This window comes from Zalophus californianus, chromosome X, assembly GCF_009762305.2.
Source record: "Zalophus californianus isolate mZalCal1 chromosome X, mZalCal1.pri.v2, whole genome shotgun sequence".
Taxonomy (NCBI): domain Eukaryota; kingdom Metazoa; phylum Chordata; class Mammalia; order Carnivora; family Otariidae; genus Zalophus; species Zalophus californianus.
In genome coordinates, this window is record NC_045612.1 from 86,129,843 (window position 1) to 86,418,200 (window position 288,358).

Sequence of the window (288,358 nt, forward strand, 5' to 3'; positions counted from 1 at the left end):
TGTACCTCGGTGTACAACAGACCCTCAAGGCAAGGTTCATTGTTACTGGAATGTTTATGAATTTGTATTTCAAAGTAAAAGGGGGGGCAATCTGAACTCTTAGTCTCCACTTCCTTCCCTGCTATTTGTGTCTCAGCCCACCTGGCCCAGGTTTCTTTTGGTACCATTCTACTGAATATGCTCTCTTTGAGGTCACCAATATCCCAAGTATGGAATCAAGTGAGGCCTGCTCCTATCATCATCTTTCTTGACTACTGTGCAGTATTTGACACTGTGGACCAGACAATCCATCTCTCAGTTTTCCTCCTATCTCTCGGATTATTCATTCTCCTCTTTCAACAACTTTTCTTCCTGTGCCTATCCCTTAAAGGTTGCTGTTTCTAAAGCTCCCATTCATAATGCCCTTTTCATATTTTGCAAACTCTCCCAGGGAAATCTTCTCCACTCCCTTAGCTTCAACTACCACATTGATGATACATATGTTTTTATCTCCAACCTACATATTTCTCCTCCACTCTAGACCCATATATTCAACTATTTACTGAATCTCTTCAACTAATCTCCATTAATGACACCATCATCTATAAAGTCATCTAAACTAGAAATCTGGGAGTCACAAAAAAAGTTTTCCTTTTCCTTAGTACCCACATTCAATTGTCCACAAAATACTGTTATAACATTCTTTGGAATTGCCTCTTAATCATATTCCCTCCTCATTATTTCCATTGTCACTGACTTTGTTCTGACCCTTATCACCTCTCACTTGGATTTTTGCAACAGTCTAATTGGTCTCCCAGCATCTGTTCTTGCCTCCTTCCAAACTGCCCTCCCTGTAGCTGTTGGAGTGAGCTTTGTAAATTGACAGTAATATATCATGCTTCTGCCCCCAAAATATTCAGTGCTAATTCCAAATGCTTTAGTATGGCATAAGGAGGTCCTTCACAGTCACTCTAATTTCCTTTTCTAGCAAGATCATCTGACATTGCTTCAGTCAAACTGAACTTCTTGCAGATCCCTGGACACTCTATGCCCTTTATATTTCTGTGTCTTTGCAAATGCTGTTCCTCATGCCTGAGATGACTCTTCCCTTCTTCTCCATCTTTGAAACATAGCTCAAATGTCACCTCTTTTATGAACACTTCCTTGGTTCCCCTGGAGCAAAGAGAGACTATTCATCTTCTGAGTTAGCATTTCATCCAGGCATCTAATCATCACATTTATTATTCTGTATTTCAATGATTTGTGTGCACCTTTGTCTTGAAGACAGATCTGTGTGTAGAGCTATAAATGAAACAAAGGCAAGATATGTTATCTTATGTGTCTTTATACCTTCAATACCTACTACAGTGCCTGGCACATAGTAGATAATCAATAGCAGTTTTGTGAAAGGATAAATGTGGTTGGCTGCCTAGAAAGGCACTAAACCAATAAAATCATAATAAAACAAAAAAATCTCCACAGAGTTACATGCATGCATTGAGACCCATGGATTACTTGGATCCCAAGCATCCGGGTTCACAATGACTACATGAATTCTATTCTAAAGGTGCCTAAGGCAATAATTCTATAGTAGCAACCAGAACTATAATAACCAAGAAACTAAGTTACTTAGTTACTTATGGCACTGTAATATCCCTTTCTATTCTTTAGTACATTCCTTCTTGGCACTGAAGAAGAAAAACACTAACCCTTAGGCTAGTGGTGGAAGTGGGAGTGGAGGGAGGAGTGAGGATTAGCTGACTTCTTCAGTCTCATTCACACGTTTTGGTTTCCATGGAAGAGAGAGAGCACACGTGTGATGTCGTCAAGACTACAAAATCTTCCCTCGTCACTCTTGTCTCCAAAGAAGTCAAACCTCTTTTAAGAACTCTATCCTCTACTTACGCTCACCCACCTTCACTTGTCACACAAAAGAGAACCTTTATCAGGGGAGGAAAGTCTATGATATTTCAGTATGTAGTCAATCTAGTCACCTCTTTTATCATCATACCAGAGTGTGTCTTGATGCAGCTTAATATAGCACAGAAGAAAGAGATTTACAGAGCAGAAGTGAAAATCCAACCCGAACTCAGCAGAAAGAAAGTGGTTAAAGGCAAAAAGTGAGTCAGCTCTATAGGCACTGCCATAGCTGATGGTACCAAGGAAAACGTGGACATTCATACAAATTTCACCGAGGTTTGCTGACTGACTTTGTTGTCAATGCCCTATGTTCTCACCATATTAATTAATACTAGGGAAAACATTCAATGAGGACCTGACAGTGCAGTTTGATTCTCTGCTGTGGACTGAATTGTGTGTCACCAAAATTCATATGTTGAAGCCCTAGCCCCCAGTGTGATGATATTTAGAAGTGGGCCTCTCAGAGATCATTAGGTTTAGATGAAGTCATAAGGGTGGGGCCCTCATGATGGGATTAATGGCCATAAGAGAAGAGACACCAGAAAGCTTGTTCTTTCACTCACTTCATCATATGAGGGCACAGTAGGAAGGCAGCCATCTGCAAGTCAAGAAGAGCAGTCTTACCAGAACCCAACCATCCTGACGTGAGATTTTCAGCCTCCAGAACCATGAGAAATAAATTTATATCGTTTAAGCCACCCAGTCTATGGCACTTTGTTATGGCAACCCAAGCTGATTATGACTCTCTCCTAGGATTCCCCTCAAAGGTAGCAACTCCAAGTTATTAGTGGTGAGTTAATTTAGTGTATGCTATCTGTATCTGCTCCCAGTTCCCCCAACTCTTCCGTTCTTCAAGAAACTCAAGAGAAGTTTCAAATTGCATTGGAGTGCTTCTTCCCACTCCTCTTGTTTGTTTTCCTCGAGGCTATGTTCATGTGAACAATTCAAGACATTTCCATCTTTATGCCTTTTATTCCTGAAATTTCAAAGAAGCTTGCAGATTAAGCAAAGTTCTCCTCATCTCCACTCCAAGTTTCCATTTCTCCTATGAAGAAGATGTAGAATAAGGCTGCAGTTCTGTGCTGCAGTTGGAAGAAAAGTCGGTATTCTTGGGAAAGAATGGAAGCACAAGGGAGGATTTTGAAAGGAAACAGTATTCTCAGGCAAGGATAGGAGGAGGTGGTTAATGGAAGGGGGAGGTAGTATTGATAAAAAGCAGATGCCTCCTACCGCAGGTTTGGAGTGGACAGCAAATGAGTAGGAATGGCAATGGCTGATGTAATGTGCCCTTCTATCATTTCTAGAGAGCCTGACACAATTTGTAGTGAAACTATCCTCTGCAGAACTTTATTGATTTGGAAAGTATTCACTTGGAGGATTCAATGGTAATGAGTATTTGTAGTATACTACAAATGAGTATCTACCTCACAAGGCTGTTGGGGAAATTAAATGAAATAATATATGGAAAGTGTTTAGCATGGACCCTGGCTTATAGTAATCAATCCATAAATGGAAGCTGTTGTTATAATTGCTATTGTTGCTGGTGGTGGTGGTTAAATTAACGTTTCTTTATTATGGTAACTATGTTCCTGTCAATGTTAGATTTTCCCTGAGTTGGTTTTGTCACAACAGCAATTGTAGAGAGGAGAAGCAAGTGAGTTGATAGCAGTCCTGGACAATAAACTGAGAAACAGTGAATTAAAAGATTGTTGAAATGCACCATCCATCCCACTACATGAACTTAGGAGTCATCAGTGACATCTCCCTCTCTGCCTCTGCCCCTCACTCTCAATCTACCACCAAGCTCTATTTATTTCTTCTCTTAAATATCCATTTACTGGCTACTTAACTGTTCTCCCAACTTCTCTTATTCCTCCCTGGTGGTCTATTCTTCACAAAAAGGTCAGTGTAATCTTCTTAACATGTAAATTATAACATCCTATTGACCATGATAATTTAAACATATGCATTTACCTCCACTCCTTTGGCAAACCTCACTAAAATGATCATTTCATGAGAGGTGATGATAACAATACAATTTTTGAAGCTAGAAAATAGAAATACAAGGGTAACTGACTTAGCAGACCTGAGGAAATTGATTCCAAAACTGGCAGTGGGAAAAGTTGATAAGCGAAACAATTCACAACAAAGAACTTCCAAAGGTTCAGCAGTTGGTGGTACCAGTACTTCTGGAAGTGGGGGTGAAATTGAGGCTGAAAAGGAGAATATGCTTAAAATTTTATTAACCAGTTAGATCTCAATATCCCATCTACAACTTCACACAATTGGATGATTGTCTCTGCCCTCCTCCCCACCAGAATATGTGAGGTTTATTCTCTGGAGAAAGTAAAAAGAAAGGTCTCTGGATTGGGGAAACATTGAACACAGTGGAGATAGAAGTACTATATGAAAAACAGAAGAATTAAAAAGTTTACTTATTGATTGTTGAGACTCCTAGCCCCTTACCCCACTTGGTTCTCAGGATTCTGGCAATCAGACTTACAGCCTCCAGGCAGGGTATTGGAATATTCTTCTTTGGAAATATAAAACAACAACAACAACAACAACAAAAGACTTAAAGATACTTGCATAAGGGGTTGGTCAATGAAAAAAGCCAACCCAGATCATCTTGTAGTAAAGCCCCGTTGTAGTAGACAAACCCTAAAGTGATCCTCAACAAGTCACACCTCCTGGTGTTCATTCCTTTGTGTAAATCTCCCCTGGAATGTTGTTGGGACCTGTGGCTTGCTTCTAACCAAGAGAATATGGCAAAGGTAATGGGATATACTCTCATGATTAAGTTACAGTATATAAAGTTCTGCCTTAGCAGACTGGAGCCAGGGTCTCTTCTTGTGGGCTTGTTGAAATAAGAAGCCATGCTGAAGAATCCCACATGGCAAGGAAATACCAGTACCTTTAAGGAACAGTGGGTGGCCTCTAGCCAACAGCTAGCAAAAAGCCAGGACCCTCAGTCATATGGCCACAAAAAAATAAATCCTGCCAAAAACCTGAGTGGGCTGGAAGCAAATTATTCCCCAGTCAAATCTCCAGATATGAATGCATCCTAAACAACACTTTGATTCATCCTGTGCAGAAGGCCCAGCTTTGCCAAGCTTGAATTCCTGATGCCTAGAAACTATGTAATAATCAATATGTGTTGTTTTAAGTCACAAACTTTGAAGTAATTTATTAATGTTGTTTTAAGTCACAAACTTTGAAGAAGAAAAAAGATAGCAATAGAAAACTAGTGCACACATAGTCTACAAGTCTCACTAAACACTCTGATTTTCTAATCAGCTTTTTAGGAACCTACTTATAAACATAAGCAGATAGCCAAGGATGATGACGTATCTGAGGAAAGCCTCTGATATCAAAGACAGAGATCTAAACAAACAAACCAAAAACTTAAAAGAAACAGAGATGAAAAATAACCATTAATATCAAAGAGATTAGAGAAGATATTGCATCCACTAAACAAGAACAAGGTGATATTTTTTAAAATAGGATACTGAGAGAAGACAAAATTACTCTTAAAAATTCTTTGAAATTCTTATCAGAAAGAGTTGTGTAATAAGGAATTTGTCTGTTCTTCATCCCAGGTTCCTGGGATGGAGCTTCTACACCCTTGGAATTTCTTGAGTGATATGATTGTCTTTGTTATTCATGATAGGCCTCTGGAACCATGTTTGAATTTATGCTAATGAGGTGATTTATGGTGGGCTCCTAGATAGTTTCAGGATGGGGGCTGGCCATGCTGGAAAGACTAGAACGACTACTCATGAGTGTTAGGGCTTTGAGCCAGATGGTATCAGCTCGACTTGATCTCTGAGGAGAAGGAAGGAGTTGGAGATTGAGTTCAATCACATGGTCAATGATTCAATTGTGTCTAATAATAAAGCCATACATATACAAAAAGAAATTTCTCGACACCAAGGCAAGCTTCCTGGTTGGTGAGTACATTAATGTGTCAGGAAAGTGCATCCTGCTCCATTGGTGGGGGAGGGGGACAGGTAGGACGTGGAAGCTCCACATTTGATAACCTCCGGGATCTCACTCTACAGATCTCTTCATTTGGTTAGGCTAGTCTTGATTTGCATCCTTTGTAATGAATATGTAGTAGGAAGCATAGCACTTTCTTGAGTTCTATCAGTCGTTCTAGAGACTAATCAAACCTGAGTGAGTCATGGGAACCTCTGAATTTGTAGTCAGTAGGGAAGAAATGTGAGTGTCTTGGAGACCCCTGAATTTGTGGCTGCATCTGAAATGATGGCAATCTTTTTGGGAACTATGCACTTAACCAGTGAGGTTTATGCTAACTCCAGGTAGTTAGTGTCAAAATTGCATAGCAGTATTGCAAAAGATAAAGCTGAAGAAATATCCCAGGAAAAGAGCAAACAGACAAACAAAGAGAATGGAAAAAGAAGATAAAATATGAGTAAATTACAGGATTAGTCCAGGAAGTATAGCATAAGAATAATGAGTTCCAGGGGAAAAAATAAGGTAAAAAAAAAAAAAACTGGGGAGACTAAGATGAAATAAATAATTCAAGAAAACTTCCCAGGATTAAAAGTTCTAAGATTTAAAGAGCTCACAGAATGCCCAGTACAATGGAAGAAAATAGACATGCACCAGGGTATATCAATGTGACATTGCACACATAAGAGCAAAGCAAAGAACCTAACAACTTCCAGAGAAGAAAAATTAAAAAGGTAACTTACAAGAGATCAGGAATCAAAATAGTTTCAGTCTTCTCAAAAGTTAGGAGCCAAAAGACAATGAAGTAATGTCTTCAAAATTATTAGAGATATAGCAAGATGAGAGCAGTGCCACAGATCTAAAGAACAATTAGGCCATGCCGAAGCAATTCAGAAGGATGTCTCCCAGAAGATGAAATTGATAGAAGAGCCAATGCTTTCAATGTTATCAATCTTCACACACTGAGAGAAGAGTTAGTCAGTTGAGGAACAGGTTACTTAGATAAAGTAATGTTAAGTTTATGGAAAAATAAAGAAACTGAATAAATAAGACAATTATCAGCTCCATTAAAAACACAGATGTGCAAGAAAGGAAAAGTAATCATAGTATGCTATAACTCAACTGTGAATAGGATTTCACATAATATAATAATATAAACACTGAATATTGATGTAATCAAAATTACAACATAATTGTACTAGCAGAGGGGTAGAATGGGAAGTTTGTGTTTGTGTGTACATGGGGCTAATGGTGATAATGAGCTAAACTCTTCTCTTCCATAGAATACTTAATCTGAAAATTATAAATTTGCTTTATAAGCATGCTATTTAGCTTAAGGAGTTCAAAGTAGCTGCCTCTGGTGAATTGATAATGGGGGGGCGGTGACAGCTGTTTCTTTAAACTGCATATAAAGTAAAAAAATTAGAAAATAAAAACTGCTTTTAAAATAAAATTTAAATCAGATCACGTTACCAAATTGCTTAAAACTCCTAGTGGTTTACCACTGCAATGAGAATCAAATCCTAACTCTCCCATGACTTATATGGCTCATCATGATCTGAATCCTGCCTATTTATACTTCATCTCATATTTCTCCCCCACCCCTGCTCCCCACATCTCTAGGCTCCAGCCACTCTGGTCTACTTTCTCTTCCTCAAACATAACAAGTTTGTCCCCATCTCACAGCCTTTGTGCTTGCTGTTCTCTCTGCCTGGAATCACTCTCCACAGATCTTCACGTGGTTGAATCCTTCTTTTCGTTCAGGACTCAGCTGAAAGCTGCCTCTTTGGAGATATTTTCCACAATCAGACAAACCCAAATTGGGGGACAGTTCTGAAAGTAATTACCTGTACACTTTAAAAATGTCAATGTCAAGAAAAACAAATAGAAGCTGGGGAATATTCTAGATTAAAGGAGACTAAAGAGACAAGAACAACTAAATGCAATCTATGATTTAACCCTCTATATTTTTAAAAAGTTATACAGAGCATTATTAAGACAACTGGAGAAATTTTAATACGTGTTGTATATTAGATAATATTAATGTATCATTGTTAAGCATCCTGAGTGTGATAATTATATTGTGTATATACAAGAATGTTTTTGTTCTTATGAGAGAGATGCTAAAGTGCTTATGGGTGGAGTGTCATGATGTCTGCAACTAACTTTCAAGTGGTTCAGCCAGAGAGAGAGAGAGAGAAAGAGAGAGAAGAGTTATAGATATCAAGCAAATGTGGCAAAATGTTAACAAGTGGTTAATATTAATGAAGAATGTATGTGTTCACTGTATTATTCTTGCAACTTTTCTGTAAGATTGAAAATTTTCCAAAACAGAAGTTGGTGGGAAAAAAAAAATTGAACTTCAGTAGGTTTGTTGACAGTAGTGTTGATGAAGTAATTGCAAACTATTTTGGATATGTTATAGGATTAAATATATTGACCAAAGTAGTCCTCTAGGCAGTTCCTATCACATCATCCTGTTTTGTTTTCTTCATCACATTTATCATTGTCTAAAACATTATTTTGCTTATGTATTCATTTGTTTAATGTCTGTATTTCTCCCAGCTCCTACCCATAAATACTATTTGAGTAGAGATGGTGTCTGTCTTATTTACTGGTGAATTCCTAGCTTTCAAACAAGGGCCTAGCACATAGTAGATGTTCAATAATTACTTGTGAAATAAATGAATGAAACAATCCCAAGAAACCTTGGGTAGAAACAATGGTCAGGCCACTGCAATCTTGCTCCTAAGGGTCAAGTTAAGGCTCTGAAGCCCAGATGGGAAAGGGACTTGTTATTGCAGAGACCTGTGAGGTTGAGAGAGAAAAAGGAGAGGGAAATCAGCCTCATTCTGGCATATGGAGTGTGGTTAAAGGGAATAAGACCTATCAGAAAAGGCAGTGACCCCAAAGATTACAACTAAATGATAGGGACTTAAAACTAAAAGGTGATTGATGACAGAGAGGTCCTGGAAAGAACTGTTTAATGCTTTAATCTCCATACAAGACAAGTGAGTTATATGACACCTGTCCTTGCAAGTCACTTCAATTGTGTAAAGAGTCTTCCTTGAAATTCCCTCTTATCACAGAGCCAACGAATTGTACGTTTAGAGCTAAATCTCAGTAAGGAAGGAGAAACAGGGGAAGAGAAAGGGGTATCTTAGAATACAGTAGGTGATTCTTTGGGGGAAAGGAAAGTTACCTTCCTCCCCAACTCTTTTCATCACAGCAGTTCTGCCTGTCAACCTCTTTTTTTTTTTTTTAATTTCCTTTCCTTACCTGTTTCTTCCTCATCCATCATTCCCCTGTTTCCTACCCCTGGCACTAACCCCACTAACCGGGGGTTAGTGCCAGAAAGAAGTGCTTGTGGAGACTGGTGAGGTAGTAAAATAATTTTGTGCAGGGACAGTTCTTACTAAAATAATCCTTTTGTGCTTCTGAATAAGGACACACACACACACACACACACACACACACACACACACACATTCAAATATTGAGAATAAGTATTGCAGTTGTCTGCCTGCTTCCATTATTGACATCACACCATGAGGGTGCTAAGACAGAATTTTTTTTCAGTCTTTCTAAACGCCATCACATCAGGAATCCTATCAGCTCTACACACTCTCCTACCCCCACCCTTACCCCTCCCACACACCTGTGACCTGTCACACCACATTCTATCACTTCTTTCTCTGTGGCCTTAAAGCAATCTGTTTTCTCTTATTAATCTGAGCTCAGTTTAGATCCTTGACAGTTCAGAACTGGATGACTGTTTCTAATCAACTTCCCCCATATCTAAACCATAGTAAGTCAAAGATTCTGCAAAGATCCATTTTCTTATCCTCCCTCAAATTGTCCTCGATCTCTTAATCTGCTTTCAGGTCTACAACCATCCCACTCCAGGCTGCCTAAGAACTTTCTCTCATCTCCTCCATTCCACTGTACATTGATCATCAGTTAGAATTTCAAATTAGGAATTCCATTAGCATGTTGAGTCCATGGAAGCCAAATGACCTATTATGGACTGAATCCAAATGTATAGGCAGGTGGTTAAGCAGGTCGGGTCAGCAGCCTTGGCTATGCAGACCCAAAACTAGAGGTTGCAGTAAAAATCAAGAAAGAATCATGATTTCACAAATGACCCTGAATTAACTGGATCCCAGCTCAAGGGGGACAATGTAGATTTGTAGATGATTCTAGAACCAAGTATGCCATCAAGGAAAATTTTTCTCACTGGTTGGTTCTACCATGTCACCCCCATACTCAAACAATCTTCATTGGCTCTCAATTACCTTTAAAATCAAATCTTCGAACCCTTCAGTCTGGCATTCAAAGCCTTTTACATCTCCCCATTCTTCTTACCACTTACTCTGCTCTTACCTTTTATCTCATCAATCCTTGGTATAATCTGTTTACTTCAACCAGCCTGGCATATTCTCACTACCAGTAGCAATTCTTGCTCCTCTCCTTGCCTGTAATGTCTTTTCACTTCCTCTTTGCAGATCCACATTAACTGCATCATTTAAGACTCACTTCAAGATATACCCCCTTCTAAGAAGCTTTCCCTGATTCACTCACAGTATCACTGATACTTTGTGCTAAAACGACTTTAAAGCTCGCTGATGAAGTTCAACTTTACCTCCCCCACCACCAATTTTTCAGATGAGAAAACTTAAGGCCCAGAGATATTAAGTGATTTGTATAAGGTCTGTGAGTTTAGTGGTAGCAACTTAATCTCAAGCCAGATTTCCTGACTTCTTTTTCAATTTCCTTTCCACATTGTTACACTTTTTCCCCATGACCCCAACCCCGCCCCCAACACACACACACAAGTACAGTATGGTGTCGTGATCATAAACTAACATCTGTGTTTGGATTGTTTTTCACCTGTATTTGGTTTATCTCAACCACTAAGTTCTAATAATTCTTGAGGGAAGGGATTATGTATAATATTTCTGCCCCCTCTTCTCCTTCCCCGTGGCACCTAAAAGGACTGTATATACCTCAGATGGGCAGTAAATACATCTTAACTGTGGAGTGCTTCACTTCAAGAAAATATAAAAAACAAAACCAATAAAATGAGTACACCAGGGGTGGATTATTATATCACATACATATTCAAAAAGATTCCTTTAAACAGGGACCTCCTATAGTGAACTTGGTTACAGATCATTAACTACCATCCAGAGAGAGAGAGAGAGAGAGAGAATGAGAGCTGAGAAACCTAGAGGTAAAAATGTAAGAATCACTGCTCCTCTTACAGGCTTGAGAAATAGAAGGGTGTTAAGGCAGACTTCCCACTTTGCAATACAGAGGATTTACACAGCCCATGTCTTGCAACCTCAACTCAGCACTAGCTCTGGTCTCTCTCGGCTGGGAGTTGAGTGACACAAGTTCTAAATGTCCGTTCCACCATTAATTATCTCTGTGACCTAAGACATATCACTTAATCTCACTGGACTTGTGTTTTCTCGTCTGTAAAAGGTTAGGGGGTAGGAGTGTGGGATGGAAGTCCAGACTTGCTTTGCCTCACACATTTGTTGTGAGGCTGAAGTGAGATAATATATGTGAAAGTGCTTTAAAAATCAAAAGGCATTATATGAATGCAAGGTATTAACTTTTTAACTCCTAGTCCTGTATCAATTAAATCATAGGAGACTAGAGCAAGCAAAGGATAACAGGTTTGCATGTTAATCCCATCTAAATTAATTGTCAGAATCCTCTGCCTTCTCTGTAAATGCTGTTCTTCATCCCGTCTCTTTATTTTATTTGGTAGAATATTATAAAGGTTGCTATTTTGGCTTTGCACATTGCCGAGGTGGCAGGAATGGGGGAGGTTGGCAGCTGCTAAGACTCAGGAGAGGCACCTATTTCTTTCCTAAATTGCTCTAAAGGGGAGGGGGAAGGAAATTGAAGCTGTTGGTCAAGGAAAAAAAGGGCCTCTACTCTAGCTCTACAGAGTCACTCTCTCATTCAATAATGAAAATTGAAAAAAAAGGAGAATAAAAGCTTTAATTTTGCCACATTTCTCAAGTTTTCTCTTCTTTACCTCTCCAGAATTCCTAGTATGCCTGAAATCAAAGGATCTCTGTGCTGGCTTGGACGAGCTTTATTTTGGGTGGAATCAGGATAAATGTGAGGCATGGGGATGAAGTAGCACATTACATATTCAAAAATTTGAGCCCACTCTTCTGGTCTATCCTTCATCTAGCCCAATTGGGTAACTTATATAATATGCCCTTAAGTCCGGCATTAGGGACCATGTCTGCTCTGGGACATCCAGATCCGTGTCCACTCAAACCTCTGTGGAAATGGTCATCGTTCTTATTCTTATGCAGCTCTTGGCCTTTATATCAGTATTGTTCAATTAGAAAAGAGCCTCTTAAGAGATCATCAATCATTTGAAATATCAAATACTGCTAAAAAGCAATGCAGGGGGAAAAAGACACCCTAACTGGTAACCTGCAATGAATCATCCACTTAACAGACATCTCCTGAATCCTTACTACAACCTCAGCCCTGGGTCAGGTTTTGAGGAAAACACACAAGCATCTCAGTAAAGCTTTCTCTGTTAAGAGACTAGCGGACTATGGGGGAGAGGAAGGTATAGATAAGACATAGCACCAGTGTCTCCCCAAGTCAGGCACGAATGAACTCTAAACTTCCCCCCCCCACCCCCACAGTGGTCCCATTGTATTCAATGTTGGGCTGAGGAGAGACTAAAAAACAAAACAAAACCTTAGTATAACACAAAGCAATGAGACAGCTTGTGATGTACTGAGAAATGTCTTAAAAATTAAATTAATCATAATTAAATCCAGGCAGTATATAACCCACCCTAATGGAGCCAAAACCAATGCACAAACAACTATTTTAGCATTCACCCTCAAACTGACTTTGCAGCAAGAGTTTACATCATAAATTTTGGACTCCTTGTAATTAAGTATAGAATTATAGACAAGAGTATCAATGAACATACATAAAGCAATAGCTCCAACTTGTCCCCTGGTGGTGCCCTGCTTGATGACACCCGATCTATGCCAAACCCCACCCTATTGCTCTCTAACCCAAGAAGCCATCCTGATCAGGGACTCCTCCAACTTCAGCCCTTCCAATTATATGCCAGGGTTCGGTGAAAATAAGATTGAAATGTGAGATATTGGCCCCTTCTAAAGACAGAGATTTCACAAAGTCTGAAAGCCTGAGAAGTGAGCTCCAAGCATAGGCATACTGGCTGGTCAGATCTGACATCTGCATGTTTTTCAGTCCTGAACTCAGGGTTAAAAGCAGCTTGGCTGCTTACATGTGGGATGGAAGAGAGGAGAAAAAGCCCAAGGAGGGTGAAAAAGATGGACCCTTTGTGTGGATTTACTGGAAGGAGGCCTGCCATCAGTGAGACACTTGATAGGCAGGGCTCACGTCCCCAGGGTTTCCCCAGCCCCAGAGGTTAGGGATGGTCCTGACACCAGCTTAGTAACTGCCAAGGAGTGTAACCCTTCTCCAGAAGGGTGGGCTTAGGCTACGATGCAGCAGTGAGCATCTGGGAAACGCAGATCTCATCAGAGATTCTGGTCTTTGGAGGTGGGGGGGGGCTAGGTAAGACTGTCTTCTGCTGTATTATTTACTGCTGGGACTTAGTGTAAGGAACAGAAAAATGCGGCACGTTCTAGAAAATTCTGGGTGGGTCAGTGTCATTTGGCAAAAGAAGAGGGATTAGTGGAGGATATGGTCTGAGAGGAGAGGGCTAGAGGAGGGGCTGCAGAAGGAGGGCTGCCATCCACAACTGCAGTATTATGTGTGTCAGAGATAAATTCACTTGTCATATTTCAAATTAGGTTTATAAGTACTTTCCCCATCCCCCACACAGCAGTGGCTTAACGGGTGGTCTTCTCAATTTTTAATTGCAATTTTGCAGTATATTGGCGTCTGAAGTCTAGGTCTGACTGAGATGATGGTTTGTATATATTTGTACGTGACTAACAGTCGAGAGATCTTCTAAAGTCTCCCGATGAGGTGGGAAGGGTGCTGCGGCAGGGACCGGCTGTACTCTTCTCAAGAGAATCTTCCATCCCTAACGTCAGAGTGCTATTGAGGTATCAGGAGGTGAAAAAGGTGTGGGTGGTGCGGTGAATTTCCCAAGATACACACACACACACACACACACACACACACACACACACACACACACACACACACACACATTAACAAGTTCAGTAAAAAGTCCCGTTGATGCCTGGGAAGTCCAGCTAAGAGCAAAAGGCAGTCTCCCATGGCCAGGGCGAACCAGGCAGACTCCCGAATCGCCGCGGAGACCAGGGCAGCCTTCTCTCCGGAGCGCGCAGCCTAGCCGCCGCTTCCCGGGGAACTCTTGCCTTGCTCTAGGGGCTACATCTGCAGGCTGCGGAAAGCCAGGGCTCCAGCCCTTTCTCATTACACACCTTTCCCAAAGCACCCCAAGCCCCGTACCCAACGGCAAACCCCTCAGATCTGGCGAAACTCAAAAATGCAAAAACTGAGGCGGGGGGTAAATTGTACCTCAATCCAAAGGACTGAACACACACATACACATACAGACGCGCGCGCGCGCACACACACACACCTACCCCAACCCCGTGCCGCTTAATTTCTTTCCCCGGGTTAGAAAAGATGATTACTTGCCCACAGAGGCTTGGAGATGGGGGGCAGGAGGTTGGTCCGAGGCTAGGCTCACCTGCTACTGAGGTGAGAGAGCAGACACAGGATGCAAGCTGTTAGGAGCCGCAGCTCACAGCTGAGTGGTTGGGGGTTGCAAAGACCCTCAAGTTCTCCTCTGGCTTTTTTTTTTTTTTTTTTTTTTTGCATTCACGTCACCAAAGGGTTAAACGGCTGGGCTCCAACAGCTCCCCCCCCGCCGCTCCACTCCCCCCTCCCCTTTTTTGTCTTCCCCCCCCCTTCCCGCACGTCGCTAGGAGGTCATCAAGCTCTCTGTCCAGTCCGCGTTCGCAAGCCCCTCTGCTTCCCGCCCATCGGGCCCGTGGCTGCTTACGAAGAGGTGTGCGCTCACCGAGGGGCGTGTTCCAGCACTGGGAGACGCCGAGCGCCCCTGGGTTAGACCTCAGAGCGGAGCCAGCCATGGAGCGGGGCGGGGGAAAGTTTGGCACCCTGCAAGGGGTCGTCGAACAGGAGTGGGCGGGGCGCCCAAGGGTACTTTAGCCCTCCAAGCTCAGGGGCGCAAGCTGCCCAGACCTGAGGCGGTGTGCGGCCATGGACCGCGGAGCTGCCGCGGCCCAGGGCACTGCCCCGCCTCAGGATGGAGAGCAGCCCGCGGAGTCTCCAGAGCCGCCGCCGCCGTGGCCGCCGCCGCCGCCGCCGCCGCCGCCGCCGCCGCCGCCGCCGCCGCCGCCGCCGCCGCCGCGGCCGCGGGCTCCTGCGCTGCTCCACGCGCCTTCGCCAGAACCGGCAACGCGGTTCGCTCCAGAACCCTGTCCGAAGGCGACCCCAGAACCAGCCACAGAACTCGACTCAGAAACGGTCCCAGAACCAGACACAGAACCGGCCCCAGAGCCGGCTCCAGAACCAGCCACAGAACTCGACAGAGAACCGGTCTCAGAACCAGCCACGGAACCGGCCCCCGAGCCGGCTCCGGAACCAGCCCCAGAACCAGCCACAGAACCAGCCACAGAACCGGCCTCTGAGCCGGCCCCAGTACCAGCCACAGAACCGGCCCCCGAGCCGGCCCCAGAACCAGCCCCAGAACCAGCCATAGAGTCCTGCCCTGAGCCGGCTCCAAAGTCCCATACGGAGCCGAGCCCAGCACCACGTCTACTGCAGTGTCCGGTGGTCGCTCCAGAGAGGGGTCTAAAGACCTCATCATCGCCCCGAACACCACTGCTGTTCTCCAGTATAAAGGTAAGAAAAAGACCCCCTGGGGTGGGGGGGGGGGGAGAAGCAAAACGAGGCCGGATGGCTATCGAGCTCCTGGGACTCTAGGTACCCTAAGCATCCCATTTGGCTGCCACCGACTGGCAAAGATGCGCGGAGAGATGCGGGGATGGAGGAGCCCGGGGGAGTGGGAAATGGTTGGGAGGCGGGAAGCAACATGTGGAAGCGAGAGTGGGCTGTTGGGTCTAGAAACAGGGTGACTGCACGGGTTGGGAGTCGGAGCAGTTTTCCCCATGGGGAGAAGTGGCAGTGCAGTGAGCGCCTATATCTTGAAAAAGAGGAGGAAGACGTCCCCGGGGAGCGCAAGAGACCTAGAGAAGTATTTGGGGCTGGCCCTGGGTACACGGGGATGGGACTGAGTGGTGGGGATGGGGGTGGGTGGGACACACCTCTTAGCCGCGGTCACTGCCGCAGAGGCCCAAGCTGCGGAGCCGCAGCCTTCAGCTTGGCCCCCTCCCTGACAGTGGGGAGGGGGTCATCAGCGGGGACACAACTGGCGGCTCTCCAAGGAGGTGCCCGGCGCGGCGCCTCTGTCGGCTGCTGGGAGCTGGTACTCCGGGTGGGGATGAGGGGCTGGGCGGCGCCCACGCGCACTGCAGGGGAAGGGCAGGGTTCGCTGGGGAGGAGGGGGAGAGCATGCGTGTGTCGAAGCCACCCACCATTCCATCTGTCTGCAGGATTTCCCGGCAGGTAGGTGCAAACACTGTGACATGATGATGGGCCGCGTTACGAGCGGGAGACTGGCATCCCGCACCGGGGCCACTTGGAATGGTACAGGAGTCCCGGTTTAGAGACACCAAAATAGGAGTTGGTATTTGAGAGCGTGTGAATGGGAACCCTCATCTCTTCCAGTCTTCAGAGATGCCTTCTTAAGCGTTGCGCTTTGCCTGGAGAAGACGCGTGGAGGATCCTCGCGCACCCGCCCGGGGGAGGGGGGGAGGGGGGAGAAGGGAGGAAGGAGGTTTTCTGTGTTTGCCTTGGACCCCCTGAAATCCCGTTGGGGCTTCAGCAGGAGTTTGTCTTTCTTGCTTTCTCTGTACTCCCCCTACTCATCCTTTTCCCCTATAAACTTCGTTCCACGAGACTGAATACAGTGATAATGCATAGATACACCTTCATTTAGCTTCCCCTGCAGGGAAAGAAAAAAACACGGAACAAAACACAGAAACAAACAAACAACACACCACACCAATACCCGTCCATCCTGCTGCCTAGCAGGGCGTAGGGACAGGGCTCTGGAATCCTTCTGCTGCGGACCGCACACTTGTAGAATGTAGGGGAAGGGGGCAGAACTTGGCATCGCGAAATGGAAATGGAAGCGCTGGTTGCTTCCTGAGATATGAGTAGGGAGGCTTAAGGTTGCAAAATAACTGCAATGATAAATGACTGAATAAGAAGAAGCCTAATGCGAAAAGTTTCACGGGGGAAAAAAAGTGCAGAGGTTTAAAAATAAATAAAATAGGACTGTAGGAGACTGAGACAAGTTGTTGTTGTTTTTAATCCAACAACCGGGCTCTCACCAGAGGGTGGATCTCCCCCTCCCTGCAGCAGCCCTTCCCTGCAGTGATCTGAGGAAAGGGCTGTGCAGCTAGAGGCCGGCCAGAGATCACCCTCACCTAGGGTGTGCTCTGGTCTTTTTGGAAGAGTTTGCAATGAAGTCGGTGGCAGGGAGACCAGCAGGGACCACCTGAGCTATGGCCTTCTTAACTGAGATTTTGGGAACATGGCTCAGAAACTGACACCTGGGGACTTAATTACCAGGATGTCCGGCAAATATATGGCCTCTTTGGCCCCTGGAAGACTGACTGGAGGCCAGGAGCTCCGGAGATGAGAACTGTGACAGTGGGAAAGCATGTCCCACGAGCTTGACAGGAAGATGTCTATTGCCAGACAGATGAGGAGGATCAAGGTAAGGGGAATCAGGTTAGCTTCCTCTACAGAGCGCCCTCTCAGACGCGCTGGCCGGCTGACCCATGGGCATTTGTCAGCCCTGGCAGAGGACCAGGACCCCCCAAGGTTTGGTTTTGCCCTTGGTAGAGTTAGTCATTTGTTCAGCCATTTATCTTTTAGAATGGGGTTAAGGACCCTGACCATCCACTAAGAGGGCCATGCAGATGAATCCATCAGTGGCTCTAGATGATTTCAAAGGATGCAAAGGATCTGGGTAAATGCTCACATTGCTGGGAGCCAAACCCCTCTTCAACACCCTAGGTGTTGCTATGCAATTGCTCTCTGGTGTCGTTGGGAACATCTGATCTTCAGTGATAGGACCGTTCTCTGCTGCATCCTCCTCAGGCAAACAGCACCCACAGCCAGCTGACTTGCATCTTAGCATTCAAGGCAAACAGGTTGCCATCTTAGCTGGGGAGGTGTTGTTCTCAGACACTGCCTCCTTGAGGCAAGCTTGGGGAAACACACACACACACACACACACACACACACACACACACCATCTCGGAGATCCTTATCATACAATGAAATCCTACATCGCAAGGCACAGTCAGTACCAGAAGCATGAAACTAGCCTGATAAGTCAAAGGATGAAATGAGTAAAACGAAGTGTTTGAATGTGACTGCAGGTTTCTCCCAGATAATTTTTGCTGACTGGTTTTGCAGTGGGAAAAAAAAAAAATCAACATCTTCCAGTGTGTAGTCTGTTCTCTTTTCAGGTTTCTAAACCTGTTGCTTGCAAATTGATGCCAATCATGAGGGTGGAGACTGAGAAAAGGGGGCTCATATTGTCTTTCCAAATAGATACCAGGATAACACAGTCTTGTGAACCAAACTTGTCTATTTCCTTCCTTTCTAAAATGTTTTGATTTCCAGGAAATGAGCCATGGTCTCCCACCTGGTGGCAGCAAGTGTAAGTAAGGATGTGTGAATTGGTTCTTTAACAATGCTATGACTTGCTTGGGGGGAGTGGGGCTTACATGAAGTATACTATATTTGTTTCCCTCCCCTCACCTATGGTTGAAAAAAGATAGTTTGTGTTTTTATTAATTGGGTTTGACTAGCTACGAAATTATAATCACACCATACAGGTGATTGATGAAAAATCTGAAAAGAAATACACTTTTGTGGCCTTTATTTCTGGGATGGGGGGTGTGTGATAAGAGATCAATTGCCATTGACCATTACACCCCAAACCATAACAAAGCAGTTTTCTGGTATTTTTTGCACACACTTTCTTGCGAAGTAGCAAGCATTTGTTTATATGATATCTGGTCATTCTTGCCTGAATACTTTATCGTTTCACTTACTTCTGAGCTCCTCAAAGGTAGATACTGTCTCTCCCTCTCAGTGCCTAGTACAATTCAGCCCTCCCTGTTTTTGCTCAGTAAACGTTCACTGAAGCTTGAAACCTATCAATTCCATTTCCGCCAATGAGGACGACATAGAGACTGCTGCTGTGAATGAGTAAAAATGCGTTCTTGTTGATTTCAGAGTGAGAAGTAAATGCTTATTTAAATGCCCTGGAATATATAGCCCTTAAGGAAATGCAGTCCAGCTTTCCCTTTTCAGAATGAATGTTAGAACCATAATTAAGAAGCAAATTACCAACTATTAAAACATGGTTTGGAAAGTGTCCTTATCCTCTGCAGTCCCAGCAGCGGCAGACTAATGATGATGTTGCTGGTTTCAGGGGTAATAAATTTTTTTCCTAAGTGAACAGAATATCTGCGATGACTATAAACAGCTTTGGGATTGTAGAATCGAATGTTTAACCTGTTGAAGTTCAGGATGAGATTACTTTCTTTCCTCTTGGGTTCTTTCCCCCCTCCTTGCCAGGTTTTGATGAAACCATCTGATTTGTTTGGTATATTCTGAGAGATTCTGAGCATTTGCAGCAGTATGTTCTAGAAAAGATAATGAGATATTTGGTCAGTCATCTTTCTTTTCTGAGAATACAGTTCTTATGTGTTTATTAAAATCTCTCTCTGACTGGGGCTTCTGCACATCTGTAGCCCAAAATGAAAGGCTGATCCTTTGTCCGAAGTGCTTCCAAGGAAAAAGGGAAAATCCATAGAGACCAGGAAACCAGTCAGGGATATTGTAATAAGGATTATATAATCCCTTCTGCTAGTATGGCACTTTACAGTTTGTAGAATGCTTTCCTTTGCGTTATTAACTCTCATTCCCCTGACAAAGGCAGCAGGGTGGGAGAAGGCAAAAATAAAACTTCACACCTAATAGGATATAACTATTAATTTCTCTAATGTGGATTTAAAAAAAAAAATCCGACATAGGGCTTTCTGTGACACACAGGATCCTCATTTGTTTAAGAACAATCTTTAAGCTGACATTCCCTCAGCCTGGATTTTTTTTTCAAAGCAGCGATTGCTGTTCCTAGTCTGATGCTCCCAGCGTGGGCCATCCTAGAACAGGAGTCTGAGAAGGAAGGATACAAGACAGAGGCGCAAGACCCTGAACCTATTACTCCCAAAGAAGACCTTTTTTTGGAAAGAAAATAAATAGAAATTCTCCTAGGGATAGGGTGCCCAACCTTTCCAAAGACTGCTGACTGTAATTCCCTCAGTGGAAAAAAATAATTTTAAGGATTAAAAAAAGAAAGCATCCATTCCTAAAGGGAGATGCCCCACCCTCACCAAAGCAAATAAACCTTATTCTCAAAATAGAAAAACAAATTTACAAATTAAAAAAAAGAAAGGAACAGTGACCCCAGATAAGGAAACTTATCCCTCCCCTTAAAATTATTTTAAGAAAAAAGGAAAGAAATTCTAAAGGGAGATGTTCCTCACCCTCATCAAAACCCATGGAACTTATGTCCCCAAGAGAAAAATTAAAGAGGAAAAGAGAAAAATCGCCTCAAGGTAAACAGTATTTCTAACCTTAAAAAAATTCATGAAATTTATCAACTTTATTTGCATCCCACTGCTCATGCCCAATCTCTTACAAAAATTATGGGGGCAAAAATAAATCTCCCAAAGGGGAGTCTCACCAAATCTCCCTAACGTTATTTCTTCCAATTACATGAAATGTCCAGAATAGGCAAATCCTTAGAGACTGAAAGTAGATTAGTGGTAGCCTGGGGCTTGGGGGAAGAGGGCAGGGGGAAGTGTGGGTACAGGATTTCTTTGAAAGATGATAAAACTGTTCTGAAACTAGATAGTGGTGATGGTTGCACAACCCTGCGAACATGCTAAAAACCACTGACTTTGTACAAATGAAAACGGTGAATTTTGTGGCATATGAATAATATCCGAATTTTTAAAAATAAGTAAAAGAAAGAGATCACTCCTCCAACTGCAAGATAATGGACCTACTGTCTTCCCACAAATAAACAAAGGAATAAATGAATGCATAAGGAAAAAAGAAATTTTTAAAAAGGAACCAAAAGACAGAGAGATCCTCTTAAGGGCCTCTTAACCTCACCAAGGAAAATAACTTTTATTCACCCCCCCAATTTTTTCTCTTTGGGAAAAACAAACAAAAAGAAAGTCTTTGTACAGGCAGATACTTTCAAAATCATCAAAGTCCACGAAACTTACCAATCTTTCCATCCCAGAAACACACAAATGTTTTAACAAAAAGAAAGAAATATTAAAGATCAGGGTCCCTGATCTTACCAAACATCCTGAATTTTTAATTCCCAGAAAAGGAGAAAAAGAGAAACAAAAGAAAGAAATCCCTCCCCTGCCAAGGGGAGATGCCCCATCCTCACCAAAGGACATGAACCTTATTCTCAAAATACATTTTTTTAAGGTTTAAAAGAAAATCAATAATGAAAAGGCATGTGTGTTGGTGGAGGGGATAATATCAATGAAATGAAAATAAAATCCTCTTAAAGAGAAGTGCTCCTGGGCGCCTGGGTGGCTCAGTCGGTTAAGCGACTGCCTTCGGCTCAGGTCATGATCCTGGAGTCCCGGGATCGAGTCCCACATCGGGCTCCCTGCTCAGCAGGGAGTCTGCTTCTCCCTCTGACCCTCCTCCCTCTCGTGCTCTCTAGCTCTCATTCTCTCTCTCTCAAATAAATAAATAAAATCTTTAAAAAAAAAAACATTAAAAAAAAAAAAAAAAAAAAAAAAGAGAAGTGCTCCAGCCTCACAGACACATGAACTTTTCTGTCAAGATACAGCAAAAACAAATGCAAATTCTTTAAAGAAGAAAAAATAAAAAGAAATCCTTCTAGTGGGAGATGATCTGAATTTATTCAAACCCCAAAGCTTGATTCTTAATATAGGAAATTTAAAAATTGGAAGCATAAATAGAAAGAGAGAGAAACAGAAACAAAACCAAGATGTCCCCAACCTCATTCTCAAAACAAGAAAATACATTTAGGATTACGGAGAAAGAGGGGAAACAATGAAAAGGATATTTTCAAAGAGAAACGTCCTTTTTAGGGAATGAAGATGCCCCAAACTCACCAAAGTCCCTGAACATTTTTCTCCAAACAAAAAAAAAAAGAAGGGAGAGAGCAAAGGGGTGAGGGAAAGGAATTGGAAGGGGAGGGAGAGAGGGGGAGGAAAGGAAGTGGGTAGAGAGGAAGAGAAGGAGGGAATGAGAGGCAGAAGAAAATAAACTAAGGGACAATTTTTAAAAGAAAGACATTCTTCTCAGGGAAGGTGCACCAACGCTTTATTGATGGTGATGCATATTATTCCTGATGTTCAACCCAGTCTACCTCCCACAAAAAGGAGAAAAAATCCCCCCAAAATCTCTTCCTAAAGCTTCTTCAAGGGGAGATGCACCCAATCTCACCCAAACCCAGAGGCTTTATTTATCTTCCAGCTTTCAAGTATTTTTTTAACGAAATAAAGGAAAAAGAAGTTCTTTTACAGAAAGATGCTCTCAATCTTATTTTTCCAAGTTAATTATTTATTTTAAAGAAAATGAAAGAAAGGAAATCCCCCCACCCCATCAGGAGGGCTCCCAATCTCACTAAAACCAGTGGCCCTTATAGTTTTGCCCCACAAAACTTAATTTTTTTCTAAATGGAAATCCTCCAAACCTAAGGAGATATGCTCCCACAACCCCACCAAAAGCAAGGGATCTTTCTCCCCAGACATTTTTTTAAAAAGAAAAGTCCTTCCATCGTAAGAGATGCCTTCAGTTTCACTAAAATCAATCTACTTTATCCACATCCACGAGGAAAACAAAACCAGAAAAAAATGGTAAGAGGAAAAGAAATTCTCCTAACCTAAGGCAAGTTGGCCACAATCTCACCAACATGTTTAAATTTTATTCCCCTAAAGCGATTTAAAAAAAAAAAAAAAGGAGGGGAGAGGAAAGCCTGTCTTTTAAGCTCTCTACACCTACCCCATACTAAAGACTTCCTAGGAAGTGTAATACAAAGAAAAGGTAATATCTTTCTAGAACCATGCCAATGAACCTTAAATTCAGAACCTGAGGCTGAAGGGTAGTAAATGTTTAATCCCAGGCTGATTTCCCTCTGCCCCAACTCCAGCCCATTTCTGGTTACCTTTGCCATCAGTCAGTCAGGCTGTGCACTCCGGAAAGGCAAACCCTGCCCATGAAAACAAAATTAGGAAAGCAAACCTTCTGGGGAAAAATCTACGCCGCATTTCTAAACCAAACAGAAATGATTTGGGGGATTAGCTGCCTCATGTTCCCCTCTAGCACTATAGAAACTCAAAAGTTGATGATAAACTCTAAAGCAATGACGCTCTATTAACTTCCAAATTAGACACACACCTACCTAGCAGAGAAGGACCCTTAGCCAATTCAGTAATGGGTTTCTCAAGGTGGTTGTCTAATCATGTGCTCACTTAAATGTCTGTTCTCTAGAGTTATAAAGGGCTTGATTTTCACAAATACATAAAATTTGCAAGTCAGATTTATAAGCAGAGACTAAGACTCAATTAATGTTTTCCAAAGTTTTTAATTCATCTACTTATTTAAAAATTAAATTGAGTACCTGTGTATATCCTATGTGCTTAGCACTGAAGATTCCATGGTGGGCAAAATCACAGAGACTTCCTTAAAACAAACTGGTAAATGAGACGCCCAATTACCGAAACAGATGATTTGTTTCACTAGATGCTTTGCTGAGGCAATCACATAAATAGTTCTCCCAGCATAACTTTTCTTAAATAAAAATTTAATGTAATAAAATAAAGGATATGTATCTTAATTTCAGAGAAAGTGGGAAATCAAAACTGCTTCCAAAAAGTAAATAAAAATTACGTAGCACCCCATCACTCAAGATTGAGTATCAAGAGATAATGAATATTTTGTTGGTTTTTTTCCATTTTCTCAGATAAGATGCTTATATACACTTATAATCTACAGTAGTTAAGACTTTAAAGGAATGTACAGTTGTGTCTCAGGCTTCCCCCTACCTGTTACCTCCCCCACTTAATTATCAAATCATGTGTGTTTTTCTACATTGTATTTAGGAAACAATTGTTTATTTTAGCTTAAAGTTTATCTAGTCAAATGACTGCCTGTGTGATCTGATTGATGAAACTATGCTGGAAACCTAACTGTTCAGAGATGTATTTGCAATGTAAAGCAATGAGAATATACATTGTCGTATATACAATTGGCAGTTTGATCTCACGTTTACTAAGTGCACTTTCTTAGACATCCAGATTTCATTTGTCCAGCTAGCTTTTGTGATTTGGACTTGAAGGAGGAGACCCGGAGCAAAATCCACCCTTTTCCCACTGTTAAATTCCCAAAAGGAAAATCTAAATTTAAATTTCTAAGACTCTGTTGGGTCACTTTTAGCCATATGCAAAAATGTACTAATGGTTTTGTCTCTTTAACACACAGTTACCAGCCATGCTCATTAAGGTTCCTCCTACCCAGAAGGGAAATACTTTTGTTTGAGGACATTATCAGCAATTATAAGGAGATAGAATATTCATTCAGCTTTCATTAACCAAATGTGGTAGAAAATTGAGAGAGTTAATAAACTGTATACAATCCAACCAAGGTTGAATTAGTAATTTAAAAGGCAAGTGTAATGTGGTATTAAGATCAGAGTCTTCTTCCTTGTCTGTAGCACTTGGAGATTTTCATCTTCCAAAGCATTACAGGCATTTGCTGTTTAAGCCTTTTTCTTTAAAGAGATTGTAAAAGAGATTTCAGACCCCTGAGGACGGCGACTCCCACCCCCTTGTTTTCCTCCTAGCACAGGATAAGGCACATGTTACTGGGGGATTCTGAGAGGTAAGCCTGATGCTCCAACCCAGAGCTTTGCAGAATTCTAAAACAAGAGGCAGTGGGTACGGGGAAGGAGCCTGCCTCTGCCCCCAAGAGTAGGAGGGGAATGGAAGCACTGCTTGCAGGGCTCAGCTAAGAACTTCCAGAATCCTGGATGTTCATTCATTTGCCTTCTCCTGCAGCGAATGTCTCTACCTGTTCTCTTCTGGGATTTTGCAGCTTGAGACAGGAAATGAAAGGTACCTGCTGAGCAAAACCAAAATTGTTAATCTCCTTGGCTATGAGTAGAGACACTTGAAACCAGGAAAGTTTTTTATTAACCCTGGCTCTTTCAACTGAGTCCCCCACTCTCACTTCACTCTTCACTCTGTGAAGCCGGCTCCAGCATCACAGCATGATCCTCTAAACCCCACCTCTAACAGTAGTCCCTGCTTACCTTGATTGTTAATTTTCCCTCAGTAAGTGTCATTTGCGTTTATTATGTTCCTTGAACATATTATTTCATGGTTTATTCACATCACTGCGCATGTCCTTTGCAGTATAAAAGAAAAATGTGATGTAGCTTTATTAAAACAGCTAAGCATAAACAGCAAAGAGAAAAGTAAATGAGGCTACAGAACAAGATTATTGATTTCAGAAAATTAACATATTTGTGCCCTTCTCACTAACCTCAATTAATGCTTACTGTGACAGTTTCCCTCCTGCCAGGCTTGAGTAGAACATAACTTTTCTCTTACTCAGAATTTGGATATTGCTGTCCCTTTCTCACACCCTCACCCTACTCTGCTTGACTGTTAAGACTAACTAAATTAAAATGATAATTTTGGCATTGTCCTGGTCTCTTTCGCTTTAATTTACTCAACTTGGTGACTAGAGCTCCAGGACGTTTTTTGTTTGTTGGTTGGTTGGTTGGGTTTTTTTTTTGTTTTTTTTGTTTTTGTTTTTTTTTTGACTTCACATGGAATCAAAGCACCCATTTGGTGGCTCATTTCATGGTTTTCTTAGTATATCACTTTTCACTAGTGAATTGTCTTTCTAGAAATGCCTGGAAAAGCCTTACTTTGCCTTTCTATCATCCCTCATCAGCACTAAATTTTTTGAGTTCCTTCATCTCATCTCTAATGGTGGAAAAACAAACATAGACATTCCCAGGCAACTTGAAAGCTTGCTTGCTTTGTTTGTTTGTTTGTTTGGGTTTTTTGTTTGTTTGTTTGTTTTGTATCCAGTATAATAAGGCATCACTGTGAATGACACATAAACATATCTGCTAATTAGCTCATTAAGTGTTCAATAATTATGTAATTGGTATATAAAATGCTTTACAATATGATACATATTTGGAGGATTGTTACATGGGTATTTTAGAGTATTTTACTGATATTTGAGGAAATTGGTTGGTGTTTTTAAGATGAAATAGGAATGCATTATTACTTTTCCAATGTAGAATAATGGAAGAAATTTTCCCACTATCCAAAATTCACTACCCAACAAGTTTTCAGAGGTGGATTAGATTCAGATATGAGGGACTGCCTGATAGCAAATTCACTTTGATATAAGAAATTTAAGGGAAAAAATATAAAGTTGTTTGAGGTAAGTGGGATATATTCTTCCCAATATATTCTCCTCAAACCCAGAGAAAATCAGAATTAAATTAAACAGTGACATTATCAGGGAGAAGTGAGGTTATCCCTGAATTGGGCAGGTGAGACCACGGCCTACAGACCAAAGAGTGAGGCCCTTGTGTAGTATATGGAATTAGAAAAAAAAAAAAAGGCCACTCTAATAGAATCGTAGAGTACAGATTGAAATAATGTGGAAAATAAAGTGGACAGGCAGTCTTATTGAAACTTTGAAGGCAACTGACAAAATTGTGTATATCATCCAAATCATGACATATAACCATTGGAGGGTTGTTGATTAGTAAAATAACATGGCTGAAGCAGAGGATTGGTTGATGGGGCATATAATTAAAAACTTTCAATTTCTTTGTATGCCAAATTCCAAATTAAACTACTAAAGCTAAAAGTGGAAGAAAAGAGTTATAGTATCTAGTGTCTTTTTTCTATTGTTTTGGGCCTTCTTTGTGCTTTTGTAAGTGGCTGGTCTGCTTTCTCTATGATATTTTTTCTATCTCATATCACAGAGTTTTCTACAGCAAAAGTAAAAAGTTGATGGCAATCCAGTGAAATCTTTTATCTTCAGTGTTGTAGACCTGTGGAATGTCCCGAAAATGGCCTTTGGGGATCAGCTGACCTAATATGTTTAAAATCTTTTTAACAGTAGAAACTTTTTAATATTTTCTCTATGAAACCTTAAATGAAAGCCTAATATTTAATATAAATACAAGAAGTATTTCACTAGTCCTTTTCTATGCTAAAATGGGTTTGTAACTGATGTACATTTCTAATTGTTTATTTGAAGCTAAGAGGAAAGCGAGTTTGCACTCTCTGTTTATTACTGGCCGCTTGGCAAGGGTGCTGGTGATGTAGAAACACATTGAATAGGAAAAAGAAGCAAGTCAGAGTTTAAAATTTGGCCTAAAATATTCCAGAAATTCATAATAGTCTCGGAAACGTAGCCATTCTGGAGAGTTCCTCCCCCCCCACCCCAGGAATGTGTTACAACAGGCCTCATAAAGTGGGTTGTCATAATGTGTACTGCCTTTGCTTATGGGAAAATTTTTATTATGGGGGATTGTGTTCTTGACCAAGGACACTATACCAAGTAAATGGTAGGTATAACTAACAATATGTAGTTAAAAGCTAATGTATAACTGTAAGCCTCTGTAATAATTTAAACTAGCAAAATTGTTCCAAGTCCTATAAAATGGGCATAAATGTACCATACACATTGATTTTGTAAGGGGCCCTAGTGTACTATAAAGTGTACATGCAGCACATAAAAGAGCCAATTCTACATAAATTTAATCTATTATTATTTATTTAAAATTTGCACTCTGCCTGCATCCAGGAAGGATATGAAATATCCTACAAAATTAAACACATAAGAAACAGGACGATTAAGCTCAAATAAAAACAAGACAAGCCAATTCAATGCAGTGGTAAATGAGACTTTAAACTAATATATGCTAGTTATAATAAACCCCAATTACACATTTAATTAGCAGTACTTTTGTTTGCTGCCTTTGGTGCTTGAAGGACTTTGGGGAATGATTTGAATGACTCAGGCCTCTTAAAGTTGGTATCCAAGGAAGTTGAGCTGATGCCTCATTTTTATGCGATACATCTTCCTGTAGCAAGCTGCAGCAACCACAAAATGAGGAACTAAAGGTTGCCAGGATTGTGGTATAGGTGTTAATTAACTGTCCTAGAGGCTGAGGCTTGGGTTATTTCGGTGTGCCTGCATTTTTCTAATATCATAATGCATGTGTCTGTGAGGCATGTAAGTATGGGACTTTCTCAAATAAAATAGTATTTCCAATAAAATTCCTCAAAAAAAAATCCAAATAGTACTGTGTAACCAGGGGTTCAATAGTTTGGACTCTTTCTTAGATTGAGAGTTATTTCACAATGCTTCTAGTCATAATTCCACTCTACATAGCTGTGCAATATGAGGTAAATTGCTTAATCTTTCCGTGGCTTAGCTTTTGTATCTCTTAAATGAAGCCAATAATGTGCTGCTGACTCAGCTCAGCTCGGCAGTCTCCTCCAGCAAGTCTTCACTGGTATCCCATCTGGGCTAGGTGCCCTTCCTCTGGGCTCCCATAGCACCCTACACAAACTTCTGCCTCTCAGTTGCCATATATACTGAGATTATCAGCTTGTGTATCCCATTAAGGCTATAAGGATAAGGCCCTTAGGGCCTAACATGCTGTCTGCCACTCAATAAATTGCAGCTGAACTACTTTATAAAATTTTGGCAGTCAAAATTTTATCCAAAATAGCTATCTACTAATTACAGGAAAAGCTTTAACTTGTTTTACCAATGCCTCTGATCAGATCAGCACACTGATCTTGAAAATGGTTTGATCAGGAAAGAGAACATGGAGTCTCTACTTAGACGCAGGAAACTCTTAACAGCTGTCTTGTTTCCAATCAGAAGGAACAACTTTTCCCTTAAATAAGATAAACAACTTCTATCTTTTCTAGAATAGCAACTGGGAAAGATCGCCACATAAAGTTGGACAGTTTTACACTATACAAGGCTTCCATGTCTAAGGAGACACCTTTCACAAAGTAAGCCATCATAGATATATATATTTCTTCTAGCAATTTTCCTGCAGATGGCAGCCAAGTGCCTTGTGCTAACGAAATTGGTATATTATGACAATTTTCTGACAAATGGAAGTAAAATACCTTTAGTAAATGGTGCCTTTTCCTGATGTGCCCAGTGGTGTGTTATGGGCTATTCCTGCTACTAATTCCTTGCATTTAAATATGATGTCCCCCTTAGCAACTCCCTAGAAGCTTATAAACCATATGCCCAGAACCGATTTCCAAAAGTACCTATTTTATTCCATAACACAATTAATCTGAGCATCATTTTAAAACAGAAACCTGCAACAATGGTTTGAAAAAGGAATTTACAGGGCCACAGGCATAGCCAGGCATATATCCACAGATGCACACTGGTGCATTTACTCCCAGGAACATATCCAAGTATATATACTCCAATAGCTGAACAGCCTGGTAGGTAGGTATACACACACACACACACACACACACACACACACACACACACACACACACAGAGATTTAGCTGGACATTAAAGCATATAAAGGAGGAGGCTCTGGCTTCTTGCTTTGGTGCCAACCTCCTGCCCAGTTTTCCCATTTAATCTATTTTCAGCATGTCTTACTCCTACAGGCCATGAGTTCCCCAAAGTTTACAGGCTCTTATGTGAGTTCAATTCAACAAACCGTTCTAAGGGCTTACTAGTGACAAAGAACCATGCTAAGTAGATAAAGGAAGCCACTCCATCTTGGAAGGTTGTTTGAAGGAGGTTAGATCTGAACTCTGTCTGAAGATTAAGTAGGACTTTGATAGGCAAACATGAAAAAGGAGACAAAAGGCAGAGGGAATATCCTAAGCAGAAGCATGGAAGAGGTGGAAAGGGCAATGCTCTGATAATCCCACAAAGACTACATATGATAAGAACTTTTAGTGCATCAGGAGGAAAGGCTGCAGAAGCTAGGTGGGAGCTAAAATGCAGAGGAATTTGAATGCCAGGTGAAGGAATATGTATTCTATTCCATAAACAGTGGAGTATTGTGGAAGGTTTTTGATTAAGAGTAACATGACTAGGTTTAGATTTAACAAAACTCTATCAATATATAGGATGGGTTAGATAGGAAGACTCTAGAGGATGGGACATAAGTCTAGGCAAGAGATGTTGAGAACCTAAGGCAATTAGTATGAGAAGAAATAAGGCAATCAGTATGGGAAGAAATAGAAGAGATGCTAACAGGATTTGGTTTGTGTAGATGATGGGGGAGAGATGAGAAGACAACTCTGAACTTATGAGTCTGGAGTTGTTCAAATTATAGAGAAGACAGGGACAAGAGCAGGCTTAGGTAGTAGCTAAAGAAAGATTATGAGTTCAGTTTTGAAGAATTTGAGTTTGAGGTGTTGGCGAGGCTTGTGCTCAAGACAGAGATTATAGAAAGGCAAGAACTTAAGGGTTAGAGGACTGTTGCCCTGCCCCTAATTGAAAACAATGAAACAAAATCAATAGAATCAGATAATGGAAGAGAAACAAATATGGATAAATTCTGTTTGGGAAAATAGGCAGAGAAAAATACTGATTTAGAAATTGAAGTATCAGAAGAGAAGGGAGAAATAAGAGAATGTGTACTTTTTTTAAAGGAACACTTTCTTTTTAAAGTGTTGATCCTGAATAATTTTTTTCAATGACTTCTCTATCCTCTCCTTTGGCTATTTTCTCTTTGTTGGTGAAAATCCTCTGACTGGTCTTGAAAGGAGAAGGAATATTGTTAATGTGTTGTCCTAAGACTGAATGCAAGTAGCTCTTCTCTCATTACCCAAGTCTTTATTTGTAAGCCTCAGAATATACTGTGTTGGGGAAAACCATTAAGAAAGGTTAATAGTTACCTAGTTATTAAGGAGAAGCATGAGAACATTTCTCTTATGTTAATATAATAAGAATATATTGTCCCCTACATCAAAGATTCTATTTTAAAGCTCTTTGCACATAGTATGCACTTAATAACTTGAAATAACAAGAACCACAAAGCAGTCTTATATGTATAGTGATACTAAATGATCTCCAAAGACAGGAGACTAAGACATCTTAGTTTTGTTCTGAATTTGTTCAGATTTGTTCTGAATATGTTGAGGGGAGATGAGGACTTTCTTAAAGAAAACTATTCTTACCAGGTAAACTGTCTTTTGGGAATGAGGTAAATAATAAGCCACTTAAAATGGCTCCAGACAGTGGAGGAAACACATGGAAGGCCAGACTCTGAGAAGAGATAATCAGAGAAGAAATTGATAAATGTTTGAAGGTGTGAGCTGAAGTCCTAGTAGGTCCCCAACTCTTTGCTAGTTGGTGTGGAAAAAACAAAGGTAGATATGAAGTTTACAATCTTATTTGGGAAACAAAACATGTATACTGGAGACAGGTACATAACAGTACAAAGAAAGATATTATATTTCAGCATGTGTAGTACAGAGAATAATGCTATAGAATTATAAAAGAGAAGCAATAAAGAATGGATTAGTTTGGGAAGGCTTCCTGATGGAGGTGAGATCAATTGAATTTAGATGTGGGAGCAACGTACACAGACTTGGAAGCATCAGGGACTCTATTCAACTGATATCAAAGAGCTTTTAGAGAAAGGCAGAGGGATTTGGATTCTATTCTGTACAGCAGGACATTATTTAAGGTACTTGAATAGGAGAGTAACATAATGAAAGAAATTTTTCTAAGATATATATCGTGACAGTAAGAAGGATAGATTGGAGAACAAGATAGGAGGTAGGGAGATTAGGCTGTTGTAAAAATCCAGGTGAGGGATGATGGTGGCCCGATTATTGCAAGTGATGATAATCATTCATTCATCTAAAATCATTTATTGAATACCTATTCTGTGTCAGGCACTGTGCTGATAACTGTAATTTACCTGAAGGAAATTATAGCCAAGCAAAGGAAATAAGACCAAGTATACAAATAACTGCAATCCCAAGGAGAAAATGATATTCATTTTAATACAAGAGAAACTCTGAGTTCAAAGGAGATGAGAAGTGATTGGAGCCTGGCAGAATGGGGTAGACTTGGGTTCAGAGATGAGTTAAAGTATATTCCAGAATTTTTCTTATCTGGGGGGAAGTACCAGGAAGAGTGATAAGAAGGTAATTCTGGGCAAGAAAACAGTGTGAGCAAAGGAACTGAGGTGAGAAAACACTGGTGTTTTTGGAGGCCGGAGGATGTGGAGCTTCAGAGATGCAGACAGAAATGCAGAACTGGGAGAAAATGGGGGCAGAACAACTGATTTGGGGGGAGGTGGGTAAGGAGCAAGGGAAATCATTAAGAGAGAAGCATGGGAGATTAATAATTTCTAATTTTCTTTCTACTCTGCAACTCACCCTTTTCTCAAATGCTGTCTGGATTCTTTCTTGGTGGCATCCGAAGGTCCAGGATGCTTTTGTTTCATTTCTGGACTACCCACTTTTACATACTATCTTTCTCTAACATGAGAGTATAGGCTCCTGCCCGATGTTCGGAGCTACCCTGATCTGAGAAGGGAAATGATTCCCCCATGAATTTCATACAGGGTCTGTTTCTACAGCAAGCAGCATCTATATTCAATCTTTGGTATTTAAGAGCATCTTCTAGTCTGTTTTGCTACTGTATATGTATGTTTGGCATGCCTTTGGAAGGCCTTGTTGTGCACGTAAGGAACACTATTCCTAATCAACTTTCTCTGTATGCTTATAATACTAAAGTTTCAGACTGAGCTTTCAGAGACCTTTCCCAATCACTCATGTTATAGCCATAAAAAGTAGTGGTCTTTCTAGACTACCACTTGATTTTTGTATTATACTCCACAGTTTTCTAAAATGTTTCCACATTTCCCATGTCCTATGTCCTTGGATTCTCACCCCAACACTGTGTGGGTGAGATACTGGTTTTATCCCCATTGTGCAGATGAGAAAACTAAGGCTAAAAGATACTTGACTACTAAGGATTAGAGTCAAGATTCAAGCCCAAGGCTCCTGACTCCAAAAGCAATCCCTAATCCATGCAGGCTAGTTAGTACAAGGTTTTCAAAGCAGCCCTCTTGAGCCCAGATATGATCTAGATTCTTCTAAACAAAGTGGGATAATGGGAGCCACCTGCCTTCATTTCAGGACTAATTACCTTCGTTAAAGCCAACCAAATCCACAGGCTTAAGATGACACAGGTTTTTAGGTGGTCGTAATGGTTGTTTTTTTTTTAAATGCTGAAAAATGCTTTAGATTCTTATAATGATGATTCATTATGTAAATAATTGGGGACTTCCTGAGGTCAGAATTCTCAAAAGGTTCTGCAATTCTTAAGAGATTAAAAATGCACCAGTCAAGTCATTTGGCCTCAGAATTGAGATTTAAGAGGCTGATTCTATTACTAGCTGTGCCTTTGTGATTTGAGGTAAATCCTTTAACCTCTCACTTTTTATTTATCCATTCGTAAATAAGCATATTTCCCATCATAGAATATCTGGGAAGCACTTTAAAATTCTAGGTTCAAAAGTATTTCAAAGCCTCATAATTTCTGTAAAGCACTTTATACAGCTTCAAAATAACAGTGACATCGATACAAGGTGGAATTAGTTTGTTAAAAACAAGTAAAGTATATGGAGACAGGGTTAAAGCACAGATTTCTGCCTGCCTACTACTGCTTTTTAATAGGTGCAGCTCAGGTCTGTGTTCCACTTTCACCTCTGCCACAACATGATGTTGCCACTGCTAGTTGGATCATCTTGCATCCCACTTCCTGCAGGGTCATAAGTCACTAAGACTGATATCCCTGGGTGAAGATTTTTCTATAGTAGAAGCCCAGTGAAGAAGGGTAATTCTCTAATTTCATTTCCTCCCTTTGAAGGCTGGATTATGTGGAAGGGAAAATACTTTAGATTCTAGTATAATACTTCTCTGTCCCATGCCTTAATGTCCCTGTGTATAAAATAGAGTTATTAAAATCTGCTTCTACCTGGAGAGGGGATGGTGTGAGACTAACTGTGGGAATTGCAGTATAATATAGTGGGCTTCAAAGTCAGACACATTTGAGTTGAAATCCCAGCTCTGTCATTTCTTAGTTCTGTGACCTTAGGCAAAGACACTCACTCACCTCTCTGAGTCTCATTTTTCTCATTTTATACATGAGACCAATAATTCCCACCTTGTAGGGTTGTTCTGAGGATCAATGGCATATCAAGTGTTTAGTTCAGTGCCTGGCACCTAGTTGGTTCTTTAAAAAATGGTAACTGTGCTTTTCCTTGCCACTGCCTGCAGAGGTGGCAGCCATCTCCTATTCAGTATCATAGGCATCCTCAGAACCCTTGTGAAGCTCAAGATTGTTAAAAAGAGGACCGAGAAGTTCATCCAGCACCAGTTAGACCAATATGTCAAAATTAAGCGTAACTGGCAGAAACCCAGAGGCATTGACAGTAGAGTGCACAGAAGATTCAAGGGCCAGATCTTGATGCCCAACATCGGTTACAGAAGCAACAAGAAAACAGAGCACATGCTGCCCAGTGGGTTCCAGAAGTTTCTGGTCCACAACGTCAAGGAGCTTAAAGTGCTGCTGATGTGCAACAAATCTTATTGTGCAGAGATTGCTCACAATGTCTCCTCCAAGAACTGCAGAGCCATGGTGGAAAGAGCAGCCCAGTTGGCCATCAGCATCACCAGTCCCAATGCCAGGGTGCTCAGTGAAGAAAATGAATAGACAGCTCGTGTGCATGTTGTATTTCTGTTAAAAAAACCATAAAACTATTTTTTAAAAGGTAGCTGCTACCACGTGAAAGACACTGATTTTGTTTCAAGCAAGGGCTGTGTGTATGTGTATAATATATATATTTGCTCACTGCCTCTGCTCCCCTTCTCTTTTAAAAGGGATGAGTCTTCCATGCAAAGCAAACTGAGAAGAACAAGGGTGGCTACCATTGCTTCTTAATAATATATCTTAACATCAGAGTCATGTTAAGTACCCTTTTTACTTACTGCTGTTTTCTTCTTCTGGTTAGAGGGGCATGTCAAGATAGAACCTTGCAATTCAAGTCAACAAGTATTTTCTTTTGCTTTAAAAAATTTTTATTGTGGTATAATTGATGTATAACATTACATTAGTTTCAGGTGTACGACATAATGATTCCATATTTGTATATATTGCAAAATGATCACCACAATAAGTCTAGTTACCATCTGTCACCACACACTGTTACAATCTTTTTTTTTCCTCCAGTCAACAGGTATTTTTGAGCATGTTGTATGTGCCTCTCTGACTTCTTAAGTTCTCTCCTCTTGCCATGATTAATTGGGGGGAGCAGATATTTCATTAATATTAATTACTTATAGAATTTCCTAAGTTTTTAGTTAATAATTATTTAAATCCCTCCTGACATCTGACTACCAATATCTCTCAGGGTTTTTTTCCCCCAGAGAAGCAGCACTTTTAATTTGAAAGCAATTTTATGTATGAGTGAAGGAGGAGAAAAGAACCCCCAAAAAGCTGCAGGGCAAAAATGATACAGCCACAGCAGTCTATCTCTGCAGGGGGCCTGCAGGTTTTATATATATATACCTCTAGGGTACATATATTTGGCACCAATTTAATTTATGCTGGCCTCTCACAAGAATGTCGATTAACACTTGAATGATCTTCCATCATTAAGGATGATGATGAACTTTCATGATCAAAGAATAAGAACTTGCAAAGTCTAGTGTTAACTTTATTCCAGCTTTTGAAGAAGTCGCTGAAGAAACTTAAGCCCCGAAAGACGCTCTTTTCACTTGGAGCCTCTCCTAGGGAGATTTTTTTAAGCAGATGGTAGAAGTACTAATTCAATATCTACATAGGATTTTTCCCCTTAGATGGAGGACTAGATAAATGCCATTAGATCTCAAATCTCCCTTTATCATTGTTTTTCACCTAGAAAGAGAAGAAAATTTAAAAAAAGAAAGAGAAGAAAATGATTTTGTGTTGCCTTTCCCTCACCCATTTTGATAAGAATTGTTCTGAAGCTGCTACTAAAGAATACTGACAACTATATTTTCCTTGTACTGCCTTGTAATCTGATGCTATAGCATAGCAAACATGGCAGACACAATCTCTGCCTCAGGCACCTCTCTGATACATGGATTTCTATCCATAAGAAGACGTGAAGGGAACAAGGCTATTCTGTTTGTGCACTGATACTACAACAACATTTGTTACTATTAAGAGACTTGAGCTCTGACATTGAGTTTGGCTGTTTTGACAAGGTCTCTAAGATCCTAATGCTCCTCATAATGGACGATATCATGTACAACCAACTCTCCATCATTAGGTGAAATGAAGACAGATTTAGGTATTTAATTTATGGTGCCAAGTAGACTTGAGATTTCATGGAGGAGGTTCATGGCAGAGCATGTCCCTTGTCCTCTGGGAAATTCTTAAACTCAGTAGTTTAAAAATAACCTTTGAATTTCAGGGAAAGTCATTTAGATACTGCTGTGGTTAAATGGTTGTTTTTGCTAAGCACACACCTCAGAAGACAGGCAAATGATTATAAATGGTAGTAGAGAGGCAGCACTGCACTTCTGGGAAGCATAAAGCTAATCCGGTTTATGTGTCATCCTGCAACAGGATCAAGTTCTGTGCGTAGATGACAGTCAGTGGAAATCTGCCTCTTAAAGCCCACCAGTGGAACAAGGTGGGCAGTATCAAAAAGTAAGGGCAGCAACATCTGAGTTTCCATCATACCTCCACTTACCTGCTTTGGCACTGTGGTGGATTATAAATGAAAGATGGAAACTCAACAACTGGTATACAGTGAGGTGAGGTCATCAGAAGCCTAGAGGATAAAGAGAAGCTTCCAAGACATACTGAAACATAGCATGACTTGGCCTTGGATTTCTAGAACATGAGAGTGTATGTTCCTAGTCAGGAACTCTCAGAAGCAGAATATCTTTTTACATACTGAGCCAAATCTAATCTTAGTTGCCAATGTATGCAAAACACCTGGCATGAGGTGGCTATTCAGTGGATAAGGCTGGGCGCAAGCATAAGGTTTCTGTTTAGAGAGTTTTCCCACACTAATTATTGACAACCATGTGTATACATGACTTGTCATCACTTGCACCTGTACTACATTCCAGCATGAAGGACAATATGCTCCATGTTTTTCAAGTCCAAAAATCAGAAGTCCATATACACATTTTCTATGATTTACAGAGTGGAGGAAGAAAAAGAAAAGAAAAAACACCACATAAATCTAATCATTCTAGGCTAAAGTCAATCCTAGGAACTGACTCTTGGTTGCCAGAGGGAATTTTATGGGAAAAGTGTAGTGTAGCTGGAGAAGTCAGGCATGAAAGCTTTAACTCACTGTAGGAGCTGTTGAATCATTCTACACTCAACGTGTGTCTGAGCAAGGGCAGGCATCGTACCAATAGCATAAATGGTAGCACTGGGGTGGTTGTGAGCCAGGGCAGATCTTTAGGCCAGAGTGCTTTATTATTGGCTTTTCTTTATAGGGAGCCTGGTAACTGGGATATGTGCATGACCTATTGCATTCTTTGCTCAGAGGCAAAGGATATCTGTTCTCTGCATGTAGCTTCTTTTTAACTCTGGGGTGGAGGGAGGAAAAGCAAACAAAGTAGTAGCCAGCCTTCTCTCTCCTCAGTGTCTTCTAGTCCTATTGCTATTGAACTCTGTCTTAACTGTTTTAATTGAGGCTTCCACCATAGCAGACACTTCCTTTGTGGGATGACTATTGGTGAGGCATTTGGGGATTTCATCACCTTTGGGCAGGCCTTTCCTTGCTTCTGCTTGAGGAAGGAGAAAGTGGGAGGAAAGGAAGCTCTAAGTGGGTAAATCTCAGATGTTGTTAATTCCTCTATCTCCCTTCTGATGACTACCTGGGCTGTCATCCTGAGGGGTACATGGTTCTTGGGTTTTGGTGTCATCATGTGTTTTAGCATGCTAGTCACACTCCAGAGCTTGGACTTCCTGACCAACAACAGTAGTGTAGTGGTGACCACAAAAAGGAAGTTGATATTCTTAATGAAAAACCAAGCTACTGTTGGCAGATTGTTGAGGCTGTAGGCTGACAACAATGACCTTCACCTTACCCTGCCCCTGCTCTAGAAGAAAAAGACCTAAGACTCACTGTTGGTAAAGATACCACTCAGTTATTTCTAATATCCTGACAATTATTTTGCCAGGGTGTGAATACAGAGGCACCTCCCCATTCCTCCCAATTTCACAGTTCCCTGCAGTCCTTCTGGGATAGTGAAGACCATTATTCCTAGGAAATCCTACAAGGGGAATTCCAGGTCAGGGAGCAGGACAGAGCCCTTAACTTTTGTTGGAATACAGTTTGGTTCACTGCTGGGGAACCTTTCACAGTGACTCATTGTAGGTGCCTGATCTTTTGAGTCACCACTATTAAGGGATGCTGGTCATCCAGTGTTAATTATGAGCCCTTGATAGTTATACAGACTTTACAGACCATAAGAATAACAGGAGAATCTATTTGGAAGCTCACCATCCCCTACTTCATCCCCTCTGTGTATTGTGTCCATTTGTGGCTCACTGTATACTTAGGCACATTCATATGGATTTGTCCCTGCTGATGTATGTGTGTTTCTTTTCCTACCAGTGGGAGTTAGTGTTTCTGTGTAGGAGTCTAGCATTTTACTTTTTAGTCAAGTCCTATGAGGGGCATTCTCAGGAGAATTAATAGAACAATTTGTTTAGAAAACACTTCCCACCCCCAGATGTCCCTAAGCAGACCAGGCTGATTACAAAAAGGACTAATTCAAATCAGAACTCTTTGGGAAGTTCTCAGAAGATCAAATAGTCCAATTTCAGATTACACATTTGGGATCTAGGGAAAGGTATTTGGGCTAGAGCCCGCAAGATGGAGGTACTGGGGATGGGATGATAAAAAAAGAGAAGAAGAGAAAGGAGGTTTGGTAAAAGGTTAAAAAGAACAACAAATAAGGACATAGCCCTGCCAGATGCCTAATTTCTCTTTCAATGTTTGCAAATGCCACACAAATAGCTCTTGCATTTGAGTTGTCCAGGTGGCTGGAGATCTATTTATTTTGCATTTAACCAAGGGTCAAAGGATCTTTGCTGATGTTTTTGCTTAAGGTTCCAAATAAACTTTCTACCATGTTTATCTGGGGGTAGACTGGGGTAGAGGTGGTTTGTTCAGTACTTAAGTTATTTTTAGATCACCTTTAAGTCACTCCTTTGGAAGAAAGCAGCATTTATGTCCTGAAGGATTTCCAAAAAGAATACAGAGAAGCTGGGTTACTACCCCCTCATTCCTGACTCTGAGAGAATTTACCACTGGGAATCCAGGCAAGTCACTTGGACTCTTTTCCCTGATTTCAAAGGGTTATTGTGCAAATAACCGGAATTGGTCAAACAGTGGTACAAACTAAGGCAAGGTATCAGAGATCTAGCTCTACCTAAGGCCAAGTTAAGTTTTAAGGGCAGATAATGACAAGTTAGTGGTTGGCAATATAAACTCATGGACTCTGATTGTCATCATAATGAACACCTAAAACCAGTGTCCTGCTGTGAGTCCCATTTTACTGGATTTCATTCATGTTATCTTACTAAAGTAGGTATGTCGAGCATTTGTTGTACAGTGGCCTCAAATCTCAATTTCTATAAAACTATATACTGTTTCTCCTAGGAGCTAAAGAATTTTAGATTTTAGATTTTTTGCCTGTGTGTGACCACATAATTTTCAAGGTATAAATTTCACAGATTTATATAACACTGTATATGTACTAGTCATGCTTCTCTATTTAGTTTTTCTAAATAGGAGACAGTATAATTTGAAGAGGAATTGTAACTTTATGAGCTATTTTCCCCTGTTCACCTCAGAGATAAAAAATAAACTCCTGTAGATAATATATTTTATAGCATTATATTCAGCACTAGGAGCTATATTTCTATAGATTCCATAGTAGCACATATACATTAGTAATTATGCATAAGCAATAAGTTCAAATTCTTCTAGTTAGGCCAGTCAGTGTGTGTGCATGCACACACACATAAAAGCCTCCAAAGGCATGAAAGATAGCAGAAAGAACTTCATGAGGAATGTTTCTCTAAAGGTGTTATACAATAGGCATATAACAATATGGTACCAAAAGCATGATTCATAAAAGTAAAAATTGATAAACTGGATCTCATTAAAATGTAAAACTTTTGCTCTGTGACTTTATTAAGAGGATAAAAAGGGAAACTATAGACTGGGAGAAAATATTTTCAAATCACATTTCCAACAAAGGACTTATTTCTAGAATATATAAAGAACCCTAAAATCTAAGTATTTAAAAACCAAAAGATCTAATTAGAAAATGGGTAAAAAACATAGACATTTCATCCAAGAGAATATACAGATGGCAAATAAGTACATGAAAAAATATTCAATATCATTAGCCATTAGAGAAATGCAAATCAAGACCACAATGAGATGTTACTACATGTCTATTAGAATAGCTAAAACAAAAAAGTAGTGACACCACCAAATGTTACAGAGGATATAAAGACAGTAGATCATTCATATATTGTTGGTGGGAATGTAAAATGGTAACAGGTACTCTGAAAAATAGTTTGGAAGTTTCCTTTCAAACTGAAAATAGATTTACCATACAGCCCAGCCATGGTACTCTTGAGCACAGATTCCAGAGAAGTAAAAAATTTATTTTCAGGTAGAAATGTGTACATATATGTTCATAGAAGTTTTATTCATAATATCCAAACACTGTAAACTACCCAGATGTCCTTCAATGGATGACTGGTTAAACAAATCATGGTACATGCATACCATGGAATACTACTCAGCAATATAACTTTGATGAACCTCAGGGAGATTATCCTGAGTGTAAAAAACTAATCTCAAAAGGATAGATTTTGAATAATTCCATTTATGTAACGATCGTGAAATAACAAATTATAGAAACAGAACAGATTTGTGGATGCCAGTGGTTAGGGATGGGAAGGGCAGAGGCAGCAGTGTGGCTATAAAGGAGTAGCATGAGGGAGTCTTGTAGTGATGGTACAGTTCAATATCTTGATTGTCATGATGTTTCCTCAAAGCTACACCTGTGATAAAATTGCAGAGCTACACACACACACACACACACACACACACACACACACACTGAATTTGTGTGTAACTGGTGAAATCCGAATAAGCTCTGTGGATTGTACCAATGTCAGCTTCCTGCATTTGCTATTGTACTATAGTTATGCAAGCTGGTAATATGGGGGAGGGTGCATGAAGGGTGCACAGGACCTCCTTGTACATTTCTTTGAACCTTCCTATGAATCTATAATTGTTTCAAAAAACTTTTTAAATGTCTAAAGAAAACCAAGAGTAACATTTTTTGAATGCTGTATATTTTGTTTTCTATGTAAGGCATACTTAATTTCTTTATTTTGTGTATTAAAAATAATTTCTGTCTATTAAAAAATAATTTTCTGTCTTTTTGTGCCTGAACATAACACAATATATTTTAAAAAGTGTAGCCTATAATATAAAAAGATATTCTCTGGTGTAGGGATGTGATAGTGAAAATGGGAGGTACCTGAACACAGCTGAAACCAGAGTTTTACAGCCCACTGTTAAACTGTAATCGACAAATTTCATAGGGTTGTTTGTTTAGAATTTTGTAATAATCAGTCCTCAATTGTGGCATGACTAATCAAAATATATTTATATTTGGCTTTTAGAGTGCATTTTATATTTTCACTTAAATGTGGTTATATAAGCCCAGTGACTCCATATTCCAATCAGAAAATAGATGACATCTCATCTTAGACTCAAGCAAAATACCCAACTAAGGCAGAATGACTGTCTTGAGACTTGAAAAATATGTATTTCACATGTTTCTTAGCTCTTAGTTGCCTTAGATTGTCTATTATGTGGTGAGATGGTCTTGTGACATTTACCTTGAGGAAATTAATTAAGCATTTTGACTCAAGAAGCCCTTTTTAGGGTTGTAGGTTACATTAGATGTTAGAGCTCAAGAAGAGAATAAAGAATGTTATCAATGGAGTTTCTCAAGATCCTTTTTAAATTGTCTTAGTGAGACCCTGAAAACATTTTAACCCAGGAAAATGGTATAATTTTTATTTATTTATATCAACTTACTTAAAGGTTTATATCTAAGCTAAAATATACCTACACACGTATTCTGAAAAAATAAAACATGTAAGTGGCAATAATATAAACTGAACAGAATCTGTAACACACTTTGACGTTCTTAAATGCTATTGAGAAAATATGACATTTTCCTGCACCTAAACTTGGAGAAGGAAAAGCACTCTAAGTGTACCTATTGAAGCAATGAGTTATGAAGATGATACCCTACATCCTCATTGCCTTTGTAGGATGCTGAAAGGATAAATCAAGCAGAGTTTAGAAAATATTGTAAGCTTCATGGAAAATGTATGCTTGATGTTTTTTTCCTCATACAGTAAAAGGTTTTACACACTGAATTCTGCCTTCCTGATACCCTTCACTGACATCTTTTCCTCTAACTACCATTTTTCTCTTTGATTCTCCTATCCACTCACTCCAGAACCACCTTCTTTCAAATAGATATCCATATACCCACCTTTGTTTCAAGCTGTCAATCAACATGTCCTTTTACCTCTGAACATGCATTTTGAAGGACTTATATATGTGGGATTCAATTAGGAAGTTGAGATAGACCAAAGGGCATTCCAATCCACCTCTGAATCCTTGAATAAGGAGATGGTATGTTCATATACTCTACAAAAAAATTGTCCTCTTTCATACTTACTCAAGGTTTACGAGGTTTTCAGGTTACATTTCCCTTGTTATTTTTCATTATGTAAGGTGCTACTCCTGGCTAAAAACCATGTGATTTTTAAAAAAATCAGTGAATAATAAGCCTGGAAAAGTCTTACCATGCCTCCAGGTGAGAAAGGCCTGGAGAAATTAAAAAGCCCATCAATTGGAAATATCATGGTGGAAATTCTGCCCATCAGGAAAAGCACAGAGATTATAGGTAGACAGAGTGTTTTCTTATAGCTGATTTCTCTGCAATAACCAGAAGGAGTTCATTGGCATGGGCAATCTCTGCCTACTCTACGCTCACTTCTCTATGTTAAAAGTGCTCTTAGTTTTCCACCGGTCTCATGTTGGTAGAGTAAATCTTTGGTTGCTCCTGTAGAATTGAGAGCTAAGTAGAACAAGCATTTCCTTTCTCTGCATCAAGGCTAAAAGGAGGAGAAGAAACATTTAAGAAAAGTAAGAACAGCCATTTGGAGGGGATAGCTTAAGTATATAGTTACAAGTATATAGCCATGAACAAGGAGATGGGTTTGTTGACTATGATGTCCACTCTAACCATCTTAAGCTTTTGAAAGGTACACAGATAAAATGAGATTTATTTGCCAGTTTTCATTGTATAATTGTACATTTAGACTTCCCTTGAAAGCCCAAGGCACATAAATGGCAAAATAGAATAAGAAGGGGTTAGAATTTTTGCTTTAGGTTGGCAGAAATTGTTATGTAGCTAGCTGTAGACTTTTGGGTTCTGTCCAGTAAAGCCATAGATCATGATAGTTGGTGTGATGACACCCTGCTTTTAGTTGTTTGTTCTATGGGAAATGGTCTTGTGATACTTACCTTTATTTCATATAACTAGTTTTGAGTTATATGCAAGGTTAGACCTCTAAAAGCTAGTCATTTCTTCCTACATAATTGGCCTGGAATTAGAATCTGCTATCAGAATAGATTGCCACCAGGTAAATGGGGGTGCCTTAGTTATGGCAGATTATAGCTGCCCTTTGAAACTGTATTTCCCATAGTTGTGATTAATGGAATATAACAGAAGAGGATGTTTTCAACTCAGTCATCCTTTTGGTCCTTCAAAAATTGCCTTGCTGTTTTAATATAAACATTAGAGAAGATTAGATTCGAAATGTCTATGTGCTAAATTTAAAGAGATACAAACACTTGGGTTCACTAATACTAGCTGTTCTAATCACCACTTGTTTCAACACTGGTTTCTCTTCCAGACTTGAGTAGAACATTTCTCTTAACTTACCTTAAATCTTCATACCTATAATCAGAAGCCCTTCTGATGTTCTAGGTTCTTTTTTTGGGGGGGTTGGGGGAGAAGTTCAAAAGTCCCAGCACTATGAGTATCTTTATGGGGACAGCAGGCACAAATTCCTCTACAGACTTAAATTTGATTTTCTATTTATAGGCTTTGTTTCCTTTCCCAGTGATCCCTGCTCTGTTATTCATGGGAGGGAGAGAGTCTGTGCTCTCATGGACTGATCCTTAAAAACCAAAAGTACCCTAACCTCTGTTAGTAAAGACCCAATGGGTCTGGACTATTCGTATGTAAATGATGCTGTCAAATTTGGGGCAAAACACTGATTTCAAATTGAACCCCCCAGTATCCTGTTGCAACCACATATATACTAACACTTAACAAGCCTTGTGTTCCAATTTAGGGATCAAAAAATATTATCACCATATCCACAGAAGGAAAAAAGAAATAAGTATTGAATTTATACATAGCACTAAGCACTTTCATGTATTCTTTTGATCTTTATTAAGAGTTGAATGTCATTATATGTGTTTTTGCAAATGAAAATGCTGAGGTTTATAAGTTAAATTACTTGCCCAAGGACACACACCTAGTAAGTGGTGGAGCTGAGTTTCAAATCCAGGTTTTTCTGACTCCAAAATCTACACTTCTTTTTACTCTACTTAATGGGCTTTTGCCTAAATATATATGCTTGAAAATATAAGAATCTTCATGTGTTTCCTATAGTAGCAAGTGGCTTTTAGGAGCCCATTAATAGGAACATTCAAGAATATGCTTTCTTGTTGTTCTCCCCAGGTGTGTTTTTCCTGCACTCAATTTCACTTTATATACATTCATCAGGTACCTACTATGGGTAGGTTGTGGCACTCTGGGCACTGTGCTTGTCAGATATAACTCAGCCTTATTTGTGATTTACAAAGAGTTTTGTGCATGGTTTACCTTTCTGACTGCTCAGTTTTGAAATAATTTCTATTCCTGAGTCCAGGAGCTATCCTTGCAGTCTTTAATTTGGTAGGAGGCTACTTTATGGCCACAGACCTGAGCAATATTAATAGTTTTGTCTCTTACGTCTTGGTCTTCCCTTGGTGTGCCAAAAGATGCCAAATGTTAGCATCTTTATCTGCAGTTCCCAGCAAAGAGATGGCAGCTTGGGGAAGTGACATGACTTGCTCACACAGCAGGTTACTGATGGAGCCCAAACTCCATGGAATTCAGAGTCCATTATGCCCACTGTCTCTCCCAGGTGCCATATTGCTGCCCATATTGCTCCCACGTACAAATGTTTCTCTGAAAACTCCCAAACTGGATCATTCAGATTTCTTGTGGTTTTGGGAACTACCCCTTCTCTCACCTCAAATCAACCTCAAATCAACCCTTACTTTCCAGGAAAGAGAGGCAATGTGTACAGTATAATGAGTAGAAATGTGTCTAGGCTTTGGAATCAGACAGATTTAGGTTGACAGTCATCCCCTTGGAGAAGTTGGTTGACCATTCTCAGTTTCAGTGCCTTATCTGTAATGTGAAGGCAGTAACACTTACCTGGAAGTATTGTTGTGAGTATTAGTACTAATGTATACAATATGAGTAGCAGGATGCCAAGCCATAATGAACACTTCAGAAAAAGTGTGGATATCAGAATTGTGTCTGTAATAAGATACTTAGGAATAAACTTAACCAAAAATGTAAAAGACCTGTACACTGAAACTATAAAACACTGATGGATGTGATTGAAGACAACACAACCAAATGGAAATGATATTCCATGCGCATGGACTGGGAAAGCAAATATTGGTAAAATGTCCACACCACCGAAAGCAACCTACAGATCAAACGAGTACATTACTTTTTTTATTATTATTATGTTATGTTAATCACCATACATTACATCATTAGTTTTTGATGTCGTGTTCCATGATTCATTGTTTGCATATAACACCCAGTGCTCCATGCAGAACGTGCCCTCTTTAATACCCATCACCAGGCTGACCCATCCCCCCACCTCCCTGCCCTCTAGAAACCTCAGTTTGTTTCTCAGAGTCCATCATCTCTCATGGTTCATCTTCCCCTCCGATTTCCCCCCCTTCATTCTTCTCCTCCTGCTATCTTCTTCTTTTTTTTTTTTAACATATAATGTATTATTTGTTTCAGAGGTACAGGTCTGTGATTCAACAGTCTTACACAATTCACAGCACTCACCATAGCACATACCGTTCCCAATGTCTAACAAGTACATTACTTTTTATCATATGTATGAAGAGATGAAAGGGGCAAGAGGGATTAGCTCTGTCTCCATATTTCTCTGTGTATCAATTTTGGTGTTTGTTTATTGCTATTAGTCTGTTTCACACTGGACTCCCCCTGCCACTTCCCCTGCTCCTCCCCTTTCTTAAGCAATCTGGTTTGTTAGGTCCTGTTTCCAATTAAAGGTCAGTCCCCTCACCCTCCCAGAGAACAATTTTGCCTGCTGTTTATTTTTTGTGTGATTCAGGTCTAGACGTCCCCCAGATCCTAACTAATAACCCTTCTCTTCCCATTTTAGTCAGTGCTGCATTCTCCCCAGCAACTCTGAGCAGAGAGCTGCACACATTGATTAGGGCACAATCTCAGAGCTAATGAAATGGTGGCTGAGAGATGGTTCCAAGACCAGTGGGAATCCTATGCATCATTGGTGGGAAAACAAGCGTCTTTTGTCATCTACAACTCTGTGAATGATCGCTGCCATCCCCAGCGGCTCCTCCAATGTAACACGCTCATCTTATTCTTATTTCTTTTCTATTCCTCTCTTACTCCCCCCTTTCAGGCCTGTCAGCTTGAGTTATAATACCACTGATATCTCCCTTTCCCTCTCTCTTTCCCTCTCCCTTTTTGCATTTGTACTTTTCTGGATAAGCTATCAAGAGTTGAGCAGCACAAAATCCAGATGGTAACAGTCAGCCTTGCTCTAAGCCCTGGCCAGTGGGTGTTAGAATTTGATTACTGCAGTTAGTAGTCATTTAGAAGTTGAGTAGTCTTAATCCCTTAAATATAGCCTGGCTAGAGAAGGGGGAGTAGTTTTACCAGATGTTTGCCTGCAGGGAGAAGTTGGAAAGGGATGCAGATCTGGTTGGTGTTTCAACAGGGAAATAAATGAAGGTCCAAAACTATGAGAAGGGTAGCAGTAGGTCTTAGGGTAAAGCATCTGAATGGGCTATGGCAAGTGGTTCCTGGGAGGAGGAGGCAGCAGTAACAGCAGCGCTTTCAGTCTTTTCTAGTAAGATCCTTGTAGAATGCTTTTGTTCGGTAGTTGTATGGCCAAGTTAATGTTTTAATTATTGCTACCAGGAGCTGTTCAGGTCAGAGAAAAATTTCCCTTTGGGCCCAGCATGGTATTACCCTCATTAACCATGAAGATGTCTTCTAATGGTGCACTTGATTATGCCATACTTCTTTACCAGAGGTGACAGTAGGGAGTTATACTACAGGATGGAAGGAAAGGAATGAGAAGGGGAAATTAGACTTTGAAAATACAGATGACTAATTAAAATGATTTCAAATAACACCAAAAACAGAAAATGTAGAGATACAGTGAAAAAAGCCTTGTACTGGAAGTTAGGAGGCCAGGGCTAGTTTACCACATAGTGACCTTGGGCAAGCTACTTACTTCACCTCCTTGGGTCACAGTGCTCTTCTTTGGAAAAAAACCAATAGTATTATCTACCTTGCCTACTCCCCAGAGTTGTCTTTAAAGCCAAATAAGAATCTTCAAGATCTTTATAGCTGATAAAGTGCTGTGTAAATTAAACAGTTATTATTACCTTAATTACTTTAGCACTTCATATTAAAAACAAAACCAAAACTGAACCAAATAGCTGTGATTCACACCACAAATCTCCCCCCATATCCTGCCTCCTTTTGTCAAATGACATAGAATAGGGTATAACTTGCAAAGAGACCTGTGATTTAAACCTTTTTTTTCTTTTACTGAGGGAATAACTGGTTTTCCATGTCCTGTAAAACTCCGAGATTTTAGCTGTGCCATTTGTTAACCTACTAAGGAAGTAACTAAATTTGTCCAAGCCTCAGTTTCTCCATCTATACATATAAAACAAGGATTGTTACAGCACCTACCTTTTAGGGTTATTGCTGGGATCAAATGAGATAACCCATGTAACATGATTTTACAGTGCTTCCCACATAGTAAAGGCTTACCAACTGTTAGCAATTCACATTATTATTACCATTATTATTATTACTACTACTACTACCAACACCACTGCTAAGGAATCTTGTCCCTAGTGGCCTTCTTTGGCACAGGTTTTCAGCTTTGTTACCTGGCCAGCAATACCTCTGGAACCAAAGCCCACAATATAATCCCTTCCTTGACAAATTAGTGTCTCCTGCAATCACAGCTCTCTCCTCCCATCTCCCTCCATGTTTGGTGGGCTGTCAAATTACCATTACCTCCAGGTGAGGCAATTTTGCTCAGCCAGAGAGTCCACTGTTCAGAGCTAAGGTATCCACAGGTTTAGGGGCTGAGTTAAGTCTCCCATGGATCTGTCTCTTACCCTACCCTGAAGTCAATCCCACCCCTGAAGTCCTTTTACCTGAGACCTTGCTCCTGTTCTCACCTATCACTGGTGGGGCAAAACGGACAAGACACACGCACACACGCACACACGCACACATGCACACATGCACACATGCCTCCCATTCCCCCCCACACACAGAAGCACTAATGAATTAATGAATTTCATCTTCCCTAGACCACTACTGCTGCAAGAAGCAAGCAGAACCACCTGGTTCTAGTATCCCTTTCTGTCTACCAACTTCATTTTTGTCAACACCACTTTATAAAGCTGAGAAAAAATAAAAATGAAAACTCACACATCCCCTCTTTATTATCTAACCACTTCATCCCGAGAGGACGTTAGTAAATATATTCTTAGGTCCCGTGCATGCCTTCAGATAACTGTGCATGGGGCCAGTTTGGCAATAACACAATCTCCCCAACTCCCCAAGTACATGGGGTAGGTGATATGGGCTTGTCACACCCACATTATGAGACATTTGAAGCCATGATTGGAAAGAGACAGTTATTTTTAATAAAGACCAAAGCACAGAAAGCATCAACTGAGTCTTCAGTGCTTTGTTCTTTGAGTGAGTTGTAGCCAAATGAGCTGCATAGTTGTATGTTTGCAAGGTACCTTTGGCACTAGGTTGCAAGCATTTTTAAAACACCATTAAAGGCTGAAGTCCCCAGCTTTAAGAACTTCTAGGTATGTTATAGCATGTTGTTACAAAGTATAAAAATATGCAAAATTGGGGGGGCGGAGCAAGATGGCAGAGGAGTAGGAGACCTGGATTTCGTCTGGTCTCAGGAATTCAGCTGGATAGGGATCAAACCATTCTGAACACCTACGAACTCAACAGGAGATCGAAGAAAAGAATAGCAACATCTCTCTGAAGAGAAAAGCAACCACTTTCTGGAAGGTAGGATGTGTGGAGAAGTGAATCCGAGGTGATATTCAGCAGGATAGACGGCGGGGGAGGGGACCTCCGTCCTCCACTTCTGACAAGTGATAGAGCCACGGAGCACAAAATCGGAACTTTTTGACGTCAGCTCCGCTGAGGGACGTCGCTACAGTGGCTGAGCCGGGGGTGGAACCCTCGCGGGACAGTGTGGTCTCGGGACCCTCGGGGTCACAGAAAGACCAGGGGTGCCTGAGTGTGGCAGAGCTCCCAGGTATCGGATCGGGGAAGCTGGCTGCAGAGACAGAGCCGAGGTGCAGGCTCTCAGCTCGGGGTTGCCATAAACTGTGATCAGCGACACAGTCGGGCCACTGCTTCTCCAGCAGGGACTCAACAATTGGCAGATCCGGGGAGACTCCCCTTCCTCCCCTGGGAGGAGCGGCGTAGGAGCACACCGCAGGGATCTGCTGGGTTTGGAGACTCCACACCGAGTCGGGCGCCAGAGATAGAAACGCTCGGTCACAGGCCGGGTGAGCACGGAGTGCGGCCAGAGACCGGGGAGACAGGAGTGATTGACTGCTTGCTTTTCTCTGGGGCCACACTGAGGAGCAGGCCCCGAGTTCTCGGCTTCTCCAGGGCGGAGATTGGGAGACCGCCATTTTCACTCTCATCCTCCAAAGCTGTATGGAAAACTTGCAGGAAACAAAAGCTCGGAGAGCAAACCCAAGCAGATTACTTAGCCTGGCCCCGGGAGGGGTGGGGCAATTCCACCTCCGGCAAAGACATTTGGGTACCATGGCAACAGGCCCCTCCCCCAGAAGATCAGCAGGAACAGCTCACCAAGACCAAGTTTGCCGATCAATGAGAACGGCAGAACTCCAGTGCTAGGGGAATACTGCACATAGAATGCATGGCTTTTTTACCATGATTCTTTAGGCTTCCAAAGTTAATTTTTTTAACTGTCTTTTTTTTTTAATTTTTCTTTTTCCCTTTTCCAACCAACATCTTATCAATCCCCTTTTTAAAAAAACATTTTTATTTTTCATTTTTAGAGTCATATTCTATCCCTTCATAGTAGTTACCCTTATTTTTGGCACATATATATGTTGTTCTCGCTTTAAAATTCTGGAATGCAGTTTCTTCTAACAAATCAAAATATACCCTAAATCTCTAGTGTATGGCTTTGTTCTACTCTCCTGCCTCATCACATTCTCTCCCCCTTCTTTCTTTCTTTCTTTCTTTTTAAACCCTCTTCTTTCTTTTTTCAAACAACTTCTTATCAATTCCTTTTATAAAATTTTTTATAATTTTCATCTTTACAGTCATATTTCATCCCTTCATCATATCAACCCTTATTTTGTACATATATGTCTTTCTTTCTTTAAAATTCTGGGAGATGCTTTCTTCTAACAGACCAAAATACACCCAAAATCTAGTGTGTGGCACTGATCTATGCACCAGCCTGATCATATTTGATCATATTCTGTTTTTTTTTTTGTTCTGTTTTTGTTTGTTTTTATCTTTTTCTTTTTCTTTTTTTTCTCTTTCATTTTTCTTTCTTTCCCTTTCTTTCCCCTGGTTTCAGGTCTTTTCTGATTTGTTTAGAGTATATTTTCTGGGGACGTGGTTACCCTGTTAGCATTTTGTTCTCTCATTCATCTACTCTCCTCTGGACAAAATGACAAGATGGAAAAAAATCACCTCAACAAAAAGAACAAGAGGTAGTACCGTCTGCAAGGGACCTACTCGATATGGACATTAGTACGATATTGGACCTAGAGTTCAGAATGATGATTTTAAAGATACTACCTAGGCTTGAAAAGAGCATGGAAATTATTAGAGAAACCTTTTCTGGAGAAATAAAAGAACTAAAATCTAACCAAGTCAAAATCAAAAAGCACTAACTGCTAGGATAAGTGAGGCAGAAGAGAGAATCAGCGATATAGAAGACCAAATGATGGAAAATAAAGAAGCTGAGAGGGCGCCTGGGTGGCTCAGTTGGTTAAGCGACTGCCTTCGGCTCAGGTCATGATCCTGGAGTCCCGGGATCGAGTCCCACATCGGGCTCCCTGCTCAGCAGGGAGTCTGCTTCTCCCTCTGACCCTCCCCCCTCTCATGTGCTCTCTCTCTCTCATTCTCGCTCTCTCAAATAAATAAATAAGATCTTTAAAAAAAAAAGCTGAGAAAAAGAGAGATAAACAACTACTGGATCACGAGGGCAGAATTCGAGAGATAAGCGATACCATAAGACGAAACAACATTAGAATAATTGGGATCCCAGAAGAAGAAGAAAGAGAGAGAGGGGCAGAAGGTATATTGGAGCAAATTATAGCAGAGAACTTCCCTAATGTGGGGAAGAAAACAGGCATCAAAATCCAGGAGGCACAGAGAACCCCCCTCAAAATCACTAAAAATAGGCCAACACCCCAACATCTAATAGGAAAACTTACAAGTCTCAGAGACAAAGAGAAAATCCTGAAAGCAGCTCGGGAGAAGAGATATATAACCTATAATGGTAGAAACATTGGATTGGCAACAGACCTATCCACAGAGACCTGGCAGGTCAGAAAGGACTGGCATGATATATTCAGAGCACTAAATAAGAAAAATATGCAGCCAAGAATACTATATCCAGCTAGGCTGTCATTGAAAATAGAAGGAGAGAGAAAAAGCTTCCAGGACAAACAAAAACTAAAGGAATTTGCAAACACGAAACCAGACCTAAAAGAAATATCGAAAGGGGTCCTCTAAGCAAAGAGAGAGCCTAAAAGCAGCATAGACCAGAAAGGAACACAGACAATATACAGTAACAGTCACCTTACAGGCAATACAATGGCACTAAATTCATACCTTTCAATAGTTACCCTGAATGTAAATGGGCTAAATGCCCCAATCAAAAGACACAGGCTATCAGATTGGATTAAAAAACAAGACCCATTGATGTGCTGTCTGCAAGAGACTTATTTTAGACCCAAAGACACCCCCAGATTGAAAGTGAGGGGGTGCAAAACCATTTACCATGCTAATGGACACCAAAAGAAAGCTAGGCTGGCAATACTTATATCAGACAAATTAGATTTTAAACCAAAGACTGGAATAAGAGATGAGGAAGGACACTATATCTTACTTAAAGGGTCTATCCAACAAGAAGATCTAACAATTGTAAATATCTATGCCCCTAACATGGGAGCAGCCAATTATATAAGGCAATTAATAACAAAAGCAAAGAAACACACTGACAACAATACAATAATAGTGAGGGACTTTAACACCACCCTGACTGAAATGGACAGGTCATCTAAGCAAAAGATCAACAAGGAAATAAAGACTTTAAATGACACACTGGACCAAATGGACTTCACAGACATATCCAGAACATTCCATCCCAAAGCAATGGAATACACATTCTTCTCTAGTTCCCATGGAACATTCTCCAGAATAGATCACATCCTATCAGGTCTCAACCGGTACCAAAAGATTGGGATTATTCCCTGCATATTTTCAGACCACAATGCTTTGAAACTAGAACTCAATCACAAGAGGAAAGTTGGAAAGAACTCAAATACATGGAGGCTAAAGAGCATCCGACTAAAGAATGAATGGGTCAACCAGAAAATTAAAGAAGGATTTAAAAAATTCATGGAAACCAATGAAAATGAAAACACAACTGTTCAGAATCTTTGGGATGCAGCAAAGGCAGTCCTAAGAGGAAAGTATATAGCAATACAAGCCTTTCTCAAGAAACAAGAAAGGTCTCAAATACACAACCTAGCTCTACACCTAAAGGAGCTAGAGAAAAAACAGCAAATAAAGCCTAAACCCAGCAGGAGAAGAGAAATAATAAAGATCAGAGAGAAATCAATGAAATAGAAACCAAAAGAACAGTAGAACAGATCAACGAAACTAGGAGCTGGTTCTTTGAAAGAATTAACAAGATTGATAAACCCCTGGCCAGACTTATCAAAAGGAAAAGAGAAATGACCCAAATCAGCAAAATCATGAATGAAAGAGGAGAGATCACAACCAACACCAAAGAAATACAATTATAAGAACATATTATGAGCAACTATATGCCAGCAAATTAGATAACCTGGAAGAAATGGATGCATTCCTAGAGATGTATCAACTACCAAAACTGAACCAGGAAGAAAGAGAAAACCTGAACAGACCTATAACCACTAAGGAAATTGAAGCAGTCATCAAAAATCTCCCAACAAACAAAAGCCCAGGGCCAGATGGCTTCCCAGGGGAATTCTACCAAACATTCAAAGAAGACTTAATACCTATTCTTCTGAAACTGTTCCAAGAAATAGAAATGGAAGGAAAACTTCCAAACTCATTTTAGGAGGCCACCATTACCTTGATCCCCAAACCAGACAAAGACCCCATCAAAAAGGAGAATTACAGACCAATATCCTTGATGAACATGGATGCAAAAATTCTCACCAAAATATTAGCCAATAGTATCCAAGGATTATTCACGGGCGCCTGGGTGGCTCAGTTGGTTAAGCGACTGCCTTCGGCTCAGGTCGTGATCCTGGAGTCCCGGGATCGAGTCCCGCATCGGGCTCCCTGCTCAACGGGGAGTCTGCTTCTCCCTCTGACCCTCTTCCCTCTTGTGCTCTCTCTCTCTCATTCTCTCTCTCTCAAATAAATAAATAAAATCTTTTAAAAAAGGGATTATTCACCATGACCAAGTGGGATTTATCCCTGGCCTGCAAGGTTTGTTCAACATCCGCAAATCAATCAACGTGATACAATACATTAACAAAAGAAAGAACAAGAACCATATGATCCTCTCAATAGATGCAGAAAAAGCATTTGACAAAGTACAGCATCCTTTCTTGATCAAAACTCTTCAGAGTATAGGGGTAGAGGGTACAGACCTCAATATCATAAAAGCCATCTATGAAAAACCCACAGTGAATATCATTCTCAGTGGGGAAAAGCTGAGAGCTTTCCCCCTAAGGTCAGGAACGTGGCAGGGATGTCCACTATCACCACTGCTATTCAACATAGTACTAGAAGTCCTAGCCACAGCAATCAGACAACAAAAAGAAATAAAAGGCACCCAAATCGGCAAAGAGGAAGTCAAACTCTCACTCTTTGCAGATGATATGATACTTTATGTGGAAAACCCAAAAGACTCCACCCCAAAACTGCTAGAACTCATACAGGAATTCAGTCAAGTGGCAGGATATAAAATCAATGCACAGAAATCAATGGCATTCCTATACACCACCACCAAGACAGAAGAGAGAGAAGTTAAGGAGTCGATCCCATTTACAATTGCACCCAAAACCATAAGATACCTAGGAATAAATCTAACCAGAGAGGCAGAGAATCTGTACTCAGAAAACTATAAAATACTCATGAAAGAAATTAAGGAAGACACAAAGAAATGGAAAAACGTTCCATGCTCATGGATTGGAAGAACAAATATTGTGAAGATATCAATGCTGCCTAGAGCAATCTATACATTCAATATAATCCCCGTCAAAATATCATCCACTTTTTTCAAAGAAATAGAACAAATTATCCTAAAATTTGTATGGAACCAGAAAAGACCCCAAATAGCCAGAGGAATGTTGAAAAAGAAAAGCAAAGCTGGCGGCATCACAATTCCGGACTTCCAGCTCTATTACAAAGCTGTCATCATCAAGACAGTATGGTACTGGCACAAAAACAGACACATAGATCAATGGAACAGAATAGAGAGCCCAGAAATGGACCCTCAACTCTATGGTCAACTCATCTTTGACAAAGCAGAAAAGAATGTCCAATGGAAAAAAGACAGTCTCTTCAACAAATGGTGTTGGGAAAATTGGACAGCCACATGCAGAAGAATGAAACTGGACCATTTCCTTACACCACACACAAAAGTAGACTCAAAATGGTTGAAAGACCTAAACGTGAGACAGGAGTCCATCAAAATCCTAAAGGAGAACACAGGTAGCAACCACTTCGACCTCAGCCGCAGCAACTTCTTCCTAGAAACATTGCCAAAGGCAAGGGAAGCAAGGGCAAAAATGAACTATTGGGATTTCCTCAAGATAAAAAGCTTTTACACAGCAAAAGAAACAGTCCACAAAACCAAAAGACAACCGACAGAATGGGAGAAGATATTTGCAAATGACATATCAGATAAAGGGCTAGTATCCAAAATCGATAAAGAACTTATCAAACTCAACACCCAAAGAACAAATAATCCAATCAAGAAATGGGCAGAAGACATGAACAGACATTTTTCCAAAGAAGACATCCAAACGGCCAACAGACACATGAAAAAGTGTTCAACATCGCTCAGCATCAGGGAAATCCAAATCCAAACCTCAATGAGATACCACCTCACACCAGTCAGAATGGCTAAAATTAATAAGTCAGGAAACGACAGATGTTGGCAGGGATGTGGAGAAAGGGGAACCCTCCTACACTGTTGGTGGGAATGCAAGTTGGTGCAACCACTCGGGGAAACAGTATGGAGGTTCCTCAGAAAGTTGAAAATAGAGTTACCATAGGACCCAGCAATTGCACTACTGGGTATTTACCCCAAAGATACAAATACAGGGATCTGAAGGGGTACGTGCACCCCGATGTTTATAGCAGCAATGTCCACAATAGCTGAACTGTGGAAAGAGCCAAGATGTCCATTGACAGATGAATGGATAAAGAAGAAGTGGTATATATACATTGGAATATTATGCAGCCATCAAAAGGAATGAGATCTTGCCATTTGCAACGACATGGATGGAACTGGAGGGTGTTATGCTGAGTGAAAAAAGTCAATCAGAGCAAGACATGTATCATATGACCTCACTGATATGAGGAATTCTTAATCTCAGGAAACAAACTGAGGGTTGCTGGAGTGGGGGTGGGGTGGGTGGGATGGGGTGGCTGGGTGATAGACATTGGGGAGGGTATGTGCTATGGTGAGTGCGGTGAATTGTGCAAGACTGTTGAATCACGGATCTGTACCTCTGAAACAAATAATGCAATATATGTTAAGAAAAAAAAAGAAGATAGCAGGAGGGGAAGAATGAAGGGGTGGAAATCAGAGGGGGAGACGAACCATGAGAGACGATGGACTCTGAAAAACAAACTGAGGGTTCTAGAGGGGAGGGGGTGGGGGTATGGGTTAGCCTGGTGATGGGTATCAAAGAGGGCACGTTCTGCATGGAGCACTGGGTGTTATGTACAAACAATGAATCATGGAACACTACATCAAAAACTAATGATGTAATGTATGGTGATTAACATAACAATAAAAACTTTAAAGACAAAAAATTGAAGTATTGTTGACACAAGTTGCTTTTAACAATATTAATTGTAATAATAATATGGATGTTAATTTAATATTTTTGCCAAGTAGTAGCTATTGAGATAAGATTTTGTATAGTAAATATTTTCACAATGATGTTTCCATCTTTTTTGTCAGTCATAGGTTTGTTTTGTTGATTTGGTTATATATAACGCTTTCTATAGTAATAGTTCCTTTCTATTTAAAAATAAAGTATCAGATATTGTGAAAAAATATGCAAAATTTGGAATTACGGTATTTCGGGCAATGCTCCAAAGGATTGTGATTTTTTTCTCCCCATTTGTGAATCATTTGCAGTACATGGTCTACTCCAGCTAAACTAGTGGGAAATCTGCAGACATTACCAGCCCATGGCTTTTCCTATTGGGTGAAATAGTGGCCCCTATTGGGTGAAGAAGTGGACTAAAATGATTCTCAGGTTAGACCTGACACCCAAGCCAGGACATGGTGACCATCTTGTAGATGCATGGTATTTGGAAAGGACAGGCAGTAATGTCAGACAGACCCGGGTTACTATGACTTGAACTAGTCACTTAACCTCTCTAAACCTCAACTTCTCCACCTCCCTTACAGGACTGTTACTATGGGCATTAAATGAAATAATGCATGTAAACCAAGGGCTAATAGCAGGCCATTGTCAGCCAAAAACAACTCTCTTCCTTTGGAGGGGAGTTGTTGAAGAGAAACTCAGAGAAGAAATCACTGCCCTGGCTGCTTCAATGAGGTCATCACCAGAGTCAGAACAGGAACTACTGGTCTCATAGGAGGTGGTTAGGATATCATGTGGCTTGGTGGTGGTATCCCAGAGCTGGAAGCAGCAGGGGGACTGTCCCCAAGAAGAAACACCCACAGAAGAACATATCCATCTTTGGTAGCTGATGGTCAGGTGAAAGGGTGGGGAATAAGGCAGTTGGAAGCAGTCATTCCTTATAAGTTGGTGGCACTAGATAATTGGTGCCCTGGTCTCTGTGATCTTTGTTAACTTAAAGACCAGGGTCCAAAATTCTCTGATATCTTTCATTTAAGGACCTTGTGTGACCACTTAACTTCCTTTTCTAACCATTAGCAACTGTGCTGTAGCAACAGAAGTCTTCCACTAAGCTCCCACTTACACCATTCCTTTCGCTGGATTTCCTGCTTCTAAGCTTTTCGTTCTCCCAAGGCTCAAAAACAATCCTCTTTTCTCTGGTTGACAACTTTAGTCATCCCTCTATTTGCAGAGGAAGACCTAAGCCACTTTTCTCCCCAAACTTCCAAAGCTCTGACCCAACCCTTCCTCTTAATCCAACTCTCAGAGTCAAGCTATCTTCCTGCTGGTCTCCTGGCATCCCTTTCCATGCTATCCTGCTACAGCCCCCGAAACTATGCACATGTTCCAGGAGGCACTTCCAATACGGAGCAAACTCAATGGCTGTGGTTATAAGGCACCTTCAGTCCCACTAAAGAGTCAATGAAGATTCCCCCCACCACTAAAATACAGTGGCCTGAAGCCCCAGTCCTGGTCCTGCCACTAATTTTCTGTTTGACTTGGGTAAGTACAGTCCCTCTGAGGGATTTATTTTCATCATTTCTAACAGGGTGATGAGGGAGAAGATTAGTCATTGCTAAGGTCAAGGTTAGCTCTGAAAGTTAAAAGGCAGTTTTGTGGCAAGAGCACAGACTTTGAACTATATAGACCCCATCTTCATATCCCCACCCACAGCTAAGTTACTGGTCCCTTATAGCAGGGAAAGAGCATGTTCAAGTCTGCAGAGTTCAATGCAGCAAAACCAGCACTCAAATCTCTGTGTAGGTCTGGGAGGACTCAGCTAAGCTCATGCCCCTTCCTGGTTGCTGCTGGTCCCAGGGCAATTATTAAGAGCCAGGTTACTGTTTTCTGTACTTTGTCAGCCTGGGTCCAAATTACTCACCTCCTCCCCAACCCCCAAGCAATTAGTAGTCCTTACCCTTCCTAGGAAACTCCAATAATAGAAAAAGGAAAGGGAGAGAGAGCAGAGAGATTTGGGAAGACACATGTGTTTAGGCTTTATGGTCCCAGTAGACTAGTTTTAAAGTTACTGGCCCTTGGTATTTGTCTTATCAACGTAATCACACCAGTGCAAAATGACATGGATATACAGAAAGTCACTGCAGTGTTGTTTGTAATAGAATAAGATTTTAAACCACTTCCACCAGTAGGGGGGACTGTTTAAGTAAATCACATTATATCCATACAGTGGAATGCTATGCAGTTGTAAAAAGAAATGAGGTAGCTCAGTATGTACCAATACTGAAAGGACTCCATGATAAATTAGGCATAGAAAGTGAGACACAAAACACTGCGTACATGAAGGCAAAATAATACCTGTATGTATGTTTGTGCATGTGTATAAAATATCTTTTGAATGATATGTTTTTACCTACTCAGAAAAAAATGTAGCATCATTTTCACTAATAGAGAAGAGGGACATGGATGATCATCTATAGTTCTTCCTTAGCACAGGAAGTAGCGGGAGGGATTTGCAGTTATAGTCTTTGCGGACCTGAGCCGTAGAAAGATCTGACTCTTCAGTGTAAGGGTGACCAACAGATCTTGGTTTTCCCATGACTCTCCTGGGTTTAGCACTGACAGTCCTGGGGAAACTGGGACAATTGGTCACCTTTGCATTCTTCTGCTGCAGCCCTTAGCAGCCAGGGTTGCTAGTGCCAAGGGGAAAGCTCCCATTAGTGGGATGAAAGAAACTGTGGCACAAGCCCCTGCCTCCACAGTCCAGAAGAGACTCACACTTATAGAATGGCAGGCAAATGTTCTGTGAGATATCCTCATCTAACAAGACAATTTCTTTGTCTTGTTAGAGGCTCAGAGAGGTTAAGTGATTTGCCCAAGGTCACACAGCTAGTAAATGCTGGAGCCAGTCTGTCTGACTCCTGCCATGTCAAAAGGACCCTGGGGAATGTAAAGCTTTCAGTGAAACAGCAGGTCTGGCCTTGTTTAAAGCCTAAAGCACCCAGAGTTGCATTTTAACCAAATCAAACATTGTTGCTCTGAATCAACTTTGGCAGGCCATTTTGGGAAATGGCTTTCTTCCCATCACCTCCGCCCCCAAAGCAAAGAGAAGAGATGTTCCAGATTTTTAGGCTGAAGGAGCCATGGGCAGGAACCTGGCTTCCCCAGCTGTGCTCATAGTAGGAGTCCAGTTCTCACTTGAAGAGTGATGAACTACTCATCCCTCAACTTGATCCACCTCCCTCCCAAGAGCAGCATGAGAAAGTAAAACAGAAGAGCAGCCAGCTAATAACAGGTAGTGGTACATGTCATGATGCTTGCCTACTCTTTGATGGGTTGGGGGTGGAATTCAATTTGGCTATGTAATAAGAGCTCCTTTTGCTAGGAAAGAGTAAAAAAGAAACCTAAAACCTCACCCATCAAAAACCCACTGAGCCACAGAAAAACAGACGTAGCAGATAGTCACAGCTTTGGGGATTTGGCAGGTGTTAATTATATATAGGAAATTGGGCTGCTTTATAGACCCTGTTGAGATATTTTATAGAAGATATTTAATAAATATGGGCAAGGGAAATGCTTACCCTCACTACTGGCAATTAATTTGTACATGCTGAGTTGTAGAGCATCAGGGACAGAGATCATTTGGGCCAGGATGCAAGAATTTCTGGAAATAATGGAGATTGGCTTATCAAAGAAGACCCGAAAGGAAACTGAAGCAGAGCTTTCCAAAGCTCTAGCTTCCTCTGCAAGGGCTGCTACAGTTTAGGCAAAGACATTTTGTGTGAACCTGAATTACCTACACTTTGGTAGGTCCTGCGTTCTTGGATCTGAATGAAGCTGATCCATCTCTGCAGTAATTGAACTCAACACCACACTCACTCCTACTACAAAACAGGCAACCTTGAAAGTTTAAGAGTAGACACTGCAGTGTTTCAGTTTTAATGTCAGATAGAACTGGCAGGAAGGAGTAGGAGGCTTGCCTGCAGTATGTTCTGGTTTAAGAAGCATCAGGTGTGTCACATGACATTTCAGCATGTACAAGGATCCTATGACCCTTCCTAACTCCTTCCTATCCACAGCATCAAAACATTGCCACAGAAGTGTGGCAGCTTGGACCAAAAGGATTACGGGTGTGCTCCATTTTATGAAATAGTTGTATGCCTGTAAATGTGGCCACCAAGAAAATTTCACATATAGAATCCTATTCCTCATTACCTTTCATAATAACATAAGAGATGCGTTCTTCTGACAAATATTTTCGCCCCAAGACACTGCAAAATCTCAGAAATGCAAAACAAACATTGACAATCTTATTTGAGAAGAAAAATTTCAAGCACCTCGATAATGTCTTAGAAATAAAAATATATTGACAAGCCAATTAAATTGAAGTTCAGGTTATCTTTCATAGGGCAGAATTGAGTTATATGCCTTCAATACTTACTTCAAAGAGCTGCTGAGAGGATTCAATAACAAAAGTAAAAGCACTTTTCAATTGAAAGTGCTGTATACATGTGAATTCTCATCACTTTTCTAGTCAATCCTGGACAGTCACTTAAAAAAAAAAAAACACAGGAGTTCTTTCCCACTATGGATTACCATTTGCCTCTTAGAGGGAAGCTTATTAACAGTTTTAGTACTGAATATTCAGAGCTGTTCATAGAACAGCTTTTAATCTTAGGTATCTATGGTCTTGTCTTTCAGGACAAAGTTTGGAGATTAGTGTGTTCACTCTGTGGTGTGCATACTAATTAATCAGTCACTCCTTGTTTTCTTGTCATGGGCAGAGTAGTGGAAAGAGCATAGAGCCCACCAGCATTTTGTAATTGTGGTTCCTCAAGCAAAGTAACAGAAAACATCCAAGCCTCAGATTTACCTTCTGGAAATTGGAGGTACCACTGCATGGTTGTGGTGGAAGGTAATGAGATGATGTTATCTGCAAGCAGCCAGGAACTGGGAAACACTGTGCAAATCCTCTCATGGGATACAAGGGCTCTTCTTCCAAAGCCTCCCTTTGCAGGGTGTGTGTATGCATGTTTGTGTGTCTTCCAATTTTTGTCTCACATCCGTGTTAGGTTTAGTGGCCTTAAGCAGGTAAACGTTTGTTTGCATGCACATATTTTATTGACTTGAGGCAACCCATTGATTGAGTGATTTTTAGCTTCTGCTTGTTAAAACTGGGGCTGCTTATTGAGTTTTAAATAAAAAGTGGTTTATTTAAAAACAGGGGGATTGGGTTAGTAGGTAAGTTTCTCCCAAAGGTGGACAGAGTTCAAAAGAAAAGAACTATAGGAACTTTACCTTTTTCCAACAGAGATTTTGATATTTGTAGTTCAGAGTTGATGATATAGAGTCTGTGTTTAGAACTTAAGAAACTCTTATATGGCTTTCTAACCTTCATACCTACTATACATAAATCACATCAACATTTATCTGCTCCCAACATGGTAGTATATATCTCATATGCAGGATCCTTACACACAGATTCTAAATTCATACACTGCAATCTCCTCTGACACTAAAAATACCCACCACTTAATTCACTTTGTCCTCTAGAGAAAGTGACAATAGTTATAGTTCAGAAATTGCAGACTGGTTGCTGTAGGTGGACTTTGGCCTGCATACATGTTTTGTTTGGCACTCAAAAATTTTTTTTTAGAAAAATGAGTTAGTTGCTAGTATTTCAATGTTACAAAACTTCACATAGATTTTAGCTCGTATTGCCAGCTTGTCTTGAAAAATGGAATGAGCTGGTAACACTGGTCAGCATTCAATCATAATAATCACCTAGAATTTAGTGGCAACTGATCTTGGTCTCTCCAGTTGCCCTACTAGGTCTTGATGAGCCTTTTGTTACCAACCAGCCTTCTATGGATAATGACTAGATAGCCCTGTACTTAAAACTGTGCATTCAAAGTGACCAGTTTAATATTATGGGACAGAGAGGGGATAATTGTGATTTGGCTGGTGTACCCAATGACAGGATATATGAGAAGATAGCCACTGTCTTGGTGGAACCCCTCATTTGAATCAGAAGGCAAACATTTAGAGCAATAAGCATGAAGCCTCCAAGGCTCTTTCAAATAATTCTCTGAGCTCACATAACTTTGTGTTTCTCTACATGAATTATCAGTCCCTCCTCCTCTACTCCCACTATCCTCATCTTTGAGGCAGGGAATGTGCCTGCAATTTCTTCAGCTACCCCAAAGGGCCCTGCCAAGGGTGGAGTCCATAGTAGAAGCTCAGAAAATATGAATGAAGCACTCCATTCAATGATACATGCACCACAAAGTCTTTTTTTTCCTTTTTCTTGACTATGACAAATGCTAGGTTCATGGAATGAGAAATGAAGGTTTTGATGACTTGCTGTGTCCTCAGATTAATAGATTAATTAATTGATTGGTTCACTGTGTCCTTGGGATGGATAACAGGATGTCATTAATTAGCAAGGCGCAGGTAAGAGAAGAAAAGAGAACATTTCTTTAGTACCAGGAAGGGGAATCAAAGAGTGATCATTACTAAGAGTTGATAGAAGGAAGCAGCTGGGGAGAAGAGGCTGAATTCTACTTATTTCAATATTTCAAATCACCGGGGTCTGAGCATTTCCTGAAGGGCAGAAAGCCCAGAGTTATGGACTCTTCTGGAGGAAAAAATCCCCCTCCTCATTTCTCATTACTACCTCATCCCATCATGCCACGCCTGAAAGGAACAGAAAGAGAAGAGAGCTAGGTATGGCAGCGGCAGTAAGAAGAATGTTGAAGTTAAGGGAGGCTTTAAAGAAGTAAAGGGAAGCTTTAAACTGAAAATGTAGGGAAGGGGAAAATATCCACCCAAAAACTGTAAAATAAGCTATTACAGGGGACACTGTATATGACAAAACTAAGAACAGTATGAGAAGCATTTAATAATCAACGGAGTAGAATAACTTGAGAAAGGAGCAGAAATAATGGCCATGGTTTCAATGGTTGGAGCAGTTAAAATTTTGAACTTTAGTCTTTAGCAGAAAGGGATAATATGACTGCTTAGGTATCATGAAGACTTAGTGTAGAAGAATATATGGCATAGAGGTGAGGAAGTTAGGATAGAGAAAATTAAATACCATCATGGAGAGTATGTACTATAGGCCACCAGACCAGAGAAAGACTGGTGTAATTGCAATGCTTAGAAGAGTTGTTTTCTCATTGATGACTCAGTTTCAAAAATTTAAATAAAATTTCTCACTCTCCCTGCCAGTTTTTCCCTTCCCACAAGATCTTACTGTTCACTTTGTCTTGACTCTTTCCCACCATTCTTTTGTAAGCATCTCAAGGGTATTACAATAACCTTGAAACTCCCATAAATTATCAAGAGGACTCAGATAAACTTTCCTCATGAACCGACTTTACAATTGACTTACAGAGGTTCTATTAGTACTATCTTATTGATTAGAGAATTGAACAGAGATTGTAATAGATGTGTGTACATTTGGGAGAACGGGAGTAGCAAAGGACTGCTTAGATCGGGGTCCCAAGCTCAAATGCCTGCTGGAGTCAGGCACCCCAATCTGAAGGGAGCATCTGCTACTCTGTTCCAGCAGATTGTTGCCATGTGAAAATAGAGGTTCACACTGTTACCAGATTTTCTGTTGTTGTTTTTTTAAGAAACAGGAAACTTGAATCTCTCTATGAAATCTTCTTTTAAATATTATCAACTAAGTAAAAACTGAAAAACACTAGGTAGGCCAAACAAAACACTTCCACAACCACTCAGTGGTGAATTCTAATTTAGATTATGGATGGAATTCATGGTAGAGCCTTGATTTGGTGACTTAAACTAAGTCTGGCTCTTTGTCCATTCAGTATGGGTTTAGTTCCAGCTTTGTGGATGTGAATATTTCTCCCAAATGGCAATCTTGTATGTTGGTTTGTATCCTATAAATGTAACTGAGAACTTACTCAAGGTAAAAATAGTAAATAGATTCTATGCTTGGTTAGAGTCAGTCAGTTCAATAAGTAAGTGAAAAAGTGACCAGACTATGAGATACATAAAGAAAATAATCAGAAGGTAGTTCCTTTTTGGTACTTGTTTTTCTTTCTCACCAGATAATAAATCCCTTGAAGGTCATAGTAAAGACTTTGGATTTGGTTCTGAAAACGTTACGAAGCTATTAGGGTCTCGTGAGCCAGGAAGGGATGTGATCCAACTTAATATTCTAAAAGGAACATTCTAAAACTGATAGGAATGGTCTAGAGCTACAACCTGGAGCTTTCCTGAATATCTGCTGTTGCTGAACTCAGCGTTTTCCCCTATTACTTATCCTCTCCTAGAAATGTTGTTTTTATATTTTTGTGTTCATGTCCCTCTTCCCCATCCCCTACCGCCAGTGGAGATGTTCTCCATGGTTCTTGGGCCAAATATCCTAAGGAATTTAGAGCCTATATCATCCTGAAGGTGTTTTCCAAGGGTAACCAATTCCTTTTCTGACTGAACTAACTTCCTTGTATTTTTGTCTGCCTCTCAGGCTATTTCTCACATATGTGACAGAGATAGAGCCTTCCAGATACCTGATATTCTTCACTGAGAGAACAAGTGATATGATCTTGGAAATTCATCTAATTATTCAACATTATGCTTTTATCTTTCAGAAAATACTGAAGGAAGGACCTCTGCTGAAGAACTGTAATTCCTTCAAGAGATGGAAGCTTAGATATTTTCTGGTTCGAGGACAAAGGCTCTGTTTTGCACACCATCCCGCAGTAAGAAAATATATGATATATAGAATATTTATTCTATAGAATATCTATATAATCTTGTCATTGGGTGAGTGGGTGGGGATGCCAGGAAATGTTTGTGAGGGGAAATAGGCCAATCGGTAAAGACATGTTGGCAAACATCAAGGTAGAAGTTGAGATCTTCTATTTTTCCTTTAACTTGTCCTTTTGGGCCAAATGAGGGACACTTTTCTCTCCCTTCCCTCTCCTCTTTCCCTTACCTTTTATAGATTCCTCAATTAGCTTCTACATCAGAACCAACTACACAATTTGTGGTGCCCAGTACAAAATGAAAATACAGGGTCCCTTATTTAAAAAGCAAGGAAAAAATGTCATTAAATATATTAAAATATAATGCAATGATTAGTCATGGCATCTTTTATTTGTTGTTTAATGTCATTCTAAGAAAAAATCTGTATATTATATTATATTCATCTGTATATTATACAATGCCAGTTTTAAAAGCAAATATAAAAGCATTTAGCTCATATGAAAACCCACCAAAATTACATAATTTGTATTTAGTAGCTCATACACACATATATATTTTGTTCTCACCAGTATACAACACCAGCTCAACTGTTTTTATTCCACATCTTGATACTTATACATTCTACTGACACCCTGACTGAAAAGAAAAGGAAATATGGGTTGCCCTATCTTTCCCTTTCCTTCAGTGTTATCATTTTCAGCATAAATTATTGGCTAACATATAATTAGAGAATATAAGGAATATAGGGAAGTAACATAAGAAAGAACACAATAGGGTGCCTTGCTTGTTCATATTTCTTAGAACACCATTGCCTTTTTCTCTGTTTGAGGCAAGTTCTAGTTCCTACAGAAAGTGTGGATTCTCAGGGCTATAAGCTCCCTTACTTACTCAGTCATAGATGTAACATGCTTACCTTGTACTTGCTTTGAGTCTTGTTGAAGTCCCACACGTCATGGGTCCACTGGAATTCTATGCTCATGGGCACCATGAATCTAAATGGAGTGACAAGACATGGGGCGGACATGCAGATTGTGCATATCTCCTCTGCTTATGTTCATGAGTGATTGTCCCATTGGACTTCATTTCCAAAACAGTTCAAAGATGAAATTATTAAAAATTTCAAGATTGTAACAGCAGAGCATTAAACCAAGTGCAGGGCCCTTCTGAACATAGGGCCTTGTATGAATGCACAGGCTACATACCAGTGAAGCCAGCCCTATCTGTATTCATAGTACTGCTTTTCTTGCTGTTGACTGGATGTTAGCTATTATAGCCAACGTATAAGGAGACACAGGCTTCAAACTGGATAGGACTAGCAACAAAGTCAAAGGCTGCCAGATGATAAAATAGGAGCTAATAACTCCTATCTGCTCCAGTAGGCCCTTAGCTAGACCATATCCCATTATCTTCTCTAGCATAAACCCTTAGTTTTGAATATTTCTGAACCACCTAAGCCTTCCTGTAAATCCACATAATAGTTTTAGGAAGAGTTGTGTTTTGTTTTAGTTTGGTTTGGTTTTTGTATGTCACACGATATATCAACAAAAATCATGATGCTAAATAAATCCTAGCACTCAAGTCAAACAAATGATTGGCTCATGACTGCCAAAAATGTCTATTAGTATGTGTGTGTGTGTGTGTGTGTGTGTGTGTGTGTGTGTGTGTGTGTGTTTACCTTTTAGTATCTCTTGACATTATTAACCAGATTTTTTTTTCCTTCTTCCTCTTATCTCTTTCCAGTTTGCACGCTTTGAAACAATTGATCTGTCTCAGGTCGCCTTGGCAGAAAGCAGCTGTAGAAATCTTTGCCATAGTTTTTGTGTAAGTAATATTGGAAATGACTGAATAGGTAGGGGTGTGAGCTAGCTGGGTAGAGGGGTTGCCATACCCATGTGTTGCCTCTTCAGAGTTCAGGTTTCCCAAGCCTCCTTTGATCCCAAAGTGTGTATGGAAATCCACTTAAAGTAGTAATGCAAATGAGTGCTGAAGATTATTCATGTAAACATTTTCTACCAGCCCACTGATAGAGAGGAAAAAGTGATGTTCCTTATTCTCTATTACCAGCCTGATATAAAGCTGAACGATTTCTGGGTGGTGGGGAGAATGAGTATTACAAAAAATCAATCCTCCTGGTGAAGTTGATTTAGAAGAGTTATCATTGGGAGGTTTTCAAAAGACTGCTAATATGCTGTAGAACATATTAAGATAATCAAGCTACATGACACTCTCTCCTTTGATGAAGTAGATAAGAACCTAAATCCAAAATGAAAGCTACCTTATGCTGAGATTACTGATGAAAGCACCTCAAAGAAAGCAGAAGATTTTCAAAGGATGCATTCAAGGGTTTGGCACTGCTGAAATGTCACATGTCTTTGCTTATTTAAGTGAATCCAGACCACAAAGCTCACTGAAAAATAGCAAGTCCATTGGCTCAAGAATTCTCCTACCCACCTCCTTCTAGAACTGTCTTCTCCCAGTCTCAGTGGGTTATGGAGACTAAGGTTCCTCTTCAGGAGGGTGATACTTAGCAGACTAAAGAGCTACAGGCCCAATACCCCACTTCTGTGGCTGGTCCGCATTCCATTCTCTTTCGAAAGGAAAGCAGTAGGATATAAGAGGGGAGACCCTACTATCATTTCTCTCTCTCATTACATCACACTGACCTAGGGTAAGGTTGAGAGTTCTGTTGACCGAGTCGCAAAAATCTCAGCCTTTGGGTGATGAGCATATAGGCTAATGTTTTTCATCTTTATTCTAGAGGAGAAATACCAAGGACTAAGACGCCCCTTAGCCTACTTAAAACATAGAGGCACCATTGATCAGCCCCACACAAGAATGGGTTTGGACCAAAGGTGTGGCTGTTATCATAATTCCCACTAGATTCTATTCCCATCTATCACAGAATCATGCTATGCTACATGCAGAAGGAGAAGGAAATTGTTTGCTGGTGTAGTGAGCTCTAGTTCCAAGATTTGGGGGGCTGGTAGTAAAGGCAAGTAGGGCCATTGAAGCAGTCACTGATGCTATAGCCATCTGTGTCCCTCCTGCCTTCTGGGAAAAGACCAAGTCCTGACCATGGCCTACCTCTGCTAGACCCTCAACATGGCTTTCTCATTATTCCTGCCAGGGTTCATACACCAACCAGGATTAAGAGACACAATGGTAAAGTTCTCTTCAGGTTGTCCTTGACTATAAGCAAGAAAGAAACTGGATTTTTAGACTCTTCACTATTTTAACTCTCCCCTCAAACAGAAAGAGGCAGACCCCGCTGAAGCATATACCCTTTTACCATTTTTAACTAGACAAAGCAGCAGTAAGTGAGTAGGAATTTCAGGCAACCTCACTGTAGTAATAGATGGTACATGGCTTAGTGTTTAAGAACATGTATTCTGGAGTCAAAGAATCTAGATTTTAATCCTGGCTCAGCTTTCTACCTGCTAGGTGGCCCTAGGGCAGGTCATTAAACCCCCTTTGCCTTGGCTTTCCTTAATATGAAATGAGAAAAATAATAATGCCCATCTCATGGGGTCATGATGAAGATTGAAATAATATACATAAAGTGGAATAGAGCAGTGCCTGGCACATGGTAAATGCCACTAAAATGTTATTTATTACTATTATCATTATTATTTTGGGTAGGTATTTGAGAATTTCTGTCTTACATTTAAGTGGCTCTGGGAATTTCTGCCTTACACTTAAGAAGTAGCTTGGTAGACCTGTCTAGTCTTTGGAGAGTTCACGGGCTATATTTGGGGGCAAAGTTGTGGAATGTGAACCAGCTAATAATGTGACTTTTTGTTTAGGTGATCACACCACAACGAAAAGTTACCCTGGCTGCACCCAACCGGAAAGACATGGAAGAATGGATTAATGTCATAAAAACTGTCCAACAGGGAGAAATTCGTAAGGTAAGGGAAATAGTAGAGAATTCACACAACTTTCAGAAGTAAACATTTAATTGATTGCATTAGTTAAGCCACATTTCAAACAGAGAAATAATAAGATGGAAGTAGAGACCATGTGATCAGGAATTACAGATGGATATCATTAGGAAACCTGTTTAGAACTATTTATAAAAAAAAAAGTAATTCACTCAGACTTGACCTTGGTAAGTATGTGGTTTGGATAATTCTGTACAATCCACTTGATATGTAGATGTCACTGTATGCCCAATGGATGAGACACTCAAGATGTATGTGAGCAGCTAACTTAGATGTTCTTATGTTAGCAAATCTGCAATCAGCAGTTTTGACCTGGGTCTGCTAAGTGACTATAGTAACAGCTAACGAAACTGAGGCTCACAAAGGAGAAAGAAACAAAGATGAAACAACTACTCAGTAGCAATGAAATAACCACTCAGTAGCAAAGGCAGGATTTGGACCCAGGCTATGTGACTCTAAATGACACTATGTCATTTTGCCTTTCTGTTCACTGTGCACCACAAAAGAAATGTAGAAGGAAGAGCAAGGAGCAGTCCTCTCCAAAGCTTAGCAGAGTTCTTCTTCTTAGTAATAACAAACCCCAAGCCACTGGTCCCTGCAACAAATGGTACACCATTCAAACTCTGGGCTATGCCCTCAATCAACTCTTCTAAAGACCCACCATATTAGAAGTTACGTAAGCTTCAAGAGGGGAAGGATTTTTGTCATTTGATTTCTTATATCAGTGTCTGGCACATAGTAGAGGTGCAATAAATATTTGTTGAATGAATAAATGAATCTGAGGGTAATCATGGAGCCAGGGTTTAGAAAGAGAATGATACATGGTTCATCCTAAAGCAAAGTTCTGCTGTGCAGGTCTTGGAGATAAAGGGGAAGATGAATCTACCCTTAAAAAGAAGCTGATATTTTAAATAACTAGCAAAGGGTAGAGGATTATTATAGGCATTTGGGATAGAGGAGTGGTAATGATGGGTTTTATAAGCAAAAACAATGCCATGGAAAAAACCATGTGTTCTCATTTCTCTAGGACTTCTCAGGCTTTTGACCACTTATTTTCATAGCTATATACTCTGCTACTCATGGACTATGAATACATGACAGGCTGACCGAACTGAGGCTTAGGTATCTTTCCACATATCAGTAAGGCCTCTCCCAGGCCTACATTGTCTATGCATAAATGAGAGATTCTTGCTTAGAATCTGATGATGGTCTTTACATGAAGTGCTCTCATCATTTTAATCCTTTGTTGTTTTCTTCTTCCTTTCCTAATAGAGAAACTCATCCCATTCCTCCCCTCCACTCCCATTAAGCCCGCTATGGCACAGCATTAGTGGTAGCTACAAGAAGTTGTGATTTCCATGCTCCTCTTCCATTATCATCCCTATGGGCCAATTCCATTCCTTCCCTTGGTTTATCTCTATCCAAGCTGGAGCACTTCTCATGAAAGACACACTTTCAATTTGGCATAAAATTTTACATAGGATATTTTTAATTTCAATTATTAGTTTAGAAATGCAAAAGCTTCCAGAGAAAACCATCAGAGCATTGATGTGCCATTCCCGATTCAACTGAATTAAACATCAAGAATTGACTACCTAGCATAAACTAGAAAGGAAAAAAATGATCTGCCTGTTTACTCTCTTAGAAGAATCATGTTTCAGGTTGCAATCATAACCTCTGTGAAGCTGCTCCAGGGACCTAAATCTATTAAGGAACACTTTTAGCTGATCTTAAAATGTCTCAGCATGAGCATCTTAGCAATTCATCTTGCATGAGTCTTAAAGAGTCAAATATGCTTTCTCTCATATGTACCTAATCTCTAATGGTCTCTTCTATTCTCTGTCACCACCAATGCCTGATATAGGGTGAAGGAAGATTAATTATGGACTTAGTGGTTTATTAAAGTCACTATAAAGTAATTGGATAACCTACTAGAAAATAGGCAGTACACATTAAGGAATAAGCCCTTATTAGGCCCCCAGTTCTCTTCCATAGAGAGTTGAAAAGAAGGTGTGGCTTTGGCTCCTGACCCCAGTGAGCTTTTTAGGTAGTTTTGGGAAGACAAGGTATACACAAAGAAACAGTTAAATGACAGTATTTGAGATAAATAATAGTTTTCAGACATGTTACAAAACAGTGCATGATTGATTGCCAGATAAATGAAACAGACAGTAAAGTGGTATAAGAGTTCAGGAGAGAAAAGTATGGAATGGAGTTCTCTGGGAAGAGTTAATAGAGGATAGGTTTGAGACTGACCTTGAAAGATGAATAGGATTTTATTGGTGACAGGGAATTTATTAGGACAGGTAGGGGGAAGTCCTAAACAAGGGAGTTAATGTAAGTAAAAGCTGAGTAACAGAAAAAGAGAAACTTTTGTAATACAGTAAAAGAGGAACTCCATTTGACCAGAAGAGTTTGGGAAAGTTAGTTTAAGAAATGTCTGGAGAGGTTGCCTGAGCCTGATGGTAGAGGACTATCGATGCCAGGATAAAGAGTGGTGAAGAATTGCAATATATCAAAGTTCAGTTTAAAGATGGATTGGAAAAGAAAGAGAGTTTATCAAAGGGATACTTTAGAAATAGAAGATGGATTAGATGAGGGAAAAACTGGAGGCCAGAAGATCATAGAGGAAGCTAGAGATTAATTCAGACAAGACAAAGTTAAACTCCAAAATGAAGATAGAAAGGGCGGACAAATAGTGGATACTGAGATGGAGGTGGGGATAATCTAAATATTTGAAAGAAGCAAAGGAAAGAGAGGAGTTATAAACAGATAAAAGGTTTGAGCCTGGGAGACTTAAAGAAAGAATAGGAAGAAGAAAATTGGAAATAAAGAGCTGCTTAGAAGACTAGATTAAAAGGTTAGCTCTTTCTAATGAATTGTCATGAATCCTTTGACTATAGGAATAGGAATAGACCTTAAAAGTCATCTAGACTCCAGGTTCTAGATTCTAAAGCATCTTTAGATCAAGTCATGCAGCCTTTATTTAAATGCTTCCAAAGATGGGGAACTAAGTTTCTTACAAAAGAATCCCTTCTTGACAATGACTTCCCTTGTGGAGGAAAAGGAGAACAGGAGGACCAAGCAGCCCTCACCACCAAGGAGCCCAACCGCCCTTACCACCACTATGGAAACCCACAGCCTTGGCCAATGAGGTCCCCTGCAGTCTTTGCCAACACAGGCCTCAGCTGATGGAGCTCCACAGAGACTTTGCTGCTGTCCCATCCCTGAAGCAGGAATTGCTGCTGCACACCCTAGAGCCAGAGGTGCCTTATCCAACCCAAATAAGTACCCTCACACCCACCTATGGGTAAAAGTCTTTATCCAAAAATGAGTCTGTAGAGAGACTGCTCCATCACATGTGAAGACATCAACACAAGAGTACCAAAAACATTTAAAAATCAAGAAAACAGAACACCATCAAAGAATTAACAATAATTTTCCAGTAATTGACATCAAAGAAATAGAGACCTACTAACCTCCTGAAAGAGAATTCAAAATAATTATTTTAAGGAAGTTCAGTGAGCTACAAGAGAGCACAGATGCACCATTCAGTAAAACCAGGAAAACAGTACATGAACAAAATCAGAAGCTCAACAAAAAGAGAGAAATCATTTAAAAAGAGCCAAACAAATTCTGGTGCTGAAGAATACAATAAATGGAATGAAAAATGCAGCAGGGAGTTTTAACAGAAGACTTGATCAAGCAGCAGAAAGAATCTACAAATAGGTTATTTTAAATCAGTCAGAGAAGAAAAAAGAATGAAAAAGCATAGAGAAAAGCAAACAAATGTATGCATCATGGAAGTCCAAGAAGAAGGGAAAGGGGCAGAAAGCTATTTAAAGAAATAATGGTTGAAAACTCCCCAAATCTTGGGAGGAAGATGGAAATCCAGATTCATGAAGCTCAAAAATCTTCAAATAAGATCAACCCAAAGACAACACCAAGACATAATCAAATTGTTAAAAGTCAAGAACAAAGAAAATTTTGAAAGCAGCAAAAGTAACCCATCACATATAAGGAACCCTAATAGGACTCTAAACAGTTTTCTCAACAGATACCTTGCCCATCAAGAAAGAGTGAGATGATGTAATCAAAGTACTGAAAGAAAAAAAAACACATACAGGAATACTGTGCCTGGTAAAATTATCCTTTAAAATGAAGGAGAGGGGGGCGCCTGGGTGGCTCAGTCATTAAGCGTCTGCCTTCGGCTCAGGTCATGATCCCAGGGTTCTGGGATCGAGCCCCGCATCAGGCTCCCTGCTCAGCGGGAAGCCTGCCTCTCTCTCTCCCACTGCCCCTGCTTGTGTTCCCTCTCTCGCTGTCTCTCTCTCTCTCTCTCTGTCAAAAAATAAATAAAATCTTTTTAAAAAATTAAAAAAATAAAATAAAATGACATGAAAGAGAGGGGCACCTAGGTGGCACAGTCGGTTAAGCGTCCAACTCTTGGTTTCGGCTCAGGTCATGATCTCAGCGTCCTGGGATTGAACCCTGTGTTAGGCTCCATGCTTCGCATGGAGTCTGCTTGGGATCTTCTCTCCCTTTCCCTCTGCCCCTTCCCCCAGTTCTCTCTCTCTCTCTCTCTCTCAAATAAATAAATAAATCTTTTTAAAAATAAAATAACACGAGGGGTGCCTGGGTGGCTCAGACGATTAAGCGTCTGCCCTTGGCTCAGGTCATGATCCCGGGGTCCTGGGATCGAGCCCCACATTAGGCTCCCTGCTGAGCAAGGAGCCTGCTTGTCCCTCTCTCTCTGCCTGCTGCTTCCCCTGCCTGTACACTCTCTCTGTGTCAAAAAGAAATAAAATCTTTTAAAAAAATAAAATAAAATAAAACAAAGGAGAGATAAAGTCTTTCCCAAACAAACAAAAACTGAAGGAGTTTGTCACCACTAGACCTGCCTTACAAGAAATGTTTAGAAGAGTTCTTCAAAATTAAATAAAAACACACTAAACGTTATGAAAGCATAAATCTCACAAGTAAATGTAAATATATAAATGTATAAGGATTAATAGAACACTGATAATTTATGCATTAATTTTTGTATTGGATAAATTACTTATAACCCTAAAATAAAAGTTAGTAGGTAAAACTTTGTTAATGGATACACAATATAAAAATAAGCAAACTCTGCCTACAAGAACACAAAGTGTATGTTTTGGGGGGAGTACCAGTGTAATGTTTTTGTATGTTAATGAAGTTAAATTGTTAACAACTCAAAATAGAAGGTTACAACTTGAGATATTTTATACAAGCCTTGAGCTATCCCCCAAATAAACAACTATAATAGATACACAAAAGAAAAAGAGAAGAAAGCCAAAACAAATCACTACAAAAAATAATCCTTAATAATAAAGGAAGACAACAAGAGAAGACAAGGTCAAAACAACCGAAAGACATACAGAAAACAAATACCCCTAATAGTGAATTTTCACTTGTCAATAATTACTTTAAATATAAATGGATTAACTTCATCAATCAAAAGACATGGAGTATAATACTCTAACTCCATCCATGTCATTGCAAATGGCAAGATTTCATTCTTTTTTATGGCTGAGTAATACTCCATTGTGGGTGTGTGTGTGTGTGTGTGTGTGTGTGTGTGTGTGTGTGTGTGTGTGTATACACCATTTCTTCTTTACCCATTCATCAGTCAGTGGACACTGGCTGTTTCCATATCTTGGCTATTGTAGGTCATGCTGCTATAAACATTGGGGTGCCCCTTTGAATTAGTATTTTTGTATTTTTTGGGTAAATACCTAGTAGTACAATTGCTGGAATAGGGTAGTTCTATTTTTAACTTTTTGAGGAGTCTCTATACTGTTTTCCAGAGTGACTACACAAGTTTGCATTTCCACCAACAGTGCAAGAGGATTCCCCATAAGTCAGTCAGAGAGACAAACAGCTTATGATTTCACTCATATGTGGAATTTAAGAAACAAAATAAGTGAGCATTGGGGGGAAAAAAAGAGAGAGAGGCAAATCAGAAACAGACTCTTAACTACAGAGAACAAACTGATGGTTACCAGTGGGGAAGTGGGTGAGGGGATGGGTTAAATAGGTGGTAGGTATTAAGGAGTGCACTTGTGATGAGCCCCGAGTATTGTATGGAAGTGTTGAATCACTACATTGTACACCTGAAATTAATATTACACTGGAATATAACTAACTGGAATTTAAATAAATCACTACATTGTACACCTGAAATTAATATTACACTGGAATATAACTAACTGGAATTTAAATAAAAACTTTTAAAAAAGACATGAATTGGCTGAATGCATAAGGAATAAGATCCAGAAATATGTTGTCTACAAGAGACTCACTTTGGATGGGCATTAAGGAGGGCACATGATATGATGAGCACTGGGTGTTATACACAACTAATGGATCATTGAACACTACATCAAAAACTAATGATGTACTATATGTTGTCTAATGAATTTAAATTAAAAAAAATAAAGAAATCATGGGCCAAAAGTGAAGGGATGAAAACAGATATTTCCTGCAATTGGTAATCAAAAGAAAGCAGGGGTGGCTATACTTATATCAGACAAAATAGATTTTAAGACTAAAACTGTTTTTAGAGACAAAGAAGGGCATTATATAATGGTAAAAGAGTCAGTTCAACAGGAAAATATAACAATTATAAAAATATATGTACCCAACACCAGAGTACCTAAATATATAAAGCAAATAATGACAGATCTGAAAGCAGAAACTGACATCAATACAATAATTGTAGGGAACTACAATCTACAATAATGTATAGAACATGCAGACAGAAAATCAATAAACAGTTGACTTGAATAACACTATTGATCAAATGGACCTAACTGACATATACAGAAATTTCCACCCAACAGCAGCAGAAGACACATTTTTTTCAAGAGTGCATGGAACATAGCAGAGATAATATATTATGCCACAAAACAAGTCTTAACAAATTTAAGAAAATAGAAATCATTCCAAGTATCTCTTCTGACCACAATGGAATTAAATAGAAATAAATAACACAAAGAAAATGGGGAAATTCATGAATACATGGAAACTAAACAGTACACTTAAAAAAAATGTTTTTATTTATTCAAGTACTTTCTGTACCCAACATGGGGCTCAAACTCACAACCTCAAGTCAAGCGTCACATGCTCTTCTGACTGAGGCAGCCAGGTGCCCCTAAACAGTGTCCTTTTGAACAAACATGGGGTCAAAGAGGAAATCCAAAAGGAATTTTAAAGTATCTTAAGAAAAACAAAAATGAAAATATAATATACCAAAACTTAGGCATGTAGCAAAAGCAGTTATAGGAGGGAAGTTTATAGCAATAAGTGCCTCCACTAGAAAAGAAAGACCTCAAATAAGCAACCTAACTTTACACCTCAAGGAACTAGAAAAAACAACAAACTAAGCCCAAATTTAGCAGAAGCAAAGAAATAATAAAGATTAGACAACAAAATCAAACATAAAAATTATAAAAAGCCAACAAAACAAAGAGGCGCTCTTTTTGAAAAGATGAACAAAATTGACAAATCCTTAGCTAGACTAACTAAGAAAAAAAGAGAGAAGATTCAAATAAATAAAGTCAGAAATAAAAGAATAGACATTACAACAGATGCCTCAGAAATAAAAAGGATCACAAGAAACTATTATAAACAAATGAGATAACCTAAAAGAAATAGGTAAATTCCTAGAAACTTACAAACTACTAAAACTGAATCAGGAAGAAATAGAAAACCTGAATAGACCAATAACAAATAAGGAGATTGAATCAGTAATCACCAATCTCCCAACAAAGAAAAGCCCAGGAACAAAAAAAGAAAAGCCCAGGACCTGATGGCTTCATGGGTGAATTCTACCATTCAAAGAAAAATTAATACCAATCCTTTCTAAATTCTTCCAAAGTTTAGATACTAAACCAGATACTGACACCAAAACCAGGTAAAGACACTACAAGAAAAGAAACCCACAGGCCAGTATCCCTGATGAACATGAATGCAAAAATCCCTAGGAAAATACTAGCAAGCTGAATTCAGTAGTACATTAAAAAGATCATACTTTATAACCAAGAGGGATTTATCCCAGAAATGCAAGAGTGGTTCAACATAGATAAATTGAGCATTCTGATACAATATATTAACAAGGTGAAATAAAAAACAAACCACATGATCATCTGAATAGATGCAGAAAAAGGATTTGATAAACTTCAACACCTATTCACCAAAATTTTTAACAAAATAGGAATAGAAGAATCTTGCCTTAAGACAATAAAGGCCATAATGAAAAGCCCATAGCTAATAACATAATGATAAAAACTGAAAGTTTGCTTTCTAAGATCTGGTACAAGGCAAAGATGACTACTCTCACCACCTTTTTTCAACATAGTACTGGAAAACCAAGCCAATGTAATTAGTTAAGAAAAAGAGATAAAAAGCATCCAAATTAGAAAGAAAAAAGTAAAATGGTCTCTCTTTGCAGATGACACAATCATATACATAGGAAAACTGAAAGCTTCAACAAAATTTTTATTAGGTTTTTATTTTAATTCCAGTGTAGTTAAAATACAGTGTTATATTTCAGGTGTACAATATAGTGATTCAACACTTTCATACATCACCCAGTGCTCATTATGACAAGTGCCCTCCTTAATCCCTATCACCTACTTAACGCATTTCCCCACCTCCCCTCTGGTAAACATCAATTTGTCCTCTATAGTTAAGAGTCTGTTTCTTGGTCTCTCTCTCTCTTCCTTTGCTTCTTTGTTTTTCTTCTTAAATTCCACATGAGTGAAGTAATATGGTATTTGTCTTTCTCTGGCTGACTTATTCCACTCAGCATTATACTCTCTAGCTCCATCCCTGTTGTTGCAAATGGCAAGATTTCATTCTTTTTTATGGATGAATAATATTCCATTGTGTGTGTGTGTATCATATACATATATACATATATGTGTGTGTGTATCTATATTTATCACATTTTCTTTATCCATTTATCTATTGAAGGACATTTAGGTTGTTTCCATATCTTGGCTATTGTAAATAATGCTGAAATAAATATGGGAGGGCTGATATTTCTTTGAGATCTTGATTTCATTTCCTTTGGATATATACCCAGAAGTGGGATTGCTGGAACATAAGATTGTTCTATTTTAAAATTTTTGAAGAATATTCATACTGTTTTCCATAGTGGCTGCACCAATTTACATTCTCACCAACAGTGCACAAGGGTTCCCTTTTCTCCCTGTCCTCATCTGCATTTGCTATCTTTTGTCTTTTTGATAATAGCCACTCCGAGTTGAGATAATATATTACTGTGTTTTTTTTTAATTCCAGTATAGTCAACATACAGTGTTACATTAGTTTCACGTGTACAATATAGTGATTCAACAATTCCGTACATCACCTCATGCTCATCATGACACATGCAATTCCTAATGCCCATCATGGAGATGGATAAAATAGGTAAAATATCATTGTGGTTCTACACACATCTTCTTTATCCATTCATCTATCAATGGGCACTTGAAGCCATGACAAAATTGTTAGAACTAATAAATGAATTCTATGAAGTTGTAAGATGTGAAATCAACATACAACAATCAATCAGGTTCCTATACATAAACAATGAACTATTTGAAAAAGAAATTAAGAACAAAGCCATTCACAATAGCAACAAAAAGAATAAAATACTTGGGAATAAGTTTAACAAAAGAGGTGAAAGACCTGTACACTGAACATTATGAAACATTGATGAAGGAAATTAAAGAAGACATAGATAAATTGAGAGATCGCCCATGTTCATGGGTTGTAAAATTAACACCATCGAAATGTTCATACAAAGTGATCTACAGATTCAGTGCAATCCTGATCAAAATTCCAATGGCATTCCTTACAGAAATAGAAAAAAACAATTCTAAAATTCATATGGAACCACCAAAGATCTGAAATAGCCAAAGCAATCTGGGGCAAGAAAAACAGAGCTAGAAGCATCACATTTCCTAATATCAAAATATGTTACAAAGTTAGGGGTGCCTGGGTGGCTCAGTTGGTTAAGCATCTGCCTTCGGCTCAGGTCATGATCCCAGGGTCCTGGAGTTGAGCCCTGCGTCAGGATCCCTGCTCAGCAGGGAGTCTGCTTCTCCCTCTCGCTCTGCTCCTCCCCCTACTTGTGCGCTCTCTCTCTCTCTCAAATAAGTAAATAAAATCTTAAAAAACATTCTGAAGTTATAGTAATCAAAACAGTATTGTATTGGCATAAAAACAGACATATAGACCAATGGAAACAAATAGCACATAAATAAATCCATGCTTCTACAGTCATCTGATCTTTGACAAGTGTGCCAAGAACACAAAATAGGAGGATAGTCTCTTCAATAAATGGTGCTGGGGAAATTGGATATCTGTACGCAGAAAAATGAAATTGGACCCTTATCTCACACCATATACAAAAATCAACTCAAAATGAATTAAAGACTTAAACATATAAAACTACTAGAAGAAAACAAAGAAAAAGTTTCTTAACATTGGTTAGGGCAATGATTTCTTGGATATAACACAAAAACCACAAGCAAAAAAGTAAAAATAAATAAATGGGATTACATCAAACTAAAAAGCTTCTGCACAGTAAAGAAAATAATCAACAGTTAAAAGGTAACTTAAGGAATGGGAGAAAATATTTGCAAACCATATATTTGATAATATCCAAAATATATAAGTCATGCCTACAACTCAATACCAAAAAAACAAACTCTGATTTTAAAATGGGCAAAGGACCTGTATATACATTTTTCCAAAGACATAAAAATGGCTAACAAGTACATGGAAAGGTGTTCAACATCACTAATCATCACTAAGGTAAATCAAAACCACAATGATATTTTACCTATTTTATCCATCCCCATGATGGGCGTTAGGAATTTCATGTGTCACGATGAGCACCGGGTGATGTACGGAATTGTTGAATCACTATATTGTATACGTGAAACTAATATAACACTGTATGTTAACTATACTGGAATTAAAAAAAAACAGTAATATATCATCTCAACTCAGAGTAGCTATTATCAAAAAGACAAAAGATAGCAAATGCGGATGAGGACAGGGAGAAAAGGGAACCCTTGTGCACTGTTGGTGAGAATGTAAATTGGTGCAGCCACTATGGAAAACAGTATGAATATTCTTCAAAAATTTTAAAATAGAACTATCTTATGTTCCAGCATTCCCACTTCTGGGTATATATCCAAAGGAAATGAAATCAAGATCTCAAAGAGATATCAGCCCTCTCATATTTACTTCAGCATTATTTACAATAGCCAAGATAGGGAAACAACCTAAATGTCCCTCAATGGATAAATGGATAAAGAAAATGTGATACACACACACACACACGTATATATGTATATGATATATATATATACATACACGCACACATATATACACATACATACATACACATACACAATGAAATATTGTTCAGCCTTTATAAAGGAGGAAATTCAGGGGTACCTGGGTAGTACAGTCAGTTAAGCATTGGACTCTTGGTTTCAGCTCAAATTGTGATCTCAGGGTCGTAAGACCTTAAGACTCTCTCTCCTCTGCCCCTCCCCACTGCACTCTTTCTCTTGCTCGCTCTCTAAAATAAATAAATAAATCTTTAAAAAAAATAAAAAGGGAGGAAATTCTGCCAGTTGCAACAACATGGATCAACTTGGAGGACATTATGTTAAATTAAGTAAGCCAGAAACAGAAAGACAAATATTGCATGATCTCACTTAAATGTGGAATCTAAAATAGTCAAACTTGGGGTGCCTGGGTGGCTCAGTTGGCTAAGTGTCTGCCTTTGGCTCAGGTCATGATCCTGAGGTCCTGGTATCGAGTCCCACATCAGGCTCCCTGCTCACCGGGGATTCTGCTTCTCCCTCTCCTTCTGCCCCTCTCCTCAGCTCATGCTTTCTCAAGCCCTCTCTCTCTTAAATAAATAAATAAATAAAATATTTTAAAAAATAAAATAGTCAAACTTACAGAAGCAGAGAGTAAATGGTGGTTACCAAGTGCTAGGAGAGGAGGAAATGAGGAGATGTTGGTTAAGGAGTACAAAGTTTCAGTTATGCTGAATGATGAATGAGTTGAATAAGTTCTGAAGATCTAATGTACAACAATGTGTCTATAAGTAATAATCATTCATTGTATACTAAAATTTGCTAAGAGAGAAGATCTTAAATGTTCTCAATACACACACACACAGAAGGAAAGAAAGTGGTATCTGAGGTGATGGATATGTTAATCAGTTTGACTTTGGGTGATTATTTCACTATGTGTATGTGTGTACATTTATATATGTATACCAGATCATCAAATTAAATTAAATATATATAGCCATTTGTATGTCTTCTTCAGAGAAGTGTCTTTTCATATCTTCTGCCCACTTTTTGACTTGATTATTTGTTTTTTGGGTGTTGAGTTTGAGAAGTTCTTTATAGATCTTGGATACGAGCCCTTTATCTGTAGTGTCATTTGCAAATATCTTCTCCCATTATGTGGGTTGCCTCCTTGTTTTGTTGACTGTTTCCTTTGCTGTGCAGAAGCTTTTTATCTTGATGAAGTCCCAAAAGTTTATTTTTTCTTTTGTTTCACTAGCTTTTGGAGATGTATCTTGAAAGAAGTTGCTGTGGGCGATGTCAAAGAGGTTACCGCCTATGTTCTCCTCTAGGATTGTGATGGATTCCTGTCTCACATTGAGGTCTTTCATCCACTTTGAGTTTATCTTTGTGAATGGTGTTAGAGAATGGTCGAGTTCCATTCTTCTGCATGTGGCTGTCCAATTTTCCCAGCACCATTTATTGAAGAGACTGTCTTTTTTCCATTGACATACAAATGGCTAACAGACACATGAAAAAGTGTTCATCATCATTAGCCATCAGGGAAATTCAAATCAAAACCACACTGAGATACCACCTTACACCAGTTAGAATGGCAAAAATGGACAGGGAAAGAAACAACAAATGTTGGAGAGGTTGTGGAGAAAGGGAAACCCTCTTACACTCTTGGTGGGAATGCAAGTTGGTACAGCCACTTTGGAAAACAGTGTGGAGGTTCTTCAAAAATTTAAAAATAGAGCTACCCTATGACCCAGGAATTGCACTCCTGGGTATTTACCCGAAAGACACAGATGTAGTGAAAAGAAGGGCCATATGGACCCCAATGCTCATAGCAGCAATGTCCGCAATAGCCAAACTGTGGAAAGAGCCGAGATGCCCTTCAACAGATGAATGGATAAAGAAGATGTGGTCCATATAGACAATGGAATATTACCCAGCCATCAGAAAGGATGAATACCCAACTTTTACATCAACATGGATGGGACTGGAGGAGATTATGCTAAGTGAAATAAGTCAAGCAGAGAAAGTCAACTATCATATGGTTTCACTTATTTGTGGAACATAAGGAATAGCATGGAGGACACTAGGAGAAGGAAGGGAAAAATGAGGGGGGGAATTGGAGGGAGAGATGAACCATGAGAGACTATGGACTCTGAGAAACAAACAGGGTTTTGTCGGGGGAGGGGGGATTGGTTAGCCCGGTGACGGGTATTAAGGAGGGCACGTACTGCATGGAGCACTGGGTGTTATACGAAAACAATGGATCGTGGATCACCACATCAAAAACTAATGATGTATTGTATGGTGACTAACATAACATAATAAAATTTTTAAAAAATTAAATATATATAATTTTTAATTGTCAAATCACCTCAATTTTTACAGTTCACTTTAAAAGGAAAATTAGTTTTTTCTAGTGGGTAGACTAGATGAAATCTAACATTCCTTTCAATTTGAGAAGCTTATGATTCTAAGATTTAATTAAGCAGATGAGAAAACTGAAACTCGGAAGAGTTCAGTTGCCTTACCTAAAGTCACAGTTTATTGTTGCAGAATTGAGATTTCAGATCTCCTAACTCTTAATCTATGCTCTTAGAAGAACATCTTAAATTCTGACTAATTAATTATCTTCATTCTCTCTTCTAGTCCCCACCACTTGTGGTTATGCGGTAGTCTGACACACAACTAGTGGCACTAAGCCAGACAACTAGAATGTGTAGAGCAACAAATAAATTCAAGTTGGCCAAATCGTTCTCTAACTCATGCCTAGTGTCTTCATGGCTAATGATTTGCTCAGGATTAACACATTTTACACTTGTTGTCCCAGCATAATTACTAATATCTTCCCCTTTCACTGTTGAAGTGTCATGATTTGGATGATATAGTTACCTTACCAATGGCCAACCCAGGAGGCCCTAACATTTTGTAGTTACTAAACCTTGATATAACAAAGCAGTTGAGTTTAAGTTACAACAAAACTAGTGATTCTGTTATATCTAAACATAGCCTTTCATCAAATAAACCATCCCAAACAAGATTCCTTTAAGGAAATATTTGTGCCTTCTGGGATGTTTCATCTGAGACTCATGCACTTTGCAGATACTTAATGCTATTAAGTTCTCACATTTGGGCAGTGCTGTAGAGTTTACAAAATGCCTAGATTAACAAGATCTCCTTTAACTAATAGAAAAATAATTACTGTACCTATCTGGGTTCCGGATTGTGTTGAGAGGGATTCAGGAGATGGAGGAAATAGTCTTCGCTGCCCTAAAACAGCAAAGAGTATGATTGGAGTGATGGTCTCTGCATGAATGTATTCACCTAAATATTTTGGAGGGGATAAAAATCAAGCACAAAACCCAACAACCACACACTGAAAGTTTTAAGTTAAACTGTCTTCCTTAGCATTCAGAGATCAGTGGTTTGTATACATGCCAGTTTTTCATCCGTCTTCAAAATGGATTTTTAATCTGTGTCAACTACTAGAAAAGCCTGTAATGATATACTATCTTAGTTTCCTAGGACTGCCATAGCAAATTACTATAAACTGAGTGAATTAAAACAACAGAAACTTATTCTCTCACAGTTCTGGAGTCTAGAAATCCAAAACCAAGGTGTCAGCAGAACTATGCTCTCTCTGAAGGCTCTAGGGGAGGATTCTTCTTTGCCTCTTCTTAGCTTCCGGTGATTGTAGGCATTCCTTGGCTTGTTAAACACATTACTCCAATCCCTGGCTCCGTCATCACGTGGTTGTCCCCACTGTGTCTACATGCTCTGTATCTTCACATGATGTTCTTCTCTCTGTATATAGTTGTGTCCAAATTTTCCTCTTCTTATAAGGACACTAGTCATTGGATTAGGGCTATGTGTGGTCTAATTCAGTCTGACCTCTTTTTAAATTGACTATATCTGCAAAGACCCTATTTCCAAATAAGGTCACATTCACAGGTACTGGGGAATAGGACTTGAACATATTTGGGGAGGGAAACAATCTATTCTCTGCCCACACCCCCAAAACTCATGGCCTTCCTACAAGCAAAATACATCCACCCCATCCTGACATCCCCCAAAGACTTAACCCATTCCAGCATTAATTCTTAGCTCAAAATCTTACCTTCTAAATAATCTAAATCAAGTATGGATGAGACTTTTTGTATGGTCCATCTTGGGGAAAAGCTCCTCTCTATTCATGGACTTGTAAAACCTAGAAAACAAGTTATCTGCCTGCAAAATACAATGCTGTGACAGGCATAGGATGAACATTCCCATTCTGAAAGAGAAGAAATGGAAGGAATAAAAGGGTTGCTGGTCTAAAGCAAACTGACAGCCCAGTAGAGCAAATTCCATTAGGTTTCCAGGCCTCAGAATAATTCTCTGGTGGCTTGATATTCTTTCCTCTGGCCCCATTCTCTCAAGTTAACAGGGGTGGGAGCCCCCGACTCTAATCAAGGAAGTGGCCCCACCCTCTGGATCCAGGAATACAGTGGCCTCACCTCCAGGCCACCACTCTCTGGATCTGTGGTGGCAGGCGCAGCACCTCTGGCTTATGAACCACTCTCAGCATCCCTGCTGACCTCTGAGGCCCCTTAGAGGTATTCTTCCATTTTGTTGAAGAATAACACATGTTCACAGCCAAGTAACTCTATCAGCCTGTTTTCTGCCTGTAGAATCCCAAAAGTCTGACAGTCTTTCTTCATTTGGTCCCATGTCTGACCCTTCAGTCCAAGCTGACAGTGTTTCTGTTGAGATAGTTTATTGGATCCATGTGTCACACATCTAATCCCTCCAGCAAAAGTTTGTCCAGCCACACTCTTAGTGCTCTCTCCAGAGCACATATTCTCATGTTTTGCAATATATGTAGGCTAATAATTTTTCCAAATCTTCAAATTCTGGTGACTTTTTGCTTAATAGTTCTGGAATGGAGTGAACCTTGCACATTCTAGGAGAGTTCACTTGTCACTCTGTAATGAAATGATCTGTTTAGGAAGATTTCTCCTCCACTAGACTATGAGCTCCCTGGAGGCAAGAACTTTGGATCATTTATCTCTATGTCTCCAGTGTCTAGCTTCATAGATGACACAAAGTTGGCTCTTAGTAACTACTGGAAGAGGGAAGGAGGTTGGAAGGAAGGAAGGAACATACTTGTAGAGTTATACTTTAGTGGCTTGGGGAGTAGAAAGGTACTGGGAGCTCAGACTGCCAAAACCAAGACTATGTCACTTCCTCAGGATTCTTCACCATCTACTCTCATCTTCTTGGAGCTTTGTCAGAGTCTAAGCATGAAGAAACATTGGAATCACAAAGTGATCCCAGATCAGGTGAGCCTTTAGCTCATCAAAGTAGCTTTTCCTTCTGGAAGCTTCCTGGTCAATCCAGCAGCAGCTTAGCACATAGCCAGCATACCAGAAGAGGGAAGAAGAATGGAACAGAGAGTGCCATGTGTAGGCTATGGTTTAGATGGCTAATTCCTGTAAATTGATCAAGGCTGAATACTTAATGTGCTAGAACCCTCAATAGCTCTCTCTCTCTAATGGACCACTATCAGCTGGCAACAGGGAGAATATATAGTTCTTTTTAAAGTCTTGTTATGCCTTTACACACCCTACCCATTATATTATATAAATATAACCCGTTACTTATTGTCAAGAATAAAAGCTAAATGTGCACACCTAATGTCTACACTCAAGAGGAAGGCAGAAAGGAAAAAAAAGACATTCACAAGAATTAGAGAAAAAGTGGAAGCGTCCCATGGAATGCATACCCAGAAAAAACTTGGGTGTTTTTAGTGCCCACCCTTTCTTTTCTCCTTTCAACCCCCAAACTAGTTGCTGTTATACCCTCTGCCTTCCCCACAGCCATGAAGAGTACAGTAAACAAATGCAGCATTTACAGGCAGGTTAACAGTAAATGTCAAATTCAATACCATGGAATAGAACACCAAACTGTGTTTTCATTTCATATTATTACATGAATGCAGAGACTTTGTCTTGTCCATAGAGCTCCAATGCCTTGAAAGGTGCTAAGCACATAGTAGTTATGCAGTAGATATTTGTTTAATGAATTTTGAATGAATTAAATTGATTAACCAGGAACCTGCTATAGGTAGTCAGAGTGTAACATTCAGAAAAAAATGCTTGGACAAGAAGCCCCTGAGATGAATGCACTAACTCTGCTTACCTGGCAGCAGTAAGGCTAGTAAGGGGAATGTATATCTCCAGGAGATAGTTAAAGCATTCCTTAGCCCAAAGTCAGAGATCCCTGCCTCCTCCCTTTCTTGCCTGACCAGATGACTTGGATTCACTGTTTTTCCAACTAACCACCTCCTTTAGCTGACTACTCAAAGAGAACCAAGGCCAAGGCTAACAGAACTAATTTTGCTTAGACTAAATCAATACAGTGGTTTGGCCAAGCAGTATAGAGATCATTGCTCCTGTCTCCAGCTCCAATTGTAGGATCTACCTCCCTATTCCTTTTCCCTTTCCAAAACCACTGGGGAAAAAACTGGAGGTGGGAGATTTGTTAGATATTGGCTCCAATATTCAGTCTTCCTCTTCACATGCTCTGACACCTGACTGGCCATTTCAGACTTAGAAGCAGATTTTCTGTCCTTCCCTAATATCTCTATGATTAACTCTCTATTTGGCTTATTTTAGATACCTGCAGCAGAAAACAACCCTTTCCTTGTTGGAATGCACTATTGGTACTCCAGTCACAGCCCCCGGACCCAGCACTGCAATGTCTGCCGGGAGAGCATTCCTGCCTTATCTAGAAATGTTATCATCTGCGAAGGTACCTTTCTAATTACTTTAGGAAATAGAGCCCAGTGGGTGGAGACAGGGGTGAAAGATCTCATGTGGCTTTAGTGTCATTGACTCATACTAGTCATTGACTCTAGTGTAAGGTTAATTCTGACACTTAACAGACTGAAGAAAAGAGATGGGAAGAAGCTGGCATGAATGGAAATTCTCATGAATTAAATGGAGGGTTGGGTCTGAGAGGATTGGACAACACAGTCACAAGAGCTGGAATAACAGAAATCACCTTATTCTTGCCATCAGTTTCCATTCAAGTCAGATAGTAGATAATTTAGCCAATAAGAATAAAAAGGAACTAGATAATATGAGAACTAGGCCTTTGGAGGTGGGTCAGAACTATTTTGATGCATCTAAGTTCTAATTTTCAGAGAAGCTTAGGGAAGGCCCTTAGAATCTTCATTGTCACCAGATTCACATCTATCTTTTTTCTTCCTTTTTGTCATAGTGTGCAAAGTGAAATCTCACAAATTATGTGCTTTGAGAGCAAGCAAAGACTGCAAATGGAATACATTGTCTATCACTGATGACCTCCTCATGCCCGCTGATGAAGTAGTGAGTAGCAGCCATCTTCTCCTACAGCCACTCTTTCCCATCTCTCCTTTAACCAGGATACACAGGGGAAGGAAGACTTCTTCCTGTCTCCATACAACCCAAGTAGACTTCCTCCCTAGGCTTAAAATCCAACCAATCTAGAAGAATGAAAGCCCCCTACTTCCAGCTGCCCTCACTTGCTAGCATTGGAGTGGGGAGGGCAGAACCATGAAGAACTTTGTTGGGGTTACACAATGTCCTCTATGGGGTGTTATAGTCACTCCAGCTGGCCCTTTCTCTCCTTATATCTGTAACTTCTACCTCTTACCTTTTTTTTTACCTTTCAGAAGACTATGCCTCATCAGTGGGTAGAAGGAAACATATCTGTCAGTTCTCAGTGTGCAGTATGTCATGAGAACTGTGGCAGTTACCAAAGACTTCAAGATTTCCGATGTCTCTGGTGTAATTCTACGGTAAGACTCTTATCATCTCCTTGATACTTAGAGAACTTGACTTCTAGAGAAGGGGTGGTGCCTACACATAGATAGAAATCTCAGAGACCCTTACCCCAAAATAGATTATGCAGCTTACATAGTATAGGAAATCATTATCTTGCCTTTCCAGATCTGGCTATGGAGTCTTGGAGAGAAAGACTTGACTCTCATCTTTAATGGTTCTTAATTGGTGAGGTCTACAAGCAAATGGGAAAAGCTGAACTCTGTTATGACAGTACAGGCAATTAAAAAAATAAGTTGTGAGTCTATCCTTAAGAAACCTTCTGCCTTCCTCATTCACTATTTCCTGGGAACTTATAATCTTTGTTAATTAATAATGGTTAATAAGATTAACATATTACTATTGCCACAATGTATTGAGTGTTTTGTGTACATGGTCTCATTTAATCCTTACAACAACCTAAATAGGCCTTATTGTCCCCATTTACAGCTGAGAAAAGTGAGGTTCAGAAAAATGAAGTGATTTGCTCAAGGTCATGCAGCCAGTAAGCAAAAAGAGTCTTGATTCATACATAATTCTGCAAAAATCATATTCTTAACTACAATACTACCATGCTTCTAACCCAGTAGTTCTTAACTGGGAGTGATTTTGCCCAAACCATAGGAAACATTTGACAATATCTGGAGACATTCTTGATTGTTACAACTTTGGGAGAGAGGGTGTGCAATGGACTTATAATAAGTAGAGGCCTAGGATTCTGCTAAACCTCCTATAATGTACAAGACAGTACAAAAAAATAACTCTCTGGCCCAAAATACCAACAGTGTCAATGCTGAGAAACTCTGATTTAGACTTTAGCTTTTAGATGCTCCTGTCAAACTGATTATTCTAGACAAGAAGAAACTAAAGTATGAGCTTCTTTTTAGAAGACTCTGGGTCCCTCTACCTTGCTCCAGCCCATCAGTTTCTTCTGAAAAGGAGCTTATACCCTCATCAGACACCCCAATATTTGCAGCTGTCCCCAGGGGACACCTCTAGATCACACGGATCTAGTGGACAGTGAGTGTAGGTCCCAAGAACTGTAACCAGTGGAGAAAGTTCTTACCATGCCCAGGGTACAGCAAGGGGCAACAATCTGAGGAATCCAGTGTTACTGTAAAAAAGGACTCTTAGCATATCTTCATAATTATGGCCTGAAGGGCAGGCTTCTAATTAAACACATATCTAAGGGCCCACTGTAATAGTTTTTAGAGACCTAGGAGGATAGGCACCATCTTGGTGCTCTCCCTCTGCCACACTCCAGAGTGCCAGTATCTCCAAGAGGGGACTTTTACATGCATCTGGTATGCCGGGGGTTTTTTGCAGCTGCTGCCCAGGTGATGCCCCTTTATTGCCTGGCTCTGCTGGCCAGCAGGGCTTGCATTCCTGGGTCCTATGGAACTATAACAAATGGAGAGAGGGTTCTTAGCCAACTACCATAAAGAGGGCACACCACAGACAGCAGGCTGAAAAGAGGCCTATTTGTTTGTCCTGGAGTTTCAGCCTAAAGGGCAGGCTTCTGGTTTGGCTATTGTGGAGTGTCTGACTCTTGATTTCAGCTCAAGTCATGACCTCAGGGTCATGAGATCAAGCCCCGTGTCAGACTCTGTGCTGGGTGTGGAGCCTGCTTGAGATTTTCTCTCTCCCTCTCCTTCTGCCCCTCCCCACCAAAAAAAAAGAAATGTTAAAGGGACTTATTTAAGCTGAAATTAAAGGGCACTAGTTAGTAAAAGGAAAACATATGAAAAATATAAATCTCACTGGTAAGGGGAAATATATTGTAAAATTCAGAATAATCTAACCATGTAAAGGTGGTGAATTAATCACTAAAGCTAGTATGAAGGTTAAAAGACCAAAGTAGTAAAAGCAACTATAACTATAATTTGATAAGTGATACATGACATAAAAAGATGTAAATTATGATATCAAAAACATAAAACAAGAGGGGGAATAAAATATAGAGATTTATAATGCATTCAAACTTAAATGGTTATCAACTTAAAACAGGCTATTACAAAAGTTGTTATATGCAAGCCTCATGGTAACCACAAAGCAATAACCTTAGTAGATACACAAAAGATAAAGAGAAAGGAATCTATGTATACCATTACAGAAAATCTTCAAATCACAAGGAAGAGAGCAAGAGAAGAAAGGAACAGGGGAACTACAAAATAGCAAAACACAATTCAAAACAGCAATTACATACCTATCAATAATTACCTTAAATATAAGTGAACTAAATTCTCAAATCAAAAGACATAGAGTGACTGGATGGATAAAAAAAGAAGACCCAGTTATACCCTGCCTATAAGAGACTCACTTCAGATATAATGATACACACAGACTGAAAGTGAAGGGATGGAAAAAGATATTCCATGCAAATGGAAACCAACAAAAAGGAGGGGTTGTTATACTTATATCAGACAAAATAGACTTTAAAACAAAGACTGTAATAAGAGACAAAGAAAGTCATTATGTAATGATAAAGGGGACAATCCAACAAGAGAATATAACATTTGTAAATATTTATGCACCAACATAGGAGCACCTAAGGGAGAAATGCACAACAACACAATATTAGGGGATTTAAATACTCCACTGTCATCGGTAGACAGGTTATCCAGACAGAAAATTAATACAGAAACATTGGCATTAAATGACACATTACACTAGATGGATTTAATAGATGTATACAGAACATTTCATCCAAAAGCAACAGAATATACATTCTTCTCAAATACACATAGAACATTCCCCAGGATAGATCATATGTTAGACAACAAAACTAGTCTTAATAAATTTTAAAAGATTGACATAATGTAAAGCATCTTTTCTGACCACAATGGTATGAAATTAGTAATCAATTATAGGAAGAAAACTGGAAAAACCACAAATATATGGATAGTAAACAACATGCTACTGAACAACCAATGGGCAAAGACGAAATCAAAAGAGAAATCAAAAAATACCTTGAGACAAATGAAAATGGAAATATTGCATACCAAAACTTATGGGATGCAGAATTCTGAGAAAATGGTGCTGTAGAAGGATCCTGAGCTCACCTCATTCCACAGACACACTGAGATAACAATCACATCAATGCAACTAATTCAGAAAATTACCTAAAAACTGGCAGAAGAGACCTTCCACAGTTAATTGTAGAGAGGAGGCCACAGTGGAAAGGGTAAGAGGGACAGAGACACAGGTGGGAACCAAACCCTTGTATAGACTAACCATAATTGGAAGAGACATCACAAGTACAGAGAAGTAAGAGGATTGGACCCCACCACCAGGCACCCAGGCACAGGGGACCCGAAACTGGGAAGACAAGTTCCCATAACATTTGGCTTTGAAAACCAGTGGGATTTAATTTCATGAGTTTTTACAATCAGCAGGGCTTGATTCTGAGTACTTTAGAAATCAGTGGGTTTAGCTCCTGGAGAATCAGAGGGTGATAGGAAATTAAGTCCCTGCTGTTAAAGAGACAGCATAACAAATAACCCAGCCAAGGTACAGCATAGAAGCAGCAGTTTGAGAAGCAAAATGGGGTATAAGTGAAGGAGATTTATTTACTGATCCCAGAACATGTGCTGGAAGGGCAGGGATCTTTAGGAGACTTCTCAAAGAACAAAAGAGCTGGCAGGTGCCATTCTCTCTCTCTCTCTCTTTCATCTCACTGGTCAGAAAAGATGCTTTACATTATGTCAATCTTTTAAAATTTATTAAGACTAGTTTTGTGTCTGTCCTAGATAGTTGGACACCCGCAGGAACCAGCAAGAACACTCTCCACCTAGCTTACTAACACTGTGCACCCTACCCCCATTCTCCTGTGGATCTGGCCCATTCAACTAGCCAATAGTCCCTCCAAAGCAGTTCCTGCTAAATCTCATCCTGCAAGCAGCTCCATCAGGGACAAACACCACTCCAAAGTGACTCCTAACTTGGGGAGAGTAGAAGATAACCACACACACCAGTACACCCACAGTCCCAGCAGTCAAACCTTATAGTTGACAGTGCAGAGAGGGTATCCTGCTGATCAGTGTAATTGCAGTCCTGGCAAATGGACTGGGAGCAGGCATCTGGTCTGACTGCAGGCCTTGCCCCCCAACAAAAGCCTCTCAGGAGACAATGCAGGGAGAGTGTCCTGCAGGACAGTGTGACTACAGCCCTGGTAGACAAGCTGAGGGCAGGCATCTGGTCTGGTTGTCAACACTGCCCAATTACAAGCCTGTGGCAGCCCCATACTGGCTTCTTTTCTTTTTAATTTTATTTTATTATGCTATTTTAGTCACCATACAATACATCATTAGTTTTTGATGTAGTGATCCACGATTCATTGTTTTCATATAACACCCAGTGCTCCATGCAGTACGTGCCCTACTTAATACCCATCACTGGGCTAACCCATCCCCCCACCCCCCTCCCCTCTAGAACCCTCAGTTTGTTTTTCAGAGTCCATTGTCTCTCATGGTTTGTCTCCCCCTTGGATACCACCCCCCCTTCATTTTTCCCTTCCTTCTCCTAATGTCCTCCATGCTATTCCTTATGTTCCACAAATAAGTGAAATCAGATGATAGTTGACTTTCTCTGCTTGACTTATTTCACGTAGCATAATCTCCTCCAGTCCCATCCATGCTGATGTAAAAGTTGGGTATTCATCCTTTCTGATGGCTGAGTAATATTCCATTGTATATAGGGACCACATCTTCTTTATCCATTCATCTGTTGAAGGGCATCTCGGCTCTTTCCACAGTTTGGCTATTGCGGACATTGCTGCTATGAACATTGGGGTGCATATGGCCCTCCTTTTCACTACATCTGTGTCTTTCGGGTAAATATTCAGGAGTGCAATTGCTGGGTCATAGGGTAGCTCTATTTTTAATTTTCTGAGGCACCTCCACACTGTTTTCCAAAGTGGCTGTACCAACTTGCATTCCCACCAAGAGTGTAAGAGGGTTTCCCTTTCTCCACAACCTCTCCAACATTTGTTGTTTCTTTCCCTGTCCATTTTTGCCATTCTAACTGGTGTAAGGTGGTATCTCAATGTGGTTTTGATTTGAATTTTCCTGATGGCTAATGGTGATGAACACTTTTTCATGTGTCTGTTAGCCATTTGTATGTCTTCTTTGGAGAAGTGTCTGTTCATGTCTTCTGCCCATTTTTTGCTTGATTATTTGTTTTTTGGGTGTTGAGTTTGAGAAGTTCTTTATAGATCTTGGATACCAGCCCTTTATCTGTAGTGTCATTTGCAAATATCTTCTCCCATTCTGTGGGTTGGCTCTTTGTTTTGTTGACTGTTTCCTTTGCTGTGCAGAAGCTTTTTATCTTGATGAAGTCCCAAAAGTTCATTTTTGCTTTTGTTTCACTAACCTTTGGAGATGTATCTTGAAAGAAGTTGCTGTGGCCGATGTCAAAGAGGTTACTGCCTATGTTCTCCTCTAGGATTTTGATGGATTCCTGTCTCACATTGAGGTCGTTCATCCATTTTGAGTTTATCTTTGTGTATGGTGTTAGAGAATAGTTGAGTTTCATTCTCCTGCATGTGGCTGTCCAATTTTCCTAGCACCATTTATTGAAGAGACTGTCTTTTTTCCATTGCATATTTTTTCCTGCTTTGTCGAAGATTATTTGACCATAGAGTTGAGGGTCCATATCTGGGCTCTCTATTCTCTTCCATTGGTCTATATGTCTGTTTTTGTGCCAGTACCATGCTGTCTTGGTGATCACAGCTTTGTAATATAGCTTGAAATCGGGCAACGTGATGCCCCCAGCTTTGTTTTTCTTTTTCAACATTTCCTTGGCGATTCGGGGTCTTTTCTGAGTCCATACAAATTTTAGGATTGTTTGTTCCAGCACTTTGAAAAATGTCACTGGAATTTTGATCGGGATGGCGTTGAAGATATAGATTGCTCTGGGTAGCATAGACATTTTAACAATGTTTATTCTTCTGATCCATAAGCATGGAATGTTTTTCCATCTTTTTGTGTCTTTGATTTCTTTCATGAGTGTTCTGTAGTTCCTAGAGTATAGCTGTTTTACCTCTGTGGTTAGGTTTATTCTGAGGTATCTTATGCTTTTTGGTGCTATTTTAAATGGAATTATTTCTCTAATTTCTCTTTCTACAGTTGCATTGTTAGTGTATAAGAAAGCAATTGATTTCTGTGCATTGATTTTGTATCCTGCCACATTACTGAATTGCTGTATGAGTTCTAGTCATTTGGGGGTGGAGTCTTTTGGGTTTTCCCCATAAAGTATCATGTCATCTGTGAAAAGAGAGAGTTTGACTTCTTCTTTGCCAATTTGAATACCTTTATTTCTTTTTGTTGTCTGATTGCTGTTGCAAGGACTTCTAGTACTATGTTGAACAATAGTGGCGAGAGTGGGCATGCTTGACGTGTTCCTGATCTTAAGGGAACGGCTCTCAGCTTTTCCCCATTGAGGATGATATTTGCTGTGGGTTTTTCATAGATGGATTTTATGAACTTGAGGAATGTTCCCTCTATCCCTATACTCTGAAGAATTTTAATCAGGAAAAAGATGCTGTATTTTGTAAAATGCTTTTTCTGCATCCATTGAGAGGACCATATGGTTCTTCTCTCTCCTCTTATTAATGTGTTCTATCACATTGATTGATTTGCAAATGTTGAACCACCCTTGCATCCCGGGGATAAATCCCACTTGGTCTTGGAGGATGATCATTTTAATGTATTGTTGGATCCTATTAGCTAGGATTTTGTTGAGGATTTTGGAATCCATATTCATCAGGGATATCAGCGTGAAATTCTCCTTTTTGATGGGGTTTTTGCCTGGTTTGGGGATTAAGGTAATGCTGGCCTCATAGAATGAGTCTGGAATCTTTCCTTCTGTTTCTATTTTTTGAAACAGCTTCAGGAGAATAGGTACTATTTCTTCTTTGAATGTTGGGTAGAATTCCCCAGGGAATCCATCAGGCCCTGGACTCTTGTTTTTTGGGAGGTTTTTGATCACTGCTTCAATCTCATTACTGGTTATTGGCCTGCTCAAGTTGTCAATTTCTTCCTGTTTCAGTCTTGGGAGTTTATAGGTTTCCAGGAAGGCATCCATTTCATCCAGGTTGCTCAGCTTATTGGCATATAGTTGTCGATAATAATTTCTAATTATTGTTTCTATTTCCTTGGTGTTAGTCATGCTCTCTCCCCTTTCATTCATAATGTTATTAATTTGGGTCCTTTCTCTTTTCTTTTGGATAAGTCTAGATCTTCTTGTTGGATAAACCCTTTAAGAATGATATAGTATCCTTCTGTGTCTCTAACTACAGTCTTTAGTTTAAAATCTAATTTGTCTGATATAAGAATTGCCACCCCAGCTTTCTTTTGAGGTCCATTGGCATGGAAGATGGACCTCCATCCCTTCACTTTCAGCCTGGATGTATCTTTAGGTTCAAAATGAGTCTCCTGTAAACAGCATATGGATGCGTCCTGTCTTTTTATCCAATCTGCAACCCTGTGCCATTTTGTGGTAGTATTTAGGCCATTCATGTTGAGAGTGATTATTGAAAGATATGAATTAATTGTCATCATGTTGCCTGTGAAGACCTTGTTTTTATAGATTGTCCCTGTAAGTTTCTTTTCTATATCACTCTTGGGGTCTTTCTCCTGTTATAGAACCCTCCATTATATTTCTTGCAGGGCCAGCTTAGTGGTCACATATTCTTTTAGTTTCTGCTGGTCTTTGAAGCTCTGCATCTCTCCATCCATTCTAAATGACAGCCTTGCCAGATAAAGTATTCTTGGCTGCATGTTCTTCTCGTTTAGTACTCTGAATATGTCTTGCCGGGCCTTTCTGGCTTGCCAGGTCTCTGTGGATAGGTCTGACGTTTTTCTGATGTTCCTCCCTCTGTATGTAAGGAATCTCTTCCTCCTAACTGCCCTTGAGATGGTTTCCTTGGTTCTAAGATTTGTGAGTTTTACTATTACATGCCAGGGAGTTGGCCTGTTTTCCTTGATCTTGTGAGGGGTCCTCTCTGCCTCTAGGACATGAATATTTGTTTCATTCCCCAAATTAGGGAAGTTCTCAGCTATGATTTGCTCAAATATATCTTCTAGTCCTCTCTCTTTCTCCACCCACTCAGGGATTGCAACAATTCTGACATTGGAACGTTTCATGGTGTCACTTATTTCTCTGATTCTATTTTCATGGATTCTGAGTTGTTTTTCCCTGGCCTCCTCTCTTACCTTTTTGTCTATTAATTGGTCTTCTAGGTCACTAATTCATTCTTCTGCCTCGCTTACCCTAGGTGTTAGATTATGTAGATTAGATTGGATCTCATTGATAGCATTTTTAAGTTCTGCCAATTCAGCTTTCATTTCTGCCCTTAGAGACTTTATGTTGCCATTAATTGATTTCTCCCTTCTAGCTATTATCTTCACAATTGCTGGCCTGAATTCCATCTCTGATATCTTGGTTATATCTGAATCCATTTGTAACTCTGTGGCATAAGTCATCGTCTCTGAGTCTTTCCTATTTGGAGGGTTCCTCCTCCTAGTCATTCTGTTGAGGGGTGGTTGAGGGAATGTATAGAGTCCAAATTATTGACCACAACCCAAGCAAGATGCACCTGTTTTCTAGGGACCTTACAGTTGCTAGCCTCTTGTTTTCCCAGCCTGTCTTCTTGGGGAGGGGCCTGCTGCACTGTTACTCAGGCAACCTTGTTTGGGCAGAGTTGCCCTGACCCCTGTGGCAGGGGGTGGGCTCAGTGAAAACCGGTTTTGGAGGGCTTTTGTTCTCTGGCAGCTTTACCTGGTGGCTTTCCACGTCTCTTCCAAGAGTCAGAGCAGAAGAGACCATTTCTAACCCTCTGCCTCAGAGCAGAGAGATCACAGTCTGTTCTTCAGTGAGCTCTCCAGGCCACACTACCTCCATTTCTGTCTGTGCTGCTATAAACTGTGGCATCCTGGGTTGTGCACCCCTGAGCAGTGCTCCCAGTCTTCACCTCCAGGTCGGGGCACATCTCTGCCCTTTATGCTTCTAAAACCACAAGCTGCCCCCAGTTCACACACATGGCCCTGCCGCTCCAGTTTCCATCTGGGGGGGGCTGCCCTAAAGTCCTTTCCCCACCGCTACTGGTCTGCAAGTCTGTGCCCCGTCCCCAGCACGGGAGACTATAGCTCATCGGTGGTGTAGGATCCCAAAGGCTGCCTCCCTCCCCCTTCTGTTTATCTTCCAATATCTGCTCGCGGAATCACAGCTCCCTGCTTCATACCTCAAAACCAACTACCTGTGATATTCTGTTTTTAGAGATCAAGATCTATCTTCTTACATCTCAGGCTGATTTCTTGGGTGTTCAGAGTGGTCTTGTGGATATCCACCTCAACTCCAGGGACTGGTTGGAATAGGGTCCCCTATTCCTCCACCATCTTTCCCCCCCTTCCTCCCCATACTAGCTTCTTAACAGCACAGGGAAAATAACCTGCCTAGTATGCCCACAACAGGCAAAGCGGACCATTGCACCAACTGGACTGAAGGTAAACAAGGCTCAGCCACAGAAGAAGCGCAAGCACAACCCACATAGGAGGCACCACTGAAGTGCCTGGTTCTGGTGAACAGGAGACACTGTGCTACAAAGCACCACAAGATTTCTTCACAGAGCCACTACTTTGAAGATCAGGAGATGTAACTAACTTATCTAATAGACAGAAACAAACACAAAGAGTTAGACAAAATGAAGAGACAGAGGAATATATCCCAAACGAAAGAACAGGAAAAAAAACCACAGCAAAAGATTTAAATGAAACAAAGATAATCAATATACCTGATAAAGAATACAAAGTAATTGTCATAAAGATACTTACTGGACTTGAGAAAAGACTGGAGGATCTCAGTGAGTCCTTCGGCAAATTTTTATAGAAAATATAAAAAAGAACCAATCACAGATGAAGAACCCAATAATTGAGATTAAAAATAAACTAGAGGGAATCAATAATAGATTAGAGGAGACAGAAGAACAGATCAACGACCTGGAAGACAGGGTAATAGAAAGCAACCAAGCTAAAGAACAAAAACAGAAAAGAATTATAATAAATGAGAATAGGTTAAGGGAACTCAGTGACATCATCAAGCATAATAACATTCACATTGTAGGGATCCCAGAAGGAAAGGAGGGGAGACAGAAAATGTATTTGAAGAAATAATAGCTGAAAACTTCCCTAATATGGGGAAGGAAATAGAGATCCAGATCCGGGCAGCACAGACAGCCCCCAACAAAATCAGCCCAAAGAGGTCCACACTGAGACACATAATAATTAAAATGGCAAAACTAGCGATAAAGATTTTTAAAAGCAACAAGTAGAAATAGTTATATACAAGGGAAAACCCATAAGGCTATCAGCTGAATTTTCAGAAGAAACTTTGAAGAAACTGACATGATATTCAAACTACTGAAAGGAAAAAACCTGCAACCAAGAATACTCTACCATATTCAAACTACTGAAAGGAAAAAACCTGCAACCAAGAATACTCTACCCAACAGGGCTGTCATTCAGAACAGGAGAGATAAAGAGTTTCCCAGACAAAAAAGAAAAGGTAAAAGTGTTCATCACCATTAAGCCAGCCTTACAAGAAATGTTAAAGAAAAGAAAAGGCCATAATCACAAGTAAGAAAATTATAAAAAGAAAAAATTTCACAGGTAATTGCAAGCATATAATAAGAGTAGTAGTTTAATCACTTAGAGAACCAGTATGGAGGTTAAAGCACAAAAACAGTAAAATCAATTATTTCTATAAAAATCGATCAAGGGATTCACAAAATAAAAGGATGTAGAGTATGACAAACCTAAAGCATGTGAAGGGAAGAGTAAAAACTTAGTGATTTAAATGAGTTCAAACTTAAGCAACCATCAACTTAATATAGACTGCTATGTGCATAAGATGTTACATACAAACCGAATGCTAACCACAAATCAAAAATCTGTAGATACACAAGAAATAAAGACAAAGGAACCCAAGCATATTACTAAACAAAGCCATCAAAACACAAGGAACAAGAGCAAGGAAAAAAGGAACAGAGAAGAACTACAAAAACTAAAAAAAAAAAAAAAAAAAAAAAAAAAAAAAATAAAATAAGTGAAAATGGGCAATAATTACATACCTATCAATAATTACTTTTAATATAAATGAACTAAATGCTTTATTTAAGGCATAGAGGGACTGAATGGGTAAGAAAGTAAGACCAATCTATATGTTGCCTACAAGGGATTCACTTCAGACCTAATGACATGCAAATTGGAAGTGAAGGGATGGGAAAACATTTATCATGCAAATGGAAGCAAAAAGAAAGCTGAGGTAGTAATACTTATGTCAGACGAAATAAACATTAAAACAAAGACTAACAAGAGACAAAGAAGGACACTACATAATAAGAAAGGGAAAAAAAACCTACAAGAAGATACAACAATTATAAATATTTGTGCACCTAACATCGGAGCACCTAAATACATGGTGTGTCACCATTAACAGACATAAAGGAAGAAACTGACAGTGATAAAATAATAGTAGTGGACTTTAACCCCCCACTTATATCAATGGATACATCATCCAGACAAAATATAAACAAAGAAATAGTGGCTTTGAATGACACATTGGACCAGATGGATCTAATAGATATATTTAGAACATTCCATCCAAAAACAGCAGAATATGTATACATTCTTTTCAAGTGCACATGGAACATTCTCCAGAATAGATCACATGTGAGGCCACAAAACAAGTCTTAATAAACTCAAAAAGATTGAAACCATATTATATATGCCTTCCAACCACAATGGTATGAAATCACAAAACAATCACAAGAAAAAATGTGGAAAGAACACAAATACACGGAGGCTAAATAACCTGCTACTGAACAATGAAGGGTCAATGAAGAAATCAAAGAGGAAATCACAAAATACATGGAGGCAAATAAAAATGAAAGCAAAATGGCCCAAAATCTTTGATGCAGCAAAAGTCGTTCCAAGAGGGAAGATTATAGTAATACAAGCTTTCCTAAAAAAAAAAAAACCTCAAATAAACAACCTAACTTTACATCTAAAGGAGCTAGAAAAAGAACAAGCAAAGCTGTGAGCCAGTAGAAGGAAGGAAATAATAAAGATTGGAGGGAAAATAAATGAAATAGAGACTAAAAAACAATGGAGGAGATCAATGAAACAAGGAGATTTTTTTTAATAATAAACAAAAATGATAACTCTTTAGCCAGACCCATCACGAAAAAGAGGGGACTCAAATAAATAAAATCAGAGATGAAAGAGGAGAAATAATAAACAACACCATAGAAATACAAAGGATTATAAGAGAATATTTTTTGGGTTTTCTGTGTTTTTTTTAATAAGAGAATATTATGAAGAATTATATGCCAATAAATTGGATAACCTAGAAGAAATGGATAAATTCCTAGAAACATATAACCTTCCAAACCTGAATCAAGAAGAAATAAAAAATTTGGACAGACCAAGTACTAGCAATGAAATTGAATCAGTAATCAAAAAACTCCCAACAAACAAAAGTTCAGGACCAGCTGGCTTCAGAGATGAATTCTACCAAATATTTACAGAAGAGTTAAAACCTATTCTTCTCAAACTATTCCAAAAAACAGAAGAAGATGTAAAGCTTTCAAATTCATTCTATGAGGCCAGTATTACCTTCATTACCAAAACTAGATAAAGACCTTAAAAAAAAAAAAAACTACAGGCCAATATCCCTGATGAACACAGATACAAAAATCCCCCACAAAATATTATCAAACTGAATCTAAGAATACTGTAAAAAATCATTCACCATAATCAAGTGTCACTTACTCAAGGGATGCATATATAGATAGATGATAGATAGATGGATAGAGAGATGATAGATGATAGGTAGAGAGATGATAGATGATAGATATATAGACGATGATGATGATGATAGATAGATAGATAGATCATAGATCATAGATAGATGATAGATGTAGATATCATAAAAAATAATGAAATCTTGCCATTTGCAACAACATGGATGAATCTAGAGGGTATAACACTAAATAAAATAGATCAGACGGGGCGACTGGGTGACTTAGTCAGTTAAGTGTCCAATTCTTGATCTCAGCTCAGGTCTTGATCTCAGAGTTGGGAGTTCAAGCCCCGTGTTGGGCTCCACGCTGGGTATGGAGCCTACTTTTAAAAAAGTAAGTCAGACAGAGAAAGACAAATACCATGTGATTTCACTATATGGAATTTAAGAAACAGAGCAAATGAACAAACAAAAGAGTGACAGACTCTTAAATACAGAACAAACGAGTGGTTGCCAGAGCAGAGGTGGGTGGGGGTATGGGTGAAATAGGTGGAAGGAATTAAGAGTATACTTTTCCTAATGAGCACCAAGTAATGTATAGAATTGTTGAATCATTATATTTTACACCCAAAGCTAATATAACATTGTATGTTAATTATATTTTAATTTAAAAAAGAAAAAAACTTAAGGGACACAGCAAAAGCAGTTCTAGGAGGAAGGTTCATACTGATAAAAACCTGAAGAAAGGCACGTGTTGTGATGAGCACTGGGTGTTATATGCAACTAATGAATCATTGAACATTACATCAAAAAAATCGTTGAACACTACATCAAAAACTAATGATGTACTATATGTTGGCTAATTGAACATAATAAAAAAACTTGAAGAAATAAGAAAATCTCAACTGAACAACCTAACTTTACACTTCAAAGAAATAGAATAAGAACAAGTGAAGCCCAAAGTTAATAAAAGTAAGGAAATAACTAAGATTAGAGCAGCAATAAATTCAATTGAGACTAAAAAGACAATACATCAATTAAGCTGAGAGGTGATTCTTTTAAAAGATAAACAAAACTGACAAACCTTTAGCTACACTCAACCTGAAAACAAAGAGAAGTCTCAAATAAATAAAATCAGAAATGAATGAGGAGATATTACAACTGACAGCACAGAAATACAAAGAATCATAAGGGAGTACCATGAACAATTATACACAAACAAATTGGAAACCTAGAAGAAATGGATAAATTACTAGAAACATAAAACCACAAAAGACTCAATCATAAAGAAATAGAAAATCTGAACAGACATATTACTAGTAGGGAAACTAGTAGGGGCACCTGGGTGGCTTAGTCTGTTGGGTGTCTGCCTTTGGCTCAGGTCATGATCCCAGGGTCCAGGGATTGAGCCCTGCGTTGGGCTCCCTGCTCAGCAGGGAGTCTGCTTCTCCCTCTCCCTCTGCCATTTCCCCTGCTTGTGTTCTCCCTTCTCTCTCTCTCTCTCTCAAATAAATAACTAAAATCTTAAAACAAAAACCTCCCAACAAACAAATGTCCAGGACCAGACACATTCACTAGTAAATTCTATCAAACATTAAAAAATAATACCAATCCTTCTCAAACTCTTTCAAAAAATAGAAGAAGAAGGAACACTTCCAAACTCCTTTTATGAGGCCAATATTACCCTGATACCAAGACCAGACAAGGATGTCACAAGAAAAAAATTACAGGCTAATATCTCTGATGAACATAGATGCAAAAATCTTAAACAAAATATTAACAAGCCAAATTCAACAGTACATTAAAAGGATCATACACTGTAATCAAGTGGGATTTATTCTAGGGGTGCAAGCCTGGCTCAACATGCACAAACCAATTGATATGATAAACCACATTAACAAAATGAAGATTAAAATTATATGATCATTTCAACCAATGCAGAAAATCACTTGACAGGATTTGACATCTATTTATGATAAGAACTCTCAACAAAGTGGGTATAGAGAAAATATACTTCAACATAATAAAGGCCATATATGACAAGCCCACAGCTAACCTCATACTCAATGGTGAAAAGTTTTCAGTTTTTTCTCTAAGATCAGGAACAAGACAAGGATGCCCATTCTCCCTACTTTTATTCAACATAGTATTAGAAGTCCTGGGGGGAAAAAAGAAAAAAGAAAAGAAAAGAAAGAAAGAAAAGTTACCCAGTTATAAAATAAATAATTCACAGAGTTGAAAAGTACAGCATAGGGAATAGAGTCAATAATATTGTAGTAACATTGTATGGTGACTACTCTAATCATAGTGAGCACTGAGTAATGTATAGAATTGTTGGATCAATATGCTGTACACCTGAAACTAATATAACATTGTATGTCAGTAATACTTCAAAAATAAATTCTTTAAAGTGTCCAAATCATAAAGGAAGAAGTAAAACTGTCACTACTTGCAGATGACATATTATATATAAAAAACCCTAAAAAGTTGACAAAAAAAACTGTTAGAACTAATAAATTCAGTAAAATTGAAAGATTCAAAATTACTATATAAAAATCTGTTGCATGTTTATATACTAATAAACTGTCAGAAAGAGAAATTAAGAAAACAATGTCATTTATAATTTCATCAAAAAGAATAAAATACCTAGGAATAAATTTACCCAAGGAGATGAAAGACCTGTACTCTGAAAACTACAAGATACTGATGAAAGAAATTAAATAAGACACAAATAAATGGAAAAATATTCTGTGCTCATGGATTGGAAGAATTAATATTGTTAAATGCCTATACTGCCCAACGCAAGCTACAGATACAATGCAATCCCTATCAAAATTCCAGTGGGGCGTACCTGGGTGGCTCAGTCAGTTAAGCATCTGACTCTTATTTCAGCTCAGGTCATAATCTCAGGGTCATGAGATTGAGCCCCGTATCAGGTTCCATACTCAGCGTGGAATCTGCTTGGGATTTTCTTTCTCTCCCTCTCCCTCTGCCCCTCCCCCAAACTCATGCGCAAGCATGTTCACATGTGCTCTCTAAATAAATAAATAAATAAAATATATTTTTTTTAAAGTACAATGGGATTTTCACAGAAATAGAACAATCCCAAAATTTGTATGGAACCACAACAGACCCGAAATAACCAACACAATCCTGAGAAAGAAGAACAAAGCAGGAGACATCATACTCCATGATTTAAAACTATATTACAGGGACGCCCAGGTGGCTCACTTGGTTAAGCAACTGCCTGTGGCTCGGGCATGATCCCAGGACCCTGAGATCGAACCCCACATCTGGCTCCTTGCTCAGTGGGAAGCCTGCTTCTCCCGCTCCCTCTACTTGCTCTCCTCCTGTTTGTGTTCCCTCTCTCTTTCTCTCTGTCAAATAAATAAATAAAAATTCTTTAAAAAAAAACTATATTACAAAGTCATAGTAATAAAAACAGGATGGTATTAGCACAAAGACAGGCACATAGATCAATGGAACAAAAGAGAGAGCACAGAAATAAACCCGTGCATATCTGGTCAATTGATTGGCAAAGGAGCCAAGAATATTCAATGGGGAAAAGAGTCTCTTCAATAAATGGCGCTGGAAAAAGTGGACATCCACATGCAAAAAAGAATGAAACTGGACCACTATCTTATACCACTCACAAAAAATTACTCAAATGGATTCAAGACTTGAATGTAAGACCTGAAACTATAAAACTCCTAAAAGAAAACACAGGTGGCAAGCTCCTTGATATCAGACATGCCATGGTTTTTTGGATTTGACACCAAAAGTAAAGACAACAATGGAAAAAATAAACAAGTGAAATTACTAAAAAGCTTCTGCAGAGGAGTTATGATGTTGGAGGAGTAGGGGGATCCTAAGCTTGCCTCGTCCCTCAAGCACAACTAGATAAATGTCAAATCATTTTGAACACCCAAGAAATCAACCTGAGGACTGAGAGAGCAAAACTGCACAAGTAGAGGTAGCAAAATGAACACATCATGGAAGGTAGGAGCTGTGGAGAACTGATTTGGGGAAGAAAGGAACTGCAGGTGCTGTAAAGGGGAGGGAGCCCTGATCACAGAGAGAAGAGCGAGAAAGACAGAGAGACAGAGTGAAAGCATGTTTGCACAAGAAAAGGGCAGGAATCAGGGAGTGGGCAGCGTGGTCTGAGGATCCCCTGGGTTACACAGGGAGAAACAGTTCCCCTGTTTGGAGTGAATTTAGGAGAGGTGGTATGGCCTCTCTGGGACAAAAGATCCAGCGGGCACCATTGAGCTGCTCCATTCACTAGCATAGGAACAGAGACACCAGTTGAGGGCAGCAATCTTTGGCTGTGCTTTACCATAAACTCCAAACCACTGTGCAGTTTCAGAACTAATTTCCTAGATAAAATGGCACTGACCATAGCACATTAAGACCCTCCCCCCAGAGGATCAGTACAGATCTGTGCCACACAGATCTCTAAAATTTGGAGATTTGAAATCCAGCTGAATGCCTGAGATAAAACACAGGAGTACTGTGCCACCTGGCAGGCAGACAGCCTTGATGCAGACAGGGTGAAGGCAGGGATCTGGCAGAAGTGGGGGGCACAAGAGGGGTGGTTGTTTGCTCTTCTGTGAGGGCTTCCTGAAGAGTGATGGGTGCGAAACTTCCCACTCCAGGTAGGAGAAAGCAGGGCAAGGCCATTTCCCCCCTGGCCATCAGCACTGACCAACCTTGGTGAACAAAACAGTACCACCTAGTGGAGGCTGGAGGCACTTACAACAAGCCCTGCCCCCTGCACCCTGCAGGTGCATCTCAGCTAGGGCAAGTCAGCCTGAGATTCAGTGCAGCAGGCCCCACCCCCAGAAGACCAGCATAAACTCCTCACATGCACCAAGTCCACTGGTCATAGAGTGCTGCACAGCTTCAGCTCTAGGGGAAATAGGATCTAGCTTCCTTTTTTTTTTTTTTGAATCTAGCTTCCTTTAACAAGCAGACCAAAATATACCTAAGATCTAGCTTCCTTTTTTTTTTTCTTGGACCTCTTCTTAATATAGCCATTACTCTCTAGAGCAGGAATATAACAGGCTTTCCCAACAAAAAACAGTGACCCAGGCAAAATGACAAGATGGAGGAATTCAACCCAAAAGAAAGAACAGGAAGGAGTCATCGCCAGGAATTTAATCAATACAGATACAAGTAAGATGTCTTAACTAGGATTAAAAACAATAATCATAAGGATACTAGCTGGGTTTGAGAAAAGTATGGAAGAAACTAGAGAATCCCCTACTGCAGAGATAAAAGAACTAAAAACTTGTCAGACCGAAATAAATAATGCTATAACTGAGATGCAAAACTGACTGGATACAATGACAATGAGGATGGACGAAGCAGAGGGACAAATCAGTGATATAGAAGATAAAATTATAGAAAATAACAAAGCTGAAAAAAGAGGGGAAAAAGGTATTAGATCACGAATGTAGACTAGGGAACTCAGTGTCTCCTTAAAACATAATAATATTCAGGGGCACCTGGGTGGCTCAGATGGTTAGGCATCTGCCTTCAGCTCAGGTCATGATCCCGGGATACTGGCTCAGCGGGGAGTCTGCTTCTCCCTCTCCCTCTGCCTCTCCTCCTGCTCATGCTCTCTCTCTGTATCTCTCTGTCTCAAATGAATAAATAAAATCTTTAAAAAATAAAACATAATAATGTTCGTATCATAGAAGTCCAGGAAGAAGAGAAAGAAAATGGAGCAGAAGGTTTATTTGAGCAAATTATAGCTGAAAACTTCCCTAAACTGGGAAAGGAAACAGACACTGAAATCCAAGAAGCACAGAGAGCTCCCATTAAATACAACAAAACCCGGCCATCACCAAGACATATCATAGTCAAATTCACAAAATACACAGACAAGGAAAGAATCCTGAAAGCAGCAAGGGAAAAAAGTCCTTAACCTACAAAGGAAGACAGATCAGGTCACAGCAGATCTGTCCACAGAAATATGACAGGCCAGAAGACAGTGGCAGGATATATTCAACATGTTGAATGGAAAAAATATGGAGCCAGAATACTTTATCTAGCAAGGCTGTCATTCAGAATAGAAGGAGAGATAAAGAGTTTCCCAAACAAACAAAAAATAAAGGAGTTCATGACCACTAAACAGCCCTGCAAGAAATATTAAAGGGGACTCTGAGTAGGGGGAAAAAAGACCAAAAACAACAAAGACTAGAAAGGAACAGAGAACATCACCAGAAACACCAGTTTACAGGTAACACAATGGCAATAAATCCAAATCTATCAATAGTCACTCTGAATGTAAATGGACAACATCTTCCAATCAAAAGACATAAGCTATCAGAATGGATAAAAAGCAAGACCCATCCATATGCTGTCTACAAGAGACTCATTTTAGACTTAAAGACATCGGCAGATTGAAAGTTGGGCATGGAGAACCATCTGTCATGCTAATGGATGTCAAAAGAAAGCCAGAGTAGCCATACTTATATCAGAAAAATGAGATTTTAAGTCAAACTGTAACAATAGATGAAGAAGGGCATTATATCATAATTAAGGGGTCTATTCATCAAGAAGATCTAACAATTATAAGAATTTATGCCCCCAACTTGGGAGCACCCAAATATATAAATCAATTAATAACAACATAAAGAAACTCACAGATAATAATACAATAATAGTAGGGGACATTAACACCCCACTTATAGCAATGGACAGATCATCTAAACAGAAAATCAATAAGGAAACAATGGCTTTGAATGACACACTGGACCAGATGGACTTAACAGGTATATTCATCCTAAAGCAGCAGAATACATATTTTTTTAGTGCCCATGGAATGTTCTCCACAATAGATCACATACTGGGTCACAAATCAGCCCTCAACAAGTACAAAAAGATGGAGATCATACCATGCATATTTTCTGACCACAATGCTATGAAACTTGAAGTCAACCACAAGAAAAAATTTGGAAAGACCACAAATACATGGAGATTAAAGAACATCTTACTAAAGAATGAATGGGTTACCCAGGAAATTAAAGAAAAAATTAAAAAACACGTGGAAGCAAATGAAAATGAAAACATAAGGGTCCAAAACCTTTGGGATGCAGCAAAGGCAGCCTTAAAAGGGAAGTATATTGCAATATGGGCCTGTCTCAAGAAGCAAGAAAAGTCTCAAATACACAACCTAACCTCACACCTAAAGGAAGTAGAAAAGGAACAGCAAATAAAGCCTAAAGACAGCAGAAGAATGGAAATAATTAAGATTAGAGCAGAAATAAACAACAGAGAAACAAAAAACTAGAACAGATCAATGAAACTAAGTGCTGGTTCTGTGAAAGAATTAATAAAATTGATAAACCCCCAACCAGACTTATCCCAAAGAGAAAGGACCCAAATAAATAAAATCATGAATGAGAGAGACCAACACCCCAGAAATCTAATTAATCATGAGAGAATATTATGAAAAATTATATGCCAACAAACTGGGCAATCTGGAATAAGTGGACAAATTCCTACAAACATACAAACTACCAAAACTGAAACAAGATGAAATAGAAAATTTGAATAGACCCCCAACCAGCAAAGAAATTTAATCAGTCATCAAAAATCTCCCAACAAATAAAAGTCCAGGGGCCAGATGGCTTCCCAGGGGAATTCTACCAGACATTTAAAGAAGAGTTAATACCTAGTCTTCTCAAACTGTTCCAAAAAATGCAAAAGGAAGGAAAACTTCCAAACTCATTCCACGGGGCCAACATTACCTTGATTCCAAAACCAAAGACCCCACTGAGAAAGAGAACTACAGGCCAATATCCCTGATGAACATGGATGCAAAAATTCTCACAAGATAGTAGTAAATTGAGGGGCGCCTGGGTGGCTCAGTTGGTTAAGCAGCTGCCTTCGGCTCAAGTCATGATCCTAGGGTCTTGGGATCGAACCCCGCATCAGGCTCCCTCCTCAGCCGGGAGTCTGCTTCTCCCTCTCCCTCTGCCTGTCGCTCTGCCTCCTTGTGCTTTCCTCTCTGTCTCTCTGTCAAAAAAAATGAATAAAATCTTTAAAAAGAAGATACTAGTAAATTGAATCCAACAATACATTAAAAGAATTATTCACCATAATCAAGAGGGATTTATTCCTGGGCTGAAGGGGTGGCTCAATATCTGAAAATCAATCAAAGTTGACACACCACATTAATAAAAGAAAGGATAAGAATCATATGATCCTCTCAATAGATGCAGAAAAAGCATTTGACAAAATACAGCATCCATTCTTGATAAAAACCCTCAGTAAAATAGGGACAGATGGAACATATCTCAACATCATAAGTGCCTTATAGGAAAAACCCACAGAAATATCATCCTCAATAGTTAAATACTGAAAGCTTTTCCTCTACAGCCAGGAACAAGACAGGGATGTCCACTCTCACCATTACTATTTAACATAGTACTGAAAGTCTTAGCCTCAGCAATCAGACAACAAAAAGAAATAAAAGACATCTGAATCAGCAAGGAAGAAGTCAAACTTTCACTATTTGCAGACATAATACTCTATATAGAAAACCTGAATGACTCCACCAAAAAATTACTAGAACTACCACATGAATTCAGCAAAGTTGCAAGATATAAAGTCAAGGTACAGAAATCTGTTGCATTTCTATACACCAATAACAAAGTAGCAAAAAAAGAAACCAAAGATTTGATCCCATTTATAATTGCACTAAAAATAGTAAGATATCTAGGAATAAACCTAACCAAAGAGGTAAAAGATCTGTACTCTGAAAACTATAGAACACTTATGAAAGTAACTGAAGAAGACACAAAGACATGGAAAAAACATTCCATGCTCATGGATTAGAAGAACGAACATTGTTAAAATGTCTATACTACCCAAAGCAATCTACACATTTAATGCAATCCCTATCAAAATACCAATAGCATTTTTCACAGAGCTAGAACAAATCCTAAAATCTGTACAGAACCACAAAAGACCCCAAATAGCCAAAGCAATCTTGAAAAAGAAAAGTAAATCTGGAGGCATCACGATTCTGAACTTCAAGCTCTATTACAAAGCTATAGTCATCAAAAGAGTATGGTACTGGCCCAAAAACAGACACATGGATCAAGGGAACAGAATAGAGAACCCAGAAATGGACCCACAACTATATGATCAACTAATCTTTGACATATCAGTAAGGAATATCCAACAGAAAACAGTCTCTTCAATAAATAGTGTTGGGAAAACTAGACAGCAACATGCAGAAGAATGAAACGGGATCACTTACACCATACACAAAAATAAAATCAAAATGGATGAAAGACCTAAATGTGAGACAGGAAACCATCAAAATCCTATAGGAGAACACAGGCAGCAACTTTTTGACCTTGGCCATAGCAACTTCTTGCTAGACACACTGCCAGAGCCACGGGAAACAAAAGCAAAAATGAACTATTGGGACTTCATCAAGATAAAAAGCTTCTGCACAGTGAAGGAAACAATCAACATAATTAAAAGACAGCCTACAGAATGGGAGAAGATATTTGCAAATGATATACCTGATAATGGGTTAGTATCCAAAATGTATAAAGATCTTAAACTCAAACCCCAGAAAACAAAAATTCTGTTAAGAAATGGGCAGAAAACATGAATAGACATTTTTCCAAAGAAGACATACAGATGGCTAACCGACACATGAAGAGATGCTCAACATCACTCATCATTAGGGAAATACAAATCCAAACCATGATGAGATACCACCTCATGCCTGTCAGAATGGCTAAAAATAACAACACGAGAAACAATAGGTGTTGGTGAGGATGTTGAGAAAGGGGAGCCCTCTTGCATTGTTGGTGGGAATGCAAACTGGTGCAGCCACTCTGGAAAACAGTATGGAGGTTCCTCAAAAGGTTAAAAATAGAACTACACTACAACCTAGCAATTGCACTACTAGGTATTTACCCACAGGATACAAAAGTACAGATTTGAAGGAGTACATGCACCCCCATGTTTATAGCAGCATTGTCAACAATAGCCAAACTATGGAAAGAGCCCAAGTGTCCATTGACTGATGAATGGATAAAGAATAAGTGTTTTATACACACACACACACACACACACACACACACACACACACACACACACACAGAAATATTACTCAGCTGTCAAAAAGAATGAATCTTGTCATTTGCCATGATGTGGATGGAGCTATAGTGTACTATGCTAAGCGAAATAAGTCAGTCAGAGAAAGACAAATACCATGTGATTTCACTCATATCTGGAATTTAGGAAGCAATACAGATGAACATATGGTAAGGAAAAAGAAACAAGAGAGGGAGGCAAACCATAGGAGTCTCTTAATGATAGAGAACAAACTGAGGGTTGATGGAAGGAGGTGGGTAGAGGATGGGTTAAATGGGTGATGGGTATTAATGTGGGCACTTGTTACGACGAGCAGTGGGTGTTATATGTAATTGTTGAATCACTAAATTCTACTCCTGAAACCAATATTACACTATATTTTAACTAACTAGAATTTAAATAAAAATTTGGGAAAAAGTAATGCAAAGCTTCTGCACAGCAAAGGAGCCACCAACAAAAGGAAAAGACAACCAATCTGAATGAGAGAAAATATTTGTAAATCATATATATGATAAGGGTAAATATCCAAAATATATAAAGAAGTCATACAACTCAATAGCAAAAAGCAAACAAACAAACAAATAATCCAATTAGAAAATGGGCAGAGGATCTAATAGATCTTTTTCTAAGGAAGACATACAGACAGCCAACAAGTATATGAAAAGGTACTCAACATCACTGATCATCAGGGAAATGCAAATCAAAACCACAATGAGATATCACCTCACACCTGTCAGAATAGCTATTATCAAGAGAAAAAATAAATGTTGATGAGGTTATGAAAAGGGAAACCTTGTGCACAACTGGTAGGAATGTCAATTGGTGCAGCCACTATTGAAAACAGTAGAGTTTGCTTTAAAAATTAAAAATAGAACTACCATTTGACCTAGCAATTCAACTTCTGTGTATTTATCTGAAAAAAATGAAAACACTAATTCAAAAACATATGGGCACCCCCATGTTCACTGCAGCACCATTTACAATAGTCAAGATATGGAAACAACCTAAGTGTCCATTGACGGATGAACAGATAAAGAAAATGTGGTAGATGTATATGCAATGGAATATTATTCAGCCCTAAAAGTGAAGGAAATCTTGCCATTTGCAACAACGTGGATGGACCTTAAGGGCATTATGATACATAAAATGAGTCAGAGAATGAGAAATACTATATGATCTCACATATATATGGAATCTAAAAAAATAAGCTCATGCATATGGGGAGGGGGAAGATGGGCAAAATATGTGAAGGTGGTCAAAAGATACAAACTTCCAGTTCTAAAATAAATATGTCATCAGGATATAATGAACAGCATGGTGATTATTAGTTAATAATGCTGTTTTGCCTATTTTTAAGTTGCTAAGAGTATAGACCTTAAAATTTCTCATCATAAGAAAAAATTGTAATTATGTATGGTGACAGATATTAACTACACTTATTGTGGTGATCATTTAGCAACATCCACAAATATCAAATCATTATGTTGTATACCTGGAACTGATATAATGTTTTATGTCAGTTATATCTCAATTAAATAAAAAGAAGACTCTGGTTGTCCTCTGGCTCTCTTTTAATTGCTTTTGTGTAATCAAGCCAGGTTCATGTCCTCTAGGAACTGTGTAATTGTCTAGGAAGTGGTACTTAAAAATATCAGAAATTTGGGAAATATGACCACTTGTGGGGAAGGCAGCAGAATCTCAGCTCAGCCACTTCCCAGATATTTGACCTTGAGCAAGATTCTTCACCTCTCTGACCTTTGGTATCCTCATTTCTAAAATGAATCTAATAATCTCTTCCCTACCATACAGAGTTGTTGTAAGGATTGAAGTGTAATAGCATATTAACAGGATTAATACTTAAAATGCAAGTAAGCTCCCTATTCTGTAGGCCACTAAGATTGTGCCCTAAGACTACTGTCTTCTTAATGCCTATGATGGGTATCTTCTGAAAGCTACCTTTGAAAGGAAGAGAGTTCAGAGGCCACCTTCAGGGTAATGCAGGCTGAAATTAGAAAGGGTGTGTCCAGTTTGAGACAGGGGAATGTGTATGGCACCAAATCTCAGAAAGGGAGATTTTAATACTGGAGACTCAAATCTTGGAATTGGAACTCAAGACTAATCAACTGTATCCTTTTCTCCCCCTCTTCCTTTTTTTCCCTGTTCTTCTCTTGTCGTTTCAGGTGCATGATGACTGCCGGAGACGGTTTTCCAAGGAATGCTGGTTTGGAAGTCATCGAACATCAGTCATTCCTCCCACTGCCCTCAGCGACCCTAAAGGAGATGGTGAGTACCTAAACTTTAACCTCAGAATGTATTTCACTGGGGAGGGAGGGAAGGTGTTAAGACTGGGGAAATTTTTTAATTACATTATTATTCTCAACCAGTCAAACATTTTGGGGGAGTAGGAATGTGCATATATGTAGAGACAGCTCGTGTTTCTTTTTAGACCTTTGGGATAATAACTCTTGATGTTTATGGTGCATATGTATGTGGGCATGTTCTCTGTAGGCTTTGTCTCAATTGTTTCTGAATTATCAGACTTGATTCTGACTTTTTCATGATTTTCAGACACTAGATAATTCATAAAATAAGTTTTCTTGCATCCAGGTGGGCAAGGAAGAACTACATAAAGGCCCAGGTCATGTTATTTTTAGAATGGAAACTAACACCAAGGTTGACTCCAAATCTGAAACTAGCATGATTATTGCCCCAGCATGCTCTGCTGATGCTTCATCAATTCCTAAACACTAGTGATTTATCTAATGCCCCATGAGTTAGTTTTGAGCCTTTCCTTCTAGTCATTTACAATCTTGACCCAATTGAATCTCACTCCTGAGAGACTTTTTTTCAGTAACAGTTGTACTTGGGTGCACTATGAGGGTTAGATGAACTAACATTTGTTAAAGATGGTTTTAAAATACAGGAAGGGGATCAGTAAGCCATCCTTATGCTAATTTAACATCCTTCTGTGGTATGAACTGAACAAATTTGAGAGAGACTATAGACTCCCTGTTTTGCGACACTGTGGTTGTATTAATGCAGCTCAAAGAAGCGTGAGATTTTTCTTGAAAGGCTCTTTCAGGCTGTTGAGTCATCTGGAGTTTAAAATTGACTAATCCTCTAAGCCCTTTTCACACTTGATGCTGCCAAACCAAGTTCCTATTGTCCTATTCTGGTACAATTTATGTCCTTGGGCCTACAATCCAAGCTTCACATTTATACCCTTTTCATCTTGTTGACTTTGACCCATGTGCCCTTTGAGGTCATTTTTCAATCTTGATTCTGTCATCCAATAGCTCTCCCTCCAGCTTTGAGTACTTCAGAGTTGAGAAGCCAGCCTTCTATGTTTTCATTTGAATTGTTGATTAAAATTATTAAATAGTACGGGACACTCCCTTACAATTAACATCAGCCTAATCAAAGGCAACTTTGTGGGCACACTTACCTGGTTATGAATCTGCCTAACATTGCTACATTCCAGCTCATGATGCCACACAATTTTTTCACCTTGTTCACAAGATTCCCTTCACAAACTTGGCCTTGCTCAAATTCAGACATTCTCTAACTTGGGGGAAATGCTGGATGGGGCTGCCCTTGTCTTCTCCTAGGAATAGCTTTCTGCCAGTGCTGCTTCCTCTTGTCTTCCCATCTGTGACCAAATTAGGTTTGACACTGAAATTTAAGTTGTCTTAATTATAGAATTTTCTCCTTATCTCAGTTTCTGAGATATTTTATCTCAGAATCCTGGATTATTTTATTAATCATTGCAACATGATGTTTTTGTACATATGGAGAAATGAACACCCAGAGAAGTTAAGATGTTTGCTGTAGGTTAGTGAATAAATCTGAAGGGCAACCAGCTGTAGCACACAGCTGCATTCTGTTGTAGAAGTACACTGCAGAAGGCAGCCCATGCTCCAAGCTGCCAAATGGATCTACAAATGATTTCAGCTACAACCTCATGGCTATTTAATTTATAGATAACATTAGCATAATTATTTTTCCTATTTCTTAATTCTGAACTAGTTAATATATTCACATGGTTCAAATTTTTTTAAATAGAAACACATATGTACATGTTTAGTAAAAAAAAACTTATATCCTTTCTCTTAATCTTCTCAATCTCCCATAGCCCCATCCCATCCCCACTCACAAAAAGTTGGTCACTGCCACTAGTTTATTGAATAGCTTCCAGTATTTCTTCCTGTATATACTAGTGAATATAAACATATATTTTTATCCCTTCCCTTTTTAACACTATACACATTCCTCTGAAACTTGCTTTTTTTTTTCCTTCACAGTATATTTTGGAGATCTTTTTGTATCAACAAAAGATTTCCTCCTCATTCCTTTTTACAGCTACAGTTACCCCATTATATGAATATATACCATAATTTATTTGACCAGTTCTCTAATTTGGTAGTTTTCGGTCTCTCATTTTTACAACAATGCTGCAATTGACAATCTCATACAGGTCATTTTACATATACATCTATAGGAAAAATTCCCAGAAGTGTAATTACTGGCTCATAATGTATAGGAATTTGTGATTTTTCATAGATGCTGTCAAATTGCCCCCCATGGGGCTTGTGTCACTTTGCACTTCCACCCTCAGTGAGAGTTCATAGTTTCCGTGACTTCCTCAATCAAGTGTATCATCTATTTTTTTTATTTTTGCCAATCTTCTGGATAAGAAAAAAGTGGTACCATGGCCTGGTTTTAATTAGTATCTTTCTTATTTATGAATGAGTTTGGTCATCTTTTCACCTTTAAGAAACAATTTATATTTCCTTTTCTCATCAATGTAAAACCTAGCTCATTTTCATCTCAACACTGGAAAACAAGTTAATTTTTTGAATGGCCCATTTTGTAAGGAAACGGAGTCCCAGAAAGCTCACAGTAGGTGGTCTCAGTACCACTGTTGCCTCATCTCCAGAAAGGGACTAACCCATCGTGTTAAAAAATCACTGGGCATAGATATGAAGAAAAAGAAGTCAGGGAAACAGGATGGAGACTAAAGGGGGTGTTATTTTAAACCAGGTGGTCAGAGACAGCTTCTCTGGGGAGGTGACATTTGAGATGAGACTTGAATGAAGTAAAAAAGTGAGCAATGCAGATATCGGGGGGAAGAGTTTTGGGGGCAGAAGAAGGAATAAATACTAGGACCCAGAGAAGGAAGACTCCCTGGAGTGTCTGAGGACCACTGAACAGAACAGCATGACTGTTGTGGAGTGAGTGAGGGGAAGAGTGGCAGAAATGAGGTCAGAGAGATGACAGGAACCATATAAAACGACAAGATGTGAGGAAGCAGTTCAAAAATAAGGGTGAGACTGTTTAGTATGGTATAAAACATTAGGGGTCAGGTCATAACATACATGAAGAAAATCATCAAAAAAGGTAGTATCTTTTTTTTTATTTTATTTATTTACTCTTTTAGAGAGGGAGTGCATGTGCACACACATGGGTGAGGGGTTGTGGGTGTGAGGGAGGCACAGAGGGAGAGGGAGAGAGAGAGAATCTTAAGTAGGCTCCATGCCCAGCACGGAGCCCGATCTCACAACCTGGAGATCATGACCTGAGCCAAAATCAAGAGTCAGACACTTAACCGACTAAGCCATCTTAGGCACCCCTAAAAAAGGTAGTATTGTTTTATGTGCTTGCTCCTCATCCAACCAACAATGTAGGCCCCAACTTATGGCCTGGCTTCAGGCTTACCTCTCCTTTGTTTGAGAAGCTGATTCTGCTCTGTGCTTCCTTTCCTTATTCAGCAACATTTTGCTAACACCCTCCAGGTGATCATGTGACTTTGGATATGTACTCCAGTGAAAGGATTTATGGAAACAGTTTTCTGCCAACATCTAGTGGAACTGTGAGCTATGCTTAGAAGCAAGGACTCCCCCTGCCAGAGGCCCTGGAATAGATCTGTCTATTTATTTTCTATATTTCTTTGTTATGTTGTGCCTCCCGCCATTAGAATATATGTTCCACAAGAGCAGAAACTATTTCTATCTTGCCCACCACTGTATTCTCAGAACATAAGAAGGACAAGCACAGAGAATGCCCTCAATACACAGTTGTTGAATGAATGAATGTCTTAACTACCATTGTGTCAACATATTACCTTTTGTAAAACAAATGTCGAAAAGGGTACTACCTTTGGATATTGTGTTCAGGGAGAATAACTACTTCCAAGCTATGCTACTGAAGGGACATAGCAGACTCCCCTTATAGCTGTGAGTCCTAGCAAGCTCTGAAAATTTGGTGCCTGACTGCCTAACTGGCTAAGGATGCCTTCAAGGTCTACTGGCTAGTGAGTAGGAATTGGCCCATAGAGGAAGCCTGCTTTAGGTTTTTCCAGGCAAAACAGCTATGAAATCTGCTCATGTCAGCAGTATTCTTCCAGGATACAAAAAATGGGACAACTCAACCCACCTCCCTCCCTATGCCCCGCACCATTCGGGAGTGGACCACATGCCTTTTGCCCTTTGCATTTCTTTTGCTGGGGTATTCCTGGCAAGTCACAAAAGTTTAGGGGCTCATGATTTGTCTACCGTCTCCTAGGGGGCCATTGCTCACTGCCTGTCTCCCTGCCAACAAGCTCTAAGACTCAGCATGAGCGGGCAGGCATTGGCAATTTAGACTGCTGTAACTCCACTTCCCTATAGGGAACTTCAGAGTTAGGAATTATTAAAAGCCTTTCTCTTGTTCAGACAATTTCCCTATAGTCTTGTTTCCCCTGAAAGTTGGTGTGATAACTGGGATTGCTCTGCCAGAGCCTTGGAGGAGTGATTAAATCTCCCACCTTCTTCCCACATTGATATGTTCTGTCATTAGCTCCTGACTAAAAGACAGCCTTTCCCTCCTCCTCTCTCCTTACCTGGCACATTCTCACTGTGAGAACTGAGCTATCCCAGGCAAAGAGAGAACTAATTGGTATTCTGATCCTCCTCTTGGGCGATCAATCCTCTCCTTCTTCAGTTCCCCACCAGTGTTTTATTAATCCTTCGTTGTGGCACCAATTTCCTTAATCTTTGTGTTCCAACATACTACTGTGTATGAGTCTGTTCCCCCAGCTTGGGGGCAGGGGCTATACCCCTAGCAGTATCTAGCATGATGATTGGTATGTAGTAATTGCTCAGCAAATGTTTGCCTGGCAACAGTTGGGCAGACATTAAATGAAAGCCCCTTTGGGTTGTGTTCTGAATTCCCCTCTACTTCTCAGTCTCAGGAGACTGGAGCATAAGGAAACTCTGAGAGTTGTTGGTTATGTCTTTTTGCCTTACTTGTGGTGATTGTATCATGGGTGTTTGCATATATCTAAACTCATTAAACTGTATATATTAAATATGTGTAGTTCTTTGTTTATCAATTATACCTCAATAAAGCTGTTTTTAAAAAGTCTTTGCAAAATATAATGTCAAGTTGTGTCTTATTTCCATCTCAATGGCCCTTTTCTTTTTTCTCCTTTTCTTTTTATTGTGTGCATGTATCAGGCCAATTAGTAGTATCTTCAGACTTCTGGAACCTCGATTGGTCATCAGCCTGTTCATGTCCCCTTCTCATCTTCATCAACTCCAAAAGTGGCGATCACCAAGGGATCGTCTTCCTCCGAAAATTCAAACAATACCTTAACCCCTCTCAAGTTTTTGACCTGTCGAAGGGTGGACCTGAAGCCGGGTAAGCATGGGCCAAAGGATATAGTTGGGTATATAGAAGGGACACTTCACGCTATACATTCTAGACTAGGATAGGTTTCCTGGAATCAGTTCTAGTACCTGGGCAGGAAAGATATATTTTCTCAAGTCAGGACGCAGACACATAACTTCAGAGTATTTGGGGTTTGGCTTGTTGGAGGATTTTTAGCCCTCTTCCAGAAATCCCTTCAAGCCCATGCCATGCTCTCAGATTTGTTCCACATTTCCTGGTTGGAAGAAGTCTATGTCTCCTGACCTCAGAGGAAGAGGCAAATGGGCATTGCTGTTCACCTTTCCTGTCCCTCACTCTTTCCTGGGGCCAAATAGATATATCTCCACTATAGACCTGTTTTACTTATGGACCATCTGGCTGTTCAGCTCTGGTTTCTGTGAAGCCACTGGCCACTGTGCAAGGCATTCTTCTTGGGCCTCAGCAAGTGGGTTTAGCTAGGTTACTAGTAGCTTCTAGAGCAAGGGTAGGCATAGAAGAGTGTGGGATGAAGCAAGGCCTCATCTCCACGATTGCTTATGGGAGCATTGCCTGTGATATTAGGTACACAGAGAGATAGGAGCTAAGTGAAAGAAGACAGGTAGCCTGTTAGCAGGATGCAGAAGCAGTAGTCCTTAGCTCCTGGCACAGTATAGAAAAGAGTTGTAAAACCTAGCAGTTCATGAAATGACTCCCCTTCCTCTCTTTCTTTCAGGCTATGCATGTTCAAGAATTTTGCTCGTTTTCGCATTGTGGTTTGTGGTGGAGATGGCAGCGTGAGCTGGGTCTTATCTCTGATTGATGCCTTTGGATTACATGAAAGGGTGAGTTCCTAGCTGACTCAGTTCAGCCATTGCTAGAGAGACTGGGGGTATGAAGCAGCTCGTCCCAAAAAGTCCCCGGTCTTCACTCTCCTTACCTATATCACACATGTTTTCCACTGGTTTCATAGTCAACCTGACAGATTCCCAATCTAAGCTTCCTCACCTAAACAATTTCCTGTGGGAAAGAGAAATGAGGGAGTTAGTAGAAAGAATGAGCAGCGCTTTATTCCCCAGGCCCCAGAGTAAAGATTTGAAGGGAAGGAGAGCAAGCAAAACAGAAGCGGCTTCAGGCCGCATTCAGCCCCCAATTTCCTTCCCCTCCTGAGGCTACTGATTTTCTTGCCTGAGTCACAAAAGTAGCCAAAACTTTCCTCTCACTTTCCCCTCTCTCCCTAGATAGCTCCCTGCTCTTCTGACTCTAGTAGCTTTGTCTCCCAAGGTACCTTATCTCCTCGGCCAAGCCTTGATAGAAATTTGTGGCTATACTTCTCTTTCATAAGCTATCTATAAATATTGGCATATTCCAACCTTTCCCTGTACTGAGTAGGTTCTGCATTGTCGAGAATGGGGCCAAACTTTTTAAGAAAAAGTTCACTCAGCATCAGATATCTTCCTACTACACTTCCTAAAATCAGAAGTCTCTTATTGCCACTGACTTTGAGACCACTATCTTTCCCAAGGAGCACCTTCTGGGTTCTTTTATGGGTGGATCTTGGTAGGACTGACTGAAAATTGTGCCTGGTTTTGTTCTTGCAGTGTCAGTTGGCAGTCATCCCACTTGGAACTGGCAATGATCTGGCCCGTGTCCTAGGCTGGGGTGCGTTCTGGAACAAAAACAAGTCACCTGTGACCATCCTCAACAGAGTGGAGCAGGCTAGTGTGAGGATTCTAGACAGGTGAGTGGCTGAAAGATCAGGTCGTTGTGCTTATTCCAGTCCCATATCGGTTACTCTCAATTACATCATCTCATTCCTTTCTGGCTTCAGTGCAGGGCAGTTTTGGGGGGGCCTTGTCTATTAAGAAGTCAGGGTCTACCATGTATCCTTTAGACATCACTAAAGCCCCTCTTCACACTTAAAAGATCCTAAAGCAGGAGCCCCTCAGGTAAATTTAAAGGGTTCTGTAAACTGCCTTCAATCTGCGTAGCTAATTATCTATATAAGCACATTTTTTTTCTTGGAAGTGATCCTATCTTTCTGTTCTATTCTAGAATAGTATAGAAACTATTCTATAGCTTCATCAGTTTTTCAAAGAAACTAAAAAAAAATTACGGTTCAGAAACAATTGGCCTAGACTGTCTTTGCTCTAGAGAAGAATGAGTATTGCCATCCTATCTCCTGAGAAGAAGAGATAGGGTCAATGCTGGGTCATAGTATTTGATTCATGGCTGCCCATAAGAATATTCTGGGAAGCTTTTTCAAGGTACCAAGCTGAGCCCACCACAAAGACTCTTCTTCAGTCCATCTTGGGTAGGGCCCTGGTATATGTATTTTATAAAAGCACTTGAGGTAATCTTGATAGTTAACTCTCTGGTTGAAAAGCACTGCCCTCTGACCCTATGATGGAATTCTTTCCATCACACTGGCCTCGAGAAGTCATGAGGCAGAGGCCCCAATTGCAGTATATCTTGAGATCAGGTGACCTGAGATAGTGTGGACATCACTACAACTCATCTTCCCCCACCACATAAACATTTTGACCTTTTCCTTGACATGTGAAGCATTGATGACAGCCTGTGATGAAACAGAGCCCTAAATATCTGTCTTTGACCTTCATTTCAGATGGAGTGTGATGATCCGTGAGACTCCCAGACAAACCCCATTGCTAAGAGGACAGGTTGAAATGGATGTACCCCGATTTGAGGTAACTACTGCCCAGCTGTAATTCAGGCCAACATCTTTATTACACAGTGAAATAATAGGCAAAACCCAGAGAGAAGCTTTTGTATTGTCCATGGGCTCAATAAGGATGAGATCACTGAGGACTGGAGACAGGCCAATCAGCAGCTTTTACTAAGAATTGTGTTAGGCATTGGGGATATAATTCATTCAACCATTTACTTATTCATTCATTCAAAATATGTACGGAAAATATTTATGGATTCCCTACTATGTGTGAGATACTGTTCTGGGAGCTGTTCTTATGTACTAGTGGGTAACAAAGAATGACACAGTTCATGTTGTCATGGAGTTCATAGTCTAGTAATAGAAACAATAGTTTTAATAAAATAGTATGAGTGTTAGTATATAAGGAAGTAGAGAGGGGTGTGAACACCCAGCAGGTGTACCAAACCCAGTCTGGGGGAAATCAAGAAAAGCTTCTCAGAAGAGCCATTTCAGAAAAGATTGAAGGACCAGAGGGAGTCAATCAGGATAGCAAGAAAGAGGAGGCCTGTTCCAGACAGACTGAATAGTGCGTGTTGTTCCAAAGGCAAGACAGAGCATAGAATATTCACAGAATGGAATGGAATATTCACATACATTTATTAATGGCTAAGGCATTAGGGGTCAGGGAGGAGAAAGGCAGGGAGAATGACTAAAGATGAGGCTGGAAAAGCAATCAGGGGCCAGGCCAGGAAAGAAACCATTAATCCATGGTAGGAAGTTTGGGCTTTTATCCTAATGAGACTTATAGAAGGATTTTTTTCGTATATTATTATGAGAATTTTCAAATATACTAGCTTCTTGAATTCAATAGTAGAATTAGTTAAGACTCTAGCCTACAGGATGTAACTCTCAAAGACATAAAAAGGCTTATTTCAATATAAATGATATTTTATTGGCCATCTACTATATGTATATCACAGTACATATTATTAGGCATTATATTAAAGTTTGAGATATATAATACCAATAAGCATGCAAACATATATATATATATAATGGTAGAGTCTACCATTAACATTTCATGGCTTTATCACATATCTGTGCATCTATCCATTCTGCTATCTAATAGTATTCTGCTATCTAATAGAAGTGTTTTAAGCAGAAGAGTTTCATGATACATGGAAAAACAATTGAAAGAATAAAGACTAGAGGCAAGGAGAAAAGAGAAGAGATGCAATTGTCTAGGCAAAAAATGATGATGATTTGGACTGGTGAAGTGGTAACAAGGATAAGGAGATGTGGGCATATTTAAGACATATGGGAGGGATAGAATCATCAGGACTTGATAGACGTTTGAATGTAGGAGGTGATGGGAGAGGGAGGAGTAGAAGCTGTAGTTAAGAATACAGACTCGGGCACCTGGCTGGCTCAGTTAGTAGAGCATGTGACTCTCAATCTCAGGGTCATAAGTTCAAGCCCCACATTGGGCAAGAAGCCTAGAAAAAAAAATACAGACTCAAGAGGCAGACTACCTGGAATCAAATCCTGGCTCTGCCACTTATCAGCTACCCCTTTCCTGTGCCTCAGTTTGCTGTTCTGTGAAATGGAGTTATTATAAGGACTACATAAGAAAATACTTATATATATAGCTTAGAACAGAGCCTGGTACATAGTAAGTACTATATAGTGAATGCTATTATTATTACTTATATTATTATAATAAGAGGTAACACTCTGGCATTGGAAAGATGTGGGTTCAAATCCCAGATCTATTATTTACTAGCTAGGCAATACGAGATTGTTTGTTCATTTGAAATATGGAAGAAAAAGTTACCTTCATGAGTTTTTGAGAATCATTTAAATGAGAGCAAGCAATATATATCTCTTATTTTTAGAATGACTATAGATCTAAGATTATCTATGGGGCTCCTCAACAAGAATTCTTCGACTGTAATTATGTTCAGAGAAGCAGTTGAGTTGTTGGTAAAGAGTCAGTAGGAAATAATGAGGGGATAAGGATGGGCAGCAGACTATGTCCCAGTCCTTAGATTCCAGGGCTGAACACTCCTTTCTTCCTAGGCTGCTGCTATCCAACATCTAGAATCTGCAACCACTGAGCTGAACAAAATCCTGAAGGCCAAGTACCCCACAGAGATGATCATCGCAACCAGGTCAGTCTTCCTTTACCTTTCAAACTGGGGTGCTTTTTGCCCTTCATGGTCTGCTCCTCAGTCAGAGAAGGAGCTCATTTTGATAGCTTGGGGTACTGAAGCCAAGGAAAGTGTCAAATTTCTCCCAAATCAAACCTCCTGAATGGAAAGTTTAGGAAAAAATAGATGAGATTGAGAAGAGGGCTCCTGCTAGTCCAAAAAGACAAAATTACAAGCCAGAGATTTGGAAGGATTACAGAAGGGAAACAACATTCCACACTATTCAAGAGCATAACATAACTCCCTGCAGTAGGGAAACCTTGCTTTCCATCTGACACTGGGAAAGGTCTCTGTAGAACTGTTGACAGCTGCTTTCTCATATCCTAAACAACACATTCTGCCCTTCCAAATATATGGGTCATTCATTCCTCCTGGGACACTTTGGATGGTTCCTGATGAGTCTGCTATATTCTCCTTTGATAAACACCCCCCCACCCAAGGACAGTCCTCCCAAAGTCATTATGTCTGTATTAAATTATATGGGCCCTTGAACCATAGCTGATTTGACCCAGGGTGAAAACCTGACCCAAGTTGGAGCAATCGAATTTTCTTTTCTGGAAATTCCAAATTTAGGGCTAAGAAATTCTAGGTAAAGGGGCGCTTGGGTGGCTCAGTTGGTTAAGCGACTGCCTTCGGCTCAGGTCATGATCCTGGAGTCCTGGGATCAAGTCCCGCATCGGGCTCCCCGCTCAGCGGGGAGTCTGCTTCTCCCTCTGACCCTCTTCCCTCTCGTGCTATCTCTCATTCTCTCTATCTCAAATAAATAAAATCTTTAAAAAAAAGAAATTCTAGGTAAACTCTCTTAGGTACTCATGTATTTGACCATATATACAGGAAGAAATGGAAAACCAAAGGGAGAGGGGAGAGGAAGGAGAGGGAGAGAAGACAGATCAGGAAAGAGATACAGAAGGAAAGAGAAGGTGGAAGATGGACTTCGTAAGAGAGGAGGGCTCTGGACCTCATGGTCCATATCACGTTGTCCCTTCTGTCTTATCTTTGCAGGTTCCTGTGCTCAGCAGTGGAAGATTTTGTGGTGGATATCGTAAAGGCCTGGAGTCGGATAAAAGAGAACAATACAGCTATAGAATCTGTGATTCTGAAAGTTAGTTTCCATTCCTTTTATCTTGCATGCTTTGTGGAGCCAGAGCCTCCTTTTTATCTTTTATTTTTTAATTTATTCTTTTAATTCTAGTATAATTAACATACACTATTATGTTAGTTTCAGGTGTACAACATAGTGATTCGACTATTCTATACATTACTCAGTGCTCATCATGTTAAGTGTACTCTTAATCCTGTTCTCCTATTTCACCCATCCCCCCACCACCTCCCCTCTGGTAACCATCAGTTTGTTCTCTATACTTAAGAGTCTGTTTTTTGGTTTGTTTATTTTTTCTTTGTTCATTTGTTTTGTTTCTTAAACTCCACATAAGAATGAAATCACATGGTATTTGTCTTTCTCTTGCTGACTTATTTCACTTAGTATTGTACCCTCTAGATCCACCCATGTTTTGTAAATGGCAAGATTTCATTACTTTTTATGGATGAGTAATATTCCATTGTACGTATATAACACATCTTCTTTATCCACTTATCCATGGATGGACACTTGGCTATTGTAAATAATGCTGCAATAAACATAAGGGTGCATGTATCTTTTCAAATTAGTATTTTCATTTTCCTTGGGTAAATATCCAATTACTAGATCTGATGGTAATTCTATTTTTAATTTTTTGAGGAACCTCTATAGTGTTTTCCAGAGTGGCTGCACCAGTTTGTATTCCCACCAACAGTGTAAGAGGGTTCCCCTTTCCCCACATCCTCACCAACACCTGTTTTTTCTTGTGTTGTTGATTTTAACCACTCTGACAGTTGTGAGGTGATAGCTCATTGTAGTTTTGATCTGTATTTCCCTGATGATGAGTGATATTGAGCATCTTTTCAAGTGTCTGTTGGCCATCTGGATGTCTTCTTTGGAGAAATATCTGTTCATGTCTTCTGGCCATGTTTTAATTGGGTTATTGGCTTTTTTAGATGTTGAGTTGTTTCAGTTCTTTATATATTTTGGATACTAACGCTTTATCAGACTTGTCATTTGTAAATATCTTCCTCCATTCCATAGGTAGACTTATGTTTTGTTGATTATTTCCTTCACTGTGCAGAGCTTTTTATTTTGATGTAGTCCCAATATTTTATTTTTGCTTTTATTTTCCTTGTCTAAGGGGACCTATCTAGAAAAAAGTTGCTATGGCTGATGTCAGACAAGTTACTGTCTGTGCTCTCTTCTAGGATTTTTATGGTTTCATGTCTCACATTTAGGTCTTTCATCGATTTTGAACTTGTTTTGTGTATGGCATAAGAAAGTGGTCTAGTTTCTTTCTTTTGCATGTTAATGCAAAAGTTTTCCCAACACAGTTTGTTGAAGAGACAGTCTTTTTCCCATTGGATATTCTTTCCTGCTTTGTTGAAGATTAACTGACCATATAATTATGGGTTTACTTCTGGGTTTTTTATTCTGTTCCACAGATCTATGCGTCTATTTTTGTGCCAGTATCATACTGTTCTAATTACTACAGCTTTGTAATATAACTTGAAGTCCAGAATTATGGTGCCTCCAGCTTTGCTTTTCTTTCTCAAGATTGCTTTGGCTATTGTGGGTCTTTTGTGGTTCTGTACAAATTTTAGGATTGTTTGTTCCAGTTCTGTGAAAAATACTGTTGGTAATTTGATAGGGATTGCATTAAATGTGTAGATTGCTTTGGGTAGTATAGATATTTTAACAATATTTGTTCTTCCAATCCATGAGCATGGAATGTCTTTCCATTTCTTTGTGTCTTCTTCAATTTCTTTCATTAATGTTTTACAGTTTTCAGAGTACAGGCCTTTCACTTCTGTGGTTAGGTTTATTCCTAAGTATCTTATTATTTTGGGTACAATTATAAACAGGATTGAATCCTTAATTTCTCTTTCTGTCACTTCGTTATTGGTATATAGAAATGCAACAGACTTCTGTACATTGATTTTGTATCCTGTGACTTTACTGAATTGGTTTACCAGTACTCTCAGTTTTTTGGTGGAGTCTTTCTGGTTTTCTATATATAGTATCATGTCAACTGCAAAAAGTGAACGTTTGACTTCTTCCTTGCCCATTTGGATGCCTTTTATTTCTTTGTGTTGTCTGACTGCTCTGGCTAGGATTTCCAGTACTATGTTGAATAATAGTGGTGAGAGTGGACACTCTTGTCTTGTTCCTGACCATAGCGGAAAAGCTCCCAGTTTTTCCCAAGAATGATGTTAGCTGTAGGTTTTTAATAAGTGACCTTTATTATGTTGAGGTATGTTTGTGGGTTTATTTCTGGGCTCTCTATTCTGTTCTATTGATCTATGTGTCGATTTTTGTTCCAGTACCATACTGTTTTGACTACTACAGCTTTGTAGTACATCTTGAAATCTGGGATTGTAATACCTCCACTTTTGTTCTTCTTTCTCAGGATTGCTCTGGCTATTCAGGGTCTTTTGTCATTCCATACAAATTTTAGGATTATTTGTCCTAGTTCTGTGAAAAATGCTGTTGGTAATTTGATAAGGATTGCATTAAATCTGTATATTGCTTTGGGTAGTATGGACATTTTAACAATATTTGTTTTCCCAATCCAAGAACATGGAATATCTTTCCATTTGTGTCATCTTTAATTTCACTCATCAGTGTTTTATAGTATTCAGAGCACAGATTTTTCACTGCCTCGGTTGTTTATTTTATTATTTTGTGCAATTGTAAATGGGATTGTTTTCTTAATTTCTCTTTCTGCCAGATCCTTATTAGTATATGGATTGCTTTAGATAGATTTTGTATTCTGCTACTTTACTGAATTCATTTATCTGCCCTAGTAGTTTTTTGGTGGAGTCTTTAGGGTTTTCTATATACAATATCATTTCATCTGCAGATAGTGAAAGTTTTACTTCTTCCTTAGCGGTTTGGATTCCTTTTATTTCTTTTTGTTTTCTGATTGCTGTGGCTAGGACTTCCAGTACTATGCTGAATAAAAATAATGAGAGTGGGCATCCTTGTCTTGTTCCTGATCTTGGGGAAGAGCTCTGTTTTTCACCATTTACTATGATGTTGACTGTGGGCTTTTCATATATGGCCTTTATTATGTTGAGGTATGTTCCCTCTAAATCTACTTTGTTAAGGATTTTTATCATAAGTGGATGTGTACTTTGTTAGATGCTTTTTCTATATCTGCTGAAATGATCACACGGTTTTTATCCTTTCTATTGTTGATGTGATGTATCACATTGATTAATTTGCAAATATTGAATCACCCTTGCATCCAAGGAATAAATCCTACTTGATTGTGGTGAATGATTTTTTAATGTACTGTTGGATTCAGTTTACTAATATTTTGTTGAAGATTTTTGAATCTATGTTCATAAGAGATATTGGCCTGTAGTTCTCTTTTTTTATATTGTTTTTATTTGGTTTTGTTATCAGACTAATGCTCGCGTCATAGAATGAATTTGGAAGCTTTCCTTCCTCTTATGTTTTTTGGAATAGTTGAGAAGAATGTGTTTTAACTTTCCTGTAAATGTTCGGTAGAATTCACCTATGAAATCAGCTGGTCCTGGACTTTTGTTTGTTGGAAATTTCTTCATTGCTGATTCAATTTAATTGCTGGTAATCAGTCTGTTCAAATTTTCTATTTCTTCCTCGTTCAGTTAAGGAAGGTGATTTGTTTCTAGGAATTTATCTTTTTCTTCTAGGTTGTCCAATTTGTTGGCATATAATTCTTCATAATATTCCCTCATAATCCTTTGTATTTCTGTGTTGTCAGTTGTTATTTCTCCTCTTTCATTTCTGATTTTGTTTATTTATTCCTCTCCCTCTTTTTTTTTTTTTTTGATGAGTCTGGTTAGTTTATTTATAAAATTTAGTTTGTCTTTTCAAAGAACCACCTCCTGGTTTCATTGATCTGCTCTATTGGTTGTTTAGTTTCTATTTCATTTATTCTGCTCTAATTTTTATTATTTTCTTCCTTGTACTGTTTTTGAATTAGGTTTTCTTTTTTCTATCTCCTTTAGATGTAAGGTTAGGTTTTTGAGATTTTTGAGATTTGAGATTTTTCTTGCTTCTTGAGGTAGGCCTGTATTGCTATAAATTTCCCTCTTATAACAGCTTTTCCTGTATCCCAAAGAGTCATGACTTTGTGTGTTCATTTTCATTTGTCTCCATGTATTTTTTCTTATGTCCCCTGACCTATTCATTGTTTAGTAGCATGCTATTTAACCTCCTTGTATTTTTCTTTCCTGATTTTGTCCAGTGGTTGATTTCTAGTTTCACAGCACTGTGTAAGAAAAGATGCATGATATGACTTCAATCATTTTGATTTTGTTGAGACTTGTTTCATGGCTTAACATGTGATCTATCTAGAGAATATTCCATGTGCACTTGAAAAGAATGTGTATTCCACTGTTTTAGGATAGAATATTCTAAATATATCTGTTAGATCCATCTGGCCCAAATTGTCATTTAAGCCACAGTTTCCTTGTTGATCTTCTCTTGGATGGTTTATCCATTGATATGTGACTTGTTAAAATGCCTGCTATTATGTATCACTATCAATTACTTCCTTTATGTTTTTTTCATTTATTCACAATTTATTTTTTCAAAGAGGTAAAGCACTTGGCTGTTTGATACAGATACACCTCTATTTAAACCACTAAAGGATGGTTTCTGTAATTTGCAACCAAATGTATTCCTTGCTGATTTATATAGCTTTTTTTTTGCATTATACTTTTTTAATTCAATTAATTAACATATAATGTATTATCGGTTTCAGAGGTACAGGTCTGTGATTCATCAGTCTAATATAATACTCAGTGCTCATTACATCACATGCCCTCATTAATGTTCATCATTCAGTTACGCCATCACTACACCCCCCTCCCTCCAGCAACCCTCAGTTTCCTATGATTAAGAGTCTCTTATGGTTTGTCTCCCTCTCTGTTTTCATCTTGTTTTATTTTTCCCTCTTTTCCCCTATAATCCTCTGTTTTGTTTCTTAAATTCCACATATCAGTGAGATCATGTAATAATTGTCTTTCTCTGATTGACTTATTTCACTTAGCACAATACCATCTAGTTCCATCCAGTCATTGCAAATGGCAAGATTTCATTTTTGATGGCTGCGTAATATTCCTGTGTGTGTGTGTGTGTGTGTGTGTGTGTGTGTGTGTGTGTGTGTGTGTACCAGATCTTCTTTATCCACTCATCTGTCAATGGACATCTGTGCTCTTTCCATAGTTTGGCTATTGTGGACATTGCTGCTATACACATTGGGGTGCAGGTGCCCCTTCAGATTACTACATTTGTATTGTTGGGGTAAATACCCAGCAGTGCAATTGCTGGGTCGTAGGGTAGCTCTATTTTCAACTTTTTGAGGAACCTCTATACTGTTTTAAAGAGTGGCTGCAATACCTTGCATTGCCACCAACAGTGTAAGAGGGTTCCCCTTTCTCCACATCCTTGTCAACATTTGTTGTTTCCCGTTTTTAGTTTTAGCCATTCTGACTGGTATGAGGTGGTATCTCATTGTGGTTTTGATTTGTATTTCCCTGATACCAAGTGATGTGGAACATTTTTTCATGTGTCTGTTGGCCATTTGTAGATCTTCTTTGGAGGAATATCTGCTCATGTCTTCTGCCCATTTCTTGACTGGATTATTTGGTTTTGGGGTGTTAAGTTTGATAAGTTCTTTATATATCTTTGATACTTGCCCTTTATTTGATATGTCATTTGCAAATATCTTTTCTCATTCCATCAGTTGTCTTTTGGTTTTGCTGACTATTTCCTTTGCTGTGCAAAAGCTTTTTATCTTGATGAAGTCCCAATGGTTATTTTTTGCCTTTGTTTCCCTTGCCTTTGAAGACGTGTCTAGCAAGAAGTTGCTGCAGCTCAGGTTGAAGAGGTTGCTGCCTGTGTTTTCCTCTAGGATTTTGATGGATTTCTGTCTCACATTTAGGTCTTTTAACCATTTTGAGTCTATTTTTGTGTATGGTGTAAGGAAATGGTCCAGTTTCATTCTTCTGCATGTGGTTCTCTACTTTTATGAACATCATTTGTTAAAGAGACTGTCTTTTTTCCACTGAGTATCCATTCCTGCTTTGTCAAAGATCAGTTGACCATAGCGTCGAGGGTCCATTTCTGGGTTCTCCATTCTGTTCCATTGATCTGTGTGTCTGTTTTTGTGCCAGTACCATACTGTCTTGATGATTACAGCTTTGTAATAGAGCTTGAAGTCGGGAATTGTGATGCCACCAGTTTTGGTTTTCCTTTTCAACATTCCTTTGGCTATTCAGTGTCTTCTGGTTCCATACAAATTTTAGGATTAAAATTTATGTTCCAGCTCTGTGAACAAAGTTGATGGTATTTTGATAGGGATTGCATTGAATGTGTAGATTGCTCTAAGTAGTCTAGACATTTTAACAATATTTGTTCTTCCAATCCATGAGCATGGAATGTTTTTCCATTTCTTTGTGTCTTCCTCACTTTCTTTCATGAGTGTTCTATAGTTTTCTGAGTAAAGATCTTTTGCCTCTTTGGTTAGGTTTATTCCTAGCTATCTTATGGCTTTTGATGCAAATGTAAATGGGATTGATTCCTTAATTTCTCTTTCTTCTGCCTCATTGTTAGTGTATAGAAACGCAACTGATTTCTGTGCATTGATGTTTATATCCTGCCACTTTGCTGAATTCCTGTATGAGTTCTAGCAATTTTGGGGTGGAGTCTTGGGTTTTCCACATAGAGGATCATGTCATCTGCAGAGTGAGAGTTTGACTTCTTCTTTGCCAATTCGGATGTCTTTTATTTCTTTTTTTGTCTGATTGCTGAGGCTATGACTTCTAGTACCACGTTGAACAACAGTGGTGATAATGGACATCCCTGTTGTATTCCTGACCTTAGGGGAAAAGCTCTCAGTTTTTCCCCATTGAAAATGATATTCACTGTGGGCTTTTTGTAGATGGCTTTTATGATATTGAGGTATGTTCCCTCTATCCCTACACTGTGAAGAGTTTTAATCAAGAAAGGATGCTGTACTTTGTCAAATGCTTTTTCTGCATCTATTGAGAGGATCATATGCTTCTTGTTTTTCTTTTATTTATGTAATGTATCACATTGATTCATTTGCAGATGTTGAACTACCCTTGCAGCCCAGGAATAAATCCTGCTTGGTCATGGTGAATAATCCTTTTAATGTACTGTTGGATCCTATTGGCTAGTATTTTGGTGAGAATTTTTGCATCCATGTTCATCAGGGATATTGGTCTATAATTCTCCTTTTTGGTGGGGTCCTTATCTGGTTTTGGGATTAAGGTCATGCTGACCTCATAGAAAGAGTTTGGAAGTTTTCCTTCCATTTCTATTTTTGAAACAGTTTCAGAAGAATAGGTGTCAATTCTTCTTTGAATGTTTGGTACAATTCCCCTGGGAAGCCCTCTGGCCCTGCGCTCTTGTTTGTTGGGAGATTTTTTATTACTGCTTCAATTTCCTTGCTGGTTATGGGTCTGTTCAGGTTTTCTATTTCTTCCTGTTTCAGTTTTGGTAGTTTATGTGTCTCTAGGAATACAACCACTTCTTCCAGACTGTTTAATTTGCTGGCATATGGTTGCTCATAATATGTTCTTATAATTGTTTGTATTTCTTTGGTATTGGTTGTGATCTCTCTTCTTTCATTCACGATTTTATTTATTTGGATCATTTCTCTTTTCTTTTGGATAAGTCTGGCCAGAGGTTTATCAATCTTATTAATTCCTTCAAAGAACCAGCTCTTAGTTTCGTTGATCTGTTCTACTATTCTTTCACTTCCTATTTCATTGATTTCTGCTCTGATCTTTATTATTTCTCTTCTCCTGCTTGGTTTAAGCTTCATTTGTTGTTCTTTCTCCACGTCCTTTAAGTGTAAGGTTAGGTTGTGTATTTGAGACCTTTCTTGTTTTTTTGAGAAAGTCTTGTATTGCTATATACTTCCCTCTTAGGACCGCCTTTGCTGCATCCCAAAGATTTTGAACAGTTGTGTTTTCATTTTCATTGGTTTCCATGAATTTTTTTTAATTCTTTAATTTCCTGGTTGACCCATTCTTTCTTTAGTAGGATGCTCTTTAGCCTCCATGTATTTGAGTTCTTTCCAACTTTCCTCTTGGGACTGAGTTCCAGTTTCAAAGCACTGTGGTCTGAAAATATGCAGGGAATGATCCCAATCTCTTGGTACCAATTGAGACCTAGTTTGTGACCCAGTATGTTATCTATTCTGAGGAATGTTCCATGGGCACTAGAGAAGAATGTGTATTCTGTTGTGTTAGGATGGAATGTTCTGAATATGTGTGAAGTCCATCTTGTCCAGCGTGTCATTCAAAGCCCTTACTTCCTTGTTGATCTCCTGCTTAGATGATCTGTCCATTGCAGTGAGGGGGGTGTTAAATTCCCCTACTATTATTGTATTATTATCAATGTGTTTCTTTAATTTTGTTATTAATTGGCTTATATAATTGGCTGCTCCCATGTTAAGGGGCATAAATACTTGCAATTGTTAGATCTTCTTGTTGGATAGACCCTTTAATTATGATATAGTGCCCTTCCTCATCTCTTATTCCACTCTTTGGTTTAAAATCTAATTTGTCTGATATAAGGATTGCCACCCCATCTTTCTTTTGATGTCCATTAGCATTATAAATGGTTTTTCACCACCTCACTTTAAATCCGGAGGTGTCCTTGGGTCTAAAATGAGTCTCTTGCAGATAGCATATGGATGGGTCTTGCTTTTTTATCCAATCTGATACCCTGTGTCTTTTGATTGGGGCATTTAACCCATTTACATGCAGAGTAACTATTGAAAGATATGAATTTAATGGCATTGTATTACCTGTAAATTGACTGTTTCTGTATATTGTCTCTGTTCCTTTCTGGTCTATGTTACTCTTGGGCTCTCTCTTTGCTTAGAAGATCCCTTTTAACATTTCTTGTAGGGCTGGTTTGGTGATCACAAATTCTTTCAGTTTCTGTCTGTCCTGGAAGCTTTTTATCACTCTTATTTTGAATGACAGCCTAGCTGGATAAAGTATTCTTGGCTCCATATTTTTCCCATTTAGCACCCTGAATATATCATGCCAGTCCTTTTTGGCCTGCCAGGTCTCTGTGGATAGGTCTGCTGCCAATCTAATGTTTCTACCCTTGTAGGTTAAGACCTTTTGTCCCAAGGTCCTTTCAGGATTTTCTCTTTGTCTTTGAGATTTGCAAGTTTTACTAATATATGTCTGGGTGTTGACCTATTTTTATTGATTTTGAGGGGGTTCTCTGTGCCTCCTGGATTTTGATGCCTGTTTCCTTCCCCAAATTATGGAAGTTCTCCACTGTAATTTGCTCCACTATACCTTCTGCCCCCCTCTCTCTTTCCTCTTCTTCTGGGATCCCAATTATTCTAATATTGTTCTGCTTTATGGTATCACTTATCTCTCAAAATCTCCCCTCGTGATCCAGTAGTTGTTTATCTCTCTTTTTCTCAACTTCTTTATTCTCCATCATTTGGTTTTCTATATCGCTAATTCTCTCTTCTGCCCAATGTATCCTAGCAGTTAGGGCCTCCATTTTTTATTGCATCTCGTTAATAGCCTTTTTTGATTTCGACTTGGTTAGATTTTAGTTCTTTTAGTTCTCCAGAAAGGGATTCTCTAGTGTCTTCTACACTTTTTCAAACCCAGCTAGTTTCTTTATAATCATTATTCTGAACTCTTACATCTATTCTGACATCTTACTTACATCCTTACTGATTAGGTCCCTGGCATTCAGTACTGCCTCTTGTTCTCTTTTTTGAGGTGAGTTTTTCTGTCTTGTTATTCTGTCCAGAGAAGAATAGATGAATGTGAGAACAAAATATGAAAATGGCAACAATGACCCCAGAGAAATATACACTAAATGAATCAGAAGAGACCTGAAACTGGGGCAAAAAAATTTTTTTAAAGGAAGAGAATATAATCAGACAGGTGAGCAGAATAGAGCAATACACTGGATTCTGTGTGTATTTTGATAAGTTTTAGAAAACTAGATCCCAAAACTGTAAAGAAAGACATATGTCCAAGAATAAATTTAAATACTATGAAAGGATAGAATGTAACTGTAAAAATGGAAATTAAAAGACAAGAAAAAAGAGGGGAAAAAACAGCAACAAATAAAAGGAAGAGATATAAACAGACAGGTGGACACAATAGAGCAATACACTATTTCCTGAGTGTATATTGGTCAGTTTATTAGAAGAAACTATATCCCAAAATTTTAAGGAAAGAAAAACTTATATATACAAAAATAAAATTAAATATCTTGAAAGGCTAGAATGTAACTGTAAAGATGAAAATTAAATAAGACTTTAACAAAACAAAACAAAAAAGGAAGAAGGGGAAAAAAAGGAAAAAAATATGATCAGACAGGTGAATAGAAGAGAGCCCTACACTAGATTTTGGGTGTACTTTGGTCTATTTGAAGAAACTGCATCCCAAAATTGTAAAGAAATAAAAACATATATATACAAAAATAAGATTAAACACAATGAAGGGATAGAATGTAACTGTAAAAATGAAAATTAAAAAAGGTTTTAAAAAAGAGTTGATAAAATAAATTGGTTGAAAAAAGAAAGACAAAAATTTTTAAAGAATTAAAGTTGAAAAACTAAAAAATCATGGAGGAAAGGCAATGAATTCTATGTGCTGTATTCCCCTAGTGCTGGAGTTTTGCAGTTCTCAGTGATCAGTAAACTTGGTCTTGGCTGGCTGTTCTTGCTGATCTTCTGGGGGAGGGGCCTGTTGCCGTGGTTCCCAAATGTCTTTGCCGGAGGCGGAATTGCCCGGCCCTTGCCAGTCGGGGCTAAGTAATCTGCTCAGGTTTGCTCTCGGAGCTTTTGTTTCCTGCAAGCTTTCTGTGCAGCTTTGGAGGCCGAGAGTGAAAATGGCAGCCTCCCAGTCTCTGCCAGGAGGAGCCGAGAACTCGGGGCCCCACTCCTCAGTGCGCCCCCAGAGAAAAGCAGTCAGTCACTCCAGTCTCCCGGTCTCTGGCCGCACTCCGTGCTCACCCGGCCTGTGACCGAGCGTTTCTATCTCTGGTACCCGACCCCGTGTGGAGTCTCCAAACCCAGCAGATCCCTGCGTGCGCTCCCGCTCTGCTCCTCCCAGGGGAGGAAGGGGAGTCTCCCCGGATCTGCCACTTGTTGGGTTCCTGCTAGAAGAGCAGTGGCCTGACTGTGCCGCAGATCACGGTTTTTGGCAACCCCAAGCTGAGAGCCCACTCCTCGGCTCTGTCTCTGCAGCCAGCTTCCCCGCTCTGATACCTGGGAGCTCTGCTGCACTCAGGCACCCCCGGGTCTTTCTGTGACCCCGAGGGTCCTGAGACCACACTGTCCCAGCGAGGGTTCTGCCCCCCTCCCCAACACCCCCTTGCTTAGCCACCTAAGCGACGTCCCTCACTGGAGCAGACTTCTAAAAGTTCCTATTTAGGCTCCACTGCTCTATCACTTGCCGGTAGCCAGCTTATGGAGACTCCCTCTCCCCGTGATTTATCTTCCCGAATATCGCCTCGGATTCACTTCCCCGCACCTCCTAACCTTGCAGAAAGTGGTTGCTTTTCTATTTGTAGAGTTGCAGCTATTCTTTTCTTAGATCTCTGGTTGAGTTCGTAGGTGTTCAGAATGATTTGATAACTATCTAGCTGAATTCCTGGGACCAGATGAAATTTAGGTCTCCTCCTCTGCCATCTTATAAATAAATCTTCCTTTATGTTTTTTAATAGCTGCTTTATATATTTGGGTGCTCCTCTGTTGGGTGCATAAATATTTACAATTGTTATATCTTCCTGTTGGATTGTTCCTTTTATGATTATATACTGTCTTTCTTTGGCTCTTGTTAGAGTCTTTGTTTTAAACTCTGTTTTGTCCAATATAAGAATTGCTACCCTGGCTTTCTTTTCACTTCTATACTGGCACGATAAATGGTTTTCCACCCCTTAACTTTCAATCTGCATGTGTCTATAGGTCTGAAATGAGTCTCTTATATGCAGCATATAGATGGGTGTTGCTTTTTTATCCACTCTGTCACCCTATGTCCTTTGAATCCATTTACATTCAAAGTAATTATTGAAAGGTATGTACATATTACCATTTTGTTACTCATTTTATGGTTGTTTTTGTACTTCTCTGTTCCTTTCTTCTCTTGCTCTCTTCTCTCGTGGTTTGCTGGCTTTCTTTAGTGATATATTTGGATCCCTTTTTCTTTATTTTTTGCATATCCACTATCAGTTTTTGATTTGTGGTTACCATTAGCTTTGTATGTAACATCTTCTGCATATAGCAATCTATATTAAGTTGATGGTCACTTAAGCTTGAACCCATTCCGAAAGCACTAAATTTTTACCCCTCTCTCACTCCACATTTTAGGTAAATGGTGTCATCCTTTACATTGTTTCATTTTGTGAAACCTTTAACCAATTTTTATAGATATACTTAATTTCACTGCTCTTGTGCTTCCTACTTTTCTTACTCCTGCTTATGGTTTTTCCTTTCCACTCAAAGAGTCTTCTTTAACATTTCTTGTAAGGCTGGTTCAGTGGTGATGAATTCTTTTAACTTTTCTTTGTCTGGGAAACTATCTTTCCTTCTATTCTGAACAATAGCCTTGCTAGATAGAGTATTCTTGGCTGCAGGTTTTTTTCTTTCACCACTTTGAATATATTATGGCAGTCCCTTTTGCTCTGTACAGTTTTTGCTGAAAAATCAGCTGATAACCTTATGGATTTATTTTCTTGTATGGAACTGTTTTCTCTGGCTGCTTTTAAAATTCTCTTTATCACTACTTTTTGCCATTTTAATTACTATGTGTCCTGGTGTGGACCTCCTTGGGTTAAGTTTGTTGGGGGCTCTCTGTGCCTCCTGGATCTGGACTTCTGTTTCCTCCCCCAGTTTAAGGTATGTTTTCAGCTATTATTTCTTTAAATAAATTTTCTGCCCTCTTTTCTGTCCCTTCTTCTGGGATCCATATAATGTGAACAGTGTTATGCTTGATGGTGTCACTGTGTTCACTTAATCTGTTCTCATTTTTTTATTACTCTTTTTTATTTCCCCTGTTCAGCTTGACTGTTTTCCATTACTCTGTCTTCCAGGTTGCTGATCTGTTCTGCCTCTTCTAGTCTACTATTTATTCCCTCTAGTGTATTTTTAATTTCAGTTATTGAATTTTTCATCTCCAATTAGTTCTTTTTTGTGTTTTCTATCTCTTTGTTGAGGGTCTCACTGAGGTCCCCCACTCTTTTCTCAAGTCCAGTGATTATCTTTATGACCATTACTTTAAATTTCCTATCAGGTGTATTATTAGCTCTGTTTTATTTAGCTCTCTTGCTGTGATTTTGTCCTGTTCTTTCATTTGGGACACATTCCTCTGTCTCATCATTTTTTCTAACTCTCTGTATCTGTTTCTATGTGTTAGGAAAGTCAGCTATGCTGCCTGCTCTTGAAAAGAGTGGCCTTATGAAGAAGAGGTCCCATAGTGCCCTGTAGTGCAATGTCCCCTGTTCCCCAGAACGTGGTACCCCAAGGGTGTCTCCTATATATGTTGCATGTTCTCTGCTATTGTGGCTGAGCTGCATTTGCCCTCACTCTAGTCATCTGCAATGGCTCTCTTTGCCTGTTGTGGGCAGTGTTTCATCCTTGTGTTGTTAATGGGCCAGTTTGGGGCCACACTAGGCTTGAGGTGGGTCAGACCAGGCATTTGTCAGAGCTGCAGACACCAAACTGCAGGATACTCTCCCTGTGTTGCCCCCTGGAAGGCTTTTGTTAGTAGGCAGGGCACTCTCCCTGTGTTGCCCCCTGAGAAGCTTTCATTGGTGGGTAGGGCCTGCCATCAGACCAGATGTCTGCCCCCAGCCCACTGCTGGGGCTGTAGCTGAACTCGTATATGTGGTTATCTTCCCCTCTCTCAGGGTAGGAGTCACTTTGGAGTGACTGTTGGATGGGGTGGGCATGTTGGATGGGGTGGCTCTTCTGACAAAGGCATGTTGGATGGGGTGGGTCTTCAGGAAAATGCAGGGGGCAGGGTTCCTGGTGTTAGCAAGGTCTGTGCTAATCTCTGGGGGAGGGGACCTGTAGCTGCTTTGGAGAACTGCTGAGGATGGGTTGAAGGGGGCGGGTCCACAGAAGTGCATGGGGGTAGGGTGTGCTGTTTGCAAGCTAGGTGGAAAGTATTCCTATTGGTTCCCACAGGTGTCTGTGTATCTAGGCTGGGGGGGGGGTAGGAAATGGCACCTGCCAGCTCTTTTGTTCTTGGAGAAGTCTCCTAAGGATCTCTGTCCTTCCAGCACACATTCTGAGATTAGTAAATTAATCTTCCCATATGTACCAAGTGTTTTTCAAACTGTTGCTTCTATGCTGTATCTCAGTGGGGTTGTTTGTTTTGTTGTGTCTTTAAGGACAGAAACTCAGTTTCCTACTGCCTTCTAGCCCTTCCAGAGCTGAGCCCACTGACTTTTAAAGTTCCTGGTATTGAGATTCACTGATTGTAAGAACTTGCAAAATTAAGTCGCTCTGGCTTTCAAAGCCAAATGTTATGGGGATTTGTCTTCCCAGTGTGGGTCCCCCATGTCTGAGGTGGCTGGTGTGGTGTCTTCTCCTCTCCCTTCTCTGTGCCTGTGGTGTCCCTCCCTCCTGCATACAGTCTTGCAGGTCAATTTCATGCCCAGTCATGTCCCTGCCCTTCCTACCACTGTCAGTGTGGCCTCTTCTCTATGACTGGCTGTGAGTAGTATGTTTTGCCAGTCTTTGGGTCATCTTCAGGGTTATTTACACCAGTGTGGCTGTTATCTAGGTGTATCCATGGGATGAAGTAAGCTTAGGATCCTCCTGCTCTGCCATCTTCCTGGAAGTCCAGGGCCCCCTTTTTAATAAAAGCAAATGTACCTTTTGCTGGGAATTGTAAAAGAAAGAGAAGGCTGATAAGCCTCCATTATGGGAAAAGCCCAACCTCATCATATTTCCATCTTTCACCAAAGGAAGAGTGGCATTATGCGTGCTAACACATGTACCATGTACCTAAGCATATACCAAGCATCTGCCCACACCTAGACACAGTGTACACCAAGCATGTACGCACATGGTTGTACACCAGAACATGCATGAAAATATGTACAAATACATGCTAGAAATATACCCACATTAACTTCTATAACAACAACAGCAACAACAATAACTAACACTTATTTAGCACTTACCCTGTGCCAGGAAACGTTTAAGGATTTTTAATGCATTAATTTATTTAATCTTCACAACTGCCCTAGAATATAAAAGCACATGGAGGGAAAGTGCCTTGCCTCAGGTCACAAATTGTTCAGTGATGGAGCTGGAAATCAAGCCATAATCACTCAGTGCATTCCCCAAATATGCACATATACAAAGGCAGACACTAGGCATCCATGCAGCGGCCCATCCACATCTGTGGGAGCGTGCACATGAAAGCGCCAACCCAGAAATATTTATCTTTCCTCAAGTTTGCCATGTTACATATCATTTTACAGGCCAGTCTGACAAGAAAAATTTGGCAACATACATTGATGCCTACAGCTGCTCAGAAACAAATACCTGTTTGATACCCTAACACACTTTGATTATCTCATCACATCTACCAAGTACTTCTTTCCCCAAACTTTTATTTCCTCAGATGCAGCTTTCTTGGCTCAGGGTTCCTGGCCAACTACCACCCATCCTTACCTCTCCCATACTGCCCAGGTCCTCATTCTGTCCTTTCAAGTACTGGTCCCTCATAACAATGCCCTGTCCCCTTCATCCTTACACAGAGTGACATAATGTATGACAAGCTCAGTGTCCTGATTGATATCCTGGCTGAGGAGGCAGCAGTTGAGAAAAGTGCTACAGTATGTGCAGACGATGGCAAGGCAGATGGAAAACCCTTCGTCCCTCAAATAGACCACATAGCCAAGTGCAAGTTGGAGCTGGCCACAAAGGCCCAGAATCTCCAGAAATCCTTGAAGCTCATCATATTCCAAGTTGAACAAGGTAAGGGTCCCAGAGTTGTGGTGATTGACGTAAGGGAAAGAGAAGGTTCCAGTGGATGGATTACTGATTTCCCTCACTCCGGGTCTGCTATTTGACTCCACTACCAAAACTTGACTTGATTCTGCATTCATATAGCATCCAAAGTCAGTCCTCAGACTGCTAATTTGAAAAGCCTCAGTCCTAATAAGCTGTCTCTTTGGCTCCTCCTACTTCCCAGGCACTCAATTCTTGCTACTCATTTATTTTTGGAACTAACACTCATCCTGAACAATTACAGCTCCTAAGTGGCCTGGCTCAAAGTTCTGTCAGCTTCCACCATCAGTCCTGGAATTTTTTTCCACCTGTTCCTATTTCCTTTCAACCACCAAGCCTGTGACTATTTTAAAAAGAAAAGAATGTTCATCTGTGCATGTCTTACATAGTATTAATCAGGCATAAGGGCCTTGAGAGTGGTCCTGGGATCTCTGGCATTGATTGCCATTTCCCACAACTCATGACATCTGTAAGCTTTCAACTCAGAATGAAAACCCTTTCAACTCCTCCAACTTCTTAATTTAACATTTTGGCTCCCACTTCTTCCCCCCTACACACAATGCTTCTTTGAAAAACAGATCAGAAAATGGTATAAGACCAAGTGTGCTCTACCTGAACTGTTGGGATTGAGTAGAAGTCCATGTAGCAAGGAAGTCCCTTTGGCTGGCCTCTGACTTTTAGCCATGGTACCTTCTCCTACCTTTAATATAGCCTCAGCCAAGTTTCCCAGAAAGAAGGGAAATCTCCATTCTGCACTCTAAATGTAGTAAACAGCCAATTTGCCTCTATTTCTGTAGTTAGTTTCTAAGTAGTGGAGATGTAGCCATAATCTTATTACAACTAACCCTCAGCCTGCTCCATCAACATATAAGTCAGATTTACAGGTACAGCTTGTGACAATGGGGCAGAGAAAGGCACCCCTAGTAGGATAGGATTGAACCTATGAGCTTGAGCACAGGTTGAGCACCTGAGCTATACAGTATATAGGCTGGTGAACGGAAGGACACTTCTCAAATATTCTTGGAATGGATGAAACATTTGAATGAAAGGATGGCATGGTCCTAGAGGCTCAAGTCTGGAAAAAAAAGTAATGCGAGTAAATGAATTAACAAAGAGGTGATAATGAAGACAGAAGAACAGAGGGTTTCCCACCTTGCTCCCCTGCCCCAGGCCCTGAGCTTCTACTCACACTACATTTACTGGGTGACAGAAAAAGAGTAACCAGTAAAACAGAAAGCTCAGGCATGGATATGAAGAGACATGGGGGCAATGTTGTAAGAAAGCTAAGACTACAAACAGCATTGTGGAGGAGAGGAGAAAGTCAACTGGGGATCTCTACTGTCTACCCACACACTGACTGGCATTAACTAAACAAAAGAGATGCTTAAGAAGTGCTCAACCAAATATAACCAGTCCTCCTTCCTTTCTTCCTTCCTTCCTCCCTCCCTCACCCCTTCCCTTTCTTTCTCCCTCTCTCCTTCCCTCCCTCTCTCACTCCCTCCTTTCCTACCTTCCTTTCTCCCTCCCACCCTTCCTTCCTTCCTTCCTTCCTACCTTCCTTTTTCCCTTCCTCCCTCCCTCCCTTATTTCCTTCCTACCTTGCTTTCTCCCTCCCTCCTTCCTTCCTTTTTTCCTTCCACTTTTCCTCCATAGTTCTGGATGAGCAAAGCCGACAGACAATATCAGTTAAGAACTTTACTTCAATGTTCTTCCTGGAAGATGACTCAGAAGATATTAGCCAGATGAGCCCAAGACACCGTAAGGATCTTTCCTTCCTTTTCTTATTCTAGCCTTCATCACTGTCTTCTAGCTCCCAGAGAATAAAGATGTGTTCTCATGCATCTTTCTTTAGCCATAATCCTACTCTGTAGTAGATATCCCTCCCTCTTTCCCGGAAACCTCACAGTATATGATCCCATGCCAATATCCAGAAGTAATGACCTCATTAGGTACTTTGAAAAGGCTGGCCTGATGAAACTCAAGATTTGAAGCTGTTTTCACTGCCAGCAAGCAAGCAACCCCATCTTACTATTCTCTCAGAGGAAGTCCATGTCCATCTAAGATGATCCCTCTTTGGACTGAGAACCTTGATTATAATCTAAGAAAAAGTCATTGACCTTGACCCTGGCCCCACATAGAAAAGAGGGTGAAATGCAAGTGAGGGAAGGGCTTTCTTGTTTGCATCTGACACCAAGGTGACGTCTTTTGTGTCTAGGTTCTCGTCGTGGCACTTTGTCTACTATATCTTCTCTGAAAAGTGAAGACCTAGATAACCTCAATTTGGAGCATTTACATTTTACACCGGAAACTATGTAAGTATTTAGCCCTACCACCACTTTTTACTTCCTTCTTTCTCTGGTTAAAATAGTCTAAGGATATGCAGAGTCAAATCCTGACTCCGCTTCCTAGTTGTGTGACCTTACAAAAGTAATTCAACCAATCTGAGCCTTAGTTTTCTCATTATAAAATGAAGATAATTGTAGAATTAGCCACATTATGTTTCTTGTGTTTATTCAGTTTATATATGCATAGTACTTGCATTGAACAATGCTCAACATAGTTAAGTGCTATATGTGTTAACAGTAATTATTGTTATTCTCATTATAAATACTTAATAAATGTTAGCTGTTGTTATTTCAAAGGATCTGTTATTCCACTGTTGCTTTCAACAGTAAATAATTGGAGGTGCTAAAAAATAAATGAGCATTTAGGGGACTAGATAGAAAATCTAAGGGCATCTCTTTCATTAGCCCTGCCTCTTTCAAATATTCCCAGCAGCCAGGTTCCACCACATTCGCTCCTTTTGAGTTCCATTAAGATCAGTTTGGACATCACCTAGAGAAACCCCAATCTCCAGACTGCAGTTGAGGGAGGCAAATCTCATGTGAGAGATGTGGGGTCATTTTAGTAATGAATAAAAAAATTATCTATGATTAAGTAACTAAACTGTACTCGTTTTCAGTTTCTCAAAAGAAGGACACAGCTGGCAATTACTTCAGTTAACTGCAGCTTCTCATTTATTCCTATCTCCAACCCCACTCCCCTCTACTTCACCATTGGCTTACACTCATGTCTGAAGTCTCATGGACCCACCTTATGAGTTTTAATCGGTGGTATGCTGCCAAATGTTTAACAACTAGTTCTCTGGGGGAAAAAAATCCTGATTTCTTCCTAATACAAACCCTCCCACCATAACCTATTTCTTTTTTATTTTTTACATAGAATTGTAATTACTGCTTTTTATTCACATATTATATCATTTGATTCATTATATAATATCAGCCCATACTACTGGATACTTAAATATGTCATTTTCCACTAAATGTTTTTTTCCACTAAACATTTTTTTATTTTATTATGTTATGTTAATCACCATACAGTACATCATTAGTTTTTGATGTAGTGTTCCATGATTCATTGTTTGCGTATAACACCCAGTGCTCCATTCAGTACGTGCCCTCTTTAACACCCATCACCAGGCCAACCCTTCCCCCAACCCCCCTTCCCTCTAGAACCCTCAGTTTGTTTCTCAGTGTCCATAGTCTCTCATGGTTCATCTCCCCCTCCGATTCCCCCCCTTCATTTTTCCCTTCCTACTATCTTCTTTTTATTTTTTTAAACATATAATGTATTATTTGTTTCAGAGGTGCAGGTCTGTGATTCATTTCAAGCTACTGATATAATTCCATTGAATGCAGAATTGGGACATAATAGGCATAATCAGCTTATATGAGCTAGTACTAACTGGTTCCAGCACACTGGTTTTGATGTTGACACCCAAGATGGATGCAGAAGAATAAAAAAAAAAAAAATGCCTGGCTTTTTGGTTGTGTACATATCTACCCTCTTTTATCAGTCTTTTCCCTCAAACATGTGGTCACTTTGCCCTTTGATGTGAAAGTGCTACAAAGGAGTTCAGACATCTCTGAAAACAGTACTGCAGACTTTACTTTCATCATACATATTTATTTGAGATGCTTAAAAGTTCTTTATGGGAATAAGTCAGTTAGTATTTCCCTTTATTATATGTGAAGAAAATATTGACCACTCATATCTAAGGGCCTCCAAAGATGATTTCTTTATTATGACCAATCCCACTGAATCCTCCCACCTGGCTGGGTGCCCTCTCTTAAAGCAAACAAGCTAGGTGTTAACACAGTAAAACATCTATACGTTCCTGTCGCAAACATAAAGTCTTGTGCCCAATGTAGAGGAGGCCCTCCCTCAGTGGTTTTCAATCATGCCGATAAAGTCTTCAGCCTAATGATAATGGCACTTCTTTCCTGCACCAATGTCTGTCCTCTTCTTTCCTTTGGCTAATTTCAGACGCTTCAAAGAAAGGTGTGTCATGAACAACTATTTTGGAATTGGACTGGATGCTAAAATTTCTCTGGAATTCAACACCAGAAGAGATGAACACCCAGGACAATACAAGTAAGGAAAAGAAACTCCCCTCCCTACATGCAAACACACAATTACAATATACACATATATTCCTACATGCCCTACCTTTCAGACAAGCAAGAGAAAGAGGTTCTTTAGAAGTAAAACATGTTGTTCCCAATGTTAGCCTAGTGGGATGGCTTATTCTAAATGTTGACCTGATCTGTGATGACTCTGCTTTGGCATCCTGAACTTGGAGCTGCCTACATAGTTTAGACCTATAGATTGCTGTGTAACAGAGCTCATAGTGTTACTGTTATTGAAAACAGATTACACTGACTTGATTCAGCAAATTTTCTACCGTTGTTCTGTCTGTGAGAGCTTGACCAGGTCCTAGTAGTGGCTTAAGTCGTTTTTGCTTGGCAAGGCTACAAATTATCAAAGATTGCCATACTGGTTCTTGGTGTTCCTAACCTGGTTCCCCAGGATCCATTGATTTTACCCCATCTAGTATTAGGTTACTTAACACCTTTTAGTACTTTTGTACTATAGACATACCCTAAGGCAGCCTCAGAGTTCTTGTAAATTGAAACTATAAGTAAAAAAAAGCACACACCCCACCATCACCCCTGCCACTCGCCACCAGAACTTCTTTCTCAGAGCAGACCCGGGATGAGGAACAAGTACTTTATCAGATATGTGTTTTGCAAATATTATTTTCCAATTGCTTGTCTTTTTTATGACTCATTTTATAGTAAACATTTTTAAATAAGTATGCATAGATATACATAGAAAAGGGTTTATAATTATAAAACAATGTTCCAGTGATTATTTCATAGGGATTCAATTGCAGGGTGATTTTTCTTTCTACTTTATATATTTATTTTTTTAATTATTGAAGCATAATTGACATATAATCTATTAGTTTCAGGTGTACAACATACTGATTCAACAATTCTATACATTGCTCAGTGCTCACCAGGATAAGTGTAGTTACCATCTGTCACCATAAAATATTATTAAGATATTATTGACTACATTCCCTATGCTGTATATTTCATCTCTGTGACTTATTTATATTATAACTGGACTTTTGTACCTGTGAATCCCCTGTATCTATTTTGTTCATTTCCCCACCCACATCCCCTCTGGCAACCACCAGTTTGTGTTCTGTATTTATGAATCTTTTTCTGTTTTGTTTTGTTTTTAGATTCCATATATAAGTGAAATTATACAGTATTTGTCTTTCTCTGTCTGACTTATTTCACTTAGCATAACAGTCTCTGGGTCCATCCATATTGTTGCAAATGACAAGATTTCATTCAGTTGCTTGTCTTTTTTTGTTGTTGTCTGTCTTTTAATTTTCTTAATGGTGTCTTTTGAAATAAAAAAGATTTGAATTTTGACGAGTTCCAATTGATCAATTGTTTTCTTTTATGGACCATGCTTTTGATGGCATAGCTAAACAATTTCACCTAACCTCAAAAATTTGCTCCTTTCTTCTAAAATTTGTGTTGTTTTTGCTCTTACATTTAAGTCTATGACCTGCTTTGAGTTAGTTTTTTGTATGGCGTGAGGCAAGGGTCTAAGCTGGTCTTTTTGCATGTGAAGATCCAGTTAGTGCAGCACCATTTTTGATGCTATCCTTTCCCCCAAGGAATTGTGTTGGCACCTTTGTCAAAAATCAATTGATGAAAAATGTAAAGGTTTTTTTCTAGACTCTCACTTCTGTTCCATAATTCTATATGTCTATCTTCACACTGTCTTAATAACTATAGCTTTATAGTAAGTTTTGAAATTGGAAGATGAAAGTCCTCCAAATTTGTTCTTTTCCAGAATTGTTTTGGTTGTTCTAGGTATTTCGAATTTCCATATAACTAAACTCCTATTTTTATATATGAGGAAGCTAAAGTGCCCAGAGAACTTATGACTTCAAACAAGAGTCCAAATAATTTTGTTTGAGCCTTCTTACATTTCAAAATTCATGCCTTGTAGTGACTTATTGTCACTCTAAAAGTTCATAATATTCATCTTATTTTATTTTTCCTTCCCTTCCCCTATACTCATCTGTTTTGTTTCTTAAATTCCATATGAGTGAAATCATATGGTATTTCTCTGACTGACTTATTTTGCTTAGCATAATACCCTCTAGTTCCATCCATGTCAATGCAAATGGCAAGATTTCATTCTTTTTGATAGCTGAGTAATATTCCATTATATAAATATACACATCCCACATCTTCTTTATCCATTCTTCTGTTTATGGACACCTGGGCTCTTTCCATATTTTGGCTATTGTGGACATTGCTGCTATAAACATTGGTGTGCATGTGCCCTTCAGATCACTATGTCTGTGTCTTTTGGATAAATACCTAGTAGTCCAATTGCTAGGTCATAGGGTAGCTCTATTTTTAAACAGAGAGGGAGACAAACCATAAGAGAGTCTTAACTATGGGAACAAACTGAGGGTTGCTGGAGGGGAGGCAGGTAGGGGGATGGGGTAACTGGGTGATGGGCATTAAGGAGGGCATTTGAAGTAATGAGCACTGGGTGTTGTGTGCAACTGATGAATCACTGAATTCTACCCCTGAAACTAATAATACAGTATATGTTAATTAAATTGTGTTTAAATAAAAAATAATTTAAAGAAAGAAATAAAAAAGAGAGTGAGTAAAGAATTTTGGGAAGTAAACTGAGTTTCATAGTCATACTTCTAAATGGCCTTGCTGACTACCAAAAGGAAGCTTGTGCAATGGAAGAATATTTCTCATTATACAGTACATGGAATAATAGTAACTATAAAATCTGCTTCTATTACATTTTTTAGGCATCCAAATCATAATCAGGTATGAAAGCTAAAAGTCTGGAATGTTGTACAGGAATAACACAAAAATGATTATGTACTGTACTTATTAAAATATACATACATCTGATTTAATACCAGTAAAAGGTATTTAAATAGTAAAAAAAAAAAAAAAACTCATAGTAAACTCTATCCAACCTTTTTAGTGATTGTAAGCCCCTGCCTGTTTTTATCAGAGATCTTACAGTCAGTGGAACCCTGTCCTTCCCACATCCACCCCAAGTCTCCTGACATCATTTGCCTTCCCATATTCTCTCCACTGGCTCCTCCTCTACAATCTGCCTAGTAAGCTTAGCTCTATTCTATGGCACTGGTTTAATATACAGGTCTTGGAAAATCCCTCCACTTTGCCAGAAAAATTATGCTTCAAATATATTGCAGTATAAGAGTCATATGTTTCAAATGAAATTGATCCCAAGCAGCTGAAATTTTATGCTCTGGGAATGGCACTTGCCAGACTAGCTGGTGTGTATAAACCAGTTATGCTCATAGTTTTTTATGAATATTGCTTTCTGAATATAGCCTGTGTCTTCCAAGTCTGAGCTAATATCAGCATCAAGGAAAAACAGCAAATTGAGGTGATGCTGAGGCTTCCAGAGGGCCCAGGAACCCATTTCAGGAGGTGTTTGCATAGGGGTACAGGTTACATTATCCTAGCATCCCCTCTTGTGTCCACTTACCATCTGACATGACTCCTCTCTATAAGAAGGTACTTGGAGATGGTACTGGCACAAATATAGACACATAGGGGCGCCTGAGTGGCTCAGTTGTTAAGCGTCTGCCTTTGGCTCAGGTCATGATCCCAGGGTCCTGGGATCGTGCCCCGCATCGGGCTCCCTGTTTGGCAGGAAGCCTGCTTCTCCCTCTCCCACTCCCCCTGCTTGTGTTCCCTCTCTCACTCTCTCTCTCTCTCTCTCTATCTCTCTCTCTCTCTCTCTGTCAAATAAATAAATAAATAAAAGCTTTAAAAAAAAAAACAAATATAGACACATAGATCAATGGAACAGAATAGAGAGCCCAGAAATAAACCCATGATTATATAGTCAATTAATCTACAACAAAGGAGGCATGAATATGCAATAGGAAAATTCTCTTCAACAAATGATGGGAAAAATGGACAGCTACATGCAAAAGAATGAAACTGGACCACTTTCTTACACAATACATAAAAATAAACTCAAAATGGATTAAGGACTTAAGTGTGAGACCTGAAACCATAAATATCCTAGAAGAGAGTGCAGGCAGTAATTTCTCTGACATAGACTGTAGCAACATTTTTCTAGATATGTCTCCTCTGGCAAGGGAAACAAAAGCAAAAATAAACTATTGGGACTATATCAAAATAAAAACCTTTTGCACAACAAAGGAAACAATCATCAAAACAGAAAGATAACCTACTCAATGGGAGAAGATATCTGCAAATGATATATCCAATAAGGGGTTAGTATCCAAAATATAAAGAATTTATGCAGCTCAACACCAGAAAAACAAATAATCCAGTTAAAATGGGCAGAAGATGTGAACAGACATTTCTCCAAAGAACACATACAGATGGCCAACAGATACATGAAAAAGATGCTCAATATCACTAATCATCAGGGAAATGTAAATCAAAACATCAATGAGATATCACCTCACACTTATCAGAATGGCTATAATCAAAAACACAAGAAACAACAAGTGTTGGCAAGGATGTGGAGAAAAAGGAATCCTCTTTCACTGTTGGGAAGGCAAACTAGTGCAAACCACTGTGGAAAACAATATGGAGTTTCCTCAAAAAATTAAAAATAGAATTACCATATAATCTAGTAATTCCATTCTATTTACCCAAAGAAAATGAAAACACTAATTTGAAAAGATATATGTACCCCTATATTTATTACAGAATTATTTACAATAGCCAAGATACGGAAGAAACCCAAGTATCCATCCTTAGATGAATGGATGAAGATGTGGTGTACACACTGTACACACACACACACACACACACACACACACACACACACACACACAATGGAATATTACTCAGCCATAAAAAATAACAAATTCTTGCCATTTGCAACAACATGGCTGGATCTAAAGGATATAATACTAAGTGAAATGAGTCAGTCAGAGAAAGACAAATACCATATGATTTCACTCATATGTGGAATTTAAGAAACAAATGAACAAAGAGAAAATAGACAAACCAAAAAACAGACTCTTAAGTATAGAGAACAAACTGATGGTTACCAGAGGGGAGGTGGTTGGGGGATAAGTATAATAGGTGGTGGGGATTAAAGAGCACAATTATCATGATGAGCACTGAGTAATGTATAGAATTGTTAAATCACTATAGTGTGCACCTGAAACTAATATAACACTGTATGTTAACTATACTGGAATTAAAAAAAAAAACAAAACCTTTTTTTAAAAGGAAGGCACTTGAGGAATAAGATGGTGTCTTCTCTTGCTTTTCTTCATTCATTTATATTATTCACCCTCTAACTATCTTTCTCTATCCTTATCTCCCTATAGTAGCCGCCTTAAGAACAAAATGTGGTATGGCCTTCTGGGAAGCAAGGAACTTTTCCAGCGCTCTTATAGGAAACTGGAAGAACGAGTACACCTGGAGGTGAGTGGAAAAGAGGGCAATACTTCCTGGACGTGGAGAAAGGAAATCTCATTACTTTGGAAATCAACTTTTCCCTATTTCTTTGGTTCTTCCCAAGCTTTAACTCTGATCGTCCCTCGCAGCTCCTGGGAGGAAGGCATAAAGATAGATTTCTATTTTGTGGATAAGAAAATGATAGCAAAGGGGCGCCTGGGTGGCTCAGTTGTTAAGCGTCTGCCTTTGGCTCAGGTCATGATCCCAGGGTACTGGGATCGAGCCCCGCATCGGGCTCCCTGCTCGGCGGGAAGCCTGCTTCTCCCTCCCCCCTGCCACTGCTTGTGTTCCCTCTCTCGCTGTCTCTCTCTGTCAAATAAGTAAATAAAAATCTTTAAAAAAAAAGAAAAAAGAAAATGATAGCATGAAGAGAAGACAGAGCCCTTCCCCCATCTCTGTAAAGGTCCCTCCGCACGGGTATCTGAAGGGCCAACAAATGAGAACCACTCTTTTCTTTCAGTGTGATGGAGAAGCCATCTCCTTGCCAAACCTGCAAGGCATTGTAGTGCTCAACATTACCAGCTATGCTGGAGGTGTCAACTTTTGGGGAAGCAGCACAGCAACCACAGTGAGTATGGAACAAGGAATAGGGAAGGAAAAAGGCTTGAGCCCTCTAAGGTCTCTCAGAAAGGGTAGCTGGACTGACTGGTGTAGGAAGTAGACAATGGGGGAATAGGAGATAGACTGGGAACTTTTATTAGCTCAGCTATGTGATCAGGTTTTTCTTTAAGGCAATTACCATCCCAAAGCAAAAGAATCAACCAAAGGCCTCAGGATCAGATCAAATCTTAGGTGTTGCCTGGACTTTGAATTTTCTACTCCTCATGCCTGAAAGATCCTTAAAAGGTTTCTCTTTTCTCCAAGGAGTTCTGTCAATAAAACCTCCTGGGAAATTGGCCATGACTCCTTTCCTCTGAGCTCACCCAAGAAAGTCATGAGGCCAATGGGACTGGCCTTAGGAATTTATGAAGCTAGATTGGACAGGGGGGAGGTTTGGGGGAACCCGCTAAGAGTTGTGATCTCAAAAGGGGCTAAGAATTGTGATCTCAGTGCCTTTCTCCCAGATTGGTTTCCTGACCTCATCTTTCCCCTTTTAATATACAGTTTTACCACTCTTCATGATCTAGAAAAAATCTCACCAGGAGCCTTCACAGCATATGTGCTTGTGATAGACAGGGTGTGGTTTCTCAAGGGTGGGATATGTGACATAGTTTTTCCTTCTCAGGAATATGAGGCTCCTGCAATAGATGATGGGAAGCTGGAGGTAGTGGCTATCTTTGGTTCCGTACAAATGGCAATGTCCCGTATCATTAACCTGCATCATCATCGCATCGCCCAGGTAGGCAAGGGTTGGGTGGGCACCAGAAAAGCCTGGGCTTTGAGGCTACAACCTAGAATGTGGAGTAGTCCCACAAAATAACTGGGTGTAAGAGTGCCAGGGTAGAGGGAGGTTATCTGGTGGGTGGTAAGGTGCTGGCTAAGGTTGGAGACAGAGGTCATAGGGACCAAAAGGAGCCAAAAGCCCATAGGAAACAGGTGTTTTTCCCTGAGATAATCTGATTCACATCCTTGCCAGTCCTGCTTCAGATACACATTAAGGCCATTACTGTGGGATTATCAGATTGATCTGTAGTAGTGGCCTCATTTTTCTCCCCCATCCTCCCTCCTCTTCTCTGGCAGTGCCATGAGGTGATGATAACCATTGATGGTGAAGAAGGTATCCCAGTGCAGGTGGATGGAGAGGCCTGGATTCAGAGGCCAGGCCTTATCAAGATTAGATACAAGAATGCTGCCCAAATGTTGACAAGAGATCGGGTAAGAAAGGAAAATCTCACCTTTCTCCTATATTGTCTCCTCTATAGCTGTCACTTGAGTATTGAATACTTCCAGTCAGGCAGAATTCCTCAATGGGAGGTCTGCGTGCCACTTACATCAGAGTCACCTTGGGTGCTTATTAGAAATGCACATTCCTGGGCCCCACACCAGACCCACTGAATCAGAATGGGGATGGGTAGTTCCTGGGAATTGCATTTGTAAATAAGCTCTCTGAGACATTCTGTCATATACTGACATTTGCAAACCACTGTCAAGAGAGTGAGACAAGGAGCTCCCTCCTTTGGTTTTAGACAAAGTTGTTCCTCTCCCTCCACTGCACAGAGAACTAAAGGCCTCAAGTAGCTATGGAGATATCTCCTTTGACAAGAGATTGTTCATTGAATATGGTCTTTAAGTTTCTCTAAGATTGAAAATGCTGCATTTGCAAATGCCACCCACTTCAGTCAAACCATCTAAAGCTAGAAAGAAGCCATTATTGATCAGATGTTCAGTACCTGGAGACTTTCTTCCACTCTGACCTGTGAACCATCCATAAAAATAGCAACAGAGAAGGGAAGGGAAGTCTAGTTTACAAACTGCCTACTTTGTGCTGTGCACATATATTCTCTCAAGTAGGTACTCCCAACAATCCTATGAAGAAGATACTCTTATTCCTATTTTACAGGTGAGGAAAATGAAAACCAGAGAGTTTAAATAATATGTGCTAAAGATCATACAACCAGTAAATGACAGAAGCACAATTCAAAATTAAACTAGATATGTCTGGCTCTAAAATCCATCACAACGTATGACCTAGATTTGGCAAAGAAAGGAGCATGAAAGGTGCTCCACTGTCTTATAAATATGATACCCTCATATAGGAGCTTCTAGAAGGTTAACATCTATCTGACTGAAGCATGTGGTACCAAGATGCAGCACAGTAACAACAACAAAAATTAACAGTGCCTAGTAGGAAAGGGACAGTGAATAAAATGAAGGATAGATGTGCAGGTGTGTAGATGAGTATATAGAAGAATGGATGGGGTCCTCTTTCTCCTTTACCCACTGTCCCCACAAAAATCAGACTCACAAACAGATTTGTCATGTACCCTCTTAGCTATCGTGATCATCAGGATCTGCCACTATCTTCATTTTCAGGACTTTGAGAACTCAATGAAAATGTGGGAGTGCAAGCATAGTGAAATTCAAGCTGCCTCTCAACCCCAGCTGGACTCCCAGGAATCTCAGGATAGCCTCTCTGATGAGGAGTATGCCCAGATGCAGCGCTTAGCTCGGCTTGCAGAAAACCTCATCAGCAGGTAAGAGGACTGGCCCAGATACAGGGCTGGGAATCCCAAGAACAGATAGGGAAAAGAAGCTAACTTGTGTCTATTGGCTGCTAAGGAGCCTGGCCTCAGAAAGGAGTCCTTCCCAGAGCTCTGAAGATTGACAGGGACCCTGACAATCCAGGCAGGAAATAGTCTTTGTGCTCAACAATAAGCCAGCTTGAACCTCTTCCTTTAGCCCCAGAGATGAACTTTGACCTCCTGATGCCCCAGACCCCATAGGACTCAGAATATTTATCCTTGCCCTTAAATATCAAGAGGGCCTCAGAGTTCTTAAAGTCAGCTTCCCTTCTCTAGCCTGACCTCCCACTCTCCCAAAGTACCTAGTATCTAATTCAGGTGAGATAAGGATGGATAAAGACAAATACCTAGAGAAGATCAGAAACATTTTCTGGCATAGTTTGCTACCCAACCCAGGTACCCAGAGCTCTCATTTCTACCTTCAACCCAACCCTCACCAGCACCCCAGGCGAGAAGTTTTTTAGAATTTCCAGACCCATTCATCTGTTCTTGTTTTCTTACAGACTTACTGACCTGAGCAAGGTCCACCAGCATGTGTCTGTTCTCATGGATTCTGTGAATGCCAGTGCTAACATTCTGAATGACATATTTTACAGCCAAGACAGTGGCAATGAGGCAGGTGCAGCTTCCTGCATTCCCAATGAGGTAAGAAAGGAAGGGGCAGATGAAGAAAAGGAGTCAAACCAAATAGGAAAGGGGATGAAAGTGAAGAAAAGTGAGCCAGAGGCTGGGTGGAGAAACTGGGCAAATGATACGGCAGGAAACTGATCAATAGAGTAGAGGGGAAGTAGAGGTATTCCTTGACTTGTTATAGGTGCAGGGTGGCTACTGGGGAAATTCCATAGCAGATTTCATCAGCCTGAGAGCTAGCCCTCATCCTGATAGCTATCAACCACACTGGCCTCATGGGAGAAATAGCCAACGGATAGAGAGCAACTTGGCATTGGCACTTCCTCATCCCGAGTGGATCCCTGTATAACCTGTTAAGGTGAGGCCTGTCATGGAAACCTGAGCTCCAGGCTGCCTTGGTTTCCGTCTTGAGGGAAAGGTCTAGATTAGGATACTTGATGTTAAATGTGCCATCCCATGACTTTACCCACTGCCAGAAGATTTAAGTGATTCTTTTTAAAAAGTAACTTTAGTGCTAGGCAAACAATACAGAAGGGCCACGTATTGGATCAAAGCTTCCTGAAACGTGGGTTTCCTATTTATTTTCAACCAGACTGAGTTGGTGGAGGCCTAGAGCTCGAAGCCTGGAGTTTCGAAAAGAGATGGTTGGGCCTAACCCCACCTACCATGGGAAAGGAGGTTTTGAATATAGCAGCAACAAGTAGCATCAGATTTATTCTCTGGTTTCCATATTTCCTATTTCACTGTATCCATAGCAGTCAATCAATGGCATCAAATGCCAAGGTGTGCCGCACCTCTTCGTAGGACACACCAGTCTGTACCAGTAGTTGACAGCTCTGGTTATGTCAGTTCTGATTGGTTGATGTCCATGCTGTACTAGTTGTGCTATATTTTGAATATTACTTTTTCACCTATGGCCACATCCTACTAGCCTGCTCCTACCTTCCTACAGAGAAGCCAGCTGCATGCTTACTAACCAACAACTCCTCTGTCTTTGTCCTTTCCCTTCCTTTCTTTTCCTTTCTTCTCTCAGACTCTAAGCAGAAATGATGCAGTAGATGTTACATTTAGTCTTAAAGGGCTCTACGATGACACCAAAGCTTTCCTGGATGAAAACTTGGTGAGTGGAGGGGGTTGGAATGAGGGAGGGCAAAGTATTCCATTTGAAGATGGTCATGGTCTATGCTTGGTTCTAGGGTGTTGGAAGACACGTAGGAATATTTTGGCCAGGTGCTTACCTGGAAGTCCCTGCGGTGTCATCCTCACCCAGGGTTGTCATTGATTGTATCAATTCATGGTTATGCTAATCCATAGTGACAACCATATCCTTGAAGAAAAGTCTCTCCCTCTCCTTTGGCAAATGTCTCCTGGGTCCAGACCAGGCCAATCAAAAGTAGGGTATTCTCATCATACTTAACACAGGTTCAGTAGAAAGGGGTGAACTCTTTTGAGCTGCTCTATATCTCCCAAGTTTCCATATACCTTTGTCACCATGTGGGAAGACAATATAGACTAGTGGGAAGCTCTAGGTTCAAATCCCCAATCTGCCACTCACTAACTCTATTCATTTTGTAAGGCTTCTGTACCAAAGTACTGAAACCTGGGTAACTTAAAACAACAGAAATTTATTATCTCACAGTTTTGGAGGCTAGAAGCTGAAATCATGTCAGCAGGGCCATATTGCCTCTGAAAACTGTAGGCAAATCCTTCCTTGCCCTTTCCTAGCTTCTGGTGACTTGCCGGCAATCTTTGGTATTCCTTGGCTTGTGGAAGCATTACTCCAATCCTCCATCTTCACATGGTATTCTCCTTGTGTCTCTCTGTCTTCACATGACCATCTTCTTATAAGGACACCAGTCATATTGGATCAGGGGCCCACCCTACTCCAGTATGACCTCATCTGCAATGATGCCATTTCCAAATAAAGTCATATTCTGAGGTACTGGGAGCTAGGATTTAAACATATCTTTCTTGTGGTCGGGGGGGACACAATTGAATCCATAACTGTGTTACTTCCAAGCTGTGTGAAGTAACCTCACATCTCTGGGTCTTGGTTTCCCTATCTATAAAATAGTAATTGTAATCTCTACCTCTCCAGGTTGTTGTGAGAATTAAATTAGCTATTGTATATTAAGGGCATAGCTGGCCTGGCACCTAGTAGCGGCCTGATAAATGGTAGATTTTATTAGTGTTAGGGAAAATGGACTGAAGCTCAGTTTTTGAGCTACAAGAATAGTTGAATGTTTCTCATAATGCAAAGCCCATAGGCACACTTGACAAGTGTGCTCTGATGAGTCAACTGATCATGACCACCCCACTTTTGGGTTGGCTGCTAAAGCCCTGAGGCAGGTGCTGTTCTTGCCTCTCATCTAATTAAGGTTTATTTGAAGAGGGGCTTCTGAGTTGATATTGCAAGAAGTGCATCCACTTCCCCTTTTCCATTTGCACATCTAATTGGCACACTGCACAAGCGGCAGAGTGGCTAAGGCAATCAGGCCAGGCTGTCCCAGCATCTGAGCCCCAAGCTAGAATCTTTCAGCCTTAAACAACAACAGAAGTACCTTCTATATATAGGCAGAGCTCAATGGCCTTGCAGTCTGAACAGCAGGAAATATGGGAGCTTGGCCTCTCATTGCCACTCAGGCTTTCTTGAAGCTCATGGCATGAAAATTGGTTTGTGCCAGCCAACAACCCAAACTGAGCATATACCACACCTAATACAAGTTAAGGACCTGATAAGGACCCCCACACACATACGCACATCCAGATGAGACCGGGGGCAGGCAGCAGCTAAGAATAATCATGTATCTCCGGAAAGGCTATGTCAGAGGTGGTATGGAAATAAAGCTTATTTCATTTTGGTGTTGTTATTCTTCCCCTTGAAGAAGAAGGGCAGTAAGCAGCTCAGTGTTGGCAGAGGGATGGAGATTTATGATGAAGTAAATCCCACCCAGTAACTCTCACTTCCTTTATTTGGCAACCTCACTTGTACTATGGCCAGTGATGTGTTAGAACAGAAACCAAGAAATAAGCAACGAAGTCCTCTGAGTCAGTTCACACATTTACCTCAGAGAGTCCTGGACAAGGTCTCCTATAGAGCCAGAAGGATAGGAGAACAGAGCATGAGACCCAAACCCACCACCTAGAATTTTTCAGAGCCTGAATCTCTGGATGCTAAATAGGAAGTCATTAGGAAGCCAATTTATTCTTCTCCTATTATGATTAGAAATCATTTTCCAGGGCCCCAAATCCTTCTTTCTTCTCTGTGGTTTTGGGTTTGACTACCAAACCCCTTTTGAGAATTGCTGTTAAGTATGCCCCAAAGGACTCCCTGCCCCTTTCTCCCTTACCTTGAAGTGACAGCCATTTCTACCTGACACCTGCTATCCCCCCTCCTACCCCCATGTGCACACACATGTCCTGTGCATCTGGGCTACTCTGTACTGTCCTAAATCATTAGTTGTAAAGCAAAAGATTATTTGTCAGCACTGCCTTGTTTCTCTCTCATATCCCATTCTGACTGACCATAATCTCCAACCCATCCCCCACCTGCCATCCATTTGTGACAGTTGGCAAGGATCCATTTATGGTTGGAGCATCAAGTGGCCCATGCACAGCTAGAAGCCACAGAAGTGCCAGATTGATAGTAAAGTATATGAGAGGGAGGAGAGGTGAGGCCAAGTTAGGTGGGCTGGAAAGTATGTCAGGGCTAATGATAGCAACATGCATCTGTTCTCCCAGCTCACTATTTAATGGAACATGAACTATCTCAGCTATGTTGCTGGTCTAGGACTTGGTTCTTCTGAGTTGAAGATGGTCCCAGAAGAATTCATTTTAACTCTCCCATGGACTGTACAGAGTTCATCCCGTGGGTTCTGGGGATTATTAGGGAATGCTTAAGTTTTGTTTCCTGAACCTGTGGAATGAGCCATCTGGATCGCATTTCTAAATTACAAAGAGAGACTAGCTAGGGGCTAAAGCACAGCTTGGGGGGGCGCCTGGGTGGCTCAGTCAGTTAAGCGTCTGCCTTTGGCTCAGGTCAGGATCCCAGGGTGCTGGGATCGAGCCCCACATCAGACTCCTTGCTTGGCAGGGAGACTGCTTCTCCCTCTGCCTGCCATTCCCCCTGCTTTCCCTGCTTGTGTGCTCTCTCTCTTTCTCTGAAAAAATAAAATCTTTTAAAAATGAAAGAAAGAAAGAGAAAAAGAAGAAAGAAAGAAAGAAAAAGAAAAAGGAAGGAAGAAAGAAGAAAGAGGAAGAAAGAAGAAGAAAGAAAGAAAAAAGAAAGAAAGAAAGAAAGAAAGAAAGAAAGAAAGAAAGAAAGAAAGAAAGAAAGAAAGAAAGAAAGAAAGAAAGAAAGAAAGAAAGAAAGAAAGAAAGAAAGAAAGAAAGAAAGAAAGAAAGAAAGAAAGAAAGAAAGAAAGAAAGAAAGAAAGAAAGAAAAAGAAAGACAGAAAGAAAATAAAGAAAGCACAGCTTGGGGAGGCAAACCCTCTTTGCCAGAAAGGGAAAATTTGAGCCAATCTCTCTCTAGCCCTCTCCTTGCTTCACAAAGGAGCCATTAAATTATGGTAACTATGTAATAAAGATTCCCCAGCATCTGACCACCTCACATATCTTTTCTGGGCAGTGTGGTATATAGGGTGGGCTATAGAGTTAAACAGACCTGAGTTTCTATGTAGCCATGTGATCTTGAGCACCAAATTGCTTTGAGTTTGTTTTCTTGTCTATAAAATGAGAATAGTACCTCGTAAGGTATTATAAAGTTATTGGGAACATAGAATGATATCATGTATGCACAATGCCTGGCATACAGCATGTACTAGAAATTGGTAGCTATTATTTAGGGGGACACTTAAGATGTCTCTGGGGACTTGAGGGTCAGGGGTAAGACCCTTGTTCTGGACCCTAAGCTGTAGGGGTATAACTCGTGTTAATTGATACTGGTCAAAAGGCCTCTCTTCTTGCCAGACTGTGAGCATGCCCAGCCCCAAGGAAATCACCACAATATGGTTGTTTCCTGGATCTCCCTATTGAGAAAGTAAAGAGCTAGCTACGCCTTCCACCGATCCCACGGCCAAAGGAGATACAAGTTGGTACCCTGTGGTCTCATGGCCACTAGCAGGGACTGGGAGTGTGGGAGAGAGCCAGAGTTTATGAAGGCAGGGTGTTAGGCACTGGATACTCACTCTTTTTCTTGTCTTTACCAGCTGAGAAATGCTGAGGATGAGGCCACACTGCGAACTACCCTGGAAACCATGACTAAGGAGTTTGAAAAGCTATCCGAGATTGACTGGATGAATTCAATCCTTGTTCCAGAGGTGTGTTAACTGGGGATTAGGAAGTAGAGAAGAATAGGGCTTCTTCCTTGGTTCCTTCCAGTTTGGGCCAGGACCCAGTGACTGATGTAGCAGAAGGTGTCCAGTAGTGGCTTTCAACTTGAGCTTGAAGGAGCGCCCTCTTCCCATCTACTCATCATAAGCAGACAGGACATGGCAGAAAGCACACTGAAAAACTAGATGACCATGGGAAAAATAACCAAAAAGAAGAGCTACTCTGTGGCAGGAGATGATTGAGAAAGAATAAGCAAGATTGGTTTTTTCTATGCTGTTCTCTGGTCACAATTCCCCCTCCCTGCCCAATACCTGCTACTAGGAACTGGATTTCATCTGGCACATACCATTATGGTCAATACCAGTGGTTTGCAGCCAACATCTGTTCTAAATGGTTGGTGCCTGGGCCATATGGGTGGTTAAAACACCTCTCTCTGCTGCTTCCTGTCCCTCCCACTCTGCTTCCTGTCCCTCCCACTCTGGGAGGATAGCAGCCTCAGTGCCTTCCATTAGCAGATGTGTGGCTTAAAAGAAAATCAAGCGCAGCAGCAGTGGCTACAATATAGCTGTGGGGATGCTGTCATTTTTGGAGAGTCGGATCAGGAGGAGGAGGAGGACAGGTTTATACCCCTTCTCTAATGGAGAGGATTGGAGGTATAAATATCTTGAAGAGATGAAAATCCCAAAGTTTCTTGGAATGTGTTTGGCTGGACTTTCTGGCAACAAAGTTAACCTGGGAACTACGCTTTACTAAGATCAGTGGTAAAATAAGCACACTTCAGCAGGAGTGAGAGGGCTGGGAGGCTAAGCGGGAATTAAAGAGCCTGTTTGATCTGTACAGCAGAGAACACACATTCATAATTAAGAGCTATGTGTGGAGAACCTTCTTTGCATTCCAGTCAGGGAAGCAGGTGGCCTGTAAGTCAGGTTCTTCCCTATATGAAGGTATTTAGCCAAGGAAGTATGTTGTAGCTCATCAAACCATATGCCTGAAAGAAGGGGTGCTTTTTCTAATTCATGCAGAGGTGCCATATGAGCTAACAGTGGTCCTAGCAATCTCACCCTTCCAATCCCTAGCCACATGGCCTCAGGCAAAATATTTTACCTCTCCGAGCCATTGTTTCCTCATTTCTAAAATAGGGATGATAGGGGTGCCTGGGTGGCTCAGTGGTTAAGTGTCTGCCTTCAGCTCAAGTCATGATCCCAGGGTCCTGGGATCGAGCCCCGCATCGGGCTCCCTGCTCCGTGGGAAGCCCGCTTCTCCCTCTCCCACTCCCCCTGCTTGTGTTCCCTCTCTCGCTGTCTCTCTGTCAAATAAATAAATGAAATCTTTAAAAAATTAAAATAGGGATGATTTAATAATAGTATTTCATAGCCACTTGCAAGGTTGTGGGGGGGCTTATATGAGAGCAGTTATTAAAGTATTTAGCAAGGAACCTGACACAGAGTAGGATCTTGGTAAAAATCATTTGCCTTCCTAGGGCATGGGACTAGTCTACCACACTTGGAGAGATAGCAAATCTATCTGCAGCCATCCTTGTTCACCAACTTGCCAGGCCTCTAGGAATTGCTTCTGAATGTTAGGCAACTAATTTTGACCTTCCTTTTGCTGTGGTTTCCCAGGAACAATCTTCAGACACCGACAGTAGAAGCATTAGATTGAAAGTTAAGTTCCCCAAATTGGGGAAGAAGAAGCTAGAAGAGGAAGACAAGCCTAAATCAGGCCAAGGAGTCCAGGGTTTTATTGGTAAGTGCCCCCACTCCACAGGCATAGGGGTCATGAAGACTTCCCCAGCAGCCTGGGTACCTCCCAGGGACCTAGAGCTCGCATTAGAAATGTTCATGGATATGGCGGTGATGGAGGGGGAGATGGGCTGGGAGCCAAACTTAGACAATGCCAAGCAGCCTCTTAGACAAAGTGTGAGTTAAAAAGTGATATGGACAGTGGGAAGAACCTGAGAAGGAACCACGCTATGTGGTCTCTGTGATACAGATAGCTGAAGAGAAAATGAGAACACTTTTCTGCTTGACCCATTCATGTCCTTGGTTGATGAAGTATGGCAAAATAGTCATACTTAGATTACTCTCCCAGTCAAATACAGTTACAAGATTTTGGTTGTGCTCCAGAAAGCAGTATTTGAGATGGGTTGGGATATCAGTGCTGGGCACCTACAGGGTGAAGAATAATTTCTATGACCTATCTAAACTCTGTTATTCCTTATCTGTAAATTCCTGGAAATTCAAGTTTTCTATGTTTCATTATTTGAATTTTGGTTCCATCCCTTCTTTGGAGTTGGACTTAAGCGTTATTGATATGTCAGTGGGGCCCAAAACAAGGTTTTCCTAGAGTTGTCAGTTATGCCAATTCTGGTGTCAGTGGTCTCTACTAAATTTTGGGCCTAGATAACCTGGAAGCTTGAGAGATATACCAATAGTTGGCATGGGGGAAAAGGGATGGAGGGCGCCTGTTTGTTTCTGAGGAAATGACAATTTGCACAGATGCCAAGAGAGAATGTCTTGGACAAAGCTATGTTTTCTCAGGTTTGGTCCAACTGGTTTGATTTCCTAAGAATCTTCCAGTTGGGAGACCAAGGTGTTTGAAAGTCTTTCAGAAGACTCTGAAGGGGTCAGTAGCAGTTCCATGGATTATCAGGTTCTGAGAACTCATCCCATGTGTTTGGCTCACATGGTGTCAGCTGGTATCCTTGGATAACTCAGAGATGGTTGGTACAATAGAAACAAACCAGTCTGTCTCCTAACAGACTCTTCGTTGGCTCTCTTTAGGCTCCATATATTCGGGCATCTGGCAGTGTGCTAACATTATTTCTATACATGTTTTTTTCTCTAAAGGACATTTGTGGCATCACAGAAGTCGTGAAGATGAAGCAAAAGATGATGATCCTCCAACATCATCAAGATTTCAACTGTAGTTCTTAAAAGCTGGAAGGAGAACTCACAATGTTTGGAATTCCACTACAAAACTCTAAAAACCTCAATATAGGCTAGACTAAATTATTTCAGAACAAACATGAGCACCACCAAGAAAGATCCTCCAATTCTTTACACTAATATGCTTTTCCTGGACTCAATCAGGTCTCCTTAGAGGTTTACATTTTCTCATTGGCCAAAGATTCTTGTTCCGAGTTGTTTTGTTCAGTTCTCCTTCTCTGTGCATCTTGAGCAACTACAGTATTTAATTGGGATAAGCTCATGAATGGCCTGGGATCTACAAAGGATTCAAGAAAATTCACCTCTTCAGGGAATTTGGGAACAGTTTTCTCTGACAAGCAGAAAAACTGTTGATGCTAGGGAATGAATGAAAGAAATACTCTCAGGGAGATAAGGAGAGGGGTGAGGACAGCCAGGCTTGGTTGTTTCTCCCCCAATCCCTGCCAGTTGCAACTTGTAACTTCAGGAGGTCTCTTCTACTTGGCTTATTAAGATGAGAACCAGGTCCTGGGGGCTTGTCCACTTGCCTGTTACAATGACCATGTGAAATCTTTTCTTGTAGACATGGTGACTGCTTTCTCTGCAAACCCTTTGTGTTTTTCCATGTGTGCATGTATGTCTTTGCACATGTCCAGGTGGTGCTCTGGTGGCTGGGTGGGCCCATTGATTGGAACTCACCTCTATGGCAACCATATAGGATCCCCTGCTACTGCCTTGACCCTAGCCTGCATGCCTCCATGGAGTGTTTGCCTGCATTCTCGCTGGATTTTTTAACTAAATGTTTTGCCGCTGTGCTGCAGTATAGATTATGTACAGAGACATAAAGATGTATATATATATTTTTTCTTTTTAAGAACTGAAAATACAACTCGACCTCTAAGTGACCCTATAATTTATTGTGCTAACCCAGGAAACCCTCCCCACCCTGATCCCATTCCCCACTCCCATTACCCTACACACACATACATGCCTCTACCAACTGCCCTAGTTCTTGGTGGAGCTTCTAATCTTTTGGTGCATTTTCAGCGTCGTAGAAGTGGCTGGGATCTACCTATAGCCCAGCCGATTCTGACGCCCTCCCCGTCCCCCCCCGTAAAATTCTGAGCCAGGCCACGGAAGGGGGAACAAAAACACCAACGCCCTAGAGAAGGGGGCTAAGCTGGCATGCTGCCTTTTTTGCTCTATTTGTCCTGGACTCTACATCAGCAACTGCCCCAAACTGTGCTGTCCCCTTCTCCAGTAAAGACTATATGGAGCAACCAGGCCTTGAGCTCTGTGACTTAGATGCCTGAGCTAGGGACTGCCTGACAAGTCACAGCCTAGGCCCTTCCCCACAAACTCCATCTTGGCCTGAGTCTTCTGGACAGGCTGTTGGGTCAGTCCCCAAGTCGCCTTTGAATCTCCCATCTTGCTCCTTTCCCTTGAGTACAGAGGGGCATTCAGAGTGATCAGACAGAACATGGGCCTGGGAAAATGGAGGCTAAAAGCCTCTGCTTTTCCCATGGTTCTTCCAAATTTCTCATGGAAACAAACTAGGCCAAAATTGCTCCAAATCCCAGTTCACATTTTTTGAACGCCTGCACCCAGTCAGGCAAATCTAATCAAATGCTAGTGTCCAGTGAGGTTCTCTCTGGTCTGCCTTGCATTCCCACCCCACCCCCTTCAACTCATACCTTTCGTAAGTGTCCCTTCCCACTTATCAAGAGAAAGCCAGAAAACTGGCCTCTCCCCACTTCTTAGACAAACTTAGCGTGCTCAATTACCTGACTCAGTCCAATGGCTGGTTCATCGAGGTGCACAATCCAGACTCCAAGCACTGGTTCTCAGCTCTGGAACTCCACCAGCCTAGCCCACTTAAACCAGCCACCTGTGTTCCACCTCTGCAGGGGTGAGGAGAAAAATACTAACAAGGGGATAGTCCCCATACGTCTGATTGCTGTGCCAAACAAACAAAAAAGTCCTAGCTCTACAACTAGAAAAGAGAGTTAATGGGAAAAGACGAGAGAAAACATTTAAAACTTATTTAAGCATCAGAAATATGTTAACTTATTGTATGTATTTGAGTGGGAAGTGTACTGTTGCTGTGTCTTTGGCTTTCTCTGCATCACTCTTTCTTCCCAGGAGGAGGTATTAGATCAAATCAGCAAGGTCACCATTGCAGCCTGACGTGGCTCCACTGTGGCTGCATGCATTAACAGTTGCACACACAGTCACTCACTGAGTTGGGAACCAAGTTACATTTTTTTCTCAGAAGAGCCTTTTTCAAAACGGAAAATTTCCAAATGAGCAAATTTTAGGAAACAGAAGGAAGTCCTGGGAGAGGGTAGCTTTATCTTGGCAGTGCCTAAGCAGGGCTGTGTCTTGTAATTATTTTTATCACCGATGACAGTAAACTGTAATAGGGCTCCATCTCTTGTGCTTACTTTGCTGAGTTACTATATGTCTTTGTACATTGTAATGCTACTGTTGCTCTGTGGCATTATCTGGATTCCCTTTCACCCATCCTGTCCTCTCACCCTGAGTCAAAATGATACTGAATGAAACCACTAGGATTTGGGGTTGAAGTCAACTCGTGGAGCAGAATTGATAGCTAATGAGACCCAGGAGCAGGTGTGGCTTACTAAATCGCTTGGTTACCTCCTCAATTGCCTAGTTACCAGTTGATTCCCAAAAAGGAAGACAGCTTGCTGAGCACCTGTTCTTAAATGTACATCTTGGAAACAAAGCAAGAAGCGGTGATTTCTTTCTCAAGGGAGTTGGCTAAGCCTCTAGAAGCATAAGCTGCTTTTAGAACTTCATTGTTTACTACTTGCAGTAATACAGTTGCTCAGGTGGTGGGACCAGACACCAAATATCCATCTTAATTATGTTCAGAGATGCCATTAAGAGCCAAAGTTCTGGGGTTTGGTTGCATCTTTGGTAGTACTTTCTGAGGGATTGATTGAGTGGGCAATTCCTGGCCAGAAGACAAGTGGGGAATGAGAATACCAATAGATTTGGACTGCCATCAACTGCTTCTGGTATCACTACTACAGGAGGTCAGCAGCTTTCAGTTCCCACTCCCAAAAGGGCCTGTGCTGTGTCCAAAAGGGCGGGGGAAGAATAAGGAAGACATTTTCAACTTAATAACTAGGTTATAGGTTGATCAGAAGAAACAGTTAGGGTCAACATCATCTTCCCTCAGGACACAAGTAGAAGAATTTTAGCTTCATAAGAGGTAGAAACTAATACCAAAGCAACCAACCCCACGAGCACCATCCCATCCTGTAATGAACCTTGACTGGCTATATGGTTTATGTAATTGCATTTGTCTATTTGTCTGCTAATCTGTAATCCATGTTGTTTCCTCTTCTGTGTTTTTTGTTTCCTCAGAGGCCCCTGAAAATAAACAACAGGGCCAGGGTCTGGCTGGGGGAGGAAACTAGGGTAGTTAGGGGTAATAGAAAAAAAGCAGAAAGAAAAGGTCCTTAAAGCGTGCCTATTCCTCCTCCCCCCCGCCAAATGGAACACCAGTCCTCAAAGTTAATAAAGTTTTGCTTCTTAAAATATTTTAATAAATGGATAAATGTAATCAACACCAGTGCCTCATCATTTACCTGAGCATGGGGGGAGTTGGACAATAATGGAAAGGGGGGGGAGTACTTGGGTAGTCATAAAGTTGCATGCACACAGGAATAGAAGGTGAGGAGGACAGCAGCAGCACAAGCCAAGAACCTCCATCAGGATGATCATAACACCGAAAGAGCTACCACAAAAAGTTCTAAAATCTAGCTCAACTTGAGACAGTTCTGTGAGGGAAATGACTACCACTGTAATTGTTTTAGAATTCAATTCTCTGCAGGATCCAGATGCTTAGACTAATCCTGTAGGCTAGTGAATTACCATCAGAATTCAATTTGTCTCGGTTTTTTATTAATCATTATACAGTAAAATTGCTCTTTTTTCTTTTGGTGTATAATTCAGTGAATTTTAACACATATAGACATTTGTGTAACCACTACTACTATCAAGAAACAGAACAGTTTCTACTGCCCCAGTAAATTTCTTGTATCATTTGTGATTTAAAGACTTACTCCTTAACCCTAACGTCTGAACTATTTTCCATCCCTACAGCTTAGTCCTTTCAAGAATGTTCATAGAATATGCAACATTTTGAGATAAGCTTATTAAACTCAGCATAAAGCCTTTCAGATTCTTTAAAGTTGTCATGTGAATCAATAGTTTGTTCCTTCTCATTGTTGAATAGCATTCCACTGTATGGATCTACCAGTTTGTTTATCCATTTACCAAAGAACCTTTAGGTTGTTTCCAGTTTGGGGCAATTATGCATAGAGCTGTTATAAACTTAATATACAGGTTATTGTATTCACTTCTCTAAGATAAATACCCACGAGTGGGATTGCTGGGTTATATCATAATGCATGTTTCATTTAATAAGAAATTTCCAAACTATTTTTCAGAGTGTCTGTACCATTTTGCATCCAAACTAGCAATGTTTGAGAGTTTTACTTGCTCCACATCCTCACCAGCTCTTGGAATTTAGTAATTTCTATTTTAGCCATTCTAAGAGATGTTTAGTGGCACCTCATCATAGCATCATAGAGGATGTTAAAAATCTTTTTATGTGCTTATTTGTCATACTTAAGTCCTCTTTGGTTAAGTGTCTGTTCAAATTCTTTTCCTTATATTTATAATTGTGTTTTTCATTTATTCGTTGAGTTTTCAGAATTCTTTATATATTCTGCATCCAAGTTCTTTCTCAGATAAACGATTTACAAATATCTTTCACCAGTCGTTAGTCTGTCTTCTCATTCTCTCAACAATATCTTTCAGGGGAAAAATTTTACATTTTTATAGAAAGTACAATTCATTTTTTTCTTCTATGGATTGTGCCTTTAGTGTCATATCTAAGAACTCTTCCTCTAACTCAGTAGTTCTCAACCAGGGGTAACTTGGCCCCCAGGGAAACTGGGCGATTGTCTAGGCACATTTTTGGTTGCCACAGCATGGGAGTGGGGTGCTACTGGTATTTAATGTGTAAAGGCCAGAGAAACTGCTAAGTATCCTACAATGCACAGGAAAATTCCCACAACAAAGAATTATTTATCCAGCCTAAAATGTCAATAGTGCTGCTGCTCAGAAAACCCAATTTAACCCCAGGTCATAAAGATTTTATGTTGAATTCTAAAGGTTTTATAGTTTTGTATGTTAATTTTAGATACATAACCGTTACACTTTAATTTTTGTATAATGTATGAGGTTTAGATGAAGGTTCATTCTTTACCACATGGATGTCCAATTGTTCCAACACCATGTATTGAAAAGACTGCTCTTATCATTGAATTGCTTTTACACCTACAGCCATAATTGTGTGGGTCTATTTCTGGACTCTCTATTCATTACATTGTTCTTTCTCTTCTTCCCCAGTAACATATCATATTCATTACTATAGTTTTATAGTAAGTCTTTAAATCAGGTGGTATGATTCCTTCTTTATTCTTTTTCAAAATTATCTTAGCTATTCTAGTTCATTTGCCCATGTAAATTTTACAATCAATTTATCTATATCTACAAAAAGAAATCCTGCTAGAACTTTGGTATTGAGTTAAATCTATAGACCAATTTGAGAAGTGACATCTTTACTAAGATGACACTTCCATTCCATGAACATGAAGCCTATCAATTTATATGATTTCTTTCATGAGCATTCTGCATCTTCCACCATACAGATTTTGTAAATGTTTTACTAGATTTATACTTAAGCATTTTTAATGAAATTTTTAACAAAATTTTTAAATTTTTAAATTTATAAATTTATAATTTATAAATTTTTATAAATGGCATTTTAAAGCTTTAATTTCCTTGTACATTGCCAGAATATAGAAATGTGATTGATTTTTGTGTGTTGATCTTGTGTTCTGTGACTTTGCTAAACAAAATATTAGTTCTAGGTTTTTTTTGTAGATTGAGATTTTCTACACACATAATCATGCCATCTGCAAAAAAAAATCAATTTTATTTCTTCCTTTCCAATCTGTATTCTTTTTACTTCTTTTTATTGTCTCATTGCACTGCTTAAAATTTCCAGTATAATGTTGAATAGGACTGGTAAAAGTGAATATCCTTGCCTTGTTCCTAATTTTAGGAGGAACGTATTGTCTTTCACCATTAAATACATTACATGTAGATTTTTGGAGACAACCTGTATCGGGTTGAGAAAGTTTCCATCTATTCTTAGTTTGATCATTTTTATCATGGACGTTAAATTTTGTCAAATATCTCTTCCATATCAATTGATATGTGATTTTTCCTCTTTAAACTCTTAATACGGTTGATTACACTGATTGATTTTCAAAGATTGAAACAGCCTTGTATTCCCAGGATGAACCTTACTTTGTGGTATATTACTTCGGGGTTGGATTTGTTAAAGATCTTTGAGTCTATGCTTATGAGGGATATTGATCTGTAATTTTCTTTTTTTACATACTGCCTTTGGTTTTGGTATCAGGTAAAGCTAGCCTCATAAAATGAGTTGAAAAGTGTTCCCTTTTCTGTTTTTTTTATTTTTTTTAAAGATTTTATTTATTTATTTGACACACAGAGAGAGCGAGAGAGAGAGAGAGGGAGAGAGCACAAGCAGGGGGAGTGGCAGGCAGAGGGAGAAGCAGGCTTCCTGCATGAGCAGGGAGCCCGATGTGGGGCTCGATCCCAGGACCCTGGGATCATGGCCTGAGCTGAAGGCAGCGGTTTAACCAACTGAGCCACCCAGGCGCCCCATCTGTTTTCTTTTTTTAAGGATTTTATTTATTTATTTGAGAGAGTGAGTACATGAGCAGGGGGAAGGGGCAGAGGGAGAAGCAGACTCCCCTCTGAGCAGGGAGCCCAGGCGGGGCTCTATCCCAGGACTCTGGGATCATGACCCGAGCCAAAGACAGCCTTTTAACTGACTGAGCCAACCAGGTGCCCTGCCTTTTCTAATTTCTGTAAGAGATTGTGTAGAATTTATATGTTAATTCTTCTTTAAATGTTTGGTAGAATTTGCCAGTGAAAACACCTGGTAATGGAAATTTCTTTGGGGGAAGGTTTTTAACTATGAATTCAATTTCTATATTAGTTATAGAAATATTTGGATTATCTATTTTATCTTGGATGACATTGATAGTTTGTGGTTTTCAGGAAATTGGTCCATTTCATCTAAGATGTAACATTTACGTTCATAGAACTGTTTTTAGTATTCTTTAATATCCTTTTATTGAATGTAATAATCAAAATCATTAATGAATTTAATGTCTGCAGTGATCATTCCTGATATTGGTAATTTGAATCTTCTCTCATTTCCCTTTGTTTAGCTGAACTAGAAATTTATTAATTTTACTGATCTTGTCAAAGAACCAGTTTTGGGTTTCATTGATTTTCTCCATTTTTTTTTTGTTTTCAATTTGATTGTTGTTGTTTATTATCTCTTCCCTTCTGCTTGATTTATTGTGTTCTTTTTCTAATTTAAGATGAAAGCTTAAGTTATTGATGTCAGCTCTTCCTTGTTTTCTAATATGACCATTTAATGTTATAAATTTCCCTCAAGTCACTGCTTTTTTTCAACCAATTTTGATACTGTATTTTAATTTTCATTGTATACAAAATATTCCTAATTACTCTTGGACATCTCTTTGACCCATGGATTATTTAGAACTATATTATTTAATTTCCAAGTGTTTGAAGATTTTACTATTATTTTTCTGTTACTGATTTCTAGTTTAATTCCACTGTGGTCAGATAACACACTTTGTATGATTTCAATTATTTTCTTTAACGATTTTATTTATTTATATAGAGAGAGCACGTGTGCAAGCAGGGGGACAGGCAATGGAAGAGGGAGAGACAGAATCTCAAGTAGAGTCTATGCTAAGCATGGAGGCTGATGTGGGGCCTGATCTCAGGACCCTGAGACCATGACCCGAGCTGAAATCAAGAGTTGGACACTTAACCGACTAAGAAACCCATGTGCCCCTCAATTATTTTTAATTGCATAAGGCTTCTTTTCCAGATGCAGGAGGCACAGAGAATTCCCATCAAAATCAACAAAAGCAGTCCCACACCAAAACTTACTGTATTAAATTTGCAAAACAAAGTGATAAAAAAAATCTTAAAAGCAGAAAGAAAAAAAGAGGTAACTTACAAGGGAAAACCCATAGGCTAGCCGGAAACTTTTCCAACAGAAATTTGCAAGATAGAAGGCAGTGGCAGGATATATTCAAAGTGCTGAGTGGGATAAATATGCAACCAAGAATACTCTATCCAACAAGGCTCAAGGCTATCATTCAGAACAGAAGAAGAGATAAAGAGTTTGCCAGACAAACAAAAACTAAAGGAGTCTGTGACCACTAAACCAGCCCTGCAAAGAAATATCAAAGGGGACTCTGAGTGGAAAGGAGACACCAAGGGGTGCCTGGGTGACTCAGTCATTAAGCGCCTGCCTTCAGCTCAGGTCATGATCCCAGGGTCCTGGGATCAAGCCCCAAATCCGGCTCCCAGATCAGTGGGAAGCCCATTTCTCCCTCTCCCACTCCCCCTGCGTGTGTTCCTTCTCTCACTTTGTCTCTCTCTGTCAATTTATGTCAAATAAAATCTTAAAAAAAAAAAAAGAGACACCAAAAGTGACAATATAGAGGTAGGAAACACAAAAGCACTAAAAATGAATATTTCTGTAAAAAATCAGTCAAGGAACTCACAAAAAAGGATACAAAATATAATAATATATACCTAAAAGGTGGGGAGGAGAGGAGAAAAGAATGGGTTCAAACTTAAATGACCATCAACTTAATACAGACTGCTATATGAAGAAAAGGTTATATACAAACCTAATGGTAACCACAAATCAAAAACCAATAATAAATATGCAAAGAATACAGAGAAAGAAATCCAAATATATCACTAAAGAAAATCAGCAAAACATGAAAGACAGAAGGAATGGAAAAAATCTCTAGAAAAAATGACAAAACTGTAATAAAAGGGCAATAAATACATATCTATCAATAATTACTTTGAATGTAAATGGACTAAATATTCCAATCAAAACACACAGAGTGTCAGAATGGATTAAAAAAAAAACAAGACCCATCCATATGCTGCCTAGAAGAGACTCATTTTAGATCTAAAGACACCTGTAGATTAAAAGGGGATGAAGAAACATTAATCATGCAAATGGATGCCAAAAAGAAAGCTGTAGAATCAATATTTATATCAGACAAACTAGACTTTAAAACAAAGACTGTAACAAGAGACAAAGAAGGGCACTATATAATAATAAAGGGGACCACCCAACAAGAAGATATAACAATTAAAATATTTACATACCCCTCTACCAAACATTTAAAGAAGAATTAAAACCTATTCTCCTGGAACCGTTCCAAAAAATAGAAATGGAAGGAAAACGTCCAAACTCATTTTATGAGGCCACCATTACCTCGATCCTAAAACCAGACAAAGACCCCATCAAAAAGGAGAATTACAGACCAATATCCTTGATGAACATGGATGCAAAAATTCTCACCAAAATACTAGCCAACAGGATCCAACAGTACACTAAAAGGATTATTCACCATGACCAAGTGGGATTTATCCCTGGCCTGCAAGGTTGGCTCAACATCCACAAATCAATCAACGTGATACAATATATTAACAAAAGAAAGAACAAGAACCACATGATCCTCTCAATAGATGCAGAAAAAGCATTTGACAAAGTACAGCATCCTTTCTTGATCAAAACTCTTCAGAGGATAGGGATAGAGGGGACAGACCTCAATATCATAAAAGCCATCTATGAAAAACCCACAGTGAATATCATTCTCAGTGGGGAAAAGCTGAGAGCTTTCCCCCTAAGGTCAGGAACGTGGCAGGGATGTCCACTATCCCACTGCTATTCAACATAGTACTAGAAGTCCTAGCCACAGCAATCAGACAACAAAAAGAAATAAAAGGCATCCAAATCGGCAAAGAGGAAGTCAAACTCTCACTCTTTGCAGATGTTATGATACTTTATGTGGAAAACCCAAAAGACTCCACCCCAAAACTGCTAGAACTCATACAGGAATTCAGTCAAGTGGCAGGATATAAAATCAATGCACAGAAATCAGTGGCATTCCTATACACCACCACCAAGACAGAAGAGAGAGAAATTAAGGAGTCGATCCCATTTACAACTGCACCCAAAACCATAAGATAGCTAGGAATAAATTTCACCAAAGAGGCAAAGGATCTGTACTCAGAAAACTATAAAATACTCATGAAAGAAATTGAGGAAGACACAAAGAAATGGAAAAACGTTCCATGCTCATGGATTGGAAGAACATTGTGAAGATGTCAATGCTACCTAGAGCAATCTACACATTCAATGCAATCCCCATCAAAATACCATCCACTTTTTTCAAAGAAATGGAACAAATAATCTTAAAATTTGTATGGAACCAGAAAAGACCCCGAATAGCCAGAGGAATGCTAAAAAAGAAAAGCAAAGCTGGTGGCATCACAATTCCGGCCTTCAAGCTCTACTACAAAGCTGTCATCATCAAGACAGTATGGCACTGGCACAAAAACAGACACAAAAATCAATGGAACAGAACAGAGAGCCCAGAAATGGACCCTCAACTCTATGGTCAACTAATCTTCGACAAAGCAGGAAAGAATGTCCAATGGAAAAAAGACAGTCTCTTCAACAAATGGTGTTGGGAAAATTGGACAGCCACATGCAGAAGAATGAAACTGGACCATTTCCTTACACCACACACAAAAATAGACTCAAAATGGTTGAAAGACCTAAATGTGAGACAGGAGTCCATCAAAATCCAAAGGAGAACACAGTCAGCACCCTCTTTGACCAGAGTAGCAACTTCTTCCTAGAAACATCGCCAAAGTCAAGGGAAGCAAGGGCAAAAATGAACTATTGGGATTTCATCAAGATAAAAAGCTTTTACACAGCAAAAGAAACAGTCAACAAAACCACAAGACAACCGACAGAATGGGAGAAAATATTTGCAAATGACGTATCAGATAAAGGGGTAGTATCCAAAATCTATAAAGAACTTATCAAACTCAACACCCAAAGAACAAATAATCCAATCAAGAAATGGGCAGAAGACATGAACAGACATATTTCCAAAGAAGACATCCAAATGCCCAACAGACACATGAAAAAGTGCTCAACATCAGGGAAATCCAAATCAAAACCTCAATGAGATACCACCTCACACCAGTCAGAATGGCTAAAATTAATAAGTCAGGAAATGACAGATGTTGGCAGGGATGCGGAGAAAGGGGAACCCTCCTACACTGTTGATGGGAATGCAAGCTGGTGCAGCCACTCTGGAAAACAGTATGGAGGTTCCTCAAAAAGTTGAAAATAGAGCTACCATATGACCCAGCAATTGCACTACTGGGTATTTACCCCAAAGATACAAATGTAGGGATCCGAAGGGGTATGTGCACCCCAATGTTTACAGCAGCAATGTCCACAACAGCCAAACTGTGGAAAGAGCCAAGATGCCCATCGACAGATGAAATGGATAAAGAAGATGTGGTATATAGGGCGCCTGGGTGGCTCGGTTGGTTAAGCGACTGCCTTCAGCTCAGGTCATGATCCTGGAGTCCCGGGATCGAGTCCCGCATTGGGCTCCCTGCTCGGCAGGGAGTCTGCTTCTCCCTCTGACCCTCTTCCCTCTCGTGCTATCTCTCATTCTCTCTCTCTCAAATAAATAAAATCCTTAAAAAAAAAAGATGTGGTTTATATATACACAATGGAATATTATGCAGCCATAAAAAGGAATGAGATCTTGCCATTTGCAACGATGTGGATGGAACTGGAGGGTGTTACGCTGAGTGAAATAAGTCAATCAGAGAAAGACATGTATCATATGACCTCACTGATATGAGGAATTCTTAATCTCAGGAAACAAACTGAGGGTTGCTGGAGTGGTAGGGGGTGGGATGGATGGGGTGGCTGGGTGATAGACATTGGGGAGGGTATGTGCTATGGTGAGCACTGTGAATTGTGCAAGACTGTTGAATCACAGATCTGTACCTCTGAAACAAATAATGCGATATATGTTAAGAAAAAAAAAAAGAAGATAGCAGGAGGGGAAGAACGAAGGGGAGTAAATCGGAGGGGGAGACGAACCATGAGAGACGATGGACTCTGAAAAACAAACTGAGGGTTCTAGAGGGGAGGGGGCTGGGGGGATGGGTTAGCCTGGTGATGGGTATTAAAGAGGGCACGTTCTGCGTGGAGCACTGGGTGTTATGCACAAACAATGACTCATGGAACACTACATCAAAAACTAATGATGTAATGTATGGTGATTAACATAACAATAAAAAATTTTAAAGAAAAAAAACACTACATCTTACAAAAAAAAGAGATACTAGTCATAGATGGCATGTGAATTAAAGCTTAGGAAAAAAAAATATTTACATACCCCAAATAGGAGTACCCAAATATATAAAACAATAACAAACATAATGGAAATAATCTATAATAATACAATCATAGTAGGGGACTTTAATACCCCACTTACATCAATGGACAGAACATCTCAAAAACTAACGATGTACTATATGTTGACTAATTGAACATAATAATAAAAAATGAAATAAAATAAAATTCCATGAATACACATTAGACCTGAATAGAGGTTAATATTTAAATAGTCTGTGAGAGTTTAGGTTACCAAGAGATTTAATCTGGTATCCAAAATAAAAACCTTGAAAAATAAAAATAATGAATAAAGAATTATACAATGGCTTTGAATGACACATGGGAACAGATGGGCTTAACAGATATATTCAGAATATTCCATCATAAAACAGCAGAATATATTCTTCTCAAGGGCATATAAAACATTCTCCAGAACAGATCACATATTAGGACACTAAACAGGCCTCAACAAATTCAAGAAGATCGAAGTCATACCATGCACCTTTTCTGACCACAATGCTATGAAACTAGAAGTCATCCACAAGAAAAAATCTGGAAAGACCACAAATACATGGAGAGTAAATGACATGCTACTAAACAACCAGGAAATCAAAGAAAAAATTTTAGCAATACATGGAAACAAAAGAGAATGAAAACACAATGATCTGAAACCTTTAGGATGCAGCAAAAGTGGTTCTAAGAGGGAAGTATATAGCAATACAGGCCTACCTCAAAAAAGCAAGAAAAATCTCAAACAACCTAACCTTATACCTAAAGGAGCTAGAAAAAGAACAAATGAAGCCTAAAGCCAGCAGAAGGAAGGAAATGATAAAGATTAGAGCAAAACTAAATTATATATAAGCTTAAAAAACAATAGAACAAATCAATGAAACCAGGAGGTGGTTCTTTGAAAAAATTAATAAAATTGATAAACCTCTAGCCAGACTTATCAAAAAGAAAAGAGAAAGGACCCAAAAGAATAAAATCACAAATGAGAGATGAGAAATAACAACCAACACCACAGAAATACAAACAATCCTAAGGGAGTATTATGAAAAACTCTATGTCAACAAATTGGACAACCTAGAAGAAATGGGTAAATTCCTACAATCATATAACCTACCAAAACTGAAACAGGAGAAATAGAAAATTTGAACAGACCAATAACCTGCAAAGAATTTGAATCCATAATCAAAAAATTCCCAACAAAGTAAAGTCCAGGAGCAGGTGGTTTCATAGGCAAATTCTAGCAAACAGTTAAAGAAGAATACCTATTCTTCTCCAACCATTTCAAAAAATAGAAAAGGAAGGAAAACTCCAAATTAATTCTATAAGGCCAGCACTAAACCTGATACCAAAACCAGATAAAGCCTCCATTAAAAAAGAACTACAGGGCAATATCTCTGATGAACAGACCCCTAACTACTCTAGTTAAGAGAAACAATTGATAGTTACCAGAAGGAAGGTGGGTGGGTAGATGGGCCAAATAGGTGATAGAGACAAGAAGTGCACTTGTGATTGGCATCAGGTGATGTATGGAATTGTTGAATCACTATATTTTTTTATTGTTATGTTAGTCACCATACAGTATATTATACACCTGAAACTAATATTTCACTGCATGTTAACTAACTGGAATTTAAAAACTTTTTAAAAAGGCTTCTTTTATTACCTAGGACATGGTCTATCTTGGTGAATGTTCCATGTGCACTTGAGAAGAATATCTATTCCTGCTGTCATTGTATGGAGTATTCTATAAATGTCAGTTGGAGTCAGCGTATTGATGGTGTTGTTCAAATATCCTTTCTGATTTTGTCTATTTCCCATCAATTACTGAAGCTATAATTGTAGATTTGTCTGTTTCTTCTTTCAGCTATGTCAACTTTTGCCTCTTGTATTTTGAACTTGTTATTAGGAGTAAACATAGTTTAGATTGTCATGTCTTCTCATGAATTGACATTTTTTATTAATATAAAATATCCCTGTTTATCCTTGGCAATTTTTTGGCTCTGAAGTCAACTTTGATGTTAATACAGCCACTCCAACTCTCTTAATTAGTTTTTGAATGGCGTCTGTTTTCATCCTTTTGCTTTTAACCTGTCTATGTAATTATTTTTGAAGTTAGTTTCTGTAGGTGGCATCTGGTTGGGTCTTGTTTTTTAATCCATTCCAGCAATCTGTCTTTTAATTAATGTGTTTAGACCATTTAGTATAATTATTGATATGACTGGATTGAGATTTGTCATTTTACTATTTGTTTTCTGTTTGGTCTCTCTGGTTTTTATTCCTCTTTCCCTTTTCCTGCCTTCTTTTAGATTTGAACATTTTTTAGTATCCCATTTTAATATGTCTATTGTGACTCTGACATCTCTTTGTATAACTTTTCATAGTTGCTCTAGGGATTACAAAATACATACCTTTCACAGCCTACTTAGTATCAATATTTCACCACTTCAATTGCAATGTGAAATCCTTACCAGCATATTGGGCCCTCTACCTTCTCCACTTTATGCTATCATTTTCTCATATATTACATCTACATACACTGAAAATCCCATCAGAAAATGTTGTTTTACTTTCAATCAAAACGCAAAAGAAGAAAATAGTCTATTATATTTACCCAGATATTTACCACTTCTGTTGTTTTTTAAATTCCTAATGATCCAATTTCCCTTCTGGTAAAATTTCATTTCTGTATGAAGAAAGTCCTTTAGCAATTCTTTTTCAGCAGGTCTGCTTACTATGAATTTTCTTAGTTTTCCTTCATCTGAAACTGTATTTTAAATTTTATCTTCATTCCTAAAGGATACTTTTTGTTGGATATTGAATTCTGGATTGATAAATTTTTCAACACTTGAAAAATTTTGTGTTGCTTCCTTCTGATCTAGAGTTTCTGGTGAGAAATCTGCAGCCATTCAAATAATTGTTCCCCTATATATAATGCATCATTTCTCTCTGGATGCTTTCAAGATTCTTTTGTCTTTATTTTTCATCAGTTTAATTATGATGTATGGGTTTCTTTTGGTTTGTCCTGGTTGGAATTTATTCATTTTCTTGAATCTGTAGGTTGGTGTCTTTCACCAAAATTTGCAATTTTTCAGCCACTATTTCTTCAGATTTTTTTTCAGCACTTCTCTCTCCTCTCTGAGACCCCAATGGCACAACTGATAGACTTTTATTAAACTGCCCCACATGTCCCTGAGGCTAATCTTTGTTCGCTCTGTTGTTTGTATTGCATAATTTTTTAAAAGATTTTATTTGAGAAAGAGAGAGGGAGAAAGAGAAAGTGCATGTGCACAAGCAGGGAGAGAGGGAGACTCCCCTGCCAAGCAGGGAGCCTGACACAGGGCTCAATCTCAGAACCCTGGGCTCATGACCTGAGGCAAATGCAGACACTTAACTGACTGAGCCACCCAGGTGCCCCTATACTGCATAATTTTTATTTATCTATCTTGAAGTTTACTCTTTCCTCTGACATCTCACTTCTGCTATTATGTCTGTCCATGAGGTTTTTCTTATTTATTATTTTTAAAGATTTTATTTATTTATTTGACAAAGAGAGACACAGCAAGAGAGGGAACACAAGCAGGGGGAGTGGGAGAAGGAGAAGCAGGCTTCCCACCGAGCTGGGAGCTCAATGTGGGGCTCAATCCCGGGACCCTGGGATCATGACCTGAGGCAAAGGCAGACACTTAACGACTGAGCGACCCAGGAGCCCCGAGGGTTTTTTTTTTTTTAATTTGTTATTGTATTTTTCAATTCTGAAGTTTCCACTTGATTTCTACTTCTTTATATCTTCTATTTATTGGATGAGACTGTATTTTTAACATTTGTTACAAGAGTGTTTGCAATTGTTTGTTTTTTAATAGTAACTGATTTAAAGTCTTCGTCAGATAATTGCAATATTCATATCTTCTTGTAATTGATATCTATTGTCTTTTGCCAGGCAAATTGAGATGCTCATGGTTCTTTGTAGGCCTATTAATTCCAGAGTATCTTCTGGATATTTTGAATATGACATTATAAAATTCTAGGACTTGCTGGGGCGCCTGGGTGGCTCAGTCATTAAGCGTCTGCCTTCAGCTCAGGTCATGATCCCGGGGTCCTGGGATCGAGCCCCGCATCGGGCTCCCTGCTCAGCGGGAAGCCTGCTTCTCCCTCTCCCGCTCCCCCTGCTTGTGTTCCCTCTCTATGTCTCTCTCTGTCAAATAAATAAAATCTTTAAAATAAATAAATAAATAAAACTCTAGGACTTGCTTAAATTGTATGGAAAACATATTTTTGCTTTAGCAATCCAATTAGGTTAGGCCACACGTTCCCACCAGCCTTCTGTGGGCTCATGGCCCAATGTCAGCTCAGTTCAAAGCTTTTGCAATGTTCTTCAGATCTGCCTAGGGTATGTTTGTCACTAAATGATCAGTCTGGAACCTAGATGTATATCTGTTAACTCAGTTCTCAAATTCTTTGATATGCTAATTAGGATCTGATCAACTCACACACAGGTTAGTGGCACATACCCAGAAGCTCATAAAAAAAACTTGGAGGGACACCTGGGTGGCTCAGTTGGTTAAGCATCCAACTCTTGATTTTGGCCAAGGTCATGATCTCAGGGTCCTGGGATCAAGCCCTGCATTGGGCTCCATGGTCAGTGCAGAGTCTGCTTGGGATTCTCTCTTTCTCTCCCCCTCCTTCTTCCCCTTCCCCCACTCATGCCCTCTCTCTCTCTAAAATAAATAAATCTTTTTTAAAAAATAAAGGAGAGTTGTTTTAAAAAGTCTCTAAAAAAAACTTTGAGGTCACTTTCCTGAGCTGCAACCTCTTGCAGCTCTTTATCCAATTGCTGGGACCTCCTTTCAGTCCTGTGGTCAGAAATTGTTCACTTCTACAGTTGTACTACCTCTGAAGACAAACAATGGAAGAACAGAGATATAAAAGAGCAACTGTGGCCACAGCTCCTTCAAATAACAATTAAGGTTCATCTCTCTAAGACTATTGGTTCCTGAAGGTTCCCATTGCCACTACAGTTGCTGCCACTGCATAATTGCCTGGGGATTGGGATGTGAGAGGAGAGAGAAATAAAGAAAAAGAATGGGAGATTTCTTCCCCCTTCACTTTTCAAGCCAGAACTAGAGAACTCTCCTGGAGTTCTCTGTCTATACTACAGTGCTCACTTCCAGGTTTTCAGCGGCATGAAGTTCCAGTTGGAGAATCTGAGAGCGGGAAAAGAGTGGGAAACTCTCCACTGGTTTGCTGGTTCCTCAAATTTTGCTGTTCTCCAATCTGCCTTAAGCTGCTTACTTTTCAGAACTCTCAAATAGCTGTGCCATGCACGCTGTCCCGATTTTATGACTGTGTTCAGTGAGAGACAGAGTAGCAAGCACTTAACCATCTTACCCAGAACTGTAATCAAGAATTGAATTTTAAATAAATCATTCTGGTCATTGTATGGAGGGTGAATTTGAAGGGAACAAAATTGAAGATAAGGAGACAAGTTAGGAAAGTCCCATAAATAATCCACACAAAAGATCTCAAACCTGGGCAGTGGTAGACAGACACTATGATGAAAATGCCAATTCAAGAAATAGTTAGGAGGTAAAGTTGGCAAGACTTAATGAGGTCACCCTTCTGTATGGCCATAATCAAAACATGTATGCAAGAAATTGAAAGTGATCAAGACTGATGGCTCCATTAAAAAAATATTTAGGAATAAATGTAACAATAGAAATATAAGCTTATACTTTGATAACTATAAAAACATTGTTGAAAAGAATTAAAGGCCTAAATAAAAGGCATACCATGTTGTAATGCAATCCCTAATAGTTGGGTTGTTATTGTTTTGTTTTTCATAATGCAAGTGCCTGACTTAAACACATCGCCAGTCCCCCCGTGTCTCTTTGATTGATTTTGGTAACTGATTATTTGGGCCAATTGTTTTTTCTCTTCCCATACTGTTTTTTCTCTTCCCATACTTTATATTCTTGCTCTTAGGTTTTAAATTCACCAATAAAGAATGAGCCCACAAAACCCTAGGTCCCCACCCTCAACCTCAATAGAAGCAGAACCCTAGGCCTGTGTATGCAAGGACTCTCCCTTTCCCTCTCCCTCTTCCCCCACCACAATTAGACCTTGCTATGTGCCTCTACATGTGCTGTGTAATTTCCAGAACTTGTAAGTAATAAATCTTGTCTCTTTCAGAATTTCCTGATGTTTACTGCTAAGGGCCTCTTGCAATCATAATAAGAACCACAAGGATCAGAGCAGGTCCAGCCACAACACTGGTTATCAACAGGCTGAGACTAGCACAAAATACATGTTCATAGATTAGAAGATGTAATACGGTTAAGATGGCAATACTCCTTAAACTGGCCTACAAATTCAATGCAATCTCTATGAAAATGCCAGCTTTCTTTTCAGAAATTGACAAGCTGATGTGAAAATTCATTTAGAAATGCATAGCAAAAGAAACTTGAAAAAGAGAAGCGAAGTGGGAGAACTCACAATTTCCCAATTTCAAAACTTACTAGAAAGCTACAATAATCAATATGGTGTGGTAGTGGCATAAGGATAAACATATAGGTAAGCAGAATAGAATTGAGAGCCCAGAAATAAGCTCTCACATTTACAGTCAATTAGTCAACAAGGTGCCAAGATAATTAAGCAGAGAAAGCATTAGTCTTTTCCAAAAACGGTGCTAGAGCAACTGGATACCCACATGTAAGAAAATGAAGTTGGAAACCTACATCTCACAATATATAAAAATTAATTCAAAATAGATGTTAGACTTAAATGGACTAGGCAATGGTTTCTTTTTTTTTTTAAGATTTTATTTATTTGACACACAGAGAGCACAAGTAAGCAGTGAGAGGGAGAAGCAGGCTCCTCACTGAGCAAGGAGCCTGATGTGGGACTCGATCCCAGGACCCTGGGATCATGACCTGAGCTGAATACAGACGCTTAACTGACTGAGCCACCCAGGTGTCCCTAGGGAATGGTTTCTTAGATGTGACACAAAAGCAAAAATATCCAAAATGGATAAATATGACTTCATCAAAATTAAAAACTTTTATGTTTCAAACAGCACTATCAAGATTGTCTTGTGAAAAGACAATCCATAGAATCAGAGAAAATATTTGCAAATCATATCTATGATCCAGAATATATGAAGAATTCTTACCATTCAGTAATAAAGACACATATAACCCAATTAAAGATGGGCAAAGAACTTGAATAGATATCTCTCCAAAGAGGATAAACAAATGGCAAATAAGCACATAAAAAGATGCTCAACATCACTGGCCATCAATGAAATGCAAAATAAAACCATAAGAAGATACTTCACACCCACTAGGACGGCTATAATTAAGATTTTATTTCTTTATTTGACAGAGAGAGACACAGTGAGAGAGGGAACACGAGCAGGGGGAGTAGGAGAGGGAGAAGCAGGCTTCCCGCAGAGCAGGGAACCTGTTGAGGGGCTCAATCCCAGGACCCTGGGATCATGACCTGAGCCGAAGGCAGACACTTAAAGACTGAGCCACCCAAGTACCCCAGGATGGCTATAATTAAAAAGACAGATAATAACAAGTGTTAGAAAGAATGTAGAGAAATTGGAACCCTCATATACTGCTCACAGACATGTAAAATAGTACATAATCCAGCAATTCCACTCCTAAGTATATTCACAAGAGAAATGAAAACATATGTCCACACGAAACCTTGTTCATGAATGCTCATAGCAGAATTACTCGTAATAGCCAAAAAGTGGGGAGAAAAAACAGATTTCCATCAACTGATGCCTAAACAAAATGTAGTATATTCATAAAATGGAATATCATTCAGCAATAAAAGGAAATGAAGTACTGACACCTACTACAACATGGATAAACCTGGAAAACATTATGCTAAGAGAAAGAAGCCAGACACAAAAGGCTACACATTGTATGATTTAGTTTATATGAAAAGTACAGAATAGGCAAATCTACAGAGACAAAAATATTAGTGGTTGCCTAGGGCTGGGGGGTGGGGGAGTGGGTAGGACTGGGGTTAACTGTTAATGGGTACAGGGTTTCTTTTTGGGGTGATGAAAATGTTCCAAAATTAGATTATGGCTATAGATGTACAACTCTGTGAATATACTGAAAACTACTGAATTGTACACTTTAAATGGGTGAATTGTATGATATGTGAATTTTATCTCAATAAAACTTACAAAAACATAAGGTTACAATGAAAACCAATTACACTGATCTGGAGTCATCAAAATATAAAAAATTCTTGAAAAAGAATTAGATGTGCTTCTTTAATAAAGAACTAAATAACAAGAGCCAGGTCTAATAGTTGTCTAATTTTGAAGTAGTGATAAGTGTAAAATAAATTTTGAGACATGAACAACCACAAAAATGATTGATGGTTCCACAATCACTTCTAAAGAAGAACAGAGTCGAAAAAATGTGGGCGGGGGGGCGGAATAATCAAATCAGTTCATTTTTTCCTTTGATGAAGTTCCAGAATTAAAAAGCAGGTATAAGATACTTCCTTTCAGTGAGGCTGGAATTTGCAAGAGGGATTCCAGCCTAGTGCTTTTAGCATGTTTATGCAAAGTTGGCTATGCAAGCTGAATCACTGTCGAGCAACTCAGACCTCTGGCTGTACCCTTTAGTCACCCTGCTAAGTAATGGAACGGGGCAGGAGGGAACCCAGTGATGTCTGGTCGCCAAGGCAAAGCAAGTTTGGAGGGGAAACGGGAAACCGACACAGAGAGAAAGAAAGCACTAAGACATCTAAGGGCCCAGAGTGCTCTCCCTCCTGTCCCCAACCACAAAAGGGGATGTGACCAGACTAGCATGGGGAATCTGGGGTCAGAACTGGGGAGGTATTTTCCCCAAGAGTTCTCCATCGACTGTCCCCTCCACCAGATTCCCACCCTCAGGACTGATATTCAAAACATGTGACACGTAGTTACACATGAGCACAGACCAATCACAACAGTTGCCAGTCACAGTACTAGAATAGAGCCCTAGAGGTCTCCTGCTGTGACAGACATCACTTACTGCAGTTGCTAGATTGCGGGGAGGTCACAGAGGTCTTAGAGGCAGGATTAAGGCAGTGGCTCTTCATCAACTGGCACAGAGTAGATTCAGCTCCTCTGTTAACAACCAAGATAGCTGTACCAGTACACATCACCCCAAAGGTAGGACAGGGAGAGAGAGGAGAACCTCCTTAAGGCTTTATGAATGAACATTGGGCAAATGATCGATGCCTGCATTCATGGGACATCTCACTGATTTCACAGGTGGAAAGTTCTCCTCTTGACACAAGATAAGGTCCAAAGGAGATCCTGGCATGCCACTCCAAGCAGCTTTTCAAATTTAGACTCTAGAAAGCTGCTTAACTATGAAAGTAGGGCTATATTAGGGTTAAAATCCTAATTCCCCATCTTTTTGTCATCCAGGAAGAAACAAGGAAAGCAAGCAACCTGAGATGGGGACCAAAGGGTATTGGCCCACACTCCCAGCTGCCCCAGATCTAAACGCTGAGAGGCCTGTCTATCTGGCAGGGCTCTCTCTCTTTGAACTGGGCACCAATGCCCCAAGGATCCTCCTTGTACAGACTCAGCCTTCAATTTACACCCTAATTCAATTCTTCTTCCCATGAAGAGAAAGTCTCCAACTAGAGAAGGAAACTGGATAACTTAGATCCTTGAGGCACAGGGAAAAACATCCCTGGGCTATGCATGGGGCTCCCGAGCAATAAGAGGGGACGTGAGCCCTTTTAACAACAAACAATTTTTTATTAAATTTCTAATCAAATACTATAATAATTTCTTTTCTTTCATAACAAGTTAAATATTTACAACACTATCAATTTGGGAAAAGACAAACAAAAGAGTAAAAAAGAAAGACAAGTGATCAAAAGACACATTCAAAGACAGAATAAGTAACAGCTTATTTCAATGCCTGCCTGGCCCTGGTGGCCGCTGCCAGTGTGCCGGCTCCTCAGCCTCAGACTTAGCAGTAGTTCAAAATCTTCTCTAGCTTCAACATGTCCAAGGGGGGGATTTTGGTGACTTCGAAGAAGACCCTGCAAAAGGAAGAGGGCTCTGCTCAGCGTAAAAATAAGCCAAAGCAAACAGGCTCCTTGGAATAAATGAGACATAGGACTCTTGGTTCCCTATATTGGTTTAATCCTAGAGCAGAAAGTAAGGCGAACAGTACTGAATCTTTCTTTTTCCTTAAGTGAGGCTAGTCTGTGCCTCCCCATGGCTGAGCACAAACCCATCCTCAACCGGAGCTTGGTACTTACTGGTGAGAATACTTGGAATGCACAGTCTTGAGCTTGTTGCAAGGACGCAATGTCAGCAGGGTGTTTAGCTGCTTGACCAAGGGGTGAAGATCAGAGGTCTTGTAGCCACTGTAATACTCCAGGGCAGGAGCCTGGAAGAAGCAACATGAACAGTGACTTTTACCACAGGAAGCGGACCCTTCCTCTATCTCTACCATCCCAAATCCAGACTTTGTATACATGGTATAGGCAGAGGAGATAGTCAGACATTTCAACAACTCATACAGCACAGACACTGACGAGTAAGTATAGAGTACTTCCTAGAAGACTAGGTTCCAGCTGCAAACTAATGGTACAGCTATCCAGATGAACATATGTACCATATACCCACAGGTACCAGTTGGATATTAGCCCTGGTTGTAGGTATTCATGTAAGCTGAAATCCACTAAGGAATCTAAGGAACATGACTAACTTTGTAATTTACTCACGCTCAGGTCAAGAGCCAATGGCCAGGCAAACCTCAAAACAAACTTAAGATCCCAAGTCAACAGACAACAGGAATTTAAGGCAGTTCCTTTTCTCTGGCTCTAAGAGCTATCATTCCATGCATTTATGTTCTCATTCAATTTTAAGGATGCCTATTATGTGGCAGAAGTAATACAGCAGAGCGTTTAAGAGGAAAGGTTCCAGAAGCAAACGGCTTAGGTTCAAATTCTAGCTCCAACAACAGCATGGACTTGAGCCAGTTATTAATTTCTTGGTGCCCCAGTTTCCCACTATGCCAAATGGGGATCATTACAGTAATTGCATCATAGGAGCGAATGAGTTAATACACACAATGCACAGTGGAACAGAGGCTAGCTAGGGTTAATATTACCAAGCCCTGTGTAGGCTGCTGTGAATACAAAGATGACTAAGGCCCCTGCCCCTAAGGAATGTGTAGTGGGGGAGACAGCCGTGCACACAGAGAATTACAGAATGTGTGGGAAGGTCTATGATGAAAGTGAGAATGGGACCCTGGAGAAACAGAGCAGCAGGACCCATGAACTTTGGCCAGGAGAGTCACAGAAAGCTTTGTAAAGGAGGGCACGACTGCAGTGGGCGTTGAAAGTCAAGTGGGAGCTCCACAGGTAAAGAAGAGAAGGTCTCTTCTATAAGGCAGTGGTTTTCTAAAAGTGTCTTAAATTACTTTCTCTGAACTCTTTTTTTTTTTTTTTCAAATATCTTACCTGGAAGCCTAAATACCTACCTGGAATTGGGAGGGAGAGCTAACAAGCCCACCAATTTGGATCCCTTTACCTTTTACAGGGCCCAGGAGACACTTCTACAGGAATCACAGGGCTCTACTGAATACTGTTTAGAAACCACTGCCACAGGTAAAGGGCAATCACTGGCATGCTGAGCAGGGGAGTAACACATTATATTGGGTGTGTCAAATAAGATTAATGGCTCCATTGTCACTGCACAGGTTCGGACCCCAATGCTTCATCTTGACTATTACGAAAGCCTACTCACTGGTGTTCCCACTTTTATACTATCTCTCATTTAATTCACCTTCTCTACTGCTATACCAGTGGTGTTTCCAGAACACACAAAGAGGAGTAGGTCACTCCCCTGCCTCAAAACCTTCCAATGCCTTCATATAAAGTGGGTCTCTCCATTTGGCATCAAAGGTCTCTCACAATCTGACTACACCCTACCATTCCGGTCTCATCTCTCACCACTCCCTGTTAATATATCCTCTGCTCTATCTACAGGAAGTGCCTTATTCTGCCCCAAATACCTCACACTCTTCTCATTGCCTTCACATCTGGTCAGTTATCATTCCCTCTACCTAGAATGTCTTCTCTAACAGGTTCCTACTCATCTTTCAAGACCCAACTCAAAAGTCACCTCCTCTGTGAAGCCTTTATCTATAGAGGCGGTATACATAGCATAGAGGACTGTGGGGCCATACTACCTGAGTTCAGATCAGGGCTGACACTTAGCTGATACTCATTGGTGTAACCATGCCAACTGTTAAAACACAGAACTATTTCTATACTGGTCGGCAGGCAGTTTGCTGCCCTGAGTCCCTCAGTTGTCCCCCTCAGAACCTACAACATTTCCCCATGATCTGAAGATCAAAGCCTGGCACAACGTGGAGCCTCTCCAGGGCCACAGTTCCAAAGTTATGGCCACATCAGTTCTGATGATACAGGAGGTATAACAATTTGAACACGACCCGTAATCCCCAAAGACTAGCTCTGCCTCTCATTAGCAAAACATGGGAAGTTATTTCTTATCTGTAAAGTAGGGACGATGGTACTGATCTTGTGAAAATTAAATGAGTTAATACACAAAGTACTTAGATCACTGTCTAAGCACTAAATAAATGCTAGCCATTTTTTTCCTTTTCATCATCATCACTGTCATTTACTGAATGCTTTCTCTGTCCCAAGAAATTTCAGTATGAGTTGTCCAAGTTCACACAACGGTTTATAGCAGTCTTTCTTGGTACACAGAGGTTTTCCCAGCAGTAGTGGCTGCAGAACTTCTAGGTTGGAGGAGCTTCGGAATGACTTTTACTTATACTGGGGAAGGAGGCTTTAGGGGACTTCCTCTTCAGAGAAGACCACTATACTATACCTCTGAATCCCCCATTATACACACAGACAGTTGCTTGCACAAGTCTGGGTCTGTGCTTCTCAAATTATATTCCAATGAGCTCTCAGGGGAGTGGAGGGCAACCGTGCTGGGGGGACTGCAAGGGGCAGAATGGGGTCAGGTAAGAAGGGGGCCCATCCTACCACCTGCTGCAACCAGAATTATTTCATATTAGTCTGTTTTACAATATTGGGTTTTCAAGTAAGCTTTCTTTGGAATAAAGAGTACTGCGACTAAGAAAAATAAAGTAAAACAATTCAAAACCATTGCTGTAAAAACCCTTTAAGCAGCCAGGCTCTTAACACGTTGAGATGTCAAAGAATTTATAACTATGGGCACATGGCAGTTTTATCACTGAGTTGCCCATGACCCTACTTTACACCTTCCTCCCGAATTTACCCTGTGTTTTCTTGCCTTTAATTTGAAGTACAGGTGACATACAATACTACCTTAGTTTCAGGTGTATGACATAGTGATTCAACATTCATATACATTACAAAATGCTCACCATGATAAGTGTAGTCACCATCTGTCACCATACGTTATTACAATGCTATTGACTACACTCCCTATGCTGTACTTTATGTCCCTGTGACTTATTTATTTTGTAACTGGAAATTTGTGCCTTTTAATCCCCTTCACCTATTTTGCCCTTCCCTCCACCCCCTCCCCTCACTAGTTTGTTCTCCATATTTATGAATCTGTTTCTGTTTTTTTTTTAATTTCATTTATTTATCTGAGAGAGAGAGAGAGCGAGCGAGCACAAGCTGGGGAAGCGGCAGATGGAGAAGCAGGCTCCCCACTGAGCAGGGAGCCCAATGCGGGGCTTGATCCCAGGACCCTGGGATCATGACTTAAGCCAAAGGCAGAAGCTTAACTGACTGAGCCACCCAGGTGCCCCCCGTTTTGTTTTTTTAGATCCCACAGAGAAGTGAAATAATACAGTATTTGTCTTTCTCTGACTTATTTCACTTAATATAATATCGTATAGGTCCATCCATGTTGTCACAAATGTAAGATTTTATTCTTTTTTATGGCTAAGTAATATTCGTGTGTGTGTGTGTGTGTGTGTGTGTGTGTGTGTGTGTGTGTGTGTATACACCGCATCTTCTTTATTTATTTATCCATCAGTGGACACTTAGGTTGCTGATTCTGTGCTTCTAAATCTCTACCCTGTGCCCCCGTCAAGTGTTTACCCAGTGTCCGAGCTTCTTCATATAGAGGGCCAGGAGGAAGGAGCCAGCAGCTAGTTTGGAAGCCCTCTCCTGGACATAGTCGTATTCCTGCAGAGTCATCTCACAGATGAAGCGGGACAAAGTCAGTGTCTTCATGTTGGCACGGAGACACTAAGGGTGGCAAGAAGACTGGCTCAGCAATCAATTCAGAAAAGCAGCACCTAGCAGAAGACCCACTGTACCCACTCTCTCCAGTTATCCCACTTCAGGCCTAAATGGCTCTCTGTCTGAACAATTTACCTCTCTTGCTACTATGACTCACACTAAGGACCCTACCCCCAAAAGCACAGAATCTTTCAGGCAGGGATTCTGAAATCGGCCAGTGGGATTTGCTACCTTTAGAGTTTTTAACCAAATTATCAAGTATCCTTGTGGCACCCTCCCTCACATCCCCTTTCTTTGCAAGTTATCCTTTGAAGAGCCAAAATTCTCTAACTTTGCACCTGGCTCCACCCTAGAAATATTCCATGCTCCAAAAGAATTTCCCTTTTCTTGTTTGAATCTTTTTTAAAAATTATAACCTATAACACACACATAGAGGAAAGTGCACAGGTGTACTTGTAGAATACTATAAATAATTATAAAGTGACCTCCCCTGTAACCAACAGTCAGATGATGGAAGAAAAGTTTACCAGCATTTCCCCCCAACTTCCCACGTGTCCCTTCCTGATCAAAGACTCTTCTTCCCCTCCCTTAGACTGCCTTCACCTCAAAACATAAAGGTACACCAGGAAAGTCTTCAATTCTGTTCCCCCCCCAACACTTGATAAAGGTGGTCAGTCTAGGAGGGTGGACTGAAGAAGAAATTCCCCTGTCCCCCGCTGCCCCTTTCCCTTTCCCTACCATTCAAGCAGCCACTCTGGGTATGGAGGGGACTAACCCAGTAGTGGGAGAATGAGGATGTGCCTCCTCCCTCTTACCCTAGCATATCTGCGCAGGAAATGATAGGCGATGGGAATGTTGATATCAAATTTGAGAGTTTGCAGGATGCTGATTTCCATGGTGAGCATCTCATCTCGCTGATAAATATCATCACAGATGTACAGGAAGTCATCCACACAAGGTGGGTAGGACTCCTACAGGTGGAGAGGAGAGATAGTCACAAACAGGCAAAGAGAGCCCACTCCTCTCTGCTTTGGGATAAAAGGCAGTGGGGGAGAGAAGTGAAAGATAGGGGGCAATAACGTTTCCCAGCATAAACCTTCAAGGTCACTCTGAGAGCAACCTTCTGGTTGATTTGAGTGGTCCATCTGAAAAACAAAATCAGAGACACAGGAGACATCTGCCCCAAAACTGCACCACTGGAGAGAGAATCAGGCCTTGTGGGGTAGATTCTTACACTATTCGGAGTGGCATAATATGGCACAGGAACCAGTAGCAATGATCTTTTATTTTTTTAAACATTTAATTTATTTATTTGAGAGAGAGAGAGAGAGCACAAGCAGGGGGGAGTAGTAGAGGGAGAGGGAGAAGCAGAATCCCTGCTGAGCAGGGAGCCCGACGTGGAACTCGATCCCAAAACCTTAGGATCATGACCTGAGCCGAAGGCAGATGCTTAACCGACTGAGCCACCCAGGTGCCCAATGATCTCTCTTTTAATGAGTGAAAGCCTAGAATGAGAAATCTAAGACCTGCTCTGGGGGAAGGGAGGAAAGAAGACCACAGAAAGTAGAGCTAGAGATGGAAAATAAGCTGGCACGTTGTTTCCCAGTCTAAGAAATGAACAGGGATGTTCGGGAGGGGGCCCTACTGGGGTAGCAGGCAGTAAGAGACAGGCAGACTGGCACAGAGAGAGCCCAAGCAGAGACTGAGGACTGCAGAGAGTGGGAGGATATGCTCAGGAGCTAGACAAGAGGAGATCCAGACCCGGCCAAGGGTGAGAAGGACCCCTAACCAGGAAGCACCTTAACATGTCCTGTCCTCTGCAGGGTGAACCTTGGTTTTGGGGAGAGGACTAGGAAGCAGGAAGACCCCAAATCTTTTATCCAGCTGCATCTAACTGCCCACCCCACCGTTCTTCCCACACCTTTCTCTTTCTATTTTGAGATCTCAGACTAGACCAACCCTCTAGTTTTGCAGACAAGGAAATTGAGGCACAGAAAGAGGAAGCAAATTACTCAAGCTCACACAGCAACCTAGCAGAAATACCAGGCCAAGAAACTCTCCCCTCCTTTGCCCTGCTCACCAGTGGTTCCTTCCTTTCTTCTCTCCTCAGACCATCTCCACATCTCCCCTTGCAAAAGTCTTTCTGTACTTCTCAATCCTGTGAGGGAAAGACACCCCTTCTCCAAAAGACATAGTGGGGGCCCTTCATCCTGATAACCAGAACAGGGTTCTGGTACTCTTGGTTCCCAGACTTGCTTAGAAGTGCCTCTTTGTACTCTGCTCCTCATTCTGCTGTTGGCCAGGGACCCCCAGCTTCTTTTTAACCCTCCTGAGGCTGAGGCATGGAGGACTTAGGACCTTGTGCTAAGCCACAAGGATAGCCCTAGGTAGGAGGAGGAAAGAGGAGGGAGAGGAGGGAGGGGCAGAGGGAAGGAGAGCAAAGAATGAACTAGGGAGTGCCTGATCAGGGAAGGAAACGAGCCAGAGAGGGAAGCAGCAAAGGAGGGAGCAAGGGGGAGAATGAGAGAAGAGGAAGGGAGAAAGGGAAGGAGGAGGCAAAAGAGGAAGGAAGGGACAGAGGAAGGAGGGAGGAAGTGAGTCAGGGAAGGTGTAGGAGGAAGAGAGAGAAAGAGAGAAAGAGGATAGAAATGAGCAAGTGATAGTGGGTGGGAGGAAATGAACACTGGAGAGGAGAGGCAGTAATCAAGAGGGGGAGTTTGGAGGGAGCAGACTGTGAGCGGGGAGCAAGCGAACCAGGGAGCAAGTGAGTAGGGAAGTAAGTGAACCAGAGAGGGAAATAGTGAGGAAAGGAGCCAGGGTGGGAGGGGGAAGAGAGAGAAGACGCAAGGGAAAAAGGAGATAAGAGAAAGAAGGTGGAAGGTGGCTAGAATTAAGAGGGAGTCATAGTGCCAGGGTGCCAGGAAGCAAGAGTGGGAGGTAGAGAGGGAAGGAGCACATGAAGAAGGGAGAGAAGGAATGAACAGAAAAGGGAGGAGGGAGGGGATGGAAGAGGGAGGGAGTGCAGCATGAAAGGAATGAGGTGGGGAGTGAGGAGGGATGGGACAGAGGGAAGAGAGCAAAGAGAGGGAAGAAAGGAGTAAGGGAGGGAGGGAAGCTGGGAGGGAAGAGGATGGAATGGGACAGAGGGTGGGAGGGAGGTGGTGGCAGGAAAGGAGACACAGAAGGAGGGATGGATAGAATAAGGGTGAGGGGGGGGAGAAAGGGAACCAGGGAGGGAGGGAGGGAAAGAGTGACACAGGGAGGAAACCCAGTTTGTAGTGAATGAGCGCACCAGGCAAGGATGGAAGAATGGAGGGAGGGATGAGGGAGGGACTGAGGGAAGGCTGGTAAAAGGAAGGGAGTCAGGGAGCAAGGGGAAAGTGAAGCAAGGAGGGACGTGAAGCAAGAGCTGCAAGAAAGGGAGGCAAGTAAGAAGCAAGAGAGGGAGGACTGGAATGGGGGAGGGACGTAAGGATCTAGGGAGGGAGGGAGGGAGTCAGGAGGGAGGGAGGCAAGAAGCAAGTTAAGGATAAAGCTGCGGAAGGAGCAAGTGAAGGAGCACAGAAACAAACTCACAATTCTAGAGCTCTTTGAATTCAGTACAAGTTGCTACCTCTCTGCTTCTAAACCCTAAGGCTTCACACAAGTAGCCTATCATGGAAAAAATCACAGTTGAACAAGATCATTTAGCATCTGAGGGAGAGGAAAGAATCAGAGAAATTAGATGGCTTCTGGTTAGGAAAGAAAGGCCAGCAGGGCGCCTGGGCGGCTCAGTCATTTAAGCGTCCAACTCTTGATTTCAGCTCAGGTCATGATCTCAGGGTCCGGGGATCGAGCCCCACTCAGCAGGGACACTGCTTCGGGATTCTTGCTCTCCCTCCCTCCATGCTCTCTCTCTCTCTAAGGTGAATGGATAATTTCTTCAAAAAAAAAAGAAAGGAAGAAAGGCCAGCGACTTGCTTTTACAATGCTACTTCAAAAATAACTATTTCACCTGGACTCACTACCATCCGTACCAGGCCATGTTTTCTTAAATGTCTCCAGCACCCAGGTTTGGAATTGCCTTCTTATCTATGCAGTTCAAGATCCCACTAGATAGAGATGAAGTTGGTGGAAGAAGAAAAGAGTGCGGGGTAGATGGAGAATTATGGATCAGAAGGAAGACTAACAAAGAACAATGTATTTAACTAGGCATATGCCCACATACACCTATCTTCAAAGAAGAAATGAAAGAACCCTGTGGATGCCAGGAAACAAATATACCACCACTGCCACCCAACACCAGTGTCCCTGCTAGGAAAGACCGACCAAAAACAGGTAGGAAATATTACTTGTGTGTGTATGTATGTAATTATACATGCACACACACACACACACACACACACACACACACAGTTGCACATACATGCAAATGTAAGTGCATGTATATGTGCGTGTGTATATACGTGTAGATGATACATACACATATACATACATATATGCACATATAGGCATACAAATACATATATATCAGACTTGGGTAGAAACTTGATTAATTTTCTCCAGGCTCTCTGAACTCAAGCTCACCTCAAATTTTGCTGCAATCAGAAATGCAGTGGAACCAAGGAGTTGTAGCTTGTCCCTCTTGCATACTACCTCCATAAGGTAATGATCCACCAGTTTCACTGCCAAGTACAGGGTCTCGTGACTCATCTCAAAGGTCATCTGGAGGAATACACAAACACGAATGTATCATATTTTCCCACCCCAAGGCCACATCCAGTAGATCTAACTACATGGTCTGTGGCATTGAGGACAGTGGAACTACCAGACCTGGCCCACTGAGACTCAGCTATGAATGTGGGAACTGCTTCAGCTGGGTGCCTAGATCTAGATCTCCTGTGCCTTTGAGGACCCTGGCATTATCCATCCCTACATATTTAGGTAAATGACCAGTCTTATAAACCAGAGAGAGATGAGGCGCCTGGGTGGCTCAGTCGGTTGGGCGTCTGCTTTCGGCTCAGGTCATGATCCCAGCATCCTGGGATGGAGCCCCGTTTTGGGCTCCTTGCCCAGCGGGGAGTCTGCTTCTCCCTCTCTCCTGCCCATGCGCACTCTCTCTCTCTCAAATAGTCTTTTTAAAAGGTCAGAGAGAGATGCTCTGCCTTCTCTATGAGCACCTTGAGTAAACACACCCTCTCCCCTTGATCTCCAGGACTTAGATTCTTGCTTTCCCCATTTGCTACTACATTATACAGTGAACCCCCCCAAAGAGATCATGTTCCTTTACCTCTAAAATACAGAGACCCGTTTATTAGTATATTCATTCATTAGTGTCTCTTCCCAATTAGATATGCTATTAGAATATATGGATTGGAAGAAAGTACCAATTAGCACCATTTGGAAGTGAGCTGAGGGACTGGAGAAGCCAGAATGAGATTAAAGCATTAGTAGCATAATCCTCTTTCCCTTTGTTTCTCTTATCTATCCTTGCTTTGCCTTCACCAACTCCAAGGAACCATCTCCTATAACTCTAGACCCAGTGTTAATTCTGGCCCATATGGCATCTTTATGCAAATTAGGGGGGGAAAGTGACGTCTTCGGGTGAATGCAGCCCTGCAGGCACACATCTTATCAAGTAAACAATACCTTTATATGAATTAGCAAAAGGTACCCCTGCCTCAAGGCAGAGCAGCTCCACAGCCAGAATGCAGAGCTTGACAAACAGTATGAGCTGGATTCCATCGCCCACTTTTGTCTTGCCTAGGAACCTTGTGTAGGCACAATCTGCACTACACACAGGCGTCCTACCCAAACCTCAGTGATGCTTCTTCCTCTCTACCCCTTAAATTCTTAGATTCAAGAACAATAAAATCTACACTAATCCAACACCTCAACCAATGCAGGAATCTTCTCTTTAATGTCTCCACCAAATAATTGTTCAGTTCCTGCTATAGAACTCCAAATACAGCCTGATCTCTCTTTGAATGGTTTTAATGGAAAATTTTTCCTTATACTGAGTAGAAATCGCCTTCCTGGTAAAATTCGCTTACTTCATTGGGCCTCCTTTTATGTAGGCTCCTCTTATTGACCAAAGCCTAGATGTCCAAAAAGTAGGCCAATAAGAAGCACTGGAGAAATGGCTGATTATCAGAAAATGGTTGAATACATCAGTCAGCAATAGATGTATTAAATTTTTGAATAACAGAAATACCAAGAAGCCGTTCTTACTGTTCCTGGGATATGGCCTTGGATTTTCTCAGCAATCCATCCTTATCAGTTTCCTATTGCAATGTAATAAATTACCACACAGTTAGTGGCTTAAAACAACACAAATTCATTATCACAGATCTCGAAGTCAAAAGTGCAAAATGGGACTCACTGGGCTAAAAAAAAAAAAAATCAAGGTGTTAACAGGGCTGTGTTTCTTTCTAGAGGTTCTAGCAGAAAACCCTTCTTCTAACTTCTACAAGCTGCCCACATTCCTTGGTTTGTGGTCCCTTCCATCCTCAAGGCCAGCAATGGTCAGCAGAGTCTTTCTCACACTGCATTACTCTCTGCCTCCCTCTTCCACATTTAAGAACCCTTGTGATTACACTGGGTCCACTTGGATAATCCAGGATAGTCACTGTATCTTAAATTTGGCTGACTGCAATCTTAATTCCATATTCTATTTTAATTTCCCTTTGACACGTGAAGTAACTTATTCATAGGTTCCGGGAATTAGGATGTGAACATTTTATTCTGCCTACCACAGAGGAATGTCGTAAGAAAGAGGTGGAGAGAGTTCATGCAGATGAATGACTACCACCATAAGTATCAAGAAACTGAGGTCAAATAATTACCAAAAAAAAGACAGTAAGAATGGAATGTAGCAGTTCTCTGAGGATGACACCTCTATGAGTAAATGACAAAGCCAATGCTTGCATAGCTTCTTTCCAGTACATCTCATAGGCACTTGGCCACCCATGTAACATGTTGTTAAGAAATGGTTAACATCTAACGTGTGGGTAATATCTGAATGAATGGTTGAAATTCGGAGTCAATAAATATTTGAATCAGCAGCAGGGTCAGTGATAGCAATCTTCCTTCTTTGAATATAAGACAGTACTCTTCTAACATAATTCTACCACTTGGGACTACAGAGAGCAAGTCTAATTGTTCTCGTGACAGCCCTTCAGCTACTGAAGACAGTTACCATGTCTCCTACAAATTTCCATTCTAGACCAAATAACTTGACTTCCTGTAACTATTATTCACATGATACAGTTTTCTGTCCCCTCAGCATCAGGCTCCACATAAGGAGCCTGACTTTGTGCCAGTTAGAGAAAAGTGGCAGTGCTCTAGATAATTCAAGCAGCTACAACAAACAAAGAAGCCTTTCAGCACTGTAGCAAGAGTCTCTCCCTCACAACTGCCCTTGGCCAGCACACCCTTCTAATTCTTCATAAATGATTATGCTCCTTAACTGGGGATGGGTAAGAAGGAACAAAAGGGAAGTAATAAATAAATAAATAACTACAGAAATTATAAAGAGTACTCTCAGTCTCAAAGGAGGAAATAAATTTGACAAAATTTATCTCAAATTCCAAAACTCAAAGACCATCTTCTGCAAAGATGAATAAATGGGAGAAAATTACCCATTTATATGAAAAATAACAAGTAATTTTTCAAGGAGAAATGTCCTGACAAACCAGAGCCAAGTGTCTACTTATGAAAGCTTTTCACTTCAAAGAACTGAAATAAACTTAAAAAGTATACTCTCCACAAGAGCTGAGAGAACACTGAATCTATGAAAAGAGAACACTCTGAGATCCAGAAAGACTGGTTTCTGATGAAAAAGCAATTACTTAATTAAAAAATGTAATAGGGGAAGTGAATAGTACATTCAGTTATGACAAAAATCAAATAAATGATTTCAAAGGCTGCTTTAAGAAATTCTCCCAGAACTGAGAGGTAAGAGAGAGCTGAAGATAATGAATGAAAACCTGAGACACAAAAATTCTGGAGATACACATACACACACACACACACACAAAATGAGATAAGAGGCCAAAGAGAGATAATGATAAAAATTTCAGACTAAAAGAACTCACAATATACTGGACAAAATTAAGGAAAACATATCTACATCTAGAAATGTCAAAAATAATTATTTGTAGGGAAGGTAATAAACAATAATAATATGGATCTAAAAGTCTCAGTTATCTTGACTAAAAATAGAAGGAGAAATAAACTAAAAGTGTGCAAATTACCTCATCATACTCCAGAGGCAATTAATAGATCAGGTTCACTAGAGAGGCTGATTAAATAATGGGCTATATCCATCTAATAGAATATTATGCAACACTTTAAAAGAATAAGGTAGATCTATAATTATATGGAAAGATTACTAAGACATTCTTAAAAGAGCAAGATGCAATGTGTACAGCATGACCTATTCATATAACAAAAATATCATAAAACCCACACTCATTAAAAAGCTGCATTTTTATGTGTAAATATGCCTATATGTGTGTACATTCATGCATTACTCATAAAATTTAAGATTTTTTAAAATTTTATTTTATTATGTTATGTTAGTCACCATACAATACATCATTTGTTCTTGATGTGGTGATCCATGATTCATTGTTTTCGTATAACACGCACAGCTCCATGCAGTATGTGCCCTCCTTAATACCCATCACCAGGCTAACCCATCCCTCCACCCACCCACCCAAAACCCTCAGTTTATTTCTCGGATTTTTAAAGAAAGGATAGTCAAAACTTAATAAAAGTGATAACATACACATAAAAGGATCTGGAAGGATACACACTAAATTATTTATAGTTGTTACCTCTGAGGAATAAGAAGAAAACAGTTGATTTTATTCATATACATATACACAAATATATATGAATACATACACACCTTATAAATATATATTAATTGATAGTTTAAAAAATTGTATGGGGCAGAGGATTTAAGGTGAGATGGAGGGAGTGAAGAAATGCCAGGAGAAATAAACTAAACAATGATTGTGGATGGTTACCACACTGCCCTTAGACTTTGATAAGTTAAGCAGAAAAATAAATTAGCATATAAATTATATAATTATTAAGTCAAAATTAATTGATATAATGATCTTTGTATTCTAGAGAATACCTGTTTTCTACAAACATCAGTGAATCATTTATAAAAACCCATTATATCTGAAGCGATGAAGAAAATCTCATTAACTTAAGAAAAACAAAAATTATCATGCAGGTCACATTCTCAACACACAGTACAATAAATCTAGAAATTGGCAATAAAAGGATAAACCAAACTAAAGAAAAGAAAAGCATCTGAAAAAAATGGTAAGCACTATTCTTAAAGAAAAAACAAAACCTAGGTCAATAAGGAAATAAAATTTGCAATCACAGATTATTGAGGAAAAAAACAAGATAGCTACAACACTATCTTTCAAAATTAATGGGATGTAATCAGAACTGTTACTTAGAAGAAAATGTATACCTTTAAAGCTTTTATTATGAAGTCAGAAATAATTAAAATAGACTAAGCACGCATTTTAAGAAGCTAGGGAAGACAACAGAATAAACCTTAATAAACTGAGTAAGATAACAAATATTAAAGCAGATGTCAATAATTTTTTTAAAAAAGAAAAACTATATAAATATATCCATGAGCTGGTTCTTTGACCAGAAAACTGAATGAAACTCTTGCAAGGAACACTGAAGACAGCATGCACATGTATGCACACACATGAAAGCAAGCTAACACATCACACGCATTTTAAATGAAAAAATAAATAATTACAAAGAATTATAAAAGAATACCATGTATAGTCTATGACAGTAACTGTGAAAAACCTACAAAATGAATGAATTTTAAATACAATATAAACCACAAAAATGACTCAAGAAGAATAATAAATCCTTGGTAGGTCAATAATCATCAATGTTACTAGAGTTATCAAAGAATGACACACATAAATGGCACCATGCATCAATATGTTCATGGGCCAGTTCACCAAGGAAAATAATTCCTGTGTTAAACTTAGTACTATAGGAAAATTTTTCTAGTTATGTTAGGCTAGAACAGTCCTAGTACCACAACTTAATAAAGACAGCACCAAAAACTTACAAAGGAATCTTATTTGTGAATATAGAAGCAAAAATTCTAAATAAAGTATAAGCAATCAAATCCAAGAGTAAATTAAATAAACCAAGACTAAGTTCAGCAAAGTAGATGAATACAAAATAAGTACAGAGTATGGTGACTAACATAGCATAATAAAATTTAAAAAAGTAGAGAAAACTATTGATTGCTTTCTCAATATATGAATAAATTTAAGAATTAAAGAAAAAAGGATAATATTCATAACATTAAAAAAAATTCCTCAATACCCAAGAAAAACCTTTCAAGTCAGCGAGCCCAATATGAAGAGAATCTTTTAAAACTTAAAATTACAAAAGAAGATCTGTGAATTCTCCCTGAATTAATCCCAACAGGTTATTTTTGAAAAGTTGACAAAACTATTCTACCGCTCACCTGGAAGAACTACTGTGTGAGAACCATGAATATTTTGTAAAATAAGTAAAGAGGCAATAAATGTGTTACAAACCACAATAAAAACAGCATACTACTGATATTAGAATAGACAAATGTACTAAAGAACAGAATTGGAAAGACCATAAACAAACCCAAGTATATGTGATTAAAGATTAAGAGGGACAAACTTCCAGTTATAAAACAAGTAAGTCACACAGGTAAGAAGTACAGCATAGGGAATACAGTCAATAATATTGTAATAATGCTGTATGGCAACAGATGGTAACTACACTTATTGTGGTGAGCATGGAATAATGTACAGAACTGCTGAATCACTATGTTGTACATCTGAAACTAATATAACACTGTATGCCATCTATACTACAATAATAAAACAATATGTCAATTCAAACCAGTGGACAATGAAAACCAATAAATGGTATTAGAATAACTGGATAATCACTGGGGTAAGGTGTATAGGTGCTGACACCAAAATCAAAATAAATTCCAGACAAAGATTTAAAAATGTGAACATGAAACTATAAAGGTTCTAGAAAAAATTCAGAGAAATATTTAAATTATGACTGGACAAGACTTTTCTAAACAAGAAACAAATCTTAAAACCATAAAGAGAAAAACGGATGGACCTAACTACTTAAAATGCCAATGCTACTGTACATCAACTTAAAAAAACACATTAAAATTTTTCATTTATCAGATGGCAAAAAATATAACACTCTATTTTGCTAAGATTATGAGAAAATCACTTTTCTTCAGTATAAATACAATGGGCATGATATTTCAGAATAGTGCCTGTATGTACAAAAATTCTAAATGTGCACTGCGCTTTGGTCTAATACTTCTATTCCTAGTAATTTAATACAGAAAAACAATAGTACAGTCATGAACAATGGAAGCACATGCATGTTCCCTATACGGTTATTTCTAAGAGCAAAATTCAGAAATAACTTAAATGTCCATTAATAGGGGGTTGGATAAATAATGACAGTTGAAGAACAGAATACTATGTAGTCAACATAAATGATACAGAAATATATCAATTTCACTGGAAAGATGTCACAATTACATGAACATTGTTACAAAAGAAAAAAAGCAAGTCACAAAACACTATAAAGAGGATATAACTAATCTCCAATGTGTATGTTCCTAGCAGATTTTCAAAATACACAGCAAACAATGACAAGACTGAAAAAATATAGAAATTCACAATTATAATTGAAAATTTCAGTACTCTCCTCAGCAACAGAATTAGTACACAGAAAAACAGCAAGGATAATGAAGAAACTGACAACATTAACCAACTGGATCCAACGGACATTTATCGAACACTCCATCCAACAGCAACAGAATACACATTTTCTCGAGTGCACTTGGAACATTCAATAAGACAGACCATATCTGGGTATTAACCCTTTAAATTTTTAAAGAATTACAATAATACATAGTGTTTTCTTTGACCACAATGGAATTAAACTAGCAACTGATAACCAAAAAATAATAGCAAAAACTCCAAACACTTGGATATCAAACGACAAACTTCTAAATAGTCCAAGGATCAAAGAGGCTGTCTCCCAAAATTTGTGGCATGCAGCTAAAGCAGTGCTTAGGGAGAAATGTATATCATTAAATGCTTCTATTCAAAAAGAAGAAAGGTCTTAAATCAATAACCTGAGCTTCCACCCTAAGAAACTAAAAAAGAAGAGCAAATTAAACCCAAAGCAAAAGGAAACTATAAAAATTGGAGCAGATACCGATAAAACTGAAAAGAGAAAAACAGTAAGAAAATGAATGAAATGAAAACCTGGTTCTTTGAGAAGATCAATAAAATTGATAAACTTCTGGCAAGACTGATAAAAAGAAGACACAAATTACCAAATATCAGGAATGAAAGAGTGAATAATAAGGGAATATAGGAACAACTCTATGCATATAAATTAGACTTAGATGAAATGGACCAATTCCTTGAAAACCACAAACCACAAATCAAAAGTCACCTGAAACAAAACAGGTAACTTGAATAGTCTTATAACCATTAAAGAAATTATATTCTTAGTTAAAATCCTTCAGGAAAAAGAAAAAAAAAACTTCAGGCACAAATAACTTCACTTGTAAATTCTACAGAACATTTAAAGAATAAATAACATTAATTCTACATATCTCTTCTAGAAGACAGAAGAGGGAGATATGCTCAAATTATTTTATAAAGTCAGTATCATCCTCATACCAAAACCAAAGACAGTACAAAAAAACAGAAAGAATACTACAGAGAAACACCCATCATAAACACAGATACAAAAATCCTCAACAAATTATCAGCAAATGGAAGTCCAGCAATATTTAAAAAGAATAATACACCAGGACCGAGTGGGGTTTATCCCAGGAATGAGGCTGCTTCAATATTTAAAAATCAACCAACGTAATCTACTATATTAAGTCTAAAACAAATAAAATTGTATCAACAGATGTAGAGGGGAAAAAGCATTTTACAAAATTCAACATCCATTTATGATAAACATACACCAGCAAACTAGGAATGGAAAGTAAATTTCTCAACCTGATCAAGGGTGTCTACAAAAACTCTACAGTTAAGATCATACTAATGGTGAAAGACTAACTGCTTTCTTCCTAAGATCAGGAGCAAGGCAAGGTTGTCCACTCTCACTGTTGCTATTCAACATCATAATAGAAGTACTATGCACTGCAATAAAACACAAAAATGAAAGTAAAAGCATGCCTATTGGAAAGGAAGAAATAACACTGTCCCCATTTGCAAATGGCATAATTATCTATGTAGCTAATCTCAAAAAAATCTATAAAAACAAAAGAACTCCTAAGAATTAATAAGTTTTAGCAAGGTCATAGAATACGAGGTCAATACACAAATATCAATATTTCATACTAGTAGTATACAAATGGAAAACTACATTTTTTAAAAATATCATTTACAATACATCTGAAACTAATGATGTACTATATGTTGGCTAGTTGAATTTAAATTAAGAAAAATATCATTTACAGTAGCTCCAAGAAAAGAAAATGTTTTGGTATAAATCTTACAAAACATGTACAGGATCTATATGATAAAAAGATAGAAATCAAAGAAAACCGAAATAAACGAAAGACATACCACATTCGTGGGTATGGAAGATTCAACACAGAAAAGATGTTAATTCTTTTCAAATTCACCTATAGGTGTGTGTTGATGGTCCGCAAGACCACCCCAAGGTACAATGATTCCTAGTCATAGGACTCAGCATATAGTCATACTTATGGCTATGATTTATTATAACAAAAGATAGAAAGCAAAATCAAGTAAATGAGAACATGGGCAAAACTTGCCAAAAACAAGAAACAAGCTTTCAAGAGTCTTATCCCAATAAAGTCACTCAGAATGCATTAAATTCCTCCAGGAATGAGACATGACAATACATGTAAAGTGCTGTCTACCAGGGAAACTCAGTGCCTAAGATTTTATTGGGAGCTAGTCATGTAAACACTCTCTGCCTAGCATGTACCAAAATTTCAGACTCACAAAAGGAAAGCAGGTGTTCAGAATAAACCACATTGCTTTTTTTTTAACTAACATATAACGTATTATTTGTTTCAGGGGTACAGGTCTGTGATTCATCAGTCTTACACAATTCACAGTGCTCACCACAGCACATACCCTCCCCAGTGTTCATCACTAAACCACATTGTTAATACAAAGAGTTTCGGCACAGTTATCATTAAAGGGAGGGTTTTATAGCACTGTAGGGAACTGTTTACCAGTCAACTCAGATGCCCAGACAAGGGCCAACTTTGCAAACAGGACTTTCTAAGGATAGCAGTATTTGGCCTGTTAACTCTTTTCTGCACAAGATGTAACTCAATTCCAATCAAACTCTCAGCAGGATTTTTTTGGAGATATAAACAAACTGATTCTAAAATTTATATAGAAAAGCAAATGAACTAGAATAACTAAAACAATTATGAAAAAGAAGAATGGAGCTGGACAGATCACATTACCTAGTTTTAAGACTTTCTATAAGACTACAGGAATAAAGACGGTGTGATATTGGCAAAGTGACAGACATAGAGATCAATAAAACAGGATAAAGTATAGAAATAATAATAGAAATAGACCCACACAAATAAGGTCAACAGATTTTTGGCAAAGATGCAAAAGCGATTTAGTAGGAAAAAAGTATATTTTCCCACAAATGGTGTTAGAACAAATGGAGATACATATGCAAAAAAAAAAAAAAAAAGAACTTTGACCTCAAAAACCTCATACTATACAAAAATTAACTCAAAATGGATTACAGGGGTGCCTGGGTGACTCAGATGGTTAAGCGTCTGCCTTCAGCTCAGGTCATGATCCCAGCATCCTGGGATCGAGCCCCGCATCGGGCTCCCTGCTCAGCGGGAAGCCTGCTTCTCCCTCTCCTACTCCCCCTTCTTGTGTTCCCTCTCTCTCTGTCTCTCTGTCAAATAAATAAAAAATTTTAAAAAAAACTTTAAAAAAAGATGGATTACAGATTTAATGTTAAAACTATGAAACTTTCAGATAAAATATGAGAAAAATACTCATGACCTAGGTTCAGGCAGAGAATTCTTAAAAAGCACAATCCATAACAGAAAACACTGAAAAACTAGACTATAAAAATTAAAAAACAAAAAACAAAACAAAACAAAAAAACCTTTTGCTCTGTGAAAGACCCAAATAAGAGAATAAAAAGGCTACAGACTGGTAGGATATATTTGTAAATCACATATCCAACATAGAATTTGTATCCAGAATACGTAAAGAACTCTCAATAACTTGATACAAAGAAAATACACTATATATTGGCTAACTGAACATAATACAAAAAAAAAAGAAACTACCCATTTAAGAAATGGGCAAGACTTAAGACACTTGACCAAAGAGGATATATGGATGACAAGTATGATGTTCAACATTATTAGCCCCTGAGGAAATGCAAATTAAAACTATGGTGAGACTCCTCTACCCACCTATTAGATGGCTAAAATTAAAAAATACTAATACCAAGTGCTGACAAGGATACAGAGCAACCAGAACTCTTACACACTACAGGTGGATCTCAAGGGAATTATGGTAAATGATAAAAGTCAATCTCAAAAGGTTATGTACTGTATGATTTCATTTATATATCATTTATGAAATTACAAAGATATAGATGTGAAAACAAATTAGGAGTTCCCAGGAACAGGAAGGGGAGGGGAGGAAGACGGCTGTTGCTATAAAAGGGTAACATGAGGGATCCTTGTAGTAATGGAACAGTTGTGTCTCAACTGTGGTGGTAGTGCTTACAAAATTTTTATGTTTGATAAAACTATACAGACAAAACACACACAACAAATAAATACATGTAAAATTTATGAAATTTAAATAAGGCCTGTAGACCTTAATTATGACACTAATTATAGTTATGCGAAATGTTACCATCGGGAGAAAGTAGGTGAAAGTTACACAGGACTTCCCTATACTGTTTTTTGCAACTTCTTGTGAATCTTATTTCAAAACAAATGTTAAAATTTCGTAGAACTATATACCCAAAAGTCCAATTTACCATTTAAAAATATGAAAATTAAAGTTATAAAAACACTATATATGTTTTCTAGAACTGTGATTCTCTATCAAAAGGTGTACATTAACATCATTTGTGGAGGGGCGCCTGGGTGGCTCAGATGGTTGGGCGTCTGCCTTTGGCTCGGGTCATGATCTCGGGGTCCTGGGATTGAGCCCCACATTGGGCTCCCTGCTCAGCAGGGATCCTGTTTCTCCCTCTGCCTGCCACTCCCCCTGCTTGTGCTCTCTCTCTGACAAGTAAAATCTTAAAAAAAAAAATCACTTGTGGAGCTTTATAAAAATACATGTGCCCCTTTACCCAAAAAATACAAAAACACTAATTCAAAGGGATACATGCACCCCTATGTTTACTGCAGCATTACTTACAATAGCCAAACTGTGGAAGCAGCCCAAGTGTCCATCGATAGATGAATGGATAAAGAAGATATAGTATATATAATGGAATATTATTCAGCCATACAAAAGAATGAAATCTTGCTGTTTGCAACAACATGGATGGAGCTAGAGAGTATGATGTTAAGTGAAGTAAGTCCATCAGAGAAAGACAAATACCGTATGATCTTACTCATATGAGGAATTTAAGAAACGAAACAAAAGAGTAAAGGGAAAAAAAGAGAGAAAGGCAAACCAAGAAACAGACTCTAACTATAGAGAACAAACTGATGGTTACAAGAGGGGAGGTGGGGGGGGGGATGGGTGAAATAGGTGATGGAGATTAAGGAGTATACTTACCATGATGAATAAAGTAATAAAAAATTCTTTAAAAAACAGAAAATATATATATGTGCCTGGGCCACACCCCCACAATTCTGATTTGATAGTATGGGATGGGACCTGGGCATCTGTGATTCTATGATCCATGCACTCGAGGTGCACCCCTAAAGTAGATGACCACCACTTAAAGTGGAGGAATAATATACACACACAAATATTAACTGTGGTTGTGAGTTGTGGGATCACAGGTAATTATATAATTTATTACTTTGCTATAACAAATGCGAGTTTTTGTGCAATAAAAATAACAAAAGCTTTTTTAAAAGATTCAGTTCATCATTCCAGCTAGTAGATATTTTATCTCTGATATCCATTTATTTCCTATCCCTATTCCTAGTCTCACGCCATGCAATATTTGATGAGTTTATCTTTTCTGTTCTCATTTACATCACTAATAAAAATGTTGATTAGAACAAAGTCCACTGGCAATCTTCCAGAAGTCTCCTTCTAGCTTAATAATGATCAGCAATCTTTGGGATCAGCTTTATTTACGTAAGATCTACCCAAATTCTACTCTTTCTTTTTAAAGATTTATTTATTTATTTGAGAGGGTGGGGGAAAGAGGGGCAGAGGGAAAAGGAGAGAGAGAATCTCAAGCAGACTCCCAGCTAAACGTGGAGCCCAAGGCAGGGCCTGATCTCCCCATCCTGAGATCATGACCTGATCCAAAACCAAGAGTTGGACACTCAACTGACTGAGCCACCCAGACACCCCCAAATTATACTCTTATCTAATTTATTATTATTTTCATAAGATGAGAGGCATTTTCATGCTTTATTGATATCCAAATAAATCGTGTCTACCACATTTTCCTGGTCTGTTACTTCAAAGTGACCCTGAACCACTCCTCTGGTACTGAATAAAGGATATTAAACTATATTACCTTTTATTCCTAATTATATAGTTAAGACTCTTCTGGGCATAGCCTATGCCTTATATTTTCTTGCAAACTCCATTGCAAGCCATTCAATTCCATTCATTCAACAAATATTTATTGACACTCTACTATGTGCCAGGTACTATTCTGGACTCTCCTTCCTTTGTGTAAAATGATAATTAAGTATTCATAGCACTATTCCCTCAACATCCAACCCTGGACAAATAGCTACCTGCCATGTCTGGTCCTGCCATGTCTGCCACACTGTCCCTCCTATCACCGATCTCACCCAAAGCTTGAAAGACTTTGTCACTGACCCCTATCCAAATCACTAAATAGACTTTTACAAAATTTTGAGAATGATTAAACTACCATACCGTCGTTGCCTCTTCTAGAAATAGTCTCTCCTTCCGCTGGGTTCTCACAGTATCTTATATATAACATTCTTACGGTACCTAGTATATTCTACTTTTTATTGTACTCATATCTGTCTGCATGTCTTATCTTGCCCCCTAGATCATAAGCTCCCTGAAGGCAGGAACCGTGGCTCAGCTCTGTAGACCCAGAAAATTTTTACCATGCTTGGCATCTGGTGATACTGAATGAATAATCAATAAAGAGAAGAGCAGCCCCTTAAAGCAGCAGTTGTCAGGCTTACCTGCACCTCTACCAACCAGTCCACAAGAATGGCCCTCATGCAACTGCTGATGTCAGTCTGCCTGTTCATGTATTTTTTAAGTATGAACTTTTCCTGGCAGCAATAAAAAAGAAATATTAATCCATAAACTCTTCTTATAGTTCAAAAATTGTAACTCAGGAAAAAAATACTTGCAACTAATTATCTCAGAAAAAGGAACTGTAACAACATAATTAACTTCTTCAGTTTTAACTCATTATTTTCAGCTGGTATCAGATAGGGGCCGATCAAAGTCTCCTTTTCCAGACAAGTTCTAGTTATCCTTGGGAAATGGATGCACATCATATTCAAGTGTCAGGGTGGATATGGAGGAGTCCAGGGGGAATATGGAATATGGGCAGGAACACACCTATGACTATAGATGAATATCAAAGAGGTTCTGCCCCTTCTTTGCAATTCAATCTGAAGCACAATGCCATGCTGTGCAGAGCAGTGGTTCACAAACTTTAACACATATACCACCTGGGGATCTTTAAAATTCACATTCTAATTTATAAGGTCTGGGTGGGGCTAGGTTCCTGCATTTCTAACAAGATCCCAAGTAAAACTGACACTGCTGAGCTAAGGCCCATACTTGCAGTATACCAAATTATCCCTTACTTCCTCCAAGCTACACTAGAAAAAGTGAAGGGTCTGGAGTCAGTAAATCAAATGTTATGTCTCTAAAGACAAGATATCCATCCTCCCTCTTATGCATGGCCTGCTAAAATTTTAGTTGGTAGATAATCTTGGTCCCATCTGTTCCGTTTAGAGAGAGAAAGAGAGAAGAAAATTTGGAATCAATGAATTTTAGTGGTCAAGGAGACTGGCTGATTTTAAAGGAGGAAGAAAATGTCACCAGGTTGGAGAGTGATTCTACATATGATGCCAGAAACTTGCATAGGGAAGGGAAAAGATCTCAAAGAGCAGCCACTCAGAAGAAGACTATTTTTGTGTCTGAGACTGTCTCCTCAACAATTAGAGGCACAGGCTTATGGTCTTCAAGGTAATCAGACTTTTAGCCCATATCCCAGCTCTACCATATACTAGTTGTGTGATTCTGAGCAGTTTCTCCAATCTATAAAAAGGAGATAATAATACATACCATCATGAAGTTATTGGGAGAATTAAACAAGATAATGTCTATAAACCCCTTAGTCTCAATGTCTAACTTATGGTAAGCTACCAGTTGATGTCAGTTGTTGCTATTATTTTAATCATCATCATTACCTCCCCTTTCAACTTGCATTTGAAGGACGGAATGATGAGGAAATGAGACCTAGAAATCCTTCCCCTCCAACAGCCACCTACATACCTCTCTCTCTTTCATGTAACTGAAGATATCCTTGGCATATATTGGGTTGAAAAATGGATCACTGTGGTTCTTGTCAATATCCTCCAATGGGGCTACCTGCTTGGAAATCACCAAAAAGATATTAGGAGAAAAATTCCAAGGAAGGCTTAGCACACACACATAAAGGATATACTTCTTTCTTCCCACTGTCATCTTCTGCTAAGGTTCCTCAAGCCTCATACATCCTGGGCCACAACAGAGCACCCCTTGGTCCTTCAATCCTCATACTGCCAAGTGACCATGAAATGTTTAGTCCTTCTTGTACATGCCTGCTCTGCCCTAGGAACTAGGCACCATTTTTACAGGTAAGTTCAAGACTCTCCAGGAAAAACACTCTTATTTTACTATTTCAAATTATGTCACGTATCTTCTTAAGTCACTTGTTTTGTCCCAATGCTTTGATCTAACCCAATTAATCTTCTTGGTAGCCTTTTCCTCCCTTCTACACCTCTACCCAGTTTGTTTTGCCTATAGGAGGGGTATTTCTCCTCCTGCTTGCCAAATCTCATTCCTTCATCCTTCCAATTTTCAACTTAAATACCATCTTCCTTGGGAGATGCCTCTGTAGACTTTACTCATCTTTGACTGGAGTCCACTGTAATGCAGATTGCAATTACTAAGAAAGGCAATTTACACACACACACACACACACACACACACACACACACACACACACACACAATATTCTAGATCCTTGTGGGTATTCCTGGAATAAATAATTTCTAATTGTTTGGGTGTATTTCTATGCCAATCAGAAAGTCAAGAGATCCCACAAGGACAACCTGATTTACTATAGCTTACTATATCCAGACCAATTGCTTAGGAAGGCAAAAAAAAATCTCTTTGCTAGCAGCCACCTACAGGACAACAAAGAACACATCATCTAATTTAAGAAGAAAGAGAACAGGATACCTCCTTCTGTGACCTCTTGCCCCAAGATGAGGAAGGTTTATTGGAACTGGATTCACAAGCACTGGACTTGCTTGTGATATTGAACTTGCCCACACTGGACAGGCCTGTTCTGGGTTCAGGGGCAGTGCTGGACACATATGAGCTGGTTTCAACTTGGAGGATCAAGAAATCTTTGAGAGAGTTATCTTCCTTTTGGGTGGGATTCTCTTGCAAGGCCAATGGCTCCTTCAGGGACAACTCCTTCCCAGTGGTGGGTTTCTCATTCAAGGCAAATGTCTCCTTGACATGGAATATCTTGTTGAGGGTAGGTTTCTCCTGAAAGGACAATGGCTCCTTGAAGAAGGTCTCCTTCTCCCTGCTGGGCTTCTCCTGCAAGGCCAAGGGCCCCCTCAGGGTAGCTTCTTCTTCAACTGTGGGATTCTCTTGCAAGGCCAAGGACTCCCTTGGGATGGTCCCCTCAATGCTGGGCTTCTGAAAAGCCAGTGGTTGCTTAATAAAGGACTCTTCATTGGTGATATTCTCTTGCAAGGCCAAATGCTTCTTCAAGAGGAACACTTTTCCCTGAGCAATGGGTTTCTTCTTTAAAGATAATTGCTTCTCAATGCTTGTTGCCACCTCGGTGGAGAGCTCCTCCTGCAAAACCAATGGTTTATTTAAAAGGGATTCCTCTTCAGTAGTGCACTTCTCCTGCAAAGCCAACAGCTTCTTCAAAGAATCCTCTTTGGTATCAGTCTTCTTCTGCAAGCCCAAAGCCTTCCAGAAGAGGGACTCATCTTTGCTGGTAGGTTTAACATGCAATGAAAATGGCTCCTGAGAAAGGAATTCCTCCTCAGTAGTAGGTTTCTCCTCTAAGGTCACTGGTTCCTTAATATACGATTCTTCTTCAGTGGTGGTCTTTTCTGGCAAGGCCAATGGCTTAGTTGAGAGGGACACCTCCTGCAGAGTGGTGTGCTTCTCTTTCAATACAGGTGGATCCTGGAAGAGGAACTCCTTTTCAGTTATAGACTTTCTATTAAAGGGCAATAGCTTCTTAAAGAGTGACTCTTCTTCAGAGGTGGTCTTCTCTGAGACCAGCGGCTTCTTTAAGAGGAACATCTTCCCTTGCATGAATTGCTTTTTCTTTAAAGATAACGGTGTCTTGGTAAGGATTTCCTCCTCAGTTGAAGACTTATTCCTAAGTGACAAGGACTCCTTATCTTTGCTAATCATATTCTGAAAGTCCAACAGTTCTTGGCAGATGGACATCATTAATTGAGAGGCACACTTTTTCTTCTTTAAAGATAAAGGCTCCTTGGTAGAGACTGCCTCATCTGTGGTATGTTTCTTCCTAAAGGGAACTGGTTCCATAAGAAATTCATCTTCACCATCAACATTCTCCTGCAATGCCCCTGGCTTCTTCAAAAGAGCCACCTCCCCATGTGTGGTATGCTTCTCTTGCAACATAGGTGATTCCTTGAAGAGAGACTCCTCCTCGGTGGTAGACTTCTTTTTAAAGGACAACTTCTCTCCAGAGGTGGCCTGCAATACTAGTGGCTTCTTCAAGCAGGACACCTTGCCCTGACTAATACACTTTTTCTTCTTTAAAGATAATAGCATCTTGGTGGGGGTTGCCTCCTCAATGGTACGTTTCTTCTTAAAAGCCAAAGGCTCCTTTAAAAGTGACTCCTCCTCAGTTAGAGTCTTTTGCAAGGTCAAGGCCTTCTTCAAGATGGACACCTCCTCCTGAGTGGTGTGCTCCTCTTGCAATGTGGGTGGCTCATGGAAAAGCGACTCCTCAGTGGTGTCCTTCTTCTTAGGGGACCGTGGCTCCTTAACGAATGACTTCTCTCCAGAGGTGATCTTTTGCAATGCTAGTGGCTTCTTCAAGTGGTACATCTTCCCCTGAATGGTACACTTCTTCTTTACAGGTAATGGTTTCTTGGTGGGGTTTGGCTCCTTGGTAGTACGTTTCTTCCTAAGGGACATTGGCTCCATAAGATATTTATCCTTACCGTCCTTCTCCTCCTCCAATGCCTGTGGCTTCTTCAAGAGGACCACCTCCCCACCAGTGGTGTGCTTCTCTTGCAATGCAGATGGCTCCTGGAAGAGAGACTCCAATGGCTCCTTAATGAGTGCCTTCTCTCCAGAGGTGGTCTTCTGCAATTCTAATGGCTTTTTCAAGTGAGCCAACTTCCCTTGAATAGTACAATTCTTTAACGATAATGGCCTCAAGGTGAAGGTTGCCTCCTTGCTAGTAGGTTTCTTCTTGAAAGCCAGTGGCTCCTTAATGAGGGACTCCTCTTCAGAGGTGGTCTTCTGAAATACTAGTGGTTTCTCCATATGGGACACCTTCCCCTGAGCGGTATACTTCTTCTTCTTCCTTAAAGATAACACCTTCTTGGTGGGGGTTGCCTCCTCTGTTTTAGGCTTCTTTCTAAAGTCTGTTGGCTCCATAAAGAAGGAATCCCCTTCAACAGTGATGTCCTGCAAAGCCAAATCCCCCTGATATGTACACATCTTCTTTAAAGATAATGTTCCTTTGGTGATGGCTGCCTCCTCAGTTTTATGCTTCTTCCCAAAAGTCATTGGCTCTACAACAAACTCATCAGTGTTGTCAGCTTCCTCCTGTAAGGATGGTGGCTTCTCCATGAGGGATACCTCCCCCTGATTTGTGGACTTCTTTAAAGATAATGACCTCTTGAAAAGGCTTGTATTCTCAGTGGTGAGTTCCTCTTTTAAAATTAATGGCTTTTTGAAAAATGATACCTCCTCAGTAGTGGTTGTTTTAGAGATGGTAGGTATCTCCAGAATGAGTGGTTTCTCCATAATATTTGGTACCAAGGCAGTAGAGACTACTACTGGTGAGGGTTCCAGCTTATAACTGTAAAGGAAACAATATCTGATTAGGAAGAATATAGTTCCTAGAATCCTCACCAACCATCTCATTTTGTTGCTATATTTATAAAAGGGGAAAGGACTTCAACCTCAAGAGACAGATTAAAGGGTAAAAATCAATGGGTACCATAGTGAATCAGCAAAGCACACTATATAGTTTCTATGGCCTAGGTCCTCACACTTTTCTGAAAAATTTCCCCTAAAATCCAGGTTATACTTTACTAAATATGAATTATTTCCTTTATTCATATATAAAGCCTTTATTCTAATACCACATTGTATGAGTTATCTGTTATTGTATCAATCTCCCTCACTAGCTGCATTTATTTATCTTTGTCTATCAGCACCAGGCATCTGGTAAAATGTAGGCTGAAATTAATATTGTTTGAAGGCTTATGAGAAAATTATGAGAGAGAAGCTTATGAAGGCTTAGAAAGGTGGGCTGGTACTTAATGTTGGTGGTATCTAACCACATCCCCTTCAACCTAAGCTATTCATGAGATACTTTCCCAAAGGAGAGAATAAAAAGACCACAATAGACATTTGTTCACATGGGTCAGATTCAAAGCTTTGTTTTGAACAGGACTGCACATCCAATTAGTAACTAACCTAGTGTGACCAAATCACTGGAGGACTAGAAATTAGAATAAGAGAGAATTGAAGGCAAATACAACCATCAGTCTGAACAAGAGTGAATGCCCCCAAAAGTAGATATCATATGATTCCATTTATATGAAATCTCCAGAATAGACATACCCATAGAGGTGTACCCACAAAAGAAAGTGGATTGGCAGTTGCCTGTGGCTGGAAAGGGGAAGGGAAGGGGTGGGTAAAAGGGGGGACCTGGGAAAAGAAAGGGACTACTAACAGGTTCAAGTTTTTGGGGGGGTATTGAAAAGTTCTAAAATTAAATAGTGGTGATGGCTGTAAAACTCTATGAATATAATTTAAAAACCACTGTATTGTTTAAAAAAAAAAAAAAAGGAAGTACCTGGAGAGGTTCCACATGGCCAGATAGATTCCAGGTCCCCCCTGATGAGAACTTTTAAAGGTAGTCTCCAGATAATCTAGTTATGATAAAGAGTATGTCTTCTAGAGCTAACCTGCCTGGATTCAAATCCTGGCTCCCCCACCTACTGGCTGGGTGACCTTGGGCAAATTAACTGTCTGTGCTTCACTTTTTTCACCTATACAATGGGGATATTACCTCTTTATAGGGTTGTTGTGAAAATTTGATTACTTAATATGCAATAAAAACATGTAAAACAAAGAATAGTTCAAAACTAACTGTATGCCAATAAATCAGGTAACTTAGATGAAATGGACAAATTCCTAAGACACAAACTACCAAAACTGATTTAAAAAGAAAATAGAAAATCTGAGTAGACCTATAACAACCAAAAACATTGAATTAATATAAAAACTACCCACAAAGAAAAGTCTAGGCCCAGATGGTTTTGCTGGAGAATTCTACCAAACATCTAAAGAAGAATTACTACCAGTTCCCCATAAACAACCCCAAGAAATAGAAAATATGAGAACAGTTACCAACTCATTCGATGAAGCCAGTATTACTCGATACCAAAAACAAAGTTATCACAAGAAAATTATAGTCTGGTATCTCTGAAAAATATAGGTGCAAAAATCCCCCACAAATACTAGCAAACCAAATCCGGCAACACATAAAAGTATTATATGCCATGACCAAGTGGGATTTGTCCCAGGAATACAAGGTTAGTTTAACATCCAAAAATCAATTCATGTATCAAGCCATATTAATGGAATAAAAAACAAAAGCCACATGATCATCTCAATAGATCCAGAAAAATCATTTGACAAAATACAACACCCTTTCATGATAAAGGACTCAATAGACTAGGAATAGAAAGGAGATTCCTCAACTTGATAAAGGGCATCTATGAAAAACCCAAAGCTAACATCATACTTAACGGTGAGAGACTGAAGCTTACCCCCTAAGATCAGGGAAAAAACAAGGATATCTATCTCTTCTTTAGAGGGTGGGAAATTTGTAGTGTAGCAGTATATAACTCATATAGCATTGCTGATGCTTTAGGACAAAACCCCTCTATTCTCTGAATAAATTCCAAACTCTTTGCCATGATATGCAAGGCCCTGGTGATCTGGCTCCTGTCTGCCTCTCCAAATCCATCTCTTAAGAAACATTAGTATAGGAAATTGGGCAACTGGGTGGCTCAGTTGGTTAAGCGTCTGCCTTTGGCTCAGGTCATAATCCCCAGGTCCTGGAATCGAGCCCCACATTGGGCTCCCTGTTCAGCGGGGACCCTGCTTCTCCCTCTCCCTCTGACTATCACTCCCTCTGCATGTGCTCTCTCTTTCTGTCAAATAAATAAAATCTTTAAAAAAAGAAAGAAACATTAGTATAGGTATTGAGTATCTACAATACCAGAGGTCTGGGGTGATCATAGTAGGCTTCCTTGATAGAGTGACCAGTTGTCTTTGTGACTGAGAGGGTTCCTGGGATGCAAGACTCTCAGTATTAAAACTGGGCAAATCTTAGAAAACCAGAATAAGTTGGTCACCCAATTCTTAGAAGACAAGGATGTCCAACTCTTGACACTTCTATTCAACATAGTACTAGAGGTTCTAGCCAGGGCAAACTAGGCAAGAAAATTAAATAAGGAGGAGCAAGATGGTGGAGGAGTAGAAGACCTAAATTTCGTCTGGACGCAGGAATTCAGCTAGATAGGGAACAAACCACTCTGAACATCTACGAACTCAACAGGAGATAGAAGAAAAGAACAGCAGCAACTCTCTGAACAGAAAAGCGACCACTTTCTGAAAGGTCTCTTCTGATTTGTTTAGTGTATATTTTTCCGGGGTCGTCGTTACCCTGTTAGCATTTTCTTCTCTCATTCATCTATTCTCCTCTGGACAAAATGACAAGACGGAAAAAAAATCACCTCAAAAAAAAAAGAACACGAGGCAGTACCGACTGCCAGGGACCTAATCAATACGGACATTAGTAAGATGTTGGAACTAGAGTTCAGAACGACGATTTTAAAGATTCTAGCTGGGCTTGAAAAAGCATGGAAGATATTAGAGAAACCCTTTCTGGAGAAATAAAAACTAAAATCTAACCAAGTCAAAATCAAAAAGGCTATTAATAAGGTGCAATCAAAAATGGAGGCTCTAACTGCTAGGACAAATGAGGCAGAAGAGAGAATAAGTGATACAGAAGACCAAATGATGGAGAATAAAGCAGCTGAGAAAAAGAGAGATAAACAACTATTGGATCATAAGGGCAGAATCTGAGAGATAAGTGATACCATAAGAGGAAACAATATTAGAATAATTGGGATCCCAGAAGAAGAAAGAGAGAGAGGCAGAAGGTATATTGGAGCAAATTATAGCAGACAACTTCCCTAATTTGGGGAAGGCAACAGGCATCAAAATCCAGGAGGCACAGAGAACCCCTCTCAAAATCACTAAAAATAGGTCAACACCCCAACATCTAATAGTAAAACTTACGAGTCTCAGAGACAAAGACAAAATCCTAAAAGCAGCTCGGGACAAGAGATCTGTAACCTACAATGACAGAAACATTGGATCGGCAACAGACCTATCCACAGAGACCTGGTAGGCCAGAAAGGACTGGCATGATATATTCAGAGCACTAGATGAGAAAAATATGCAGCCAAGAATACTATATCCAGCTAGGCTGTCATTGAAAATAGAAGGAGAGATAAAAAGCTTCCAGGGCAAACAAAAACTAAAGGAATTTGCAAACACAAAATCAGCCCTACAAGAAATATTGAAAGGGGTCCTCTAAGCAAAAAGAGAGCCTAAAAGTAACAAAGACCAGAAAAGAACAGAGACAATATACAGTAACAGTTACCTTAGAGGCAAGACAATGGCACTAAATTCATATCTTTCAATAGTTACCCTGAATGTAAATGGGCTAAATGCCCCAATAAAAAGACAAGACCCATCCATATGCTGTCTGCAAGAGACTCATTTTAGACCCAAAGACACCCCCAGATTGAAAGTGAGGGGGTGGAAAACCATTTACCATGCTAATGGACACCAAAAGAAAGCTGGGCTGGCAATCCTTATATTAAACAAATTAGATTTTAAACCAAGACGATAATAAGAGATGAGGAAGGACACTATATCATACTTAAAGGGTCTATCCAACAAGAAGATCTAACAATTGTAAATATCTATGCCCCTAACATGGGAGCAGCCAATTATATAAGCCAATTAATAACAAAAGCAAAGGAACACATCGACAACAATACAATAATAGTGGGGGACTTTAACACCCCCCTCACTGAAATGGACAGATCATCTAAGCAAAAGATCAACAAGGAAATAAAGACTTTAAATGACACACTGGACCATATGGACTTCACAGATCTATTCAGAACATTCCAACCCAAAGCAACAGAATACACATTCTTCTCCAGTGCCCATGGAACATTCTCTAGAATAGATCACATCCTAGGTCACAAATTAGGTCTCAACCGGTACCAAAAGACTGGGATCATTCACTGCATATTTTCAGACCACAGTGCTTTGAAACTAGAACTCAATCACAAGAGGAAAGTTGGAAAGAACTCAAATACATGGAGACTAAAGAGCATCCTACTAAAGAATGAATGGGTTAACCAGGAAATTAAAGAATTAAAAAATAATTCATGGAAACAAATGAAAATGAAAACACAACTGTTCAAAATCTTTGGGATGCAGCAAAGGCGGTCCTAAGAGGAAAGTATATAGCAATACAAGGCTTTCTCAAGAAACGAGAAAAGTCTCAAATACACAGCCTAACCCTACACCTAAAGGAGCTGGAGAAAGAGCAGCAAATAAAGCCTAAACCCAGCAGGAGAAGAGAAATAATAAAGATCAGAGCAGAAATCAATGAAATAGAAACCAACAGAAGAGTAGAACACATCAATGAAACTAGGAGCTGGTTGTTTGAAAGAATTAACAAGATTGATAAACCCCTGGCCAGACTTATCAAAAAGAAAAGAGAAATGACCCAAATAAATAAAATCATAAATAAAAGAGGAGAGATCACAACCAAACCAAAGAAATACAAACAATTGTAAGAAAATATTATGAGCAACTACATGCCACCAAATTAGATAATCTGGAAGAAATGGAGGCATTCCTAGAGACGTATCAACTACCAAAACTAAACCAGGAAGAAATAGAAAACCTGAAGAGACCTATAACCACTAAGGAAATTGAAGCAGTCATCAAAAATCTCCCAACAAAAGCCCAGGGCCAGATGGCTTCCCAGGGGAATTCTACCAAATATTTAAAGAAGAATTAATACTTATTCTTCTGAAACTGTTCCAAAAAATAGAAATGGAAGGAAAACTTCCAAACTCGTTTTAGGTGGCCACCATTACCTTGATCCCAAAACCAGACAAAGACCCCATCAAAAAGGAGAATTACAGACCAATATCCTTGATGAACATGGATGCAAAAATTCTCACCAAAATACTAGCCAATAGGATCCAACAGTACACTAAAAGGATTATTCACCACGACCAAGTGGGACTTATTCCTGGGCTGCAAGGTTGGTTCAACATCCACAAATCAATCAATGTGATACAATACATTAATAAAAGAAAGAACAAGAACCATATGATCCTCTCAATAGATGCAGAATTTGACAAAGTACAGCATCCTCTCTGGATCAAAACTCTTCAGAGGATAGGGATAGAGGGGACAGACCTCAATATCATAAAAGTCATCTATGAAAAACCCACAGCGAATATCATTCTTAATGGGGAAAAACTGAGAGCTTTCCCCCTAAGGTCAGGAATGCGGCAGGGACGTCCACTATCACAGCTGCTATTCAACATAGTACTAGAAGTCCTAGCCACAGCAATCAGACAACAAAAAGAAATAAAAGGCACCCAAATCGGCAAAGAGGAAGTCAAACTCTCACTCTTTGCAGATGATATGATACTTTTATGTGGAAAACCCAAAAGACTCCACCCCAAAACTGCTAGAACTCATACAGGAATTCAGTCAAGTGGCAGGATATAAAATCAATGCACAGAAATCAGTGGCATTCCTATACACCACCACCAAGACAGAAGAGAGAGAAATTAAGGAGTCGATCCCATTTACAACTGCACCCAAAACCATAAGATACCTAGGAATAAATTTAACCAAAGAGGCAGAGAATCTGTACTCAGAAAACTATAAAATACTCATGAAAGAAACTGAGGAAGACACAAAGAAATGGAAAAACGTTCCATATTCATGGATTGGAAGAACAAATATTGTGAAGATGTCAATGCTACCTAGAGCAATCTACACATTCAATGCAATCCCCATCAAAATACCATCCACTTTTTTCAAAGATATGGAACAAATAATCCTAAAATTTGTATGGAACCAGAAAAGACCCCCAACAGCCAGAGGAATGTTGAAAAGGAAAACCAAAACTGGTGGCATCACAATTCCGGCCTTCAAGCTCTATTACAAAGCTGTCATCATCAAGACAGTATGGTACTGGCACAAAAACGGACACATAGATCAATGGAACAGAACAGAGAGCCCAGAAATGGACCCTCAACTCTATGGTCAACTTATCTTTGACAAAGCAGGAAAGAATGTCCAATGGAAAAAAGACAGTCTCTTCAACAAATGGTCTTGGGAAAACTGAACAGCCACAAGCAGAAAAATGAAACTGGACCATTTCCTTACACCACACACAAAAATAGACTCCAAATGGTTGAAAGACCTAAATGTGAGACAGGAGTCCATCAAAATCCTAAACGAGAACACAGGCAGGAACCTCTTCGACCTCAGCCGCATCAACTTCTTCCTAGAAACATCGCCAAAGGCAAGGGAAGCAAGGGCAAAAATGAACTATTGGGACTTCATCAAGATAAGAAGCTTCTGCACAGCAAAAGAAACAGTCAACAAAACCAAAAGACAACCAACAGAATGGGAGAAGATATTTGCAAATGACATATCAGATAAAGGGCTAGTATCCAAAATCTGAAAGAACTTATTAAACTCAACACCCAAAGAACAAATGATCCAATTAAGAAATGGGCAGAAGACATAAACAGACATTTTTCCAAAGAACACATCCAAACGGCCAACAGACACATGAAAAAGTGCTCAACGTTGCTCGGCATCAGGGAAATCCAAATCAAAACCTCAATGAGATACCACCTCACACCAGTCACAATGGCTAAAATTAACAAGTCAGGAAATGACATATGTTGGCGGGGATGTGGAGAAAGGGGAACCCTCTTACACTGTTGATGAGAATGCAAGCTGGTGCAGCCACTCTGGAAAACAGTATGGAGGTTCCTCAAAAAGTTGAAAATAGAGCTACCATACGACCCAGCAATTGCACTACTGGGTATTTACCCCAAAGATACAAATGTAGGGATCCGAAGGGGTACGTGCACCCCGATGCTTATGGCAGCAATGTCCACAATAGCCAAACTATGGAAGAAGCCAAGATGTCCATCGACAGAGAAATGGATAAAGAAGATGTGGTATATATACACAATGGAATATTATGCAGCCATCAAAAGGAACGAACTCTTGCCATTTGCAACAACGTGGATGGAACTGGAGGGTATTATGCTGAGCGAAATAAGTCAATCAGAGAAAGACATGTGTCATATGACCTCACTGATATGAAGAATTCTTAATCTCAGGAAACAAACTAAGGGTTGCTGGAGTGGTGGGGGGTGGGAGGGATGGGGTGGCTGGGTGATAGACATTGGGGAGGGTGTGTGCTATGGTGAACACTACGAATTGTGCAAGACTGTTGAATCACAGACCTGTACCTCTGAAACAAATAATACATTATATGTTTAAAAAAAGAAGAAGAAAAAGATAGCAGTAAGGAAAAAATGAAGAGGGGGAAATCGGAGGGGGAGACGAACCATGAGAGACTATGGACTCTGAGAAACAAACAGGGTTCTAGAGGGGAGGCGGTGTGGGGATGGGTTAGCCTGGTGATGGGTTATTAAAGAGGGCACGTTCTGCATGGAACACTGGGTGTTATACACCAACAATGAATCATGGAACACTACATCAAAAACTAACGATGTAATGTGTGGTGATTAACATAACAATAACAAATTTTAAAAAACTAATGATGTAATGTATGGTGATTAACATAACCTAATAAAAAATTTTTCAAAAAAAAAAAAGAAAATTAAATAAAAGGCCTCCAGATTGAAAAGCAAGAAGTAAAACTGTGTATTAGCAGATGACATGATTTACATATAGAAAGTCCTAGGAATCTACACCAAAACTATTAGAACTAATTAATACACAAGTTTAGCAAGGTTCCGTGACACAAGATCAATATACCAAAATCATATATATATTTCTATATCCTTGCAATGAACAGTATGAAAATGAAATTAGGAAAACAAATCCATTTACAACAGCATCAAGAAGAATAAAATGCTTAGAAATAAATTTAACAAAAGAAGTACAAAATTTATATTCTGAAAACTACAAAAACATTGAAAGAAATTAAAGGTCTAAATAAATGAAAAGACATCCTATGTTTGTGGGTTGGAGGACTTAGTACTAAGACGGTAATACTCCTGAAATTGATTTACAGGTTCAAGACAACTTCTGTAAGAATCCCAGTAGAAAAGGACAAGCTGATTCTAAAATTTATAAGGAATTGCAAAGAACCCAGAATAGCCAAAACAATCTTGAAAAAGAGGAACAAAGTTGGAGGAGTCACACTTCCTAATTTCAAAATGCACTACAGAGCACCAACAATCAAGATAATGTGGTACTGGCATAATGGCAGACATGTAGATCGATGGAATAAAATTGAGACTTCAGAAATAAACACTTGCATTTATAGTCATTTGATTTTTGACAAGGATGCCAAGATAATTAGGTGGAGAAAGATTAGTCTTTTTAACAAATAGTGCTGGGACAACTGGATATCTACATGCAAAACAATGAAGTTAGACCCCTAACACACACTAACAACAAAAATTAACTCAAATAGAATCAATAACCTAAGAGCTAAATCTTTAAAGCTCTGCAAAGAAAATCTTAAATCTTTGTAACCTCAGATTTGGCAATGGTCTCTTAGCACACCAAAAGCATAAGCAACAAAGGAAAAAATAAATTGGACTTCATCAAAATTAAAAACTTTTGTGCCTCGAAGGATACCAACAAGAAAATGAATAGACAGCTCACAGAACAGATAAAAATATTTGCAAATTACGTATCTGATCAGAGACTTAAATCTAGAAAATATAAAGAACTCTTACAACTTAATGAAAAGTTCAACAACTAAATTTTTTAAATGGGCAAAGGATCTGAGTAGACATTTCTCTAAAAAAGTATGCAAGTGGGCAATAAGCACATGAAAGATGCTCAACATCATTAGTCAACAGAAAAATGCAAATCTAGGGGTGCCTGGGTGGCTCAGTCTGTTAAGTGTCTGCCTTCAGCTCAGGTCATGATCCCAGGATCCTGGGATCAAGCCCCACAACAGGCTCCCTGCTCAACTGGGAGCCTGCTTCTCCCTTTCCCTCTGTCTGCCGCTCCCCCTGCTTGCGTTCTGTCAAATAAATAAATAAAATCTTCAAAAAAAAAGAAGATAAATGCAAATCTAAAGCACAGTGAGATACCACTTCACACCCATTAGAATGGCCATAATAAAAAAAAAAAATAGTAAGGGTTGGCAAGGATGTAGAAAATTGGAAACCCTCATACAGTGTTGGTAGGAATGTAAAATAGTGCCACCACTATGGAATATAGTTTGGCAGCTCCTCATTGAGTTCAACATAGAATTACCATATGACCCAATTATATTCCTAGGTAGACAAAATAATTGAAAATAGGTGTTCAAACAAAAACTTGTACACAAATGTTCATAGCCACACCATTCACAATAACCAAAAGGTCGAAATAATCCAAATGTCCATCAACTGAAGAATGGATAAAGAAAGTACGGAATATTCATACAATGGAATATTACTGGTCAACAAAAAGGAATGAAGTACTGATACCTGAAACAATATGGATGAACCTCAAAAACACTATACAAAATGAAAGAAGCTAGACACATAAGATCACACACTGTATAATTCCATTTATATGAAACGCCCACAACAGGCAAATCTATAGAAAGAGAAAGTAGATTAGTGATTGCCTAGAGCTGGGGAGGATGGGGGAATTGAGAGGTGATAGCTAAAGATAATAGGCTGGTTTGTTTTGTTTTGTTTGTTTTTTGTGGTTTTTTTTTTTTTGATTCACCAAAATGTTCTAAAATTCATTGTGATGATGGCTGCATAACTTCAAATATACTGAAAGCTTTCAGTATATAATGTGTGAACTACACATGTTAAATGGGTGAATTGTATGGTATATAAATTATATCTCAATAAAGCTGTTAGCAAAAAAGCCCACTTAGAATAATGTGTGATTACAGTGAGCTCTCAATAAATGTCAGCCACTAGTTCTAGTGCTATTATTAAGGTCCATTCCACTTGAACCCTGATTGAAGGCGAGAATGTTCATGGTATTTTGTGAGGATTTCCCTGCTAAAGTCAGAATTATAAAAGAAAGTCAGAAGAAAATAATGCAGGGAATTAAAGTCAAAATACACACAGAAATCCCAGGAATTTCATCTCAGCAAGAAACTAAGTCGGGATAAATGCTAATCTGGTTTGATTTCTTTTGGCTAGGTAATTAGAAAAGTGTCCTGTGGACCTGACATGCTAATTTTCTGGAATTCCCCAACCTTCTTCTCTTACCCTTTGGAACCCATGCTTAAGCCTACTATAGCTATCTAGCTAATTTATTCTTTTCTTTCCTGAAAGTAATTCCCACCGGGATGAGGAGAGGCTATAGAAAGGACTCACTCCACTCTCTAACTCTTCTTCTAAAAAAAGTTTTCCTAGGGGTAAATCCTTTTTCTAACCCAAATGAAAATACTCGTATCTACTTGCAGAACCTGTGAACAGTTCCCTGTAACATCTGGAAAACATAGGTTTTTGGCCTACAGAGATAGTAATTTCTCTCCAGTAATAAGGAACAAACCTCTCCCAAAAGCTTCCAATGAGATAAGCAGACTGGCAAGCTATCAGCCAGCTGCTGAGTATCCCCTAAAAAGTTGCCCCCACAATCTCAAGCACAGACTACCTCAAACAGGGACTGAATTACTAAAAGAGAGAAAAGATGAGCACAAGATCTTTTGGCAAACTTCCCAATGACAACAGCTCTTTCAATATGCACAGGCCATGGAAAGAGAGAGAAGAGGCCTATAACATGTCAGCAACCACAGCTGGGCACCCAAGGGTTGATGTGGTAATCACCACTGTGGCTCACTAAACCTGTTCTCAATGGGGGACAAAAGGTCAAAGGATGTCATATACTCTCCTTTACCATCTAAAACACTGCCATCTGAGTCTCTTCTTACTCACCTTTCCTTATTCATCTCATTGTTTTTGGCCAACCCAAGAGCAGCTGTGTTCCCTTTTATCTTCTTGGAAACATCTTTAACAAACTCCTTATTGGATTCCTTCTTGAGTTGGGCAGGTTGACTTTGAGAAGCCTGCAAAAAACATGGGGGGGGGAGGGCACGGGGGTAAGAAGGAAGCAAGGAAATGTAGAGAACCACAAATGACTTAATAGGTAGTGCTTACAGGAAAGTTCTGACCCACATCCCCATCTTGGACACCTTGTTTGGGTGTTCCCAGGAGTAATAATCAAAACATCCCACAACCAGTGTGGCACTGGTGTCAACCAATCACAATGGAAGCTAGCAGTATAATAGTACTGCTTACATATTAGCCAAATACCAGCCTTAAGTGATTCCAAGATACACAGAATGTAGTTCTGATCTCCATGTCAGGTATACTGGCTGGCAAATTCCCAAAAAGATGTTTTGTTAATATCACATTCTACTTTGACTCCATAAGATATTCGGGGGGGGCGGTGGAATGTAATATAACCGGCTTTAATACCTGGGTATACCAAGATCAACTAGCTTTTCAGGGTAGGCCTCTAACACAACACTACCTGTCATACATCTATCCCATCATTGAAGGGATATTTACTTAACATGGGGCTCCGGGGAGCTCCACCATAAACTCTAATCATGACTAATTCTACCAAACAGTAGGAGAGATCATGAGATTGTGAGTAATATCAGTAAAAATAAATTTAAAAGTTATGCCTTTAAAATGAAACAAACTGAACCTAATTATATTCCAAATAGATACCATAATCACACTAAGGGAAAAGGAAAAAGAAAACAGAAGAAAATACAAGAAACAACTAATCCAAGTAAACACAGTTTTGGACTATATACCCTCAACATACACATTCTTAGTCAGGATGGGTTTGTGGGGTGGCAGAGAATATTGCAAATAAATCTGGAATTTTTTTTTAAGATTCATTCATTCATTTGTCAGAGAGAGAGAGAGAGCACAAGCAGGGAGAGCTGCAGGCAGAGGGAGAAGCAGGCTCCCTGCTGAGCAAGAAGCCTGATGTGGTACTCGATCCCAGGATCCTGGGGTCATGGCCTGAGCTGAAGGCAGATGCCCAACTGACTAAGCCACTCAGGCATCCCAAATCTGGAACTCTTTTTAACAGGTTTATTATGGTGGCATGGATGAAGTAATTTTGAAACCCTTTTAGATGTGTTACAATACTGAGTAAATGTGTTGATGTCCTCATTGTAGAAGGAATATACAAATATGGATTGGGGAATGCAAGGAAAAACCCTGTGTATTGGAATGGGAGCTGTGTAAATTCATGATCTCTTAAATACGTCTATGTATATATACATCTGAGTATATGGGTATATGTATATGCATCTGTGCATACAGATATATGTATATGGATGTTTAAGTACACATATATGTATATGTGCATATAAAGATTTGGTTTAGACAAAAATCATCAATGGATGCTAAATTTAGGGGAAATTTTGATGAAGAGTAAGTTATTTGCAGGCTCTTAAGAGTGTGTCCCATACACCACTTACTAATTGCAAGAGGAAAAAAAATAAACAGTAATTATACAGTGGGAAACCAGATAACATCTTGACTGGGTGATCAAAATTTAATATCACCAATAAGAGACAGATGGACATCATGGGCCTCCAGATGTGATATCCTAAGGACAGAGTATCACCTATATAGTATCCCAACCAACAATGTATATCATCAATCTAGTCACATGGAAACATCAGACAAACATAAAACGAGGAATGTCCTATTTTTAAAAGGGTATCTAGGGGTGCCTAGGTGTCTCAGTCAGTTAAGCATCTGCCTTCGGCTCAGGTCATGATCTCAGGGTCCTGAAATTGAGTCCTGAGTCCGGCTTCCTGCTCAGCAGGAGTTTGCTTCTCCCTTCCCCTCTGTGCACACGCTCTCTCTCTCTCTCTCTCTCAAAGAAATAAATCTTTAAATATATAAAAGGGTGTCTAGGTGGCACTGTATTTTTCAAAAGTGGTAATGTCAATGAAAACAAAGAAAGGCTATGGAAATGTTCCAGATTAAAAGCAGCTAGAGACTCTGAAACTAACAATACGTTATGTCAATTAATTGAATTTAAATTTAAAAAATACATATATTTTTTTAAAGCAGCTAGAGAAATGACAAGTAAATGATACTACACTGGATCATTTACTAGAAGGTAAAAATACTTATAACATTGACCTTATAAGGTCAACTGAAAAAACTGGAATATGGATAATAGATTACATAAAAATATTGTATCAATGTAAATGTATAAAGTTGTTAACAGTACTGTGGTTATATAAGGAAATTTCTCTGGGGCGCCTGAGTGGCTCAGTCAGTTGGGTGTCCAACTCTTAGTTTCAGCTCAGGTCATGATCTCAGGGTCATGAGATGGAGCCCCATGTTGGGCTCCACGCTCAGCGGGGAATCTGATTTAGATTCTCTCTCCCTCTCCTTTTGCCCCTCCCCCTGCTCATGCTCGCGCTTTCTCTAAAATGAATAAATAAATCTTTTTTAAAAAGACAATTTCTCTGATGAAATATACACTGAAGTACTTGGGGTAAAAAGCCATGATGTATGTAAGCAAATGGGATAACATGTTAACTATAGGTTAATCTAGGTGAAGAGTATATGCATATTATTTGTACTTTTTATTTTTGCAACTTTTTGTAAACTTGAAATTATTTCTAAATGAAATATTTAAAAAATATGCCTTTGTATCATCAGATCATAATAAGCAACTGCAATCCAACAGGGAATTAATTCTTTCTTAGGCCCTCAAGCCATCCACCTCTGCTCCTCAAATAGTTTGGCACTGTTTTCATTTTAACTTCTTACCTAAAGCTTTACAAATTCCCTGTATGTGCAACTGAGATTCAGAATTGGAAAAGAATTGCATTCTTGGCACAAGAGAGGTGGAGACCCCAACACCCAGGGTGAAACTCTTTACTTGCCATATGTGAAGGTTCAAAGCACGAATATTCTCAGATCTAAGCTCAAGGGGACCTTAATCTGCACTTCCTTACAACTGTTTCATCAAAAAAAAAAAAGAAAAAGAAAGAAAGAAAGAAAGAAAAAAGGAAAATTGTGTCCTACTGACACAAAATCATTTAGGTAAATGTGGATATAGACCCTACCTCCTTGTCTACTGGCTTAGGACCAGCTCTTACCACAAGTCTTTCCCATGCTGGAATGATAAAGGCGAGGGAAAGAAAAACACAGCAGGTTAATTAAAACAGATCAAATCTTTTGGCATGCCAGGACCTCACTGGTGAATGTTGAGGGAAAAAACAGATGTGTGGACATGGAGATTTAGTATACTGACAGGAATACAGACAGGAAGAAACAAATAATCATATAGGGAATCCCCAAAATTCAGAGAGAAAGGAGCCCTCAACCCTCAAATAGATGAGCTCAGACATCTGCAGAAATGCCCAATCCTAGGAATGGCTTAGGCACCTTGTAATGATGGAACTTTCTCTGGAAAACACCAAAGACCATTCAAGGTTACCAAAGTGAATCTTCAAAACTTGAATGCAAAAGGGAATTGGGCTTTCTGAGTTTCTGGAAAGCTAGAGGCAGAGCTACTGCTCAGAGATGCCCTGCTTCTCCCACTTCCACTCTGGATATAGATGGGGCCTAACAGATACTGCATTCATTTGGAGAACCAGAAGGGCTCTGGATGATATCTGCATGTATTTCCTATTAGTTTGTGTTTGCTCTTTATGAATGGCAATATAAACTTCATGAAAAAAAAGGACTGAGACATAGCAAGAAATTATCTCATATGCTGTGAGACCTTGCTTTGCACAACGTCACTGCTCTTCCATCAGGGACTCTGGGGGCCAAGGGAAGCTACACTACCATGAGCTGCATCTGCTTCCGATTTGTGTGGCTACCTTATTTCAGCCAAGTTTCTAGATCCATAGTTAAATAAGTCAGGAAACAAATCTAGCCTTACAAGTCTGTGTGGGAAGGGTCTCTTTCAACCAATCTACAGTAAACCTGAAATTATTCAGAAAGCTGTAACCTAATCATATATGTTGTAATCTGTATGAGGAAGAGACTATGTTAGTACAGAGGTGGTCACACAGCAGCATCTAAAGAGCAGAGATCCAAAGGAGAGAACTTTGCCAATGCTTAACCAATCCTGCTCAAGGGGGTAAAATATTATCTAGTAGATACAAGTATTCTGGTAGCTACAGAAGGACATTCTATTATGGAGGGCAGGAATAGTTCACCAGGTTCTCTGTATCCTAGATGAAACACTTTGAAAGCAACATTGGGCAAGTCCTGATCTGTAAACATAATTATGGTATCTACCTTATAGAAATAAATGAGGATTAAGGGAGTTAATACAGGAAAAAGTGCTTAGAATAGTGCCAGGCACCTGGTAAGCCCTCAGTAGTCATCAGTTATTATTCTCTAAGACCAAAGATTACCTTTGGCCCAATTCTACGTTCAATTAGTAACAGTTAACTATCAATTCTGGGTTCTGCTGGTATCTTAATAATATCAGAAGGGAGTGAACTCAAGAATTCTCCTCAAAATTGAGTTTCTCAATCTCCACAGTTGAAGACCAGACCATGGAACAGTGGTCCTCAATGGTTCTGTACATCAGGGGGCATTTCTGATTGTTACTATGAATGGGCTGCTGCTGGAATTTAACACCAGGAGCCAGAGATGTTGTGGCTGAGGACAGTCCTACACAACAGAAAAACTACTTCACCAATTGCCCATAGTGCTTGAATTGATAAACACTGCCTTGAACTACAATGAATCCATCAGGATACTCACCTCCAAGGCCTAGGCAGCTAGTTGAGCCACGTCTGGACTTAATCTAAATGCAAGATCCCGTAGCTCTTATATTTATCTACAATTTCATATCTGATAATCACTCTGTCTGCTGGTTCCAGAAAGTTCAACCAATTAACCCAGATGGTATGTACCAGCAGAAGACCTCCTGCCTTCTGAAACTGGATCACTGATTCCAAGTATAACTGGCTCTCAACATTCTAGAGAGGGTCAGGGTCTGGTAACACAGAAAGATCCCTTAAGGAAGAGGTTATCTCAGCCATATGCAAAACCACAGCAAGGGATTGGACTAGCATACTCACATTGGTGAGATCTTCAAAAGCTGATCTCTTTTTGCATCGTCTCTTAGGTGAACATGAAGAGATCTTTGCTTGATAATTCTCCCCTCTCTAAAAAAGTAAAAGAGGTAAATGAGTATATCCAATCATGAACACTTTTCAGGGACTTCGGGTCATCTTTGGGGCTCAGGGGGAAACCCCAGAATCTCCAAGCAACTGGAGATGTATATAATAAACCCCAAAAAACTACAACAAAAGGAAATTTTGGCATTCACTGCTGCTTAGAGAGTCCCTGAAGGAGGTAATCATTGATCATGGGGACAAAACTAGGATGATGACCTTCAGTGTAACCCCTAGAATGAGCAAAATAGCTTGGTAAAGCTAGTTTTCCCTCTTAGTTCTCTCATCTTTATGGTTATCTGATCAAAGATTAACAACCACCACCACCCTGCCATTCCCAGTCATTCCTTTAATATGGATGCTCTCAAGTAAATCAGTTCAATAATTTAACAAATATTTAAGCATCTCTTATGTTAAGTATTTAAGATAGTCCCAATAAGGACAATAACACACATACCTAGATATTAGTCCAGGATCACCTCTTTACTAGCTGTTGACCTTGGACAAATCGCTTACTCTCTCAGCCTCAATTTTTGCTTATCAGTAAAATTGGAATGATAACCTACCTTATTTGAGGATCAAATAAGAGAATACATATTTTGAAAGTCTGTATAGAGGCGCCTGGTTGGCCCAAATTCTGTGTTTTGAGAAAGGAGTTTGGTAATCCATATTAACCTCTAATTGTTAGTGTCTATGAAGGAGAGGTAGCAGATGGGAAGAGAGGTGACTATTTTGGAGCAAAAGGGGTTTTCTTTCTAGGTATTGTTTATCTGTGCATGCCTTACCCATCTCCCAAGTGAATGACACCATCTCTATGGGGCTACAGGTTAGGGTAAATCACACTGTAGTGCTCTTCTACTCATTAACAGTTTTTCTTTGGTGAAGGTCTCCTAAGTATTAAATTTCCTCTATGAAATGAGAACACAGCTCTACTTTTATCAGAGAGTTGCTATAACGTGAAGCAGAGCATTAGGGTCACACCATCTATTTGCTCTGTTCTTCATCTACATCATGAACAGTTAGTACATGACACAGTAAGTGATCAGAAGTTTAGAGAATTGGATTCATAGTACAATAGACCAATCTAGCACAGCAGAGCAATCCTGAAAGAGCCAAGAAGAATTACTTCTATTTTCTAATTGATTAAGCTAAGAAATCAGTAAACTATTAGTCTTTTATCTAGTTCATGGTAAATAATCCTAGTGGAAATAATTAGCAAAAATATTTGGTGGTTACACAAATCTCACAAATTAGCTAAGAAATAAACTGTCAGTCTGCTATCCAATTCCCATTTAATATTACCAGTAGAAATAATCCAATTCCCACTTAATATTACCAGTAGAAATAATCAGCCCCAAATAAAATTCACAGATAAAAGTGAACTCAATAAAACTTAGATTTACAAAATGTGCCCCCAGAAAGCTGGATTTGGAAAAATAACTGCCACAAAAGAAAACTTATTATGGCAGAACTCTAATCAGCAAATTGAATATAGACAAAAATCTGATCGATGAATCAAATCTTTCTTGCAAACTTATATATAAAAAAATCTAGCCCCTCCATGAAAATCATTTTAGTAAAACAAAAAAATGAAAATGATTAGAAAATGTTTATCTATGCTGAGAGAAAACCAATCAAGGAAATTAAACTGGTCTAATGATGTTTGCTCCAGGAAATACTCCCTTAATGACAATTCATCAGTATTAGTAAAACTCTGGTTAAATATGTATGGTGATGAACAAAGAACATCCCAGGGTCGGAACGACAGTGTCAAACTACCCACAAGGTCAAAATGGACACCGTCTTCAAATTTAATAGCTATAAAAAGCATGATAATACATTTGTTGAAGATTAGCTTCATAGTCTCCCCCAGGATGCACTAAGCAGTCTCCCAGCAAGGTACTTCAAACATCTCCCAGACACTAAGAGTATAAACATGGCTGAGTATTATTTGCTTCTGAAGGTTGTGAAGGACACCCTTCATCTCGGCTATGCATTTATGGGAAAGGAGAGTTCACACTTAGAATCCAAGTTCTAATTTGCTGGTCTTCTTAAACTACAAGCGCTGCCACTCCTTCCCAATTTCTCAGATTAAACAACACATATTCAGAAAGATTTAGGGGTGAGGATAGGGACTGAGCCAACACAGAAAGAAGCTACTCGAGACACTGTTGGGAGAGACAGCTTGCTCTAACCTTTTCAGATTGGCCATGATCACTGGGCACAATTTTGCTCGACTGTGATTTCTTAGTCTCAGGTTTGGAGCTTCGGGATGGTAGAGGCAGTGGCATCTCTCACAGGTTCAGCAGTGTCTATCCAAGATAGGGCTGCAATCAGAAAGGGACTCTTTCAAACACCATTTACCAGACACTTCGCAGAATGCTCCAAAAACCCCTGAGAATACCCAGTCTCTCTATAGCATCTCTAGAAGAAAATATACTGTTAGGCAGATCTGTGTTTAAATCTTAGTTCTACCACAATTAGCCTTAGGCAAGTGACAAACTCCCTGAGCTTCAGTTATCTCATCTGTAAAATGGAGGTAAGTATACCTACCTCTGTAGGGCACTGTTCCAATTAAACGAGATACTCTATCTAAAAAGCCTAGCACAGCGCCTGTCATCCTCTGTGGGCACTGGAACTGTGGCCTACCTCCTAGTTTAGGCTTGGGAACACTAGGAACAAGTCACATGAGTGTTTTGCATTAAAAACGATCAAGAACATGCAGATCATATAGTATGGAAGCCAGCTGGAAGGGTTAATGTTCTTTAAAAGGCACAGGGTCCTGGCACAGCAATTACAATGATGCTACAGAGAAGATGCAAGAATACACTGCACACACATGTATACATGATAGGCCAGAGTATTCAAAGACTGCATTCAACCAAAAGAAACCATAATCCAGTTCCAGAGACACCTGGTAGGAAAAAAAAAAAAAAAATCAAAAGATGAGATAACAATAGAAGGAACTAACTTATTGAAAATCACTTGACATAAAAATTTAACCATCATTACAGCCCTTGAGAGAGTCCTATCTTTGTCCCATCTTGGTGGGAGACCCCATTCTATGTTCTTTATGGTTCTTTCTTGTGAGTCCTCAATAGTTAGGATACACTTATGTGTCTTACGAGCAAATGCATTACTAGGAGGAATCTGTTTTTGGATATACCAGAGGCCCTTCCCACTCAGATGCAACTGCCCTTCCAACCTCACCCACCTTCAATCTCCAAATTCAAATGCATTTGACAAAGAACAGGCTCCTGGAAGCGAGACCCTACAGGCAATGCAACAAGCTTACCATTCTATACCAAATATTTCCAGCAATGGAGATATTAATGCAAATAAATCATGCATCTTATCCTATAAGTATTCACAAGCACAGCTCTAAACGTAACATAAAAATGTGGCAAATGATTTAATAAAAGTAAATACAAAGTACTACAGAAACACAATGCAAAGTCGATAATCTTGTCAGGGAAAGGGGTGGGAGAAGGCTTCATAGCAGAGGTCATATATAATCTAGACTTAAATGACAAAGAGGTTCCCAAGTAGACTGGGGAGCTTTCCCGGCAAAGAAAGCCTGAGCCCAGGCAGAGACTTGAACACGTCGAGCATGGCAGATGCAGGGACACCCAAGTTGCCTGGAGTGTAGAGTATAAAAAATGTATTAGGGAGGAGTTAGAAAGGGACTGAATGCTAGGCTGGAGGCAGGATGGTAAGAAAGGGAAGCAGAGAAGACCGCAGCTTGAGGGGAAGGTTTAAGAAAGGAGAAAGGCTGATTTTGGATGAAGAAGTATTAAACATTTTGTCAGTCAGGAAAAGTCAGTACAAGTATGTGCCTTCACATTTATTACCTCAGTTGATCCTCACAACAAAACTGTGGGGGTACACAGTACAAATACAATTCTTCCCATTTTAGAGGCCTCGATGTGTTAAGTGACTTACTACACAGGACAAACTACTGAGCAGTATAGGTCACCCAGCTCTTTCCAGGGCTCTTTCTAAAATACCATGAAATCTCTCCAATCATACTCAAAAGCACTCCAAAACAGTCCATGGTCCAAAGCAAAAGGCTGTACTGTGGTAGTGTAAGGAGACAGAATGAGATTTTTTTTTTTTTAAGAAGCAACTGGGTTTCTAAACCAGACAACATCTTTGAGGTTTAATTTTCTCATTTGCAGTAGAAGAATACCACCATTTACTTGCAGAAGCAACATATGACTCCAAAGTAAATTTGTATGTGTGAAACCTAACCCATGGTAGGCCCTCAAAATAAGTGGTGCATCTTACTTTCCCTCTCTTCCCCCAAATCCAAACCTATTTTCCATCTCATCTTTCAAAACTCAGCCTAGCAGCAATAAAGCCAAATTGGGTGCACCCACCCTTAAATGCACTGTATGAAAACCACTTACTCTGCTGTTACTATTCACACCCCGGACAATTTTTTTATGGATGACCAAAGACTCGTGTCCTGAAACTTTTATTTTTCAAGGGGAAAGAAAAAATAGACTGAACTCAACAGGCTAGAAAACTTCCACCTGATGACATCACAGGGTAACTAAACCTCAGAGAGAATAAGGTTATCCAGATGATATTCATACACCACCTTCATTATCCTGGACACTAATCACTTGTTTTGGGGGGCACACACAGTGACTTAAGTAACTAGTTTCTCTGCCATTAGGAAGGGGGAGGGGATTGACTCCACTAAAAACAAGCTTTCATTAAGGGACATTCAGCAGAACATTACTGACTTCTACCACCTACAGAATGGGGCCTTACTTGGACGAGAAAATTAGAATCCTTTCCACTTTCCAGACTTTCCATCTTCCGTACATATACGCTGATAAGTGTGGGAGACTCCATTGCGCATCCCAGGACTGGTGCTAAAACCCAAACAGGGGCAAGTTGGCTCATTTAGAAGCCCCGTTGCTTAGACTCCAAAACTGTAGATCAAGAGAGTCTACAGGAAACAACAGCAACTTCATTTTATATCTAAAAGCAGGTTACAGACAGCAAGACACTGGGGAGAGAATGCAGCACGGTGTCCATGAAAGCAGCACTGGGCTGGGAAGGATGCCTAGGCTCTCTGACTCTGCCCCTGGCTGGCTGGCTGATGCTAGGCAAGTCCCTTTTCCCTCTCTAGGCCTTTGTTTCCCCACCTAAGAAAATGAGGCCATGGAACCAGAGCCTCCTAGCTATTCAAACCATGGTCAACAGATCAGCAACATTAGCATCACCTGGGAGCTTGTTAGCAATTTAAAATCCCAGGCCCCAAGCTAGACCTACCAAATCTGAAAGTGCAAGTTAACATCCCCCAGGTGATTTGTATGCACTTCAAAGTTTAAAAAGCACTGTTCTAGGGTCCTTTGGCCTCTGGCATTCTAGGATCCTAAGTGGACCAAAGCACAGAGAAGTGGGAAAGCCCAGAGCTGCAGCGGTTGGAGTAGGGGATAGAAGAGAGCCAGTGGAGATAAAAGCGGTAACAAAGGAGAGAGCACACGTTTCCGTCCTTTTTCATATCCTCCAACCTGTAATTCAAAGAAGATCCCGCAAGTAGCACTCTCTGACTTAAATACGCCCTGTGGATGAAATTGATCCTCCACACTTCCACTTGTGAAAAGACGTTTTGTAAATGCACTCTGATTCAGGCATGTGTACTGGTCGCTCTATCCGAAAGCTAGGACACGGTCTCATTTCTTTTGCCATCTCACCCTCTAAAACACATTCCCTGCCCAACTTCGCACAAACTGCTGACTGACAGCAGAACAAAACAAAGGTTTCATGGCAGGGATGCCTTGCTTGCCGGCGAGAGAAGACAGCGTGTTCACAAGGGGCTGTAGTGGCGCTCAGGCATCAACCCGCTTGCGACAGGGCCGGACATTCGAGCGGGCAGTATAAGCCCAAAGGCGCCTACCTCACACCGAGATTGAGGGCAGAACATGAAGATCACGGACGCACTCCTAGACCAGGAGAGGCCCGGGAAATGAACGGAGCTCCGTGTTGTAGCGACCTGTGTCCTTCTCAACCTGGCCTGGGCTCGCTCCAATCTGCCCAGTAGCGAATTTTGAAAATTACAGCCCCAGGAGGAAGCGCAGTGGAGATTGGCCAGCAGGGGCCAATCAGCGGGCACCGCTGGGGCGTGTGCTCCCCTAGCACGGAGGGGCGGACCTGGGTATTTTTAAATTGAACTGGGCGGCTAATAGACTTCGCATTGGGGCGTGGTTTCGAGTACAATTGGCTGAACCCGGCAGGGCTGACCAGCCGAGTACTGGGTCAATTTAAAGAGGCGTTTTTATTTAAATAATCCTGATGGAGGATGGGGGCGAGAGCGGCTGCATGATACAGATTAAGACCAATTAAAACATTAACACTAACAACCCTCTGTAGAGTCAGATGTTAACTCCTGCTGGCTTCACAAATCACCTTGTGAGGGAATCAGGGCAGAAATTATTGCCCCTATTTTATGGATAAGCACCCAAAGTGCAGTAGAGCTAATAGTAGCTAACATTAATTTACCACTAGCTCTATGCTAAATGCTATAAATTTTTATTCTTTTAAATCCTGTCCAAAAAGATAGGTACTTTTATTAGTGCCATTTTACAGATAACAAAATTGTAGCTTGCTAACTGCCCAATATCACAAACCTGCATTGTGGCAAAGCAGGTATTACAACTAGATAGTCTCATTCATTTCACTCACTCATTCATTCATTCATCCATTCATTCATCCAACAGTTACTGAGCACCTGCTTTGTTCCAGGAGCTAGAAAAACTACATATGAGCAATTGACAAAAGACTTGAAGAATTAACAGCCCTGCCCTATCCTCTGAAGATGCAAAGAGTAAATGGAGATACCAAGGATAAAATCTAGGACTTGCTGCATACACAGCAGCTAGCTACTCTACCACTAAACTACATCCCTGCCTTTACTATCAGCCCATTCTCCTTTTAGTATCTCACAGCTTCTACATTAAAAGTGGAATATTCACATGATCCCAGGTCCTCTTCTCTTTTCAATCTCCCTAGGTTATCTCATCCAGAGCCACGACTTTAAATATCATCTAAAAGCTGGCCCTGAACTCCAGATTCATAAATCCAAATGACTACAACACATCTCCGCTTGGATGTCTGATAGACACCTCAAACTCAATATGTTCACAATGCTTACCAAAGCTGATCCTTCTTCCAGTATCTCCCATTTCAAAAATTGGTACCACATCAAACTTGTTAATCAAGCCAGAAACCTGGGTATCATCCTCGATTCAAACTCTCTTCCATCACCTTACCTTCCCACATCCAATCCTTCAACAAGTCCTATTGATTCTACCTTAAAATTATACCTTACATCCATCCACTTCTCTCCACCTCCACTGCCACCACAGTCTCTCATCTGGACCACTGTGAAGAGCCTCCAAGCTGCTCTCCCCCTTTCCAATCTTGATCTTCTCTAATGTGAATACAAGATCAATCTTTTTTAAAAAAAAGAAAAATTATATCATCTTTCTCTCATGCTTTAGTGGTTTCCCACAGAACTTAATATCCAAACTCCTCACTGTGATCTACAAAGTCTTGCCTATATCATCAACCTCATCTCATACCACTCTTTCTTGTTCACTACATTCCAGCCATAATGGTCTTCTTTCAGGGCTTTGAATATAATAAAATCCTTCACTTCAGAATCTCTGTACATGATGTTCCCACTGCCTGGAACATTCTTCCCTCCATTCTTTAAATTACTTGTTTTTTTTCTGATGCTTCAACTCTCAGCTTAAATGCCCCCTCTTCAGAGAGGCTTTCTCTGACCATGTTATCTAAAGTAGTATTCTCCTCCCACTCCTTTATACTCTATCTCAGCCCCATACATTCATTTTAGAGTAATTATTGTTATTTGTAATTTTTAACCTATCTCATCATTCACGAATGCAAGGTCCTTACCTAGAGAGTATTATGCCAAGTGAAGTAAGTCCTACAGAGAAAGACAAATACCTTATGATTTCACTTATATGTGGAATCTAAAAAACATAACAAATGAACAAAAAAAACAGAAACAAAAATAAATAAATAAAAAACAGAAACAGACTTATAAATAAAGATGTAGTTCATATATACAATGGAATATTACTCAGCCATCAGAAAAGATGAATACCTACCATTTGCATCAACATGGATGGAACCGGAGGGTATTATGCTAAGTGAAATAAGTCAAGCAGGGAAAGACAATTATCATATGGTTTCACTCATATGTGCAATGTAAGGAATAGCGCAGAGGACCATAGGGGAAGGGAGAGAAAACTGAATGGGAAGAAATCAGAGAGGGAGACAAACCATGAGAGACTCTGGACTCTGGGAAACAAACTGAGGGTTACAGAAGTGAGGTGGGTGGGGGCGTGGGGTAACCAGGTGATGGGTATTAAGGAGGACACGTGTTGTGATGAGCACTGGGTGTTATACGCAACTAATGAATCATTGAACACTACATCAAAAACTAATGATGTACTATATGTTGGGTAATTGAACATAATAATAAATAAATAATAAAGAGAATGAACTGGTAGCTGTGTGTGTGTGGGGGGAATAGATAAAGGGGACTAAGGGGTAAAAACTTCCAGTCACGAGGATGAAAAGTAAAGTGTAAGGAATATAGTCAATAATATTGTAATAACTTTATATGGTGACAGATGGTAACTACACTTATTGTGGTGAGCATTTTGTGATGTATGTAATTATCGAATCACTATGTCATATACCTAAAACTAATATATTTCAACTATATTTTAATTACAATTTTTGAAATTCTAAAAATAAAAAACTAAAATGTATAATAAAAAAATAAAACAAAACAAAAAGAATACAAGACCCATAACTATATGGACCATATCCATTGTGCTCTATCTCCAGTCATTAGCATTAATAATAGTTAATATTTATCAATTGCTTACTATATGTTTGATGCTGTTCTGAGACTCACAATAATACAATGAGGTGTTAATATCCCCATTTTGCAGAAGAGAAACTTGGAGTACAGAGAAGTTTAGTAACTTGCCTGACATCACACAGCTAGCAAGTTATTAGACTGGGATTTAAACCCAAGCAATCTGATTTCAGAGACAAACACATATTCATTACCCTATGCCTGCCTCTTTGATAAATGATTAAAAAATATTTGTTAACTAAGCAATTTAGTATCTTCTTTTAAGGGTAATCACTGTGGTCAAGTGCCCCACTGGGATGCACTAAAGAAGAAATATAGTGTTAACCCAAGTCACTTTAAGTCTTATTTTAATTTTTATTATTCAAGTATAGTTGACATACAATGTGATCTTAGTTTCAGGGGTACAATATAGTGATTTGACAATTCTATACATTACACAATGATCACCATGATAATTGTAGTTACCATTTGTCAACACACAACATGATTATAATATTATTGACCATATTCCCTGTGCTATACTTTCAATTTCCCTGACTTCTTTTATTTTAAAACTGGAAGTTGGTACCTTCACCTACTTTACCCATCCCAACCACCAATTTGTTCTTTATGAGTCTGTTTCTATTTATTGTTTGTTCATTTGTTTTGCTTTTGCGATTCCACATATAAGTGAAATCATATGGTATTTGTCTTTGACTTATTTCACTTAACATTACATCCTCTACATCCATTCATGTTGTCATAAATGGCAAGATCTCATTCTTTTTTACAGCTGAGTAATATTCTGTTATACGCACACAAATACCTTCTTTATTCATCTATCAGTGGACACTTAGGTTGCTTCCATTTCTTGGCTATTGTAAATAATGCAATAAACATAGGGGTGTGTATACATCTCTTCAAGTTAGTGTTTGCGTTTACCTTGTGTAAATACTCAGTAGTGGAATTACTGGATAATATGTCTATTTTTAATTTTTTGAGAAACCTCCATACTATTTTCCACAGTGGTTGCACCAATTTACATTCCCACAAATGGCACACAAGGGTTCCCTTTTCTCCACATTCTTGTCAATACTCGTTCTTATTTTTTTGATACTAGCCATTCTGACCAGTTGCAAAGTGAGATCTCATTGTGGTTTTGATTTTCTTTCCCCTGATGATCAGTGATGTTCAGCATCTTCTCATGTGTCTGTTAGCTATCTGTATGTCTCCATTGGAAAAATGTCTACTCAGGTCCTCTGCCCATTTTTTTCCATTGGATTATTTGTTGTTGTTGTTGTTTTTAAATATTTTATTTATTTATTTGAGAGTGAGACACAGCGAGAGATGGAACACAAGCAGGGGGAGTGGGAGAGGGAGAAGCAGGCTTCCTGCTGAGCAGGGGGCCCGATGTGGGGCTCGATCCCAGGACCCTGGGATCATGACCTGAGCCGAAGGCAGATGCTTAACGACTGAGCCACCCAGGCGCCCCATGGATTATCTGTTTTTTTGGTGTGGGGTTGTATAAGTTCTTTATATATTTTGGATACTGTTTATCAAACATAGCATTTGCAAATATTTTCTCCCATTCAGTAGGTTGCCTTTTCATTTTGTTGATGGTTTCATTCACTGTGTATAATGTTTTCTATTTTGGTTTAGTCCCAATGGTTCATTTTTGCTTTTGTTTCCCTTGCCTGAGAAACATAAATATGTTTCCAAGACTGATGCCCAAGATATTACTGCCTATGCTTTCTTTCAGGAATTCTATGGTTGCAGGTCTCACATTGGGGACTTTAATCTACTTTGAGTTTATTTTTGTATATGGTGTAAGAAAGGGGTCCCATTTCACTCTTTTGCATATAGCGGTCCCATTTTTCCAATGCCATTTATTGAAAAGACTGTCTTTTCCCCATTGTATATTCTTCCCTCCTTTGTCATAGATTAGTTGACCATATAAGCATGGATTTATTTCTGGGCTCTCTATCCTATTCCATTGATCTATGTGTCTATCTTTGTGCCAGGACAATACTGTTTTGACTACTATAGCTTTGCAGTAAAGTTTGAAATCAGGGAGCATGATACCTCCAGCTTTGTTCTTCTTCCTCAAGATTGCTTTGGCTAATCAAAAGGAATGAGATCTTGCCATTTGCAACAACGTGGATGGAAATGGAGGGTGTTATGCTGAGCGAAATAAGTCAATCAGAGAAAGACATGTATCATATGACCTCACTGATATGAGGAATTCTTAATCTCAGGAAACAAACTGAGGGTTGCTAGAGTGGTGGGGGGTGGGAGAGATGGGACGGCTGGATGATAGACATTGGGGAGGGTATGTGCTATGGTGAGCCCTGTGAATTGTGCAAGACTGCTGAATCACAGATCTGTACCTCTGAAACAAATAATACAATATATGTTAAAAAAAAAAAAAAAGAAGAAGAAGAAGATAGCAGGAGGGGAAGAAGGAAGGGAGGGAAATCGGGGGGGAGACGAACCATGAGAGACGATGGACTCTGAAAAACAAACTGAGGGTTCTAGAGGGGTGGGGGTTGGGAGGATGGGTTAGCCTGGTGATGGGTATTAAAGAGGGCACATTCTGCATGGAGCGCTGGGTATTATACACAAACAATGACTCATGGAACACTACATCAAAAACTAATGATGTAATGTATGGTGATTAACATAACAATAAATTTTTTTTTAAAAAAAGATTGCTTTAGCTATTTGGGGTCTTTTGTGGTTCCATACAAATTTTAGGGTTATTCTAGTTCTGTAAAAAAAATGCTGTCAGTGGGGCACCTGGGTGGCTCAGTTGGTTGGGCCTCTGCCTTCCGCTCAGGTCGTGATCCCAGGAAGCCTGCTTCTCCCTCTCCCTCTGCTGCTCCTCCTGCTTGTGCTCTCTCACTCTCTCTGTCAAATAAATAAATAAAATCTTTATTAAAAATGCTGTTGGTATTTTGTTAGGGATTGCAATGAATCTATAGATTGCTTGGGTTAATACGACATTTTAACAATATCTTTTTTGAGAGAGAAAGAGAGCATGAGCAGGGTTAAGGGCAGAGGGAGAGAGAGAATCTCAAGTAGGCTCCAGGCTCAGTGCAGAGCCCGACGCAGGGCTCAATCTCAAGACTCTGAGATCATGACCTGAGCCAAAATCGAGAATCAGATGCTTAACCAATTGAGCTTCCCAGGTGCCCAGACATTTTAACAATATTAATTCTTCCAACCCATGATCATGATATATCTTTCCATTTGTTTGTGTTGTCTTCAATTTTTTTCATCAATGTTTCATAGTTTTCACAGTATAGGTCGTTCACCTCTTTGGTTCAATTTGTTTCTAGGTATTTTATTCTTTTTGGTGTAATTGTAAATGGGATTGTTTTTCTTAATTTCTCTTTCTGCTACTCCATAGTGTATAGAAAGCCACAGATTTCTGTATATTAATTTTGTATACTACAACCTTACTGAATTTATTAGTTCTAATAGTTTTCTGGTGGAGTCTTTAGAGTTTTCTATACATAGTATCATGTCATCTGCAAATAATTAGTTTTACTTCTTTACCAATTTGGGTGATATGTATGTCTTTTCCGTGTCTGATTTCTATAGTTAAGACTTCCAGTGCTGTGGTAAATAAAAGACTGTAAGCCCTTCTTTAGTCAAGAGACTAAAGACTATCTACCAAAACAACAGCAATATAAAAATTACAAAAGAAGCCATTTCATTTTTCCTATTTCTTCCCGCTTTTCAAAAAAAACAGAAGTTATTGAGCAAAAGAACATTTCCAAAAATTTTTTTGTTTTTCTCTCAACCTTCACACCTCCAGTTGACTTAATCTCTCCTTCATGTTCCACTCAGAGAGAACACTGAGAAAAGAGGAAATAGCCCTTTGATTCTACCACTTTCCAATATTTCCCTCCTCCCAGGCAGACAAAATTCTCATAAACTCTCCTTTCTCCTCCCCGCTATATCCCTTGTATTAAAACCCAATAGAAAAGACACTACATCAAAAACTAATGATGTAATGTATGGTGATTAATAACATAAAAAAAAACCGATAGAAAAGATCTGCTATTATCTACTTTACTTTTACATGAAAATATATTCCAGATGGATCCAAGATTTAATTGTGAAAATGAAACCATGGAAATACTAGACAAAATATAAAAGAATACTTTTATAACCTTCAGAAGGAAAAACTTTTCTAAACAGGACAAAAAAATTAAAGATAGCAAAAGCCTCAATAATTTTTAATAGCTAAAAATTGAAAATTTGTTTGGCAAAACAAATTTTTTAAAAAGAAAAAAAGCCAGTGTAGCTATATTAATATCAGATAAAGTAAACTTCAGAGCAAAGTAAATTAGCATAGACACAGAGAAATATTACATAGTGATAAACAGGTCAATCCACAAAGAAGACACAGCAACCTTACTGACGTCCAAAGGATAATGAGGGAATACTATGAGCTCTATACACATAAATTTGACGATTTAATTGAAATGGACAAATTCTTTGGAAATCACAAACTACCACAGTGTACCCAATATGAAATACATCATCTGAATAGCTCCATAGTCTTAAAGAAAGTCAATTTGTAATTTTTTAAAATTCTCAAAAAAAGAAGTCTCTAGGCCAAGATTATTTCACTGGAGAATTAAACTAAATCTTTAAAGAATAATTAACACCAATTCTACACCATCTCTTCCAGAAAATAAAGAGGAGGGAACACTTCCCAACTCATGTGAAAACACTTCTACCGTGATATCAAAACCAAAGACTACAAAAAAAGAAAACCACATACCAATCTCCCCTCATGAAAAGAGATGCAAAATCTTCAGCAAGATATTAGCAAACAGAATTGAGCAATTATAAAAAATATTATATACCATGACCAAGTGGGGTTTATTCCAGGGATGCAAGACTGGTTCAAAAAATCAATCCACATAATCTACCATATTAACAGGCTAAGGAATCCACAAAAATAAGAAAACTATTAGAACTAATAAATGAGCTCAAGGGTGTAAAAATCAACATACAAAACTCAATTGTATTTCTATAGCCTTGCAAGGAACTATCTGAAAATAAAATTAAGAAACCAATTCCATTTATAATGGCATCAAAAGGAATCAAATCCTTAGAAATAAATTTAACAAAAGTACAAGACTTGTACACTGAAAACCACAAAACATCATTAAGAAAAATTAAAGACCTAAATAAATGTAAAGACATCCCATGTTCATCAATTGAAATACTTAGTTAAGATGGCATCCCTCTCAAATTGATCTACAGAATCAACGAAATCTCTATGAAAATCTGTGTAGAAAGAAGTTAACATAGCAGACCTGAGAATGTTATCATCTGAAAATCCTGCAGGCAAGGTTGACCCTTGGCTAGGATCTAGGAACTTAGATTTGGGGAGGATTCCCACCACCCTAACCCATAAAAGTAGCTCACTGTACCTTAATTGTGCAGACAATATGGCTTATGGTGAACATGAGATTTCCTCCTGGGACTTTGGAAGCTGGGTATGTACTAGGCAGAGGGTTGCCTGCACGACCAGCCTCCAGCAAAAATCCCTGGCGTCGAATATCTAACTAGAGTCCCTTGTAAACATCATTTCACACGTCACAACTCTATACTGGGAAAAGTTATGCTAAATGAAAGAAGTCAGTCACAAAAGACCACATACCAAATAATTTCATTTATATTAAATGTCCAAAATAGGCTGATCTATAGAGACAGAAAGAAAATTAGTGATTGCCTAAGGCTGGGTAAGTATAGGGTTAGGGGAGCTGGGGTGTGATGGCTACAGGGTATGAGGTTTCTTTTTTTGGTGATGAAAATGTCCTGAAGTTGATTATGGTGACAGTTCCACAACTCTGTGACTATACTAAGAATCATTGAGTTGTACACTTTAAAGAGGTGAAGTACATGGTATTCAAATTATATTTTAATAAAGCTGTTTTAAAAATAACTAGCTAATAAAAATATATTGGTTCTTTCAAAAAGAAAAAAACCTCTGTTTAAGAGTAGCAAGAAAAGACTCAGTAGAACCAGTTAGGAAGTTACTGCAAATAAGCCAGGCAGTTCGGACCGAGGTGATTCAACCTTCTTGGCCATGGCCAAGCACTTCTATATGGCTCTGGGCATGGCAATTCTTGAACCTAGTGATATCCCTTGCAGGATAAATGAAAATCAGTAACACACAGTCGTTCTCCTCAAGCATTTGGAAAGATAAAGCTCATAATGAAATAGAACAGACACTGCTTTCCTCGAACCTATAAACATCTTTCTTGAAGGAAATGTATCAATAAATAGAAAACACACAGAAAGTGAGGTTTTTAGGGTGGGGAGTGATTCTATAAGGGAGGAATCACCAATTTTCCTTTTAATTTGAGGAATGCCTTGGCAAACGGGCTTCGGTAAAGGGGTGATTGCCTACCTTATGGAAACACGTTTTCCAAGCAGTGGCTACATGGACTCATTACCTCCATTTACCCTCTTGAGAGCCACAGGCACAGGTCTCAGCCTGACACCCCCAGGGGGAAAGGACATGACCAAGCTGAAGACTAGGCTAGTCTTCATCCCATTTTAACGCCCCTAAAACCTGGGGGATCCTTAACAGAGTCGCGGGGGGCGGGAGGGATGCCTACCAATACTATGAGGGAACTCGAAAGGCTTCCCGCTTCCAGATCCCCTTCCTCGCCTCCAAGAGTCTTGGCTTCAAACGTTCATTCACTGACAAAGATACCAACAGAGAAGAGGATTAAAAAAAAGTTTTGTCGCCAGGCGCCTGGGTGGCTCAGTCGCGCGTCAGTCCGTTAAGCGTCTGCCTTGGGCTCAGGTCATGATCCCGGGGTCCTGGGTTCAAGCCCCACATCAGGCTGCTCACCGGGGAGCTTGCTTCGCCCTCTGCCCCTCCCCCCCGTGTCAAATAAGTAAATTTTTAAAAAGAAAGTTGGTCGTCAGTTGATACTATATTTAAGTACTTTTCGTCAGACATTCGAGACAAGTTTGTTGGTTTGACAGGGAAAAAAAAAATGCGATTCATAGCCTAGCTTCCTCAGCTACATCTCCAGCTCTGACACAAAATACGTCGACGTACTTACATGCGGAAGGCGAAAGGCTCTTTTAAATGCCTAGAAAATTAACTTGTACCTCGAACAAACCATCGACGAACTGACACAAACCCTCGGCTTTGTAAAGGGACTCCCCCCGAGTAGTAGGAAACAGAAACAGACAAAACCAAACACGGACGAGGGCCCCAAGAAGTTACTAACCGCTCAGAAGAAGTGCCTCGGAGCAACCGCCTCCGAGCAACCGCCTCCAGAAAAAGCCGACTCAGCAAATGGGTCTCGGAGGCCGCCGTCCGACCCCACCACTGTCACCAGCAGGGGGGGCTAACGGATCAGCGCTTCGTTCAGTCAGCCTCGAAACCAGCAGATGGGGCCAAAAGATCAGAGTAGGTACCCCTTAGGCATTTCTTTTTCTCTGGAAATTTCTCTTCGGACCCTAGAAGAGAGAAAAGGGGTACCACTCTCTGCGCACGTACACGTACACCCCCCTCCAAAATGATGGAAGTGGGCAGTGCCCCGTCTAGCGGGACCACCCCCCCCCCCGCCGTGATCCAGCCCCCGCCCCGCTGATAAAAATCCGGATTAAAAGAGCACCCGTTTCTGGGCGCCTGGGTGGCTCAGATGGTTAAGCGTCTGCCTTCGGCTCAGGTCATGATCCCAGGGTCCTGGGATCGAGCCCCACATCGGGCTCCTGGCTCGGCGAGGAACCTGCTTCTCCCTCTCCCTCTGCCTCTCTCCCTGCTCATGCTCTCTCTCTCTCTCTCTCTCTCTCTCTCTCTCTCTCTCTCTCTCTGTATCTCTGTGTCTCAAATGAATAAATAAAATCTTTAAAAAAAAAAAAAAGAGCACCCGTTTCTGAAGGCCCCGTGAGAATTAAATGAGATGAGGCACGTAGAACAGGGCAAATTTTCAGGCCCCATTCCAGCCCCGCAGACTGAAAAAGTCTTCCATGGAGCCCAACTACCTGTTTTCACAAGTGCTCCAGGTGGTTCTGAGCCACACTTAAGTGTGGGAAGTGTTGCTCTCCGAAGTAGACCGCCCACTGAAATATTACTACGGATTCCAGGACTCTGGGGCTTCTGAACTGTTTGCTGCCTGAATTTCCAAAAACCGTCATTTATTTGTTCCTGGAGCCCAGCCATGTGCCCAGTATTGCGGCGGATACTATGAGAGACAGAGACACCTACCGCCAGGCTTTCAACGCAGGTGATCCACGGATAGGAAAAGTTAATTAACTCTACCAGGCCAGATCTACTAAATGTCAGATGAATTACACAGACAAGAAGCAAATGTTCTAGGAAATCAGAGGAGGGAAATTTCCCAATTATAAGAGGGAGGAGCCTGACCAGAAATGGCCCATGTCAAGCCAAGCCCACCTTTCACAAATAGCTATTAAGTCGTTTTCTACAACAAGGCACTAGAACAGACCTTCGCTGCCTAATTAAGCCTCCGCCTAAAAGGAAACCCCAGCATTATCTAAGAGTCCTCTTTTAACAGCTTCCCTCTGGAATAAAAAATGAGAATATTTATAGCATTTTAAAGTCCTTTATTTTCGCCCTCCACTGCTTCAATCACTCACAGAAAAGGCCAGACAGATATGCACAATACAGACATAACATAAATACTTGACAGAAGTAATTATGCAGCACCACTGCCGAGATGTTCGGAATAGCTATCTGATTTTTCACTTTAGCATGGTTGCATGAAGCTGCTGTAAATGACATTGTGTATTTTCAGGTCTGGAAAATAATTCAGAGAAGAAAAAAAGAAGTGGAGCTCCCATTTGTGTTGGTTCACAATAAATAATGTCTGTTAATCACTGGTATCACCGTGCATTTTCCAAATGGTCATGGTGTCATCCCATAAACTAAATTAGGCAGCCTAATCTGAGACTGGAAGATACTTAGTGAGACTAACAGGCAGACAGTGATTTCATGAAGGCTGATAGTTCAGCTCATTTCAATTTCATTTTGCCATTATTCATAACAATTACATTACAAACGCAGGTCCCATTCTTATTACCCTAATAGCTCTTTCAAACCAAATGTAAACTGAAAGCGTATTTAAAGTGTTGATTTGTACAATTATTCACAAGTTTGTGTGGAAGAGATGTTTGTGTAGAATAAACTAAGTTAGAAAATGGATGGTAACGGTTCCAAAAAAAAAAAAACTGTCTATCATCTTTATGTTTGGCTCTTTTTTTTAAGATTTTATTTATTTATTTGAGAGAGAGAATGAGAGAGAGCATGAGGTGGGGGAGGGTCAAAGGGAGAAACAGACTCCCTGCTGTGCAGGGAGCCGGATGCAGGACTCAATCCGCGGAGTCCGGGATCAGGACCTGAGCCGAAGGCAGTGGCTTAACCAACTGAGCCACCCCGGTGCCCTTTATGTTTGGCTCTCAAAGGCTAATCTGAGTGCTTAGTACTTCACCCATATTCACACACTAACTAGATGGCATATTCCTTCTTCTGATTCTTTGAACATCCTTCTCCCCCACCCATCTGTTCCCACCTCTAGTCAGTATGGGCTGGTCTGAGAATCTCAGCAGCTTAAGAGAAAGAAGAGGCAGAGGATATACTGTAACCTATGACTGAACCTCCTCACGTTTTTGTTGTTGGTTTCCCATCCAAATGCTGCTCTTTTTTGCTCCTGGTTAGCCTCCAGGATGGCAGGATTGGGGCGCCATGGGACAGGGCTCTAATCATCCATAATAGTTCTCTTTTTGTCATTCAGGGGATTTGGTAAGACATTTTCCAGGCCCAGATCATAGTCATTCCCTTCTGGGCTGGGAGACATAGAGGCGTTTTGTTTTTTAATCTTAGGGATATACATTCTTGGGCTTGGAGAATAAATACACGTTTTCTTTCTTTGCTTCTTATTCTACAGACATGAGCCAGATCCAGGAGCTCCAACTTTTCCTTTAATCATCAAAAGTTCTTGACAAAAAGGCGATAGAGGAAAAACAAGTCTTGTGCTGTAGATTTTAGCTCATCACCACTGACAAAGACTCCCTCCTTGACCAGAAGTTTTTTTTTTTTAAGATTTTATTTATTTGACAGAGAGAGAGAGAGAGAGAGAGAGAAGGAACACAAGTAGGGGGAGTGGGAGACGGAGAAGCAGGCTTCCCGCGGAGCAGGGAGCCCGATGCGGGGCTCGATCCCAGGACTCCGGGATCATGACCTGAGCCGAAGGCAGACGCTTAACGACTGAGCCACCCAGGTGCCCCCAGACGTTATTTTTTTAATAAAAATTGTATGTATTTAAGGTATACAGCATGATGATTTGATATAGTCAGGCTCCTCTGAGACTTCTCAACTAGGTCTCACCCTTGGCCTATAGAACTGCACGGGCACAAACAGTATCATCCTTTCCCTACATTAAGAGACTTGAACAAACACTAACAGTTTCTATCAGCTCAAGGCCATGTCCCTAGGATGATGACCCCAGCCTCCGTAAAAGGCCTGCCTAAGAAAGTTCAGCACTGCCAGAAGAATTTACTGTTTGTTTCAGCCAAAACCTGATTATAGGCCCCTGACCTCCCTTTCCTTAGAACATTTACTTTAGAAAACCTATCATTGTAAATCCTTTCTCCATTCCTTTGAGATGTATCTTCTACAACCCAGAAATGTTTTTCTCAAGGACCTGGGAGTCATCCCTTTGAAATGTAATTATCAAGAAAGAAGAACTCCTGTCTCCTAATCTCTATGAAAGGGTAGGAGCCTAACTTTGATAAGTACCAGTTAGCACGCACAGTTGCCCTAATCACACTGATCACCCCCCAACCAAACACACACACATACATACACACACACACATTTCCCTCAGCAGTTTTTCCTTTAGCACACCCCAGCATTTAAAAAGCCTTCTGCTTCTTGTTTCAGTGGAGTTGAGCTCTGTTCATTGGAAGACTCTCTTCCTGGGCGCCTGGGTGGCTCAGTCGGTTAAGTGTCTGCCTCTGGCTCATGTCATGATCCCGGGATCCTGGGATCGAGTCCCACATTGGGCTCCCTGCTCTGCAGGGAGTCTGCTTCTACCTCTACCCCTTTCCCCACTCGTTCTCTCAATCTCTCTCTCGCGCGCGCCTTCTCAAATAAATAAATAAAATCCTTAAAAAAAGGAAGACTCCCTTCCTTACCGCAGTCGAATAAAATCTGTCTTGCCACTTTTAACAAATGTCTAGCTCTGTTTCTCTTTTATGCCATGAACTAACAAGATCAAAATTGTACGGCAGGGTTGAGACATGCAATCTCAGGGGTAACAAAGAAAAGAGGAAATTGAAGTAGACCAAGAATACAAAACTGTATTGTTTAGGGGATCCTCCCAACTTATTTTTAATTCAGATGCATTTATTCTCATGCATGCGGTTAAAGTGGTAATATGTAGAGAAAGGACAAGGAGAAGATAAGACAAGTCTTGGGCACAGTGTGAGCTATTTGGTGATGGGCTAATGTTTCCAAACTGGGGCAAAACTAAAGGCATCTCAAAGGCTACTGGATAATCCTCTAAAGAATATAGTAGCCAGCAATCCAGTACTGGCCATATAATGAAAAAGAATAAGTGGGTCTCAGGCCCTTTCATAACTTAAAAAAGTCTGTGCAAGGCTGACCCTGTCCCAAGGAGATTGGCCTTTTTTCTGGGATAATTGGTCTTCATGATGAAGGTTAGAGCTTGCTGGATCACTTAGACATCCAGAATCCTAAGAATGGAGCCACCAACTTTGTGTTGTCACTGTTCTCTATAGAAACAGTGATGTCATGAAGTAGAAATTCTGGTACCAGCTGGCCGTGAAGGCTTTAGGAGAGTACGGAGGGTTGAGCAAAGAAGCAACATCTCTGGTCAGACTGGAAGGGTCATCACAGCATCCCAATTAACAAGAAAGAAATCATTCCAAGGTCCTATAAAAGAGCCTACTCTGATACTACAAAGGTAGGGGCATCTTCTGACTTCTTTTTGACTAGCTACGGGGGTATCTTGACAGTGAGGTGAAACTTCCTATTTCTGCTTTTATTCAGGATAACCAGAAAGGACTTTGCCATTTTTTCTGTCTTTACATAAATCCAAAGATCTCTTGCCGCATAACTCTGAATGTCTAGTGGGAAACCCAAAGAGAAATAAGCTAAGATGGGAAAATTAATACTGTCTTATTCATAAAGGCTGGCGGTGATTCTGTATGTGAAAAATACAGACTCCCACCAAACTGGTAACTAATACGATTACATTGTCCTGGAAACAAGAAGAGTAAAGAGAAGGGAAGTATCAAGGGATTGTAAGATGGACAAAATGTGAAATAAATACGTGTACCCTCCTAGAGAGAACAGAAAAGGGTTGTTGTATGGGAGACAGCCTGATGTGCTTTTGGTGTGAAGGGCTACTCAGTTTGCCAGACTGCCACGCCTTTGCTGAGGTTGCTAGTTGCGGGCATTGTGACCCAACAAACTCCTTTGTCATACCCCAGGGTCAGAGGCAGCAGGGAAAAGCCTGGCCCATCAGTCTCGTCCAACAGCTGACGGGGGTGGCAGCCAGCTTCAGGTGCCCAAGAACTTGGCACTGCCCAGTTCCATCTAAAGGGGCACATCTCCCTTCTGGGTGGCACAATTTCAACCAAAAGTCTAAAATAACTTCATTATCAAGGTAATGAGTTCACAAATTTTATTTTTTTTTAATTCTTTAGGATTTGGACTGAGGCTGTATCCAAATCATATCAGGGACCTCTATGACTCCTCTTCCTTTTTTCTAGGCTAGTCATCTCTAGCTTTAAAAAAAAAGGAAAGAAACTCTCTCTTCTGAGCGGGTATGGGAAGCCCTCTCCTAAAACTTTTCCAGGAAAATGTAGACATTATTGAAGTGAGAACCCAAAAAGATTGGGGGGGGATAGCAAAGGGTAGAAATGTAGTATTATCATATGGAAAAGACAACCATCAGAGGATAGCTGTTATCAAAATGTTGAGGGAGGAGGGAAGGAGGGAGGGAGGGAGGGAAGGAGGGAAGGAGGGGAGAGGAGAGGAGGGCAGGGAAGAGGGAGGGAGTGAGGAGAGAGGGGAAAACGGAGGGAAGGAGGGGGAGTGAGAGGGAGGAGGAGGGAAGGAGAGAGGACGGAGGGGGAATGGAAGAAGGGAGAGAGGGAGCTAGAGGTTAAAAGAGGTGTCAATTTTGAAGGAAGTGGGAGGAAGGAATTCAACAGCCCTCTAATAACTTAGCAAAAAGGCTTCTCTTGTTAAATTTTAAAACGGAATCAAATTTAAGCCCTAGAAACCAAAACAATTCTACTGAGCTCTTAACTGTATCTTCCTGAACATAGATCTGAGGTCTTACATAGCAAAAATCACTCAGTGTCCCTGCCATTTCCTTTTTACTTTTAGTTTCAGGCCAAGGTGGGAGGTGGCAGGGTGAGGGCTGAAGGAAGGCAGCAGAGATTCTTTTTTCTTTCAAAAATAAAATTAAACTTGGTCTACGGGATCAGGGTCTGGTCTTCCCTCAGACATTTGTCTCTTGGTTATATTCATAGCTATTAGACTTTTCTCAACATTCAGAAACTTGTTCTATATGTTGGAATCTTATATGTTGTTTTCATAAAAGGGGCTATTTATTCACTGTACCTAGTCTTGTCCAATGGCCCTACGTAATAAGTATTAGAGCTATTTACCTAACTTCACTTTCTTTAATGTAATGAGAAAGACTCTGGTTGAACTGGAGTTAACTAAAATTCAGTTAAAGAGGATGAGGTGAGCTTTATTCTTTGAGGTACCTGAGTGGGCAAACAAAAGGGGAGACAGATGAGATTTAGTGGAGTTTGGGTAGAAGTAAATCATTAAATTTAATCCCCACAGTCTCTAGACCTTTGAGTTTGCTTCCCAGCCTGCCATTTTTCCTGACTGGCTTTCTCACAAGTTAACATGATATTCCCATGATTCCAAATACTTGGTGTGAGGAGTCTAAATTAAAGGAGACTATGGACTGTGCTAAAAGATAATGATCTTGATTATCAAGTTCAAACATTTCATAGTGTCCTTCCCCTTTTGCTCACCCCACCAGTTCCTAATCTAAACCTGATTGAAACCCAGAGATGGGTTTCAGAAAGCCCTTCAGAGATTCTTATCCAAACTCAGCCAGTCCCTAAAAAGCATATATAACCATATATATATTCAGATTTCTTTCCTTTCTCTTTACAGATGTCTGACGATATTGACTGGTTACACAGCCGCAGGAGTGTGTGCAAGGTAGATCTCTACAGCCCAACAGGACAGCAAGATCAGGACCGGAAAGTGGTAAGATACAAAATTACCCCTACCAAGGAGTGGAAAGGATCAGTGTAGGAGTATAGATATCCTGGAGCCCAGGATGGACTAATGGAGAGCGATACTGTGATGTCTCCAAGCAACCAAGCTCAAGGAGGCCTGTGGGGGACCAGTGTGCTTTATACACCACACAAGGACAAATTAAAGGAGAGGCAGGACCAGATGTGATATAAAGGACTTGGGGAGGGAGGGCTATGGGGGGAGCTCGGGGGAGGGAGGAGTGGTGGTTGCCTAGTTACCAGTCCCTATTACCTAACACTTCTGAAGTCACAATGTCACCTAGCTACCAGTAAGTTACACTAAAGTGGGACTCCCTCAGGAGGGCAAAATACTTCATGCTCTGTTTCCCAAACTTTCAGTGATTTGCATAGTACTTCACATTTTTTTTATCATGTTCAAGTGCCACTCGTACTACTTAATATGTGTTTTTGCAATGTTTTTAAAAAGGAATTTAAAATTCAAATACATTTAAAAATTACCATCACCCTAGGCACTGTTGTCCACAATACCACAGGTTTGACGTTTTAGGATGTATTTTCCAAATAAACAACAACAAATGCACCTATTAATACAAACATCTATTTACGTACCACCAAAAATATTCTATATCATCAATAGTAAAAATACCACACTTTGGGAACACTATAGCAGAAAGGGCTCTAAACTGGGAGCTGGGGGAATCAACTTCTAACGGAAGTTCCACCTTTGAGTTTGTGTCAGTCAGGCAAGCCACCTCTCTTCTCAGTTTTCTCAATAAATGTGGATATTTTGGGCCTTTCTCTGACAGGTAGGTATTCTCGCTTAGGAAATACAGTGATGCTAAGCTTCTGTCTGCCTCATAATAATCATATTAACGTTTATTGAGTACTTACTATGTACAGGCACTCTGCTAAAAGCTTTCCATGCAGTATCTCAATCAGTCCTCACAAGAACCTTATAAGGTAGGTATTGTCATCTCCCAGAAAGAAATTACGGTCTTTAAAGTTTTTCTAAATTCACTCTCCTAATTTGATGCAGATATGCTTTGTTGATGTGTCCACCCTGAATGTGGAAGGTAAAGATTGCAAGGTGGGTATTCTCTGCTCCCCTCACTCGGAATGGGTGGGAAACTGCTGAGAAGCATTATCAGGGGCAGCATGAGGAAAAGGAAAGGATGTGGCAGAAGGTGGAAACGTGGAGGAGTCTCAAGGGGAAAGCCATTGTTCTAGGAAGCCCAGGATCTCTGGTTCAGAATTTACTGTCACTCTTGATACCAAGTCTCATTTTAGAAGCCACTTAAGTTGTTGGTAGGGATGAAAGAATTAAAGCATGGAAAATAGCATGTCAGAGAAGTAAAATAAAAAATAAAAAAAACCTGTCCAAAAGTTTGATGATTAATGGGATATGTATGGTTCCTGAGACTGACAACTTTGTGAATACCTTCAGTGGGGCCAGGGCGAGGGGGAGTAGTAATTTGTGGTGGGAACTTTATCATTCTTCAAAGACTAGCTAGCATCACAGTCCTACCTCTCCTTCAGAAAGAAGAGGGATAATAGGGGACATAGCGTTCATACATTGAAGTGGTAGCCTAGGAGGGCAGCCTAGAGACGTCTCAAAAATCCACTTCATAAAAATCTTACCCCTTAATTCCATAGGATGCTGCTGGTTCCAGTTCGGAAGGTGACTTAAACTTGGGAAATCTGGAAGAAAAAGAGATTATCGTGATCAAGGATACCGAGAAGCAAGACCAGTCTAAGGTATACTTAGCCTCTGAGCTCACCCTTTCTAATTCTCAGAGCCCAGTGCTGAGTCTGAGGACTCTGGTTCAGAGATAGTAAGATAACTATTGTCAAACAGGCCCATAAATTTGAACAGTATGACATTCTAGAGAACGCGGTCCTAACTTGAGAGTCCCGGTAAGTTCAATGCCCGGGTGTCTAACAATAGCACTAATCACAAAGGCTCAGAATGCCCTTTCCTGATTTCAGGGGCCTACTCCAAATATAACCTTGCTATTCTTATCCTAATAAAGATATGGGCTTATAAGCCAGATCCTTTGCAATGTTCTTTGCTGGCTTGTAATAGACTTGTGTGCCCTATGTTGCCCGGAGACCAAGAGGGAAGAATGAGGATATAGAGCAGAGAGAATCCGCAATGACCAAGAACTATAGTTGCCGTCTTCCTACCCTGTTGTCTAAGAGATTACCTAGGCTGTTGGGCAGCATAAAACTAGAACAAATTGGACTTGCATGCCACTGTCACATACAGAATCCTTTGTTTTTGTGTAATTATTCTAAATTATATCTGTTAGGCTCCTGGTTTGGGGTAAGCATTAGAACACATGAGAAGTCACCCCCACAGTCCTGCAAGCCTGGAGTGGCTGGTATTGGAACGGGATATTTTGCTTTAGTGCAAAAGAGTCAAGTATTTCTTGTTCTATCTTCCTGGGCTCATGTTATAATGAGAAACATCATTTCTGGCCCCGGACACATTTAGAATAATGAGAGTGGGCTCTAAGGAAGGAAAAGCCAGTTACAAAATATTCTCTAAATAGTTTTGGGTTCAGTTGGGGGTTGCTGCCAACTCCATTTTGGAGTCTCAAGAAAGGGATAAATTATACCTGGTGTTTACTTTTAAAAGAGCCGTCCATATTTCCTGCACACAAGGCAGATCTCCTTGATTGTGTCAAACCCGTTTGCAAAAAGTTGACCTCATGACCTCACGTTTCCAGGAATTCTGTGAAAAGACAGGAGATGAAGCAGTGGAAGGGGCAAAGAGGGCAAGGGCACTTAGCGCCAAGTAGAAGATGTGTACAATACATATACACATATTCAGACACGGGCACACACAGTCACAAGCATACAAATCTATCCAAAGTGACACATCGATGTGTACATTTATATACGTTAACAAAAAATAATTTATACAAGCAAAGATGTCCTCATGTCTGGCTACACGTGACATCGACAAACACACAAGCACTAATATACCAAACTTAGGTATATTGACCTATTCATAAACAATGACTTAATACACATACACAAAGGTATAGAGTTATACAGCCAGATACCCAGACATGCCCACATATGACGCACATAAACACCCATATATGTGCATGCACACCACACATAAACGTATACTCACACACCCATAGCCTTTGATCAAAACACAGTAACCACACAGACTCAGGTATAGGCATACACACATAAATATACTTCATGCTGATACACACCCATGGAAACTTAAACAAGATGATACAAAGTCACTAACTCTTGTTTGTATGCGCTGATACACACATCGACACAACTGCAATAACATCCCCACTCATGTTCTCACACACAAACTCAAATGCCGGAGTGTGTGCAATACTGACACACATTCGCAAGCACGGACACAGCATATAAATATAACATAAATGACACCTAATTTACTGACAGACTACACAGTCACTATACAATCACCTATTTACACATATGATTCATATTTTAACATACACATTTATTAATAGATCATACATTAATTATTGAGTATGTATGTTAATATGTGAATGTATGCTCTAATATATACAAATGCATTTATAGCTGCATGATACATGCTAGTAGATTTACATCATAAATATATGCACATCATTTCCAATCGACACTTGTTTACTTGCATATTCTCAGACACACTGACATACACACTCTTATGGTTACAATCCCACACATGTACAAAAGGTACACACTAACATATACATGTTGGCCTATACAGTAGGCCGTGAGTATTGATGTCAACACATTATTACACATGCTTACACATACTCACACATGGGCACTGACACACACATATACACACACATACACAAAGGCACATTTACACCTTTCACAAGACAGACTGACACATTCTCACATCTGTAGAGATACACTTAGAAATTGCTGTATTGATGTGCATACGCACACAATGGATACAAGGATACATTTTTGACACATACTGAGATAAGAACACATACACAGATGAAATTGACAAATATATTGATAACACTTAAATATAGTTAGGTACACAAATGCATATACTCAGCTTTTGCTGCTGCCACTTGTGTTTGTGTATTAATGGTTTTAATTGTATGTTACATTCCCCTGCAAAATTCTAAAGGCCAAATCCCTAATCTGTGCAGTTTAGAAGATATATCTTCTAAATAAAATAAGGGAAAGAAGTACCCTACCCAAACTCTTATGGATAGGTGTTCTTCTTTTTTTAGATGGAGGGATCTGTGTGCCTTTTCAAACAAGCTCCCTCTGATCCCATAAGTGTCCTCAATTGGCTTCTCAATGACCTCCAGAAGTATTCCTTGGGTTTTCAACATGCACTGAGCCCCTCGGCCTCTAGCTATAAACATAAAGTGGGAGACACAGAAGGCAAATATCACAAACTACCCTCTGGGAACTGCTACAGTGTCTATGCTGATCAACTGAACATGGATTATATGGCCAACGGACCTCAAAGCCTACATCTAGAAATGACAGCAGCCAAAAACACCAACAATAACCAGAGTCCTTCCACTCCTCCAGCCAAATCTCCTAGCACTCAGAGGGCAGTGATTTCCCTTGATGGTGAATGTTCTATGGATGACCTTTCCTTCTACGTCAACCGACTATCCTCCCTGGTAATCCAGATGGCCCGTAAGGAGATCAAGGAGAAGTGGGAAGGTGGAAGCAAATGCCTCCATCATTCTCTCTACCCATCCCCTGGGGACAAAGGGAAAAACAGCCCCCACAGTGCTGTGAGCAAGATTGCTTCTGAAATGGCCCATGATGCTGTGGAATTGACCTCGGCAGAAATGCGGGGCACTGGGGAAGAGTGCAGGGAAGGTGGCCAGAAAACCTTTCTGTATAGTGAATTATCCAGCAAGAACAAGGGTGGGGACAAACAGATGTGCCAAAGAGATAGTAAAGAATTTGCAGATTCTATCAGCAAAGGGCTCATGGTTTATGCAAATCAGGTAGCATCTGACATGATGGTCTCTGTTATGAAGACCTTGAAAGTACATAGCTCTGGAAAGCCAATTCCGGCCTGTGTGGTCCTGAAGAGAGTGTTGTTAAGACACACCAAAGAAATTGTGTCTGATTTGATTGATTCCTGCATGAAGAACCTGCATAATATCACTGGGGTCCTGATGACCGACTCGGACTTTGTCTCTGCTGTCAAGAGGAATCTGTTCAACCACGGAAAACAAAATGCTGCAGATATCATGGAAGCTATGCTGAAGCGTCTGGTCAGTGCTCTTCTTGGCGAGAAGAAGGAGACTAAATCTCAGAGTCTGTCATATGCATCCTTGAAAGCTGGGTCCCACGATCCCAAATGCAAGAACCAAAGTCTTGAATTCTCAGCCATGAAAGCTGAGATGAAGGAGAAGGACAAAGGCAAAATGAAACCGGAGCAGTGCAAGTCGTTGACCAGCGCCGAGAAAGTCAGTGAGCACATCCTCAAGGAGAGCCTGACCATGTGGAACCAAAAGCAGGGAAACCAAGGCAAGATGCCTGGCAAAGCATGTGCCAATAAAGAGGAAAAAAGAGAAAAGATCAGCCCTTCCACGGATTCACTGGCAAAGGACTTGATTGTGTCTGCCCTTATGCTGATCCAGTACCATCTGACCCAGCAGGCCAAAGGCAAAGATGCATTTGAAGAAGAGTGTCCTGGTTCTACCATGGGCTATATGACTCAGAATGCCCAATACGAAAAGTCTGGAAGTGGCCAAAGTGCCAAAGCACTTTCAATGAAACATCTAGAATCTTGTGGAGCTCCGGGACCATCCACCTCCCTGAAGGAAAATCAACAGTTGGACTCTCAGAAGCTGGATATGTCAAACATCGTTCTAATGCTGATTCAGAAACTGCTTAGTGAGAGCCCCTTCAACTGTGAGGATCTATGCGAAGGTGAGAACAAGCATTCTGAGCCCAGGACAAAAAAAGCGGCTTCCGTGTCCAAGAAGCCTGACAGAGGGGAAGAACAATGCCAGGACAATCAAGAACCTGACTTTATCAGTGGGATGAAGCAAGTGAACTACCAATTTATAGATCAACTGGTAGAATCTGTGATGAAGTTGTGCCTTATCATGGCTAAGTATAGTAATAACGGGGCAGCCCTTGCTGAGTTGGAAGAACAAGCAGCCTTGGCAAACAACCGCAATTACCAGGTTGGTGGCTCCAGATGTAGTCATGATGGTGCGACGTCACAGAACTATCAAGACTCTCCTGGGCCTGAAGTCATAGTTAATAATCAGTGCTCAACAAGCAGCTTGCAGAAGCAGCTCCAGGCTGTCCTGCAGTGGCTTGCAGCCTCCCAATTTAACGTGCCCATGCTCTACTTCATGGGAGATGACGATGGACAACTGGAGAAGGTAAGCAACGCAACAGGCGCAAGAAGAAAAGAGGGTTGCAATGGGCAGGGGGAGGGAGGCAGCATTGTACTTAGAGCCCAAGAGCAGTCCAATTTTTTCCCAAGCCTATTCTTTACTGTGCATTTCACAAATTGCTTGCACTTCATAAAAAGACAAAGTGATAAACCATTAACTGAGTGGGGCTCTGGATACCTCAAGGCCTGCGCATTTCCACCAAGAGGAGAAGTGAGGTTAGCTCATTTTATCAGTGATCCTTTCAACAAACTATTCGGTAACACATCAGGGAGCAATTTTTAAGTCTTACGTTTTGAGTTTGAGGGCCCTCAAAGGATTGGAGAGAGGAAAAAAAAAAAAGGAAAAGGGAGCTCCTCCCCAAACTCATGTGTCCTGCAAGTGCCCCAAGAGTACTTACCTCCTTAAATTTTTTGCCCTAGGTACCTCACTTGCTTCGCCCTAGTCCTGGCCTTGCCCTCCACTTTCACAGAGGCCAGCATTCATGCACATACAAGTTCTCTCTTCTCTCTCTCTCCTCTCTCTTCCTCCCTCCCTCTCTCACACACACACCCCACAACTGTGTTCTTTACATCAGATGGAGTTAAGAGAAATAAAATACTGAACCAAATTATTTTCAGTCCAGGACCAGGAGATTGTCCCTACTTCTCACCTCATACTTTTCTTAGGGAAGCTGGGGAATGGCGACCCCTAACCTTGACCTAGCAATCATCACAGACTAACTGAAGGATCTAGCACCTATGAGAAGTGTTTGGTGAACACAGTTAATTCCAGAGTTTGTTTTCTAAAGCTCAAAAAGAAAGTCCTTGTGGCATTTGGAGCTACGTCATTAGAGGAGGCACAAAGGAAAGAGGAAAGTCAGGTCAGAAGCCTCCAGTGCTGGATCTGTGTCAGGCTTTACTCTAGTCCTAGCAGCGTGGGTGGGGTGGGTGGGAAGGTGAGTAGGGGAGGGTCCCCTTGATCCACCTGGGTCCCTTCTCCAAAAGCATTACGTGACTCAAAGCTACCTCTGCTCTCTCCACAGCTTCCTGAAGTTTCAGCTAAGGCAGCAGAGAAGGGGTACAGTGTAGGGGATCTTCTTCAAGAGGTCATGAAGTTTGCCAAGGAGCAACAACTGGATGAAGCTGTGGGAAACATGGCTAGGAAACAACTGCTAGACTGGTTGCTCACTAACCTGTGAGCTAACAACTCCTTCGACTCCTCTCCATTTACTCCCCCTAGCAGCATTCCATCCCAGCCTGAACACCCCTACCCATCAGGCCAGTGAACTGCATACCACATGATTGTATTTCCTAATACATCTGAGCAGTTGGACTGTGCAAATACAGGGTGTCCAAAAGCTGGGCAAGAACATGAATAAAAAAAATTTAAAAAGTATAATTGTTTTCTTGATCCGATAGATCTGAGGCGAGGAAGGAGAATGGGTTGAATTCTGGGAGAATGGGTGATATAGGGTTGGACTTGTGTCCAGATCTCACCCTGGGTTCTTTTCTGAGCACCCAAGACACAGGGATATAACATATGTCCTAAGTCCCTAAGTAATCTGGTTTGCAAAAGCCCATCCTAACATAGTTTCAAGTGCTCTTGATATGCTTCCAAACTGAAAGCAGGCTTCTCTGAGTATGGGACCCAGAGAGGTACTTTTTGGGGGGAGGTAAGCGGCACAGAGGCAAACCTTGCCCACTTCTCCCCAACGCTTGGACCAGTCAGAAGTAAAGGCAGGCCTCTTCAAAGCAGGACTTTTAGAACTCCCCCGACGTGAATGAAAGCTAATCAAACCTTTTCTAGTCACAGCCGCCCCAGGAAAAGCTTTAGAGTTGAGCTACCACAGATCCTTCCCTTTCTCCTTGAAGAAAATCCTTAATAAACAAATCCTGGGACCAGGGCTGGATTTCTGATGACGCAATCCTCCCTGAGCACAGCTGGGTCCCATAGTAGTTTACTTCCTTGATTAACTTGGCTCTTGACTTCCTCCTGACTTTTATTATGAGACGGCCTTGGGGATTCCTTGGAACGTGGAAATAGAGCAAAGGAAGTTATATGTTCTGCTAAATGAGGGGAGTTGGGGCAAAATGGTCTCTAAGGGCCCTTCCAGTTCTGACAATTGAGGATTCCAAGAAAGCGTTTCTCTTCCATAATTTCTCAAGGAAACTTGTGTGGATGAGGTAAGATTAGGGTGAGGAAACTTGATTTTTGCCAGAGCTGACGGACTCCAGCAGAGAAAGGAATGCTTTGGACCACAATAGGGCTCTGACAAGGGTCTGGAGGAGCTCAACAGTCCTTGGGGTTTATTCCTGGAGGGCGAGGCCCTGGCCTTTCACCTCTCTAAATGGAGAAGTGACCCCAGGCACCCTATCAGCAATGTGGCCATGCTCAATGGCAGCAGTTGAAAATAGACAAGGACTTTGGCTGAGCGGAGAGCCCCACGTGTAGTAGGAAAGGGACAACAGGAGTGGAAAGAGAAGGAATCCATGAGTATCTCCTGGTGGGTGATTGAATTGGCTTGAAATATCTGACAGTTGTGGTGTCTCGGAACATCAGGCCTCCATTTCAAAAGGAAGTTGTGAGCAAAACTCATCTGGGAGGTTACTGCAGGGCCACCACTAGGCTGAGGTGAGGTGAGAAAGGCACTTGCCTCGGGGACAAAATTTAAGGGGGAACCAAAAACTCAGTAATCAAAAGAAAGGTTTTAATGCACTATCTTCAAAAAAAATTGAAATTAATATTCCCCCAAATCCATGCTGAACAAAATATCAAAAATTGTAATACAGAAGATCAGTAATGGTGCTGTGCCAAACCATAATGGAGTTTGAGGTAAAAGGAAAAATTGGCAAGACTGATTTTATGGGAGTAACACTTTGTGGGAGATTTCCAAGGCAATATTTAGAGAACGTATTGCCCCCAAAGCCTGTATCGGTACAAAAAAAGCAACAATGAATGAAGTCCCTGCCTAAAAAACTTAGGAAGAGAACGAATAAGTCAAACAAGTTTGGGAAAGGGGAAATAAAATTTGGATCGAGGGAGACAAAACAAAGAAAACAAAGTTTCACTTAAGCCTTAAAAAACTCATTTTTTTTTTTTTTTTTTAGATCAGAGAGGCTCTTAACTCAGGGAAACAAACTGAGGGTTGCTGGAGGGGAGGGGGTTGGGGGGATGGGGTAACTGATGATGGACATTAAGGAGGACACGGGATGTAATGAGCACTGGGTGTTACATGCAACTGATGAATCCCTAAACTCTACGTCTGAAAGTAATAATATGCTGTACATTAATTAATTGAATTTAAATAAAAATTTATAAACCCTAAAAAATTCAGCGGTGAGGAGAGGGGTGGTGCAGGGTTTTCTCTCTTGCTTAACCTAAGAGTACATTGCTGTCAACCAAAGCTCATATTAGATTAATTCTGGTTAAAAACAGGAACCACATAAGGTTTTCCCTGTTAAAATTCCACTTTAAAACAGTTCTATAACGAAAGAAGGAAAATAAGCACAAAGTAGGAATACAGGAGAGGCAGAAATAAAAATGCCACTTTTGCATACGATATATTTAGTCATCCATGAAAAGCAAATCCTCAAACACCAGAGGTACTGAAGGAGTTTTGCAAAGGTATAGGATAGAAGATACTTGTGAGCTATAGGAATTTGCCATCAACTAAAACATTTCTAGCTGCTTTCTCCCCAGTGACTCAGAGACATGTAAAAAAATCCAGCCTCGGGGGTGTCAGAACATGAAAAAAATTTAAAAGAATCTGTCAAACGTCTATATGCTAGAGCCACCCAGCCACAAAGAGGAGAGTCTAATTACCATAGTGACAATAATACTAAACACTTGGGTATTAAGGAAGGCAAAAAATGACATTTACAGAGCACTTACTGAGTGCCAGACACTACTAGTGCTTTACTTCTTTCAAAAACCTCAGTGAGAGGGTTTGTTATTAGATGTTTTTACAGATGAGAAATCAGGAGCTCGGGCTTCACGGCCTTTTTCTAGGCCATACATATGATCAGTAAGTGGGAGAGTTGGGGATTCAAATCCAGGTTTGCCTCAGTCAAATACTATGTTCTTTCCATTCTATCACACTGCCATCCTAGTAATTCAGAGTCCATGTTTATTAAAAAACAAACTGTAAAACATGAACGAGAGGGACGCCTGGGTGGCTCAGACAGTTAAGCATCTGCCTTCGGCTCAGGTCATGATCCCCGGGGTCCTGGGATCAAGCCCCGCATCCGCCTTCCTGCTCAGCGGAGAGCCTGCTTCTCCCTCGGCCTGCCACTCCTCCTGCTTGTGCACACGCTCTCTCTTTCTCTCTGACAAATAAATAAATAACATCTTAAAAAAAAAAATGAAGGAGAAAACTAAAAGAAAACAGATAAATAGGAAAATAGACCATGCTCCTGGCTAGTAAAACTAAATAAAACATCACTCTTTAATTCAACATACAGATCTCCTATAATGCCATTTTAAATCTTTATGGGATACTCTTGAAGTATCTCCCCCGAGACATTTATTCATTGCAAGGGGGAAAAATCATAACTTCACAACAGATGAGCCCATCAGTCACACCTTAAGTAGGTGATCAAGGTTAACATCATCAGTAAAGATATATCGATACCGTGTACCTCCTGATAAGATGTCATGAGAAGAACCTCGGAGGCATTCTTGCCAAAAACCCATGACCCTAGTCTAATCATGAGAAACCATCAGATAAACACAAACTGAGGCACATTTGCAAAATACCCGACCAGAATTGACTACAAAGGGTCACAAGGAAAAATTTTAGGGTTATGGAAATGTTAAACTATATACTTTGAGAGGAAATGTGTTTAACACAGGTGTATGTATACATTTCTCAAGACTTAAAATGAGTGAACGTTATTCTATCTAGATTCTATCTAGATTATATTTCAACAAAGTTAGTTTTTAAACATATTTACATAAACATATTTAAACCTAATACCTATAGGAAAACAATCCCCTTCCACTGTTCACAAGTTTACTGTTCTTCTGCCTCTTTCCAGAAAGTCTCCCATTTAGCAAGTCTTTGTGACTTTGGGCTCTGAGCCACCCTTAACTTGCAGCCCTCCTCCTTCCCCTTCCACTTGGCTGTGTGGCCCTGAGCAGGCCTTGGAACTCTGTCTTTGGGAGAATTTCCCTCCCAGATCCCAGCTATGTATCCAAGGTGAGAAGCTTTCCAGCTCCTCCTCAGAAAAGCCTTCCTTCACTACCCTATCTCCCATGGCTACCCTTTATTACATCACCCTGCCTTATTCTCATCACCCGAACTGATCTATCCTTTGTGTTCTTATTTACTTGCTTATTGACTGTCTTTTCCCACTAGAATGGTAACCCCAGGAGCACAGGGACCCGTCTGTCTTGTCCACTACTCTATCCTCAGTACCCAGCACAGTGCCTGATGCCTAGTCGCCATTCAATAAATGTTTATTGAATGAACAGTGATCCACTACTTCAGTGTTCCCTGCTGGGGAAAAGTAGCATTAAATGGGGTATCAGAAAATTCATGACTAACCATGGCCATTTAATATCACTTAATCGTCTTAATATAGCCAAGTGCCCGTTTCCTCACCTTAAAAATCAGGATGCTAATCAATACCTTTCATATCTACTTCTCTGGAGGTGTTGTGCAGATCAAAGAGACAAGCAAGGTGAAAAATGTTTGAAAATGTGCCTAAATGCACCCATTAAACAATAATTAAATAATTATTAAATAATTATTAAATAATTAAAATGAGAATAAATAAAAATTAAAACAAGAATGATAATAATTAAAGTTATTGTTAAATATTTAAATTTAAATAATTAAAATAAGAATAACTTTTACTGAGCCTTTACTGTGTGTCAGGCATTCTTTTAAGTGCTTTCCACTTTAATCCTCCCACCAACCCTCTGAGGTAAGTACCTTTATTAGCCCATCTTGCAGATGAGGCAACCGAGGCCCAGAGAGGCAGAATAACTTGCTCAAGTTCACACAGTTAGAGGAAGTAGTAGAGTTAGGATTCAAACACAGATAGATAGTCCTGCCTCTGAAGCTCCCATTTTGTACTGCTTCTTGTCCATCACGTCATACGTCAGGATAAGTCCTGGCAGAGTGCAGGTAATACTGACAGAATAGAGTAGGCCTGTCTCGGAGGCAACAGGAACCTCTGGAGTGGTGTCAGTGGTTGCCTGGAAAGAATCCAGGCTGGTGAATAGGCACAGGTTTCCAAAGGGTATTGTAGGCATAGACCTTGGCCCAGAAGAAGGCCGAAAACTACCCCACGGCAGCAGGCAGCTGGGACGGCTCCTGGGACTCATGGAGCAGGCAATATTCCCAAGTGCAAGCAGAGGTGGTGCTTAAAACGCATCCTCGTGGAACAAAGTGATACTTCGCATTTGCTCACAGTGCCCAGGGCCTCTACCATTGGTGGGAGGGGGCTGGGCCACCAGAGCGGAAGAACAATGCCAGACAAGCTAGCGCATGTGTGCCCTGGCAGGGAACGAGGGCAGCCCCTGATGGTGCCCAATCAGTGTTCCCAAGAGCCAGACTACAGAGGCGCGGGCGTGGGGAGGAGAGGTTCAGGACCACTTGGGCTGCTCAGGCGAGTTGCCAATCAGTATCAAAAGCATTCTGAAATTTTCACAGCCAGCAGGGCTGTACCAGTGCCTAAAGTCTGAATACCAGCCCTACTTTCTCCCATCTTCCTCAAGCCTCAGGGCCTGGCTAAAAATCGAATTCGAGGTAACTAACACCTGAGGTGAATCCAGCTGAGGAAAGGGTGAAAGGGAGGGAAGCCCTAAGTTGCTCCTTCAGGCTCATAGAGCTCTATCCGTGCTTTGATCCCTCGGCATGACAATGCCCTGTTTCTGGATCTGCCTTTCTTCTGGACTTTAAAGTAGCACACGACAGATGGATAGAAAGGGTCTCCCGCCTACCAGGCAGCCAGCTAATCAATGTTTGTTGAGTAATAGCTAACATGTACTGTGTGCTGACTTTGGGCCAGGCCTCTCACCTGATGCTTGCTGCCCCCCTACTGGTAGCCCCATTTTGCAACTGAAACAAATGAAGACAGAATCAGAGACTTGCCCATACCTGGGATTCAGCCCTGGCAGCCGGATTCTGGAGCCTGTACTCTGAAACACTGTGCTTGATTTAAGTGGCTGGTGGGTGGTCATACATGTGCAAAAGTTCAGAGATGAATAAAATGTGACTTGTTTGGGAACTTGAGAGACATATGGTAGCTGGAGTGTAGGCTCTGAGAAAGGGAGGTCATGGATGACAAACCTGGAAAAGGCAGCTGGCATCCGATTGTGAACGGCCTTATGTATCATGGTGAAAATTTTGGACTCACTCCTAAGGCCAATGAGCCTGGCAGTTTCGGGTGAGATGTATGTTCTAGAATGTTCTCTCAGTCTGTTGTGGGAAGGATGGATTGGAGGGAGCATTGTGCTGCTCGGCTGTTATTTATTTCTTCCCCCCCCCCCTCCGTTTTCCATTTTTAAAATGCCAGCTTCACTGGACTTTACTGGAGGTTGAAAAGATTTATCCACATCTGGGCCAACATATCTCTGGGGGCCAGGAGGGGGAGATAATGGGCGCCCTCTGTGACTGGCTAGAAAACTCCAGCTATAGTGGAGCCAATTGGTGAAGGGGAAAAGGGTAGTTTTCCACTTCCCTTCCCTAAGGCTGCACTCTGTCCAACAGCCTGTGCTGACACTCTTACTCGCATCAGGTGCTAGGAGTGGTAGACCCCAGCCTCCATGCTCCCTCCAACCCCAAATGACAAATGGGTGTATTTTTTCTGACCCTGAAGTGGTCTCACACAACACTTCCCAGAAACTATAAATCGTGTCCCAGAACTCAACAAGAGAGGGAAGGAAAGGCAAACACCCTGACCAGCTGACCTTTCTCTCAGGGGTTTGATATCATCTGTCTCCCAGAGACCTTGCTTTTGGAAAAGAAATTTCTCCTGTCTGAGATTTCAGGTGCCTTTGTCAGCCAGCCCTTTGGCACAGACAACCCCGAGGGGGTTGGCCAGGAAAATCTCCTCCAGCACCAAATGGTCCACTTCTGAACTGATATAGCAACTCAGCTCTCCTCATGCTGATGCAATCGTGAGACCAGGCTCACCTCGAATGACTTGTCTTGGCCTAGATCTCTATTTCCCTTCAAGTATATTCTTGGGGTTTCCATCCTCCGTCTCTCATGGAATCCCCTTTCTCTGCCCATCTGATACATGTTGGAGGACCCCAGGATCTATCCTCAGCTCACGGTTCTTACCACCCCAACCCCTAGCTGTACCTGCTTTGCAAAGGGTTGGCGGAGGGCCCGGCTGCAACATTGCCACAAAGAACTAGGGCCAGGGTTTGGGTCCTGAAAGAAACGAAGAACCAGAGGAAGCAGAGGTGCGTCTGAGATGAAGTTCTCACGGTGAAGCTTCTTGGTTGGGGACTGGGGCAGGAGCGCCGAGGACTTTTAAAATGCAGAGTCCCAGGCCCTGTCCGGGAAAAGTCTTGATTCCTTAGTTTGGGGCTGCAACACGGGCATGCATGTTTTGAAAAATCTTCTCTAAGTGACAGTCCATTATTAACCCTCTATGTTTTGAAAAAATTAGAACCTATGGAAAGTTGTAAGATTAGTACAATGAGGCCCCATATACCCTTCATCCCGCTTCACCAAGTATTAATATTTTGCAATCTTGCTTTATCTATCTACCCAAGCACACAACTGACTAAAATCATGTATATATAATTATTATGTTAAATAATAATTATCATTTTGCTGAACCATCTGAAAGCTGCAGACATCATGATATTCAATGCTCAACACTTCAGTGTGTCTCTCCTAGGAACAAGGACGTTCTTCCACATACTATTCATATTCAATTTTCTTAAACATCCCAATAATGGCCTCTATAGACATTCTCTTCAATCCCAGCCACAATTCATATGTTACGTTCAGTTATCCTCTAGTCTCCTGTAATCTAGTACAGTACGGCAGCCATTTTGCTGGTCTTTCATGACACAGACTTTTTTTTTTTTTTTTTTTAGTGCAGGCCAGTAGTTTTGCAGAATGTCTGAGAGATTTTGATCCACAGCAAGGTTTAAGGACAGCTTCGACAGTGCTTTAATTTGGAGAGGTCACAACCACGCGATGAACTGAAGGGCCGGCCTAAGGGCAAAATGGCGGTTTAGGAACCATACAACAACTGGAAGGAGGTCAGGAGTGAACGGAGGAAGGGTGGTGGCTGGGCAGGTTGGATGGCTCAAAAATACAAGGCGACAGTAGCTATTCTTCCTACAGTTACGAACACTGAAATCCCTGCAGCAGTGAATCCCAGGGTGATTCCTTCAGTCTTCTCGTCTGTCTCTCACGCCCCAGGCCCTCATACGGAACCATCTTCCTGACGTAGACATTTACTGAGCACATGCTATGTGCCAGACACTGTTCTAAGCACATGACATCATTTAACCATCACAACAAACTCTCTGTAATGGTCCTTGTTTAATGGGCTAGGAAACTGAAGCACAGAGGGATGGTAACCTGTTCAGGGTCACACAGCTAGTAAGCGGGGGACCAGAATTTGAAGTTCTGGCAGTTCTGGCTCCAAAGTCCCCACTTTTTAAAAACAATTCTATTTTTTAAATTATTATTCAATCAAATTGGCTTTTTTTTCCTTTTGGTTTACAGTTCTATGAATTTTGGCCCATGTATAGATTTCATGTAACCACCACCACAATCAGGATACATACAGAACAGGTCCATCACCCCAGAAAACTTCCCTCTTGCTATCCCTTTAGAGCCACCCCCTGTCCCCCACCTACGGAGAATGCTATTTTTGTTTTGTTCCTTTTGCAGGCTGTGTTTCCAATGTCAGCTAGGACTTTTAACATTTTATGCCATTAAGCGGGCCTTTCCTAGTATTTGCCAACCAGTGGTCAGTCTGTTGGGTCCTGGGGGAGGGAGGACCATTTCACTCAGTTCTAAGTCTTCCTTATGCTAATTAGAATCAGTTCAAGGCACGCAAAGGTCAAGGCTAAATAAACCCTAGAGTCCATAAACAGCTTTACCTGGCAGCTTTCCTGTGCTTCTCATTCTCCCTTATTTTTCCAGTATGTTCTGGTTCTCTGGGCTCAGACTTTTGGTCCTCTGGGCTAGTAATAATCCATGTCTGGGACTGCGGCACTGCGCTGACGCTGGGGCCTAGTGGGAGGAGACAAAGAGAGGAGGAGACAGAGACAAAAAGAAGGCAACGGGTTTGGGCCCCTCCATCTTAGAGCGGCAGGTCCCTTGAACAGAGAGGAAGGTTCATGTACAAGTTTGGGCTCCTGCCATTTTCCATTCCCTGCTGCCCTTTGCCACTGCCACCACCCGCACTGTGGGCCGACCTGATGACTGGGGTGCGCTGGAACAGAAAAAGAGGAGAGAAAAAGCAGCCGGCTATTTCCTCAAAACAGCGTCGAGCCCCAGAGCGAGGAAACCATTTGCCAGTAAAGAAAAAAAAACCATCTTGGATGAAAGAGAAGGTGAAAAGTGTTTTCCCAGATTGAAAAGAGATTCCCCTAATATAAGAGGAGAAGAGAAAGAGTGGCAGAGCCTGGCTTGGCTTCTGGGCAGTGTGCAGGGAAGGCCCCAAAGAGAAGTAGTGAGGTGAGGAATCTAGGAAGTTGAAACCCTAAGCAAAAGTTTCTCCCAAAAGCATCTGAGCTCTGCCAGACCTGAAGAGCCCTGCATAGGGGCCAACAGCTATCTCAGCATTAACCACAGTGAGCCAGACTTGATGACCACAGGTCCATACCCCATACCCTCGTGCATATAAAATACCAGAAGTCGGGCACCTGCGTGGCTCAGGGCAGTCAAGTGTCTGCCTTCCACTCAGGTCATGATCCCGGGGTCCTGGAATCCAGCCCCGCATCGGGCTCCCTGCTTAGCAGGGAGACTCCTTCTCCCTCTCCCTCCGCTTCTCTCTCTCTCTCTCTCTCTCTCTCTTTCTCTGTCAAATAAATAAATAAAATCTTTAAAAATAAAATAAAATACCGTAAGTCATGCACAACTCTGAGTGAGGGGTCTCCAAATAACTAACACTGAGTTTCTCTCCAGCCTTATAGGGATTGGGAACTCAAAATGGAATTAACTCTGGTTTATAAAGAAATGTGATATTTCTTATCCATCTGAGTTGTGGATTGAGGCACATACCTCCTACACTGGTCTGGTATTCTCCAGGGCTCCCGCTACACATATAGCATCTTTGTGAAAATTAGAAAAACAGGCACTGCCTCTGGGCTGACCAGTGAGGGAAAGGCTCACTTTCCTCTGAGCTGACAGTGTTGGGCCAGAGTGCTTGGCTTGATAAGTGGAATGTGGGCTGGATTTCAGCCCCCATTCCTGCTCCCTGTACCATATTCAACCTGCACTGCTATGCTTCGCAATCCTAAGTGGCCCCTGTCCCAATCCACCTTTCCCATCACTACCAGAGGTCTTGCTCTGAAACACACACCAGACCCTGGCACTGCCCTGCTTAGAGCCCTTCCATGGCTCCCTATTGCCTAGATCTGCTCTGACAAATACAGTAGCCACTAGTCCCTTGTGGCTCTTGAGCATCTCAGATGTGACTAGTTCAAATTGAGATCTGCTGTACGTGTAAAATCCATCCCATATTTCAATGACCTTGTATTCAAAAAAGAATGCAAAATATGCCGTTAATAATTGTTCATACTGATAACCTGTTGAAATGATAATAATTTTTATATGTTGGGTTAAATAAAATATCAGTGTTTATTTGACCTGTTTCTTCTTTTCTTTTTTTAATGTGGCTACTAGAGCATTTAAAATTGCATAAGTGGCTCACAATATATATACATATTTTTTGAAGATTTTATTTATTTATTTCAGAGAGAGAGCGCACACAAGCGCACAAGCAGGGGAAGCAGGAGGCAGAGGGAGAAGCAGGCTCCCCGCTGAGCAGGGAACCCGACAAGGGGCTCTATCCTGGGGTTCAATCCCAGGACCCTTGGGATCATGACCTGAGCCAAAAGCAGACACTTAACGGACTGAGCCACCCAGGCGCCCGAGCGCATTCTATTCTTGTTTCTGCTTCTTCTATAGCCTTATCTTCCCTCCACTCTTCCTCCTTTCTCCCCACCACCCCCAACACATTCATGAACACACTCATTCACCTGGCCCCGCAGCCCTTCAAAACCCCTTCCGCATTCTCTTTTTACCTTTTGCAGTCGCACAACCTTTTTCCTGTCTCCTGCTGTCAAATGCACTTGGCGTCCCTTGAGTCTGAGGTTCCTCATGTGTAAAATGAAGAAAGAGCTGTAGGTAATCTAGCATTCCTTCCAGGCCAGTGGTTCTATAATTTGGCCTCAAAGAAGCATACCGTGGCATGGATAATCCAACAGTCATTTACATTTGCATTCAATGTGAGAAAATAAAATATACCACGCACCGGTGGCCTTCCCGCCTGCCAGGCTCTGTTCCAATTATTTTCCGAGCCACTTCCTCTCCTCAGCAATCCCGGCAGATGAGTACTATACTGTCGTTATCCCTGTTGTACAGATGGGAAACCCTAGGCTCAGAGAGGTTAAGTGATTTGCCAAGGTTACCAGAGACTTCAGAGCTCATGCTCTTACCATCTATACTGTGTTTGAGAAACTGGGAATTGATAGCACTTGCAACTGAAGGAATCCACACAGTGAAACAATGACTCAGGGAAGGATGGCAAGCTGCCTAGACCTCTTACCCTGTTCTTGCTCTTTCAACATTCAACTGCCGTGTCTCTCCTGACACCAGCAGACAGCAGTCTCCCTCTGTCCCTGTCCGACCTTCCTTCCAGGTTTATATTCCCCTAAAAGCTCAATTACGAAGCATCAGCCTACAACTCAGGACCACTGCCTGTGGACACAATGGGATGCTTCCTCTTCACCCTTGCTCAGCTGTCCCAAGAGTCCAAAGGCTCCGGCCAGCAGGGGATCCTCAGTATTCCTCAGGCCCCTGTCTTCAGGTTTAGGGATTTCCTGATTCCTCTGGAATTAGGTTGCTTTACCAGCAAAAAATACATTTGTCTGATAATCCCACCAAGTCATAGGTAACGTGGAGGAAATATGCAAATAAAAGGACAGAAGCCTATCCATGCTAATTTGTTCTCTCCTCAACACACACTCACTCTCTTCTCTCTCACACACACACTCATACTTTAAAAATATATATATATATATATTCACAGGTGCCCGGGTGGCTCAGTCGGTTAAGCATCTGCCTTTGGCTCAGATCATGAACCCAGGGTCCTGGGATCGAGCCCCGAGCCCCGAGCCCCGCATCAGGCTCCCTGCTCAGTGGGAGAGACAGACTCCCCCTGCTCATGCTCTCTCTCTCTCTCTCAAATAAATATTTAGAAATATTTAAGAATATAAAAATTTATTCTCGAAGCAACATAACAGCAACATTAAAGAGGAAGCATGGGAAAAAATCATCTTAGGCGATTTACCAGAAAGGCTGTGGGATCTGTCAGAGCTGGGTTCCACTCAACTTTGCCATGTGACCTTGAGCAAGATAGCTTCTCTGTCTGAGCCTTCTGATAAACTGTTAATCCCCCTCCATCCCTTTAATTCCTCCCCATGTCTCTAGCCATTTAGCCCCCCTGCTTTGAATTCTTCCACAAACCCAGGCATTCAGCTTGCTTTTCTCTCTTTCAGAAATTGTCGGCCCCTTTGCTCTTTGCCTTGGGGTTCAGCTTCCCCAAGATTGGCTGGAGATTTTTATTCATCTGGTACTTTTCATGATTTTCATTCAAAGTTTTTTTTTTTTAAGATTTTATGTATTTATTTGACAGAGAGAGAGAATAGGCAGAGAGGCAGGCAGAAGGAGAGGGAGAAGCAGACTCCCCGCCGAGCAGGGAGCCCGATGCGGAACTCGATCCCAGGACCCTGGGATCATGACCTGGGCCGAACGCAGCCGCTTAACCAACTGAGCCACCCAGGCGCCCCTTATTCAAAGGTTTTGCTGTCTGCCCCTTCAGGGAAACAGAGAGGGATTAAAAAAAGTCACTGACACTGGAATATTGACAAAATTTCCAGAATCTTAGAAAGTTCTCTGAGTCCCTGTCCCTGTTGTTTTTTCCCTGGGTCTCTTTCTGGATGCTCCTTTGAAGCCGCAGGAGCCTTCTGTTCCATTCTAGCTCTCAAGATGGAGCTCATTATTTTTCTCATCCGTCACTGACTAGCTGTATAATCCTGAGCAAGTCATTTACCTTGAGTCTCAGTGGACATAATATCTCCTACTACCTATTTCCCCCTCATGCTTCCTCCTCCTCCTCCTCCTCCTCCTCCTCCTCCTCCTCCTCCTCCTCCTCCTCCTCCTTCTTCTTCTTCTTCTTCTTCTTCTTCTTCTTCTTCTTCCCCTTCGCTCTTTCATTGCTCCCCTCAGCTGGAGCACTCTCCCCAACTCGCAGCCCAGTCTTTGCCCTGTGGCAGCTTTAGGTGTCAGCTTGAGTATCCCCTCCTCAGAAAGGCCTTCTCTGCCATACCAAGTCTAAAGTAAACCCGCTGCCCTGTTACTTTCTCTTGGTGTTTCTTCTTCCTAGCAGTTATCACAATTTGCAATTATGTATTTACTTGTTTGCTTATGTGTTATCTGTCTCCACCGTAGACTGGGGCCTACGTAGGGATGGAGGTCGTTGACACAGAGCTGCTGTCCCTGAACCCCAGTCGGTGGGGGCACATTTATTTTGCATTACATGTGCTCTGTCTGGTTCCCACACACAATCCAATTACACCAAAGATTTTATTTTTAAAAACTTCGAGGCTGGGAGTAGAATCTACTGAAGATGTGGAGCGACTGGGGGAAGGGTCACACTTTCCTATCTCTCCCTTACTGCTTCTCTCCCACGCCCCGTCCTGCGTTCTCCCCACGCTCCAAATTCCTCTTTCTCCACTATCAAAATTGTTCTCCCCCTCACTTTTGCCTCAATTTTATGCCCTCAGGAGCCCTTTTTCCCCCTTTCTCTCCAGATAATTGTGTATTAAAGAACACTGCTGAGAAAGTCAAACAATGCCTCGTTTGTTGCCTCCCCCTGTGCCATTTGCCCTACCCCCGCCAGAGGCAAATGCTATTGTGAATCTGGAGTGTAAAGTTTTGATCCAAGATTGGCTTCCGGAGTACAATGACTCCGCTCTTTCATCCTCCAGATCCTCTGCCCCAAGCACAGGGCTCCGTAAGTAAGTCTGTGATGAATGAAGGGAGGAGTGGACTTTCTATTATTGTCTTGCATACTAATTATTGCTTCCCTTCCCAGGGGGAGGCTTCCTGTGAGGGGTACAAGGGCAGTATCTGCCCTGGAGGTATTTCTGTTATGAGAGAGGAGAGAAAGAAACACATAAGACAGCATGTTCTCTCAGCCACACGAAGGCACCAGCTAGCACTGTTTTGAGTTCAGAGGAAAGACTGCAGCAGGCCCACGAGGCCTCATAGCTGAGGTAGGATTTAACTGGGGCGTTAAAGAAGTAAAGGTCTTAATTAATCAGAGAGTGAGTGGGGAGAGCACTGGAAGAAGAAAGCAACCCAAGCGAACATGCGGAGGAAGGAACACAAATGCTGCCTAGGGCACACCAGTGTCTAGTACGTTGCTCCCTGACACACCATCACCTATAATTAGCTGCCAACCTCCATCTGAGGTCCCTAAGGCAGCCTGTGATTCTAAAGTAGCTTCTCCGGTCACCTTTTTGGGGATTGTGAGGGCTACCTCACACGTTGATAGTTTCAGAAACAACCCTACATTGTATTCTGGATAAATTATATGAACCAAATGGACGTATATGGTGGTATGTGGTGGACTGCTGCATAGGTAGGGCCTATCCAGAAGTTTCTGTGGCAGTATTACTTTATATTTTATTTAACAAACACTTACATAACATTGACTAGTGCTAGGCGTTGTTCTAAGGACTTTAAAATATTAACTCGTTAACAAATATCAACCTCACTATCAAATGACCTATGAGGTAAGTGCTATTGTTATCGTCATTTTAGAGCTGAGTAAACTGAGGCACGAGGTGGTTAAGTCATTCACCCATGGTCACACGGCTAATAAGCAGCAGAACTAGGACTCAGTCAATTCTTAACCCTTATTCTCTAGTGCCTCTCTCTACAAAAGTCCTGGAGAGATGGTTGAATTAAGATCCTTTAGATCCTGTTAAAAGAATCTTGAGACGATTCCTCTTTTTTTTTTTTTTTTAAGTTTTATATATTTAAGTAATCTCTACATCCCACACGGGACTCGAACTCCTGACCCTGAGTTGAAGAGTTGCATGCTCCTCTGACTGAGCCAGCCAGGCACCCCTCCTCTTTTTATTTTTAATAAACTCTTTATCTTGGAATACTTTTAGATTTACATAGAAGTTGCAAAGATAGTATCAACAGCTCATGTATACTCTTCACCCAGTTTTCCTATATTTTTTAAAATCAAATTTATTTAAACTGAGAACAAAAACAAAAACAGTTCACTTAGTTCTCCCATCCCCCAACCCCCACCTCTGGCAACCACCAATCTATTCTCTGTCTATGAGCTTGGTTTTATGTATGCATGTATGCATTTCTTTATTTTATATATTCCACATGTAAGAGCGATCATATGGTATTTGTCTTTCTCTGTCTGACTTGTTTCACTTAGCATAAGGCCCTTCCCATCCATCCATGTTGTTGCAAATGACAAGATTTCACTCCTTTACATGGCTGAGTAATATTCTATTGTATATCACATACCACTATGGAAAACAGCATGGAGGTTCCCCCCAAAATGAAAATTCAGCCATAAAAAAGAATGAAATCTTGCCATTTGTAATTACATGGATGGAGCTAGAGAGTATAATGCTAAGTGAAATATGTCAGTCAGGGAAAGTCAAATACCATATGATTTCACTCATACACGGAATTTAAGGAACAAAACAAATGAGCAAAGAAAAAGAGAGAAACAAGCCAAGAAACAGACTCTTAACTATAGAAAATAAACTGATGGTTACCAGAGGGAAGGTAGGGGGGAGGGTCAGTGAAATAGGTAACAGAGATTAAGGAGTGCACTTATATGATGAGCCCTGGGTGATGTGTGGAAGTGTTGAATCACTATATTCTACACCTGAAACTAATATAACACTGTACGTAAACTATACTGGAATTAAATTTTTTTGAAGTTTTTAAAAAATTAACATTAGAGCTACCATGTGATCCCTCCATTCCACTTCTGGGTATTTATCCAAAGAAAATAAAAACACTAACTCAAAAAGATATATGTACCCCCATGTTCACTGCAGCATTATTTATAATAGCCAAGCTACGGAAGGAACCTAAGTGTCCATCAATGGCTGAATGGATTTTAAAAATTGTGGTAACCATCACAATCAAGTTTAGAACATTTTCATCACCTCAAGGAGAAACCATTTAACTATCACCCCCATATTCCCTCATCCCCTTATCCAGTCCTAAGCAACAGGAACTTACTTCCTGTCTCTATAGATTTCCATATTCTGAACTTTCATATGAATGGAATCATACAGTATGTGGTCTTCTGTGACTGGCTATCTTCACTTAACATAATGTTTTCAAGGATCATCCATGTTGTAACATACGTATCAATACTTTGTTCCTTTTTACAACCGAATAATATTGCATTGTATGAACATACCCCCCTTGTTCACCCATTTGTCTGCTGATGGACATTTGGGTTGTTTCCACTTCATGCTATTGTGAATAATGTTGTTATAAGTATTTGTGTACAAGTTTCTCTATGGGCACATGCTTTCATTTCATTTGGGTCTATACCTAGGAGTGGAATTTCCAGGTCGTATAGTAATTCTATGTCTAATCATTTAAGGAACCCTCAGACTATTTTCCAAAGTGGCTACACCATTTTATGTTCCCACCGGCAGTGTATGAGGGTTCCTATTTCTCCACATCTTCTATGTCAATACTTGTTACCTGATTTTTTTGGTTCTAGCCATCCTAGTAGATGTGAAGTAGTATCTCATTGTGAATTGAATTGGTAACATTTCCTTGATAACTAATGATGTTTGAGTATCTTTTCATTTGCTTTTTGGCCATTTGTACATCTCATTTAGGGAATTGCATATTCAAATTCTTTGCCCATGTTTTGATTAGGTTATTTTTATTGTTGAGGTTTAAGAGTTATTTATGTAGTCTAGACACAAGTTCCTTAATCTTCTTGTCATCACTTGACTGAGATCCATATCTGGTAGGAAAGTGCACAAGGTGGATCTTGCACTCAAGAAGATGGTATAATAAGGCCGGAAAGAGCTTCAGATAGAAAGAGCTGGACATGTGGAGAAAAGACCCAGCCTGGTTTCTGGATTTTCAAGAAGCCTGGCAGCCCATAAAAGGGCTCCAAGGGGAGCTGGCTATATGTAGCTAGCTGGCCAGCAAAGCTTCTCCCGGCAGTTGTTAAAAATTATTTTACTATATACAAACTTTTATTAAATGGTGCTCTTTGTAAGGAAAGTCTCATTCTGTCCTGGTAATTTCAATTCTTCATCTTGGAACAATCATGCCACTGTTGAAGAAAAAATTATTCATGACACTTATTAAAGACAGTAAGGCAGACTTTATGCAGGGGGACTACTACAATGGGGTTTTACAGTAGAGGAGACAGATTGGGGTCAACTTGGAATACAACAAGGAAAAGCGGTAATTTGTAGCCCAGAGGCAGGGTTGGTGGGGTGGTGGTAGTGATGGGGGTAAAGAGGGGATTCTGGATAAACTGACCTAACAGGATGAAGTACAGTTGACATACAATATTGTTAGTTTCAGATGTATAACACAGTGATTTGATGATTCTATACTTTATAAAATGTCATCATACCAAGTTTTATAATATTATTGACTATATTTCCTATTCTGTACTTCTCATCCCTATGACTTATTTATTTTATCACTAGAAGCAGAGTTCTTGCTGAAGGCAGGCCAGGGTGATCAGATATCACCTGAGGATGAGGAACCCAATCAGATATCAAGGGTAACCAGATAACAAGAATGGGGGATTCTTCAGGACACCTGGGTGGCTCAGTCGATTGGGCACCTGCCTTTGGTTCAGGCCATGATCCCAGGGTCCTGGGATGGAGTTCTGAATCAGGCTCCCTGCTCAGCAGGGAGCCTGCTTCTCCCTCTACCTGCCGCTCCCCCCTCCTTGTGCTCTCTCTCTGACAAATAAATAAATAAAATCTTAAAAAAAAAAAAAAAGAATGGGGATTCTGGCTAAATGGACTTAGTAAATTTCTGCTAAAATTGGACAATGCAGAGACAAACACAGAAGCTCAAAAGTCAGAGCCTAGTTGAGAAGGTAGGTGAGAGGAGCCTGAATAAAGTTTGGTCAAGAAGAGACTCTGTCACCAATCCTCCTCCCCCACCCCCCTCATTTTCCCTTTCTACCTTTGTGTAGGGAGTAGACCGAAGGAAAGGACAAATACGCCCTGGAGCCACTGTGCCAGGGTGCCTTTGCTCCCTCCTATGGTGGCTGGCTGCCGAAAGTATTATGGGCGGGGGGCTGGGGTGGACCTGGGTGGCTCAGTCAGTTAAGTGTCCAACTCTTGATTTCGGCTCAGGTCTTGATCTCAGGGTCGTGGGATTGAGACCCACATCGGGCTACATGCTGAGCATGGAGCCTACTTAAAGATCCTCTCTCTCCCTCTGCCCCTCTGCCCCTCCCCCCTTCTCTCTCTCTCTCTCTTAAAAAAAGAGCTATTCTGGGTCCCATATCTGCCTGCAGGCTGGACACTGCCAAGGGGCGGGAGGAGGCAGCTTTGAGGCCTGGTGGAGGAGGGAGGACAGAGTTGTGCCATTCCACAGGGTTCACCACAGTGACCAAAGTCATTTTGGTGCTGCAGGTTGCCTTTGCCACTTGCCTGTCTATTTTGCGATGTCCATTTTCTAGGTGAAGGGAGCTGGGAGGATCTAGCACGGGCAGAGGTTGATCATTGTATTCTCGGGGCTCATTAGCCCCAGCCATAACCTCACTCCCTCTGTGCTTTCCTCCCAAAGAACCTGGATTTCAGAGGTTCCCTCCCCATGACCCAAATGTGAATTTGGGCAGGGGCAGGGCCCAGACCTTGGCTTAGCTGTGACCTAGTGAGTGGGCAGCAGTAGGAATGGGGCTGAGCTTGTTTGTCTTGCCCGGAAAGGACCAGCAGGCAGAGGAGGGCCTCGGGGAAGCCTGTATGCTCCCACTCCAGAGGCGGGAACATTGTGTGCTGCCACATCCTGGGAGTGGATTCTGCAGACATGGGTGAAAGCGGAAGGTACATTCAGCCTAGGATCCTCCCAGAGAACAGACAGTGCAGCCAGACTACCTGTGTTCAAATAGCGACTCCATCACTTACTAGTTGTGTGAGTCTAGGAAATTTCTTTCCCTCTCTGCCTCAAGTTCCATGTTATGGGTTCCTTATAAATGGGCGATAATAGTTTCTAATTAAGGTTGTTGTAAGGGTTACAAGGTGTTGATATAAGTAAAGTGATGTTTTCTGTTGTTTTCATTGTGGATGGAAAGGAAGGCAAACATCTTGAGCATCTGGTGTGTGGGTGCCTCACTTACACTCGCAGTTCATCTTCCCGACAACCCAGTGAAGTGTGTATTATCCGCCCCATTTTGCAGCTATGTCTCTTAGCAAGGCAAGGGAAAGGGATGGGGTTAGGTGGGGAGTGAGTGAGTAAGTGAGTGAGTGAAAAGCTCAGCCTCCTGATTTCCCAGCTAGTGCCCCTCTCCACTTCATAGTCTGCAACAGACAGCTGAGGAAAGAACGATTCCCGAGCAGCAAATTATCAAAAGCATTCTATTTGCCCCTTGCTATGAAGTCAAAGGTCAACAGCTTGAAGGAAGGAACTGTCAGCAAGGAGGGCTTTCTGCTTGGGCCCAGAGCTATGTTTTGAATTGGTTCCAAGGAGTTGTGGGTTTCCTCTGAAGTTGGAATTTATTTCCCTCCTGGAGGAAGAACCCAAGAAATTAACCCACTCTCCTATTAGCTAACCTGGGTACCCTCTCATGAAAACTAGGTCCTCATTAATCACCAACTCCAACCACCTCATTCTTCCCACTCCTTACAGGCAAACACACACAAACACTTGGCCCCTTCCCCAATGAGAACTTTGATTTTTAAGGAGTAAAAAAAAAAATCTCTCACCCCACTTCAGACTTGTTGAATAAATGTCTAGTGATTCTCAAAGCAGACAAAATATTACTCCAGGAGGAAGAGGTCAAGAGCAAGGGAGAGTAGTGACTTTGTTACTGCCTCCCCATGTTTTTCTACATTTCTGAGCCCTTGCTACTACTCTCAGAGGGAAGTAAGGATCTGCCTTTGACTAATATATGGGAATGGAACCCACAGAAGTTCAGAGGTTAGCTCAGATGAAGAGTAGCAGAACCCAAGGCTATGAGTGGTGATTCCCAGCTCCTGGTTTTCCCCCTCATAACTAGGACTCTCCCTAGAGAAGGGCATAAAGTTGCCTCCTGAGATTACCAGCCAGACAAATTTCAACACACACTTCACCCTCCACTTGTCACACTCTAGGTCAAAACCAAATTAAGACTTCTAGAGGGGCGCCTGGGTGGCTCAGTTAAGTGTCTGCCAGGGTCCTGGGATCAAGCTCCGTGTGGTGCCAGGCTCCCTGCTCAGCAGGGAGTCTACTTCTCCCCCTCCTTCTGCCCCCCCACCCACAACTCATGTGCACGTGCTCTCTCTCTCTCTCTCTCTCAAATAAATACATAAAATCTTTAAAAAAAAAAAAAAGACTTACAGAGTGTAAGGACTGAAAAATTTGTTTTGGTAAACCAGCTATTTGTCAACCTGGTCTTTGCCATCTTTAAATTCACATACAAGCTGTCCACATCTTAACATGCCAATCGTTTTTAAATACTCTGAAGCAAAGTAGATGTCATAAGTTAAACCTCTCTTTCTCAGGAAAAAATGATTCTAAAGCACCAGGGTAATACAAACTTGTGAAATTGGAGTTGGATTCCAAATAAGCTACAGTTTTATTTAAAAAATGGAGAAGGTGAAGGGGATTAAGAGTACAAACTTCCAGTTATAAAATAAATAAGTCATGGAGATGAAAAGTACAGCATAGGGAATATAGTCAATAATATAGTAATAATGTGGTATGATGACAGAGGGTGACTACGCTTATCTTAGCGAGCACTGAGTAAGGTATAGAATTGTCAAATCACTATATTGTACACCTGAAACTAATATAACATTGTATGTTAATTATACTTCAATTAAAAAAAAGAAATTGAGGAAGTTCTGTTTAATGTGGCCATGCTTTCCTGGGAACATTTTTTTTTTTAAGTTCTGAAGTAGTCTTCTTTCAAAAACTGAGGCATTTTTTGCCATATGAATTTTTGTTGCAATGTACACATAACATCCAACAGCCGAGATGCAGTCAGTTCATCCTTTTCTAGGCTTCACGTGACCTCTTCAAAGGTCTTCAAACAGTTTCAGAGAAACAACAGATAAATTTCTGTTTCACTATAATCCTTTGCTCCATTCCTATTCTCAATGTATTTCCAAGTTAGGAAAGGATGTTCTTCTTGTCCTCCATTTTGTAATTATGGTTTTATAACAGGGTGACATTTTAACATGCTCTCCATGGCCAGCAACAATGATAGGCATCTTGTAGGCACATATCTAAGGAGGTGATCTACCTGAGTGGTGGTCCCATGATGTTTACTCTATAATGACTTTTAGCTGTACACATGTTTTATGCATTTTATATCTACCTGTTAGTTTTTATAATACATATATTTTAGGAAAAGTTATGCCCCTCACTTCTCACCCTATATATAATTCAAAATAAAATGATACTAAACCATTAAGTAAATGGAATAAAATATAACCAATTTCTGATTTTTCTATATTTTATATATAATGTAAAATTGATTTCAATTTTTGTGATACTTCTGCTTTGTTGGTGCCCTAGGCACCTGTTTATGTGGATAACCCATTATTGCCCTAGGTGAATGACATCACATTACCAGACACAATATTGGCAAGCCTTCTGGCTCAGACCCATGTCTTTTGACTTCTATTCCTCTTTCAGGTAGAGTTAATGGTTGCTTTCCACTGCACTTTGTGAATCTCAGTGCTGATCAAAATGTATTGGAATTAGGTGTTTCTCGTGTGTCTCCCAATACTGGAGTGAACTCCTTGTGAGAAAAAAGGTGTGTTGTTCATTTTGGCATCATCAATACTTTGTGGTTGACATTTGGTAAACATTTGTTGAATGAATGATGGGCTTTTATTGGGGTAATCAAAGGCATCCCTCCCTCATGGCCTTGTTCTTACAACTGCCTTATAAGACTAGCTATATTGGCTAAATCCAGAGTCTGGCTCTGTCCAACTGGCATCATGTGTTTTGAGCAGCCCCATCAACCAAGAACATTGAGCTGGTATACAATTCAGTTATCTAAGATACATGTATTGACTTCCCACTGTGTACCCTAGCCTGGAGTGCAAAGAAGCAAAATCTAAATTGAAAGCATAATCAAATGCTGAGTTTCTGGCAGGGAAAATTGGTCTGTGTGAGTCATTTACTAAACCTTCTACATTGATGGTTCCTGTAAATAACTATTTAGCATCAGAGCTGACATTTGTTGAGTCTGATCAATGCTTGAGAACATTCAGATTCCAGAGGCATCCTCCTGGGTCCTCCTTCCTCTCTAATTCTCTTTGCGGGTAACTATAATGGATGATCCTCAACCAAGGAGTCCGTTAAACCATTGAGGGTGGAGGTTGAGAGGAAAGTACAAGCAAAGGGAGGGGGATATTGGAACTATACAGAAGTTATTCCTAAAATACCAGACCAGTTAGGACTTCCCCAGACAAGATCTAAAAAATCCTAGTTTCAGGTGGTGGGGGTAGAGACAACTGCAAATGTCTAGAAACAGGCACACCTTTTTTTTTTTTTTTTTTTTTTTTTAGCTTTTTGGTTTATTTCTGCAACATAGTCTGGCTCTCACAACCCTGGATCCTATATGATTAGAGTTTCTTTTCAAAGACCAGAATCTTCTCCAGCTAATTTCAGCAGAAAGAGGTTTATTTATAAGTGATGGCTTATAGAATCATTGGTGGGGTGAAGAAAAAAGATCTAGGTAGAGCTTCCAGGAATGTTCCCCAAATTCACAAAACAGAACTGGGCCGTCTATGTGGCTGCTACTTTGGCTATGATCAGGAAGCTGCCTGTCAAACTGGGGAGCTACCCCCATAGCAGCTGGTTCCCAGATTGCACCATCTCTGCTATGATCTGCACCAGTAAAAATGTTTGATTTTGAGTCCTGCCTCTCTCGCCACTAAACTCACATCCAAATTCAAGTCTTGAGCTAGTTCTGATTAGCAGATCTTAAGTCACATCCAGAACCCCAGCTGCTAGAAAGTATGGGAAATAAAGGTTTGAGCTTTCAAACCTCTGAAGTACAGGAAAGGACACAACGAGGAGCTTGGAATGGATGTTGAGTGAATCAATCCACAAGATCTGTCACAGACCCTGATAACTGAAATTGGACAAGGATTACTGTATCAGTCAACATACTTCCAGTTGCAAGTAACAGAAAAACTGAAACTAGTTTAAACAAAATAGGAAAATGTATGGCTCATAGGAACAAAGGTAGAGCTGGCTTAAGATAAGTCTAAGTAAGTCAATGCTTCCTTAACATTGACTCCATTTCCAGGAAGGCTGTTCCTTAATAGTCCTAAGAGAGTTGTTAGCAGCTCCCAAAGCTATGTTTCCTTCTTCATGGCTAGAAGAGAGAGTTTATGTCCCACCCACATCCCCAGCAAAAGTTCTGATTTGGACCAGTTTATGTCCTATCCCCACTCCCGAATCAATCACTGTAGCCAAGTGACTGTTAGGTGTTAACTGACTTAGGCCAGGGCTAAGATCATATTTCTGAACCTACCACTATGGCCAAAGGGAATGTTTGAAGAAACAGAGAAGAATCAGTTCTTTATTTTAGAAATTTTTTCCCACAAGTAATGCATAAATATATTCTCATAAAATTTAATAGTTTCTGCCAAGTTGCACTTCAAGGTGGCTCCAATTTACATACCCACCAGCGATGTATGATATCCACTTCTCTTTACCACCAGTACTTGATATTAGCAATCTTATTGAAAACCTAATGGGGAATCTCATTGTTTTTATTTTGCCTTTCATTCATCACTATTAAAATTGAACATGTTTTCATATTCCCTTTGTCATTTTTATTTCCTACTTGGTGAATTTCTAATTCATATTTTGTTCACTTTTTCATTAGGATATTGGTATTCTCATATCAATTTGTAGGAGTAATTTTTAGCACAGTAAAACATTTTCAACCTTTTATAAATCCTAAAACTCAAAACAAGTTCTAAATCTGAATACATATATAAAATTCTATTCCAAGTCAGCTATGGTATGTGTATACACATACAAATATTTTGTATTAGTCACGTGTTTTTTTCTGAAAGACTTGTTCACAACTAGGTCCAAAGATCATGTGTTAAACTTCATGCAAGTCATTTGTATTAATTTTTAATAGAAATCTAAATAAAGCAAAAATAAAATCATCAGTTGCCACAATTGGCATGACTTATGCCAACATCCAAAATGTGCTTTATATTTTGTGTTATTTTACAACAATCTCAAAAACATAAGCATTCATTATTTGAAAATCACTATCTCAGTGGAGCTTTCCTTTCTACCTACTGGCCCTCAAGCTTTTTTTCCCCCTACAGCCTACAGTAGAAAAGAAAAACAAAACAAAACATACTGCTGGTTTTACCTTACATTCCAAAAGAATGTTTTTTTTTTCAAATAGAAATCTTACACTAAGAAGTTTGATGAAAAGACGAGTTTCCCAGTCTCTACCAAACTTAATTTAATCCATAATATATGCATAATTTTGATCTGGGCATTCATGCCTAAAGGATTCATAATCCAAACTCTTGTAGCACTGTTTCAGTTAGAGAGCTAATGGAAAAAGTGACTACACTGGAAGCAAAACTGAGGCAATCAGTTATTAGCTTAGCAGTTATATATTAGGACCTACACACTCAAATACCTAACTGGGGCCAAGTGGGTAACCTAAATGAATGATGCCAATTAGGTAGAGCTAGCCTGTGCTGAACTACAGGGCTCGGGCCCTGTCTAAACAAGGCAAGAACTCTTCATCTCCAAGCTAGTTGTTGCTAGGCGGCAATATGGGCCCAATGATGTCATGTCTTCCAACTTTTCAAGGGAAGGCAGAAATGTGAACTTATATGTGAAATCTACTTTTTAAACATCGGCAGCTAATTTTAGAAAATGTTTTAAAATTTTCTGAACCAAACAAACAAAAAAAAAATGCCTATAGGCCTTTGTAGCACATGAACACCCAGGTTCTGAACATTGCTGTATAGTACAGTGGTTAAGTATGTGGACTAAATATAAGAAAGACCTAAGTTTGGGGCACCTGGGTGGCTCAGTCGGTTAAGTGTCTGCCTTTGGCTCAGGTCAGGATCCCAGGGCCCTGGGATGGAGCCCCGCTTTGGGCTCCTTGCTCCACAGGGAGCCTGCTTCTCCCTCTCCCTCTCCCTCTGCCTGCTACATCTCCTGCTTGTGCTCTCTCTCTCTCTCTCTCTGTCTAATAAATAAATAAAATCTTTTTAAAAAAGGACTTAAGTTCAAGGCTGTATTTTCTATTCTTTTGTAACAAATTACCACAAATGTAGTAGGTCAAAACAACACCTATATATTGTCTCATGGTTTCTGTGGGTCAAGACTCTGGGTACAGGTTAACTGGGTCTCTGCTCAGGGTCTCACCAGGCTATAATCAATGCATTGGTTGGGGCTATGATCTCATCTAAGGCTCAAGGTCTTCTTTCAAGCAAACTGGTTGCTGGCAGTTTGTAGTCGTAGAGCCAATGATCCTGTTTTCTTCCTAGCCGTCTGCCAGGGACTATTCTCAGTTCTTAGGAGCCATCTTTAATAGGCCCTCTTGCCACGTGGCCCCCTCCACAGGCCCTCTCACAAGATAGCAATATACTTCCTCAATGCCAACATTGAATTCTCTCTTTTAAGTACTCATCTAACAAGGCAAGGCCAACCCAGGACAATCTCCATTTTTATTAATCCAAATCAACTGAACAGGGACCTTAATTACAGTGGCAAAATGCCTTAATTTTGCCATATAGACTAACCTAATTATAAGAGTGATACCCCATTATGTTTACATGTTCTGCTTGTACTCGAGGAAAGAGGACGATATGAGGGGTGTACATCAGAGGTAGGAATATTGGGGGCTATCTTCTTTGTTCTTCAGATTGCATAATCTCTATCAATCTATCTTCAAATTCACTGATTCTTTCTTCTGCCAGCTCACATCTACTCTTTAGGCCCTCTAGTGAACTTTCCATTTCAAATATTGTAGTTTTCAACTCCAGAATTTCCATTGTTTCATACATACATACATATATATAATTTCTACCTTTTCATTGACATTTTCTATTTGATGAGACATTATCATCATATTTTCTTTAATAGCTTTAAATATGGTTTCTACTGGTTCCTTGAACATATTTAAAGCAGCTGCTTTGAAGAAGAACAAACAAAACCCCAAACAAGCAGAAGAAAGGAAATAATAGAGATTGGAGCAGAAATAAATGACATAGACTATAAACACAACAGAACAGATCAATGAAACCAGAAGCTGGTTCTTTGAAAAGATCAACAAAATTGATAAATCTCTAGTCAGACTCATAAAAAGAGAGAGCAGACTCAAATAAACAAAATTAGAAGTGAAAGAGGAGAAATAATGACCAACAACACAGAACTACAAACACTTGTAAGACAATATTATCGAAAATTATATGCCAACAAATTGGCCAACCTAGAAGAAATGGATAAATTCCTAAAAACATGCAACTTAATAAAGCCGAAGCAGGAAGAAATAGAAAATTTGAACAGACAGAGTACCAGCAATGGAATTGAATCAGTAATCAAAAAAGTCCCAAGAAGCAAAAGTCCATGACTCAAAGTCTTCGCAAGTGAACTCTACAAAACATTAAAAGAAGATGTAATACCTATTCTTCTCAAACTTCTTCAAAAAATAGAAGAGGAAGGAAAACTTCCTAACTCATGCTATGAAGTCAGCATTATCCTAATACCAAAACCAGATGAAGACATTACAAAAAAGAGAACTAAAGGCAAATATCTC

General features: G+C 40.1%; 3 protein-coding genes across 16 annotated transcripts; 2 read left to right on the forward strand and 1 right to left on the reverse strand.

Moving 5' to 3' along the window:
- Positions 1–15,120: 15,120 nt before the first annotated feature.
- On the forward strand, positions 15,121–163,500 carry DGKK (diacylglycerol kinase kappa). Its single transcript, XM_027608850.2, has 28 exons — positions 15,121–15,765; positions 65,609–65,719; positions 67,467–67,547; positions 69,530–69,634; positions 87,696–87,831; positions 88,303–88,409; positions 88,739–88,861; positions 113,990–114,092; positions 119,303–119,486; positions 120,208–120,316; positions 121,073–121,212; positions 122,098–122,179; positions 124,222–124,313; positions 125,355–125,454; positions 141,226–141,445; positions 143,132–143,236; positions 143,694–143,790; positions 145,805–145,912; positions 151,242–151,338; positions 151,832–151,939; positions 152,597–152,710; positions 153,052–153,186; positions 154,345–154,505; positions 155,057–155,198; positions 156,217–156,303; positions 160,394–160,504; positions 162,140–162,263; positions 163,367–163,500. The coding sequence occupies exons 1-28, from the start codon at positions 15,121–15,123 to the stop codon at positions 163,444–163,446; spliced, it is 3,807 nt and encodes a 1,268-aa protein (XP_027464651.2). The 3' UTR covers positions 163,447–163,500.
- A 22,206-nt stretch (positions 163,501–185,706) lies between these two features.
- Positions 185,707–247,720, reverse strand: CCNB3 (cyclin B3). Of its 13 annotated transcripts, none has more exons than XM_035725738.1 (14): positions 247,667–247,720; positions 246,684–246,915; positions 246,057–246,141; positions 232,694–232,825; positions 230,403–230,489; positions 225,241–225,371; positions 210,926–213,785; positions 209,975–210,073; positions 208,642–208,734; positions 194,766–194,903; positions 191,015–191,170; positions 190,056–190,205; positions 186,234–186,364; positions 185,707–186,011 (listed from the first exon to the last, which is right to left on the reverse strand). In XM_035725738.1, exons 4-14 carry the CDS (start codon positions 232,787–232,789, stop codon positions 185,939–185,941), a joined length of 4,014 nt encoding a protein of 1,337 aa, XP_035581631.1. In that variant the 5' UTR covers positions 232,790–232,825; positions 246,057–246,141; positions 246,684–246,915; positions 247,667–247,720; the 3' UTR covers positions 185,707–185,938. The 13 variants fall into 13 exon arrangements, with proteins under 13 accessions (XP_035581631.1, XP_027464777.1, XP_027464787.1 ...); XM_027608976.2 differs by lacking the exon at positions 247,667–247,720 and adding an exon at positions 247,074–247,099; XM_027608986.2 differs by lacking the exon at positions 247,667–247,720 and adding an exon at positions 247,074–247,098 and having other exon boundaries at positions 209,975–210,070.
- Positions 247,721–251,260: 3,540 nt separating this feature from the next.
- On the forward strand, positions 251,261–261,510 carry AKAP4 (A-kinase anchoring protein 4). Of its 2 annotated transcripts, none has more exons than XM_027607447.1 (6): positions 251,261–251,405; positions 253,649–253,744; positions 254,792–254,842; positions 255,409–255,510; positions 257,991–260,129; positions 261,166–261,496. In XM_027607447.1, the coding sequence occupies exons 2-6, from the start codon at positions 253,649–253,651 to the stop codon at positions 261,319–261,321; spliced, it is 2,544 nt and encodes an 847-aa protein (XP_027463248.1). In that variant the 5' UTR covers positions 251,261–251,405; the 3' UTR covers positions 261,322–261,496. The 2 variants fall into 2 exon arrangements, with proteins under 2 accessions (XP_027463248.1, XP_027463247.1); XM_027607446.1 differs by lacking the exon at positions 251,261–251,405 and adding an exon at positions 251,958–252,110 and having other exon boundaries at positions 261,166–261,510.
- The last annotated feature ends 26,848 nt before the right edge of the window (positions 261,511–288,358 follow it).

Bases quoted from the DNA above. Each gene is read 5' to 3' on its own strand.
- DGKK (XM_027608850.2), top strand. From the start codon at position 15,121: ATGGACCGCGGAGCTGCCGCGGCCCAGGGCACTGCCCCGCCTCAGGAT. The intron at 88,862-113,989 runs GTAAGACTCTTA...TTGTCGTTTCAG, and splicing joins GTCTCTGGTGTAATTCTACG to GTGCATGATGACTGCCGGAG. The intron at 141,446-143,131 runs GTAAGGGTCCCA...TTTCCTCCATAG, and splicing joins CATATTCCAAGTTGAACAAG to TTCTGGATGAGCAAAGCCGA.
- CCNB3 (XM_035725738.1), bottom strand. From the start codon at position 232,789: ATGCCACTGCCTCTACCATCCCGAAGCTCCAAACCTGAGACTAAGAAA. The intron at 210,074-210,925 runs GTATCCTGTTCT...GTGATTTCCAAG, and splicing joins GCAAGAGGTCACAGAAGGAG to CAGGTAGCCCCATTGGAGGA. The intron at 208,735-209,974 runs GTATGTAGGTGG...TATTGCTGCCAG, and splicing joins GTTACATGAAAGAGAGAGAG to GAAAAGTTCATACTTAAAAA.
- AKAP4 (XM_027607447.1), top strand. From the start codon at position 253,649: ATGTCTGACGATATTGACTGGTTACACAGCCGCAGGAGTGTGTGCAAG. The intron at 253,745-254,791 runs GTAAGATACAAA...AATTTGATGCAG, and splicing joins AAGATCAGGACCGGAAAGTG to ATATGCTTTGTTGATGTGTC. The intron at 254,843-255,408 runs GTGGGTATTCTC...TTAATTCCATAG, and splicing joins TGGAAGGTAAAGATTGCAAG to GATGCTGCTGGTTCCAGTTC.